Genomic DNA, 244,117 nt, shown 5'->3' on the forward strand with positions numbered 1-244,117 from the left:
TTGTCTGAAAACTTTTCAGTGATTTCCCAGGGAAAATCCAGAAATACTAAACTCTAGATTTTTACAAAACAAAGGACATGAACACAGTGTTATCCTATGGGGCTAACAAAAGGCAAAAGAGAAAAGGCAAGCCTTCTCCAGCGGCCCACAGGTATACAAGCTGAGTACACTTTCTATTTTTTACAATGCCAGCTGTTTTTACTCTGTATCCCATGAAGCAAGCAGATGTTGGAGAAGGCACCTCCTGGACTTCTCAACTCAAGAGACAAACCTCTCAGCTAGAGAGAACAGAAAACCTTGAGTTTGATTTATTGATTGATTGCCAGTACTGGGGCTTGAACTTAGGGCCTGAGTACTGTCCCTGAACTGCTTTTGCTCAAGGCTAGCACTCTACCATTTGAGCCACAGCACCAGTTCTGGCTTTTTCTGTGGCATTAAGGAATTGAACCCAGGCTTCATGAGTGCTAGGCAAGCACTCTACCACTAAACCACAGTACCAGCCAACCTTTTGTTTTATATTTCCAAATCCTCAAAACTTTCTTCCCTCTAATGCAGTGTACATGACCATTCTGAGACTCCATGTGGCTCCAGGAAACTAGTTAAGGCTGAGGCTCAGATTCATAGATATGTAACTGTGTGGATGAATATTGCAAATCAGAAGCCAGAGTACAACCTGGATTGAGTCAAGTGGGAAGCAAACTGAGAGCTAGTATGAATAGACTAAGCATGAAAAGAGCTGGCAGAATAGGTCACTGTGAGTTTCCAGGAGCCAGGAAGAGAATGGCACCCAATGTATAAATATAATTTTCTACCTTCTTATGGTGCTGGGCCCAACCTCAGGATCTTGCACATGCTGGGTGGACACTTTGCCACTGAGCTATATTCTCAACCCAAACAACAAAAGTTTCAAAGATGATTCAAAATAGATAAATGAAGAAAAGAAATCAATACAAATCTGAATGAGAAAGTGAGCAACATAAATGAGAAATTAAAGAACTGAACTTCTGATAAAAGCAAAACAAATGAAATGTTGGAAAGACTCAGTACATTAAGATTTAAATACAGTGGAAAGCCTCATTAGTAGACTAGACCAATTAAGTGAAAGACTATCAAGTACTAAACAGAAGATTGGGGAAATAAACAGTCATATAGAAAACAAAACAAGCTGAGCACTGATGGCTCACACCTGTAATCTTAGTTATTTGAGCCAGTTTGAACCCAGCTTAGGCAGAAAGTCCATGAGACTCTTGTCTCTTAATTTTTTTTTTATTTTATTTTTTGGTTGGTTGTGGGGCTTGAACTCTGGGCTTGGGCACTATCCCTCAGCTCTTCAGTTCAAGGTGAGTGCTCTACCACTTGAGCCACAATGCCACTTCCAGTTTTCTAATGGTTTATTGGAGATAAGAGTCTCACGGACTTTCCTTCCCTGGCTGGCTTTGAACCCCAATCCTCAGATCTCAACCTCCTGAGTAGCTAGGATTACAGGCATGAGCCACCGGCACCCGGCTTGTCTCTAATTAACCCCAGAAGTGGAGATGTGGTTCAAGTAGTAGAATATCAGCTGTGAGCAAAAGAGCCAAGTGAAAGCATGAAGGCCTGAATTTAGGCTCCAGTGCCAGTAAAAAAAAAGAAAGAAAAAGAGAGAAAGAAATAAAGAAGGGAAGGAAAGAAAGAAAGAAAGTGTAAGGTCCTCCCTGGGAAGGCAGAGCAGACTCCTCCCTCCTCTTGGCTAAGTCTCTGCCCAGGACCTGAGTTACTAAATAATTGGCACACTTGGAGGCAGTCAGCTCCCTGAGGTCATATCTACATCCAGTGTGGCCACACCTTCTTCTGCACTTAGCCTTGATAAGTCCTGGCACAGCTGTGGTTTGGCCCTTTTCCAGCTGCATAGGCTTCCAACTTGACTAGTGGCAGGTTGCATCTCAAAAATAAACCTTTCCCTTGCCTGAATATGTGCTCCTCTCTCTTTCCTCTGCTGCCAATTTAATTTGCCTAACAGAAAGGACAGAAAAAGAGAAAGAAAACAATACAACAGAAGCTTGACCTCAACTTTCAAGAATTTTGGGACACAAAAGATTAAATTTAAGAATTAGCAGGGCAAGGAGGAGGCTACAATGCTTGGTAAGAAATGTACTCATTATCTTGCCCATGTAATTGTAACCCCTCTGTACAGTATTTTCACAATAAAAAATAATATAGATAACTAAGAATTATCAGGGCAGAAAGAGATTCACACAATATGTGTAGAAAAATCTATTTTCAATGAAATTACAGCAGAAAATCTGAATTGTGGGAAAGATGTGAATATCCAAGTGTAGGAGGCAATTAGAACCCCAAGTAGACATGACCAGAAAAGACCCTCTTCCAATAACATTATCATTAAACTGCCAAGACTAGAGAACAAGGATAAAACATTGAAAGCTGCAAGAGAAAATGCTGACATAATTACAAAGACAAACCCATCAAAATCACCTCAAACCTTTCAATAGAAGCCCTTAAAGTCTGGCATGGTATATTTAAAACCAATTAGGATTACTCTATCCAGAAAAGACATCTTTTAGGGTTAGAGAAATAAAGACTTTCCAGCATAAACACAAGTAATTCATGGTTGCTAAACCAACATTGTAGAAGATACTTAAAGAAATCCTACACAGAGAGGAAGAAGAGAGTCATGAACACAAAAGCTCAGGAAAGAGTACATTTCACAAAAGAATAAACACTTGAGAGATAGGGAAAAAAACAAACACTTTCAATTTAATAGATCAGTAAACTCCTACAATAAATAAGGGTGAAACAACAGAACAAACATCATTCAAGTCAACGAGGAAAAAGAAACTCAAGAAGCAGAATTATATAAATTATCAAAAACTTCTTAATAATAACAACTCTAAGGGGCTGGAGGCATGGCTTAACTGGTACAGTACTTGCCTGCCAAGAAAGTGCTAGGTCCTGGGTTCAATCCCTGATAACTGTCTCTTCCCTCCACCCCCAATATACCTGTAAATATAAATTGTCTTACCTCTCTAATCAAAAGACACACAGTAGCTAATACGTTAAAAACAAGATCCAGGAGAGGATAAAAATGGGGCACAGATGAGCCAGATATACCAAGAGTTGACACTTGAAACAAGGTAATGAATGAATGAATGGGGGATCCTTATATTAGCCTTTTTATGTGTATGCTTGAAATTTTCTTTAATAAATATGTCTTGAAGATATTTTAAAAGTCCCCAAAGACCAAGATCCAACTGTTTATGGTCTAAGGAAAGACTTCTCACAGGCAAAGACTCACACAGGCTGAAAATAAAAAAATAGAAACAATCTGTCAAGCAAGAGGAAGTCAAAAAAAGCTATGTCCATGTCTGACAAAGTAGACTTCAAGCCAAATTTAGAATAGATAAAATGGTCACTATATGTTAATAAAGAAGATAGAATGATTATAAATATATATGCACCAAACTTTAGTTTATCTAATTTTATAAATCAAACACTATTAGACGAAGAAAAGATAGGTCCAAATCCAATAATAGCAGATGACTTCAACCCAACATTCTTATCAGAAGTTAGATTATCTAGACAAAAAAGCAAAAACCCTCAGGATTAAATTGCACTATTGATCAAATGGACTTATACAACTACAGAGATATCCAGTAGTTATAGAACATACATTCTTCTTGGAAACTCAGGGAACTTGCTCCAAAATAAATCATATATTTAGACCAGTCAATAAGTCATAGCAAATATAAGTCAATCAAAATATTTTCCTGTGTCCCAGGAGGTCATATTTGAAAAATTAGACTCTCATAGCAAGAGAAGTTATACAAACACATGGATATTGAACAATACGGTTTTGAATACTCAATCTATCATTGAAGAAATCAAAGCAAATACTTTAAAATATGTCGAGTCAAATGAAAGTGAAAAAAATTCAGATTCTCTTGGAGATAAGAAAAAAAGTGCTATAAACAAAGTTTATAGCTATGAATACCTACATTAAAAAAGAGAGAGCTGGGCGCTGGTGGCTCATGCCTGTAATACTAGCTAGTCTGGAGGTTAAGAAATAGAGGATCAGGGGCTGGGAAGGTGGCTCAGTGGTAGAGTGCTTGCCTTGCATGCATGAGGCCCTGGGTTCGATTCCTCAGCACCACATAAGCAAAAAAAAAAAAAAAAGAAAAAAGCCAGAAGTGGTGCTGTGGCTCAAGTGGTAGAGCGCTAGCCTTGAGCTGAAGAGCTGAGGGACAACTCCCTAGCCCAGAGTTCAGGTCCCACAACCGGACCCCCCCCCAAAAAAAAAGAAATAGAGGATCATTGTTTGAAACAATCACATTTTTTGAGACTGAAAATTTGAAAGTTTGAAAATTCCTTGAGTCTCACCTCCAAAATCATCAGCAAAAAGCGGGGCTGTAGGAATAGTTCAAGTGGTGGAATGATTGCTGTAAGCAAGTAAGCCAAGACTGTGAGGTCCTGAGTTCAAACCCTGATTACCTCCCTACAGAGAGTCTACTAATCAAGAAAAGGCTTAAAACTAGACAGATTCACTGCTGCTCTCTACCAGCCTTTAAAGAACTATTAACAGTGATTCTCAAAGGACTCCAGAGAATAAAAGGAATGCTTCCAATTGCATCTTGTGAAGCCAGTATTTTATTTATAACCCAAAGCGGACAAGAAAACAAGACTATCTACTAAATTTCCTTGAATAAAGATGGAAAACTCATTCATTTGGTAAATATGGGTGACTTTTAAGCCAAATTCAACAACATATAAAAAGGTCATACATTATGATCAAGTTGCTTTCATTTAAAGGCTGCATAGATGGAATAGGCATATAATATGGCACATAAGTAGAATTTACACAATCATCTCAATAGATGCAGAAAATTTATCTGACAGAATTCAACATCCCTTCTTGATAAAAGGTTTGAACCAAATAGGATTAGAAGAATCATGCCATGATACAATGAAGATTATAATCAAGAAACTTATAGCCAAAATCATACAAAGTGGGGATAAACTGAAAGCAGTTTGTTTAAAATCAGGAATAAGACAAGGATGTTATTTTCCTCCATTTCTATAGAATATTGTGCTTGAATTATTAGCCAGAACAACAAGCGAAAGAAATAAAAGGGATATATATAGGCAAAGAAGATGTCAAATCACCTCTATTGCAGATACCATGTTATACTTAAAAATGTCCTAAAGATTCCAGTAGAAGACTCTTAGATTTGATAAATATTATTAACAAAGTAAGAGGATATAAAATCAACACAAAAATCAGTAACTTTTCTCTATACTAATAATGAACATGCTGAGAAAGAACTTAAGAAAACAATCCCATCTAAAATAACTTCAAAAAACCAAGGAACAAACCTAACCACAGCGATGAATGATCTTTTCAATAAAAACTATAAAAGTTTATAGAAGAAATTTATATATTATATTATGATATCTATTATAAAACATTTATAGAATAGTCTATAGAAGAAAGATACTGAAAAAAATAGTAGAAAATGGAAAGACCTCTAGAGGTTCATGGATTGGCAGAGTTAATGCTGTGAAAATAGCTATCTTTACAAAAGCAATCTATATATTCAATATAATCCCCATAAAAACCAATATGATTTTTCACAGAATAGAAAAACCATTCCTAAAACTCATACAAAAGCACAAAAAACATTGGATAGCAAAAGTAATCCCAAGCAAAAAGAACAATGCCGGAGCTATCACAATACTCGACTTTAAATTATACTACAGAGCTAGTAGTTCTGTGCCATTACTGTACTGGCACAAAAGCAGATACATAGACCAGTTGAATAGGATAGAGGACTCAGAAGTTAGTCCATGCAGGGCCAGTCACCCAATTCTCAGCAAAGGTACCAAAAACATATGTTGAAGATACAACAGATGCTGAAAATTTTGTTCCTTCACATGTAGAAGCCTGAAACTAGATCACTATTTCTCACCCCATACAAAAATCAGTTAAATATGGATCAAACACATTAATTGTAAAACATGAAAATTTGAAACTTCTACCAAAAAATAAACACTTGAAGACATAGGCATCATCAGTGGCTTTCTGCATAGAAATTTAATAGCTCAACAAAAAATAAATAGCAAAAAATTAACAAGTAAGATTACATCAAATGCCAAAGCTTCCATGTGACAAAGAAAACAATCACCAGAGGAAAGAACCACTCTATTGAATGGGAGAAAATATTTTTCAGCTATTTATCTGACAAGAGACTATATATAAAAACAAAACTAATAAAACAAAACAAGAGTGGTTGTTTATGCTGTAATCTTAGCTGTTCAGGAGGAGACAGAGATGGCGGGGATCATGATTCACAGCTAATATACCTATATATCTATGTGTATGTGTATGTTTCATTGTGCTGTGTTCATACTGCAGGCATATAGTGTACTTTGATCAAATTCACCTTCTCTATTACCCTTTCTCATCCCCCTCTTTTCCCTCCATGCTCCTGCTGGGTCACTCACCCTGCCAATAATCCCCCTACTGCATTCATGTCATTTTTTTTTTAAGGACTAGATTCTGCATTCAAGCAAAAATAGTAACGTTTGGCTATTTGATATGGGCTTATTTCATTTGACAGTATGATTTCTGGTTTCATCCATTTTTTTCTGCAAATGGTAATTTTGTTCTTTTATGGTTGAATAATACCCCATTGTGTGCATATACTGCATTTTCGTCATTCATCTATTGAAGGACATGTAAGGTGATTCCATAGCTTGGCTATTGTGTGCAATGTTACAGTAGACATGGTTGTCTATGTAAGTCTTTCATCATATGCAGTCTTACATTTTTTTGGATACACGATCAGGCGTGATATAGTGGTATTATATGTTAGTCCTGTTTTTAGTTTTTATAATAACTTAATTTAAACTTTTTCTATAAAAAGAAAAATTATGACCACTTAAAGTAGGGCTCTGTTGTAGTACAGTGGTAGAGTGTTTGCCTGCCATGCACATGGCCCTGGATTCCATCCTCAGCAACTTTGACAAAAGGTTATTGGAAAAAGATTTTTAAAAATCTAACAATCGTAGCCAGCTGCCAGTGACTCACACCTGTAATCCTAGCTACTCAGGAGACTGAGATCTGAGGATTGCGGTTCAAAGCCAGCCTGAGCAGGAAAATTTATGAAACTCTTATCTCCAATAAACCACTAGAAAACCAGAAGTAGCGCTGTGGCTCAAGTGGTGGAACGCTGGCCTTGAGCTGAAGAGCGCAGGGCCAGTGCCCAAGCCCAGAGTTCAGGCCACACAACCAACCAAAAAAATACATAAAATAAAAATCAGCCCCAGTATTCTGTTTCCAACATTCCAAAGTTGACTGTAACTTATGCAATTTTTGTTGTTGTTGTCGGTCCTAGTGCTTGAAGTCTGGGCCTGGGCACCTGTCCCTCAGCTCTTCAGCTCAAGGCTAGCACTCTACCTCTGAGCCACACTCTGGTGGTTAATTGGAGATGAGAGTCTCATGGATTTTCCTGCCCGGGCTGGCTTTGAACCATGATCCTCAGATCTCAGCCTCCTGGGTAGCTAGGATTACAGGCATGAGCCACTGGTGCCCGGCTCAAGGTATTTCTTATACAAATACAAATGAATTGTGTATGTACTTCAAGGTCAAGAGAACACACACACACACTAAATCAATAATATCCCTAGTTACTACCATTATGAGAAAAGTACTGTTGTTAGTACTAAGGGCTATGTTGGCCTTTTTCCCTATGCTCTTTGTGTTGTGACATATGACACTATTGAGCTGGTCTTTCATTTGTTTAATACAAGGTCTTGTTTTTTTTTTTTTGTTTTTTTTTTTGCCGGTCATGGAACCTGAACTCTGGGCCTGGGCGCTGTCCCTCAGCTCTTCAGCTCAAGGCTAGCGCTCTACCACTTTGAGCCACAGCACCACTTCCAGCTTTTTCTGCTTATGTGGTGCTGGGGAATCGAACCCAGGGCCTCATGCATGCAAGGCAAGTACTCTACCACTGAGCCACCTTCCTAGCCCCACAAGGTCTTGTTATGTAGCCCTACTAGTTTGAAACTTGAGTTACTCCTACCTCTGCTTCTTGAGTGCTGGGATTATAGGTGCATTCACCACACTCAGCTTGATTTGTTTTTATTTATGTTATCCTATTTTAAAAACATCAAATAGTTATACAAGGGGAGTGCAATTTAATATGTCCAGTGCTTCTTGATCAGAATCACTCCTTTCCATCTACTTTTATTAAAAGAAGAAGAAAAAAATGTACAATTGTGTACATCTTTTGTTATTGTTAATGAAGCTACATAGAAACATGTTGTACAGGGGAATATATGTAATTTTTCTTTTTTTCTTTTTTTTTTTGGGTCCGGTTGTGGGGCCTGAACTCTGGGCCTGGGCGCTGTCCCTCAGTTCTTCAGCTCAAGGCTAGCGCTCTACCACTTGAGCCACAGCGCCACTTCTGGCTTTTTTTTTGTTTGTTTTTTTTTTTGCTTATGTGGTGCTGAGGAATCAAACCCAGGGCCTCATGCATTGCAAGGCAAGCACTCTACCACTGAGCCACCTTCCCAGCCCCTATATGTAATTTTTGTGCGTGTATAAGTACTGGGGCTTTAGCTCAGGGCCTTACAATCTTTTTTTTTTTTTTTTAATTGTATTTTATTTTATTTGAGAACATACTGTACAGAGGGGTTACAATTACATGGGCAGGATAATGCATACATTTCTTACCAAGCATTGCAGCCTCCTCCTTTGTTTACCCTTCCCTTCCCCGCCTCCCCCCTCCCCCGGGCCTTACAATCTTTCCTTAACTTTTTCATTCAAGGCTGGCACTCTATCATATCTCCACTTCTGGGGTTTTGCTCATTAATTGGAGACAAGAGAGAAATTTGTCTGCCTTAGTTGGCTTCAATCCTTGAGTAGCTATGAAGTATGAGCCACTGGTGCCCAGCCAAAATTCTTGACTTAACTATTAGGAATGGACAGAAATGCACAGGGAACAAATATATTTTCCTTATATGCCTTAGTACCTAAGGCACATAAATTACTATAATTAATAATCCATTTTAAAATTTCAGTAAGCTGGAGGGGAAACGTATTTGATAGAAATTTGACTTTATAAGGGCCGGGAAGGTGGCTCAGTGTTAGAGTGCTAGCCTTGCATGCAGGAGGCCCTGGGTTCGATTCCTCAGCACCACAAGCAGAAAAGGCCGGAAGAGGCATTGTGGCTCAAGTGGTAGACTGCTAGCCTTGAGCTGAAGAGCTGAGGGACGCCCAGGCCAAGAGTTCAGGCCCCACAACCGGCAAAAACAAAAAAAGAAAAAAAAAAGAAATTTGGTTTTATAGAAAGAGATACAGAAAGAATAAAAATGTTGGGAATATAAAGCCAGAGCAGATCAAGCAAACAAATCACATCCTGAGATAATGGCCATGAACTGAAGCATGTTCATAATAGCAAACATTGAAAGTCTGGGTATCCATCATTGTGAACAAACAAAATATGGCACAGTCAGACAATGGGATATTCCCCAGTAATGAGGGAGAATTAACTTCATATAGGTTTGATTCACATGGATGAATCTCAAAAGCAGGCTGAGTAAAGGATGCTCCAAAAGAATACATATAGTATTACTTCATCTAAATTAAATTCAGTGCTGGCCGTGTAGCTCAGAGGCAGAGTATATGTCTAGCATGTGCAAGAGTTTGGGTTTAATCCCTAGTATTAGAAAAGCAAAATGAAACAGAGCATCACTGGACATAGATGAAAATGAACTTAGCAACTCAAAGGCAGTGATGGAAGGGAAGGAATGAGAGGGAAAGAGGGAATAGCTTATACTAAACAAAAGGAAAGAAATGTACATATAACCCGATGTAGAAGAAATAGTTGTATTGTCAAAGCTCATAGAATTCACAAACTTTATAGACCATGATAATGACAATTTGCTTTGTGAATGTTAAAATGTGTTTGTTACTTTAACTAAGTATCACTATTCTACAATTCTGTGAATATGTGAAATTTATGTAATCACCTAATCTCAATAAAAAATAAATTAAAAAAGAAAAGCAAAATGAAACCCAGTAAATTAAACTTAAGAATACACACGATTAATTTGTGATGATAGAATTTTTTTTTTTTTTTTTTTTTTTTTTTTTGGTCATGGGCCTGGGCACTGTCCCTCAGCTCTTCAGCTCAAGGCTAGCACTCTACCACTTGAGCCACAGCGCCACTTCTGGCTTTTTCTGCTTATGTGGTGCTGAGGAATTGAACCCAGGGCCTCATACATGCAAGGCAAGCACTCTACCACTGAGCCACCTTCCCAGCCCCAATGATAGAATTTTTTAAAAGGTCTGTCTGGGAAAATGTTAACGAGAAATAAGCACAAATGAACATTGAGGGATGATAGACATGATGAGTTGGGCGTTGACAACTTAAAATATTTTAAGTTTTTGAGGGCCTTATAGTCTTATAGTCATGCTTACTTAACCTTTAAATTGTATTAAACATAAACCCATGGCTATAGCCTTATAACCTGGATAGACAATAAAATTGAACTTATCTATTTATTTATTTATTTTACAATTCTCATGGGTCACAAAGATTTTTCAGGCTTTTAGAAAGACTTTAAAAATGTAAAAACTCTTCTTGATAGGCTGCAGAAAACCAGGTAGTGGGCCATATTTGGCTATGGTTCTGCTCTCTTCCCTAAAAGAAGTGTGGGTAATTTAGATGAATGAATTTTTCTTATTTTTTAATGCTATCTTAAAATAGTTGTGTAAGGAGTTTTAATTCAACATGTCCATTTATGTGAACAATGCATCTTGGTCGGTGCCATTCCTTTCCATCATTCTCCTCCATCTATTCTAGCCCCCTATATCTTCTCAAGTTTCTTAATTCAGTTTTCACACACATACATTGAGAAATATGACTGCATGCACACGCTATTCCTCTCTTCATTCATCTTCCCTCCTCCTCCATCAGTTAAGACATGCTTCAGCTTCCTGGTATTCATTTTGTCAAAACTTTGGCCATTATTCAAAGGGGTAGTCCTATTGGATCTTGACCTATACTTAGTTTGTTCATGTATATATGCATATAGTCCCCTATATGTTTTGATATATGTTTAGGTTTAATTTCCATATATGAGAGAAAACATGGGGCCTCTGTTTCTCTTCTCCTGGTTTATTTCATTCAATATGAGTTTTTCCAGGTTGGGTGGATACATTTGTAACATTGATTTTTTTAAAAGCTGTTCACATAAGACCTATGCATACTGTAGATGTAATTTGTTTCTCAACAGAAAAAGTCTTTAAAAATCAGCAAAGAGTTTAGTGCTGATGCTCTGTCCTGGCTTTGTTGTCACAGGTGCATTGCATTCACAGAAATAGCATAAAACATTTACATTTTTACACCAGATATTTATTTTTGTCTTACTTAACACAAGCATACTACGACAAAAAATAATGTTGGACTCTAATCAGAATATTCTCCCACTCCATCTATTCCATCCCCACTTATTCCTCAAGTTTCCCAGCTTAGGTTTCACATATGTACACTGCTTTGCAGATGAAGAATCAATGTCCAAGTAGATTCAAAATTTCCAGTTGGTTTCTCTCTGGCCTGTTTCTAGACTAGGAGATTCCTTTTGTGAATACTAATATATATATTGTATTACATATATATATATAATATATATATATATATATATATATATATATAATATGTGGGTCTATTTTTGTATTTTTTTTTTGGTAGGTCATGGTGCCTGAACTCTGGGTGGGCGCTGTCCCTCAGCTCTTCAGCTCAAGGCTAGCACTCTACCACTTGAGCCACACAGTGCCACTTCCAGTTCTTTCTGCTTATGTGGAAGAATCAAACCCAGGGCCTCATGCATGCAAGGCGAGCACTCTACCACTGAGCCAACTTCCCAGCCTTATTTTTGTATTCTTTAACTATTTATATGTATTGTTTTTTTTTCAATCATTCTTTTCATGAACTAGTAGTCCCTTAAGGTTCTCCTTATCCTTGTTAGGCTCTGGCTCCTTTCCAGGGTTCTTTTTCCAACATGGACATTGTTCTTATGCCTCTCCTTCCCCCACCCCATGTCCCAAGTGAATAATTTCATGAGTGTCTTTGTCACCCCTCCTCTAGATACTCCATGCTAGTTGACTTTCTGTATATTCGCCCTTCTCATACCATTTGATGTCCCAGGCTGAGCTACTACCATTTGCCCTTTTGAGGCCCCATATTGCATGCAAGCAACCTTGTCCTTTGGAAAACCTAATTTTCTCTGTCCTTCTGAATGGCTTAGGACTAAAACATTCAGAAAGAAGAAAAGAAAAAGAAAGAAAAGCAGAGAATTTTAAAATATTTTACTGATCTATGTGGGACTTCTTTTGGTGAATGTTCATTAATAATCTATCTTTACTGTTTTATCTTGATGGGAAACCAACAGACTCCAAAGCATGTATTGAATAACTTATGACTTCTACTCAATAGAAATACTATGTTAATCATAAATGAATTTATTACACTTATGAGGCTGTTTTTATCTATACATTTGTCTTGATTTTTCTCTCATTCATAGATTTTTCTTTCATTTGTCTTGATTTTTCTCTCACTCACTGAGAGATAAACCTTCCTCCTCCTCCACTTTTCTTTCTTTCTCCTCCTCCTCCTCTTCTTCCTCCTCCCTTTTCCTCCCTCCCTCCCTTCCTCCTCTCCTTCATCTCTCCCTCTCTTCTTCTGAACTGAGGTTTAAACATAGAGTTTTGTGCTTGTTAAACAGGTATTTTATCATTTTCCTCATGCCTCCAGTTCTTAAATTTTCTTTTGCACATTAGTAAAATCTTAGTTTTCTTCACATGGATTTTGTTCATTTTATTTTATGTTTATTTCTATGCATTCTGTAGTTTTGATAGTCATTAAAGGTTTCTTTTCCTCTTCTATCACATGTTCTAATTGATGCTTGTTAGAGAATAAAAATGTTTGCTTTTTTTATTGTACCCCCTCTTGACTCTTGTGGGGTGTGTGTGTGTGTATTGGGAGTGTGGGGAGCTAGTCCGTGGGCTTGAACTAAGGGCCTAGGTGCCCTTGAGCTTTTTTGCCCACCTCTAGCATTCTACACTAGTCCACCTTAAAAATGTTTGCTTTTTTTATTGTACCCCCTCTTGACTCTTGTGGGGTGTGTGTGTGTGTGTATTGGGAGTGTGGGGAGCTAGTCCGTGGGCTTGAACTAAGGGCCTGGATGCCCTTGAGCTTTTTTGCCCACCTCTAGCATTCTACACTAGTCCACTTTTATCTTTGTGGTGGTTAATTGGAGATAAAAGTCTTATGGGGGTTGAAAATGTGGCTTAGTGGTAAAATGCTTGCCTAGCATGCATGAAGTCCTGGGTTTGATTTCTCAGTACCATATAAATAGAAAAGGCTGGAAGTGGCGCTGTGGCTCAAGTGGTGGAATGCTAGCCTTGAGCCAAAGAAGCTCAGGGACAGAGTCCAAGCCTTAAGTTCAAGCCCCAGGACTGGCCAAAAAAAAGCCTCATGGATTTTTCTGCCTGAGCTGGCTTCAGTCCTCAATGCTCAGATCTCAACCTCTTGAGTAGAGATGATTACAGGTGTGAGCCACCTACACTGGGGTCTTGTATTAATTCTAAAAAATTGTCATGCATTTTCTTATCTACAAATTGTGTGGGTTTTTCTTCCATCCAAATGTTTATATTGTATATAATGCTATATTGTATTTATTTTTCTTGTCTTATTACATTAGCAATTGACCTTTATTATAATGTGTAGAATGATTAAATAAGCCATATACTAAGTCAAATCATAGCTATTGTTTTATAGTAATAATATTAAGGATGTTTATATTGCTCCTGACTTTAGTGGAAATCCTTTTAAACATTTATAATTGAGTATGATATTTTCTATTTCTGACGCATATCTTTTACCAAATTATGGAAGTTTTCTTCTACGCAGATTTTGTTGAGTTTTTATAGTGAATGGAAGTGAGGATTGATCAAATGGTTTCATGTATGATAATGTCTATTTTTTCTTTAACCCGTTAGTATAGTAGACTCCATTCATAAGATTTAAAGTTAACTTTAGATGTCAAAAGTAAAATATTACATTCACCTTATAAAAATAAGAGAATTTATAGGATGTGGAGAGATGGGTGAGATGTGGTCAAAGGAGATAAAATTTCGGTTTGACAGGATGAAACAGCAAGAGATCTATTGTACATCATGATGAAAACAATAACATATTGTATATTTTGAAAATTGCCAAGAATATATTTTAAGTTTTCTCACCACAAAAAGATAATTTGTATGGAGCTAATGCATACTGTTTAATAGTTTGATCTAGCTATTTCACAATAAATACAAATATCAAAACATCATGTTTTATTTCATAAATATATAAAAATTATACTTGCCCATTAAAGTTAAAGCAAAAAAAAAATTTACTGTACAGCCAGAAACCCATGGCTCCTGCCTATAATCCTAGATACTCAGGAGGTTGAGATCTGAGATTTTTTTTAAAGTTTAATTAATATTTTATTAAGCAGTAACAAAATAAAAATTACATGGAGACATAATTAAATACCTAATAATTGATAGTAACACATAATGCATAATTTAATAATATATACATATTGGTCTCATTCTATGAAATATGTAATTATATGTATGAATATATGTACATATATGATAAACAAGAATAGGATATTGAGTAATAATTAATTAATGCCTTATTAATTGTCAACTGGGACACATCATTACTGAGAATTGTGTTTCAAAAGAAACCCAGACAAGGAAGTCCAAGAGACTCCTATCTCCAATTAGCCACCAGAAAAACAGAAGTGGTGTTGTGGCTCAAAGTGATAGAGCACTAGCCTTGAGCAAAAAATCTCAGAGACAGTGCTCAGGTACACATTTCAAGCTCCATGATTGACACACAAAAAAAAATCTAAATAGAAAAGATGAGAGATTGAAAACGATGCTAATTACTTGTGATTAGTGTCTCCAATTCTACTGTGTATACTCCAGTACCCATATTTTAGCATATTTTAATGGAACATATAGTGTTTTAAATATTTCCATATGCAATTTTTTCATCCAAAGGGTATTTTTGTAGTCTAGATATTTTTCATTTGTTTAAAATGCTCTATAGTTCTTAATATATGTATCATAATATTCATTTATTAGTTTTATTTACTTATTTCTTAGTTGAAGTACATTTAGATTATCTTCACTTGTTGTATCCATAAACAATGTTGAAATGAGCAATTTTGTAGGTGTTTTCTAATAAACAGAAGACTTCTTAGTTTTCTGGAATTTTATCATTTTTAAAACTCATGAATGAGCTACTCAGGAGGCTAAGATCTGACGATCTTGGTTCAAAGCCATCTGGGCAGGAAAGACCAAGAGATACTTATCTTCAATTAACCACCAGAAAACTATAAGTGATGATGTGGATCAAGTGGTAGAGTGCTGGCCTTGAGCTGAAGAGCCCAGGTATAGCACTCAGGCCCAGAGTTCAAGCCCCACGACCAACAACAACAAAAACAACAAAACCTCATGAATGAATATTCACTTTAAAGTGCGTGTTCTCAAAATGTCTAGGTTTCTAGTTTGGGAAAAATAATTCAAACCATGAACAGATATTCAGTGTGAGTGTCTGCTCTATAATATTTACTAAAATAAACATGACTTTTCATCATTTCCCTTCTAATTTCATCCTTTTTAATATTGAAGTGACTTGATTTTTCTAATAATCCTAATTAATCTAGTGATTATTTTAAAATACAGTACTGGATTTAACTCATTGACATTTTATAGAAGAATTTTTTATGTTCACAAGTATGATTGAGCCATGATCATCCTTTCTTATATTCTCCTGATTCAGATTTGGTAATAAGAGCTTTCAGATGCTAGAAAGTATTAGATATCTTTCCATCTTTTCTAAGTTGTGTTCCCATGAAGAAAATATACACATTGTATTCCTTGAGTTTTAGTAGAGCTTGTTTATCTCTTAGCAATTACTTTTCAGATTAATTATGCAATCTAAGTCCTCTTTCACCATTTTTTTTGTCGGTTGTGGGGCCTGAACTCTGGGACTGAGCGCTGTCCCTCAGCTCTTCAGCTCAAGGCTAGTGCTCTACCACTTGAACTACAGCACAACTTCTGGTTTTCTGGTGGTTTATTGGAGATAAGAGTTTCACAGACTGACATACCCAGGCTGGCTTTGAACCGCAATCCTTAGACCTCAGCCTCAGTAGCTAGGATTACAAGTGTGAGCCACTGGCACCTGGCTCACCTGCTTTTGTAAAGTATTTCTAGGGTTCTTATTTCTGTGATAGATGTGTCATGTTAGCTTAGGCTAGTCCATGTTTTCAGTCCTAATAGTTCACAAGTACATACTGCCTTTATAGACTCTATCCTTTATTCATATAAAATTCATTCTATAGATTTTATTATTTGGTGACATTTTAGTCATCTTAGCTCTTGTAAATGTACTCTGTAATATTAATACAATGATCATGTTGAGGCAGGATAGACTGATATGGGACATGTGAGTCAAAACCCAGGAATTCAGAAATAAACATTGTGTTAATATGCAACTCGATTAGAAATGCATAAACATTATTCTTTCTTTAAGCTTCACTGAGCAACAACTAGCAGTTAAAAACAAAACAAAACACCTTCCCAACCCCACACTCATCCTTACTTCAAATGATATTATGCCTAGGAACCAAGCATGCATACTTTCCAGAAATATGCCTGGTATACTTCCTTCTCTGGTCTAAAGGATAGTCAATAAAAGTGTACAATTAAAAGTCTATGATGCAAGAACTGGAACTAACCAACTTATTAGGCTTAATATCTCTAGGCTGAACTGATAATGACAAATCACTATAGCATCAGATATGAATGGATATGCCAGGTGCCCATAACAAAAGGGATCTTTTTCAAAGGAATACCCAACTCTTTCAGTATTCATATTTCTGCTAAACCAGCCTATTTTTGTCCTTTCCATAGGCCCCTGCTTCCCTTTGAAGTTCATCTTTACTTTCTCCTACTTGCTGAATCAATCTGCCAGCTTCTTATCCTGTACCTGGACATTCTTTTTCTCTAAAACCAGAGAATCTAAGTAACACATCAAGATTCCCTCTTCTTTCTTCTTGAGAACCTCCATAAGGCCCTTACCAATCCTGAAGACAAAATCATCCAGCTATATTTATTATTCAGAATTTACTATCACTAAATGATGCATTACTCTATATTAATATTGCTATATTGCTTCCCCTTGATTACCATCAGATTAAAATTGTTAGCCTAACATTTTCAAGGTTCTTCTATTGTATGACTTTTTTTGTATGTTCAATTTTATTTTTATAATACTGATTTTTTAATGCTTATGATTTAAAATTAACCCATTTATATTTATTATAAGCAGTGTTGTTTGGACAACTTTTCTTACTTCATTTTTACCATACCTCCCTCTAGCTTGTGCTTTTCTCGTTCTCATTTTTGCCTTTTCTTAAACTGGGAAAGTTTTCTTTGTCCAGCTTCCTGCCATCTTAGTGGTCTGCAAACTATAAACACGATTTAATTCTTATTAACTTTAAAAATTTAAGATCATGTATCCAAGACCTAAATATTCAAAATGAACACCAGCCATTAACTTGCATCAAATAATCCTTTATTTCTGAACTTTTTCTGATTTCTCATTTTCACACTTGTAAACTTAAGAACACGAATTCTTCACTCGTTATCTTAAGGAGTAAATGTGATGCTAGGTGAAGCACCAGTCTTTATCAGTAAGTCTTCAATTACTTGCACCCTTTCTTCATTCAGCCAAGAAACTTCTAGTCCGAAGTACACAATCATCTTTGTGCTCTTTTGTCCTTCAAAGTCACCTTCTCTTTCATAACACTTGCATCATAATTGGTCTTCGTCTATTTTTCCAATTTCTTTGTAAGTCTCCAAACAACTTCTTACTCTTCCCTACACAAAAAGTCACATTGCAGTGAGGGGTCTTTTCTGCTTTGGACTTAACGCACATCATTTCCCACGGACTCGATGTCTTTCTTCATTTACCCTTCAAAATGGCGGACTTAAACGCTCTTGATCAGCACCACGTGCGCCTGCGCCTCTCGCGGCCATTTCACCCAGCAGCCCCAGCTCCCGACTCTGCTCGTCCAGGCGCATGCGCAGGAGCTTCCAATGCACGGTCGCTCCTCCCCCTAGCTGAGTACGCCTGAAACCGCACGTCCCCTCGGCTCCCCTCCCCCGCAGACTTCGTACCGCCCTCACCCCTTTCCTGTGAGATTCCTCCGCCAAGTGGAAGGCTCGTCTTCGCTCGACAGCCTACGCACGTGAGGAGCAATCCAATAGGCACTTGCAGCCCCTGATCTCTGTTTATACCCTCATCTGTGCGCCATAGCAATTTCTCTCTGGCCCCAAAGTTGATAGCCGATTTCGCGGGACTTCTTTTGCATACTGTGAGGCAACAAACGGAAAGAATGGGCCTGTGGCGGAGGGATCTCTCGCTTACGTTCCGAGTACTTTAACCTAATGGGGGTCGGCGGGGAGTCGGGAGGGTGGGGGAGGGAGGAGGCAGCCAAGGAATTGTTTTTTTCTCTCGCCCCGCCCTCACCCGGCTGGCCAATAGTGACGGGCCGTTATCCCACAAGCCTCGCCCAGCTCCGGCGACTCAGCCAATGATCAGCGGAAGCGGCTCCAGGGGGGCGGATCTATGAGGCTGTGCGTGTCTTGTGAGAGCTCTCGAACCAAGTCAGAGCTGGAGTCGGCTGGGCGGCTGGGAACGGTGGCTGCTACCGTGGGTGACTCAGGGAGGCGGGAGGCGGGGTAAGAACGCCGCGGCCTCGGCTGCGGAGAGAGAAGGAAGAATGGTGAAGGTGCTAAGCCCGGGCCCCTCTGCCCCGCTGGTTTCTCCCAGGCCTGGGCGAGGGGCTCCGGGGTTTCGGCGGCCCGGAAGCTGGGGGCGGGGGGCAGAGCTGCGGGGCAAGTGCGGAATCGTGAGCGCGTTCTCTCCCCGTGGGGCCGCCCGGGCGGGGACCGGGCCGCCTGGGACGGGCTCTCGCCATTGGGGGGGGCTTTTCTTTTCTGGGGTGAGGGAGGAATACTTTGTGATGCCACTTGAGCTGTAGATAATTCTCCTCTCACTCCCTTCTTACGTTCAGCTCGAAGGTTTTGGAAAAGGGAAACTTGGTGGAGCGAGGGTCACGCGGCGCTTGGGCCCGTGTTGACGGTGGGGGAGGGATCCGGGGGGCTATTGGGGTGCAGAGTCCGCCTGGGGTGGGGTCCTCGGTGCTAGGTGGGTGGGGATCAGGCTATCGGTCCGGTCCGGTCCAGTTGAACCACCTCCTGGACTCAGCCTCTCTTCTCGACTCCCCTCCCAGCGGCCGCCCCCATCGCATTTTGTTTTTGTGTCTTTTCAGGGAGGAGCCCTTCCTGCCGGCGTGGAAACCATGGTGCTCACGCTCGGAGAAAGTTGGCCGGTATTGGTGGGGAAGCGATTCCTCAGTCTGTCCGCGGCCGACGGCAGCGACGGCGGCCACGACAGCTGGGACGTGGAGCGCGTCGCGGAATGGCCCTGGTTGTCCGGGACCATTCGGGCTGTTTCACACACCGACGTTACCAAGAAGGATCTGAAGGTAAAAACCGTCCCCGGGGCTTTGGCAGCCGGACATTTCGCGGTTACCTTGGTAACGCGACGATCGGCCCCCTTCCTCTTTCTCATCCCCTCTCCTTTATTTGAACGGCGATCAGAAAGTTGGCATCTGATCTGAAGGTGCAGAAAACTAGACCTTGAAAGTCTTTGAAATGGTTGTGATAGAGCCGAGGTGTGTTTGGCCTAGAGCTCTTGGCTGCCTGCATTTAATAATGGGCTCAGGGTTGTTCAGACACGCTTCATTAATGCCAGCGCTGGGCCCCACTGGGACTCTGATTATTTCCCCTAAGGGAGGGCTATTGTTACTAGTAGTAGGTAGGGCAGGTGGGTGACATTTGGAATCATGAAGTATCGAAGGCTAGGGACTGGAGGTTGTTTTCAGAGATGATTTTTTTTTTTTTTGGATTGGTTTCTCCTTACCTTTATTACCAAACTTCTCTCCCCCCTCCAACTTTTTGACTTATTAAAAACAAAGTGAGTGGAGAGGGAGGAGGTAAGTTTGGTTCGGCCTTTGAGGGTGGGTTAGATCTGGAGTGGACAGTTGGTTGGCTGTAGATGGATGGAGGGGTATGACCATATATGGAGGGCCAGGGTGGAGCTGTCCTGTATTTGTTGTATTGGAGGAATAGCTTTGAAATATTGTACTTAGTGCGTGCAGGAGAGAAGGGAACAAGTGCCACCAGTGATTTTTAAAATCCTAAGTGCACTCCACAACCTTTTTCAGTTAGATCTTTTGAAAGAGGAATGAATTCTGATTGTACTTTCCAATAGAAATATTGGTGTGAAAAGATTGTCTGGAAACAACCAGTGGGGAAGCCATTGTGCCAACAAAGACTTCTTTGTGCAAAAACATCTGAAAAAAGATCTCTAACAAAGGCCCCAAAGTGATGATAACTTGAAGGAAGCTCGTCACTAGAGCTTAGATTTCCACCCTGAGTAATGTGTTTCATGCTCGTGTTCTTTGCTTTTTCTTGAAAGCTACTCAGAGGAAACAAGTTATAGCATTGGGAGTGAAATAGATGTTGCTTACTCTGGAACATTGTTCATTTGAACACTTTCAGAGTGACCGTGCATGCCAACACCAGTATGAATCTGCAGGAGATTTGGGAAAACCATATGTAATTATGGATTTTTAAGTTCCTGTTCTGTGCCCTTTCTTCATGTTGAAAGAATGACCACTGCTTATCTGCATGCCAAGCATCATTGTGATCACTTAACGGATATAATCTTACCTAATCCTTACAGCAGAGTTTGGGGTACTAAGTACATTTATTGTAATTACAGATGAAGATACTTTGGGCTAGCAGGGCCACCTGGGAATTAGTACAACCTGTTTTCTACCCAGAATGATTTATTCCAGAGGCTGCCCTGTCACATAGTGTGACCTAGCGTTCTGCCATATCCTTCATTCCATTTATTCTACCAAGTCAGGTTTTCATCTTTATACAGCCAGTGTGCAAGGATAGCCAACCTACTTGGGCTTTGTTGTAATTTCAGTCATGCTTGTGGGTTATTTCTCTTGCCAAATAAGAATTGTTTGTTTTATCGGATTTGAATGGAAATGATGTTTAAACTTTTATAAGTCCTCAGTTCTTTGGAAGATGACAAAAGATTAGATGTTGCCATCCTTTACTGTGTTGAGAATGGTTGGTTAAAGCTTGTTTAAGGAAAAGAGGTCCTTAACATGCAGTCTTTTTCAGCTCCATGTTCCTATTTCTAACCTTTGGGCAGGTTCCTCATTCATTTCAGAGGAACTGCTTTCAGGAAAAAGACTGATGCAGACTTGCATAATTAGCTACTTAATGATGGAAGGATGATTTGAATCCAGGTGAGGCACCTGGAGACAACTGACATTTCAAGAACAGTTTTGGTTTTGTTGGAATTCTGCATTACCCACAAACTTCATTCACAACTCAGCTCTATTTTTCTAATTATGATTTATGACTACATCTTCTCTTCTAAACATGGTTTGTCATTGCATCCCTTAGTTGAGTAGCAAAAGTAGTTGGCTTAATCTTAGGTACCATGTTGTGTTTAACAATAACAAAAAAAGGATTTTAAAATTCATTTCACGGCCTGGCACCCCATGGCTCACGCCTGTAATCTTAGATACTTAGGAGGCTGAGATCTGAGGATCACAGTTCAAAGCCAGCCTGGGCAGGAAAGTCCGTGAGAATCTTATCTACAATAAACTACCAGAAAACAGGAAGTGGCGCTGTGGCTCATTTGGTAGAGTGCTTGCCTTGAGCTGAAGAGCTGAGGGACAGTGCCTAGGCCCAGAGTTCAAGCCCCATGATCGACAAAAATAAATAAATAAATAATAAAATTCATTTCACTTGTACTCAGTGAAATGCAGGTAGGAACCAGGGAACTGAGATCATTTTTATATCTAGGCTTAGAGAAATAAAATTTTTTGGTGAATGGGGCTGTGATAAATATGAATAACTAAAACTCAGGTAGTATACAACTGTTCTTTTGGTAGTCCAAATGTTCTTTTATTAGTCCAAATACAAGTCTGTCTAGACTGGTTTGTTTAGTTGATAATGTTAAGAGAAAGACTTTGTAACAGTTACTTAGAAGACAAAGCAATAACTCCCCCTCCCAAAAAAAAAAAATCAAAAATGATAGATGGTTACAGAGGTAAAAGTGAATACAGTACCAGTAGGAATAAGGATTAAATGAGTAATATGTATCAAGATTCCTTACTTAATTCTTACAAGTGTCATATTTAGTAAGATGTACTTTTTAGTGTAGGAAATTGAGACTCAAAGAATTAAATAACTTACCCAAGTTTGTCTCCAGGCCTTAAAAGGCTGGGTTTTAATATTCAGATTGAGTAGAGCATTTAATTTTACTAGCTTCTCTCTCTAGTACCTAAGAGTACTGCTTGGCATATAGTGTGGCCACAAATAAGAAAATACCTTACAGTATCTTCTACTATGAAGTAGAAGACTACTATGAAGAAGTAGTTCAGAAGTAATGTATGGATGGGGCAATGGCATTTTATACATTAGAGTAACAGGTCTTAATTAAGTAGGATTGTAAGGACCTACTCTTTCTACTTGAGCGTAAAGCAAGCTGCTTTGTTCACTTGAGTTGGGATGCCCTCTTTCACCAACTTGCCTATAAGTCTTTATCTTCCTATGTGCCTTTTCCTTGAGTGTTTCGTCACTTTAGTTCTTCGAGGTATCTTTGGCAAGAAATAGCCTTTATTCTCTATAATATACCATTTTTTGCTATTGGCAGCATTTAGGTGCTTTCTTCAATTCTTGCCTTTCATTCGATACAATCAAAACAAATACTGGTGATTTCTATTGCAATCAAGCTATGCAAAATTAGAAGCTTCTAGCACAATGTAAGATAGTAAAAACTGTTTACTTCTTATAATTGAATGCCATACTTTGAGATTTTAGACAAGCATTTTCTTTTGGAATAAGAAAACAAGAATTAAATTTTAGGCTGAGGTGTGATATATATAAGAACTTCAAACTGCTCTGTTTCCTACTTTTGAACTTTGAAACATTTCCCTTGACATTTCTGATGGCTTCATAATCCAATTTCATCTCAAAAGTGAAAGGTGGTTGAAAGGTTTTGAGATTAGTTTGATTAAACAGTAAATAATTCATGTATCAAAATATCTAGTTTGAACTGTCCAACATACTATTAAAACATGTATGTCAGTTAACCATAAATGTGTACTAGAAAGAAAATGTCACAAAACTAGAATAATTTTCAAGGGGACTGATGGAGAGAAATTCATAAGAGAAGGCTTCTTGAGCAAAGGATTCGTGAAGTTCTGACAGATTAGTAAAAGTTTTTTTAGTAAACTGAATGTTGAAAAGAGATAGGAATGATATATGTCTGTGAATTTGTAAACAGATTTGATATGTAATAGGTTTATTAACCCTTAAAACCAAAAATGAGAAGCCTTTTCATAAAAAGAATTTTAAATAAAAATAGTGATTTTTCACATTGAATTTGAGTTTATTAAAATCTGTCAATACAAAAAAGTACTGAAGAACTAGAATAAGAGGTAGCATATTGATAAAGAGTTAGCAAGAGAGGATGTTTTTGCCCTGAACAGTTTACTGATGGAGGGTTTTGTGGGGTTTTTCCTTTTTTGTCTTTAAAATAGAGTTATACAAGTTGTAATTGTTATAACCAAAGGTATTTTGCAAATCAGAAGCAGCAAGCATCACAATTAATTAGTAAAGTACTACTTCATTGGAGGTAGCTCAGTGGTTAGAGTATTAGTCTAGCATGCTAGAGCCCTGAGAGTTCATCCCATGGATGGAGAAACTAGAGGTAGTTCTGGAATAGTTTGGGTCATTAACTAGATTTTCTGTTTTAGAAAATAAGTAGCTTTAGGCTCTCAAAATGAGTGTTGAAAATTGGCGATATATTAGGCGTTGTGCTAAATCCTGATATGAGAGGAGTTTAGAGTTATATAAGGGGGTAGGAGGATAAAAAGTTTGTACTTGCTGTGTCAACAGAATTACAATGTGATGTGGAAAGTACTCTTTGAGTTTTAAATTGATTTCCTCACTGACACATCTAACATATGCAAAACACTTTTCACGCTGGTGTTATGTTTGTTTAAAAACCCTGGGAGCCAAAGCTGGGTGCTAGTTCCTTATGTAGAAAAGTTAGGGAACAGGAAGGGGGAAACACAGCAGATTTAGGCTTCCAGTAAAATAATAATGGTACAATTCAATTTCATTTTAATTTATCTATTTTTCTTAACTGAATCTGTTTATCTTATTGTTTGTGTAGGTGTGTGTGGAGTTTGATGGGGAATCTTGGAGGAAGAGAAGATGGATAGAAGTCTATAGCCATTTAAGGAGAGCATTTTTAGTAGAACATAATTTGGTCTTGGCTGAGCGAAAGTCGCCTGAAATTTCTGAACGAATTACTCAGTGGCCTGCAATAGTGAGTAAAGATTGGGCTTTATTAAACTGATAGAGAGAGCATTTCATCCATTTTGGGGGGAACAAGGAAAATCTATGTGACATGCCTGTATCTAGACCACAGGGAGACAGTAGTCCACATGATTGACAAAAAGGGCATGCTTAGACTCTGTTGGGAGCTCTATGACTGGGGCAGGTCTCATGGCTTTCCTACAGCCTTTTCTTCATTCGAAAAATAGGATGGAGGTAATTTGGGGTATGTCTAGGTTAGATGTCAGAAACCACTAGTTACACAAATTTAAGATCTACTTGGTTTAGCCCTAGTAGTGTTCTAAGATTTGAGTGTGTGACCTAATATACATTTCCAGTGTCTGTTGTAAACCACAGGATAGCTTCCCACTGTGTGTGCCACTCTGTGTGGCAGCAGTGGGCTGTAAGCTGCATAGAAGCCATCATTGCCCTTGAAGAGTTCTTAGTTTTGATCTCATGATGCCAAAAGTTCCTATTGGCAAAGAAAAATTGGGACTCGAGACACACTTAAATCAGTGTATGATTGTGCCTGTAAGGCATTTCAAGTCTGCTCAGTTTGCATCAAAGAATGATCACTGTCTGGAAAGGACAAAGCAGGATTTATGGAACGTAAGTGAAGGTGTGAACAAGGAAGATTCGGGTAATACAGAGTTGGAAAAGCTGGAGATTTTTGAATGATAGAGGTTTGTGGTTAAAGTTGTAGTTTGTTCATTGTAATTTCTTTTTTCCCCAGTTTTAAAGAATTTTCTAAAGACAGCCTCATCCCAGCAAAACATACATGTTTTGTTTTTTAAAGTAAACATGGATGTGTAGAAATGTATGTTAATGGTGCCCAAGTATGTATCTGACTAAAATTACTGGGTATAAATAAAAATGTGATCTTCAGACTGCGTAATTGTTATGGGATCCTTGCAGTAAAATCTTAATGACTTTTGTTATTTTATGTCTGTGTGTAAAATTGCCAAAGTGTTTTGTTTTGGTTTGTTCTAGATGTATAAATCTCTGTTGGACAAAGCTGGTTTGGGATCCATAACTTCTGTTCGCTTCCTAGGAGATCAGCAAAGTGTATTTCTTTCCAAAGACCTTTTAAAGCCTATACAGGTAAAAAACAAACATGAATAGTATTAAACCATAAAAATAGAAATAGTTTTTTAACATGAGAATAAATTTGTGCTGTTTGGAGTTGACAAGACAAGAAATACTAAAGTTGATGGTGTGTGTATGGAAACATGTAGGCAATAGGAAAGTAATTTTTCAGAGTTTACATTTATATGTATAAATGAGCACATAGACATACATACATATAGTTAACGCTTAGGATTCATGGGTTTATGTTTATGAATTTACCTACTTGCTAAAATACATTTTTGATTGATATAAGGGATTATACTCAAGGTCTTGTATTTGCTAGATAGGCACTCTACTTTAGGTAGGCCTCCAGCCACTGGTTATTTTCAGAGTGGAATCTGGATTTATATCCAGATTAGGGTGTGAAATGCTTCCCCACATCACTGGGAATGACAGCCATTGTCCTTCCCCTGTAGTGTGTTAACAGCTAGTTACTAGGGCCTCATTCTTTCTTGTTTTGTTTACAACTAATTCTATACCACTTGAGCCTCCTCAACACTATCCACAATTTTTTTGGGGGGTCCAGTTGTGGGGCTTGTACTCTGGGCCTGGGTGCTGTCCCTCAGCTCTTCAGCTCAAAGCTAGTGCTCTACCACTTGAGCCACAGCGCCACTTCCGGCTTTTTTCTTTTTGCTTATGTGGTGCTGAGGAATCGAACCCAGGGCCTCAGGCATGCAAGGCAAGCGCTCTACCACTGAGCCACCTTCCCAGCCCTCCTCAACTCTAGTACCAACATTTTGCTAGTAATTGGGATGGACTCCTAAGAACTTTTTTGGCTGGGCAATGGTGGCTCATAATCCTAGCTATTCAGGAGGTTAAGGTCTGAGGATTGTAGATTGAGGGCAGTCTCTCTTAACGCCAGTTAAGCAGCAGAGCCAGAACTGGAGGTATGGCCTAAACGGTATAATACCAGCCTTGGATTTAGGAAGCTAAGGACAGTACCTAAGCCCTGAGTTCAAGCTGCAATACCAATATAAGGAAAAAACCAAACAAAACAAAAAAAAGTGACTGTTCTGCCTGGGCTGGCTTTGAATCTCAGTCCTCTAGTCTCAGCCTTCTGTATAAATAGCTAGGATTACAGACATGAACCACGGAGTACCTGGGTACTTTTACAAACTTGTGTGTTCAGTCTGGTCTTAAACCCTGATTCTCTTGATCTCCACCTCTAAAGTAACTAGGATTACAGGCTTTCCTGTCACATCCAGCCAAATTTAATTGTAACCAAGACTGATGTATGTGGTAGCTCACCCACTTTTGTAGTCTTGGCCCACACACAATTTGAGTTGCCTAATGCAGATTTCCAGCAGAACTCAAAGTAAATATACTTCTACCTTCGGCTTAGTTCTCACACTATAAACACACATGTCATTTTTCAGCTTATTTATTGCCATAGTTTTGTATTTTGTGTGTGTGATTTTACTGATATTTGTGTTGTGTGTGTGATTATGATTTTATTATTTAAAATGACTTCCACAGTAGGATTGAAATGGGCTGTTTGGTGTTCATAAGTGCAAGCAGGCTGTTAGATAAGTGAGTTTTTAGTGCTTTGGGCCATAATTTCAAGGGTGATGAATCAGCACAAGGCATCCTTAAACAGAAAACAAGGTGGTTATATATTGATAGTTGATGAAAATGTGGTCAGAGATTCACAGGCCTAAGTATCATTTTTCAGTATTTGCTAGTTTAGCTTTTTTTTGGTGGGGGAGGGCGGCAGTCATGGGGTCAGCCTGGGTGCTGTCCCCAGTTCTTCAGCTCAAGGTGAGCGCTTTACTGCTTGAGCCACAGTGCCACTTCTGGTTTTCTGGTGGTTTATTGGAGATAAAGAGTCTCACAGACTTTCCTGCTGGGGCTGGCTTTTTGAACCATGATTCTCATGTCTCAGCCTTCTGAGTAGTTAGGATTACAGGTGTGAGCCACTGGCACCCGGCTAGTTCAGTATTTCTTTTACAGCTTTATAAAACAACTAAGAATGACATTTGACAGTATACATATATTCTTTCCAGTTGGCTCATAAACATCTTTTTCTTAACATTTAGGCTGTTGGGTCTCTTGATTTATATATATGACTTAGGAAGCTATTGGGAGAGAATCACTACCTCCAAAATAGTGTTGGTTTTGTAGTAATACTCATGATACTTATTAATCCTCCTTACCAACTTGTGACTTGTGATTTCAGGTCTGTCTTACACCTGTAATGTAGAATTATTAAGCTTCCCTATTTCTGAAAGATAACCTTCGTGAAGTAGCTTCTGGATTACTGAATCTTTGTTGGAAAGCCCAATTCACTTGTTTTGTCTCTACTTGCATTCACTTTACTTCCTCATCCTGGGAGTGAGTAGAAACAAGGCCTCTAATATAATTTCATGTGAACTTTATTTTGTAATGTTTGTATAGTTGGAACAAAGAAGGATGCTTTTTACCTAAGTTAGATTCAGATAAAAGTTACCTTCGTATGTTCACTAGGCATCTTAATGGTTTTTCTGCCTTAACTGGTAGGAAAATTTGCTCTTATGGACCAAGAACATGTAGCAATATTGTGGAAGTTTTTACTGAATAATATTTCTTAGCATTATTTCAGTATTTACATTTTTCATGTGTCCAAGCTTTGCAGTTAAGCTAGAGCTCTTAGTTTTGTTTTCTATGGTTGAAAAAGAACAATCTAGGTTAGTATAATTTTTTTTTTTCTCAGGAAGGAACAGTATGAGCTATCAGCTTGAATTTTGTGTAATAGAAATATATGATTGGATGCTTTACTCATAAGATTTGGTCAAAGTTCTCTTTAGGCTTCTTCTGTATGAAATGCCATGTTGGAGGATATGATTGTCTTGTAGGATGCTGGCTCTGAGTAATGCAGATAACCTCTGAAAAAATTATTTGGCTTATGCAAAAGTTGGAGTTGAAACTTACGGTCTGCCTTTAGATTACATTTGATTCAAGTATATGGATAAGGAAAAAGACAAGGTGTCTAGTACCTGGCCATATATAATGAACTCTAAAACTCAGGCAAGCTAGAATTAATTGTCCTTTATTAATGAATCCTGTAGGGTACTTTGCATTAACGTATTGTTTTATCTTGTGGTAGGAGAATCCAATGGAAGTTTTTTAAACTGTTGCAGTTTAAGTGAATGAGAAAACCCTCCACAAATTCATGCATGACCCATTCTGAGAATTTGGAGCTTTTTATGGAAACTCTGGGTCTATCTGCTCTAACTTGGCTAAAGAAATGCATTTTTCAGACATGATCCCCTCTCTCCAAGAGACTAGGTTTTTTTCATTCCTAATCGGTGAACCATTCTTGGCCACTGTGTAACCATTTCACAGTGGCAGGAAAGCGTGGAGTCCTCCTATTGGAACATGACTGTTTAAGCTCTTTTTTTTTTTCTTTGCCCTCATAGAATTTGGGTTTGGCAGGTTATTTCTATTGACAGTTTCTGTATACATTTATCATAACTGGGTGTGCACACAAAACCAGAAGACTGTGGAATACTGCCAGGCATGGAGCTACTGCCAAGAACTGAGTGTTTCAAAACTTGCTTACTCTGAAGCCCTAGCTATTCATTCACATTTTCAGTTTGGGCCATCTTCCTTAACTTTTTAAAGAAGGAGGCTTTTGGAATAGTAGTTTGGTTAAGTGAAAGTTGTATGAAGTAAATTGTTAAAAGTAATTTCCACAAATTGACAGTATACACTTTCCTTTCCTATGTCTACTACTGTGTCTTTCGTCTCTTGGACTTGAATGAATTTGTGGCTTTTACATCCTTTGTGTTTCGGACAGTGTGTGTGTGTGTGTGTGTGTGTGTGTGTGTGTGTGTTCGGACAGTGTGTGTGTGTGTGTGTGTGTGTGTGTGTGTGTTCGGACAGTGTGTGTGTGTGTGTGTGTGTGTGTGTTCGGACAGTGTGTGTGTGTTCGGACAGTGTGTGTGTGTGTGTGTGTGTGTGTGTGTGTGTGTGTGTGTGTGGATTTAGATTGGTCAGTTTAGTAGTTAAAGTTCCTATTATTTTCCATAACAAAAATTATATCATGCCTAAAATTATGCTTTGAGCTACTCCTAATATTTCCATGTTCCTAATTCAGATTGACTTATTTCTTCAGTCTGCCTGTATGTTTTAAAGTTTTTGACTTTTCAACCTATTGAGTTCACTGGAGTTGTATAGCTAGATGCATCAAATGGCTGATCCTCTTTTTACCCATTTCCAAACATCAAAACATGTCTACTGGAATTTTAAACAGCTTCTTACTGTATAATGATCTTTGATTTTTACAGGATGTAAATAGTCTTCGGCTTTCCCTTACTGATAATCAGATCATCAGTAAAGAATTCCAGGCTTTGATTGTAAAACATTTAGATGAAAGCCACCTTCTACAAGGTATGTGTGTGATCTCCTGTTGGTTATAGTTTATGAGGTGGCCACTGATTAGTTTATTAGAGGACAAGATTTAGCCCCTTTCATCGTTTTTTTGTTTGTTTGTTTTTTGTCCGGTGGGGCTTGAACTCTGGGCTTGGGCGCTGTCCCTGAGCTCTTCAGTTCAAGGCAAGCGCTCTACCACTTGAGCCAAAGTACTTCTGGTTTTCTGGTGGTTTGTTGGACATAAGAGTTTCATGGACTTTCCTGCTAGGGCTGGCTTTGAACCTCAATCCTCAGATCTCAGCCTTTCCTCAGATCTCAGCCTCTCCTCGGTAGCTAGGATTACAGGTGTGAGCCACCGGCAACTGGCTGAAATTGGAAATTTCTTGTGTTAAAAATCAAAAATGTAAAATAACTATTAGGTGCTTTCTCCAGATGACTTGGAGAATTTAGTTAATCTAAACCCTCTGAAATTTGAAAAGTTGAGAAGTTAAGTAAAAGTAAAAGTAGATTTTTTTTTTTTGATTAGTCTTGGGGTTTAAACTCTGAGCTTGGGCGCTATCCCTCAGCTCTTCAGCTCAAGGCGAACACGCTTGAGCCACAGCACCACTTCCGGTTTTCTAGTGGCTTATTGGAGATACTTTCCTGGTCTGGCTTTGAACCGTGATCCTCAGATCTCAGCCTCTGAGTAGCTAGGATTACAGGTGTGAGCCACCGGGCCTGCTTAAAAGTAGATATTTTAAAAGCTTATTTCCATTTTGACATAAAATTTGATATGTTTGGAATTTCAGTCTTATAAAATTGGTAAGATAGCCAGGGGCCAATTGTTCATGCCTGTAATCCCAGCTACTCTGGTAGCTGAGATCTGATGGTCACATTTTAAAGCCAGTCTGGTCAGGAGGTCTGTGAGATTATTTCCATTTAACCAACAAGCAGATCTGTGGCTCTAGTGGTAGAGCCCTAGTCCTGAGCAAAAAAGCTTAGGGACAGCACCCAGTCCTGAGTTTAAGCCCTTGGACATTCACCAAAAGAAAGAAAAAAAGGTGGTAAGGCATTTATTTGTAACCTGTATCCTATTTACTGTTACTGAATTTCTTAGTTTCATAGTCTTTTTTTTTTTTTTTGGTTGTGGGTCTTGAACTCAGGGCCTGAGTGCTGTACCTGAGCTTTTCTGTTCAAGGCTAATGCTCTACCACTTTGAGCCACAGCTCCAGTTCCAGTTTTCTGAGGTTTAATTGGAAATAAGATTTTCCCACAGGCTTTGAACCATGGTCCTCAGATCTCAGCCTCCTTAGTAGCTAGGATTATAGGTGTGAGCCACCAGTACCCAGCTTCATAGTCTTTTTTTTTTTTTTTTTTTTTTAGTCAAACTTAGCATTTTTCTTGGGATTCTTAAATTTGCTATTTCTGATTAATTGCTTTGAATACTTGAACATTTCTTGGTCTGATACAACATGCTAGAATAAATGTATTGCTATTATAAGTTAAATCTGTAGGAAATGGAGATTTAAAAAAAGTTTACAGTTTCTACTAACTTGGCAGAAATGTCTGTTTTTTGGTTTTTTTTTTTTTTTGTTTTTGTTTTTTTTTTGGGTCCGGTCCTGCGGCCTGAACTCTGGGCCTGGGCGCTGTCCCTCAGCTCTTCAGCTCAAGGCTAGCACTCTACCACTTGAGCCACAGTGCCACTTCCGGCTTTTTTCTTTTTGCTTATGTGGTGCTGAGGAATCCTACCCAGGGCCTCAGGCATGCAAGGCACGCGCTCTACCACTGAGCCACCTTCCCAGCCCATGTTTTTTTTTGTTGTTGTTTTTTTTTTGTCAGCTGTGGGGTTTGAACTATCCCTGAGCTGCTTTGCTCAAAATTAGTGCTCTATCACTTTTAGCCAGAGTGCCACTTACGTTGTCTGGTGGCTAATTGGAGTTAAGAGTCTAGCAGGCTTTGAACTCCAGTCCTCAGATCTCAGCCTCCTGAGTAGCTAAGACAAAAGGCATGAGCCACCAGTGCCTGGCTGGGAAATATCTGTCTTTTTTTTTTTTTTTTTCCTGTCGGTCCTGGGGCCTGTACTCTGGGCCTAGGCGCTGTCCCTCAGCTCTTCAGGTAAAGGCTAGTTCTCTACCACTTGAGCCACAGTGCTTCTTCTGGCTTTTTCTGCTTATGTGATGCTGAGGTATCGAACTCGGCCTCATGTATACAAGGCAAGCACTCTACCACTGAGCCACCTTCCCAGCCCCAGAAATGTCTGTCTTATATTAAACTTTTTATATAAAAAAAGATTTTAATGTTCACTTTTGTCTACTGCATTAAAAAAGATTTGGAAATAGATTGTCTTCCATTACGATGCTTGTGGGAAATAATGCAAATAAATGGCTCTAAGAACTTTTTTCTTTTTTAGGTGATAAGAACTTGGTTGGTTCAGAAGTAAAAATCTATAGCTTGGATCCATCTACTCAGTGGTTTTCAGCAACTGTTGTAAATGGCAACCCAGCATCTAAAACTCTTCAAGTCAACTGTGAGGAGGTAAAGACAGTAACTTGAATTAAGATCATTTACTGGGCAGCATAACTATCTAAGAGATATGTGACCTTCTGGGTATTAAACCCTTACTTTATAAAATGTTAACGCAAAAGTAGAAATGATTATGAACTGGGAGGTAGGAGGCAGGGGTGGCAGTCAGGAGTTCCTAGCTTAATCCTCAAGTTAATAAAACTGTTTTAAAGGATATTGTAAAGTACCCTATTGTTAGGATACTAGAACTAATTTTTAACATATTCCTATTTAATTTTCCAATGTCGCTTTCATTTTTAAGATTCCAGCACTGAAAATTGTTGATCCAGCACTGATTCATGTTGAAGTTGTTCATGATAACTTTGTGTCATGTGGTAAGATGCGTTTTTGAATAAAATGTTTCTATATCTTCTCCTTTCCCCTCACATTTAGTGGAACAGGGAAGCCAGCTTAACTCTTTATATATATTATAGGTAATTCTACAAGAATTGGAGGTGTCAAACGCAAGTCTTCTGAGAATAATGGAACCTTGGTTTCCAAACAAGTAAAGTCTTGCTCTGAGGTAACCGTGATCTATTTTTGAACTTGTTGAAGCTTTCTTTAAAATTGCATGGCCAGTCTTTGGAGTAGTTGCATAGCTGTTTGTTCTACGCTTCTGTGCTGTCCTGTCAGTTTTTTATTGTAAGTTCCAGATCTTGGCCATAATTTCTACACTCAAGCAGATGGAGATAATATAAGTCTAGTTTCCTTTTTTTTTCTTTTTTTTTTTGGTAAAAGTGCATTTTGTGGCATTTAATGGAAATTCCCAGATGTGACAGTTTCACCATGTGGGGGGTTTTGAATGTAAATTAAGTTGTGTGTGTTAAGAATGCCTGGCATGAGAAGAGGGGAAGAATCTTAGAATTGTGAAATAGGACCCTTATCCTCTTGATCATTTATGATTAGGTATACCTTTGGCTAAGAAAAATGTAGGCTTCTCTGGACACCATATGGATTCTGTTGCTGGGTTTAATTTTCTTCTGAAATAGTTAACTATATTTGGATCAGGAAACTTCAGTTTGTCCTTCTGTCATAAGGCATAATATATTACAAGCAATTTTTAAATGTAGGAATCCAAAATTGCTAGGAAGAGTACTGCAATACTCTTTACAAAGCTCTGCTCATGATTGGAGTTTAGAATTTTAAAGTTGGCCATGATATTGATATGATAGCATTTGAGGTGGAACCCAAAGGTCTGGGAGTGCAGGGCAAGAAACAAGATGTAGGTTCTAGATCAAGGCCAGGAAAGACCACAGCATTGACTAGAACCAAAGCAAGCACTGTGCTACACAAAGGTCTGTGTAGCTAGGCTGGCTGAGCCTTTTGTTTGTATAGGCAACAGGAACTTTGACTCTTCACTGAGGAGGAATTAACCATAGTGTTTAGAGCCTCTGTCTTCCCTTTCAGGGCCATAGGGTTGACCTCTTTCTTAGGTGAAGGCTCAGGTTGTTCAGGAAAGAATGAAGAGGTTATTATGGAAATTAGCATTATTTTCTCCTATTTTTGCCTTAATGTGCATGATAATTTCAAACATATCCATCCAAGAAACCAGAAAAAATTGGCACTTACTATATGCTGTATATTTGATCCTGAGGACTAAGAAGTTATCTAGAATTTGTTTCAAAGAACCTATAGTCTAGAGAGGAAGACACCCTGGTGAGGGTATGCTCTGAGCAGGAACCGTGCAGCAAGCACCTTGGGAACATGTCCCATTTATTGAGTATAATTGTCAGTGTGTATAGGAGATATATGAAAAGAGACACACGGAGTCTGAGTTGCTGTTGGAGACAGGTATTGAGGAGTGTTTATAGACTTAATTCAGGAGATTTTAGCTTTACAGATAATGGATGATGGAAGGAGGTGTTAAGCAAGAACACAGGTTAGTGGGATTACCCATCATAAGAGTCTGAAGCGAGGCAGTGAGCTAAAAGGATGGAGAGCTATTTACAGAAGGAAACACTTTTAATTTGGCTTGATAGAAGAATAGACCAAATGCAACGTCTGCTCATAGAACACAATAATTTGTTTTGAAAGCTCAGAGTCATATGGTCAGGCGATCATTTACTGTGTTGAGTAGTCTTCTAGTTAGAAAAGTACTGAGTTTGTAGGAATAGGGATAGCTGTTTAGAAGGAAACTGAGAATGAAGCTCCAGGGAAGTAGCATTAAAGACTGTAAAAGAATGTTGAACAAGTGATTTCATACTCAGGCCCACAGAAGAGGCTTCTGGGTAATCCATTGTTGTTAGAAACTGAGAAAGTAGGTAAATTTTGATAGTAGATAAACTGTTACCAATCTAGAGGGTAGAGGCCAGGAAAGGCCAGTTTGGTCAAGTGTTTTCCTGTTGTGGAAGATGCATCAATGTATATACTTGGTGTGATGAAAAGGAGATTGTATGACATTGAAGGGGTCAGGAAATAGGAATGGCATACTTGTTTGTGTAGCAGAGGAACCAACCTGAGATACTGACAGAACTAAGGTCTTGGGGGAAGGTGCCAATTCTTTCTTCAGTGTTGAAGTGATCAATGATGGGAAACGTTATGGAGCCAGGTACATTTCTATACCCTTTAAGGAGGTGCTTGTGAACTCTGATACATACATAAGTGATCTCTGTCTGACTCTTGAGTTGAGGGAGCATGTTTTTTTTCAAATCTATCTCAGCATGTTAATAAGTTTGTGTGCTATTGAATTGACAGATTGTTTGCCATTAGAAAAATAAGCCTAAACTTGGGCCTGGATATTAATTCCATAACTCTGCATTGAAATTGAGAACTGGGATTTCATGTTCTATTTTAAAAGAAATTGGAAGTGATGGATTTTTATCTGGCTATTAAAAGTTTTACAAGTCTCACTTTGTATTATTTCCTAATTTTTGGTTACTCTGGGAAAATGCAAAAAGAAAAGAAATTGTACATCTCAGAGACTCTGTTCAGATCTTGCAATATTTTTCTCCTCTCTTTTATATTATGGAGGCCTGGTTCTTTTTTTGTTTTAGCCTCGATCCCTTGTGAATATTTTCCCTATTAGCATTCTTTTTCAGTCTGGGTGATTCTTGTAGTCAGGCAAGTTGTGGCAACACTGGCCTGGCGTAGATTTCAAGAGGACTGAAGAGGTAAAGGAAGGTACCAGGGATATGTGGTGTGGGGGAAGAAAAACAGTTAGTGTATATATGAGTGAAAGGTGAGTATAGTAACACATTTGGCACCATTCTCTGTGTGTGTGGACCCAGACATGTTGGGCTGGCACAAGGTTTAGCTTTAAAGTGGACTTGTAGGAGTTTGGGAATAGGGAGGCAAGACTCTTGAGGTTAACAGCCAATCTTGTTTGCCAGTGAATCTGGCTCCTTGAAGGTCTTCTCTGCCTAGCAGACTATTTCTCAGAGTTATGACATTGCTTGCTTAATTGGGAAGAGTCTGCTGAGGAGTGTGAGCCAGCAGTGACCTTTTTAGAAAACTGTCATACACTCAATTATATTATCTCCATCTGCTGGCAGGGAGGAACTATTGCCATGACTGGTATAGAAGACCTTCAGGGAAACTCTACAGGTAAGAAGAAATTTTGCCCTTGTCTGGTCACAGGACAGTACAGAAGTATACACCCTTCAAGATGGGTTTGGGAATCAGGAGTCCTGTTCCTGTTGAACTAAATCTTAGGAATGTTGTAGGACACTTAAACAAAAGCACTCTTAAGTTAGACTAGGTATCACGTGGTGACATAACAGCTTTTGTGCTATTTTTCTTTTAAAAATAGCTGGTTTTTAGGGCTGAAGATGTGGCTCAAGTGGTAGAGCGCTGCCTAGCAACTGCAGAGCCCTAGTTTAAACCCCATACCATGAAAAAAGAAAAACATGAGAATGAGAGAATAGCTAGTTCCTTAAAATTTTAATATGCATCAAGCACTGTTACAGAACACAGCCCTGTGACGTATGCTTAATTATTCTTTAGAGAAGTCAGTAATAGGTTACCAAGTGTCAAGAGACTGAACTCAAACAAGGGAACATAAGGATTCGTTGTTCTTGCCCACTGTGGTGTCACTATTCCCCCAAAACTTTCCTTCCTCCATTTCTCCTTCTAATGAATATTTACTGAATGTTTTGTATGTGGGTGACAGTGATCTACAGTGTTGATTTACTACTGCTTGTGTCTTCAGGTGACTGGATTAATAAATGACTTATTTATAGCTACCCAACAATATGAAGTACAAACTGCATCCATGCACTCTTTCATTAGATCTGTGCGTGCGTGCGTGCATGCGTGTGTGTGTGTGTGTGTGTGTGTGCGCGCGCGCATGTGTGCGCGCGCGCCTGTGTGCCTGTGTGCACGTGCACGAGTCTTGGGGCTTGAACTTAAGGCTTGGGTGCTATCCTTGAGCTTTTTTGCTCAAGGCTAGTGTTCTACCACTTGAGCCATAGCTCTACTTCTGGCTTTTTGGTGGTTAGTTGAAGGTAAGAGTCTCAGGGACTTTTCTGCCTGGGATGGCTTCAAATCATGAACCTCAGATCTCAGCCTCTTGAGTAGCTAGAATTACAGCTGTAAGCTACCAATCCTGGCTTCACTAGTTTTGTTTATTGAACATCTGCCATATATCTGAATGATGAATTCAGGTAGTGGACTCAGGATCAGGATGTCTGCATTGCATTGTAAGGAGACTGAAAGTATAAAAAGATACTTTCATAGTGTGGCAAATGCTGTGAAACATGTAAATATAGGAAAATGAGGGTAAGGAAGTGGCTTGCTTTGGAACCAAGTTAGCAAACTTGAGAGTAAGTGGGTTGAACCAGCTGTGAAAACTGTTCAGGAAGAGGGAACAGCAAGGTACAAAGGCCATTCTAGAAAGTTCAACCTTGTTTCAGGAGAGGCGGCCAATCAGTGTAGTTGGTGTGTACTGTGATTTGAAGCCAATGTAGTTGGTATACTATAAGTCCAGGGGAGAGGAGGAGGATTAGAGGAGAGATGTGGCAGAATGGGGGCCAAATAGGATTCTAGTAGTCAGTGGAATGCCGTGGTCTAAATTGATTAATGTTTTATAAAGGTTGCTCTGTCGTAGAATATATTTTGGATATGAAGCAGAGGACTAGATCTGTCATCTAGGAGAAAGATGGTGATTGGGTGGTATGGAGAGACATGAACACTTCAAAGAATGTATACTTTGAAAATGGAAGCAGAATTTATTGATGTATTTTGTATGTGAAATATGAGATGCAGAGATTTGTTTGAGCAGCTTCATGGACATTGTAGAGAGTAAACATTTATACATAGGTTGTGATCTAATTTTTTTTTGTTGGTCATGGTGCTTGAACTCTGGGCTTGGGCGCTGTCCCTGCGCTCTTCAGCTTGAGCCACAGCACCACTTTGATTTTCTTTCTTTCTTTCTTTTTTTTTTTGGTCGGTCATGGGGCTTGAACTCTGGGCCTTGGCACTATCCCTCAGCTCTTCAGATCAAGGCTAGTGCTCTACCACTTGAGCTACAGTGCCACTTCAGGTTTTCTGGTGGTTTATTGGAGATAGGAGTCTCATGGTCTTTCCTGCCTGGGCTGGCTTTGAACCGAGACCCTCAGATCTCAGCCTCCTGAGGAGCTAGGATTACAGGCGTGAACCACCAGTGCCCGGCACCACTTTGATTCTCTAGTGGTTTTATTGGAGATAAGAGTCTCATGGACTTTCCTGCCCGGGCTATCTTTGAATCGTGATCCTCAGATCTCAGCTGCCTGAAAAGGGCCCAGCTGTGATCTAAATTGTGTAGATATGTTTCTCTCCAGAGAATAATGTAAGGAAAAATATTTGTGCATCAACTCTAAACATTCAAAGTTGAGAAGGGGTGGGAAGAAAGTTGCTTGTTAAAAGGAAACCTTAATTTTTTAAGCATTTTTGTAATGATTTGGCAGTTAAACGTGGGTACACTAACCTCAGGCAATTGTCACCTGAGGAATGTAAACTAGTATTATTAAAGGGATTTTTTAGTTTCTTTTAAAGGATTAGGAAGCCAACTCAGGTAAAGTTGATGAATCCAGGGTATAGCAACCCCCCCCCCACCTCCTGTGTAAACAACTAAACAAAAGTATATAAAAAAATAGGCCTTCTAAAGAAAACACTAAAGTATTATTTAACCAAAATTAGATTAACAAAAAAAGTACAATGTTTGATCAGATCAGTATAAAAAATAGTTTTATTACTGGACATTGTAGAACCTAACTGTATTCCCAGTTAAGAGATGGAGACAGGAGGACTTGCCAGCCTGGATATCAAGCCCCTATCTCAAAAGTTGAGCATACCTATGGTCTGAACTACCCAGGAGGTAGAAGAGACAAGAGGACCACAGTGGAAGGCCAGCCTTGACAGAGTATGAGATTCTAATTGAAAAGCAAAAAGGAGCTGGACGCCGGTGGCTCACGCCTGTAATCCTAGATACTTTGGAGGCTGAGATCTGAGGATTGTGGTTCAAAGTCAGCCCGGGCAGGAAAGTGTGAAACTCCTATCTGCAATAAGCCACCAGAAAACCAGAAGTGGCGCTGTAGCTCATGTGGTAGAAGAGCTGAAGAGCTGAGGGACAGCCCTCGGGCCCAGAGTTCAAGCCCCACAATGGACAAAAAAAAAAAAATTTTAAAAAAGGACCAACATGTAAAACTATATTCCAAATTGTCAGGTTTTAAAAACTTCCTATGTAACTTTCTATGTAAATTTTCTATGAAAATTTCTATGTAACATTTTTGAAGTTAATTACTTAAAGATGGGAAAACTGATGATTCTTTTCAGTTTAGATGTGCAAAGGTCAGTTGTGAGGTGAAATGCCTAAGCAAGGTATATTATCTTAAGCATTTGTGAAGAGTCCGATAAAGATAGGTAGATTGATTCCACATGCTCAGCTATGTAGAAGAGATCAACTCTTTCTTCATGGTGGAAAGTTTTACTTTTGTGGAGAGTATGAACTGGTAAAGAAGTGGATCTGATACTTAATTTTTTTGAAAAGGGAAGAGAAAGATGTTCATCTTTGTCCCATAGTCCTGTCATGACTTAATATTTTTACAGTGTGGGATGACCCTTATGACTTGGTGAGGCATGCAAGAGCAGGAGCCGTGTCCTTAATCTTTATTGCATTGCAAACGCTTACTGTGGTACACAGTAGGTATCACTGCCTACAAGAGTCCTATCTGGTCTGGTCGCCTGCCAGTCTACGCAGTAAGTGCGTGCTGGGTAATCAAGCTATGTCAGAATGAATGCATGTGAAGCTGCCACCATTGAAACTGTCCCTAACAAGTTCACGTCTGTGCATTGCATTATTAGAGTAATTGTCCCATGTCTTATGTTCTTCCCAGCATAATGATGGGTCTATAAAAAGATCAACTTGTGATCTTTGATTAGAAACATTTTACATTTTGTGAAAAAGTAGAGTGAATTATTTCTAAACTTCAATATATGAGTCCTTAATTTTATAAGATTTATCGCTTGCTTAATGATGCTAGTCTTTATATGATGCTTGTGTAGTAGTAAATCAAGGACATGATCTTGAATTTCATTAGCACTGTATAATTTCCCAACAAGGGACTTTGCTTTTAATGTCTGTTGGTTTGCTATCTTTTAGGCCTCTCCTAATGTGTGTCCTGTACAGTCTGTGCCTACACCAGTGTTTAAGGAGATCCTGCTTGGCTGCACTGCAGCAACTCCACCTAGTAAGGACCCAAGGCAGCACAGCACTCCCCAGGCTGCCAACTCACCTCCTAACCTAGGAGCAAAAATTCCTCAAGGGTGAGTCTTGCTTCTTAATCCATAATCATCACAATCAGTGTAGTAAATCATCATAATGAAATGCATTTTACTCTTGGCTCATTGTCTCTATTTCAGAATGGCCAGGGAGGTGGTGGTAGTGGTTGTTTTTGTAGGCGTTCCTAAGAGGAGAGACAGATCAGGTACCTTTAGAGATAAAATCATGGAAGACATGGAAAGAGCAACGTAGAAAACAGGATAGAAGTGAAGGGCACATGCTTTTTTGACTGGCTGTTGCTCTGAGGAGTGACTGAACTGTTGAGTACTCTTAAAATTTGGAGCCTAGTTGTCAGTGTTTCAGGAAAAGGGAGACTGAGATAGGTGTGCGATTGGGGGAAGAGGGAGAGTGGCAACAGAGAGGGTTGATAGATGAGATGGCTCTCCAAGTACAGGTAGGAAGTGTGGCAGTAGAGGAGATTGTAGGAATAAAAGAAGCAATAAGTACTCTTATTGCAGGTGGTGTGAAAACAAGAAATGGGAAGTTTAACGAAGTTTTGAAGTTTGAGAAAGGGAAGAACCTCTTAATGGAGGGGTGAATCAGATGTGGGTTTGGAGAGCTGAGCACGGTGGTTCCCTAGGAAAAACGTGGGCAGTCTGTGAGGGAGTGTGGAGGATAGTGACAGTGGACACAGTGTCCAGATGTGGACGAGAGAAGAGAGAACAGTAGGACTGTTTATTAATATCCAAGCAGAGATTGTTAATCTGAATGTTTAAGAAATTCTGTGGATGAAATTCTGGGTTAGAATAGGTAAAAAGAAATGTAATAGAATTAAAAGCTTTAGGATGAATTATAGAGAAAAAAAAGTTTTTCTGTATATATCCCTAATAAGATGTGAGAAGAAATACTCTGTGTACAAGTTCTTCTACTTGCTTTGAGCCCTGCACTCCTTGTTGTATGTTATTCATAAAAGGACAAGGTTTTTTTTTGGTCCAGTCATGGGGCCTGAACTCTGGGCCTGGGCGCTGTCTCTCAGCTCTTCAGCTCAAGGCTAGCGCTCTACCACTTGAGCCACAGCACCACTTTCGGCTTTTTTCTTTTTGCTTATGTGGTGTTGAGGAATCGAACCCAGGACCTCAGGCATGCAAGGCAAGCACTCTAACACTGAGTCACCTTCCCAGCCCCAAGGACAAGGTTTTTGCTGCTGCTGATTTGTAGAGTTTGTTTTGATTTGTTTTTTTTTTCTGCCAGTCATGGAGCTTGAACTCTGGGTTGGGGCACTGTCACTGAGCTCCTTTTAGCTCAAGGCTAGCCCTCTACCACTTGAGCCACAGAGTCACTTCTGGCTTTTTCTGAGTAGTTTATTGAAGATAAGAGTCTCACTGTATTTCCTATCTGGACTGGCTTCAACCCTTAATCCTTTGATACCAGCCTTGTGAGTAGCTAGGATTACAGGCATGAGCCATCAGTAATCAGCTCAAAATTTTAATACACATACATCTTGACATGTTTTCCTAACATGAGATTGAACAAGGCTTGGTAAGAACAAGAATGCTAGTTATGTTTTTTAAAATCTAATTTTTGGTATATAAGAAAAGTAAATTCAGCAAAAAAAAAAAAAAAGAAACTTAGGATGATTAGCCTAGACTTTTAATTTTGACATTTTGAAACCAATGTGCTTCTTGATTGCTGAGTGTATATTTTTTTGTTTCATATAACATTGTTTATTTTTGTGGGAAAGCCAAGGTTCCTTATGCTGTAAGAACAGGCAAAGCAGTTGAGGCTTTATGAAAACCTGAATTAGAGTTAAAGATGCCCTTTTTTGAGTGTTCACATACTTGTGCAGAGCCATTGGCTAAACTGAGTGTTGACTCCAGTTTGCAGAGATTATCCTACTTTTTTTTTTGTTGATAGTGGGGCTTGAACTCTGGGCTTGGGCACTATCTCTGTTCTTCAGCTCAACTCAAGCGCTCTACCACTTGAGCCATAGCGCCACTTGTGCTTTTCTAGTGGTTTATTGGAGATAAGAGTCTCACGGACTTTCCTGCTCAGGCTGGCTTTGAACGGTGATCCTCAGATTTCAGCCTCCTGTGTAGCTAGGATTGCAGGCATGAGCCACCAACGCCCAGCTTACCCTACATTTTTTATCATAAGCAGTTTTCTCTTTCATGCTGGTTGAGTCTAAGGAGTCTAACTGCTATTACTACATGAGAAGGAAGTACTTTTCTCTCTCTGTCTCTGGCTCTCTTCCTCTTCATCTGTCTGTCTCTGTTTCCCCTTCCCTCTCTTCCTCATTAAAAGAAGTTCTTGCCAAAACTTTTTTCTTTTCTTTTCTTTTCTTTTTTTTTGTCGGTCGTGGGGCTTGAACTCTGGGCCTGAGCACTGTCCCTCAGCTCTTCAGCTCAAGGCTAGCACTTTACCTCTTGAGCTACAGTGCCACTTCCGGTTTTCTGGTTTATTGGAGATAAGAGTTTCACGGACTTTCTTGCCCAGGCTGGCTTTGAACTGCGATCCTCACATCTCAGCCTCCTGAGTAGCTAGGATTACAGGCATAAGCCTCGGGCACCTGGCTTCTTTTTTTTTTTTGGTTGGTCGTGGGGCTTGTACTAGGGGCCTAGGTACTGTCCCTGAGCTCTTGCTCAAGGTTAGCACTCTACCACTTGGAGTCATGGCTCCACTTCTGGTTGTCTGGTGGTTAATTGGGGAGAAAGAGTGTCATGGACTTTTCCAGCCTGGGCTGGCTTTGAACCACGATCCTCAGATCTTGGCCCCTGAGTAGCTAGGAGTACAGGCATTAGCCCAGCGCCTGGCTTAAAGCTTTATCTTTAAGGAGAGTGAAACAAATTACTTTTGGACGATAAGAGAGAAATGAGACTTAGATACTGTTTTTCCCTTACGTTTTTCAGATGTCATAAGCAGAGTTTACCAGGAGAACTTTCTTCGTGTCTCAATACGAAGCCCGAGATACTGAGAACAAAACCAGATGTCATCTGCAAATCAGGATTGCTCTCTTCAAAGTCTTCTCAGGTTGAAACTGCAGAGCCGAAAATTCTGAGTGAGCCCAAAGGTAGCTTTATTCAGCCTAAGACAAACTCTGATTGGGAGAACAGATTGGAATCTCTTCCACGTCCATTGACTGGCCTTCCTAAGGAATGCTTACCTCCAAAGGCTTCTTCTAAAGCTGAGTTGGAAATTGCCAGTACTCCGGAACTTCAGAAGCACCTACAACATGCACCTTCCACATCAGATGGCCTTTCAAATAAGCCAGAATTGAAAGCAGGTGTTAAGAGTGATGGCCCTAATTGCTGTGCAGAAAAAAAGATAGCACCTTCAACTTTAGGTTGCCGGTCACAAAACTTAAAGGAAACATCAGTAAAAGTAGATAATGAAAGCTGTTGTACAAGAAGTAACAATAAATTTCAGAATGGTAAGTGTTTCTAAATACCTTTATTGGTAAGATATACACGCAACAGGTTTTATTGTGTGTGTGACATTGGAATTGGAACTCAGGACTTTGCATCAGCTTGCCCTTCTTGCTGCTGCTGCTTTACCACTTGAGCTATGCTTTCTGCCTGGGCTTGCTTTGAGCCATGATCCTTCACAACTGCAGCCTCCTGAGTCGTTAGGATTATAAGCATGAGCCAGTAATGCCTGGCTAACATTTCTTATCTTGTGATTGAACATATGAAAACGACTGTAGAAGGAAATTCAAAGAAGTTGTATTATACAAATAATGTCTTATGAATTTGTACAGTGCCTACTAACTTTTTAAAGTTTGACAGGATTCCAGCATATGCATTTGCTTTTTGATTTGGTTCTTGTGAGGTGGGTAACCAGGTTTCTAATTGTTCATTATAAGAAAATGTTTTGAAACAATCAGAAGTGATCTGGTGATTGCATTATAGTTGTCACTGTCTCTTTGTAACATCCATGTTGGAGGAGATGGCACCTCATGTTTACACAAGTAGCTCAGATCTGGTAAAGGGGTTTGTTTGTTTGATGGTCCTCAGGCTCAAACTCTGGGTGTGGGCGCTATCCCTGAAATCCTTTTTGCTCAAGGCTAGTGCTCCACCACTTGAACCAAGGTGCTACTTCTGCTTTTTCCATGATTAATTGGAGATGAGTCTCATGGACTTTCCTGCCGGGGGATGGCTTTGAATTGTGATCCTCAGATCTCAGCCTCTTGAGTAGCTAGGGTTATAGGTGTGAGCCACTGGCGCCCAGCTCAGATTGTAAATCTTCTAAGAAAAACGAGAAGAGGGGGGCAAGGGGTGTGGCTCAAATGGTAGAGTACCAGCTGAGCAAGGTGGTCAACTGAATGCCTCCTTACCTGGCAAGGAGAACTTTGAACTGGAGTTCATATCTCAGTAAAAAGAATCTGCATCTTTAACACTGAAAAAGGGGACCTTTGGTTAGTGATGTTGAGGAAATAGCTGCAGAACCAAGCCAAGTCTTCCTTAAGGGGATATCTTGCTATACTCAACTATTTAAACCTCCTAACCATTTTCTTCTAAAGAAGTTGCTACATTATATTTCATACTGCCTGTTGAGCAACCTTAATTCAAAAGTGTAAAATCCTCTATAGTTTCTTTCCAGGGCCCCACACATTCACAACTAGTATGAACTTCTGCACCTGACCTTACCTGGTAGCTTGTAGTCAGAATGTTGTAATGCTAAAAAAATTGTGTGAAATAACCTTAAAGGCTGTGTCTTTAAAATGCATATGATAATAGTTGAATTTTGTATTTAGATTTGGGTCTCAGTATATGTAATAAATAATGCCTTATATATAATAACCCCAATCTAATACAAAGTCAGAAATTTGCAACGTTTCTTATGCTAAGCATTTTGGCTAAGGGTTAATCAACCTATACATTTTATTTAAAGGATGCATTACACTGATTGTAGTTGTTAGAAGCTCTTACTAGAATAAGAAGGATGAATGGCCCTGGCTTGTCATACAGGTTTAGAACTGCTACAGTTGAAAGATACTGTTTGTTAACTGAATTGTGTCAGCTGTGTGGCAAAATCAGGTTGGATTTGAAGTTTTTTATTTTATTTTATTTTTATTTTTGTTGATTGTGGGGCTTGAACTCTGGGCTTGGGCGCTGTCCCTGTGCTCTTCAGCTCAAGGCGAGCGCTTTACTGCTTGAGCCACAGCGCCACTTCCAGTTTTCTAGTGGTTTATTGGAGATAAGAGTCTCACAGACTTTCCTGCCTGGGCTGACTTTGAACCATGATCCTCAGATCTCTGTCTCCTGAGTAGCTAGGATTACAGGTGTGAGCCACCGACACAGGGCTTGAAATTTTTTAAAGTGAAAAACAATGGAATGGAATCTCCACCAAAAATCAAAACCTCATTCTGTTGGATTACTAAAGGAGCATATCCAAACTAGCTGAAACTTAAGGACAAATTGGATTTGACTAGAGTGTTTTTTAGTCTGTGCTATACTACATACTAGTTGGAAGAATAGAAAGCCGAGCTTTCTTTGCCTAGAGGTTCTTGTAGCCCAGAATCTTCATTCTTGAGGCTTGTTACCTTACATAGCTATTCAGTTTGCATAAAATAAACTGAATCAGATGATTAATCATATTGTTCCTTAGGAGTTTCTCCCAAAGAAAATGAGTATTCATAACCGAGTATTACTTCTATTTCTTTATATTTTTTTAAGTCATCAGCCTTCAAATTAGCTAGTGATTGTTTTCACAAATGAGATTTCTCAATCATTTTAATTTTCTCATAAATCAGTTTATATGAAATAATAGTCAAAAAGATAAAAACTTGACTGGTATACAAATGAGTTCGAGAGTCCAACTTTGTCTTAGTATGTGCAGTCATTCCCTAGCTTTACATGATTTCCATCATTTTAAAGGAAAAACATAGTCATACATGTGGGACTAGCATATCCTGCCATCTGTGATGACTGGCTAAGGAATGAAAGTACAATTGGAGACCCATCAGAGTCTGTGCTGGTACAGAAAGACTTGATTCAAGAGGGTTCTGTTCTCTTGCTCTACCTGGAGCTAGGAAGCAAAAGCCAGTTAGTGTCAAACAGCTGTCTTCTTTTTTCTGTTCCATATTATATGAGTAGCTTCTCAAAGTGGGCTCTACTCTGAATCGAGAGACTTACTGATAGAATCAATGTTTTTCTCCTCACCAAAATTAGTACATTTAGGCAGTTCAACCTGATGTATCACTAAAAACACTACATTTAGGCAGTTCAACGTGTATCACTAGATACTGCCTCTTTAAAGGGGATTGGAAAACATACAGTTTAGACTCTAACTGTAATCTGTGGAAATCTGGCCTACCTATTGAAAATGATGTCTGGGTTTTTTTTTTGTACATGATCAGGACTTGAACTTGGTATCTGAGACTTTTACTCATTGGCTATTGTTCTACCACCTAAGTCATGCCTACAACCCAGAAAATGGTGTCTTTTAATATTAGTAGTTAAAATTCCTCTCTGAACTAATATATTTGTTCTGATTTCTTTATCCTTTCTTTCACTCTTAACTGAATAAAAATGATTTAATAAGAAATCAAGGACTGACAGCATAGTTTAGCATTTTACCACGAGATGAAGTCCTGCTTTAAGACAAAGAGGAAAGCCTATAATCCTAGCTACTCAGGAGGCTGAGATCTGAGGATCACAGTTCAAAGCCAGCCCGGGCAAGAAAGGTGGTGAGACTATCTCCAATAAACCACTAGAAAACCAGAAGTGGCACTGTGGCTCAAGTGGTAGAGCGCTCCCCTTGAGCTGAAGAGCACAGGGACAGCGCCCAAACCCAGGGTTGAAGCCCTATGACTGAGAAAAAAAAAGGAAAGGAAAGATTAGGCCATCTCTAAGGTAATTACTAATACTCATTTCATATAAAACTTACTTCCATGTGGAATCTTGCTTCAAATTTTCTCTAAAACTGGACTTTCTCATATGTCTCAGCTGGTTTCCCCAGAAGTAGTTTGGGGTTATTTTTGGCGGGGGGGGGAGGGAGGGAGGCCAAGGGCCTGGGTGTTGCCCTGAGCATTTCTGCTCAAAGCTAGTTCTCTACCATCTTGAGCCACTTGAGGTTTTCTGGTGGATAATTGGAGATAAGAGTTTCACAGACTTTTCTTCCCAAGTAGGCTTGGAACCTGGAACCTCAGATTTCAGCCTCCTGAGTAGCTAGGATTACAGGTGTAAGATTGGCACCTGCCTGGGTTTTTTGTTGTTGTTCGTTCTAGTCTTGTCTTGTCTTGTCTTGTCTTTTTGCCTAATCTACTTCTCTCAGCTGCATTAGAACTCAGAGGAAAGGTGTCTTCTATTTTCTGTGAACTATTTCTTTTAGGGTCTTGGCTATGGCTGGATTCCATTCTGTATTGAGTTAACACAGCAATTACTTTTTCCTGTGATATCTCTACCTTTACTCTTTTTCTTTTCTTTTTTTTTTTTGGGGGGGGGGTCCGGTTGTGGGGCCTGAATTCTGGGCCTGGGCACTGTCCCTCATCTCTTCAGCTCAAGGCTAGCACTCTACCACTCTACCACAGGGCCATTTCTGGCTTTTTTCTTTTTGCTTATGTGGTGCTGAGGAATCGAACCCAGGGCCTCAGCCATGCAAGGCAAGCACTCTACCACTGAGCCACCTTCTCAGCCCTTTTACTCTTTTTCTTTAGAAGCCCTGGTAACATTTCCTTTCTAGTTCCCATACCAAAATTGCAAGTTAAAATTTAAAACCCAAGTTTACTCAGAGTCTTGTCTTTAGCCAGTCCTGAATGGAACTTTCTGTAGAGGAAATGGAAGCATGTCTATATCTTCAGGAGGCATGTAGATAATAACTCTTAGTTCATAGACCAAGAGGTTATACAGGAAGCCTTTTAGGGTTTTACATTTAGAATGGTAAGCTTTTATTTAGAGTAATTTATATAGAACACATCTAAACTGTCTTTTTGAGTATGAATATGGGAAAAACCAATATTCACAAAGTCAGATCTCTGTAGAGGGGAGTTTGGAAAAGTCTTCTTAACATGTCTTACTTACATCAAGAGTTGGGAATAGCAATATATACACTAACCTGGAATTGTGAGAGGCTGTTGAATTTAGGGTTGTAGCTTGCCAAATGGATTCACCAAAGGAGAATTTTTAAGGGAAGCAGATATTCCCAGTTTCTCTGATAATTGTTTTAAGCTAGTTTTTAGAAATTACAACTGAGCTAGGAATGGAAAGGGATTCTTTTTTCCCCCTTTGAGAACATATGCTTTTTGGATAGAATTCAGTCAACTATTGATGTGATATTCAGAAACTGCGGAACTCTGATTTTTAACGTTTGTCTTAGCCCCAGCCAGGAAGTCAGTTTTGACAGACCCTGATAAACTCAAGAAGCTGCAGCAGAGCGGGGAGGCCTTTGTTCAGGATGACTCCTGTGTGAACATTGTGGCCCAGCTGCCTAAGTGCCGGGAGTGTCGCTTGGACAGTCTGCGCAAGGATAAGGAGCAGCAGAAGGACTCGCCTGTATTCTGTCGCTTCTTTCATTTCAGGAGGTGAGGCATTTGGGAAAAATGCATTTAATCGGTCTTGGCTGTATTTCATATATCAACAACAAGTGTAGAATGTAGAAATTGTTATTTTTAAATGTATTTAAAAGTTAGATATTACTGGATATTTTCTTTTGACTTCTTTTTAAATGAAGATTAAATATCTAAACTTGTATTTCTAAAAGTAACATCATAGGAAAATGCTGAAGAATCTGAAAAAAACCACCACAAATAACTACTGTTAACTTCTCAGAGCATTTTTAGTGTTTGCATGGTCCTAAAGTGTGTTCAGTCATACCTAGTTGCTATTACAGACACTAAATCTTACCCTTACTAAGAATCTTTTGATTATGTATAAAGAACCCATTACAAATTACTTTGACCAGCTAGCTCCCTCACAGGTATATAGATCATCCTACTTTTTTTTTTTGTTGTTCGTTTTTGCTACTAGAAAATAGTACAAAATGTATTATCTTCCAGTCCACATCTCTGTTTTACTTTTACTTTGGAAGGATTCCTAGAAGTGGTATTAGTAGGTTAGAAAGTATGTGTGTCAAGACCAAATTGTCCTCTAGGAGTATTACACCAGAATTTCATGCCTGCTGGCTGGGTCAAGCACATGTCTCTGCTAGCTGAGAGATAACTTAAAAGATTTGCTTACATTTTTAAATAAACATTCACGTTCATATTATGTTTGACAAGTCGTGGGGCTTGAACTCTGGGCTTGGGCGCTGTCTCTGTGTTCTTCAGCTCAAGGCGAGTGCTCTACCACTTGAGCCACAGCGCCACTTCTGGTTTTCTAATGGTTTATTGGAGATAAGAGTCTCATGGACTTTCCTGCCCAGGCTGGCTTTGAACCATGACCTTCAGATCTCAGCCTCCTGGGTAGGATTACAGGCGTGAGCCAGTGGCTCCCGGCTCCATATTATATTCTTTTAATTGGCAAATTCACTTTCTTTAAATTCCTCTATCTTAAGTGAAGAAAAGTGTATTCTTTCATTTTTGTTGAAACATAATAGTCCTCTTTGGGTGTAGTTAATTTTAGATAGAATGGGCTTTCTCAGAATTGGAGGTATTTTCAGGCCCAAATGGTTATAAACAAGTGTCTTCCTTTTTTTTTCATGTTCTTTAGAATCTAACTTAAAATCTTAAATGAAAAAATGGTATCACTGCACAGGTAATTTAGATTAAAGATTCCTCTTGGGTATTAGGAGAATGAGATTTGAAATCGTTTGTATAGTACACTCACTGGACAAGTCTGTTAGTAATTTTTTTATTCAGGCTTATTTGGTGAGGTAGAGATTCTTTAGATACTAGTTTGGCCCATTCATTCCTGAGTGAATTGCTAACGCACACTGTTTAAAGTGTGGGTAGCATTTAGAGCTGTGATACTTTCAACATCTGTTCACATATTCACATGTTAAAATATATTCTGAATAACGCCTGGCCCAGAATAGTTTCATATAAAGGTTAGCTCTATTCTACTTCCTCTCAGGAGAATTTTTTTTTTTACCCAAATGTGTGTGAAGATGAATAGGAATTTGAACAAAATGGTATATGCTTATACAAGTCTGTGTGATCCCATTACAGACTTAACCATACGGTATTGTGGCTCCTGTGCTGTGAAATATGAAACTGGGATAGAGAGAGATTGGGGTTTTTTCTTTGTAATATGAGGGTTTGCTTTATTTTGTGCTGTTTAGAAATCATTCATTTTATGGCTTTCTGTTCTTCAAAGTTTTGATGACTTTAAAGGAAAAAGTGCTGTTACTTAGTGTTCATCCTAAGAATTTGTTTCTTTAGTAAAAAGAATAGCATAGTTTAACTTTTCCCCCTGATGTTTAGAGGGTGTAGTATGGTTGTCATTAGCTTCTTCATCAAATTCCTTGCCCTCTAAACATGGTTAAGATAAAATAGGAATGTGTTACCATTAGCTCCCCCATTGAAATGGCTTTAAAACTTGTTTTTCAATATTATGACTATGTCTCATCTTGGACTCTGAATTAAAAGCTTGCTTCCCTTTTGGACTGCTTGAAATAAATTTGTTGTTGTTTTAATAATGCTTCGTGTTTTTTCCTATCAGTGCATCCTAAACTTTTGGACAAATAATTGTCAAAAACTTGTTTTGTGTATCTCATAAACTCATGGAGTTTTCATAGTTAAGCCATTGCTGACCTAACTTACAAGTTCTCCAACTTCTTGCTGGTCTTACCTACATGAATAAAAATATCTTCTGTTGAATTTGTCTATTGAAAGCAAATACTGAGAAGCCAGGCACCAGGTAGTTCATGTCTGGAATCCTAGCAAGTCAAGGAGGCTGAGATAGGAAAATCATGGTTCAGAGCCAGCTGAGGCAGAAAAATCCCTAAGAGTCTTACCTCGAATTATCCACCAAAAAGCTGGAAGTGGAGCCGTGGCTTAAGTGGTAGAGCAGCAGCCTTGAACAAGAAACTAAACAACAGTTTAAGCCCCAGTACCAGCGCACACAAAAAAAGAGAAAAAGCAAGCAAGCAAATACTGAGAATTGCATTTTGTTTCACTTAGGAAATGCATCCTATATCAATGCTGCTTCTCATCCTAGGAGCTTACATTACACTAGGATCCCTGTGGGCACTGAATACCTCCTGGATCAATATCATTGCTTTGGTGACTGTCCAGAGGTCTCTTCTTGTGGAACATTATTTTTGAAGCCGTTGTTGTGTTTAGATCTGATTAGATTATTCATCACCTCATTTGTCAGCTTTCTTGTAGTGACTTAGGGACTGTTCTTGCTGTTGAAGCCTACATCCACTTTATTGAATAATTGTCTTTGGAGATAGTCTCTAGCTTGTCTTTTGGGAAGAGGGCCTGCTTTTTTAAACAGTCACTCTAGAGATATTATGAAGTAATTGGCTACAGCATCCATGAAGAGTAGAGACAACTGGGAATGACTTTATTGATTGAAATCATATTTGCATGGAATTGCAAGATATAAATCCATTTTTTTGTTTTCTCCATAGATTGCAATTCAACAAGCATGGTGTGTTGCGGGTAGAAGGCTTCTTAACACCAAACAAATATGATAGTGAAGCAATTGGCTTGTGGCTGCCTTTGACCAAAAATGTTGTGGGAACTGACTTGGACACAGCAAAGTATATCCTGGCCAACATTGGAGACCACTTCTGTCAAATGGTGATTTCTGAAAAGGAAGCTATGTCAACTATTGAGCCACACAGTAAGAGCATCTCTTAAGGGGCAGGATATTTGACTCCAACCTGATTTTTTTTTTTTTTGACACCCCTGGGTCCCAAAGTTGCATGGGTTTCAATTTCACCAGAAATGTAGATGACTTTGATAGAAGGAGGGGAGATAGCAATTTTCCTTTTGCAACAGTTTTCCTCAGAGTTGGCCACTCATCTGTAAGGATGTATTTGGGAATATTATCGAAGGAATAGAGCTCTCTCTGATTGGGAAAGGCCAAAGTGAAGCAGTGATATTTGCACAGCCATATCAGCAGTGTAAGGCTCACCAAAAGGATGAAACCTCAGACTGGCTTAAGAGAAAGGTCTTTAACCAATCATTTCAAGGAAAATAAGACTAGACAGGCCATGTCCTAGACCTTCCTGGTCCCAGTCGACATGAGAATGATAACTGGCACAGATGCAAATGATTCTATTCAAGGCAGAGTTTGAGGGGACTATCTGGGTGTGTGTTTTTGTCCTCCATTCTTTAATAGCACTCTTGAGCCCAGTAAGACACAGGTATCAGTGGGGCGCATGAGACCTCCAGGATGACGTGTTAAGGTAGGATGTCTATTCCTGAGTTCTTAGAAACCAGATGCTGAGCCAGACACACCACAGGGCCTGTGTCTTACAGGTCTCATTATTTATTTTGTCCAAGTACATAATTGACAGTTAATAGTGAGCCTTTGCATTCCTGTAGTATCTTTTTACATATACTTCATAATTCAGGTATGTTTGAGTACAAGCATCTACACTACTCTTAAGAGTTTCAGCACAAGAAATATTAAATATAGAGATCTTTTATTTCTCCACTCAGGAATCCTGGGGATTGAAGTTGTAGCTCCATGATAGAGCACATGCCTAGCATATGCATGGCCCTGCGTTCTATCCCTAGTACCCTAATACCAAACAAAAGCCAAAGACTTAAAGATCTTTTTTTTTTTTTTTTTGTCAGTCGTGGGGCTTGAACTCTGGGCCTGGGCGCTGTCCCTCAGCTCTTCAGCTCAAGGCGAGCGCTCTACCACTTGAGCTACAGCGCCACTTCCGGTTTTCTGGTGGTTTATTGGAGATAGGAGTCTCACGGTCTCTCCTGCCCGGGCTGGCTTTGAACCACGATCCTCAGATCTCAGCCTCCTGAGTAGCTAGGATTACAGGTGTGAGCCACCAGCGCCCGGCGACTTAAAGATCTTTTAAAACATCTCCCATCCCTAATCTTTTTTTTTTTTTTTTAAGTGATGGGGCTTGAACTCTGTGCCTGGGCACTGTCCCTCAGCTCTTGAGCACAAGGTGAGCGCTCTACCACAGCACCACTTCTGGTTTTCTGGTGGTTTATTGGAGATAAGTCTCACGGACTTTCCTGCCTGGGCTGGCTTTGAACTGTGATCCTCAGATCTCAGCCTACTGAGTAGCTAGGATTACAGGCATGAGCCACTGGCGCCTGGCCCCATCCCTAATCTTTGCAGGACAAGTGATACAGGTTTTCCATTTTTAGTAGTTATGCAAGCCTTCCTTATTAAAAATATTTGGGTAAAAGTAGTAGATTGACAGAAATTTTTTCAGTAACTGCTCTAGTGTTCATTAATACAGGACTTCAATGTAGATTCTTCTTTGGGATGTATTAGTTGTTTCCTTCCTAAAACTCAAAGAGATGTTTCATGTGATACTTTTTTCTTTGTAAAGACTATATTTTTACATACAGGAAAAAAAGCACACGTGGTTGGGTTTTTTTTTTTGAGATTCTTTTTTTTTGTTTGTTTTTTTTTTTGGGGGGGGTCTGGTTGTGGGGCCTGAACTCTGGGTCTGAGCGCTGTCCCTCAGCTCTTCAGCTCAAAGCTAGCGCTCTACCACTTGAGCCACAGCGCCACTTCTGGCTTTTTTCTTTTTGCTTATGTGGTGCTGAGGAATCGAACCCAGGGCCTCAGGCATGCAAGGCAAGTGCTCTACCACGGAGCCAACTTCCCAGCCCACAGGTGGTTCTTTTTGAGGGGCATAATTAAGGAATTCTCCCCTCCTTAGTTTCTGAGATGTCATTAACCTTTCCTCCTTTCCTTTGTGATTATCCTTTTCTTTTCTTTTCTTTTTTTAATTTTTGGGTCCGGTTGTGGGGCCTGAACTCTGGGCCTGGGCGCTGTCCCTCAGCTCTTCAGCTCAAGGCTAGCGCTCTACCACTTGAGCCACAGCACCACTTCTGGCTTTTTTCTTTTTGCTTATGTGATGCTGAGGAATCGAACCCAGGGCCTCCTTCTCAGCCCATCCTTTTTTATATTACAAACTGTACTGATTTTGAATATTGAAGAATGATGTAGAAAGATGCAATGATACCTAGAGAGCTGCTCCTCTGATCCTGGTATTGAGAAGCAGAGACCTTCTTTAGACTTGTAGGATTCTCTGTAGCAAATGACCCTTAAGTATGTGGCTAAGAGATCTGAGGCACACTTTCTGATAAAACAGTCTAAGCCAAACAACCAAGATGAAATTCACAATACCTTATTTGTAAAATGCCCAAAAGCTCTTGTGTATTGTGCATAGACTGCATGAAATGTAGTGAAATGAGTTCATTCATCAGGTGGGGTAGGTTAATGCACAAGTTGGGTCATTTGGATCATGCTCAGTGTAAAGAAAGAAAGAAAGAACCACTCACTGGATTAGAAAAGATGTGTCCATAGAAAAAGCAAGTAGACATGTACCCACAGTTACTCTGCTCCTACTCCTTGATAACTGGTGCGGTCAGCTGACTGGATGCCTGTCCATGTTGAAGTGAGATATCCAGTGGTGCGTCCAGTCCTGGAAGGCCCATTCTTCCACTTGTCAAGTGTTGGCTACTAGAATGGCAAAGACTACTTTTGCAGAGCTGCCCTGGATGGTTGTGTGTCAGTCTCCTGGATGTTTGGTTAGTGTGAATCTGGTAAAATCAAGTTTCTCCCTGGTTGGTGAAGGAACTCACCTTTGTTACTGTGTGCCCATGTTATTAAGTTACTGTGCTGGACACAATAAAAAGAAATAAAAAACAAAAACTGAGCATCCTAGTTTTTTTTGTTGTTTGACAGTGTTGGACTTAGAACTCAAGGCCTCAAACTTCACAGATGTTTCTAATGCTAAGCCATGCCTCCAGCCCTCTTTTGCTCTGGTTATTTTTTGTCTGTTTTTGCCCAGGTGTACCTCCTAGATCACAATCTTTCTGTTTGATGCTTCTTACCATAGTAAGAATGACAAGTGTGCCCCACCATACCCAGCTATGGCTTGAGATAGAGTTTGTGAATATTTTTGTCTCAGCTTGCTGTGAACAGCAGTCTCTGCCACTTTGGGGCTTATAATGATTATCTGAGTGGATTGGGGCATTTGTGATGAGCTCAGAGCTCCTGTGCTGATGGTTGTTTTGTTTTTTTTTTTAATCTGAGTGACCTTTTTTCCCTCTCTTGGCGTGTGCTGCCTCTAGTTCTTCTAAGGGACTCGAGTTAAAGGTTAGGAAGTGTTCTATGGGATAGTGATGATTCATAGCTGGAGTAGGGTTTCTTCTTGAGTACAACTTAGTCTCTTGGGGAGGCATAGCTCTGAGTATATGGAGCACAGGCAGGCATGAGTGTGAAGTACCAGTGGAAGTTGGTAGGGGTGCTAAGGAAATCCAAGTAAGCATTGCAGAGAGACAGCTGAACAGTTGAAGGGAACTGTAGTCATAGGTAGGAATACTATCCCCTCCCCCGCAACACATACCATGCTTCATTTTTTAAGCCTTCTCCCAATACTAAACGATTTATTAATTCTTGCAGGACAGGTTGCCTGGAAGCGAGCTGTCAAAGGTGTTCGAGAAATGTGTGATGTCTGTGACACCACCATCTTCAACCTGCATTGGGTGTGTCCTCGGTGTGGGTTTGGGGTGTGTGTGGATTGCTACCGGATGAAAAGAAAGAATTGCCAACAAGGTGAGAGCCTTCTTAATTCTGCTCTTAACCCCATGTCACATTGAAAATGGAAGCCTGACATCAATTCCTGGGTTTTCTTTGTGTTGGGAGTTTGAACTTTACAGCCTGGCATTTATTAGGCATGTATTAGTTTGAGCCATGTCACCATCCCTGGTTGATGCTCTGGGGCAGCAGGGTCCATGGAAAAGTCACCACAAGTCTGTTGTTTACAGGTGCCACCTACAAGACTTTCTCTTGGCTAAGATGTGTGAAGAGTCAGATCCATGAACCTGAGAATCTGATGCCCACACAGATCATTCCTGGCAAAGGTATTTCATGTGGGGCAGGGATTTCCTTCCTTTTGTGTCTAGGTTAACTCACAGGGGCTGACAAATTTGGTTTGACTTGGTATAGTGTTGTGATTACTTACCTTATTTTCCTGTATTCTGTGAATTGCCCAGAAGAACATAAAATAATGCCCCAGCATTTTTTAAAATCTTGTGGGTAGTTTTGTAGAAGTTAAGAAAATGGCACACTTAGGAAAGGCAGGATGAAAAAGAGGGATGGAACACCATGCTGCTGAGAAAAGCAATCCTGTGGGAAATGTCAGCTGTTCTGTTGGCTTGAGGTTGAAAGTATCTTAACACCCTTGTTCAAATGTTTGCCTCTGAACCTTTTTTTTTTTCCTAGCCCTCTATGATGTTGGAGACATTGTTCATTCTATCAGAGCAAAATGGGGAATAAAGGCAAACTGTCCCTGTTCAAACAGACAGTTCAAATTCTTTTCAAAGCCAGTCTCAAAGGAAGACCTCAAACAGGTATTGTTGCTTGTGCTGTTCACCGTCCTTGTGATTATTACCTGTTTTTTCAAGTAACCCAGGGATTTCTAGCAGAGTGTTTGAAAGGAACATAAAACAGCTGTCAGTGGGGTAGACAGCTCACGGCCCTGTTCTTACACTTCATTGCTTTTGTGCACCTCATCTGTGACCCCTTTCAGGCTTTACATTTTTGTCTCTTGAGAAAGCCAAACCTCTCTGCATTTTATCTACCTAGTGTGTTGCTAATTTGTACATGTATTTAAATGTTTTTCATGTGTCCTGCAGAATTTTTCAGATAAGCTTGAAAGATTTTTTAATGAATATATTTTCTTACCTACAATCTACATGAAGAGTTGAAGGAAGTAAGGGTGAAATAAGCCCTTCTGTGTCCATTACTCTTTCCTAATGGCATCTCTGATCCTTACCATCACACCTGCCCCTCTTTTCCCCTCTCTGCCCCCACCCCACTCATCATTGTCCTACAGTTGTGTTTAATCTCAAAAATTCTTTTACGTTTGCTTAAAGCTATGGTGTTGAAGGTAGCATGAGGTCATAGAAGAGTTTTTGAAGTCTTTGGGACCAAAACTGAACTCAAATTCTTTCTCTATGAGTTTCTCACCAGTGATACAGGAATGGTAACCAGAACTAATGCCTGGGCAACACAGAAGCATGTCACATTTAGCACACAAGTTTGAATATTCCTTTTACTCCTCCTGTTTTTTCAACTCACCAACTGAATACCAGAAGAAGTGGTGTGCCTTTTCCAATTTGTCTCAGTTTATCTTTTAAAAGCTTTCAGGAGACCTCATCATATTTTGAAGTTTAATCAAAAGTGCATTTTCCCTTTTTCCCATTTCTCCTGAAACCCTAGCTTTTCTTTTCTGCATGCCTCATCTATTCATTCAGTTGTATTTTGAGCGCTTCTTCTGGCCTATTTTTCAGGGAACACTTGCCATTTTAAAGCCACATGGTATATGGAATAATAAAGGATTTGTACAGACTTGGGCTGGGTGGTAGAGGAATGAAGGAATTAATACCTTGTGAATTGTATGTGTTATATGTCCTGTGTTTTCACTATAATGCTTGGAAGTAACAGATTGAGGAAGTTCCTTATTCTCTGTGATATTTACAATTGTGGTATCTAGGGCTCTTTATTTGGTAGCTTTGTTTTGGTTACTTACCTCTTACTAGATGGCTTTTAGAGGAGAAAATAAGAAAGAGAAGATAGCAGGCTTTAGCTTTTGTGTAATTCTCCTTTTACATGTACCACAGACGTCATTAGCTGGGGAGAAACCTGCTCTTGGGACTGTGATCCAGCAGAATCCCTTGGTTTTGGAGCCAGCAACTGTGGGTGAAGAAGCAGCCTCCAAGCCGGCCACCAGCATAAAACCCACCTGTCCTGCCAGCACCTCGCCTTTAAGCTGGCTGGCCGACCTGACCAGCGGCAATGTTAACAAGGAAAACAAGGGTCAGTTGCTGTCTTGTTGTTAGTTCCTGAGAACATGAGTTCACTCATGGAGGGGACCTAGTGGCCTCCGCTATGGAGCAGTGGTTAGCGTCCCAGAAGTTGTTCTGCGATCTGCCATCAGTGAAAGTGTGTGTGACGTACAGACCAAAGAGAAGTTACCCTGCTGATAGAACTTTAGATGTTTGGGAAGAGGGTGCTGTGCTTAACAGTTACTTATTGGCCAACCTTGCTGTCTGCTTACCTTGTACATCATTCTGTTGGTCTAAATTGGAATATGCTGCCAGCACTTTCTCTTTTGTTACCGCTGCTGCTGTCTCAGGCATGGACTTTGGTGTTGGGTAGACTTAGATTAGAACTTGGGTAATTCTACTTTCAAGTGAGAAGAACTACAGGTCATTTTCCTTCATGCAAACACTCAATTGTAATGAGTCAAATTTGACTGTAAAGAAATTACATGCATGACCAATCAGTGTTGTTCTGGAAATGTAAATGTAGTTGGATGTCTAAAAGTTGGAGGAGAGCTTTTTTTTTTTTTTTTTTTGGTTGGTCATGGGGTCTGAACTCTGGGTCTGGGCGCTGTCCCTCAGCTCTTCAGCTCAAGGCTAGCATTCTAACACTTGAGCTACAGCTTCTGCTTATGTGGTGCTGAGGAATCGAACCCAGGGCCTCATGCATGCAAAGCAAGTACTCTACCACTGAGCCTAATAGGTTACTAAGGAATATATTCTAGCATGCTATTAAATGTGGATGCTTTTGGTTTTGTTTTAGAAAAACAACCAACAATGCCAATTTTAAAGAATGAAATCAAATGCCTTCCATCCCTTCCGCCTCTGAATAAATCCAGCACTGTCCTACATACCTTTAACAACACAATTTTGACACCTGTTAGCAACAATAATTCTGGATTCCTCCGCAATCTCTTGAATTCCTCTACAGGAAAGGTAGGTACTTGTGATGTTGATAAGCAGGAAAAGAAGATTTAATAAGTTAAAAGTGTAGGAGGAAGGACCTGTTAACCTCTGTGGGGACAAGTCTCCCTGGCTTACAGCAATGGGCCGGGACCCAATATCCTTTATACTGTTTCTTACTCTCACTTCTCTGTACCCAGAAGGAGGGTGGGAAACGCCTCATTGGCCCTGGCTTGGACTCCCTATCCGACCACTATCAGCGTGGGGTTCTTTTGGTTTGGTTGTTTTGGGTTTTTGTTTTTTGGGTTTTTTTTTTTTTTTTTTTTGGTGCCAAGGAATAGTGTAATAGTTGTGTTCTTTCCCAAATTCAGACAGAGAATGGGCTCAAGAATACACCAAAAATCCTCGATGACATCTTTGCTTCTTTGGTGCAAAACAAGACTTCTTCAGATTTACCAAAGAGGCCTCAAGGACTGACCATCAAGCCTAGCATTCTGGGCTTTGACACTCCTCACTACTGGCTGTGTGATAATCGCTTGCTGTGTTTACAAGATCCCAATAACAAGAGCAACTGGAATGTATTTAGAGAGTGCTGGAAACAAGGGCAGGTAATTCCAGCCTCTGCTTCCCTGGCCCTATTCAAATCCATCTTCTTTGTTCCTTTGACATAGTTCTGCTAACCCTCACCCCCTTAAATGGTATTGCTTTTATGTTGAGGGTGGATCTAATGGAGGATGGGGGTGGCTATGTGTCTCACTTTATGCTTAACTTGCCTTTCCCAGTTAAGAGGCTTGAGTGCTTCCCGTTGGCCAACCTTGTTTTGTGGTTATTTTGTTTTCCCCTCCCATTTTCCCTGCTGGGGATTGACCTCAGGCCTCATTTGTCATAGGCAAGCTTTTACCACTTGAGTCATGACCCTGGGCTAGTCCCAGAATACAATCCTGTTTCTGCCCCCACAACTAGCTCAGATTCCAGGCCACCATGCCTTGTTTTCTTGTTTTTTGTTTTCTAAATGAGGCACAGGCTTAGTGAATCATGTTTAGTGGACATGAACAGGGGAAATAGAAGTGTGACTAAGAGGCAGGCAGGTGGGTCTTGGAGGATTAGACAAAATAGTTTTTTAAAAAATTATGCTTTCGGGCTGGGAAGGTGGCTCAGTGCTAGGGTGCTTGCCTTGCATGCATGATGCCCTGGGTTCAATTCCTCAGCACCACATAAGCAGAAAAAAAATGTCGGAAGTGGCGCTGTGGCTCAAGTGGTAGAGAACCCACCTTGAGCTTAAGAGCTGAGGGACAGCACCCAGGCCCGAGTTCAGGCCCCACGACCGGACCCCCCCCCCCCCAAAAAAAAAAAAATTATGCTTTCTACTTCCCTTCATAAAAGCCTGTGCTGACTGCAGGTGGAGGGTTGGAGCCATGTGATATCAGTCAGAGTGTCCTCTCTCCCCCCCTCCCAAGGAACCTTCTTTAAAAACAGAATTGTTAAGTCTTGAGTTGTGGTTGGTTTGTTTAGGAGAGCATAGCTTTATTGGCCCATTTCTGTGCTTCTTTGGTTTGTTTTGCTTTCTGGATTTTTGGGTTTTCTTTTTAGCCAAGTAGTATCCTCACTAAAAGAACACATTGTTCTTGGACAAGAATTTGGGGGAAGTGTCAGAAAAGGGTTGCACAGCAACTTGGTGTTTTTCTGAGTTCTGTGTATACTACTAGGATTTGCTAACATTCAGAGGTTGTAGGAACAGTTAACCAAACCAGCAGGGTTTTTTTTCACTATATAATACACAATCTTGCTTGCATAAAAATTACTGAAGTTATTTTCAGCATTGTTTTTGTTGTCAGTGCTAGGATTTAAGCTCAGGACCTCATGCTTCATACCAGTTAGCCACACCATAGTCCTTTGCTAGTATGTTAAAAGCAGGCTGTTTAACATAAATCCCAGGTATCCTGGACAACAAAGTATTGGCACCTTCAGATCCATATTGCTGCTTGTCAGTGGTGGACAACAAAGTATTGGCACCTTCAGATCCATATTGCTGCTTGTCAGTGGTGGGCTGTAGACCCATAGCAGTGCATTTTTGAAGGGCATCCCTGCTTGGCCCTGGGCCTTTTTATTCTGAACAGGATCCAGGTCAGTAGGGTGATCCTTCCTAGCAGAAGCTTAGTAATGTAGTTTGAGACCAGAATGTGTAATAGATGAATGGTGAGATTTAGAGCTGCTTTAAAAGCCATTGTGTTGTCAGCTGAGACTGAAGAACAGCCACATGGAAACAAACCATAACTGCTTGAAGGTGAGCTGTCTGTGGCCTACACAGAGCTGGAGGTATTCAAACTAAAGTTTTCTTTCTTCCCTTGTAGCCAGTGATGGTGTCAGGAGTACATCATAAACTGAACACTGAACTTTGGAAACCTGAATCCTTTCGGAAAGAGTTTGGTGAGCAGGAAGTGGACCTAGTTAATTGTAGGACCAATGAAATCATCACCGGAGCCACAGTGGGAGACTTCTGGGATGGATTTGAAGATGTTCCCAGTATGTATGAAAGATGTTTCAAGGGGGTTGAGATGTAAAAAAGTGTCTACTTTTCCTCTTTTAATCTTACAAGTCTTCGAAGTTATAAAGTTCATAGTGCAAAAAAAGTTCTGACTAAGCTGAGTGCTAGTGGCTCACACCTGTAATCCTAGCTGCTGTTGGCTCATGCCTGTAATCCTAGCTACTAAGGATGCTGAGATCTGAGGATCGTGGTTCAAAGCCAGTCTGGGCAGGAAAGTCTGTGAGACTCATCTCCAATTAACCACCAGAAAACCTGAAGTGGTGCTGTGGCTCAAATGGTAGAGCACTTACCTTGAGCCGAAGAGCTCAGGAACAGCGCCCAGGCCCAGAGTTCAAGCCCTACAAGGACAACACCCCTCCCCCCCCCCCCAAAAAAAAAATTCTGACTTAAACCTGAGAGATATCGCCCAGAAAACCCTCAAAGAAGATGAGGTGGTCTCCATCTCTGAGCAAAACCACGTCATTTTTATTTCATGCTGCCTCAGAAAATTATATTTAAACCCCTGTGGGTTTTGATTATTAAAGTGTGATGCTTTGGCTAGCTGGGAGCTGCATGGTGCCTCTGGAACACTGAGCAAGAGAAGCAGATGGGCCTTAAAGGAATGGCTGGACCTCAAGGAACAAGTAACAATTTTAAAGAACCATCTATAAAGATATGACCCTAATACACCTTAATTTGGGGTCTTTAATTTTCTGTCTTCAAGGGTACACAGTAATTTGATGCTATAGGAATAAAAGGGTTTACAATTGGTAAGTGGGGGATTTTTAAAAATAGAATTTCTATACTAAATGGGTTGTGAAATTTTTATATAGAAGTTGTCTCCATTGTTGAAACAAAAATAATGCTAATTTGTTGTGTGTGTTTCTGAGTTACAAATTGTTAATGTAATCTGGATGTTACCTTTCAGATCGTTTGAAAAATGATAAAGAACCAATGGTGTTGAAACTTAAGGACTGGCCACCAGGAGAAGATTTTAGAGATATGATGCCTTCCAGGTATGATTCTAAAGGTAGAGAGAGGTTTTGATTTGGTAGGCTAAATTCTTCTTTGAGGCCGTAAAAAAAAAAGTCATTTGGGATATTGAACTTCCAAGGTTTTACTGATACTTTTATTTCTTACCTATAACTTTTGGAGACAGGTTTGGGTTTTTTTTTTTGCTTTTCTTTTTTAATGTCTGTACTGGTACTTGATCTTGGCTTTTCACTTATGGCAGCACTCTTAGCACTCGAGCTACACGTCTAGTTCCAGGTTTTTGCTAGTTAGTTTGCTAGAGATGAAAGAGTCTGAAGGATTTGTCCACCCTGAAATCTTAGATCTCAACCTCCTGAATAGCCACAGTTATAGAGGTGATGAGCCACTGGTGCAGGAGATGTGTTTTTTTTTTTGTTTTTTGTTTTTTGTTTTTTTTTTTTTTTTTTTTTTTTCGGTCGTGGGGCTTGAACTCTGGGCCTGGGCGCTGTCCCTCAGCTCTTCAGCTCAAGGTGAGCGCTCTACCACTTGAGCTACAGCGCCACTTCCGGTTTTCTGGTGGTTTATTGGAGATAGGAGTCTCGCGGTCTCTCCTGCCCGGGCTGGCTTTGAACCGCGATCCTCAGATCTCAGCCTCCTGAGTAGCTAGGATTACAGGCGTGAGCCACCAGCGCCCGGCTCAGGAGATGTGTTTTTAAATGAGGTAAAGCTAATGAATTGTAGATGTGGCTTGACTAATGGAGGAAGTGCTCCACCACAGAAGAGGTTGGTGTAGACCTGCAGCCAGTTTACAGTCAGATGGGGGAAACGCCAGTCACTTCTCAGTATTCTAAATTGGTAGCTCCATTTTCCTGAGTTGAGCATGAAATCATGAAAAGGAACGTCACAACTAACTAATAATACATTATCCTTGAGTGTTCTTAATCAGGAAGTTGCTGCCCAGATCTTGTGCCAGTCCTCAGGCTTGACCTCAGTGTCTGGGTACTGTCCCTGAGGGTTTTTTTTGCTCAAGAGTAGCCTCTACCTATACCACTGCACCTATACCACTTTTGTCTTTTTTTTTTTTTTTTTTTGGTTTTTCTTTTGGGGGGGGGGGGTTCCAGTCATGGGCCTGGGCACTGTCCCTCAGCTCTTCAGCTCAAGGCTAGCGCTCTACCACTTGAGCCACAACGCCACTTTTGTCTTTTTTTCCTTTTTGCTTATGTGGTGCTGGGGAATCGAACCCAGGGCCTCATGCATGCAAGGCAAGCGCTCTACCACTGAGCCACCTTCCCAGCCCAACCACTTTTGTCTTTTGTGTGGTTAATTGGAGGTAGAACTCTCAGAGACTTACTGCCTGGCCTGACTTCAAACTGCAGTCCTCAGCTCAAAGCCTCCAATTAGCTAGGTTTTATAGGTATGAATCTTTGGTGCCTGGCTATTCAGAGATTTTGTCTAAGATATTCCCAAACATTTGGGCACATTTGTGACATGTAGAAGAGAGAGAAAAATGTCTTTGTTCATGGCTGCTGTAATTCTAGTCTTAAATATTACCAATAGCTATATCCAACTTAATGATCACAGATATATTTGTTTCTTTTGGTATAGAAGATGGAGCAAAATAAATCATACAATAACTGAGAAAAGCAAGCTTATTTGGCAAATTTCTGTCTTTCTCCTAGATTTGATGATCTGATGGCTAACATTCCACTGCCTGAGTACACAAGGAGAGATGGCAAACTGAACTTGGCCTCTAGGCTGCCAAACTACTTTGTTCGGCCAGACCTGGGTCCCAAGATGTACAATGCTTATGGTAAGAAGAAACAGCTGGTTTAAAAAAATTATAATGGAAATAAAACAAGATGTTTGGAAAATTGATATTCAGGGAGGGAGAGATGGAAAATAGCTAATAGCTAACACATTGACTATTTTTGTGCTTGTATAACTCCTTTGGTTCCTTGGCCATGTGTATTTTTCATAGCTGGAGGTATAAAGTGTATGCAATTTTTTTCTCTTTTCTACATCTGATTTTATATTGCAGAATCTTCATGTTGCTTAAATGGAGCCTTAGGGTGGTCTTGTACTTTTGATCATCTGTCATAGCCTCCTGTCCAGTTTCAATATAAGATAATCGTTAAAGTAGGACTGGGTTAAAGTTGGCTGTTTGGAGGATTTCCTTCTCATTGAAGTTCTAGTTTGATTTCTTCAGTGAAGTTCACTTACTGCTTGCCTGTCACTTTTCCAGTCTTTTTTTTTTTAATTTAAATTTTAATTTTTTTTATTGTGAAAATACTGTACAGAGGGGTTACAATTACATGGGCAAGATAATGAGTACATTACTTACCAAGCATTATAGCCTCCTCCTTTGTTTCCCCTTCCCATCCTCCCCCCACCCCTCCCACCCAATCCTCCCCACTACCCCCCCCCACCAAAGTTGTAAAGTTCATTTTTCGACATAATGATTTACTTACTTAATGGAAACTTGGTTCCTTCCATAATTACTTCCCTGTCAATTTCCACAGCTGGTCTCTTAGACCACAGCCTTGCTCAGAGGAGAGAATCTTGATACCTTCATTCTCTTGGGATGGTTGGGGAAAGACAGACTGACATACCACACTCCTTTTTCCCCCTTTACAAACACAGTTATACTTGAGTCTACCTAGGCACCACTGGGAGTTCTAGAACACTCCCAGTGCATGAGTGGTTCTCAAGAGAGATTTTCAGGATAAAGTAGAAATAATGTGCACAGCAGAGCAGGAAAGGTGGAAATCCTCCTGCACATTCTTTCTCTGCAAGGGCTTTGTGTTCCCTTCCCTCAGGCCCTTCAGGTCCTAACCAAAGCAGCTATTGACAGTAGGGTTTTATAGTAATTCTTGGCACATCAAAACATTTCTTCCATTAGTAGCATATCATGAGTATCTGTACTTAGAAGGTAATTGGAATAGAAATAGATTATCTGAGAAATTTTTCAGGATAAATTACCTGCATGATTTAAATAGCTTGGCAGTAGAGTAGGTCTTTTTCTCCTGAATACTCTCAGATAGATGGCAGTGTTACTCTGTAAAATCTCTGACAAAACTGTCCTGGGAATTCTTTCCTATTACTGTTTCCTCAGTTCAATGTCTGATGTATCCATATGCAAATAACCTATGACTATAATCAAATAGACTTGGGGCCATTGTTTTCCTTCCTTCTCATGCGCAACTCTTACTCTCTTGGGAGCATTGACTAAGCAACCCAGCTGTATTCTGTATCTCTTGGTCTTAGTCTTTACCACTTGTCGTAAATTTGTGTTCATTTCTCTAATATTTACAATTTTACCATTTATATTTGTTTCCCTATACAACATTTTCAGACTTGAGAGTTTATTGGCGGTAATGGGATTTAGACCTCAGGCCTTAACAGATAGGCATATTACTTGAGCCATGGCACTAGGCCAGTACTTTGTTTCTCTTCTGTTTTGAGCTTAATAAGTAGGATCAGATGTTTTATACAACTTTGATTTTATTTTTAGTATGTTAATTGCTTTCCCTGAACTTTAAAGTTTTTATATGGAAATATTTTCCAGATACACTGAAGACTTTCTCAATAAAGTTTAGTAAATTGACTCTCATACACTCATCACCCAGTATAATTACCAACTTTATTTTATCCCTTAAGCTTCGCCTTTTTTTTTTTTTTTTTTTTTTTTTTTTTGGTCGGTCGTGGGGCCTGAACTTTGGGCCTGGGCGCTGTCCCTCAGCTCTTCAGCTCAAGGCTAGCGCTCTACCACTTGAGCCACAGCACCACTTCCGGCTTTTTTCTTTTTGCTTATGTGGTGCTGAGGAATCGAACCCAGGGCCTGGAGCATGCAAGGCAAGTGCTCTACCACTGAGCCAACTTCCCAGCCCCTAATCTTCACCATTTTAAAGATTATATATCCTGTGATTTCACCCTAATACCTACCCAATGCTTTTCCTTCTCTTGGGACTGATATTTTTGCAAGTTGGAAAGAACTTGTAATAAGGCTCTAAGGCTTCTAAAGCATCCTCTTCTAAGCATAGCCTCTCAAATGGCATCCCTATGCAAGCCCTCCTCCAAACAGTATTGGCCCTTTTTTTTTTTTGTCGGTCATGGGTCTTGAACTCTGGGCCTGGGCTCTGTCCCTCAGCCCTTCAACTCAAGGCTAGTGCTCTACCACTTGAGCCACAGCGCCACTTCCGGTTTTCTGAGTAGTTTATTGGCGATAAGAGTCTCACGGACTTTCCTGCCCAGGCTGGCTTTGAACCGATCCTCAGATCTCACCCTCCTGAGTAGGATTAAAGGGTGAGCCACCAGCACCCAGATTGTATTGGCCCTTTCCAGAAACTGTCATTGCTTGCCCTTCTAAGACATGCTTCTTCTGCCATCCAGTGTAAAGAGAAGAGTCTTACTTAGGTTAGAAATGAGCCAACCAGGGTAACAACTGAGCTAACAACTGAGTCTTCCAAAGGTAAGGAATTAGAAACAAAAAAAGGGACCTCACTATGGCTCAGTGAGCTAGATAGCAATCCCTCCTTCCTTCTCCACCATTTGCAGTGTCAGCTTTTCTTGTATGGAAGTAGGAGGATTCTAATGGACTCCTCCCTTGAGCAGACCTTGGCTGATGCCTCTTGCCCTGGAACATTCTGTAGCTACCATGGCCAAAGCCTGAGCTCACCTGATTAAGTAAGCAAATGTCCTTTCAGAAAATACTAGCTTCAGGAGCCAGCTTTTACTAATAGAGTTTTTGGTTCCAAGTACATACATACCGTTTTTTTTTTTTTTTTTTTCTTTTTTGCCAGCATACTGACAAAAAACTTAGAAAATACAATTTTACCCAGAATTTTTAGCTGTTGTCAGCAGAATAATCTGTTAGAGACCTACTTTGCTGCCAGAAGCAAGTTTTTTGTTTTTTTTTTTTTTGGGTCCAGTCGTGGGGCCTGAACTCTGAGCCTGGGCGCTGTCCCTCAGCTCTTCAGCTCAAGGCTAGTGCTCTACCACTTGAGCCACAGCGCCACTTCTGGCTTTTTTCTTTTTTGCTTATGTGGTGCTGAGGAATTGAACCCAGGGCCTCAGGCATGCAAGGCAAGTGCTCTACCACTGAGCCACCTTCTTAGCCCCCAGAAGCAAGTTTTAATTCTTTATTTTTGTAGTTAGATATTTGATAAGTATGTTTCAAAATTGAAAAGGTAAAATAATGTTTTTTTAACTTTTGCATAATCATAGAAATTTTGTGACCAGTATCTAACGTAGAAAGACCTAAGGCAGTGTTGTCTTCAGTAACTTTAAGACATTTTTGTTTTTGCAGGATTAATCACTCCAGAAGATCGGAAATATGGAACAACCAATCTTCACTTGGATGTATCTGATGCAGCTAATGTCATGGTTTATGTGGGAATTCCCAAAGGACAGTGTGAGCAGGAAGAAGGTAGGTTGTCAAGTGCTTTCGTAACAGGCATGAAGGCCCTGAACTCAAAACCCAGTTTACCCCCTACTCTCACTCCCTAAAAAGTAGGCTAGGTGCCTGAGCTCTGATATTTGCTTTCTCTTGCTCTAGAAGTCCTTAGAACCATCCAAGACGGAGATTCTGATGAACTTACAATAAAACGATTTATAGAAGGAAAAGAGAAGCCAGGAGCCCTCTGGCACATATATGCTGCTAAGGACACGGAGAAGATAAGAGAATTTCTTAAAAAGGTGTGATCCTTCACTCTTGACATTTGAAAAGAATAGCATTGTTAAGAATTACTACTTACATACTGTAAACCAACTGGAATGTCAGATTGGGTAGGCTGACAGTGGTTGCTAAGAAATAAGGATTTAAGAAGATGAGGGCTGTGATTCTAAAGAAAGAGGCTTTATCTTTTATGATTGTTCTGTATTACAGTGCATTGGGAGATTATTGTTGTCAAGTTAGTTCATGTGGTGTCTCCTAATGTGTTTTTTACTCCCTTGAAATCTGAACACTTCAGAAGTATCAGTCTTTGGCCCCAATGTAAAAGAGTTTGGAACAGTCTGGTTGGCAGGCTGTCCAGGAAGGGCATTATATAGTAGTTCTGCATCATTGTGCACTGAGGCTGCTGGTTACAATCAGCTGACAAACATTTTCCTTCCTTGAGGCATGGCTGTGAACACTCCTCCCCCACTGCATGACAATGAAGTAGGTCTTTAACATGGAATCAAGATCACTTGACTCCAGAAAATCTGCTGCTAACTATGTATAGACCCTGGGAATTTTCAGAACTCCATTATTCAATGAAAGCTGTAAAGCAGTTAATTTACCTAAGGAGCCTGAGTTTATCATTTGTCATTATCTCTTTTTTTTTTTTTTCTTTTTTGGGTCCGGTCATGGGGCCTGAACTCTGGGCCTGGGCGCTGTTCCTCAGCTCTTCAGCTCAAGGCTAGCGCTCTACCACTTGAGCCACAGCACCACTTCCAGCTTTTTCTGCTTATGTGGTGCTGAGGAATCGAACCCAGGGCCTCAAATATACAAGGCAAACACTCTACCACGGAGCCACCTTCCTGGTCCTTGTCAGTATCTCTTCAGTACTACTTTTCTCTGCTAACAGGGACACTTCAGTTGACAAAACCCCAACATTTACTGAATACCAACACTATTCAGTGGGGGAAATGCTTATCTTGAGTCTTAGAACATTGCTCAGTTGCTTGTTATTTTGAATGTGTTTTTAGGTATCAGAAGAACAAGGTCAAGAAAACCCAGCAGACCATGATCCTATTCATGATCAGAGCTGGTATTTAGACCGGTCGCTAAGAAAGCGTCTTCATCAAGAATATGGAGTTCAAGGCTGGGCTATTGTACAGTTTCTCGGGGATGTGGTTTTTATCCCAGCAGGAGCTCCACATCAGGTAAAAACTATTCCACACATTCATTTTTGTTTATTATCTTTCTACTGTGATCTTTTGAGTTTGTGAACAGATGTGGGTTGGTGTTTTTCAGGTTCATAACTTATATAGCTGTATCAAAGTGGCTGAAGACTTTGTGTCTCCAGAGCATGTTAAACACTGCTTCTGGCTTACTCAGGAATTCCGTTATCTGTCACAGACTCACACCAACCATGAAGACAAATTGCAGGTAAAAATAGCATTGTCATCTCTGGCTTGATGGCCCATAAAAGTCCTTTGAACCAACCTTAGATTCTGATGAACTCACAGTGAAACGATTTATTAGGACCTTATAGAGAGGGCCAGTGGACTTGGAACAGTAAGTCCCATGCACATCAGGGCCCAAGAGCTGGATATGGAGGCCAAAGCAGGAGGATCCCAAGTTCCAAACCAGTTTGGTTTCCATAATGAGACCTAATGTTACCCTCCCCAGGCCCTACTCCCAAAATACCTAGTTCTGCTATCTACTTAGGTGAAAGAGGAGCAAACCTAGAGGAAGAAATTCACGCTGGCTTGAAATTTACTTTCTGGCCTGTGCACAAAGAGAAAGGCTTTACTACTAAACATCGAGCCTACCTAGTTCTCACCTCTGACCTCCAGTTCAGCCAGCAATCAGGAGCTGTGAACCAGGATGCTTGTACTTTAGTGCTGCAGGGTCTCATGGACTATAAATGGAGCAAAACTGGTACCTCTGGGAACAAAGACTTTCAAGAGGTCAGACATGGTAGTGTACGTTGTAGTCCCAGCTACATGGAAATCCCAGGCAGAATCGGCCAAGTCTAAGTTTAGTATAAAGGACCAGAGGCATAGCTCAAGTGATAGTAAACATCCCACTGAACTTGTCAGGCCATATGGCATTAAACTATGTGAAATACTGATCTGAAGAAGCCTGAGCAATACGGGCATTTCTTGATGAATATTGACTTTTCAATTCTGACAGATGGTCATTATATTCAATGTACATTATGTAAAAGTTGAACTATATTACTTGAGGGTAGGGACGGAATGCAGAAAGACTTTGCTCAAGATGCATTATCCTCCAACCTTTGTACAACTACTTTATAATAGCTCTTGACAAAAAGTGGAGATGTGTGGATAATTGGTGGTAGGGATATTTTTGTGACAAGAGTTTTTTATTTAATGGTAAACAATCACCTTTTCTCCCATTTTTAGGTGAAAAATGTTATCTACCATGCAGTGAAAGATGCAGTTGCTATGCTGAAAGCCAGTGAATCTGGTTTTAGCAAACCGTAACCCGTCCCTGCACATTGGAAATGAATCACTGGCAGCTGTTCAAACTCTTCAGGCAGGATTCCTGTGGACGTTGAGATTTCATGTTACCTCATCTTCTTTTTTAAACTGTACCCGACTTGTGAGGGTCCTCTGTCTAATGTATATTTCTAGTGTTTACAGACACTAAGTGTGTATATGTAGGAACTATTTACAGACCATGCATCCTTATACTGTGACTTCTCACCTAGTGCAGATTTTACCACGTTGTAAAACAAAACCTCTTACCAGCTCTGAACAAATACCTGCAGTTATTCCCCAGCTGTGTGGACAGCTTAGTCAAATGGGTTTCTAACTTAGGAATTACTGCACAGTTAATTTGAGTTTTACTTTATTTCATGTCTGTCTGAGCACCCTGCCCCACCTGTTAGGGTCCAGAACAGCCAAGGAGGAAGTGACAGCTAATGATGCAGTTCTTATTGTATTGCATAGGACTGGCATTATACAGAAGTCAACTACTGTACGATTCTTGGGGTTAACCATCTTTAGTTAAATGGAATTTTAATTTAAATGGAGCTTTGCTAATTTTAAGTGTTAAGCATTTTGCATTAAAATATTCATATAATATGTTGGCTCAGTTTATTGTGAGACATTATTTTAGGGTTTTTTTTTGTTGTTTTTTGCTTTTTTTTTTTTTTTTTACTTAAAATACCCCTTCCTGTGAAGGAGAAACATTTATAAAGACCCAGTGCTGTGGTTCTCCTAGTCTACTTCGGAGGTAATGACAGGAATTTTGAGGAAAGTAGCAGGTAAGGCCCGAAGCTTTAGCCTGGGCTGCTGAGTTAGGTGGCCAGGGGAAGTCATTTACTGCCAGCCACTTTGAAGCCAGAATTTATTTTTTTCACCAGTCTTGGGGCTTACTCTTTTGCTCCAGGCTAGCACTCTACCACTTGAGCCACAGTGCCACTTCCAGCTTTGTTTATGTGGTACTGAGGAATTAAACCCAGGTTGGAAAGCCAGAACTTTCAATAGATGAATTTTTTTTAATTCCCTGAAGTTTCTCTGAAATTCCTTTATTCAGATTTGGATCTAAATTTGCACTCTTGCTTAGAAACTAACACAAAAGAATAGGAGTGCCCAGATCCTCTCGGGGAGGAAGCCATCTTCAAAGGAGTGGCAGAGACAGGGCAGTCTGCAGTACTGAGCAGCAACAAGGCTATCTAGTAGTAGTAGTACTTAATAAATGCATTTTATACTTAAGTAGTTACAATTGTGACGAGTTGTTATCCTCGATGTTGAGCATCTGTAGGTTTTTAGAATCAGCTAGGGTGTACTGAAGAGGGGGGCATATGGTCTTCAAAGGAGTGAATGCACACCCAACTTCTCAGCAGCAACTGTGGGAGTCAGGGAACAGGTGCTATTCTTTTTTTTTTTTTTTTTTTTTTTGGGGGGGGGGTCCGGTCGCGGGGCCTGAACTCTGGGCTTGGGCACTGTCCCTCAGCTCTTAAGCTCAAGGCTAGCGCTCTACCACTGAGCCACCTTCCCAGCCCCAGGTGCTATTCTTAATACATGCTGGAAAACACAACTGAAAATGTCTGGAGCAAAACAAAACTACTTTCCCATATATATATATAAATTTTTTAAAAAACTTTTTCCCAGTCATAGGGCTTGAACTCTGGGCCTGGGTCCCTCAGCTCTTCAGCTCGAGGCAAGCACTCTTACCACTTGAGCCACAGCGCCACTTCTGGTTTTCTGCTGGTTTATTGGAGATGAATCTCACAGATATTCCTGCCCAGGCTGGTTTTGAACTGTAATCCTTAGATCTCAGCCTCCTGAATAGCTAGGATTACAGGTGTGAGCCACCATCACTGGCCCCATTTATATTTTTTAGACAAAAACATTCTCAGACTGCTGCAGTTTCTACGGATAAGTCCCAACTTTTTTCGGTTGTATGTTAATATGTAATATGATTAACGTGACAAAATAACATCAAAAGCTTTCATTTTATGCACATACACACAAAAGTGATACTTGTACATGATTTGTGTGAGACTTATCCTGAGAATACACGCCCCAATTCTCACTTGAAAACCAAATTCAGATACTTCACTACATTAATAGAATTCAGGAGAAACTTTTATTGCAGTAAGAGCAGAAAGGGCTTTTGATAAAATTTAGGCATTTCATAGTATGTCATTAGTAAAGCAGCTAATACGCATGTGAAAAAAACAGCATACAAAGTTAGCAATAAAATGTTTAAGAATACCTGAATAAAACAATAGGAACTGAAAAATGCAGGAAGGACTTCTACAATGAAAACTAGAAATATGGCTGCTGAAATGAAGATACATACTTCATTCCTGGGTTGCAAAACTTTTCAGAGATCAGTTCTCCCCAACATGGATCTACAGATGATTAGAAGACAATTTTTTTGAGGCACTTCATTGCCAGCATTGGGAATTGAACTCTGGGTGCATTAAGACTTTCCTCCAGTCCTCCCCTCCCCCCCGCTTTTTTTTTTCTTTCTATCATGTACTACTATCACCATAGAGTCTTGTGGACTTTTCTGGTTGGGCTAATCTGGAGTTGTGATCCTCCTAATGTTAGCCTCCTACATAGCTTGACAAGTGTGCCACTGCACCAAACTATGAGTTAGTTGAGCTTTTCTGCCTCTGCTGGCCTCAAATCACAATCCTAAGTAGCTAGAAATCACAGGTATGAGCCACTGGTGCTCAGCTATTTTTTTTTTTAATCTTATTTAGGTGGTACTTGGGTTTGAACACAAGGACCTTGTGGCCAGATAGTCTCACCACCTGAGCTGTGATGTCACCAGCCTTGCTTTTGTTCTTGTTTTGAACTATCACTTCAAAGATGTGTGATGGTGAACATCCTAAAAAAGGTTTCCCTATGACCAAAATGCCTTTTTAAAATCACTCAGCTCAGGATCCCTTTTGTAATAAGCTCTGTAGTGGAGGCTATCTTTCAGTTTCATTTCCATCACTTAGGACTAATTAGGACTTGAACTGGTACCAAACTCATACAGCAAAGTGTGATGAGTAAAAAAATTCATCTTTGACTACCAGAATCTTAGAAAACTGTAGCAAGCTAACTTGTTACTTGCAAGTAGGGTACAATGTTCATAGAATACAATTCAAGAATTATACATAAACCATTACAAGCATTTAAGAAACAACTGCCTGAGGAGGAAATGCGCTAAACTTTTTAAACAATAAGCTGAGAAAAGTGGTCCCACTATACATGGAAAAACTAAGGCAAAATAGAAATCAAAAGCTGATGGAAGGGGCTGGGAAGGTGGCTCAGTGGTAGAGCGCTTGCCTTGCATGCATGAGGCCCTGGGTTTGATTCCTCAGCACCACATAAACAAAAGGCCAGAAGTGGCACTGTGGCTCAAGTGGTAGAGCAGTGGCCTTGAGCTGAAGAGCTGAAGGACAGCACCCAGGCTGAGTTCAGGCCCCACAACCAACAACAACAAAAAATCATGGGTGTTATCTATAAGTTAAACACCTGGGGTGGCTACTCTATGAAGAGAGATTTAGCTCACAGGTTTAGAGGTTGAAAGCCCAAGAGTGGGCAGCCCCACTTGGCCTTTGGTGAAGTCTTCACGGCAGAAGGTATCAGTGTATGACGTGTGCATGAGGTCAAGATCAGACAGTGAGATGGGAAAGCAGAGGTTCAGGGGTTAGGCATGCTTGTTTATTTAATGACTAGCTCTCAAGAAAACTCACTCTGCTAGAGCACCATTAATGCTTTCCAACGGCACTGCCCACGTGACCTAATTATGTGGCACTAGACCCCCACTCTCAATCTCCCACTGTACTGGAGCCCAAGCTTCCCACACGAACCTCTGAAGGACAAACCACAAACCATAGTAGTGACCTTACCCCTCCACCAAAAAAAAAAAATTTTTTTTGGACAAGATTTGTAAAGAGGGGCTGGGAAGGTGGCTCAGTGGTAGAGCACTTGCCTTGCATGCATGAGGCCCTGGGTTTGATTCCTCAGCACCACATAAGCAAAAAAAAGAAAAAAAGCCGGAAGTGGTGCTGTGGCTCAAGTGGTAGAGCGCTAGCCTTGAGCTGAAGAGCTGAGGGACAGCGCCCAGGCCCAGAGTTCAGGCCCCACAACCGGACCCAAAAAAAAAAGAAAAACACAAGACTTGTAAAGAAAAGGCATATATAAATATTAATAGTCAATAAACATTAATGAAAATGCAAATACAGAGACTTCAACCCATGAATGAAATCCAGTAGTGTTAATCTTTTTTTCTTGTGATGATCCTGGGAATTGAACTCAGGCTGAACACTGTCCTTAAGCTCTTTTTGCTGAAGGCTGATGCTCTACTACTTGAGCCACATACCTCCATCTCCAGCTTTTTGATGGTTAATTGTAGATAGAGGATTCACAGACTTTCCTGCCTGGGCTGGCTTCAAACCATGATCTCAGCCTCCTATGAATAGCTAGGATTACAAGCATAAGCCACTGGTCCCTGAATGGACCAAAGATCTTAATGGAAGATCTGAATCTTTGAAACTACTACACAAAAACAGGGAAGCCAGGATACCATCCATGTTCATTGCTGAACTATTCACAATAGCCAAGTTGTGGTAACAAGCCCGGATATCCTAATAGATGAGTAGACCTGAAAAATGTGGTGCCTATTCACAATGGAATTTTACACAGCCATTAGAAAGAATAATAGTCATTTGCAGGGAAAAGGATGGAACTAGGACAAATCATGTTGAGTGAGGTAAGCCAAGCTCAAGAAGAGAAATGGTACATGTTTTCTCCCATGTGTAGAAGCTAGATCTCAAATGCCAGAACAGGAAGTGGCACCGTGGCTCAAGTGGTAGAGCACTAGAGCACTAGCCTTGAGCAAAAGAGCTCAGGGACAAGGGCCCAGGGCCTGAGTTCAGGCCCCACGACCCACGCCCCCCCAAAAAAAAATCAAAGTGAACTCCAGGAAATAAAAACTTTTGGGGGAACAAATGCAGTAGTGGTACTCATTAGACATGTTGAAAATGAGCTACATAATTGGTGGGTGAAGGAAAGGAAAAAAATGAGGGAAGGGGTGACACCCAAAAAGAAATTTACTTGATGTATGTAACTATAACCCCTCTGTACATCACCTTTATAATAATGATTTTTTTAAAAAAAACAGAACAGGCGATTATTTTTTAAACTGGAATTCCAATTGCTCAGGGAATAATTGATAAATGGGATTTCCTCACATTAAAAAGCTACACATCAGAGGAAACAATAACCAGAGCCAAGAGTCAAGTCACAGAATGGGAAAAAACTCCTTACCAGCTAGCTATTCCAGGATTAGTATCCAGAATATACAAACGAGCACAAAATTTAAATTTAATTAATAAAGGGCAAATGAATTGACAGTTCTCAAAAGAACTAATGAATACATGAAGACATGTTCAGCACCCTTACTCACAAAGGAAATGCCAAAACACTGAGATTCCATCTCACCCCAAGACACCCAACAAGAACACAAAATCGCTGGCAAGAATAGGAGGAAAAAACACTTGTCATGTGCTTGGTGGGGATGTAAACTAGTACAACCAATATGGAAATCAGTATGGAGGTTCCACACCTTAGGACTATGCCATAGCAGTCTTGGTCATAGATCAGAGAGTGTAAATCAACATACAAGAGATACCTGTGCACTTGTGTTTACTGTAGCCCAGCTCACAGCAACCAAGCAGCTAAATTGGCTTAGGTGCCCAACAACTGATGGATGAAAAAAAAAGTGATTTGTGTACATATACACACATACCACATACTAAAGTTATTTAATCATGAATGAAAATAGAAACCATCACATTGAGCAAGGAAAACAAAATTCAAAAGGCAAAATATTGCATCTTTTCACTCTTCATATGAGGAATCTAAGCCTAAAATGATAAGGGAACAGAAGTATAAAGGGCAAAGTAGGAGGCATCAGCAGGAGGGAGGGGTATAGGAAAGGGTACTGGGAAGGGGGTGGAAGGAAGGGTGTTACATTATATATATGATAATAGTATAATGAAACTAATCAAATACTAAAAAGGGGGGAATGACAAAGGGGAGTGAAGGGAACATCACAGAGGGTGTAAACTTGTTCACAGTACAAAGTACACATCTATGGAATCATCACAGTAAAATTCCCTTACATAACTAATTTGTGCTAATTAAATAGCAAACAGTGTCACCATCCAGAATCCCCAAGAGTTCTAGGAACAGGTGGAGTTGGTATTTTGGCAGTGCTGGGGATCGAACCCAAGGCCTCATATACTTGTAGAGCTACACCCCAAGCCCAAAGGCAGTTTCACAATTCACATTTGTAGAATATTTTAAAAACAATCTTTACCTTCTGCAAATCATCTAGCTGTTGTAATATGGGAAATAACACAACCATTGCATAATACCAGTGCAGTAAGCCTGCCTTATTTGCAAATTACATGTAGTTTTGACCAAATAGGATTAAAATAATTTTTAAAATTTCAAAAACAAAACCTTTAAATTCCCATGTATGGTTACACAGGTCAGTGGATGTGGAGCAGTTTCAGTCTCACCTACATCAGTTGTGGTTTAATCTTTCTGTGATCTGCTGTCTCCTGGCCCTTAATTTTGTGAAATATTCCTCCCAAAGAGCAAGGTAAACGTTAGGATAAACTTCTCAAGCCAAACACAGAAAATTTGTTGAAAGGCAGTTCCTTGGCAAAAGTTGGGTGGTGTCACAAGGAAAATAAATCAAGCCTCCATAGTATTCAAGATAAGGAGCATGAAATAAAATTTACTGTTTGGTGAGCAGTATTCATGTGTACAACAGAAGCTTTATGGTTCGAAGTTATCAATGCTCAAACTTACTGATTCCATATGGTATAGATAAGTTTGCATAATTTGAGCATTTATCAGTTTTCCTCACCTCACTATAGGTCTGCTTAGATCTACATACCTGTGCATACCAAGGGTACACTGTAAACCTGATGCCCAAATCTGGCAAGTACCAAAGAAAGAAATGACAGGTTAACTATTTATAAACACATTTGTAAAAGTTCAAAAGCAACAATGTATAAAACTAGTAACAAATACTTAAGCTAATGACCTTGACTAGTATTGAGTATTTTCATGTCACATTGAAAACAGCTCCTATCACTTAAATGTACAAAAAAAGCAGTGAAATTAAATAGGCTTATATATTTTGTACTAAAATATATAGAAGTGTCACATTATATATTTACAACTTTGAGCACACATCACCAGTATGTATTTCAAAATTTTTCATCACCCCAAACAGAAACTCCATACTTATGACCTCCCTTTCCCTTTCCAGTCTGAAATATGTTTCCCTCCTCTAACTCCTGGTCTGCTATGGTTCTAAGTTACCATCTAGGGTCCTTTCACTTCAGCCTGAAGGACTCCTATTGTTCATTGTAGAGCAGATCTGTTGGTACCAGATACCTTTACTTTTTGTTTTTCCTTCATCTTGGATAGTTTTGGTGGGTATAGAATTTGTCATCCATGTTTGTTCCCTCCCCTCCTTTTAGTACCTTAAATATGTTACTGCTTTCTAACTACTATGGCCTCTGATTAGAAAGTATTGTTAATTTCATTGAAGACACTTATACAGGAGTTACTTCTTGTCTGGTGCTTTAGAGATCTCTTTGTATTTTCTTTTCCAATGGCTTGATGGTCACTTGTCTCTATGGATCCCTTTGAGTTCAGGCCATGAATTTACTGAGTTGCTTCAGAGGATTTCAAGCATGTTTTCAAATAATATATTCCTTTCTATCTTCTCTTTCTGGGACTGCCATATTGGTGAGTTTCATAGTTTCCTACACCTTTTAGTCTGTCAATTTTCTGAATTGTTTCTCTGACAGCTTCAGTTCTCTTTTTTTCTTCTGCCTTCACAAAGCTGTTCCTGAATCCTCATGTATATTTTTGTTGATATCACTGTAATTTTCAGCTCTAGAGTTTCTATGTGGGTCCATTTTATAACTTTCAATATTTCATACTTTGTTCATAGTGTTTCTCTGGTTTCTTGTATTTTATTGTCCATGGCTTATTGCCCCAGCTTTTCTTTCAGTTTTTAAACAATATGTTTCAACTATACTTTCCCCTCAGGCAGAGACACTTTTTTTTTTCTCGGTTGTGAGGCTTGAACTCAGGGCCTGGGTGCTGTCCCTGAGCCTCTCTGTGCTCAAGGCTAGCACTCTTGCCACTTTGAGCCACAGCACCACTTCCAGTTTTTGAGTGGTTAATTGGAGATAAGTCTCACAGGGACTTTTCTGTTTGGGTTGACTTTGAACTGCAATCCTCAAATCTCACTGGTACCAGGGGAGGAACATTTTTTTTTAATAGCTTTACAATATTTTTAAGCAATGTGTACTACTTTTCTACCAAGTTAGGCAAACACAGATGAGCACCTTGTGTTAATTCCCCAGATAGTAGTTAGGACAAACAAACAGTAATTTGTGAGGTCTATTTTATTCTTTCAGATTTCACTGGAGGCCAGGGTCCCACACTGAGAATCTGAACTATCTTCGAGCTGTCAAGCTGGGAAGAAGTAATAGGCAAGTAAAAATGTCACACAGCTTTCCTACCACTTAAAATTAATTCTTTCTTCAGGGCTGGGAAGATGGCTCAGTGGTAGAGTGCTTGCCTTGCGTGCCTGAGGCCCTGGGTTTGATTCCTCAGCACCACATAAGCAAAAAGAAAACAGCCGGAAGTGGTGCTGTGGCTCAAGTGGCAGAGTGCTGGCCTTGAGCTGAAGAGCTGAGGGACAGTGCCCAGGCTGCATTCAAGCCCTAAAACCAACCCAAAAAAATGATTTTTTCTTGAGATAGCATATCTTATAGTGCAGTCAGGTCTTGAACTCCTACTCAGCAATTTTTCTACACTCCGGTGATGTATTACAGGTGCAGCTTCTTTCTTATCTGCTTGGATGCTACAAAACTTAATTTTCTAATAGTTTCCAGGTTTCTTTGGAGGGAGGGTGTTTGGACTGATTCTTATACCATTTTACTGGCATCACTCGATAAATATACGTATTTTCTTTTTGGGTCTGGTCATGGGGCCTGAACTCTGGGCCTGGGCGCTGTCCTTCAGCTCAAGGCTAGCACTCTACCACTTGAGCCACAGCGCCACTTCTGGCTTTTTTCTGTTTATGTGGTGCTGAGGAATTGAACCCAGGGCCTCAGGCATGTAAGGCAAACGCTCTACCACTGAGCCACCTTCCCAGCCCTCGATAAATATATTTTTAAAATGTGTACAGAGAACTTTCTTACCCTAAAAAAAGAAAAAGGTTAGTTCCTTGTAATGACTTAGAACAGCCTTTCTGAAATGGCTCCATGTGTGGGATTTTAATTCTGATCTCTAAAAAGTCTTAGCCAAATAATCTGGAAAAACTTACATCTCTAAGACGTAAAGAAATGGGTTGAATGTTTATTTTAGTCACTTTCCAGATTTATTTCACCATAATATCCTTTCTTAATTGCAAAACATACTGGCATCTAAAAAGCACCAATCCTTATTTAAATGAGAGGGGCAGGGTGGTGACTCAGTAGTAGAGTGCTTGCCTTGCATGCATGATGCCATGAGTTCGATTCCTCAGCACAACATAAGCAGAAAAAGCTAGAAGTGGTGCTGTGGCTCAAGTGGTAGAGCACTAGCCTTGAGCTGAAGAGCTCAGGGACAGTGGTCAGGTCCAAAGTTCTGGCCCCATGGCCAACAACAACAAAAATAATAATAAAATGAGAAAAAAATGGGCGCAGTTCCTCAAAAGCTGTGTGAGCTCTGTTACTCCAATACCAAAGTTGTGGGATTAGGCACATAACTGAGGTAACTAGTACTATTTGGGAACAAATAGGATTTCTTTTCTCTCCAGGAATTCCCAAACACACCCCTGGAATTCTCCAAGGATATCTAAGGCTATGTGAGCTGTGTAAGTGCTAAATCTCAGGCAGGCAGGGATCTGTGGCAGAGTTGGTAGGCAGAGGTAGATGTACAGGGCTGCAGTGCAAGTTCAGTTCCAATCCTGCCTACTATGAATAGCAGAGACCACTTCCAGCTGGAGTTATTTTTAAAGAACAAATTATGGGGGCTGGGAAGGTGGCTCAGTGGTAGAGCGCTTGCCTTGTATGCATGAGGCCCTGGGTTCAATTCCTCAGCACCACATAAGCAAAAAGAAAAAAGCCAGAAGTGGCACTGTGGCTCAAGTGGTAGGGTGCTAGCCTTGAGCTGAAGAGCTGAGGGACAGCGCCCAGGCCCAGAGTTCAGGCCCCGCAACTGGACCCAAAAAACAAAAAAAAACAAATTATGTTTAGAAACAAAAGAAAATGACTAGGCTGGTGGTAAGAAGTGATGTTTTAAGTGCCCTTGGAACTGAGTGGTTTTATTTGAATATAAAGTAGATCCCAAGTGATGGGTTGAGAGGAAGGATAGGTGGGAGCCAGTACTACTGTTCCTAGACCCAATTCAAGCATATGAGAATAGAAGAAAACTTATAGCATGTCTGTACAATCATTAGGTCCCTTCCAGGCTGTGTATCCTTCTGGGGCTAAGATTGTACTTCACCTTGTCTCCAGTGATGCCCATCTAAGTACATGAGGGCAAAAGGAATCCTTAGCACGAGAATGAGCCCAATGTGTTTTTCCTTTAGCCTGAAAGCAGGAAAGGAGCAAACATGACTTCTTAAAAAAAAATCACACTAATTCTAGGAATGGCTGAAAAAAAGCTTGTTATAATGTATCTAGTTGTCCAGTCATCAAAGACAGCCTGGATGCTGTCTTTGAGCTCTTTCGTTCAAGGCTAGCACTCTACCAGTTAGAACCACAGAACCACTTCCAGTTTTCTGATCGTTAATTAGAGATAAGAGTCTCACAGATTTTCCTGCCCGGCCTGGCTTTGCACCAGGATCCTCAGATCTCAGCCTCCTGAGTATCTAGGATTACAGGTGTGAGCCACCAGTGCCCAGCTTGTTTATCTTAGAATAAAAATGCTCACAGATTATGAACATCATGTAATTCCAGTACAATTCTGTGAAGAATCTAGCTGGATAATGATAAAGTAACATCCTGTCATGTGGATAAATCAGGTTTTCCCAATTTGACCTATGGATTCAATGCAATCCCATTAAAAACCACAAAAAGTTATTTTGTGGATCTTAACAAATTGATTTTAAAGTTTATATAAAGTCTATATGAATAATGAAGTCAAAAGACGAACATTACCTGACTTTGTGTTAATATAAAACTTCAGTCATCAAAACACTGTGGGGCTTTTCTTCAAAGCTGGTGCTTGAACCCATGCCTAGCAAACACTCTATCATCAAGCTACATCTCACCCCTTGGCTTCTGTGCCCATCCTGGGGCCTAGACACTGTCCCTGAGATTTATTGCTCAAATGGAGTCACAGCTTCACCTCTAGCTTTTTTTGGTAGTTAAGTGGAGGTAGGAGTCTTACAGCCTGCCCTGGCTGGCTTCTACAATCCTCAGACCTCAGCCTCATGAATAGCTAGTATTACAGGTATGAGCCACTGGCACCCAGCTACCTCCTGTTCTTTATGAGACAGTCTCACTATTTAGTGCAGGTTGCCTTAAACTATTGGTCCTCCTCCTTCCATTTCCCAAGTGCAGGAATTACAGAAGTGTGGCAACATACCAGGTCTGGTATTGGTGAAAGAACAGTCAATAAAGTAAAACAGGCAGCCCAGAAGTAGACCCACATAAAACAGTCAATTCAGCTTTAGCAAAAAAGTAAATGCAATATGTCAGTTTTATCATCCGCAGAAAAATGAACTCAAAGGAAGAAAGACATAGCTTAGCTTAGGGTTTTAATCTATCATGGTGAGGGTAGAGCAGTCCACCTCAGAGCAGCTAGGAATCATATGGAAAATGCCTACATATGCTGTTTTGCTCCTTTCATTCCATCTGGGAGCCCCCCAGCCTAGGGACAGTGCTGCAAGCATTCAGGTTGAGTATTCCCCACTTAGCTAATCCTCTCTGGGAAAATCCTCAACAGACCTACCTAGAGGAAAGCTTTATTAATCTAGGCACTTCTCAGTCCACTATTGCTCACAATCAAGACACCATCACACAATGCAACAGGAACAAAAGTCTTCTCAACAACTGGCTGAACAAAGACATCCACATGAACAAAAGGTGAAAGATTAACCGACATATATACTGTATACCCTTCATAATGGAAATAGACCTAAATGTAAAACACAAAACTCTTAAAAGATAATCGGAGAAAACTTCAAAAACTCTTGTGTGTAGTTGTGACTTAAAAAATAAAGCATGAAATGCGCTTAAGTGCATGAATAAAATAATAGTCAGGATTTCATTAAAAATAAAATGTCTCTGCTGAGAGAAGAGAAGCCACTAGAGAGAACCAGAGAAATATTTAAAAGACACACCTGATAAATCAGTTTATCCAAAATCTACATTAGAAAATTGAATAAAAACGCAAATTGTCAAAAGACTCAGAAAATCCAGTTAAAGGTAAGAAAACATTGGAGCCAGATCCTTCACCAGTGCTGATTACATACGCAATGTAGGTTTGATGGCATTCAAAATACCACTCAAAATATGGAAGACCACAAGTTTGAACCAATCTGGGCTACTTACTGAATCTGTCTCAAAAAAAAAAAACCACACACAACAAAAAGAAAACAAGTATACAGATGACAAGTACATGAACAAATGTTCAATATTGTACCTCTTTAGTGAATTGCAAATTACAACAATGAGGTATTAATACACACACACACACACACACACACACACACACACACACACACACACACACACACACACACACACACACTACTGGAATGGCAAAAATCTGTATCACCACCAAATATTTACTAGTGTAGAGCACATAGGTTTTAGACTAAAGGGATCTCTCTGGGTGTGAACCCCAGATGTGCCACTTTCTGATGGATACAGATGTCACTTCAGCAAGCTGAGCAGTTCCCCTACGACAGTGTTGTAAACTCTCAAACACTAACAAAAAGTGCTATTGCAGAGTAGCACTTTGTACTTCCATGTGTATCTCAAGAATGTCTCAGAGGTTTGTGAGAACTGAACATGACAACAATCAGACCTTACCACTTACTGGTCAGTTACTGCTTCGAGAAGGTGCTGATGGTCCATTTGCAGGCACAGGCAGAGTGAGGGTGGAAATCTCACAACTATCTGTTCTGCATGCAACTTGCAACAGAAAGGAAGTGATGAGGCTACAGACAGGCACATACACAAGATGGTAGAGCACTGCCATCCAGACAATAGAGTAAGAGGCACAATTCATGAGCACCTTTTTGGTTAGTTGGTAAAATGCAGAAAGATGGACCCTCACAACACATCTACAAAGGTTGGAGAGTAACATCCAGAGCAAACTCCACTTCTGCTGAGTTTCCAAGTCCCATGTATACTGGCTACACAGCAACCTCTTCTTTCCAAGGTCAACATAGGAACAATCTGAGAGCACACTTGGAGTCACTGCACATGACAATCCACATTGGGACCAAGAGTTAAAGCAGAAATTTATTAAAGTCCTTTTATATAGTGTTTTACACACACAACAACAACAAAAATGTACAGAGTCCTCAATGTTCAGGCAATCAACGCTGAGAATAGCTTCATGAGAAAATGGATTTCTTTGCCCTTCCCCCAGTAAAACAGTACTGCTGTTTATGTTCCTGGAAATGACGCATTTAATCACATCACTTCCAGAAGAACAATCCCTATGAAATCCCAAAAACTCTGCAGAGAGTGAAGAGATATTAGCATAGAACCTTCCTGAAAACACAGTGCCTCGTGACAGAGGTGTAGTGCAAGAGAAACATGAAGTGGCAGCTCTTCAGAGGCACATGTGCACTGGCAGAGGACTGCAGGGAGAGCCTGAAGGTTCTGCTGGGCAGCCTTAGCTTCGCAGCGTGGCCAGCCGGGACTGCATGGCCTCCAGGGCCTCTTCCTCCTCTTCCTCCTCTGAGGCAGCTGTTGCTCCTGCAGGTTCAGGCTCAGGAAGAGCATCTGTCACTTTACTGGGCGCTTTGCCCAAGGCCCCTGAAAAGAGAGTAAGCAGATGAACAAGTGGGCCTCAATCTTCCTGCCCCTTGATTCTTGGGCCAAAATGGCATGACAGAGGATACTAAACTTGAACTCCTGGGAATAAGCAATCCTCCACCTCTAGCCTCCTGGGAGGCTGAGTTCACTGACTCAAGTAAATTCTTGGTTTCTGAAGCACCTAATCAAAATTCCTAAAAATTACCAAAGATTTAATTTTAAATTTCTCCGAGTAAAATTAAATTGTTAGCCAGACATGTTGTTTATGTCTGTATTCCTAGCCTTCAGGAAGATTGCAAAGTTCAAGACTAGCCTGGGCTACATAGCAGATACTGTCTCAAACAACAACAACAAAACAAAAAATTGTCATTCAATCTTCACTAAGTTTTCTTGGTACCAGTTCTTTGTTCCAACCACTTAATTTTTTTTTCAACAACAACTTAAATTTTAAGACGAACAAATCTTTCTGTATTAATGAATTTATTCAGTGTTCCATTTTTAAAAGACATAATATTCTACCATTAGAATATACTGTTAGTTTTGAACTTTTCAATGTGATAAACAATACTACTCCAGATATCCAGAGTTAAGTCTTTTCAGCCTCTTAATTATTTCACCCAAAATAGGCTGCAAGCTTTTGAGAAGGCTACTGCCAAATCTGTTTCTATGAAGTCTGTATCATGTTAAATTCCCAACAGCAGATATGAAAGTAGTATCTCCCCCTTATTATGAAAACTCTTTAAATTTAAAAACCATCTTAAGTTGGTTATTTTGTGCCAATTCCCCCATGAATAACTGGCATCCTCTAAAATTAAGAAAACAAATGTAGATGTATGTTTGATAACTAGAGAATGAAACTACTAGCTAATTTAATGATTGCAGGAAAGAGACATAAAAGGAAGAAAAGAGCCTTATAATTATACCTGCAGTAATTTCGAACAAAATTTTGTCAATTTCCATTTCTGCTTCTTCTTCCATTTCTTCCTGATCATCCATGCTTTCGAAGGTGTCCTCTAACATCTCTTCTATGATGCCAGCCTAAACAAAGAAAAACATGGTACTTCCGACAACTGTTAAATCTGTTTCTACCCAACAATCCTAGACACCACCTGGCCCAAACTCTAAGTCCAAGGCTGACTTGGAAGACAAGTAGCAAACACTGGGCTCTGATGTCTCCGCAAGAAAGGAAAGACCAAACTTAGCTCAAGTTGGGGAGGTCTGCTTCTGGCCATCAACAGCACTGTGGAATAACTGCAACTATAATGGCAGCACTAGAGAACAACCTGCCTATAGGTGAGTATATGCCCTAATTTGATTTGGAAATAACTGCTCTAACATGGCCAAAATAATCTGTGACAATGTAGTATGAAACATTCAGTTGGAGCCATAGGAGGCACTATAACCAAGGTCACAAGCAGAATGGACCCGAAGAACATTCCAGTATGTCTAGGTTTTATACCTGCTGGCACATAGAGTTCCTCTGACCAGTCTATAAGAATCAATCACATTGTCAAAGTGTGATCTTCAGCTCCTGGGAGAAGACAACAGCATTTGTGGACCCAACAAGGTAAGGACATACACTATCCTGGCAGCCTATAGCTAGCTCCTCATCTTCCTCCATTTAGAAGGTAGCAAGATCACCATGGGGCACAGCAACTGGCTCTCCACTATGGGCCCAACAGCAGGACTCCCACTTAGCAGTGTCAACTCCTAGATGAGGTACTGAGTTTTGTTATTGAAGCAAAGGTCAGAATAGCACCCCCAAATGTCAAAACACAAACATTCCTAGATGGAAAAAAGCAGAAATGGGCTAAGTGGCTGTGGAGGGGGTCAGAAGGAACGTATGAGTCAGTCTTCTGAGAAGCCACCAGAAAAGGAAAATCCTCATGGCTTTGCAACCTGAAAGAACTGAGCTCCCTGCTCAGTACCTTAGCACTGTGGCATTAAAGAAGCAGAAAGTCATATGTGACAGTCCTAGCCCTGGTTCCCATGGGAGTGTGATGCTCACTACGATAAGGGAGTCAGACATAAATTCATCCCTTTTCCCTGCCTGCCTTGCTGCTTTGAGAACCCTCCAGTCACTTTAAATTTCTGACCTTTTCTAAACCAAAAGATACAAATAGACAAAATTCCCATTCATGGTTCCTAAGGTAGAGCCCTATGGCCTTGCTGTTCAGCAAACAGCACTTGGGAGGCTGAGAAAGGAGGATCATAAGTTTGAAACCAGTCTGAGCTGTCTCAAAAAAAAAAAAAAGCTAAATAAAAACAAAAAACAAACAATAAAAGATACTTGTTAAGAGATTTAAAGAGCCTATCAAAATCTAGTCACTATAGCCTTCACATTCTGGAGGAAGGAGTTGTCATTCATTTGCTTACTCATTTTGGCAGTACTGGGGTTCTGAACCTAGTTGATCAGGCAGGCACTCTACCACTTGAGCCATGCTCCCAGTTCTTGATTTATTCAGGCAGCAACCATTCATCAAAATTATGCTGAATGCTACATATACCAGGCACTGGGGATAAATGCAATAACTAGGATCATATCTTAGGGCTAGGTATAGTGATTCACACCTGTAATCCCAAGTACTATGGAAACAGTCCAGGCAAAAAGTTAGTGGACCACCAACTCAATAAGCCAGCTGCAGTGGCCCACAGCTGTAATCCTAGCTACAAGGAAGTCTGTAGTATAGGTAGATTGTAGTGTGAGGCCAGCCCTAGGTCCATCTTGAAAAATAATGAAAAGCAAAAATGACTGGGACCTAGTTCAAGTGGTAGAGTGTTAGGACTCAGTTATGTTCATTTGTTTAATTATCATCTATGGCTATGTTTACACTATAGGAATTGAGTAGCTACAACAAGCATATGGGCAAAAAAGCAAAAAGTATTTATTATTCTCCATTTTACAGAACATATTGCAAATCTACAGTTTTGCCAGCTACAGGAATACCACCTTGGAGCAGAAGGTAGAACCAGGTTTCTTCCCTGTTTGTACATATTGGAGTTTGCAAACCCTACCTTCTCATGCCCTTAATGACTGACTGATCTCTGAATCTCCTCTACAGCACTGAGTATACTTGTGCTGCTTCTAAACAACATCTGACATTCTGACCATACTCAGCTCCAACAGTGTCAACTAATGGTAACAGCTGCTCCTCTATCATCAAATCCAGCCAGTTTTTTCATTCCCACACACCCAATCCCTTGTCCCTGGTACTTGCTGAGAGCACTCTCAGTGGTTTGGAAGGGCCAGCAGTGCTAGCCTCGGTCACCTTCATCATCTCTTTGGACAGCTCCCTCATGGTGGCCTGTATCTCAGGGATCTTCACAAGACTTTGCATAGCCTTCATCACTTCTGTGCTCTTCTGCAAGGAGCCAGCCACTCGCAGGACCGCTGAAAGGGAAATACTGCAGTCAGGATGGGTCAACAGGAAGGAAAACACAAGAGATGACCAATTATGAACCACTTCAATCAAAGTGAACTCACAAACACACACTGATGTGCCTTTGGGGTGTACTACTGGGCTAGATGAGCAAAAGCTTTTTTATTTTTTCCCTTTGTCTCCCCATTCACAATACAGACTAGGCACAGGCCTGGGCTGAGGTGTATATGGGGTAGGTTTACTCTGCCTCCTCTTTCTATACAGCCAGTGTAAGAACACAGCCTGTGGTACGCACCCGGAGGCCAAAAGCTTATTTTTCTAAATTGAGGAATATCTGGTATACTATTGTGTGAAATCTCAGAGCTTTCATATCACTAGATCCCTTCTGAAGGCAAGCTAGAATGTATCTTCAGGGAAGGAAGCAAACTCAGTATGACCCTTTAGTCGGTGAATAGATAAATTGTGGTATACTCAGACAATAGAATATTACTCAGTATAAAAAGAAATGAGCCAATAAGAGTTGAAGATAGAGGACTGTAGTGAACATCATCAGGTAAAATTGTAGAGATGCCTATATCTTAATACACTGAAAGCAAAACAGGGATGGAAAGTGTGGTTCAAGTCGCCAAGTGCCTGTATAAGCACAAAGCCCTGAATTCAGAGCTCCATTTTTCCAAAAATAAAGATAACAAATATTCTGGATTCTAGTGGCTCATGCTTATAATCCTAACTATTCAGGAGGCAGAGATCTGAGGATTGTGGTTTGAAGCCAGCATGGGCTGCGAAACTTTTCTGTGAAACATCTCTAATGAACACCAAAAAAACCCAAACAACCAAGAGGTGAAGCTGTGGCTCAAGTGGTAGAGTGCTATTTTTGAGCAAAAGAGCTCAGGGACAATGCCCAGGACCTAAGTTCAAGCCTCAAGATGAGCATGCACACATACATACATATACATAGCAACAACAACAGCAACAACAACAACATTTCACCAAAGTAGGCATAGATGCCATCAAAGAAGAAACACATTTAGATACGAGAATGTGAGTAAAATCGGGGTAGTGGATGTGTACCACTGTGTTACCAACATGCTGGGAACACAGAATATAGTAAGTAGTTACTAAATGAACAGACCAATAACCAAACTACAAAGGATTATCTAGTGGCACAAAGTCCCCAAAAGCATTTATTATAATAAAGTAAAATTTCTACCTAAAATCCTCAAAAATCAAATATTTTAAGTATTGTCTTATATTTAATCAGTTCTAAAATACCAAAAAACTGTCAGAAGCCATTGGCTCATACCCAAAATCCTGGCTACTCAGGAGCCAGCCTGAGGAGGAAAGTCAAGAAAACTCTTATCTCCAATAAATTATCAAAAAAGCCTTGAGCTATGGCTCAAGTGGTAGAGTACGAGCTTTGAGTAAAAAAACTCTGGGACAGTGTCCAAGGTCTGAGTTCAAGCCCCAGGACCGACACACACACACACACACACACACACACACACACACACACACACACACACACACACACACAAACACACACACACACACACACACACACACACACAGAGAGAGAGAGAGAGAGAGAGAAAATTACACACATGAAGTCAAGAGCAGGCGCTGGTGGCTCACTCCTGTCATCCTAGCTACTCAGGAGGCTGAGATCTGAGGATCGAGGTTCAAAGCCAGCCCTGGTAGGAAAAGTCTGTGAGACTCTTATCTCCAGTTAACCACCAGAAAACTGGAAGTGACACAGTGGCTCAAGTGGTACAGTGCTCGCCTTGGGTTGAAAAGCTCAGGGACAGTGCCCAGGCCCAGAGTTCAAGCCTCATGACTGACCAAAAAAAAAAAAAACAAAAAACAAAAAAAAGGAGTCAAGGAGAGTCTCTGGTGACTCACACTTGTAAATCCTAGTTATTCAGGAGGCTGAGATCAAAGGATCATGATTCGAAGCCAGCACAGGCAGGAAAGTCTGCGACTTTTTTTTTTGCTGGTCCTGGGGCTTGAACTCTGGTCTTATGCACTGTCCCTGAGCTTCTTTTGATCAAGACTAGCACTCTGCCACTTGAGCCACAAGCCACAGCGCCACTTCCAGCTTTAGAGTGTCATGGACTTTGCCTACATGGCAAATTTTATGTTATATATATTTTACCACTGTGTTAGTTACACATTTTCTACCATTGACAAAACATGTAAGATAAAGAAACTGTGAAGAAGAGATGTTTATTTGGCTCATTGTTCCCTAGGTTTTAGTTCTTTGTCACTCAGGCCTATGGCAACACTATACACCATGGAGAAGTGCAGAGGAAAGTAGGACTGTTTACCTCATAGTGGTGGGAAATAAAGAGAGAGCTGGGGTCCTAATGTCCCCTTTAAGGGCTAGGAAATCTCCCAGTTACATAACTTCCTCCCATTTGACCCCTTCTACAGAGGTCCACCACCTCCTAATTGCATTAAGCTACAGATTAAGCCTTAACATTATGGGCCTTTAAGAGACATTTAAGGTCCAAACCATAGCAACCATTACAAAAAAAGATTCTCCTAAAAAAGATTAAAATTCTGTAGAAAACATTACTGAGCCAGCATTATAAAAACTAACTGAATACATTTAAAATTAGAAATAACCAAGTTATACAGGAGGAACATAATATAAAATGAGTAGTTCAACTTTTGGGAGTTGAGGTCCTCTCCTGACCCCAGGTTCTTCTGCAGCCCTGTGTTCCAGGCTCCCTCCAACTTAAGGACCCCTCCCCATAGTCCCTTCTCAGTAGAAACCTGATGGATAGATGAGGATTTTTCCTTTTTTTTTTTTTTTTTTTTTTTTTGGTCAGTCATGGGGCTTGAACTCTGGGCTTGAGCGCTGTCCCTCAGCTCTTCAGCTCAAGGCTAGCACTCTACCACTTGAGCCACAGTGCCACTTCTAGTTTTCTGGTAGTTGATTGGAAATAAGAGTCTCATGGAGGTGATCCTCTGATCTTAGCCTCCTGAGTAGCTAGGATTACAGGCGTGAGCCTCCAGTGCCTGGCTTTTAGGTTTTTAAATTATTATTATTATTATAAAGGTGATGTACAGAGGGATTACAGAAAAAAAAAAAGAGTCTCACGGACTTTCGTGCCTGGGCTGGCTTTGAACTGCAATCCTCAGATCTCAGCCTCCTTAGTAGCTAGGATCACAGGTGTGAGCCACCAGCACCCGGATTCTTTTCCTTTATAATATGGAATTCCTCATGAATTTGAATTCATCTTTGTATAGTTAACATATGTGCTGCCTTATGGAACACTGGAGAGGGACTAATTTATTCCCAATACCTAGCATTGTGCCTAACACACCTGGTATTCAAATATTTGTTAAATAAGCCAATAAATGAATTTAGAAGCAAATAAGGAAATGTTTCATATTTAAAAGGAAAACATTAACTAGATTAATATTATTGTGTGTGTGTGTGTGTGTGTGTGTGTGTGTTGGAACTGGGCTTTTAAACTAGGGCCTCACACTTGTCCATGAAATTAAGCCACATCTCAGCCCTAAATTGTCCTAATAGCAAACATCACTGAGGTAGTTTTCTTCTTTTTTTTCTTTTTTCTTTTGGTCGGTCATGGGGCTTGAACTCTGGGCTTGGACGCTGTCCCTGCACTCTTCAGCTCAAGGCAAGCGCTCTACCGCTTGAGCCACAGCACCACTTCTGGTTTTTTAGTGGTTTATTGGAGATAAGAATCTCATGGACTTTCCTGCCCAGGCTGGCTTTGAACTGCGATCCTCAGATCTCAACCCCCTCAGCAGCTAGGATTACAGGCATGAGCCACTGGCGCCCAGCCAAGAAATGTACTCTTTACCTGACTTATGTAACCATAACCCCTCTGTATATCACCTTCACAATAACAATTTAAAAATTCATAAAAAGTAAATATGCAAAAGTTGAGAAGCTTCATTCATCAAAGAAGAATTATGGATAGTTTGTTCACTTTGGGAAACGTAACTAAGGACTATCAGTATCACACAAAATGGCTAAACTAGCAGCAATACTAAATGTTAGGGGGAAGGAGAAAACTGGACATCATAGTATGGGAACTTAAAATGGAACAGCCATGATTTCTTTCATGTAAATTTAAATTCAACAATTGTTCTTTAACAATTGAGCATATCGCAGAGAAATGCAAAACCGGTACATTTATATAGCAGCTTTACTCATAATAAAGTGCAATAAACTGGAAACAACCATCCACCGTAAACAGGTGGATGATTAAACAAACCACAACATATCCATGCCTAGCCTGAAATAAACTACTGATACAAGCAAAAACCTGGGCTGATTTCCACAGGACTATGTAGAATGAATTAAAAACCAATCTTTAGGTTCCAAACCACTGATATGGAATGACATGAATAGTGGAGAGGGAGAGTTCATGGGAGGGAAGTAGGTACAGCTGTCAATGGACAGCATGAGGGATGCTTACATTGGATGGAACTGTTCCTTAAGTTGACTGCCTCAAAGTTAATATCTGTTTATGCCACTACACTCTAGTTTTGCAATACTTTACCATTGGGGTAAACTGAGAAAGACTCTTTTAGAACTACGAGTGTATGAATTATAATTTTTTCAAATTAAAACTTTTTTGTTGTTGTTGGTCGTGGAGCTTGAACTCAGGGCCTGGGTGCTTTCCCTGAGCTCTTTCGCTCAAGGGTAATGCTCTACCACTTTGAGCACAGTCACTTCCAGTTTTTCTAGTGTTTAACTGGAGGTAAGAATCTCAGGGACTTTCCTGCCTGGGCTGCTTCAAAATGTGATCCTTAGATCTCAGCCTCCTTAAGTAGTTAAGATTACAGGCATGAGCCACTGGCACTCTGCAAAATTAAAACTTTTAAATGCTGGGCCTTGGTGGCTAGTCTTGAGCAAAAGGAGCTTAGGGACAGCACCCAAGCCCAGAGTTCAAGCCCCAGGACTGGTAAAACAAACAAGCAAACAAATACAACTTTTAATCAAAAAACAAACAAAAAAACTAAGAAAAGAGCATTGAAAACAAAGCAATATCATATTCCCATGTTTGTCAGAGATATCAATGGAAAGGAAATAAAGGGTATTATATATATCATAATTATTGTACTATAATAGCCAAAGATGGAAACAAAATAGCTAAATATAGTTTCTTGATCAGAAGATATAAATACCAATACAAACAGTCTAAAAAGGATAATAAAAGTTACAAATGAAAGTAACTCTCTACCTATCATAGCTTTCATGGGAACTGTGATTAAACTGAAAAATCAGAATGAGAAGATATTAGAATAGATTGGTAACAACGGCCAAACTAGATTGACAGTGTGGTTTTTAAAGCCGACTTAAAATAGTCATTACAAATTGATTAAGATGATAAGAAATATGGAATCCTGGGGCTGGGAAGGTGGCTCAGTGGTAGAGCGCTTGCCTTGCATGCCTGAGGCCCTGGGTTCAATTCCCCAGCACCACATAAGCAAAAAGAAAAAAGCCGGAAGTGGAGCTATGGCTCAAGTGGTAGAGCGCTAGCCTTGAGCTGAAGAGCTGAGGGACAGCGCCCAGGCCCAGAGTTCAGGCCCCATGACGGGACCCAAAAAAAAAAAAAAAATGGAATCCTATATGACATTTCACAATTATGACAAAGTAAAACCTAAATAATGTAAAAAGCATTTTAGCTATGATGAGCCTGGTGGTGGCACTATACCTCTAGTAGAGGTAGGTTTATAGACAGAGGCTATCCCAGGCAAAAGTGTGATACCCTATTTGAGAAAGGACTGGAAGTGTGCAAAGAGACTGGGAAGTGTGGCTAAAGCAGTAGAATGCTTGCCTAGCAAGCCTGAGGCCATGAGTTCAATCCTCAGTATAGACAAAAAGAATTTAACAAAAACACATTTAAGTATAGAGATATATTCACATTATTGTGCACTCACCACCATCCGTCTTCAGAACTTTTCTCATCATCCCAAACTAAAATTCAGCTCACATGAAATTCTTCACTTCTGTTTCCCTGGCCCTTTTACCCCTGGTGATCACAACTCCACTTTGTGTCTCTCATCTCACAACTCTAGCACCTCAGGTAAATGAAATTACATAGTATTTGCATTTTCTTGATATGCTTCTTTCAGTTGGCATAATTTTCATGGCTCATTCACGTAGTGTTCTCAGAAATGCTTTCCTTTAAAGCTGAACAATATTTTATATTATGGTCAGGTGCTGGTAACTCACACTTGGAATCCTAGGTACTCAGGAGGCTGAGGTCTGAGAATCATCGTTCAAAGCCAACCTAGGCAAGAAAGCCTGTGAGACTCCAATTTACTACCAAGAAACCCAGAAGTGGAGCTATGGCTAACTTTGAGCAAAAGAAGCTCAGAGACAGCACCTAGTCCCTGAGTTCAAGCCCCAGGACTGGAACAAAAAACAAACAAAAATCTTTTGTGTCCACATTTTGCTCATCCATCCACCCACCCATCCATCCATGAACACTTGGACTGATTCTACCTTTTGGCCTTTATAATTCCTAACTACATGGTAGAACAAGTACCTGTTTTAAGTCTCTCCTTTCAATTTTTTTGTGTATATAAAATTAGAATCAGAACTGATGACCATATAGTAATTCTGTTCCTGCCCCATTTCTGAACCTCTACCTTACTGCTCACCTCCAATCAAAACATATTCATCATCTATCTTTTTCTGCAAGGACTTGCTGCCAGAAAGTTGTCACTTTCCAAGTATCTAATCATGACAATATATTAATAGCTGACAAGATCTAACCTATTCTCTCTCCCAAAGCATCTGCATTTTAACAAACCAAATCTTAAGCAAAAAGAATGACTTCATCAAAGCAGCAATAAATAGGCACTATGTACCCTGTAGGGACACTCTTGTCCCTTCAACATGAACACAGACCCCTCAGGAACTCTGGTTATATTGTTTCTTTTTCCACTCTCAAAGACTCTTCTCAAGTTCAATCCTATAAACCTCTCTGCTGTATTTAGTCTCTCAACATGCAATGCTCCATCATAAGACTGCTCACTCAACAGCTCTCTCTCAGGCTAGCACTGTGCTTAGGGGCTAGGGAAGCAGATCTCACAGCTAGATGGATGGCCCCAAATGTAATCTTTCTGTCTTAGGTCTGTTCCTCCCTTGAGTTTTCAGGATCTTGTATTAATGGCTCTGCAATCATTTCAGGCTCAGAATCTCAGACCTTGTTATTCTTCACTTTGTCTCATGTACTCTATACCCACAACAACTCTTCCTCTCCATTTCCACTCAGCTAACCTACCCAGACTCCTACCAGACTCTTAACACATTTCAGGCCTCTCAACTCGTTGCATCAGACCCTCTCTGCACACCAGCTAGGCCTTACAAAATTAAAGTTTGTCAGCCCACCTCTCAGAACTCTGACTCTAACTCACTTTTCCAGCTTTTCCTCCTACCTCTCTTAGTGCACTGCTGTCAAAGCATTTCCTGAACACAGCCTGGAACCTTTGTGCACTTGTTCCTCAACTCAGATGCCTCCTTCTTTCTCCCTAAAATACCTTTCCTCTGAACTCTACTGCATTTTATCTGCACCATCACTGCAGTTTGCCTCACTCTGAACTCAATTTGAGAGTCCGTCTCCTAACAGCTATAAAAGTGTCTTTACCAACCTGCTTAGTACCTCAGTCTCCCAGACCTTCCTTCAGTGCCTAGTCTTTTTTTTTTTTTTGGGGGGGGGGGGTCAGTTGTGGGGTTGAACTCTGGGCCTGGGCACTGTCCTGAGTTCTTCAGCTCAAGGAAATCACTCTACCACTTCAGCCACAGCACCACTTCCGGTTTTCTGGTTGTTTAGTGGAGATTAAAAGTCTTACCAGACTTTCCTGCCTGGGCTGGCTTTGAACCAGGGTCCTCAGATCTTAGCCTCCTGAGTACTAGGATTACAGGCATGAGCCACTGGCGCCCAGCTTGTGCCTAGTCTTTAAAAGATTCATTCATCAGAAACTGGTGGCTACTATCTGTAATCCTAGGTACTTGAGAGGCTGAGACAGAGGTTTGTTAATGAAGGCCAGCTTGGGTAGAAAAGTTCTCAACTGAGAACTGGACACAGTAGTGTGTACTTATTATCCCAGAAGCCTAAAATTGGATCACATCCAGGAGCTTAACTGGAGAGGGAAGAAGAAGGGACAGGAAAGGAGGAAAAGGGAGAAAAGAGAAGGGAAGAGAAAGGACAGAGAACAGCAGGGAACAGGTGATGGGGGGAGAGGAGAGAGAGAACTAGAACAGAACAAGGTATGGTCCAGCAGGGAGGGTGTTTGCCTAGCAAGTGTGAGACCGAGTTCCAAATGAGTACCATTGCCTCCCTGAAGAGAGATTTTTATTTAAAGAATGACTTAATACTTGGCTGTTTGGAGTTATCTGCCTGTAAAGATTGGGGAAGGCTATCCTTAATCCAGCCTACCCTATCTTCTGTCTCAGCCACTGTTTCTCTCAACATTTTCTTGATAAAGGAGAAGAAAAAAGAAGCAAATGACTGGGAAAAGGAGCTCTGAGAAATGATGCAAGGAATATAGTTAATATAGTTCAATTCTGTATCAATAACAGAGTGATAGTGGTTTTTATTTATTTTTAAGGTGATCTGTAATTCTAGAGATCTGAGATCTGAGGATGTAGATCAAAGCCAGCCCAGGCAGAAAAGTCTATGAAACTCTTATCTCCAATTAACAAACAATAAGCTGGAAGTGGTGCTATGGCTCAAGTGGTAGAGTGCCCAACAGGAGTGGAAAAAGCCAAGCAACAGTATGAGGGACTGGGAATGTGGCTTAGTGGTAGAGTGCTTGCCTAGCATGCATCAAGCCCTAGGTTTGATTTCTCAGTACCATATAAACAGAAAAGACCAGAAGTGGCACTGTGGCTCAAGTGGTAGAGAGCTAACCTTGAGCAAAAGAAGCTCAGGGAAGGCTGGGAAGGTGGCTCAGTGGTAGAGCGCTTGCCTTGCATGCCTGAGGCCCTGGGTTTGATTCCTCAGCACCAAATAAGCAAAAAGAAAAAAGCCAGAAGTGGCACTGTGGCCCAAGTGGTAGAGCACTAGCCTTGAGCTGAAGAGCTGAGGGACAGCGCCCAGGCCCAGAGTTCAGGCCCCACGACCAGACCAAAAAAAAAAAAAAAAAAAAAAAAAAGAAGAAGAAGCTCAGGGACAGTGCCCAGGCCCTGAGTTCAAGCCTCAGGATTGGACAAAAGAAAAAAGACATGAAAAGAACATGAAGTGCTGAATTCACCTCCCTTCTGAAGGGAGGAATGGAATGGGGAAAGCTATAGCAGAACAATGGAAGGGGTGACATTGTACTTAACAAAATTAAATATATACATAAAAGTCTCCTGAAAATTAAAATTAAGATAGCCAAAATGAAGAATTTTAAAAAAAAAGAAATAAAAAGTAAAGCTGAAGAAGGTTCTCAAGAAGAACACAAACGCAAAACTGATGATGATGACAGTTATTTCGACCCTACAGATACAGCAAGTACCATGTACCAGGTAATGAATTAAACTTCAGTGAATAATACTTTCTAGAAGGAAATTATTATCTTCAAAATGGAAACTAGAAATATTAACGGATCTGTGTGGAAGACCAAACTGACTTGAAGCTTGCTGAAATATATATGGAAAATGGAAAGGAAACGTACACACACATATCCAAGAAATGAAGTCTCCAGACAAGCCCACCCAGGAACAGATAGACAGAAGCTTTACCTTTTTTTTGGTTGGTCATGGGACTTGAACTCAGGGCAAGGAGCTGTCCCTGAGCTCTGTTGCTTAAGGCTAGTACTCTACTACTTTGAACTACAACTCCACTTCCAGTTCTTGAGTGGTTAACTGGAAACAAGAGTCTGTTGGGGACTTTTCTGCCTGGGTTGGCTTCGAACTGAAATTCTCAGATCTCAAGCCTCCTGAGTAGCTAGGATTACAAACAGGCATGAGCCACTGGTACCCAGCTCAGAAGCATTATCTTTTAAAAATCCACATGAAAACATTTACAGATGAACTTATATGCTGTCTTGGATTCCCCACAGGAAACTATACAGGAACTTGTTGAAAATATAAATGAAGTGAAACCAACTAGCTTGAGACAGGGTCTCCATATGTAGCCTAAGCTAGCCCTGAACTCAAGATCCTCCTGCCATGCCTCCCAAGTACTGAGATTACAGGTCTGTACTGGCTTTCCCACCTTGTCATATTTTTTTTTTCCCAATTCATGATTATTTTCTTCATGTAAAGAAACCTAGGACTTAGGCATACTTAAAAATCATATCTAAATGTTAAAATGTTGTTTAAGTTATAAAATGTTAAACATGAAAAAAATGCCTTTCCAGCCCAAAATAAGCGTATACTGGACTAGATATAGGAAATTCACTTGGTACTACCCTCTCAATTGAAACACTGAATTTTCTAACTTATGACTGTGCTGTATTCATCAATGAAGTATCTTAACACATTGCTAAAGATATTCTTCAGTTAAAAATCTCTTCTGCCTGTAATCCTAGCTACTCAGGAGGCTGAGATCTGAGGATAGTGGTTCAAAGCCAGCCTGGGCAGGAAAGTCAGTAAAACTCTCATTTCCAACTAGCCACCAGAAGACTGGAAATGGTGCTGTGGCTCAAGTGGTAGAGTGCTTGCCTTAAGCTAAAGAGCTTAAGAACAGTGCCCAGGCCCAGAGTTCAAGCCCCACGACAGACCAAAAAAAAAAAATAATAATAATAAAGAAAAAAAATCTCTCCTGACAGGGTCCTGGTGGTTAATATTTGTAATCCTACCTACTAAGGAAACCGAGATCTGAGGATTCTAGGTCAAAGACAGCCAGGTCAAAAAAGTCTGTGAGACTTATCTCCAATTAAGAACCAAAAAGCTTAAAGTGAAGCTGTGGCTCAAGTGGCAGAGTGTCAGCCTTGAGAGGAAAAAAAGCTAAGGCATAGTGCTCAGACCCTGAGTTCAAATCCCAGTACAAGCGAAAAAAAGAAAGAGAAAAAAAAGTCTATGTATATTTGTGAGTCCTTCTTCAGTCTATTTATCTGACAACCACTTAGTATCATATGAAAGAATGTGAGGAAGAATTAAATGAAGATGAAGGAAAGAGGAAGTGAAAACCAAAGCCTCATTAAAAATTTTGCCTGGGGTTGGCTGTCCTGAGCTTAGGACACAGCAAGGAGCTTTTTCTTCATCCTTCCTACAAAAGCATAGCCACGCTCTTACTCCTACAGCACGATTCGTCCATCCCGTAACATTGTTCAATATAGTCAAACTTCTAAACAAATCAGATTTTCTTTTTTGTCGGTTGTGGAGCCTGAAGTCTGGGCTTGGGCACTGTCCCTCAGCTCTACAGCTCAAGGCTAGCACTCTACCACTTGAGCACCACTTCCGGCTTTTTCTGCTTATGTGGCACTGAGGAGTTGAACCCAGGGCCTCATGCATTTAAGACAAGCACTCTACTACTGGGCCACCTTCCCAGCTCACAAATCAGATTTGTAGGTAGATTTTTTGTCATTGTTTCAGAAACACTGGCAAAATAACAATAAAATACTAATTATACTCCAACGAGGACAATGTGAAAAATAAAACACAGAAAGCCATGTGGACACTAACAGTGCCTGCGTCAGTACTTTGATGTGGCTGCTACAGTGAAGGTCGCCTTACCCAGCTGGTTCTTCATGCCCATGAGCACAGAATTCATGTGCGCTCTGGATGCATACAGCTTGTTCACAGCCTTCCTAGACCTTATCATCTCCTTGGCCAGAACCACACAGACATCCTTCTGGCCCTTCTTGGCAGCATCTTTCACAGACCGCTTCACTTTTTCTTCTTCTCTTTGAATGTCTAGAGAGATTGAGAATAGAACTCATATATACTTGGAAGCTATAAATGAAATAAAAACAATGTAGGGGAAGGTATTTATTATTTGTAGAAACAAAACTAACCAAAGTAGTTTAACAGTAAAAAGAGGAGTATAATCCTATTATACCTGACAAAATAAAAAATGAAAGCCTTTTGTGAGTTTGTCAGACATTTATTGGTGCCTATACCAAGAAGCTTGAAATGCATTCTAGAGCTTGTTATAAGTAGCACTTTCACAATTTTGTGGTTTATAAATAGTTTGTAAAAACTTGCAACTTGGCTAGGAATGTGGCGAGTGGCAGAGTGCTTGCCTAGCATGCATGAGGCCCTGGGTTCGAATCCTTGGTACCACATAAACAAAAATAAATAATTTTTAAAAACAACAAAAAACCCTGCAACTTAAGAAAAAATCTGAATATATTCAAAGTATTGCATCAGCATCAACTAGAGGTAAAATATGTCTGTGTTATATGATTTAAAATCAGTAGACTGTGTGGCTGGGAAGGTGGCTCAGTGGTAGAATGTTTGCCTTGCATGCACTTAGCACCACATAAGCAGAAAAAGGCAGAAGTGGTGCTATGGCTCAAGTGGTAGAGTGCTAGCCTTGAGCTGAAGAGCTAAGGGAAGAGTTCAGGCCCCATGACCAACCAAAACAACAACAACAACCAGTAGACTGTTTTCAACTTTAAAAACCAATAGTATCATTGGGTGCCTATGGTTCAAATGAGTAATCCTAGCTACTCAAAAGACTGAGATCTGGAGGATCATGATTCAAAGTCAGCCTGGACAGAAAAGTCTAAGATTCCATCTCCAAAATAACCAACAAAATGCCAGGCTGGAAACATGATTCAAGTGCTAGAACCCCAGTCAAGCAAACAAGCCAAGCCATGTATGAAGCCTTGAGTTCAACCCTTAGTACTGCCACTGCCATAAAACAAAAAACAAAAACCCTGTGGTATAGGTTCAATCTCCAGTACCACAAACATACACATACACAAAATTCACCATATTACTTATTCTTAGGTATACACTTCAGTGATATTAAGCCTATTCATATTGCTAAACAAAAATCATTGTATCCATCTTTAAAACTTAAAATCTATATCCATTAAACAATCCCTTCTCCTCAGTCCCTTTTAATCACTCTGGCTCCATGAATTTATCTATGCTAGTAGTTCATATAAGTGGAATCTACAGTATTTTTTTGTTGGCTTCCATCAATTAGCATAATGCCCTCAAGTTTTATCCATATGCAGCATGGGGCAGAACTTTCCTCCCTCTTCAATAATATTCAAAGTGTATACTCCATACTCTGTTGTGTGCAACTTTTAGCTATCATCAATAATGCTAGCTAGTAATATATATATATATATATATATATAAAGTATATGTGTGTGTGTATATATATATTATATATATATATATATATATATAATACATATATATGAGGCAACAGTGGCTCGCACCTGTAATCCTAGCTAAGATTGTGGTTTGAAGCCAACCCAGGCAGGAAAGTCCATGAGACTCTTAAATTCAATTAACCACAAAAAAGCTAGAAGTGAAGCTGTGGTTCAAGTGGTAGAGCATTAGTCTTGAGCAAAAAAAACTCAGGAACCTCACCCAGATCCTCAGTTCAAGCCCCATGACAATCACCAAAAAAGAAAAAGAAAGAAAAGAATATGTATACACACAAGCTAGGCAGTGGTGGCTCGCACCTGTAATCCCAGCTACTCAAGAGGCTGAGACCTGAGGATTGAGGTTTAAAGCCAGCCCTAGCAGGAAGGCTGTGAGATTACCTCTAATTAAACAGCAAAAAGCTGAACTAGAGGTGTGGCTCAAGTGGTAGAACACCAGCCGTGAACAAAAAGCTAAAGCACAGACCAAGATGTTCTAGCCTTAGTATAAGCACCAATATATATACAAATAGTTCTTTAAGACTCTGCCTTCAATTTTTGTATACATAAAGTAAAATTGCCAGATCTTACGGTAATTCTACTTTGATTTCCTATTTTCCACAGCAATGGCATCATTTTTACATTTCTACTAACAATGCCCAAGGGTTTCAATTTTACCACATCTTCATCAGCATTTATTTTCTGGTTTTTTGTTTCTTCCTTTTGAATTAGCAATCTGCTAGGCATGAGGAAATATTTCCTACCAAGTTGGTTTTAATTTACATTTCCTTAACTAAACATCGTTTCATCTGCTTGACTGGCCATGTATATAGCTTCTTTGGAAAATGTCTATTCAAGTCTTTTTGCCCATTTTTGAACTTAATTTTTTTGTTTTGCTTACTTTAACTTTTAGATGTGTTCTAAAACTGTAAATATTAATATAGTAATTCCTGATTACATGATTTGAAAATATTTTTCCCATTCTAGAAGCTGTCATAATTGTGCTGATAGTGCCCTTTGATGTGCAAAAACTTTAATCTGGCTTGATCTCTAGCCCTCACAGCTCTATTTCCAGCTTTTTTTCTTTCTTTCTTTCTTTTTTTTTTTTTTTTTTGTAGTTTAGTGGAGGTAAGAGTCTCACAGACTTTCCTGCTTTGGCTACCTTGGAACTGTGATCCTCAGATCTCAGCTTCCTGAGTAGACAGGATTACAGGTATGAATCATCAGTGCCAGGCCCCATCTTTTTTTTCTTCCTATACTTTTAGTTTCATCTCCAAGTATGCCAAACCCAATGTCATGAAGTTTTGTTCTAGGTTTTAATAGTTTTAGCTCTCATGTTTAGGATGATGAACCACTTTTAAATTTTTAGATATGGTGCTAGTTAAGAGGGTTCAACTTCACTATTTTTATATTGGGAGGTAGGGAGAAAGAAACAGAAGCAGCCCTACATTGGGCTCTATTTTTAACATAATGTTATCCCATCTTTAAGACTTTGAGGAAATTAACTATAGTTAGGTACGACAGAACACATATGTAATGGAAGAGCCTGGCAGGCTGGGGCAGGAGAAATGTAAGGTTGAGGCCAGCTTGGGCTACCCAGTAAGGGGTGGAGAAGTAGAAGAGTTGAAAAAACCCAGGTGTAATTATTTTGGACATCACAGCAGCTAGAAGGTCCCTTAGGCCTTCCATCTGGCCTCAGAGTACATTTGAGAATCCTAGGTTGGAGGAAGTACTGTTTTCATTTCTCATTCCTGGTGGGACTGTTGGTGACCACACAGTAATAGAGACCAAGCAAGAATCTTGATGGGCTGGTGATATGGCTCAAGGGTTAGAGCATTTGCAGAGAAAGTAAGAAGCCCTGAGTTCAAACCTCTGTACCACCAAAATGACCCAAGAATCTTGAGCTCCATGCTCAGGAGGCTTGTTAAAGAGAGCTCTCTGTGTGTAACTCAGCTCCGTTGCTGGCAGCACACACTCGCAACTTTATTTTTTTTCCTATCAATTTATAGTCTTCTCAGACCCATTTGTTGAAAATTCTGTTCTCTTACTGAATATTCTTTTTTTTTGGGGGGGGGGGTGTTTCAGTCGTGGGGCCTGAACTCTGGGCCTGGGCGCTGTCCCTCAGCTCTTCAGCTCAAGACTAGCACTCTACCACTTGAGCCACAGCGCCACTTCCGGCTTTTTTTTTCCCTGCTTATGTGGTGCTGAGGAATCGACCCCAGGGCCTCAGGCATGCAAGGCAAGCGCTCTACCACTGGGCCACCTTCCCAGCCCTGATTGAATATTCGTTTAATTTTTATTTTTTACTGTTATTATAAAGGTGATATACAGAGGGGTTACAGTTACATAGGTCAATTAATGAGATCATTTCTTTTTGGACAATGTCACCCGTTCCCTCACTCTCTCCCAGTTCCACTGAATATTCTTAACACCCTTACAGAAAATCAGCTGACAATAAGACAACTTGGTTTTACTTCTTTGTTTTTTGTTTTTGTGTTGTTGTTGTTTTTGGTAGGTCATGGGGCTGGAACTCTGGGCCTGAGTGTTGTACCTCAGCTCCTTAGCTCCTCAGCTCAAAGCTAGTGCTCTACTGCTTGAGCTACAGCACCACTTTTGGTTTTCTGGTGGTTTATTGGAGATAAGAGTTTCATGGCTTTTCCTGCCCGGGCTGGCTCTGAACCGTGATCCTCAGATCTCAGCCTCCAGCATAGCTAGGATTACAGGTGTGAGCCACCAGCGCCCCATTTTACTTCTTAGTTTTACTTCTTGACTCTCAATTCTTTTCCATTTGTCTACTGATATATCTTTACACTCAGTATCGTGATTTTTTTTCTCTCTGCAGTTTTGTAATTAAATTTAAAAATCAAGAAGCGTCTTCTAACTTTATTTATCCTTTTGAAAGTTTGTAGTTTTGTTTGATCTTAAGATTCCAGATAAAAAGATGTAACTAGCAAACATGAGGTTAAATGTAACCTCAGTATTCCCAAAAAATATCTGGATTCCAGATGAACTGTAGGAAGAGTCTACTTCTACAGCATGGACATTTGAGCCATACCTCCATTTGCTAGTCAAATGGAGATAAACATCTCAAAGGTTTGTCTGCCCAGGCTGGCTCTTCAAATCTCAGCTTCTTGACTAGCTAGAATTACAGGCATGAGCTAAGAATTTATTCTTATGCATTTTAAAAACTGCATTTTCAGAATATATAAGGAAAATAATTTCCTTTCCTTTCTTCCCTCCCTCCCCCCCTTTTCTTCCTTCTTCCTCTCTTTCTCTCTCTCTCTCTCTGGTTGTTCAACTTGAACTCTGGGCCTGAGCACTGTCCCTCAGCTCAAGGCTCAAGGCTAGCACTCAACCAGTAAGCCACAGTGCCACTTCTGGTTTTCTGGTGGCTTGAGATAAGAGTCTCAAGGACTTTCCTGCCCCAGCTGGCTTTGATCTGTGATCTTCAGATCTCAGCCTCCAGAGTAGCTAGGATTATGGCCGTGAGCCATCGGCACCCAGCAGACAAATGATTTTCTTATACTGAGGCATCTCTTAAGCATCTTTTAAGAAATCACACCATGTGTGTGATCATTAGCATTGAAAAATAAATGACAAAAAATGATGACCTAACATAATAAGCCAAAACCATTTTTACTAATCTTTGTCCATCTATTTGTCCTCTATTGTAGCTCACTGTGGGAATTTAGATATAGTTCTTGGCTCAGAATTGTGGTTTAGTGGTAGAGTGCTCGTGTGGCATGCATGAAGCCTTGGGCTCAATTCCTCAGTACCATACACACAGAAAAAGCCAGAAGTGGCGTTGTGGCTCAAGTGCCCAGGCCCTGGACTTTTCTGCCCAGGAGTGGCAAAAAAAAAAAAAAAAATCAAAGTTGTCCAAGAATCAAATAGTAGAGCAATAGATGGCTTCATTGTTGACACATGACACAAACCACCAAAAAGCAACATAAGACACAAAACAGGTAAAAATAAAATATTGTCACTAATACCAGATAATATGAAATCATTATATCACTTAAATTTGCTACATTAGAAATAGTCACTTCAGAATTATTAGGTAAATAATTTACAAAGCTCCAAAAATAACAGCACAAACCCATAAATATGATAGGTATTTTAAAGACAGCAACAGAAAAAAACCAAATGTAAGAAATATTAGTGCAAAAGCAATTAACCAAAATGTTTTCATTCCTTTCTGATTTCCTTTTCTGTATATTGTATAGCTATTTTCCTTAAGAAATGTTTTCCCGATACTAAGCTTGAGTTTCTTTATTAATGACTATTAATGGTAAGCAACTGAAAATGTCCTTGGAAGAGTTATGGCTTAGAAGACCATTTAAATGAACAAATAAGCTACAGCTATCAAAGAGATAAATTTAAAGAAACAAGGTATGGTGATATACACCCGCAATTTTAACACTAAGAGGCTGAGGAACAAGAATCAGAATTTCTAGGCCAACCTGAGCTTCCCAGTGAGGCCCTGTCTCAAAAACCCAACCTGAACATCATTATCATCATCATCATTATCAAAATCATCAAATTTTAAAAACAGGGAAAAAGAATGTAATGAACAAAGCACAAAAAAGGAATGAAAATGCTTCTGAGATACTAACTGAATTTGAGATTTTAAAAGTGAAATTAATCTACTATGCTAATATCACTGTACATTTTACTTTATGTTATAAGCTACATTTACTTTAAGCAAAGCATGAAAATTACTTCCATTTTCTCACAGATTTCCATTTCTAAAATGTGTCATGCCTTGTACATGTCCAAGTTTGTACTTGGTGTTTTTTTCCTTTGAATGATAGTTTCATTGGATATAAAATAACATTTTTTTCTTTAACATATTAACAGATATTCTACTTTAGAGTATAGATTCTGATAAGCAATTTTTTTTAGCTTTTCCATTGTTTCCTGTATATACTTTTTGGAGTTGGGTGTTATTAAACTTAGGGCTTTAGGCATGCAAATACTCTCTCAGGTACATCTTCAGTCCTTATTCCCTATATTTAATGCTTTTTTTTACTGGCTTTCTTTGTTGAGTAAGGTCATCATACTATTCTTTGGTATGGTTTTCACTGCATTTATCTAGTTTGGGAATGGGTGTTCGGCTGGGTGTGAAATTTTCATCATTTCTTCTGATCTCTGATTCTATTCCTTCTGAGATTCAAATTACAGATGTTAGAACACTTGATATGGTTCCACTGGTCAAAGAAGCTCTGCTGGCCGGGTGCTGGTGACTCACACCTGAAATCCTAGCTATTCAGTAGGCTGAGATCTGAGGAGCATGATTCAAAGTCACCCTGGGCAGGAAAGTCCATGAAACTCTTTTTTTTTTTTTGGGGGGGGGGGGGCCCGGTAGTGGGGCCTGAACTCTGGGCCTGGGTGCTGTCTTCAGCTCAAGGCTATCGCTCTACCACTTGAGCCACAGTGCCACTTCCGGCTTTTTTCTTTTTGCTTATGTGGTGCTAAGGAATCGAACCCAGGGCCTCGAGCATGCAAGGCAAGCGCTCTACCACTGAGCCACTTTCCCAGCCCCTCCATGAAACTCTTATCTCCAATTAACCACCAGAAAACCGGAGTGCTGCTGTGGCTCAAGTGGTAGAGCACTAAAGTGGTAGAACTGAATTGCTCAAGGACAGAGCCTAGGCCCAGGATTTAAGCCGCAAGACCAGAAGAAGGGGAAGAGAAAGAGGAATAAGGGGAAGAGGAATAGGGAGAAGGGAAAGGGGAAGAAGAGGGGGTGGAGGAGGAAGCGCAGCAGCAGCAGCTCTGCTGGTTTTCTTTGTATGGCAGTTTGGATAGTTTGTGTTACTATCTTTAGTTTTACTGATCATACTTTTTAGTGGTTATCTAATCTGTAGTTAAAATCATACAGGGAACTCATTACATCTCTAGATGTTGAATTTTGTTCTTTAGTATCTTCTTTATTTATCTCCAGTTCTTGTTTTCCTTCAAATCTCCCCAAATACTTCCTAACATTGTTTTATTCATCTGTTTCTGGGTCTATTTCCCATTTTGGTTTTTTTTTTTTTTGACAGTCTTAGGGCTAGAACTCTGGGCCCAGGGGCTGTCCCTGAATCCTTTTGCTCAAGGCAGGTTCTCTACCACTTGAGGCACAACTCCACTTCCAGCTTTCTTTCTTTTTTTTTTTTTTTTGGGGTCCGGTTGTGGGGCCTGAACTCTGGGCCTGGGTGCTGTACCTCAGCTCTTCAGCTTAAGGCTAGCGCTCTACCACTTGAGCCACAGCGCCACTTCCGGCTTTTTTCTTTTTGCTTATGTGGTGCTGGGGAATCGAACCCAGGGCCTCATGCATTGCAAGGCAAGCGCTCTACCACTGAGCCACCTTCCCAGCCCCCCAGCTTTCTTTTTATTGGAGATAATGTGGCTTAGTGGTAGAGTGCTTGCCTACCATGCATGAGGCCCTGAGTTCCATTCTTCAATACCACATAAACAACAAAAACAAAAATAACAAAACAAAATTGCAAAAAAAAATATGTCTCAAGGACTTTCTTGCTCTGGATGGCTTCCAATTGCAATCCTTAGATCTCAGCCTCCTGAACAGCTGGGATTTCAGGTGTAAGCCACCAGTGCCAGGCTTGAATCTATTTCTATTGTCTAATTTTCCCACCAATTTGGGGTAAGATTTTCCTGTTTCTTCCCAGGTTTTTCTTTTCCCCACCTGGTCAATGGCTCCATTTTTGGATGTGTGAAGTTCATAGTCTTCCATTACTTTGGTTGATAACTAAGTTCCCTAAAAACAGCTTCCAGACTTATTTTTAAGTTTATTTCATAAGTGTTTATGGTGCCCTTATTCTTTGCATTTATATTAAGATGTGACTTTCCTGGTAGTTGCTCTGTTTCCAGTAGTTGTTCTTTGTCCAGCCTCTTGAAATTTCACTCCAAGCATATTGCTTAGATTAGTACTCACACAAAAACTCAAATGGTTGAGTTCTTTCTCTAGGTATTTTCCTCTTTAATACCTTTCAACTCAGCAGAACTACCATTCTCTGGTTTGGAATGCCATTCCATGAGCTACACTGCAAAAATCTAGAACCACATTGGGGATATTTCTTTTCTTTGTAATCAGAATCCCAAAGTGCTAGTTGTCCAAAATAGTGCTAGTTGTCTTGCTTTTCAACTTTTTGTTTACAATTAAAACCAGTTACTTCATCATGGCTGGAATGGTATTCTCATTTCCTTTTTCTTTTTTTTTTAAATGGTGGTACTAAGCCAGGCACCGGTGGCTCATACCTGTAATCCTAGCTACTCAGGAGGCTGAGATCTGAAGATCACGGTTCAAAGCCAGTTCAGGCAGAGAAGTCCGTAAGACTCTTATCTCCAATAAACCACTAGGAAACCAGAAGTGGTGCTGTAACTAAAGTGGTAGAGTGCTCACCTTGAGGTGAAGAGCGCAGGGACAGCACCCAGGCCCAGAGTTCAAGCCCCACAACCGACAAAATCAGGAGCTCTAATATTTGAGCCACTTCATCAAACCATTTTTGGGTTAGGTATTTTAAGATAAAGTCTTACTTTATCCTGGGCTTACCTAGACTTCGATTCTTCCATTTGTGTTTCTCTTTCTGAAAAGTCAGTTGTGCACCACTACATCAAGCCACTGTGTTTCCCCCACTAGTTTGGATGACAGACACACTACTGTGCCCAGCCACTGAGATGGGAGTTTCATGAACTTTTATGCCCAAACTAGCATTGAACTGTAACACCTTCCCAACAACACTAACTTAGAAGTAACTATAAGCTTGAGCCACAGTATTTGGCTCTAATTCTTTTTAAAAGTTAGTAACATTAGAATACCTTTATGCTATTCTTCTCCAATCATATCACCTTAATTTCAATTTATTTGAATTGAATTACAAAAAAAGCCATTTGTTTATATAGCAGAGGTTTTGTTTCCTCTTATAAGACATGTTTCTTTTAATTATCTTTTTTATTCTGACAATAAAAATAATAGCAGGGTGCCAGTAACTTACACCTGTAATCCCAGCTATTCAAGAGGCTGAGATCTGAGGTTGGAGGTTCAAAGCCAGCCCCAGCAGAAGAATCCATGAGACTCACCTCCAATAAACGACTCAGAAAAGCCAGAAGTGGCTCTGTGGCTCAAGAGGTAGAGCACTAGCCTTGAGTACAAAGAAAATCAGGGACAACACCCAGGCCCTGAGTTCAAGCCCCAGGACAGGCCAAAAAAAAAAAAAAAAAGCAAATAATCAGGACATCTACAAATTGTTAGTATGTGAATAAACTATCTTATGACATCTAGATAATTTTTTTTGTTTTCCTGGTCGTGGGGCCTGAACTCGATCTAGGTGCTGTCCCTCAGCTCTTCAGCTGAAGGCAGCACTCTACCACTTGAGCCACAGAGCCACTTCTGGCTTTTTCTGCTTATGTGGTGCTGAGGAATTGAACCCAGGGCCTCATGCAAGCAAGGCAAGCACTCTACCGAGCCACCTTCCCAGCCCCATAGATGACATTTTTAAGAACTGAAGTGAAACATATCAAGAAAGTATAGGACAGGAACACAGAAAAACAATTTACCTCTTACTTGCCGGTCGATAACTCTCATTTCCTTTCTTATCTTCAAGGACCATTCATTAACCTAGGACAAATTTTAGGTAAAGAATTTCAAGAGAAACAAACACTTAACCAATTTTAAACAATTTTGATTAATTCTACTTTTTAGACACAAAATAAACTATTTTCTTCCTCAACACTTTACTCATAGTGCACAGACATTGCAAGTTTGTTAAAGTTTCCTAAATGAAAGCAGGCAGGAAGAAGTACTCAGGAGTATGGTATTCCGCAGTTACTCAAACCATTTTTTCCTTTTCCACTGGGATTTGAACTCAGTGCTTGAAGATTATGCAATTTACTTGCTTAGCTTAAGCCATGCTTCCAGCCAGGCTTTTGCAGGCTATTTTGGAGATGGACTCTCACAGACTTCTGACTGGCTTGGCTTCAAACTTTGATCCTCTGGATCTTGGCCTCCTAAGTAGCTAGGACTATCAACATAAAGCACTAGTGCCCATAAACATTTTTTTCAGGAATGCATAGACAAAGACTTTTTTTTTACAAGCACAAGATAACCTTCTTTTAAATATAATTATTTCAAAAACTAGTCTATGTGTCATGTAAATTCATCTTTTCCTTCTCCCCTTTAACATTTTTTTCCATTTTGCACAAAATATTCCATTAATCCACATCCCTTATTATCATGATATAATTCTCAGTAAGGAAAAACCCATGAAGCACTAATCAGGGAGTCAACTGGAAATACTGGTGTAGGTGTTAACAGTAAATAACTCTGATTATCAAATTTTAATGGCAGTACTGGAATTTGAACTCAGGGCCTTGCAAGCTACCACATCCCTAGCACTTTTTGCTTTTTTAATTTTTTTGTCAGTTGTGGGTCTTGAATTCTGGGCCTGGGCACTGTCCCTCAGTTCTTCAGTTCAAGGCTAGTGCTCTACCACTTGAGCCGCAGTGCCACTTCTGGTTTTCTAGTAGTTTATTGGAGATAAGAGTCTCATGGACTTTCCTGCCTGGGCTGGCTTTGAACCCTGATCCTCAGATCTCAGCCTCCTGATTAGCTAGGATTACAGGCATGAGCCACCAGCACCCAGCTTATTTTTGTATTTTTGTGTATGGGTATTGGTATTTGAACTCAAGGCTTCACTCTCTCCCTTAGGCACTCTACTACTTGAGCCACAGATCTACTTCCACCTATTTCCTGGTTAATTGGAGATGAGTCTGGATTTGTTGGCCCAGGCCCATGACTCTTCTGCCCCAGCTGGCTTCAAACAGAAATCCTTAGATCTCAGCCTCCTGTGTAGCTAGGATTACGAATGAGCCTGGATGCTTTCATTATTTTTGGAATAGGGCCTGACTTGAAATAGCTTGGATTATAATTCTATTTATACTTCAGATTATGATTCCACTTATACTACCATATAGCTGGGATGATAGGTATGTGTCACCATGCCCAACTTTTTTTGGGGGGTGGGGTAGGGTAGGGGGGGTCCGTCAAGCTTGAACCAAGGGCCTGGGCACTGTTCCTGAGTTTTTTTTTTTTTTTCTCAAGACTTTAACCATAGTGCCAAATTCCAGTTTTCTGGTGGAGAATTGGCGGTTAACACTTTCTTTGCAGGCTGGCTTTGAATATAATCCTCAGATTGTAGCCTCCTAAGTAGCTAGGATTACAAGAGTGAGTCACCAGCACCCAGTTATAATATCCAACTTTTTATTGGTTGAGTTAAGGTCTTGCAAACTTTTTGCCTGTGTTGGCCTTAAAATACAAGTTTCCCAGTTTCAGCTCCCAAGAAGCTAGGTTAACAGGTATGGGGACTTAACTACCAAAGTCTTATGCAAATAAATTTTCTAATTCTTCACTTTTTTAAATCATTGAAGGAAAATCAAGAGTTGTCAGATGATTAATCATTAAAAGTAGATTTATATGTGCTTTCTAGTAAAGGACTCATAAGAAGTTTTAAAGAAGTGGCACTGTCATTTAAAAACCCCTCTCTTGGGCTGGGAAGGTGGCTCAGTGATAGAGCGCTTGCCTTGCATGCATGAGGCCCTGGGTTCGATTCCTCAGCACCACATAAGCAGAAAAAAAAAAAGCTGGAAGTGGCACTGTGGCTCAAGTGGTAGAGCGCTAGCCTTGAGCTGAAGAGCTGAGGGACAGCGCCCAGGCCCAGAGTTCAGGTCCACGATGGGACCTCAAAACAAAACAAAACAAAACAAAAAACCCTCTCTTGTTAGGTGCTATGACTAATGACTGTAACCCTATCTACTCAGGAAGCTGAGATCTAAGGATTTCATTTTGAAGCCAGCTGGGGCAGAAAAGTCATGAGGTTCTTATCTCCAATAAACAATACTCAGAAAGAGCCGGAAATGATGCCGTGTCTCTAGTGGTAGAGTGCTAGCCTTGCACACAAAGATGCTCAGGGATGGCACCTAGGCTGAGTTCAAGCTCCAGGACCAGCAAAAACAAACAAAAACAAAATAAAACAAAAAAACCCTCTCTGCTGGACACTGGTACCTCAGGCCTGTAATCCTAGTTACTCTAGAGGCCAAGGTCTGAGGTTCACATTTTAAAACTAGCCAGGGCAGTAAAGTCCTTGAAATTCTTTTTTTTTTTTTTGGATCCGGTCGTGGGGCCTGAACTCTGGGCCTGGGCGCTGTCCCTCAGCTCTTCAGCTCAAGGCTAGTGCTCTACCACTTGGGCCACAGCGCCACTTCCGGCTTTTTTTTTTCTGCTTATGTGGTGCTGAGGAATCGAACCCAGGGCCTTGAGCATGCAAGGCAAGCGCTCTACCACTAAGCCATCTTCCCAGCCCAGTCCTTGAAATTCTTATCCCCAATTTATCACCAGAAAACTAGAAGTAGCACTGTCACTCAAAGTGGTATAGCACTAGCCTTGAGCAAAAAAGAGCTCTGAGTTCATGCCCCATGACCAACAAAACAAAAAAAATCACCAACCCTCTACATTCCCATCTTCTCAAAGAGATATTGCAACACTTAAATCTAATAAAACAAAACAGGAATAGAAGACATTCTGAATTCTGTATATTTATCCATGAACAGAGACTAAAAAACATTTTTGAAATGTCCTATCATTAAGCCAGGCACCAATGGCTATTGCCTGTAATCCTAGCTACGTGAGAGGTTGAGATAAAAATAATATAAAATAAATAAATAAAATAAATAAATAAAATAAATAAATAAAAAATAAAATAAATAAAAATAAAAGCTGGGAGCTGGTGGCTCACACCTGTAATCCTAGCTACTCAGGGGGCAGGAAAGTCCATGAAACTCATCTCCAATAAACCAGCAGAAAATGGGAAGTGGTGCTATGGCTCAAGTGGTAGAGGGCTAGCCTTGAGCTGAGGGACAGCACCCAGGCCCAGAGTTCAAGCCCCACAACCAACATAAATAAATAAATAAATAAATAAATAAATAAATAAATAAATAAATAAATAAATAAATAAATGCAAAGTAAAAATAAATGTAAGTAGAGGTTGGCTCAAGCTTTGAGTGTAAAAAGCTAAGGGACGATTTTTTCCTGTAGATCTACCCCCTAAGCCTGTGAAGACCCAGACTAGCCTCGCCAGCAGAACGTCATGCCATCAGTGCCTCTATGATCCTGTCCTGTCTCCAGTCTCCTCTTCAGTCATTAATGGCATCCCAGTTCAGCTCTCCATTGGAGCTGAATTGGACTGGTGGTATTGTTTTTTTATCTTTCTTTCCTCTCTAGCATGTTTCCTAACTGTGTTATGTGTATTTGGGGGCTGCAGGCCTTTGTAACAACTGGCTTCCTGCAGCCTGCTAACTGTATAATAAAGACTCCAATATTCTATTTTTTTTTAAAAAAGCTAAGGGACAATGCCTGGCAAAAAGCAAATGCTGAAATAGACATTTTATGAGTTTCATAAAGAAGGGAGAACAATTTTCAACCATAAGTAACACTTAACAAAAATCTCCAGAACCTTCCTTGTAAAAATTGCAAAACAATCTGTTAGAAAATCCATTTTTAAACCTATAAAATCAAAAGGAATTTTTCAAAAGAAAAAGTTGCCTAAGAGAATTGGAAAAAAAAATAGCTAGTCATGTCTTAAACCAGTGCTTATAAATCTGAACCACACAGAAAGGCACCTGGGAAACTTACTTATCAATTCTTTTGGTCAATTGCTCTTGGGACTTGAACTCTGGACCTGGGCTCTGTCTCTGAGCTCTTCAGCTCAAGGCAAGCGCTCTACCACTTGAGCCACAGTACCACTGCTGGTTTTCTGGTAGTTTATTGGAGGTAAGAGTTTCTGGGACTTTCCTGCACGGGCTTGCTTTGAACCATGATCCTCAGATCTCAGCTTCCTGAGTAGTTAGGAATACAGGTGTGAGCCACTGGCACCTGGCCTTACTTACCAATTTAATTGAGCTGAAGTAAAACCCTGATGATAGTGTTTTAAATCTCTCCCAATGGTTAAAATGCTCTTTTAGGATATGAAATACATATAGTTCAAGACAGGCATTGGTGGCTCATGCCTGTAATCCTAGCTACTCAAGAAGCTGCAATCTGAGGACTGAGGTCTGAAGCAGGAAAGTCTTTCTTACCTCCAACTGACTACAAAAAGCCAGAAGTGGAGCTGTGGCACACTTAGCAGAGCTCTAGCCTTGAACAAAAAAAGCTTAAGGACAGTACCCAGACCCTGAGTTCAAGTCCCAGGACACACACACACACACACACACACACACACGCACACGCACACGCATGCACGCACGCACACACGCGCGCACCCCTGACCCCTGTCCAAGACAAAGAGCTTCAAGAATATATATCATGGTAGGGGGAAAACAATGGAGGGGGTAACAATGTTCAAGAGGAAGTGTACTCATTACCTCACTCATGTAACTGTAACCCTCTGTATAGTATCTTTACAATAAAAAAAAAAGAATATATATCAAACAACTTTCATAACTGTAAAGACCACTACAATTTTTTTTTTGTCAGTTGTGGGGCTTGAACTCTAGGCCTGGGCTCTGTCCCTCAGGTCTTCAGCTCAAGGCTAGTGTTTTACCACTTGAGCCACTTCGCCACTTCCCATTTTCTAAGTGGAGATAAGAGTGCCCAGGCTGGCTTTGAACTTGGATCCTCAGATCTCAGCCTACTGAGTAGTTAGGTTTACATGCATGAGCCACTGGTGCCCAGCCTCACTACAATTTTTAAAAGGAATTTTAAAACAGATAAAAAGGAAAATCAACATTTGTTAATCTAAATAAAATTTTAGTAATAGATGAAAGCCACTTATAATAAGGAATACAGTATAAATAAAAACTAAGCAATATGTTGTGAAAACCATAGGAAATTCAAAGTTTCTCATTATTAATATATATCCATTATTCAAAGCTGGACCTTAAGGTTCAAAGTCAGATTGTACAGAAAAGTTTATGAGAGCCCCTTCTCAACCCATTGCTAGATACAGCGACATGTGCCTGTCTTCTTAGCTATGATGGAGATTTGGAAGATCAAAAAAGTTTCAGGCCAGCTTAGGCAGAAAAACACGAGACTCCATCTTAACAGAAAAAGTTGGGTGTTGTGGCATGTACCTGTCATCCCAACAATGACTAAAGTGGAAAAACAGGATTGTGGTCAAGGCAAATGTCAAGCAAGAACATTAAACTTTCTCAAAAATACCAGTGCAGCCAGTCACCTGTGGTGGCTCATTCCTATAATCCTACCTACTCAGGAGGCTGAGACCTAGAAGACCTAGAAAATCGAAGCCAGCTTATGGAGAAGAGTTTATGAGACTCCATCTCCAGTTAACCAACAAAAGGCCAAGCTGGAGGTACATCTCAGTGGTAGAACATCTACCTAGGAGCACAAAGCCCCAAGTTCAAATTCTAGTACCAACAATAAATTCATAGTCTACTGCATGCCCGGCAAACTAAACAAAGGAGACTAATGTTAGTAAAAAGCCTTTTTCAAAAAACAGTGCTGAGAAGATGGTAAGCATGGGAATAAAAAACTATACTCATGAAAGTAGAGCTGTGGCTCAAGTGGTAGAGTGCCAGCCCTGTGCACAAAAGCTCAGGGATAGCACCAAGGACCTGAGTTCAAGCTCCAGGACCTGTACCGACAAACAAACGAACAACAACAAAAACCTAACTATACTCAAAAGCCCTCAGTTTGTCCATCCTGACACAGAAATTAAAAGCTCTCTTGTAACTAAGCTTCCCATTTCTCAGGATCTTCATTTTACAATTTCTCACTGCCTTGGTAGCTTTTAATAATTTTCTCTGCTAGTTATTTTCAGCAGAAGAACTGGTTTGATGCAATTTAGTCTATAATCAACTTTATCTTTTTTTTTTTTTGGTGCCAATCCTGGAGCTTGAACTCAGTACTTGGGCTTTTTTTGCCCCCTCAAGGTTAGCACTCTACCACTTGAGCTTGAGCTACAGCTCCATTTCCAGTTTTTGTTTTTTGTTCTTTTGTGGCCAATTATAGATGAGTCAAGTAGACTTTCCTAACTGGTCTGGTTTTGCCTCAGATCTTAGCCTCCTGAGTAGCTAGAATCATTTTTTAAGCAATATGTCATATTTTTTTTTCGGTCATGGGGCCTGAACTTTATGAATCTAAACTTTATGAATCTAAACTTTATGTATCTAAACAAGTTTTTTTTGTTTTTTGTTTTTTCTGTTGTAGGGCTTAAACTCTGGGCTTGGGCGCTGTCCCTGTCCTCTTCAGCTCAAGACGAGCACTCTACCGCTTGAGCCACAGTGCCACTTCCGGTTTTCTAGTGGTTTTATTGGAGATAAAGTCTCATGGACTTTCCTGGCCTGGCTGGCTTTGAACCGTGATCCTCAGATCTCAGCCTCCTGAGTAGCTAGGATTACTGGCGTGAGCCACCGGCACCTGGCTAAGGAATATCTTTGGCTTCATGGCATTCTCCTGTAACTGTAATCTCAACGTGGGAGGCCAAGGCAGGAAGACCATGAGTTTGAACTGGCACTTTTTGGTATCATTGAATTTATATCAATTCCTTATTCTAAATATTGGCAAATTTTAAAAAAAAGCCATCAAACACTATCCTGACATTTCAGTAGAAACCAAACAGCCTCAGCTAATATAAAGTTAGAGTGTCAGGTAAGAAATGAAGAAATGGTAGAATTAGAATACCAATCTGAAAACCCTTCATCACTAAGAAATTCAGGAAAAGGAGACCAGTGAATGCTTAAGTATTTAACTGAAGGAATAGTTCAGAACTCCGTAATTCCTCTGGCACCTAAGAATCATACCTCAATATCACTTTCTAGCAATGTTAAAAGGAAAATTCCTTAGACCAATTAAATTTAGTCCTTCATTTGAACAAAACAAATTAACTGTAAATTACATAGATCTCAAAAACAGCAAGTTCTAAGAAGTCCAATGTGATCAAAAACCACTTATAAAAAAATGAGATACAAACCAATTTTGGGGGCTACAACTTAATCAACTGGTCACTTAACAGCTTAAATAATTAATTGGCTAAGGGCCTCCTGTAACTAATTAAAGCTCAGTTAATGTGATTAAATTTTACTGATCTGGTCTGTTGAGTCTACTATAGATGCTCAGTACAAATCCATACCTTCAAACAAAATTTTACTTAGCAGCAGTAAAAGAAAAAAAATAACATATATGGCTGTTATGACTTTAACCAGGTAACTGGTTATTAGCAACATTAATAACCAGACATCATATGCCTCCCAATACTACAAAGTACACAGATTACTTGTGAAAAACTCTTGATAAAATTGTTTAACCTTAGTGTAAGGAAGTTTACCTCCAACTTTCATTTCACAGAAAATACAAGAAGCATAGTATCGGGCTGACACGGTGGCTCAGTGGTAGAGTGCTTGCCTTGCATGTATGAGGCCCTGGGTTCAATTCCTCAGCACCACATAAGCAGAAGAAAAAAAAAAGCCGAAAGTGGTACTATGGCTCAAGTGGTAATGCGCTAGCCTTGAGCTAAAGAGCTGAGGGACAGTGCCCAGGCCCAGAGTTCAGGCCCCACGATCAGACCCCCCGCTCCCCCCCCAAAAGAAGCAGAATAATATCTCATGACCATGAGTTACAAGTTACTCATGCAATTAACATAAATTGGTCAAAGGATTTAAGAAGCTACCCAAGGTTAAATCAGTGAGGGACAGGAAAACTGGCAGAACTTCAAGTCCCAGAAAATAATTTTTTTGAGCAAAACCTCCTCTTCCTCACACCTATTCCAAAATTGTTACAAATTTCCAAACAAGAATCCTTAACCTCAAAAAGTCTAGTCTAATCTTAAAGTGGGCCCTTTAAGACAGAGAAGAGCCAGGCAACAGTGGTTCACATCTGTAATCCTGGCTACTCAGAGGCTAAGAGTTGGAAGACTCAGGTTCCAAGCCAGCCTGAGCAGAAACGTCATGAGACTGCCTCCAAACTAATCAACATAAAGCAGGGCTGTATGTCTCCAGAGGCAGAGCACCAGCCAAGTAGAAAAGCCAAGTAAGTGAGAGGCTGTGAGCTCATTCTCCAGTACTTCAAATAATAAATTCATTAAAAAAAATAGGTCTCCCCACCAAGACTTCTCTATCCAAGTGTCTGAGACGTCTGAAGGCAAAGCATTCAATCTGCCAAGGCTCCCCCATGTAACTAATGTTCCCCTGGAGTTGTTCTTGAAAGACTGTTCCATCTTATGACTACTTGACCTTATTGTAATATGTTATTCAGAAAACATTTACTTAGCACCTAAGTCTATGCTGCATACTATATAGAGTTCTTATAACACTGCCCTTACTTGCTTGTCCTAACCTGTCACCATGGCCTGTATGTACAGGACCAAGTTCAACACCATCATGGTGTGGCCTGGCTACATCTGGCCCCTGCCTAGCCTATGCCAGTACCACGTGCCTGCATATTCCAGTTCCCATTGGAAGGCATAATGTAAATTTATCCCAACTTAAGTGTTATCTAGGGCTAGGTGTAGTGGCACAAGCTGTGAGGCCAGCTGTGACGCTTGGAAGGCAAAGAGAGGAATTTCATGGCCCCAAGCCAGTCAAGTTAGCACAAGACCTGCTTTGAAAAACTAAAAGCAAAAGGACTAGTGGCGTGGCTTGAGTAGTATAGCACTTGCCAAGAAAATTCAAGACCCTGCCCTGGCTCAATCCCCAGTACGAAGGAGTTATCCAGTTTAAACTAGAACATTTATTCAATTCCTTTTCAACTCCTCTTTCCTCTCTTCTGTTATCTTTTAATTTTTTTCCCCTGTATTTAGCTTCTCTTATGAAGCTGAATATTTTATTTTGTTTTCTATCTTTAAGAAAATGCCAAATTGCGGGGCACTGGTGGCTCATGTCTGTAATCCTATTCAGGAGGCTGAGATCTGAAGACGGAGGTTCAAAACCAACTCGGGCGAGAAACTCTTAGCTCCAATTAACCACCAGAAAACTGGAAGTGGCACTGTGGCTCAAGTGGTAGATTGCTCACCTTGAGCTGAAGAGCTCAGGGACAGCTTCCAGGCCCAGAGTTCAAGCCCACAACTGACCAAAAAAAAAATAAAAAAGGTAAAAAAACCAGAAGTGAAGTTGTGGCTCAAATGGTAGAGCGCTAACCTTTGTAATAACCCTTGAGTGAGAAAATCCACGGAGGCATGGTTAAAGGGTAATAAAGTTGATTTATTAGTTGGTCTGCAACCCTGTTCTGGGTTACTCAGAACTAGAAGCAGCTGCAACTTCCAAGGGAGCAAGTTTTTCCTTTTTCCTTCTTCCCACAGGCCTTCTGCAGGCTGGCGATCCACAGGCCTGTGGCCTCTGTGCAGGCCTTTCTGCTCTTCACAGCTCTCTCCGCCTCTTCAATCTCTGCAGGCCTCTCTGCTCCCCATGGGCCTCTCAGCTCTTCACAGGCCTTTCCACAGGCCTCTAGGCTCTGTGTGCACCTCTCCATCCGGACCTCTCCGTCAGCCCAGTTCTCCTCCCAGGGCACTGCCCCGCTCCTGGAGGTGCGTCCCTTGCCGCATGTTATTAGAGGTGTCCCCCTCTCTATATCTCCTCCCGGGAACCTCCTCCCCTATATCCGGTGGCCAGCCCACCAAGCCTCGCTTTTCACACCCGGGTGGTGAAGTCAGTGTGGGGTGGGATTTCCTGCTCAGGTTCTCACACCTTGTGCAAAAAGAGGCTCAAGGTCAGCGCCCAGGACCTGTGTTCAAGTACCACGACAAAAAAAAAAAAAGAATGACAAGAAAGTAAAACAATCCAAGAGCCAGTGGCTTACATCTGCAGAAGGCTGAGATGTGAAGATTTGAAGCCAGCCATGGCAGAAAAATCCTCAACACTCTTATCTCCAGTTAACCCTGAAAAGGCAGAAGGTAGATGTGGTTCAAGTGAGCAGGAAACTGAGCAAGAGGCCCTGAGTTTAAGCCCCAGTACCAGCACACATGGGTACAGAGAGAGAGAGAGAGAAAAAGAGAAAGAGAAAGAGAGAGAGAGAGAGAGAGAGAGAGAGAGAGAGACACTAAAATAAGGTTGGATGGGGCTAACAAAGAGGGTGAGTGAAATAAATATGGCCCACACAGTTTGTATGTGGAAAAACAGAATAATGAAACCTGTTAAAATTGATTAGGATAGCTAATGGGATACATTGAATAGAGGTGTACAAATGTTACAACAAACCCTTCCTAGTACAAATTATGTATGTTAAACAAAAAAAAGCGAGGGAAGAGACTGATAGGGGATAGTAACAGAGAAGAGCTGATCAAGGTACATTGTATGCCTATATAGACATGATAAAACCCCTTTTTAAAATGAATTGATGCTAAACTAACATTATTTGTCTTCTTATTCACATGTAGTTGTATTGTGTGTTGTGTATCAATAGCTCCACAAAGAAAAAAGTAATTGACCCTAGCTCTACTGTGCTTTCTGGCATTACAAATTCAATGCTAAGTAAATGTGGCAGGTAACAAAACACTCTGGTCCCAGTCACACAATGTAAGAGAAAGTCTACCATTTAGCAGAAGCTGAAGTATTTTACAACAAACTTAAGCAAGAATGAACCAGAACCGAACAGATACTCTGGCATGCTGAGATGGAAATTAAAAGAAAATCTTGGTTAATAGTATAGAGTCCAAACTTTTATCACCTCAATCTAAGAACTCTAGTAGCTGTATGAAGAATATCCAATTCCAGACTGGAAATGGAAGCAGCATAAAAGGCATGAGAGTTATGAGTTCCAATTTTTTTTTTGGTCGTGGGGCTTGAACTCTGGGCCTGGGCAATGAGTTTCAATTTTTGAGGAAGAAAAAAACTTACTAGATTATAACTGCTTGTTCTGTAAATTTATAAACTGTAAGCCAGATGCTGGTGGCACATGAAAGTAATCCTAGCTACTTAGGAGGCTGAGATCTGAGGATCGAGGTTCAGAGCCAGCTCAGGCACGAAAGACTAGAGCCTCTTATCTCCAATTAACCACCAGAAAGCAGGAAGTGACACTGTGCCTCAAGTGGTAGAGCGATTACCTTGAGCTGAAGAGCTCAGGAACAGGGACAGGCCCAGAGTTCAAGTCTTATGACCAACAAAAACAAAAAAACTTATAAACTGTAAACCTTGGGCAAATTCTCGGCCTCAATTCTATATCTGCAGTGTGAGGATCATTAGAGGTCCTACCTTGTAACACTGAGTAAGTAGACTGGCAGAGTGCTGGGGTCAACATGTTTTAGCTAATAATAGTAGGCAGGATTGACTAGTCTTTTTTTTTTTTTTTTTTTGGTCGTGGGGTCTGAACTCTGGGCCTGGGCGCTGTCCCTCGGCTCTTCAGCTCAAGGCTAGCACTCTACCACTTGAGCCACAGTGCCACTTCCTGCTTTTACTGCTTATGTGGTGCTGAGGAATAATAACACAGAGCCTCATGCATGCGAGGCAAGCACTCTACTACTGAGCCACCTTCTCAGCCCTGACTAGTCTTTTAAAACCCTGCAGACTTGCTACTCAAGAGCCAACCAGCAGCATCAACACAACCTAGGAGCTTATTAAACTCTAGAGCCCAACCCCAGACCTACTGAATCCAATTTTGAATTCATACAAGATTCCTACTAAGTTTTATGCATATCTATGATTGAGGAGCTCCTCTCTGTAACACCCAGACTAGATGGAAGAACCCTAAAAGCCTTTGACTTAAAGGTTTCTTTATGTTATCCAGAGTGTCCTCCAACTTGTGAGCTCACTCTCCTGAGTAGCTGGAACTACAGGTGGGTATCACTATACTTAGTTTAAAATCCTTTATTAAGTGGTTTTATCTACTAAATGGTGGCCTCTGGTAAAATATACAAAATTAAATGAGAAAAGATGTATTAACACCATTTTGCAAAGAGGAGAACATTATGTAGACACATTTTGTGGTATGTGTACATTTTAAGATGTTTGTTATTGTAGAAGAATGTCTTTAAGGGTAGGGAAAGCTGTTACTTTCAGTGTGTGACCTTAGCTTTGCGAATCAAAGATAGTCTAAGAGTCTTAAGAAAGTGTCTCATTACTGTTTAAACTGGTCTCTACATATAACCTGTATTAACACCTTGGCAATTTTTAGAGGATAAATATAATTACTGGGAACATAATGTCAACTTAATTTTTCAATAGGACAACCTATCTGGGAAAATGGCAATTAATGTATGAAACCAGTTTTTATGGTAAGCCTACAGAGCTGAACAAGGTCACTTAGGAAAGTATTTTAGTGCTTTTCCAATAAGAAAAGTCTGGATGTTGTACAGAATGGCTTCTCAAACACTAGTAAACATACTAGGGATTGTCTGAACACAAAATCTGATTCTAGCCAGGCCCAGGTGGCTCATGCTTGTAATGCTAGCTAGATATGAGGATCATGGTTCAAAGCCAGCCTGGGCAAGAAAGTTAGTGAACCAAAGTGGGGCTGTGGCTCAAGTGGTAGAGTACTAGTCTTGAGAACAAAAACTCAGTGACATCTCTCAGGCCCTGAGTTCAAGCCCCAGGACCAATGAATACACCAATACACGAACACACACACACACACACACACACAGAGCATACACAATTTCGAGAAGCTCCTGGTAATGCTGATGCTGCTGGACTGTGTTTGAGGAACTATTACCCCTCTCCTGACTGGGGTGGTGGATCGTGACTATAATCCCTGCTACTCTGACAGCAGAAATCAGGCGGATGACAATTGGAGCCAGCTCCATCAAAGCTCAAGACTTCATCTCAATAAATAAGTCCTAGATGTAGTAGCATATCTCCACTCCAGACCTGCCAAAGCCAAAAAGTCAAGCCCCAAACTGAAAAATAACTACAAGCAAAACAAAAGGGAGTGGAGGTGGAGGTGTGGCTCAAGTTAATATAGCTTGCCTAGCAAGCTTGGTGCCCATGTACAAACCTCAGTACAACCACTCCTCCCACCCTACCCCCCCCCCAAAAAAAGAGAAAGAATTAGCCATCTCTACTAGTTTAAACTTCACATCGTCTAGTCTTCAATCACCTTGAGGTAAAACAAATTATTCTTACTTGGTAAGAATACGGCTGAAAGAGGTTAACTTTCAAGAGATCGCAAAAGCTGAGAGTCAAAACTTGGGCGGGCAGATTCTTGTGCAGGTGCTTCAAACAGCTTGCCTCCTACCATAAGTCAATACACGGGCAGATCTAAAAGTTCAGAGCCGGGTCCAGGGCTGCTTTCGAAGGCAGCGTTCTTCTGGGTCGGGTCCCTGAGACATAACAGTATGCCTCGGGAGTGAACAGAAGTCGGCTGGGAGAGGGGTAGGAAGAGACCACTTCCCTCCCTCCCCAGAGGAGTGGAGAGCCAGGCGCCTCGGGGTCCTAGGACCGTGAGTGCCCCCGGCACAGCGCTCCGGCCGGGCGCGTGAGGGGCGGGGCCGCCGCTGGAGAAAGGTTCCGGGCGGGCTGTACCATCGCGTGCGGGGCAGAGGGGGCCCGGTTCCTCGCCGCCTCAGCCTGGGAAGGGGAGGCCGCCCAACTCCTCACTCAGTCCACGGCACCCCCTCGGAAGCCGGGGTACCGAGGGATTTCGCTCACTCTCCCCACCGCCAGCGCGCAAGAGACTCCGTGTCCGGGCCCCTCGGTCGAGTGGGAGGCCCCGGAAATGGGGGCCGGGCGGTACCAGGCCAGCCAGGGAGGGAAGAGACGCCGGCCGGTTACCAACTCCGCAACGCCACCCCCCCCCCCCCCCAGTCCGCCCACTCACTTGCCGCCGCCACGGGCCTTACCAGCTCTTTGGGGGGCTTCTCTTGTGTTTTTCCAAACAGCCCCATGGCGAACTCCAATGGCCCCTTCCGGTTTCCCGTTCCCGGCGCCCAGGCAGGTCACCGGCAGCCGACGGGGCGGGGCGGGGCGGGGAGGGCCGAGAGTAGGAGTCCTGATGCCCAGAGAAGGGCGCGGCGGCGGGAGGCGTGGTGCGCATGCGCGAGGCTTCTGCGCAGAGGCAAGTTGGGCGGGGTTTTCTAGTCCCAAAGCTTGGTGGTGGTGGTGGTAGTATTGGGCTCCTCCTGGGAAGGCAGATAATAAAATTGAATTGCACGCATCTTAAGAGTCTATTGATTGTGCCCCGGACCGGGAGCGTGCAGAGCCAGATAATCTTTATCCCTACTCAGACGCCTATATTTACGACGGCGCTCCTGATAACCTCATGCTTCATCTTTGTGACAAGTAGGCACCTCATAACTAACTGGACAAGACCACTTCCACCAAATCCACTGCCCCTCCCATGGCACTACCATCGCCTACTCACTAAATCTGGGGCATCATCCTTTTTCCTCCACTTCATATCAAGTACCAACCATTCTAACTTTTCCCAGAAAAAAAAGATCATGGGGCTGGGAAGGTGGCTCAGTGGTAGAGCGCTTGCCTTGCATGCATGAGGCCCTGGGTTCGATTCCTCAGCACCACATAAGAAAAAAGAAAAAAGCCGGAAGTGGCGCTATGGCTCAAGTGGTAGAGCGCTAGCCTTGAGCTGAAGAGCTGAGAGACAGCGCCTAGGCCCAGAGTTCAGGCCCCATGACTGGACTCCCCCCCAAAAAATAAATAAATTTAAAAAAAGATCATGAGATGGCCCACATATCAACAGAAAAGGCTGGGCTGGGAGGTACCTGCCTGTCACCTCAGCTTTGGGGGAAGCTTAAACAGGTGGATTACCATCCACGCTGCCAGGGCAAGAATCAAAACCCCTTTTGAAAAATAAAGTGAAAAGGGAGAATACTAGCTATCTATAACTAGTATAATACTAGTTACTTAGAAGGCTGAGATTTGAGGATTGTGGTTTGAGGTCAGCCCTGAGTCTGCTAGATTCATATTTCCAATTAACCACCAAAAAAAGTTGAAAGTGGAACTTTGGCTCACGTGGTAAAATAGCAGAATAGCTCAGGGACCAGCACCCAGGCCCTGAGTTCAAGTCCCGAAAAAATGGAAGTGAGGAATGCATAGCCAGCTCATGGCCCTGAATTCAGACCAAATACTGAAAAGAAAAAAGGGACAAAGAATTATTGATATGTACAACAGCCTGGATGAATTTCAAAGTAAAATAAGGCAGATAAAGAAGAATACATAGACTTGGCGCCAGTGGCTCACACCTGTAATCCTAGCCAGATCTGAGGATCGTGGTTTGAAACCAGCCTGGCCAGAAAAGTCCCCATGAGACTCTTATTTCCAATTAACCATTCAAACACAAACAAACAAAAACCCAACAACCCAGAAGTGGCTCTGAGGCTGACGTGATAGAGCACTAGCCTTGAGCACAAGAAGGCTCAGGGACAGTGCCCAGACCCTGAGTTCAAGCCCCACAATCGACAAAAATAAATAAGAGTACATACTAAAGGATTCCATTTATATTACATTATGAAAATACAATATAGTGACAGAAAGTCATCAATGATTGCTACAGATTAGCCAGAGAAGGGCAATCCCAGGAAGGATTACAAAGAAACCCAAGGAGTGTGAAAGGGAAATTGATTCTCATGATTTTAGTACATAAAATGTCAAATTTGACACTTTAAATATGTGCAGTTGTTTTATGTCAAGCATACCTCAATATATTCTTTTAAAACATATTACATATTCATTGTGCAAAGAAACCTTTCTATTCTTTTTTTTTTTTTTTTGGGTCCGGTTGTGGGGCCTGAACTCTGGGCCTGGGCGCTGTCCCTCAGCTCTTCAGCTCAAGGCTAGCGCTCTACCACTTGAGCTACAGCACCACTTCCGGCTTTTTGCTTATATGGTGCTGAGGAATCAAACCCAGGGCCTCATGCATGCAAGGCAAGCACTCTACCACTGGGCCACCTTCCCAGCCCCAAACCTTTCTATTCTTACATAGGAAGTGTTAGTATGGAGCCTTTGAGATCTTTCTCAGTACGTAGCATACTTTCTTTTCCTAAAGGGGATTATATTATGTATTGTTCTGCATCTCCTTTAAATTTTTACATAGATTTTTATCAATGACCACACTGACATGATTCTATAGATGGACTATTCCATACTTTATTTATTTTTCTGTATAATATTATTTTTCATTTTCCCTATTAAATAATGCTACAAGGTGGGCACTGGTGACTCACACCTGAGTCACTACTTAGAAGCCTGAAATCCAGAGGATCACAGTTGAAGTCAGTCCAGATACAAAAATCCTTGATGCGCCTTCTCCAAAATATCTAACAAAAATGTCACCTGGAGGCATGGCTAAGTGGGTCAGCACCAGATGAACAGACAAGAACATGGTGCTCTATGTTTCAATCCTAATACCACCAAAACAATGATGCTACAAACATAGACAGAGCTGAAACCTTAAAACATACTACCAATTTAGTTTACATAATATATTGAAGTACTACAAACAGTATTTTAAAGTGCCCTATTCCTTAAATCCTTGATAACAATATTATCTATTTTTAAAATGTTTGCCAGTCAGAAAAAATACTGTTTTTAAATTTTAATTTCTCTGGCTATTAGTCTACATGAGCTCCTTGGCTATTTGGAGTTCTTTTATACATTACATTTTCACATCATCACCTTTTTAATTTTTTATTATCTTTAAGTAGTTGTACACAGAAGTTCCCATTCTACAAAATAGTATATGAATACAAAGTGTCTGACAACATTGTTGGTCATGGGGCTTGAACTCTGGGATTGGACACTGTCCCTGCACTCTTCAGCTCAAGGCTAGTGCTCTACCACTTGAACCACAGCGCCACTTCTGGTTTTTTGGTGGTTAATTAGAGATAAGAGCCTCACAGACTTTCCTGCTTGGGCTGGCTTTGAACTGTGATCCTCAGATCTCAGCCTCCTGAGTAGCTAGGATTACAGGCGTGAGCCACTGGTGCTTGGCACCTTTTATTTTTCTTTCTTTCTTTTTTTTTTTTTTTAAGAAAATGGAATCTCTTCTTCCCTTCTTACCTTTGTCTTCTGATAGCTAATGTGGAGTTCTTAAAAATGAGAGATCTTAAGAAAAATTTAGTCTTCTTTCTCATATCCCTCTTCCTTTACTCAAGAATAAACTTCAAAAACCAGGAGAGCTGTGTGGTGCAACCTGTAATCTCAGCTATTTAGGAGGTAGAACAAGAAGATCATGAGTTTACCAGCTTCAGCAAATTAGTGAGACCCTGTTTCAAAATTAAAATGCAGGGTCAGGCACTAGTGGCTCATACATTCAATCCTACGTACGCAGAAGGCTGAGACCTGAGGACTATGGTTTGAAGCCAGCCTGAGCAGGAAAGTCTGAGACTCATCTCCAATTTACTACTAAAAAGCCAGAAATAGAGCTGTGGCTTGTGTGGTACAATACCAACCTTGAGTGAAAAAGCCAAGGAACAGTGTCCAGGCCCTGAGTTCAACTCTAGTACCAGCATGAGTGCATTCACACACACACACACACACACACACACACACACACACACACACACACACACAGATGCCCATGTATGTGCGTGTGTGTGTGCACATGTATGAATAAAAAGGGTTGGGGAATGTTGCTTAAGTGTTGGAGTGCTTTCCTAGCATGTAGAGGCGGCCTTGAGTTCCATCCCCAGTACTAAAATAAGCCAAGAATTTTTCAAATAGAAGGATATGAGAGTATTATTTATAGTCAACGATGCACATGAAATGCCTACTGTGTGCTGGGCATTCTCTAGGCTTTAGGAAAACAATTAGTTAACAAGAGAGATTCTTTTTTAAATTTTTTATTGAGATTAAGTGATTACATAAATGTCACAATACTGGGGGATAGTGATACTTAGTTAAAGTCAAAAACACATTTTAATCTTCACAAGGCAAAGTGTCATTATCATAGTGTATAAAGTTTGTGAATTCTATAAACTTTGATACTACAACTATTTCTTCCAAATTGGGTGATGTGTACATTTCTTTCCTTTTGCTTAGTGTAAGCTGTTTCATCTTTCACTGTTATTCCCTTCTTCCCATTGCTGCTCTTGAGTCGCTTGGTTTATGTTCATTAGACAAGAGAGATTCAAATACAATTTGGTGAGAAGTGCAAGTGTTTATAGTGATAAAATTGAGAGCATTACTAGAGATGTGCAAACTTCTTGTTTAAAAAAATCTGGGCTGGGGGGCTGGGAAGGTGGCTCAGCAGTAGAGTGCTTGCCTTGCATGCTTGAGGCCCTGGGTTCAATTCCTTAGCACCACATAAGCAAAAAGAAAAAGCCGGAAGTGGTGCTGTGGCTCCAGTGGTAGAGCGCTAGCCTTGAGCTGAAGAGCTGAGAGACAGCGCCCAGGCCCAGAGTTCAGGCCCCACGACCGGACCCAAAAAATAAATAAATAAAATAAAAAAATCTGGGCTGGGCAATGGTGGTTCATGCCTGTAAAGCCTAGCTACTCAGGAGGCTGAGATCTGAGGATCATGGTTCAAAGCCAGGCCTGAGCAGGAAAGTCTGTGAGACTCTTATCCCTAATTAACTACCAAAATTGGCACAGTGGCTCAAAGTGGTAGAATGCTAGCCTTGGACAAAAAGAGTCCAGGGACAGCACCCAGACCCAGAGGTCAAGCTCCATAAGCATAAAAATAAATCTAATGAGAGGGATAAAAACAGTGAGAAAGCAAGGGAAGAGGTGATACTGTCAAAAAAGAAATGCATTCCTTACCTACATGTAATTGTAACCCCTCTGTATATCACCTTTATAATAATAATTTTAAAAAGCAAAAATCTGACGAACAACAGAATGGAAATCAGTAGCTCTCCCCTAAGCTGAGAATGGAAGCCTATGCTACAAGAGAGATGAAGTATATGCCCTTGGAGTAGATGCCCTTACCTCATGCCTGTAACCCTTAGTTATTCAGGAGGCTAAAATCTGAGAATTGTGATTAGAAGCCAGACCAGGCAGAAAAATACATGAGACTCCATAAGTCCAATTAACCAATAAAAGGCTGGACCAGAAGTTATCTCTGAAGTGATAGAGTGCCAGACATTAGCAAGCAAACAGTGAGAGCTGAGAGAGAGAGAGAGAGAGAGAGAGAGAGAGAGAGAGAGAGAGAGAGAGAGAGAGAGAGAGAGAGAGAGAGAGAGAGAGAGAGAGAGAGAGAGAAAGCATGAGAGAGAAAGCACGAGAGAGAAAGCACGAGAGAGAACAAACAGCATGTGCAAACCCAGCTGTCCCAGTTTTGGACATTTTGGATTTTAAGCTGCACTTGCTCTGATGTTGATCGTCAGGGGCAGAGTGGGTGGAAGAAGGCTGGATTTGGTACACAGGCTCCAAACAGGATATAGAGCCCACTGCGGTTCACAGCCCTACACATGCATGGATGCAGCTGCTCCTGTGAAACTGAAGAGTAGTGTGCATGCTTCCTTCCATGAATTTGTTTAGGCTCCATCCTTAGTGCAACATAGACTCTTTCCCCACATCCCGATATTGCTTCCCTCTGGAGCTTCGGCTGGGATTGTAGTTTGTCCTTCTTATACAAACCTCAGGAAACACTCCATGGATCCTTCCACCTGCTAAGACTCTCACATCTGAGGAGGAGGGAAGAGCTAAGTGAGCAGGCATTCAAGCTCATTCTTCCTGCCAAGCTCAGCAAGCGTTTAACAGGATCCCACTCTCCTGCCATATGTTCTCATATTTATTCACACATATTTTCAAAGGCTTCATAACGTGTTATCCTCCTAATCCCTAAAAAACTATTATAAAGAGATGCATGTCTTTAACTCTAGAGATACTGCAGCACGTATGGTTTAAATCGTTCCCTAGATTTGAAATGGAAAATAAAATGCTTTGCTCAACTTCCCAGCCTGTTCTTGCTGATTTCACTAAGATACCTGATATCCGAGAGCTTCCTGGCTCACACTGCTCCATGTGCAATTTGTTACATAAATAAAACGCTTTGAGCAAGAAATTTACCATCTAATTCCCAGCAGGAATTTTTTGCCTAATAAAAACAAAATATACCTAATTTTATACAACAGATGGACTCTGCTGTAAAATGCATTAGATACAAACTGACCTTTGAGCCGGTGGCTCACACCTATAATCCTAGCTACTTGGAGTCAGAAAGTGGGAGGATCATGGTGCCAGGCCAACCTAGAGGAAAAAAGTTCTCAAAAACCATCTCAACTAAGCCTGGGAAAGCACCATATGAGCCCTGAGAGCCAATAACTGCCAACCCAGACTGATATACCCGGCAAAGCTAGCATTTACATTCGATGGAGAACTGAAAACTTTTAATAGCAAAGAAAAACTAAATGAATACATAAACATTAAGCCAGCATTACAAAGAATTCTAAGAGGGGGGACACAACCTGAAGAAAGCAACCAGGAACTGGGGCCTGCCCCAAACAGGCGTTACTCAAAGTCTAACTGAGCAAGCACAGGAGGAAAGGAAAGAAAAACTTAGGAAAACGGAATGGCAGGGACAACAATGCATCTCTCTATACTTTCTCTTAATATAAATGGGCTGAATTCGCCAATTAAAAGAAAACGAACTGAGGACTGGATTAGAAAATAAGACCCATCCATCTGTTGCCTTCAGGAGACCCACCTCTCAGCCAAACATACAAACAAACTCAGAGTGAAGGGGTGGAAAAGGATCTACCAATCAAACGCCCCCAGTAAGAAAGCAGGTGTAGCTATCCTGATATCTGACAAAATAAACTTCTCATTAAAATCAGTACAGAAAGACAAGGACGGACACTACATATTAATAAAGGGAACAATCCAAGAGGAGGATATAACCATCATCAACTTATATGCCCCAAATATTGGTGCACCCGGATATGTCAAACAAATGCTCTCAAACTTACAGAATAAAATAGATCCCAATACGATAATACTAGGAGACTTTAACACACCACTCTCACCAAAGGACAGGTCTACCAACCAGAGGATTGGCAAAGAAGCTACCGAATTAAGAGAGGCCATACTTCAAGTGGAATTAACTGACATCTACCGAGTATTTCACCCTAAAACAACACAGTACACATTCTTCTCAGCAGCTCACGGAACTTTCTCCAAAATACACCATGTCATAGTTCATGCAAGGAACTTAAGCAAATACAAAGGGATTGACATAATCCCCTGTATCCTATCTGACCACAGTGGAATCAAGCTAGCTCTCAATAACAAAGCATACCGCAGAAATTTCTCTAATACATGGAAATTGAACAGCACACTCCTTAACAATGCCTGGATAACAGAAGAGATCAGAGAAGAAATAAAGCATTTCCTACAACTCAATGAAAATGAAAACACCTCACAAAGAAACTTGTGGGACACAGCAAAAGCAGTCCTGAGGGGCAAATTTATTGCCCTCAGTGCCCACATCAAGAGAATGGAGACAGACCAAGTAAATAATCTCATGTTGCAATTAAAACAGCTAGAAAAACAAGAAAAAATGGGACCTAAAGCTACTAGACGAAGCCAGATAACCAAATTAAAAGCAGAGATTAACCAATTAGAAAATCAGAAAACCATAACCAAAATAAACCAAACAAAAAGCTGGTTCTTTGAAAAAATAAACAAAATTGATGGCCCATTGGCTAGATTAATTAAAAAAAGAAGAGAGGAAACCCATATTAATAGGATTAGGGATGCCACGGGAAACATCACAACACGTACCCAAGATATCCAAACAATTCTAACAGACTACTTTCAAAAGCTATACTCTCTAAAGGAAGAAAATCAGGCAGAAATGGATGCATTTTTAGAGAAATACAAGTTGCCCAAACTGAGCAAAGAAGAAGTTAACCAATTAAATAAGCCAATATCCTATAATGAGATACAGGAAGCTATCAAAAGTCTTCCAACAAAAAAAAGCCCAGGACCAGATGGATTCACAGCAGAATTCTATAAGACCTTTAAACAAGAACTAATACCCATACTCCTCAAGCTCTTCAGAGAAACAGAGAAGGAGGGAGCTATCCCAAACTCATTCTATGAAGCCAATATCACACTCATCCCCAAACCAGGCAAAGACCCAACCAAAAAGGAGAATTACAGGCCAATCTCCTTGATGAACACAGATGCAAAGATCCTTAACAAGATTCTAGCTAACAGAATCCAGAAACACATAAAAAAAATAATTCACTATGACCAGGTAGGCTTCATCCCAGAGACACAGGGATGGTTTAACATACATAAGTCAATAAATGTAATCCAACATATCAACAGAGCCAAGGTCAAGAATCACATGATTATCGCCACAGATGCAGAAAAGGCCTTTGACAAAATTCAACATTCATTCATGCTAAAAGCTCTGGAGAAAATAGGAATAGAAGGAACATTTCTAAAAACAATAAAAGCCATTTATGACAGACCAATAGCCAATATTATACTTAATGGGGAAAAGCTACAACCAATTCTCCTAAAATCAGGAACAAGGCAAGGATGCCCACTGTCTCCACTCCTCTTCAATATAGTCCTAGAACCCTTAGCCAGGGCAATAAGGCAAGAAAAAGACATTAAAGGGATCCGCATAGGGAAAGAAGAAGTTAAGCTATCCCTTTTTGCAGACGACATGATACTATACCTCCACGATCCCAAAAACTCCATCCCCAAACTCTTAGAAATCATAAATCACTTCGGCAAAATAGCAGGATACAAAATAAACCCACAAAAATCAGTTGCCTTCCTATACACTGATAATGTACAGGAAGAGAGGGAAATAAAGGGAGCAACCCCATTCACAATAACCTCCCGAAAAATAAAATATTTAGGAATTAACCTAACCAAAGATGTAAAAGAACTATTTAATGAGAACTATAAAAAGTTAAAGAAAGAAATTGCAGAAGACACTAGGAAATGGAAAGACCTCCCATGCTCCTGGATAGGCCGACTTAATATACCAAAGATGGTAGTACTTCCAAAACTAATATACAAATTCAACGCAATTCCTATTAAAATCCCAATGACGTACATCACTGAAATACAGAAAACAGTCCAAAAATTCATATGGAACAACAAAAGACCTAGAATAGCCAAAACAATTCTAGGGGATAAAGACAATATGGGAGGGCTATCCATGCCGAACTTCAAACTCTACTACAGAGCTATAATAACAAAGACAGCATGGTACTGGCACAAAAACAGACCCGAAGACCAATGGAACAGAATAGAAGATCCAGAAATAAATCCACAGGCCTACAGCCAGCTGATATTCGACAGAGGAGCCAAAGACATACAATGGAAGAAACACAGCCTCTTCAACCGCTGGTGCTGGGAAAACTGGGCAGCCACATGCAAAAAACTAAAAGTGGACCCCAGCCTATCACCATGCACCAACATCAACTCAAAATGGTTTAAAGACCTTAACATTAAACCTGAATCTCTGAAACTACTGCAGGACAGAGTAGGAGAGACACTTGAACTAATAGGCACAGGAAGGAACTTCCTGAACAGAGTCCCAGGGTCACAACAAGTTGGAGAGAGACTCGACAAAAGGGACTACCTTAAAATAAAAAGGTTCTGCACAGATAAAGCTATCGCAACCAAGCTAGAAAGACAACCAACTAATTGGGAAAAAATATTTACCAGCAATATATCAGACAAGGGGTTAACATCCTGTATATACAGGGAACTCAAGAAACTAATCCCTCCCAAACCTAACAAACCAATTACTAAATGGGCAAGGGAACTAAAGAGGGACTTCTCAAATGAAGAAATAAAAATGGCAAAGAAACACATGAGGAAATGTTCATCATCCCTGGTGGTGAAGGAAATGCAAATAAAGACAACCCTGAGATACCACCTTACCCCAGTCAGAATGTCCCACATCCACAAATCAGCCAACGACAAATGCTGGAGGGGATGTGGAGAACGAGGAACGCTATTACACTGCTGGTGGGAATGTACACTCATACAACCACTTTGGAAAGCAGTCTGGAGGGTCCTTAGAAAGCTAAAGATTGACCTCCCTTACGACCCAGTCATACCACTTCTAGGCATCTACCCTGAACAACAGGAACCAATATACAAGGACACGTGCACCTCCATGTTTATTGCAGCACTGTTCGCAATAGCTAGGATATGGAAACAACCTAGATGCCCCACCACAGATGAATGGATCCAAAAATTGTGGTATCTATACACAATGGAATATTATGCAGCCATTAGAAATGACAAAATAATGGCATTTGCAGGGAAATGGATGGAGCTAGAAGGAATCATGTTGAGCGAGGTAAGCCAAGAACGAAGAGACAAACAGTACATGGTCTCCCTGATAAGTGGATGATAAATCCAAAATGTTAGTTGATATGACAAAACTAACAGGACTTAAGAAACAAAGAACTCCCACTCATCTGGTTGAACCACTACCAAATATCCCCATGCTGCTGATCACATATATGGTATATAACATGTGAGCACCGTTATATATTACAGACTGTGATAGACAATTTGCTCCAGGAAAGTTAGAATGAACTTGTGACTTTAAATGAGCATCATTATTCCACAATACTGTGAATTTCCGGAAATTAAGTAATCACTTAATCACAATCAAAAAAAAAAAAAAAAGAACCTTGGGGAAGGGAGGGAGGGAGGGGATGGTAGGGGGAAAACAATGGAGGGGGTAACAATGTTCAAGAGGAAGTGTACTCATTACCTCACTCATGTAACTGTAACCCTCTGTATAGTATCTTTACAATAAAAAAATTAAAAAAAAAACAAAACATCTCAACTGAGTATGGTGATTCACACCTGTCAACCCAGCTATGTGGGAAGGGTATGTAAGAGAATTGTGGTCGAGGCTGGCCCTGGTAAAAATCAAGACTCTATCTTGAAAGTAATCAAAGCCAAAACAAACAAAAAGCTGGAGATGTGGTCAAATGGTATAGCACCTACCTAGCAAGTGTGAATTCCTGAGTTCAAAAGTAAGAAGAAGGAGGAGGAGTGTTAGAGTAAATTAGATTACAAGGAGAAAGGAGTGGGAGAAGGAAGAGGGAGGAAAAAGGGAGGAGGAGGGGAAGAGGGGGAGAAGGAAAGGAAGGAATAAAGTAGGAAGGAAGGAGAGAGGGAAAGAAGGAAAGGAAAAAGGGAAAATAAACTCATTGGAAATAGAATTCTCCTCACTGACATATGATCATTTTAGAGTGATTTTTTTTTTTTTTTTGTCAGTCATGGGGCTTGAACTCTGGGCCTGGGCGTTGTCCCTCAGCTCTTCAGTTGGGCTAGCACTCTACCACTTGAGCCACTGCACCACTTCCAGTTTTCTGAGTGGTTTGTTGGAGATAAGAGTCTCACGGACTTTCCTGCCTGTGCTGGCTTTGAACCACGATACTCAGATCTCAGCCTCCTGAGTAGCTAGGTTTACAGGTGTGAGCCACAGGCGACCAGCCATTTTGGAGTGGATTTATCTTTACCTCTGACCAAACTTTGGGTCCAAGGGCTTCCACCCTATTAGTTTGTGACTTGAGATATGGTAAGGACAAGTCTAAGTCACCTTCTGGCCATTTCTAGTTGTCCTCCAGCAACTTTGCAGTATCACTTTGCTAAAGAGTTTTCCCCCTGAAATTTATGCTGGAGTTTAATCCTTATTGTGAAGGATAAAGAAGTATTTAGAGGTAAGAGATGCTTGGGAGTAGATAAAAAGCATTAGGATCCAGCACCCATTATTGAATGAATCTTGGTAACTTTATAAGGAGTGAGACCTGAAGACACACACACACACATACACACACACACACACACACACACACACACACACACACACACACACACACACACACACACACAAATCTCTTGCCATGTGATGCCCAGGACTCCCAACAGCAAGAAGGCTATCACCAGATGCAGTCCTTTGACCTTTAACAGACTGTGATCCAAAACAAACCCTTTTCTTTTATTCATCCAGTCTGTTGTATTATGTTAACACTAGAAAATGGACCTGATGCTAGTGGCTCACACATGTAACCTTTGTTACTCAGGAGGCTGAGATCTGAGGATTATGATTTGAACCCATCCACAACAGAAAAGTTTCGGTAACTCCTCTCTCCAATTAACTACCACAAAAATAGAAGCAAGGTATGGCTCAAGAGGTAAAGTGTCATCCTTGAGAGGAAAAAGTCAAGCAAGAGTCAAGGCCCTGAGTTGGAGCAGAAGAGGAGGAGGAGGAGGAGGAGGAAGGGGGGGAGGAGGAGGGGGGGGAGGAGGAGGAGGAGGGGGGAGGGGGGGAGGAGGGAGGAGGAGGAGGAGGAAAAAGGAAGAGGTGGCAGTGGAGGAAGAACAGCAGCAGCAGCAGTAGCCTCTGAGTTACACATATGGCTTTATTGGTAGAGCTCCTCTAGCCAACTCAAGACTCTGAGTCCCATATGAACTAGGATGGTCTTGTACTAGTCTCTTAGGACTGCTATAACAAAAGGCCACAAGCTAGATGGCTTAAAACAACAGAAATGTTCTCTGTCAAATTTCTTCAGAAGTCCAAAATAAAAAAGTCAGTAGGCTCATTCTCTGTCTGAGGCTGAGGCTCTGGGTTAGTATCTCTCCCTCCTTGCCTGTTTCTATCTTCTAATATTGTCTATCACTGGCATTGTGTGCCTTAAAGCTACATCACTGTAATATACCTCTGTCATTACCTTGTTATATGTGTTCTTCCCCTCTGTTTCCCACCAGTTGTTTGGGATTAAGGGCCAGTCTAAATCTAGTATGACCTTATCTTAACTGTTTACATATGTGATGAATTTGTTCCCAAAGATCACATACTGAGGTAGAGGATGTTAGGTCTTCAACATACCCTCTGTGGGGGCACAGGGTGACCTGTGGAAGGGTTCATCTGCACAGAGTACCTCCCGTTAAAGAATGAGCAATAGTGGGTGAGTATGATTAGCTGGGACCTTTGAATATAAAACTTCTATCTCCGTGAGTATCTCCGTGAGTATCTCCAAATTGGAAGTAGTCTCCACATGGGAAGGAAGTCTCTCAAAGCTGACTGGTTTGAAGAACACATACTACTCTATAGTGTCAAAGTGATCACTGTGGCCACCACATTTCCCTCTAGAGCACTGATATACTACTAAGCCTGTTTTGGTTGAGGATTAAGTACCTACTTTTAATGTCCTATCAAGGCACGAAGTCTAAAGTTATGTTAAAAATCCAGCAGGAGACTGGGCATTGGTGGCTATTGCCTGTAATCCTAGCTACTTAGGAGACTGAGGTATGAGGATCATGGTTTGAAGCCATCCCAGGCAGGAAAGTTATTGAGATTCTTCTTTTTTGTCAGTTGTGGGGCTTGAACTCTCAACCTGGGAGCTGTCCCTGAGTTCTTCAGAGCAAGGCTAGCGCTCTACCACTTGAGCCACAGTGCCATTTCTGGTTTTCTGGTGGTTAATTGGAGATAAGAGTCTCATGGACTTTCCTTACCTGGGCTGGCTTTGAACCTCAATCCTCAGATCTTAGCCTCCTGAGTAGCTAGGATGACAGGTGTGAGCCTGGCTCCTTGAGATTCTCCAATTAAACCTCCACACAGTAAGTAGAATGTGGCTATAAATTTACAACTAAACACACTGGATGGTTAAAAATATATACTGAAACATGATAAACTATACAGGTCTCTAGAAATTCATACAGAGAGAGACTAAAAGAGATATTATAAAAGGATCACAAAGGCACAATAGCTTTGTGCAACTGATTATATAAAATAGCATTTATCAAAGTGATCTCCAGGAAATGAAAATAAGAGGTTTTTTTTCTTTGTTGCTGTTTTTGTTTTCTCTTCTTTTGTCTTAATCGTTTGTTTAGCTGTCTTTGGGAATGTAAGATACGACATAGAAAAGGAGGAACAAAGGGTGAACAAATGCAGCAGTGGTACTTACTAGATACTAAGTTGAAAATGAACTATGTACCTTTGTGGGTGAGGACCGGAGGGAAAAACTGAGAGCCAGGGACAGAGTGGCATTGTTCAAAAAGAAATGTACTCTTTATCTGACTTATGACACCTTTACAATTACAATAATTTTTTTATAAATAAGAACCCCCCCCCCAAAAGCCAGAAGTGCAGCTATGACTCAAGAGGTGGAACTCCAGTCTTGAGCAAAAGATCTAAGGGAATGGAAACAAGAAGGTTTTTAAAAAAATTTTTTTTGTTTATGTGATACCAAGGAATTGAACCCAGGCCCCCATGTATGCTAGGCAAGCACTCTACCACTAAGCCACATTCCTGGCCCCCACCCCCCGCTCTGCTGCTTTTTGTTTTCTTTTCTTTTCTTTTTATCTTATTTGTTCATTTATCTATCTTTGAGAGGGAAAGAAGGTGGCACAGAAATGGAGGGACAAAGGGTGAACAAATACAGCAGTGGTATTTACCAGACACTATGTTGAAAATGAACTTGTGGGTGGGGATGGGAGGGAAAAACTAGAAGAGAGTGAAGGAAAGGGTAACATTATCCAAGAAGAAATATATTCATTACCTGACTTATGAAACTGTAACCCCTCTGTACATATATCACCTTTATAATAACAATTTTAAAAAAGAGCTAAGGGACAGTACCCAGGCCCTGAGTTCAAGTCCACCAAATCAGCAATAACACACAAAAGTCCAGCAGAAGACCGATGGAAGGGGTGATATTAATCAAGCTGCATCATACTCATAGACTCTACCTTCTTTCCTTCCTTCCCTCCCTCCTTCCTTCCTTCCTTCCTTCCTTCCTTCCTTCCTTCCTTCCTTCCTTCCTTCCTTCCTTCCTCCCCCCACCCTTTCTTTCTTTTTGTTTGTCATGGGGCTTGAACTCTGGGCTTGTGTGCTATCCCTGAACTCTTCAGCTCAAGGCCATCACTCTTGAGCCACAGCACCACTTCTGTTTTTTCTGGTGGTTGAGATAAGAGCTCACAGACTTTCCTGCCTGAGCTGGCTTTGAACCGAGATCCTCAGATCTCAGCCTCCTGAGTAGCTAGGATTACAGGCATAAGCCACGGGCGCCTGGCCTGAATTGAAATGCCCTGGCCTGAATTGAAATATTTTTGCACACCAACTTAAACATAATAAAAATTTTGATCCAGCAGAAATATACTTATATCCAAGCGCCTGTGGCTCATGCCTGTAATCCTAGCTACTTAGGAGGGTGAGATCTGAGGATCGTGGTTCAAAGCCAGCCCGGGCAGGAAAGTCTGTGAGGCTCTTATCTCCAATAAACCACCAGAAAACTGGAAGTGGCGTTGTGGCTCAAGTGGTAGAGAGCTTGCCTTGAGCTGAAGAGCTCAGGGACACTCCTAGGCCCCCAGTTCAAGCCCATGACCAACCAAAAAAATTTAAAAAATACTAGAGACTAACTTGTAGTGTACAGTTGTAAACATGCATTAAAAAATAAAATGTGGCACCGTCTACTGAGGAACAAAGAGTTGGTTGCCTTTGCTCTGGAGGACCTGCCCATAGAGCATTTCCGTTGGTATTCATGGAAGCCTTGGACAGGAAGTGCACTGAGATATGCAAGCCAATAATGCCTGGCCCTTTTCCTGGCCTCCTCCCAAGAGCCCTAATCATTTGTTGATATATTGTTTGTCCAGAAAGTTCAGCTCAGGAATTGGAAACTGCAAGTGCTAGAATTATGAAGCATACAGCATATTCATGATCTATCCATATAAACTAAAAATAGGAATCAAGCAGTGGGTGTCCATCCAGGTACAGAGATGAACTCATCCTCACAGGTGATAGTTGGCTTTTTCTGTGAGCTCTGTGTCCTGGGAAATTCAAATGTACTTCTCTGAGTGGGTACAGCAGAGGAAATATTTCATACAGCCATGCTGAAATGCTGGTTTAGAGATTGACAATCTATGGTAGCAGGGCATGGCCCAACCATATTCAGTATCCTGGAAATGTTAGGGCTAGTCTATCTCAAAGGTAGAAGCAAATTGTCCCTGGAACCTGTCCACCCTGACAATGTTTGCCAGATGACAATTCTGAACAGATTCCCTCCTTCTCAAATCTGTGTGTTTGAACCTATTTCTTTAAAACAACAAAGCAGATTGAATCACATTTGCTTCTCACTTAGGAAAACTTCATATAGCAGCTCTATTTGAATGGTGCCTAACTCCTTGAAGGCCATATCTATCTGTACCAGGTGTGCAGTGCCTCTCTATAACCCCAAAGCCAGATTTCAGAATCACTTAAGATGCCTGGGAATCCACCAGCTAACCCATCTGAATCTAAGAGGTGTCAGATTGACTTATGTATGTCCTATGTCCCTGTGCTGTGAGTTCTGCTGGAGAGCATTGTGGCCACCTCAAATACCTTGAACTTGGATGAGTGTGGGATCAAGGACTCCCAGCTCAATGCCATTCAATCTGCTCTGAACTCCTTCTCCTCACTATCACATTCAGCTCTGGTGGGAACCACATTTCCATGTCTATCCACGACCAACTGGGCCATGATGCCAAGTTAAACCAGTTAGGCTTGCAGTTGTGCTCTGCCCTTCTGGAGAGCTACAATGATTTAGATGCTTCCTCATAGGGCGGCTTAAGAAAAGAAGACACATACAGACCTTGAGCGCCAAATGTTACACAGCACTAATGAAAAGTCTAAGACAGAGACGCATGCTATGTAATGGATTGGAAAATGCGACATAGTAAAGCTGTTAGTTCTCTCACCAATTGATAAACAGATTTAACACAATTTCTACCCAAAAAAGCCAATATTGTGGAAATAATAATCATGCAATGGTTGTACAGGCAATAATTAGAAAATGAAATTTGCAAAGTATCATTTACAATAGCATAAAAAATTCAGATACTCCAGAATAAACTGAATAAAAGACGTAGAAAACCCCTTTCCAGGCTGCCTCCAAAACACAGGTGAAACAAATAAAATAAGATCTAAAAAAGGAGAAATACAACATATTCACAAGTAAGAAGACTCAATATTGTAAATATATCAATTCTCCCAAAAGGTGATTGATTAATTTAGTGCAAACCCCATTAAATTTCTAGAAGGGATTTGGGTGATAAGTAAATTTGAGAACCTTATACGGAAATTTGGAACACTAAAGTTGGAGGATTCGTGCTAGCTTGATATCAATAGTACTACAAAATTCTAACAACTAAAATATTGTGGTGTTGGTGAGAAATGATAGGGACCAAGGGAACAGAATACAGAACCTAGTAGTTGAGACAGACACAAACACTGCCACTCAATTTCAAAGAAATACTATCACAACTTAATGGGAAAAATGATATCCTTTCCACTCAGTGTTGCTGGGTCAATTTATATATCCACAAAGAAGAAATATGCACTTTAATATCTAACTCATATCACACACAAGTTAATTTGGAATGAACAGCAGATTGAAATAAGACAGGCAAAAAGTAAACACAATCCACAGCTTATAGAACACAGCATAAGAGAATATTTTGATGACTTTGAGATAGGCAAATATGCCTTAAATGAAACACAAATTTTAATTAATTATAAAACAAAAAACTGTTAAGTTGGGTTCCTGAACATTAAGTGTTTGTATTCATCAAATAGCACCATTAGCAGAGCCAAAAGATAATCCAAAGGCTGTTAAATATTTCAGACAAAATCTAATATTCAGAATATATGAAGGACAGGTACAACTTCATAACAAGAGACTCATCACAATTTTTTTTGAGATAGAATCTTGCTATAGCTCCTGCTGACCTCAAACTCATGATCTTCCTGCTTCAGCCTCCTGAGTTATAGGCATGCATCATCTTTTTTTTTTTTTTTTGTCAGTAGTGGGGCTTGAACGCTGGGTCTGGGCACTGTCCCTGAACTCTTCAGCTCAAGGCTAGTGCTCTCCCACTTAAGCCACAGCACCACTTCTGGTTTTCTGGTGGTTAATTGGAGATAAGAGTCTCCAGGGCTGGCTATGGACTTCAATCCTTGGGTTACAGGCATGAGCCACCAGCGCCCAGCTTACAAATATATGTATATATTTGTTTGGAGGATTGAACTTGGTTTGCTACTAGTACCCCCCCCCCCCCCCCGCCAAAATGATTAAAGAGCATCTGTATATAAGATCTGGAAAAAGTAAAACTATGGTGACAGTAGAAAAATCAATGGTTGCCAGAACTGGAGAAAAGGATGGAGTGCAGAGAATTTTTAGACCAGTGAAATTTCTGTGTGATCCAAATACAGTGGATACATGTAGGTAACCATTTGCCCAAACGCATTAGGAGACGATGTCAAGGGTGATCCCTAACACACACAATGGACATTGGGTGATAATAATGTGTTAAGGAAGGTTCATCAACTATCCCACTGTGGGATAAGGGGGTTGATGATAGGAGGAAGGCTATGTGTTTGTGACTGATGATATGTTTGTGAGAGAGCAGTTCATATATGCGAAATCTCTGTATTTTCTGCTGTATTTTGCTGTGAATCTAACTTTTCTAAATAAAAAGTCTATTTTTAAAAAAAAACATTAGTAATGAAAGAATGAGAATGGATTGGATGGTGGGGTAATCAGCAGAGTGCTTTGAATATATGTGCATCACCCAAGTGAAACAGCCAACAGTCTGAATAGGAATCTGGTTTTGAATATAATGTTCTGAACTGGAAATGTGGATTCCAATGCAGGGAGATTCCCAGAACACAGTCTAAATAGAAATCTGGTTTTGAGGGCTGGGAAGGTAGCTCAGTGGTAGAGTGCTTGCTTTGCATGCATGAGGCCCTGGGTTCGATTCCTCAGCACTACATAAGAAAAAAAGCCAGAAGTGGTGCTGTGGCTCAAGTGGTAGAGTGCTAGCCTTGAGCTGAAGAGCTGAGGGACAGCACCCAGGCCCAGAGTTCAGGCCCCATGACCGGACCCCCCCCCCAAAAAAAAAAGAAATCTGGTTTTGAATATGGTATTCTAGATGGAAGATGTGGATTCAGAAGCCACCAGCATGTTAGTGGGAGCAAAGGTCACAATGAGACCTGATTACATCATCTGAATGAACTGGAAAGTGGAGCAGACTTCTGGGGGAACAATAAGTGTAAAGGGGCAAAGGACAAAAAATTTCGAGAAGGAAATTCTGAAGAAAAGATTAGAGAAATAGTTGAAAAGCAGGTAGAGTAGAACCACAGAAAGAAAAGGTATTTCAAGGAGGGAACAGATAATACAGTAATCATATGAAGAGTTCAAATAATTGAAGTATAAAAATACATTTATTTTTAATTATTGATTTAATTGGATATAATAAAATCAACATATGAAGACTAAATTTGTGCAATAAAAGGACCCCAAATAAATAAAAGGTCGACTGTGGCAATGGAAGAGAGTGATTTTTGGTGATGCTATACCTTCATGAACTGAAGTTGGGTACATGGGGATTAATTATATTAAACTCTGTTTTACATATGCTTGATGTTTTCCAAAAGAAAAAATGTTAAAAAAAATCTCTTTTCCACTAAAAAAGGACACCCATAGAATTGGGGGATGTATTTGCAATAGATAAAGGAATCATATCTAGAACAGGTTAAAAAAAAATCTATCTAACTCAATAAAATGATAAATGGCAATCCAATAAAAAAATGAACAAAAAGATTTTAACAAGCATCTCACGAAAGACATTACTCAAATTGATAATAGACACTAATCCATGGGAGAAATGTAAATTCAGAACACAAAGAGAAAGGTCAGGGATATAATTCAGTAGTTCAGTGGTATAGTACTTATAGATAGATAGAGATAGCATAGATATATATTTCTTTTTTTCTTTTTCTTTTTTTTGGGGGGGATCCAGTTGTGGGGACTGAACTCTGGGCTTGGGCGCTGTTCCTCAGCTCTTCAGCTCAAGGCTAGCGCTCTACCACTTGAGCCACAGCGCTACTTCTGGCTTTTTTCTTTTTTGCTTACGTGGTACTGAGGAATTGAACCCCGGGCCTCAGGCATGCAAGGCAAGCGCTCTACCACTGAGCCACCTTCCCAGCCCTAGATATATATTTCTTTATACCCATCAGAGATGCTAACATGAATACATATTGCCAGATGGCAGCATGTATATATACATATATATACATGTATATACATACATAATGTCAAATACCAGTAAGAATGTGGAATATGGAAGTGGCACTATAGCTCAAGTGGTAGAGTGCTAGCCTTGAGCTGAAGAGCTGAGGGACAGCGCCCAGGCCCAGAGTTCAAGGCCCACGACCGACAAAAAAAAAAAAAGAATGTGGAATCTGGGAGTTCCCATAGACTACTGAAGAAGATACAGATTGTTACAATGACTTCAGAAAATCATCAGTGTTTACCAAATTGGGCAAAGGCATATTCTATATTCAATAATGCAGAAATTTCACCCCCAACAGACATATAAACATAATAAACCAAAGTCAGATACAAGAATATTCAAAGCAGTACTATTTATAATTACCAAATACTGGAAATGAACTAAATATCCATATACATACACACACACACATATAATAGATTGAGTAATTAACTTGTGGTATGTTGACACAAAATAGAATCATGTGCTACATTATGACCCTTCATGACAGACCATATGTATAATGCAATTTTTTAGCCATTAACTTACATATTGCCTAGTGATATACTCATCCTAGTTTGTGTAAGTACAATGTGTGATGTTCATATAATGATGAAATCACCTATTTCTCAATATGTACCCGGTTGTTAAGCAACACATAACTAACTTTACTCAATAGTGAAAATGAACAAACTACAAATACAATAAAACATAATAGAGGCAAACCTTACAAACATAATTTTAATTGAACTACACACAAAAGACTACATCCTATATGATTCCATTTGGATAACATTTTTTAAGGCAAAAGCAACCTATTGACTTGAAAAGTGATCATAGAGGTTGCGTTTGGTGGTGGTAGTGACTTGGAAGGAACCAGAGGGAGGTTTCTGGGTTATAGGAATTATTCAATTTTTTATCTGAATGATGGGTTACTTGAGTAGGTTGACTGTGATAAACTTAAAATCTGCTGTTTGATGTTTCTGTAATTTTATGAAGAAACACTGCCTTAAAGGAATAAAAGCTTTAAGTAAATGGAAAAAAGGAATGTATTTTCCCTAGTTGGCTAAAAGTGGTTAAAAGAGGAACAGAAAGAGGAAAAAAGAGGAAGAAATGTTGAGGGTACTGTCCATTTGTCCCACCCAGCCCTCCACTTTTCAACTAACTAATGCATAGTTCAGTGCATAAAAGCCTTTCACAAATCTCAATCATGTTCTACTTACACGGTTTATTTAAAAAACTACTGCAGTCAGCTTGTGGATTAACTCTCTGATAAATGATGAAGCTTCTACTTAACACTACACTCTCCTTCACTAAAAATCTACAAGCTGTTTGAATAAACTCTAGGTCTCTGATGGCCAGATTCCATACAAAAACTATGCATTCATTTTCTGTTTTTATTTGGAACTTTGCTTTGTTGTTAGTTGTGGGGCTTGAACTCAGGGCCTAAACTCAATGCTAGTGCTCTACTACTTTGTGCCACACTGCTACTTGTTTTTCTGATGGTTATTTGGAGACAAAGTCTCAGAGACTTTCCTGCCTGTGCTGGCTTTGAACCACAATCCTCAAATCTCAGCCTCCTGAGTAGCTAGGATTACAGGTGTGAGCCACCGGTGTCTGGCTATTTGTAATTTTTATTTAAGTAAGTTACTATCTAAATGCAAATAAATGGGTAAGTGCAGGCTAGCAAACTATGGTGTCCTTTCTTCCACTTCTGTATAGCCTAGTGTGGTGCATATAGTGCTACAATACAGGCTGCCTTTTACTTTGGTTGTCTTCCAGCCACACACACACACAAAAATACAGCAGAGACTGTGAACCTGCCCTCCTCACTAAGAGTGGATCTCCTCGGCTGAAACAAGCAAATTCATCTCACATCTGCTACCATTTTTGGAGATATTTAGGGTCATGAAATGAGTTTGGTGCTGAATTCATGAGAAGACTTTTTTTTCTGGTTGGTTTTGGGGCTTGAACTCTGGGCCTGGGTGCTATCCCTCAGCTCTTCAGCTCAAGGCTAATGCTCTACCACTTAAGCCACAGTGACACTTCGGTTTTCTGGTGGTTTATTGGAGATAAGAGTCTCATGGACTATCCTCCCGGGCTGTCTTTGAAACACAATCCTCAGATCTCGGCCTCCTAAGTAGCTAGGATTACAGGCATGATCCATCAGTGCCTGGTGAGAAAAGTCTTTAATATCTTGCAGTTTATAAGGTTCTCTCTCTCAATCAACCTTACAGTTAAGTACGTGCTATTTTCATAAACAATGGAAATATACTTTGGAGAAGATAGGTTTTATTAGGACTAGCTTTTTCAAAAGGTGAATTCTAACTCATACTCTTCCAAAGATGGCGATCTGGGATGTGTCCAACAAAGCATTCAGACCTGGCCTTCAGAGCTTGCTGCTGCTGGGTTGCCAAATAATTGCTTGTTTTTTTGTGGATCCTGGGTGAACTGTATATACATGTTATCAAATGTACCATGTCTTTTAGATGATGAATGCATGAATTCATAACAAGGATATCAATCATCCAAATTAAGGCAGAAGACTGGACTAAATGATGTTCAAATCTACTTCTGACATAATTTTATTTATTTACTTTTGTCTGTCTTGGGACCTGAACTCTGTGCTTGGATACTGTCCCTCAGCTCTTCATCTCAAGGCTAGTACTCTACCCCTTGAGCCACAGCACCACTTCTGGCTTTTTCTGCTTATGTTGTGCTGAGGAATCAAACCCAGGGCCTCATGCTTGCAAGGCAAACACTCTATCACTGAGCTACCTTTCCAGCTCCTCTGACATAATTTTAAACAGAGAAACTCTAAAGGCCAGACTCTTTTTTGTTATTTACCATCAAAAAACAAAAATAAAAACAAAAAAATCCTAGGTACTTTCAAAGCAAAACAATATACATCATGATTGGTCATAGTGCATCAGGTTGAATACTAACAAATACTTTGAACAACACAATTTTGAAAGCCTATGCTATTTCTGTTCTTTTGTGCAGTGTCTCCTCTCTAAGCATATGGTGACAAAGCCAGGAGTCAGCTTGAGGCGTTTTGTTCCAGAAACCTACTGTTTAGCCACTTGGCTCAGAAACTAAGTAAAAATATACAGACCACTTAAATGATAAAGAAAACAGAGTTCTAACTTCCTTAAACCCTACTTTGCCTTTCAGAAAGGACTTCAGAAGATTCTAAATAAATTTCTCATGTAGAAACATTCCACTAAATCTTGCTTTACTAACAGATAAATGACATTTTCAAAATGCATTCCCAAATGAAAAAGTTTGCAGAATTTTGTAAGTGTAGTCATATTGGCTACATGCAGATCATAAATGAAAGCCATTTTATATTATCTGATTGATGTTATAGCATAGTTGATAACTATTGGACATTAATTAAGCACCAAGACTTCAGTCCTAATACCATTACCCCAAAGGAATTTTTCATAAAATAGAACTTTTTCCCTTTGTCAAAATTAGTGACACTGTCAAGGCTAGAACCAAGTATCCATGGAGGTGAGGGTTCCATTCTCTTCTTTCCTTCTTCAGGACAGAAGGATAACTTTCCTTGGCTGATCTGTTTTTAGCAGGATCCTCCCTCTACTCTGAAAGAATCCTTGAGAACATGTGCATGGCTCTTCTTTCCCTTATCAGATGTTCATGAATGAGAAAAAAATGAGTGCCTAACTTTGTAATCTCTTTAGGTGCTATTCCCTGCCCCCCAATACTGGGGTTTGAACTCAGGGCTTCATACATTGGCTGGAGCTCTACCGCTTGAGCTATATCTTCTCTCTGACTTTTTGCTGGCTATTTAAGAGATGGAGTCTCACAGACTTTTCTGCCCAGGCTGGCTTAAGCTGTGATCCTCTGTATTTCAGCCTTCTGAGTAGCTAGCTAGGATTAAAGGCATGATCTACTGATACCTGGCTTGGGTGCCTCCTTTTAAGACTGCTTTTGTCCTGGATTATTAACTATGCCATAAATTCAACTAGGTATCGTCTATGTTAATACTGAGAGTGTATTTAATAACTGTACTCACGGATTGGGGATAAAGCTCAGTATTAGATACTGAGGCACAATACAGGAATATATGACACAAAACAACAACTCCTCTCCCCAGAACACAAATGCATTTAATCAATTTTACATCTAATATAAAGATTTTATTTTCCCATCACATACAATAACTGAGATAACTTGACAATAACAAATGTGCTATCTTGCACCAGAATCAAGTTTTGACAAAAGAAAAGGTGCTTGGGATCAAATATACGGTCTTTGGCATGTTAGGCAGGTATTCTACTATTGAAGTACATCTACATCCCCATTCCAACTTCTTGTAGTTGCTCTTTCCATAAATGCATTTATTACTGAGAGAATAAATGTGGTAGAAAAGGTCATGGGGACCTGGGGCTCTGAGGCTACACCTTCTTAGTGGCTGGAATATTCTCTTTCCTCTCTTTATCCTCCTCCTCCTTCTTCTGTAGTACTGTAAAATCAGCTGAGGGTTACTTGAGTCATCCACTAGTCCTTTTAAGTTTTTCAGATGGGGTATTCTACTAACTTGCTTGGGCTGGTCTCAAATTACAATCCTCCTGTCTCCACCTCCCAGGTAACTGGAATTGCATGTGCATCAATGCTACTGGCTTTAAGATGAGAGCTTACCTCATAGAACTCATAAACTTTATAGACCACAATAAAGACAATTTGCCCCATGAAGGTTAAAATGTGTTTGTGACTTTAAGTATTACTATCTCATGATATGGTGAAATTTATGTAATCACTTAATCACAATACAAAAATATGCTATTAAAAAAGATGAGAGCTTATGGACTTTTTGCCTAAGCTGTCCTTGAACTTTGATTATTTTTGTCTCCACTTCCAAGTGGCTGAGATTACAGAAATGTCTCACCAACAAGCATAGTCCTGTGACACAATCTTTGAAACAAAATTAAAGCTGGAGCATACACAGTTGCCCCAACAAATACCACTTGAATTATTTTCCTGAGTCCTACAGCTCTGTGAATGTGAAAAACATGTTCTAATTATATTTGTCCTAGGTTTCTGATGATTGTTGAAGTCTGAGTTATGTCTACTACTCTTGCAGAGGGACATTATGAAGTAAAAATGCTAGGAAGCAAGCCTAGGGACTCATGCTTGCCAGGCAAGCACTCTACCACTGAGTTACAACCCCAGTCCTATGGTCTATTCTACATGAAACAATAAACACTTGGCAGGGCACTGGTGGTTCATGCCTGAAATCCTAACTACTAAGGAGGCCGAGATCTGAGAATTGTAGTTTGAAGCCAGCAAGGTCAGGAAAGTCAGCAAGACTCTTATCTCCAATTAACCATCAGAAAACTAGAAGAGGCATGGTGGCACAAAATGATAGAGCATTAGCCTTGAGCAAAAATGCTCAAGATCAGTGCCTAGGCTCTGAGCTCAAGCCCTCACAACGGACCAAACAACAATAATAACACCAAAACACTTATAGTGAGAAGATAGAAAATATTAAACAAAGCCAGGTGCCTATGGCTCACACCTGTAATTCTAGTTATTCAAGAGGCTGAGATCTGAGGATCACAGTTGAAAATTAGTCTAGGTAAAGTCTTGAGATTCTTATCTCCAATTAACTGTTAAAAAGCCAGAAGTGGAGGTGTGGCTCAAGTGTACCAGCTTTGAGTGAAAAAGCTAAAGGACAGTGCTCTGGATCTAAGTTCAATTCAAAGCACTGCAACAACAACAAAAAAGTAAATAAAATATTAAAGACATTTCCTAAATTAATCTTATACCAATAGCAATTATTGACAACAAAGACCAGGAACAGAAGATTAAAACATAGATGCTGCAATTAAATTTCAGTGTTTTCTTCTCTAAGTTAATTAGATCCAATAGCAAAATAGACCCAACATTTCATCTGTTACTACTTTATGTTCCTGGCAATTTTAAGGAATGATAAAATGGCCACATGAGAAAATGTAAAAGCAAAAAAAAAAAAAAAAAAAAAAAAAACCAAACACCCAAAAACGTTTACAGGATTTATCTGCTAGGTTCTCAAGCAATCTAAAGAACAATTGAAAAGCAGTATGTGAGTGGGAAAAATTTAAGATCTTTATCTTAGAATAGGCCATAAATATTGGCATCTTGTCATTATTAATGTGTGCTAAAAGTATTAGTCTTTCTCACTTATACTACATAGGTAGTAAAAGGTTTGCTAAGTGGTAAAATTAAAATACTTTCTTCTTGCCAGATGTCGGTGGCTCATGCCTGTAATCCTAGCTACTAAGGAGGATGAGATCTGAGGATTGTGGTTCAAATCTAGCCCAGGCAGGAAACTCTGTGAGACTCATCTCCAGTAAACCACTCAGAAAACAGGAAGTGGCGTTGTGGCTCAAGTGGTAGAGTGCTCACCTTGAGCTGAAGAGCCAAGGGAGAGTGCCCAGGCCCAGAGTTCAAGCCCCAAGACCAATAACAACAACAAAAACAAAAAAAATTTCTTAAAGAATTCAAGCCAGGAAGTGGTGCTGTGGCTCAAGTGGTAAAGTGCTTATCTTGAGCTGAAGAGCTGAGGGACAGTGCCCAGGCCCAGATTTCAAGCCCTATAACCAACAAAAACAAACAAAACAAAAAACAAAAAATTCAAGGCAGGGCTGGGAAGGTGGCTCAGTGGTAGAGTGCTTGCCTTGCATGCATGAGGCCCTGGGTTCGATTCCTAGCACCACATAAGCAAAAAGAAAAAAGCTGGAAGTGGTGTTGTGGCTCAAGTGGTAGAGCGCTAGCCTTGAGCTGAAGAGCTGAGGGACAGCACCCAGGCCCAGAGTTAAGGCCCATGACCGGACCCCCCCCCCCCAAAAAAAATCAAGGCAATCATTATTTACTAAGTACATTCGTCTACTAGGTTACAAATATGAGTAATTATAGTACTGCCCTAATGGTTTACCATCCTTGGAGGATGAAAAGCTTAACACAAGAAATCATTAAACATTTTTTTTGCTTTATGATTTTTAGGCAAGTGCTCTGTCACTTGAATTATGCCCCAGTTCTTTTGCTTTTTAGTTTGTTTTTCAAACAGGGCCTCACTCTTTTGCCCAGCTAGCTTTGCACAGTACTTCAATCTTTCTATATCCACTACACCCAGTCAGAGAAACTTTTTTTTCCTTTGGCAGTACTGGGGCTTGAACTTAGGACAAGGATTCTGCCACTAAGCTAAGTCCAGCTCAGAGGAAGTCTCAAACAGAACAAATCATGTGCCCTGCTCACAGTTAACCAGAGTTCAGTAACTACAAAGCATTTGTACCGGGATTTGCAGTTCATTAACTTTAAGAAAATAAGTTTTTCTTAAAAGAGTTAAAATATAGTGTCTGTCAATCTTGAATATTTCCTTTGATTCTATACCTCCAGTAAATTCAGACAAAAGTGTTGTTATGTTTAATAATTAAGAGCTAAATCTAGCTCACCTGATGACCCAAACCACCAAGTTTCCCACTGGCCTCATTGTGGCATTCTTATTGCATGTCTAACGTTCAAAATGTAATACATCTATTTTGTGCCATGCACCGTAGTTAGACAAAACACAGTTCCTACCATAAAAGAGCTCATCCTGGGGCTGGGAAGGTGGCTCAGTGGTAGAGCACTTGCCTTGCATGCATGAGGCCCTGGGTTCGATTCCTCAGCACCACATAAGCAAAAAGAAAAAAGCCGGAAAGTGGCGCTGTGGCTCAAGTGGTAGAGCACTAGCCTTGAGCTGAAGAGCTGAGGGACAGCGCCCAGGCCCAGAGTTCAGGCCCCACAACCGGACCCCCCCCCCCAAAAAAAAAGAGCTCATCCTAAAAAAAGATATATGCAGAGTTTAGGTGACTGAAGCTAAGTATGATGGACATGTGCAACAAGATATAGAAAGGCACATATCAACTTATTCCATTTTTAGTGACATTGTATGAACATTGCATAAGGTGACATTCACCTGTCCACTGCATAAATATTGCTGACCCTTTAGAAGCCTGGAAAGGAAGATGAGTAAGAAGGGCAGAATTTAGAGAGAAAGTACCATCTAGCTAGGCTAAGTGAAAGAGGCATTTCCAGTAGTTCAATGCTATAGCAAAGCCCCAAGTGAGAAAAACTAGAGCACAAGCTTGAAGTGACAATAGTGTGGTGTTTTTTTTTTTGTTTTCTTTTTGTTTTTTTTTTTGGTATGGTGTTTTACAAGGAGTTTTAGAGGTCAATCAGAAACAGAAGGGCTATGAAAGCAACTGTTAAGATTGATCTGTCATGGGGCACTGTGCATCAGGCCTATAACCCTAGCAACTCAGGAGGCTGACATCTGAGGATCATGGTTAGAAATCAGTCCACGTAGGAAAGTCCAATAGATTCTTACCTCCAATTAACTACCAAAAAGCCAGAATGGAGTTGTGGTTCAAGTGGTAGAGTGTTAGTCTTGAACAAAAAAAGCTCAGGGACAGGGCTGGGAAGGTGGCTCAGTGGTAGAGCGCTTGCTTTGCATGCATTAGGCCCTGGGTTCGATTCCTCAGCACCACATAAGCAAAAACAAAAACAATAAAACCTTGTGATATTAAAAAAAAAAAAAAAAAAAGCTCAGGGACAGCACCCAGGCCCTGAGTTCAAGCTCTACGATTGGCACAAGAAAAATTAAAAGAAAGATGTTTGCTTTCTGATCATCTGTGAAATGTAGTGGCCCTAGAATGCTGGAGTAGAAATTTTAACTGTCTTTAAATTTCTCTATTTTTGCTGGGAGCCAGTGGCTCACACTTGTAATCTTAGCTACTCAGGAGGCTGAGATCTGAGGATCGCAGTTCAAAGCCAGCCCGGGCAAGAAAGTCTGTGAAACTCTTATCTCCAATAAACCACCAGAAAACCGGAAGTGGTGCTATAGCTCAAGTGGTAGAATGCTAGCCTTGAGCTGAAGAGGGACACACTCAGGCCGAGTTCAAGCCCTATAGCGACAAAAAAAAATTTTTTTGAGTACATGTCATAATACTTGAATATATAGGACAGGGCATAGTGGTTCATGCCTGTAATCCTGACTAAATGAGAGATGGAGATAGGAAGATCATAGTTTAAGTCCAGCCCAGGCAAAAATGTTTGTAAGACCCTATCTCAAGCCAGGAGTAGTGGTTCATGCCTGTAATTCCAGTAAAGGAGGCAAAAGTTGAAGGATTACCATCTGAGATAGGCCTGGGAAAATGTGAAACCCTATTTGAAAAATAATTAAAACGAAAAGGCATAGCACTTATTTAGCAACTGCAAGGCCCTGAGTTCAACCTCCAGTAATGAGCACACACACACACACACACACACACACACACACACACACACACACACACACACTCCCCTCCACTCATTAACTGAAATCAAAGTCTTAAGTGGAGGATTTTTGAGGAGAGTGTTAATGGAAAACTGGTACTTGAAAACACCCAGAGCCAGGTACTAGTGGAAGACACCTGTAATCCCAGCATTAGGTAGCCAAAGAAAGGCAGGAGGAGTGCAAATTTGAGGCCAACTTTGGCTACAAAATGAGATCCTATCCCAAAAAAACTCAGGGCTGGGGTATAGCTCAGTGGCAAAATGCTTACTTACTCTGAGCAAAAACCCTGAGATTAACCCCAGCAAATAAAAAAATATTCCCACTACCAAAAAAGAAAAGAAAAAAAATGCATTGAGAAGGAAAAAATTCAAGACCTAGGGAGATGAAAGCCATCTGCTGAAAACATTAAAGAGCAGTGGACCGATGAGAGAACCCCAGGAAACACTACCAAAATGAGGCATTTTTTTTTTCTAGCAGGAAAATTAAGAGTGCACAAAGGGCATTCGCTACGGTTTATTTTTTTTAAAGCTCTCAGATACTAATATTCTCCACTTGGTTTTTAACATTTTTTCAAGTTTATGATGATGCAAAGGAGATGTTTAGCTTGAAACTGTTTTTTTTTTTTTTTTTTTTTTTATAGCCTTCGCACAGCAGGCAGGAAGTAATGCTGCTCCTAGCAGCACAGAGAGTAAGGATGAAAAGTCAGGTTACTTTTTTTTTTTTTTTTTTTATAATGTATTTTCAATATTTACTTTTTTTTTTTTTTATTGTAAAGATTCTATACAGAGGGTTACAGTTACATGAGTGGGGTAATGAGTACACTTCCTCTTGAACATTGTTACCCCCTCCATTGTGAAACTGTTTTTTTAATTGTGATCTTTTCTCAGGCTAGCAATATGTGGTATGATGCTGAGCAGTGTCAGAGCTCTATCAGCTATGTGATTGTGTACTCTGCGGTATACTACATTGCTACAGTAGATTAGGTGCACCAATGGCATTTTTCATTTGTATTTTCAATTTATAATGGGCTTATTGGGACATAACTCCATAGTAAGGAGACAAAGATCTAGTTTTCTAGCTGTTTTTTAAATAAGACCCAGTATATGATGTGGAAAAAGAAATATTAGTACCCAGGTGCAATTCAAAACAAGCTCATATTCTTATCATTTTGGAGGACAATCAAAGGATTTATAAATACAAAACAAGCTCAGTCCACAGTAATAGTCAAAATGTGGATGAAACACCCTTCTTCGGACAGAAATGTCAGCTAATAGCAAAGGAAGGATGAAATTAAAAAAATTATTACAATTCTTGTTGAATAACTGGTTCATAGAATCATCAATGGATTTTAAAACCAATGAACTGGCTGGGCATGGTGGCATACATGTAATCCTACAATTTGGGTGGTGGAGGTCAGAGTATTAAGGTCAGGCTAGGCAAAAAATTAGCAAGACCCCATTGCAACCCATAAAAAAGCTGAGTATGGTGGAGGGCATATGACATCTCAACTAAGAGAAAGGCATACAAAGGAGATACATTGTCTGGGCTGATCTGGGCAAAAACTCATGTTTCTATTTGAAAAAATTATTAAGGGGGCTGGGATGTAGCTCAGTAGCAAAGTGCTTGCCTAGCAAGTGCAATATCCTGGGTTCTATCCCCAGTACCAAAAAAGAAAACAACAAAAAAAGATGAAAGCATAAAGGGCCGTGTCAGAGTGTTGGCCTAACAAGAGCAAGGCCCCACATTCAAACCCTAGTACCACCAAAAAATAAAACTATTGTGCCAAGAGGTTATTTGTGTGGTCTCACAGATGCCTTAACTATGAAGTAAAAAAGTACCTTATCATGAAAAGATAAATTGGGTATCACTTCAATTAAATTTAACATCACAAACAACCTTTTTTTTCTGCCAGTACTAGGGTCTTGAACTCAGGGTCTGGGCACTGTCCTTTAGTTTGTTCAAGGCTAGCACTCTACCACTTGGACCACATTTTCACTTCCAACTTGATGGTTAATTGGAGATTAACTTATGGAGTTTCCTGCCTGGGCTGGCTTCTAATTGCAATCCTGATTAGCTAGGATTATAAGTGTGAGCTGTCAGTGCCCACCAGCAGTATTCTTTAATTTAAATCTAATCATAAAAGAGACAAATACAGCGTGTGGAACATTTTATAAGCCAAGTAGTTTGTAGACTAAAAATGTTAGTTTCAGAAAAAACAACTGCTCTAGAGAAAAGAACAAAAGAAAGTAGACTTTACTTAAGGCACAAATCTTAAGTTTACAGTAAGACTGAAAACAAAACTACAAATATAAGGTATTCTGGAAGAAAGGATCATATATTAGGTATTATTGAATCCATGTGAAGTTTTTTGGATGTAATAATCATTTGGTAGTTATGCAATTGTTTTTTAGGAAATATAGAGTGATATATTTAGAGATGAAACACCATGTGATGACTCAGATTTCATTTCAAAAGGATTGGCAAAAAAACCCCAAAAGGTATTAGAAGGGAAAAAGATTAGAGAGAGGTGACAAACATGGTGAATTAGGCAGAGAGATGAATGTTACTGACGTTTAGTATATATGTTCCCAAACCTTCTCTAATTCTAAAATTTTTCAAAACACAGCCAATTAATGCTTAAAAGGTAATTTATGTGTTGCTAATATACTACAGTTGATTTTTTTAGATGTGCTAAATAATGTTATTTAATAAGGCCCTCTATGAAATTCTTTCTCATCAAGGCTAACAAAGCTAACGGTGAACATTGTCTCTGGTTGGTGTCAGTAGCCTTCCTTCTATTTTTGTCTTTGTTTCATATAAGTCAAGAATTGTATTTGATGTACCTATGAATCAGAAAAACACAGAAATCAGTCCCCTTATCACAAACAATTTAACATTAAAAACCTGTAATCTTCTGGTTTTAAAATAATTTATTTCATAGGTTTGTTTTAATTTCATGTCTCAAAGCATACATTATTTAACCAAGAGGTGCTGGACAGAGATTTTGTAAAAAGGGAGAAAACATTTAGGATAAGAAACCGGCTCCATTCCATTAGAATTTGATCCTACCTTGTAAAGTCTTGCTAGGATAAATTTCTATCATACTTCTTTGTGCTTACAAAAAACATTAACTTCAGAATTTCCAATATTGTAAATAAAATTTTTTTACAATTAAGTATGCATTCAATTGACACACAAAGCAACCAAATAAATTGTTATCAACATTAGCATAATGTGTATTTCTTGTCACTGCACTAACATTAAAGTAAATTTTGAACCACAAAAACATTGTGACTAACATTAAAAAGGCAAGCTGTAAGATACTGAAAGCTTATAAAGGACAAATTGCACGTGGTTAAGATGGGACATCATTTGACAAAGGCTGGTGTTGTGCATATGGCTGCTTTTTCTTATAAGAAGGCCACCGGCAAACAGGGCAACAGTGTCGGCCCCCAGCCAACCACATCACAATGCAATTCTGATGGAACACATGACCACAAGGCAATCCCATTAGCAAGCATCCATTTTCAAAATTCTCTAGGCAAACAACACATTCAGTACAGTGCAACATATCAGCAGGCCAAGTTAACCAATCAGGTTCCATATCTTCATTAGTGTTATAGGATCCATATAACCTCCCCTTCCTTTCATATGGGCTGGTCTGACAATATTTATTGGCACACGAACAAACCTTAGCATCACAGTGACTTGCTCTTCCTGGAGGATTGTGAGCTATGCTTTGTTTATCTTCAAATACTTCCTTCTCACTGCTAACAGTGTCTGTGTTCTCACTGTCTGAGTCATTTTCAGTGTCTTGAGAACCTTCCGACATTTCCTCTTCAGATTGGACTCCAAGACATTTAAATCGCCACATTGGTAAATTTTTTATGTAATCAGTTGGTATCAGAGGGTGAAGCCAAAGATCAGGGAAAGCTAACCGCTCCAAGAATAAGTCAGGGTCTTCATCCCAATCAGATTCTACAGGAAAGTTTTGAAAAGAAGCAATGGGGTGGAAGAGGTAGCTGGTGTACCAGTCCCACAGACTTGATAACCACTCTAAGTTATTGACATTGACTTCATCATTGTTGCTTCGCCGTCTCTTCTTTTCAAAGTAATCAATTAGTAAACCATGTCCAAGATATGTACTGAGAAACAGGGCTGGGTGTGAAGAGTAAAACATCCAGTCTGCCCTTACCCATGAAGCCAATGTGGTTGTATTGGAGTATCTCAACAATTTTAAGCTATATTCATAAAAACTATCTAAATAAGGGAGCTGTAAAAATCCCAATACAGGTAGCCAGGAAATAATTAACAGAGAATTATATGTCCCTAAAGTGCTTATGAGAACCACAAATCGCTTGATGGTAGCTCCCTGTGTAATAAATAAGTCCATCCAAGCCATAAGATTAACTAGAACCAAACTCAAAACAAACAGATCATTTACTTCAGGTTGTAATGAGCGCAAAAATGAATCCATAGCCTGAAGGGATATAAATTCGCCCGTGTGGTTTCCATATCTGTAGATTCCTTCAGGAGTTCTAAGTATGTAAGATGGCATATTAAACACACCAATATCTGTCATATAACTCTTGTTGTCCCAGTTTTCCACATTAACAAATATAAATTCAACTCTTCCAGTAAATTTTATGCTTAGTGCAGAGAAGAAGGCTGGTGGTTGGTCAAGGTTTGCAAACAGGTATATTTTTACCCAATACTGATCACTTTTATTCCATTCTTCTTTCAAATGTTTAGCATTATAAATGGTTTTGATTCGAGAAGCTGCATGGGCAGTTATCCATTTAAATATATGCTCTACTTCAATCTTTCGTCCACTATATTCTTTAAGCATGACTTTCCCTTTAGATGTACTTGTTTGTGGAACAGACATAATGAGAGTGGATCTAACCCAGCCTCTTCTCTTGCAGTACCTGTAAGAGAGGAGAGTAAACTATGAATAAACAGCTGGCTGTTGCATAATATATCTTCTCCCAATAAGTTTTTTTAGGACTTGACTCTCTCTCCAGATCAAATTGCCCTCAGATAATCAATAAGAGGGCCCAATACAAGGAAGTTGTGCAAGAAGAAAATCAAGCTATTTTTTATAGTTTAGGTTTGTAGTTGAAAAACATTTTTGAAGCAAGAATATCTAGCAGCCTTTGAGTCAAGGGTATCAGTAAATACTTAAGCATCTTTTGTATCTATGTATCAATGCCTTCCGTGCTGCTAAGATCTAAAAGACAACAGGCAAATAAAACCTGATCAAGAGGAGGTTAAATCCTCTTAAAGATAACTGGTATAAGCCAATTAAATATCCTCTTAAAGAGACTGTAACCCCTGTAATCCTAGCTACTCAGCCTCCTGGCTGAGATCTGAAAATCACAGTTAGAAGCCAACCCCAGCAGGAATGCCTATGAGACTCTATCTCCAACTGACTACCAAAAAAACTTGAAGTGGAGCTGTGAAGTGGTAGAATGCTAACCTTGAACAAAGAAGCCCAGAAACACACTAGGCCCTGAGTTCAAGCCCCAGAACCAGCACAAAACCAAAACCAAAATCAAAATCAAAACAAATGAGACAAAACAGAAATAGTAAAACAGTATATATTTCATTGTTAAATAATGTATATGAAGTTCAACAGCACTGGAGTTTGAGCTGGTGAAGATTTCATGAATGATCTAGGTGGCTGATTAGAATTCAGATAAGCAGGGAAAAGAGAAGGAAATAAATGATCCTAGATGCCAAGTCCTTGATTTGGTGCAAACTCCTAAGAGTGGGAGTCAAGCCTTACCATTTATTAACCTGGCCGCTTTATAATCCCTGATATTCACAGGCACAATTGCAAAGTAATCTGTGCAAAAGATAACTCACAAGCCGGGCACTGATGGCTCACACCTGTAATCCTAGCTACTCAGGAGGCTGAGATCTGAGGATCACAGTTCAAAGCCAGCCTGGGCAGGAAAGACCATGAGATCTTATCTCCAATAAACCATAGAAAACTGGAAGTGGCTCTATGGTTCAAGTGGTAGAGCGCTATCCTTGAGCTGAAGAACTGGGGGACAGCTCCCAGGCCCAAAGTTCAAGCCCCACAACAGACCAAAAAAAAAAAAAAAAAAAAGATAACCCAGAAAAGAAGAACTGCAAGACCTTCCTTTGTTTCTTTTTTTTTTTTTTTTTTTGTAGGTCGTGGGGCTTGAACTCTGGGCCTGGGCGCTGTCCCTCAACTCTTCAGCTCAAGGCGAGCGCTTTACCACTTGAGCTACAGCACCACTTCCGGTTTTCTGGTGGTTTATTGGAGATAGGAGTCTCACAGTCTCTCCTGCCCAGGCTGGCTTTGAACTGCGATCCTCAGATCTCAGCCTCCTGAGTAGCGAGGATTACAGGCGTGAGCCACCAGCGCCCGGCCTTCCTTTGTTTCTTTATTCTCCTATTTCTTCACTGGAAACCATGAAGAAGAAACAAAATGCATTAAAAAAAAAAGTATTTAGGATTAAGAGATTCAGTCCAAAAATGATCTCACTTAATAGCAACTATAGAATAATTCAAAATTAAGTTATTTGTTTAGACATTGAATAGGGTGATGACTGTTATGAATTTAAGGCATTGTCAAACTAGGTGATAAAAATACTGAAAAAAAGGAAAGTCACTCTCATACTACCACAGATAGGTTATAAGTTTGAACATTTCCATTTCTTTTAAAACAATATTCTTCTCCAAGAACCTACTATGTCAACACATTTTGCTTATTATAGATTTGTAAATGCATACTAATGTTGGATTTCACTCAGAATAATAATGCAAAATTACGGATGTCATGCTTAGTGAGAATGCATTATATTTTTACCAAATAAACATATTACAATTCATATAATCAAAAAGGAAAGTTGTGATATATGTAGATGTGATTTTACAATGACTAATGACTAATTCTTTATTAGGAATTTTGAAAATAACATGTTATATCTTAAAGTTAGTAATGACTCTGGAAAATGATCTCAGTGACTCAGAATGACAGACAGCTTAGCTTCTTGTTGATTTATTTTCAACAAGATAGATACCATTGAAATCAATACTGTTTCAACTAAAATGGTTTGAAAGCATATATTCCTTAAAAATAAGGTATCTTCACTGAATATATGTGATAATGTCACAATAAGCCCCTCGTATGATTAATATATGTTAATAAGAAAGTATCTTCTATCCTTAACACTTTGTCAATACAAAATAACTAAGATTAGTTCTATTTTTTACCCTTGCTGAAAAAAGCAGTAAGTCAGATTCATATACATCTTAAATTCTAAACAGCTTTAATGTTTTAATTGAGTATGATACTTGTGATGACACATTTCTACTCTGGGTCATTTTTTTTTGTCCTCCTGAAACACCACTTTGGCTCCTGATTTGTGTCAAAATTCTAATCATATATATATATATATTTTTTTGATCCGGTCGTGGGGCCTGTACTCTGGGCCTGGGCGCTGACCCTCAACTCTTCAGCTCAAGGCTAGTGCTCTACCACTTGAGCCACAGCGCCACTTCCGGCTTTTTTCTTTTTGCTTACGTGGTGCTGAGGAATCGAACCCAGGGCCTCATGCATGCAAGGCAAGCGCTCTACCACTGAGCCACCTTCTCAGCCCCTCTACTCATATTCTTTATGAGAGAAAAACTTGCTTTGTAAAACAGACAAGATTTTAGTGCATGTTTCTTCATGTAAAGAAAACAAGTATTTTTCCTTTGAGTTCAGAGTTAAATGGTATTTTTGTTGTTTCTTTTGGTCATGGGACTTGAACTCTGGCCTGGGTGCTGTCCCTCAGCTCTTCAGCTCAAGGACAGCACTCTACTACTTGAGCCACAGCACCAGGTTTACTGGGAGACAAGAGTATCATGGACTTTCCTGCCAGGGCTGGCTTTGAACCACAATCCTCAGGTCTCAGCCTCCTGAGTAGCTAGGATTACAGGCGTGAGCCATTGGTGCCTGGCTGTTAACTGCTATTTTTTTTTGTCGGTCGTGGGGCTTGAACTCTGGGCTTGGGTGCTGTCCCTGCACTCTTCAGGTCAAGGCGAGCGCTCTAGTGCTTGAGCCACAGCGCCTCTTTCGGTTTTCTAGTGGTTTATTGAAGATAAGAGTCTCATGAGGGGCTGGGAAGATGGCTCAGTGGTAGAGTGCTTGCCTTGCATGCCTGAGGCCCTGGGTTTGATTCCTCAGCACCACATAAGCAAAATGAAAAAAGCCGGAAGTGGCGCTGTGGCTCAAGTGGTAGAGCACTAGCCTTGAGCTGAAGAACTGAGAGACAGCGCCCAGGCCCAGAGTTCAGGCCCCACAACCGGACCCAAAAAACAACAACAAAAGAGTCTCACGAACTTTCCTGCCTGGGCTGGCTTTGAACCATGATCCTCAGATCTCAGCCTCCTGAGTACCTAGGATTACAGGCATGAGCCACTGGCGCCCGGCTCTAAATGGTATTTTTAAGGTCTGTCATTCTACACTGAATTTTACTCTATCCAATAAAAGAAAATTTCACCTGGAATCATAATATCTTTCAAAGTATAGCCTATTTTCTAGAGTTGGAAAAAAATTCTAATACTAATACGAGGCTATTAATACATATTATCTAAATACTTGTCTAACAATATGCAGAACAACACACAATACATACATATATGCATATATATCATATTAATTTTAAAACTAAAATATGAAAACTAAATGTTCATATTACTTTTAATAATGTTGTAATACCTTAAAAGCATTTATCAAAGAAAGAAGAGAAGCAAAATAAAGCCAATGAAATTACAGGTTTAGCAGATTTTCTATACACAAATGAATTGTCCATTGTGGCCAATACATAAGATGGACAGAAAGGGAAGACATTAGAAACAAGTACTGTAGGATTTTGACATATATATCTTATGTCCCCTCTGCATGAAACAAAGCATGCTATGCATGGTAGTCTTTATTAACTTGGTGGCACAAGAAACAGAAATACATTTTAAAAAAGAAATCGAATATAGAAGGAATGTAAATAATGAAATGATAACTAAACAAACCAAATTCTTGCCTAAGAGAATGCAAAGATAGAAGAAAAATAAAATATTGAAGGGCAGAAAGAGAAAGGACACATAAAGAGAAAGAGGATGAGTCTGAGTTTGACACTAGGTTTTAAGAAAAAGGACATACCTACAGATAGTTTTAGAGAAGTCAACATAATTATAAATTAGAGGGTGGAAGTCTAAAAAGATTTTCATCAGCACAGTGATACAATGTACAGCTATTTGTAAGAGAACACTGAGACAAAAAAGACCAAAGACACTCTTAAGAGACATCCCCAGAAGAAAGGAGAGCAAGAGGGAGGAAGAGGGAGAGTGAAAAAGAGTACAGTTCTAAGAGAGATCTGGGTAAACTGTGCTAAACAGTGCTAATGAGCTACATTAAATAAGAAAGATTCTGGTCAGTACTCAAAATTCTAATTGCCTAATCCACTTACCTGGGATCACTGGAACAGTTAAAAGTGCCTGTACGTATTCCAAATCTTGACACCTTTTTTACCATTTTCTCCCAGTGAACTTTACCCACCAAAGGACTTCTGTCGTTTGCTATGACCTATTCCCCCAAAAAAGAAAAAAACTCAGTTTAATTACCTAACAGAGTAAAACCAATCACTTATATACAGTCTAATTTCACATTTTTGACAGTTATTGTTCCCAGTTCTTGTTTATTGTATTAGTCAGATTATCATTGCAATTCCTATAAAAGAAGCACTAGAAAAGTCTTAAAACACTGGAAGTTACAGAGAACAGAGTTAAAATCATAGTAAAGAAGCTAACCATGATTTCCACCATGTGGCTTATTCTCTACAATTAAGGTACACAGGAAGAAAATGGCCCAGAAGTAATTTCTTGCTCTGAAAAATTTCACATCCAGATAAAGCTTATAAAAAATTACATGTGGATTCAAGAAATTCAAATTTCACTTAAAAAATTGTATCAAAGAAATTTATTTGCATGTAAATAAACAGACTTTTTAAAAAATGTTTCAGGAAAAAATTCCCACAGGTTTTATCACACATTTTTTTTCAAAAAATGAAAACAGAAAATCCAAACTAGTTACAGAACTGCCATACATACAATCAAATTTGATTCCTTTTTAGAAAAGTCCCTCCCCACTACTCCTGATGTATATTTTAAACGCAGAATTTAAAGCTCACCATCAAATTTCACTTTTTTAAAGCATAATTATAAAGCCAATAGTTGGTGATGTGTTTTCTATTAAACTATGCTTTAACTGAAACAATACTATTATTTATCTATGGCATTTTTTCCTTAATGACAATGAAAAACTCTAACAAGATTTTTTAAACTACAATTTTTTTCTTGTAACTTTGATTTGACTTTCAAATATAATTGGTACAGAAAAAACATTTTTCAAGAAAAAGTTCTAATTTAACCTTTAAATTATATAACAACTTTTTCCCCCCAGTCCTGGGGCTTGAACTCAGGGCTTTGGAGCGGTCCCTGAGCCTCTTTGTGCTCTAGGATAGTGCTCTACCATTTATTTGAGCCACAGAGCCATTTCTGGCTTTTTCTGGGTAGTTTATTGGAGATAAAAATCTCATGGACTTTCCTGGGCTGGTTTTGAACTGAGATCCTCAGATTGCAGACTCCTGAGTAGCTAGGATTACAGGTGTGGGCCACTGGCACCTGGCAACAAGTTCTCTTATTCATCATTGTCAGTCTCTCTAATAGTTTATATCTCTTCCATTTATTTCCTAATTTTCCTGTGAGAATCAAGATTGAATTCAATGAAGACACCAGTAAAAACAAAAAACAAAAAATAGAGACACAAAAATAACTAAGTGGAATTTAAAAACTAAAATTGAAAAATAAAAACCCAATACAAAAAATAACTAAGTAGAATTTAAAGGAACCCTAGAAATGAAAGCATCTGATTTATTTAAGTTCAGGGTATAGGCCAAACTTACTTTTATAAGTGCTATTACTATTCAACTTAAAGTTACAATATAATATTCTAAAACCTCTAATCTTTCTGGTAGGAAGGACCATTTTCACATTTATAAAACCATACACTGCAGGTCCTACAGAAGAGGTGGTGCAGCTACCCTACCTGTAGTCACTTGAACAAATGAAGTCTAAAAAACATCAGAGGACAGTAGAGCATGGAGCTACCCATTCATGACAAATGACTAAGTTCACTTTATGTGCCATTGGATTACTGTCCAATAACTCCCGTGATATGTCATCCTCATACTTACAGTGACATACATGTATATGTGGCATCTTATCTATGATGCTTAATACTCACATGCAAATTAAGAGCATTAAACAAATGGTTATGATATTTTTTAAGTCACAGTGCTTGTACTCGGGGCCTGGGTTCTGTCCTTGAACTCTACCCCCCGCCCCCCCGTCCCCCTCAAGGCTAGCATTCTACCATTTTGAGCCACAGTTTCACACAATTAATTGAGGTAAGAGTCTCATGGACTTTCCTGCCTGGGTTGGCTTTGAACCATGATCTTAAAACCTGATTCCTGAGTAGGTAGGATTACAGGCATGAGCCACTGATACCCAGTTTGATACTGCTTTCTTAACAAAAATAAATGAGGGAGATATGAGTTCATATTTGAATATACTGATGGCCAAGGTAAGCAGAAAGATGGAATTTTAGACATTGTTGCAAATGAAAGCTTTTTGAGACGATTCATATAGGTCACATTACTCCAGCTTTCACCTTTTTCCTTGGTTCAAAAGTACATTGTAGAGAGCTGGGCGCTGGTGGCTCACGCCTGTAATCCTAGCTACACAGGAGGCTGAGACCTGAGGATCGCGGTTCAAAGCCAGCCCGGGCAGGAGAGACCGTGAGACTCCTATCTCCAATAAACCACCAGAAAACCGGAAGTGGCACTATAGCTCAAGTGGTAGAGTGCTCGCCTTGAGCTGAAGAGCTGAGGGACAGCGCCCAGGCCCAGAGTTCAAGCCCCACGACTGACAAAAAAAAAAAAAAGTACATTGTAGAGGGGGGAGGGAGTATGACATACTCTATCCTCCAGTCACAAGTTAAGTGTTTCTTTTCTTTTTTTGCTGTAACTTAAGAGTCACTATAATAGTTCTCTTGGCCATAAAGCCAGAGATACCTTGAACCTAATTTTCAGATTCTTCAGGAGATTAAGAACTCTGTGTAATTATACCACATACTTCCTGTTCTTTCCCCTTGATTTATTTTTATTTTTAAGAACTTACTTTTCAGCTGGTCGTTGGTGGTTCATGCCTGAAACTCTTTAATTCTAGCTATTTGGGAGGCTAAGATTGAAGATCCTAGTTTGAAGCCAGCCTGGGCAGGTAAAGTCCATGAGATTCTTATCTCCAGCTACCAAAATGTTGAAAATGAAGCTGTGGCTCAAGTGATAGAGCACTAGTTTTGAGCACAAAAGCTCAAGGACAGTGCCCATGCCCTGAATTCAAGCACCAGGAATGGCTAAAAAATAAAAATAAAAAAAAAATAAAAGCAACTTCTCAGACATTTTCCTATTTCTTGATTATGGCTGCCAATAAGCCAAACATTTCAAGTATATGTTTATAACAACAATGCTTCAATGATTTAAGAGACCTCCTCTGTCAATACATACATGGCTCTAAGCCTGGGCATCTCAGAAAAATCCTTTTCAGAACACAAATTCCAATGTTAGAAACAGGAGAAGAAATGAGAAGATTGTTCCCAGGTATTTACTACTTCCAGCAGAGATAGCAGAATAGAGTTGTGAACATTGCTGAAGCAGATATATATGACAATAATCAACCCCAGGGCCTATTTCCTCAGCAATCTGTTCTGGCATCTGCTTTTGAAGGGCTTAAGAATCCCCGGCTGAGAGAGTGGCACAAAAATGAAAAATCATCTAGGTATGGCAGGAAAGCATTTTAAATGACCATATAGCTTTATTTATATAATTAGAAATTGTTTTGTCTGCCAGGCATGGTATTTCATGCCTTTAATTCCAGCTACTAGGGAGGAAGATGACTGCTTGAAGATAGCTTGGGCAAAAAATTAGCAAGACCCCATCTCAACCAGTAGCTGGTCATGGTGGCATATGCCTGTCATACTAGCTACACAATAAACAAATAGAAGGAGAGAAGTACAGGCTAAACTGGGCAAAAATATCATGAAACGGCCAAATATATCATTCACAATAATTAACGCAAAAAGTCCAAGATGGCATAGCTGAAGTGGTACAGTGACTACTTAGGAAGTGTGAGGCCCTGAGTCAAGCCTTACACAGTTACATTTCCAACAGATTTAAAATGCATTAAATTTAATGGAGGCTAAATTAAATGTCCACTATTAAAAAAAAAAGTCAGTATTTTCACAAAATAGCTCATCTCACTGAGTTACATGGAAGACATAAAATATTCTAATTTCTCCTGTGGCACACCAATAGGAATACTTGGTTTATAGCTTATTTTCTGTACATTTTTTTTTCTTTTTTCTTTTTTTGTCAGCCATGAGGCTTGAACTCTGGGCCTGGGTGCTGTCCCTCAGCTCTTCAGCTCAAGGCTAGTGCTCTACCACTTGAGCCACAGTGCCGCTTCTGGTTTTCTGGTGGTTTATTGGAGATAAGAATCTCATGGTCTTTCCTGCCCAGGCTGGCTTTGAACTACAACCCTCAGATCTCAGCCTTCTGAGTAGCTAGGATTACAGGCGTGAGCCATGGGCACCTAGCAAGTATACATTTTTCTGAGTGGCATCTATACTGCTGGTCTCACTATGAAGGGAGAGCAGCTCAGGAAGGAGGCTGCATTCTCTGTGGGGACAAAAGTACAGAGCCTAGAAGAGTCTTGGCAACACAGGCTAGAAGTGCCCTTCCCAAAGTATCTGCCTTTATAAATGCCATCCCTACATTTGTTCATTATTGTATTCTATAGCTAATATAGCACCTAGTTCATAGAGGTGCTTATATTTATATTTAATTACAGCATTTATCTTTTTTATGTCTTAGTAATTCTTTCTTCTACTTTCAATTAATAGAACACCTAAAGGAAACTAACTTTCGTACTTTTGATATGAAAATCCCTTTCCCAGCAACCAGTCACTCAGAAAGCTTTTGGCACAAACATTAGTATAAGTAGTACCTGACTATATAACTGCATGTGCATTAATGCTCCTTTTTGTTTTATTTTTGGCAGTATTGTTTTGAACTTAGGGCCTTATGTTTGCTAGGTAAGCAACTCTACCAACTAAATTTATACTTTTTTTTTTTTTTTTTTGCCAGTCCTGGGGCTTTAACTTAAGCCTGAGCACTGTCCCTAATGCTTTTTTTTGCTAAAGGATAGCACTCTATCACTTGAACCACAGTACCACTTGTGGCTTTTTCTGTTTATGTGGTGCTGAGGAATCGAACCCAGGGCTTTGTGCATGCTAGGCAAGCACTCTACCACTAAGCCACATTCCCAGCCCTGAATTCATACTTTTTTTCTGCCAACGATATTAATAGTATCATTCTTGGGCTATTCAAAATTATTAACACAGGCAGATACCTTTTAGGCAGCCAATGAGAAGCTGTACCAAATGCTTTTGTGGGCCTTATGTAGCCCTTGGACATATAAAGACAGCCAATTTAGTGCATTTAAAAATACACTTTTGCTATATGCTAATGGCTCAGGCCTGTAGCTCCTGTAGTTAGGAGCTACTTAGGCGACTGAATGGTTCTAAGTCAGCCCCAGTAGACAAATCTGTGAGACTCTTATCTCAATTCATCAGCACAAAAGCTGGAAATGGAAGTGTAGCTCACACCTGTACTCCTAGCTACTCAAGAGGCTAAAATCTGAGGACAGAGATTTGAAGCCAGTCTAGGCAGAAAAGGCTGTGAGAGTCTATCTCTAATTAGCTATCTAAAAGTAGAAAGTAGAGTTGTGGCTCAAGTGGTAGACAGCTAGCCTTGGGGGAAAAAAAAAAAAAAGCCAGGCAAGCTGGATGCCAATGGTTCATACCTGTAATCCTAGCTATTCAGGAGGCTGAGATCTGAGCATCTCGGTTTAAATCCAGCTCAGGCAAGAAAGTTCATGAGACTCTTATCTCCAATTAACCACCAAAAGCCAGAAGCAGAGCTGTGGTTCAAGTGGTAGATTGTTAGCCTTGAGCATAAAAGCTCAGGGACATCACCCAGGCCCCAAGTTCAAACCCAGGGCCAGCATAAAGAAATGAAAAAGCTAGGCAAACCACAAGTAGCAGTTCAAGCTCCATTTGCAGAACACACACAAAAATAAGTTTTAAAAATACATGTTGGCCTATTTTTTGGAAGTGGATTTCACTGCTGATTGAACATCTGACATACCTCTTTTAATACTGCAAATCTCCACACACAAGATTGAATATTAAGTAATATAACCTCCTTAAACAATTGGAGTACCATACTATTTTTTGCATTTCTCAATATTTCATTTAACCAAGGATCTATTTTTAAAACTGTAGGCCTTGGGCTGGGAAGGTGGCTCAGTGGTAGAGCACTTGCCTTGCATGCCTGAAGCCCTGGGTTCCATTCCCCAGCACCACATAAGCAAAAAAGAAAAAAAGCCGGAAGTGGCACTGTGGCTCAAGTGGTAGAGTGCTAGCCTTGAGCTGAAGAGCTGAGGGACAGCGTGCAGGCCCAGAGTTCAGGCCCCACGACTGGACCCAAAAAAATTAAAATAAAATAAAATAAAATAAAACTGTAGGCCAATTACATGTATACAAACTACAAAAATCATAAGAAGTTAGGATGAGTAATGATAAAAACAAAACTCAACAAAATTTAATTTTTTTAATATTCCTTCTAATTGATAAGTAAACATAGTCTTTCATAACCACAATAGACAGGATAAAGTGGTTTGCTTCATGAGTAGCTGATAAATAAGAAAATAAAGTAGAATTGTTCTGAACAAAACTATTGTCTAGGAGCAAAAATATAAACAAACTTAAAGTCAGCCATTAGTGGTTTGTGCCAAACAGGAACTATATTAACATAATACTTCAGTAAATATTGACCAATGCATCTCAGTTCTTTAAGTCAGGTGGTGCTTTTCATCTCTACTTCCATTCCAGTGACTTTAAATTACTTATGATGTGGCACAGGCAAAAGGAACAAATATGGGGTTGGGAAGATGGCTCACTGGTAGAATGCTTGCCTTGAATGCATGAGGCCCTGGGTTCAATTCCTCAGCACCACATAAGCAGAAAAAGCCAGAGGTGGCACTGTGACTCAATTGATAGCGTTAGCCTTGAGCTGTAGAGCTGAGGGACAGTGCCCAGGCCCAGAGTTCAGGCGCCACAACCGGAAAAAAAAAAAAAAAAAAGAAAGAAAAAAGAAAAAATATATCTTTCTTTAAACTCTGACAAAAAAAAAATCGAAACAGAGAAACAGAAATGTAAGAGGCAAACCCATAAGCTCCATAAAATATGCTAACTTTTCCATTTCAGAAGCCTTCCACTGTGCCATCTGCCTCTCTGACCAAGAGTCTTTAGAAAGAAAAGTAATCACCTTCTATTTGTGGTGTCAACAACACTGGGTAGGAAGGACCAATTAATCTAAAACTGGAAAAAAAAAAACTAGCTAATTAAAGATCTGAGATCAGGTTAGGAACAAAGCAGGAAAACTCCATGTCAGAATCGTTATAACTTGGTATCTACAGTATTACTGGTATGCCACATGTATTTCACCACCTTAAAAACTAAAATTAGTTCTGTTCACTTCACACTGTACAAATATAGAGAAGAATAAAGAGTTTGACAACCTGAAGAGGACAGAAATGATCAGAATTTGTCTGTCAGAGAAGTGTTACTATGAAAACACTTCTTCTATACTTAAAAAAAATAAGGGAGCAAAGAAAATAGCTTCTTTTGAAATAAGCAGGCCTCTATCATTTGTATCACTCCTCTAGTCCCCAAACTAGTTTTGTGCAAGTTATATATAAGACTGAATTCATATTATCTGAAGAATGACAACCAAAGAGAATATTTCTGTTCTATTTCTAGCAGGTAATTTCAATTTCAAATATAGCTTAGAAACAAATAATTATAGAGCTGAAACCAGTGTATCTGTACTGATTAGCTTAGCTGGTTAGTTCATAGTGCCAAGGACAGGATTTCAATCTCACTCTTCTTGGCTGTCCTGCCAAAGATTGTTCTGTCCAAACCAAACCAGCCATCTGACAAATGTAAGCCACTGGCCCCAAGGACCACAAGCCAAACCACGGTGATCACAGCAAACCTTGAATGTCACTGGAAAAATTAAGTACATGTTCTATTGCATCATTTCTATACACAGAAAACTAATATATATTGTCTATTGTGGGTCTTAAACTCTGGGCCTGGGTGCTGTCCCTCAGCTTTTCAGCTCAAGGAGATCACTCTACTACTTAAGCCTCAGCGATACTTCTGGTTTTCTGGTGGCTAATTGGAGATAAGAGTCTCACAGACTTTCCTGCCCGGGCTGGCTTTGAACCGTGGATCCTCTCAGCCTCCTGAGTAGCTAGGATTACAGGTGTGAGCCATCAGCACCTGGCTTGTTATTTTAATATGGTATATTCAATTGTTAATACCTCTGAGCCTTTAAAAAATATTTCCAGTCTTAGAGTCAGGTGTCTGTGGCTCATACCTGTAATCCTATATACTTAGGAGACAGAGGTCTAAGGATTATATATAGTTCAAAGTCAGCTTGGGCATGAAAGTCTTGTGACTCTTATCTCCAACTAACTACCAGAAAAAAACAAAACTTGGAAGTGAAGCTATGGTTAAAGTGGTAGAGAGTTTGCTAGCCTTAAGCCAAAAAAAGCTCAAATGTACAGGCTGGCCCTGAGTTCAAGCCCTAGGGCTAACACTGATGTGTATGTATGTTGAGAGAAGCTATTATTTGTAGTGTTAATACTTACAATTGCCTTTTAATCCTCACTTCATACAACTGTCACCTTTTAAGAGAATTTTTTGCTACTTTCTTTCCTTAGCCTATTTTTCTTCTTAGCATTTTTTTTACTACTGGTATTATAGGTGTGTATTCCTATTTATCTCCAGGGCTCAGAACAGGGTATAGCATATTTATACCTGTTGAATAAATTGATGCATTTTGTCATGTATTAATGAAGCTTAATCCATGAATATCTTTAACATGACATCAAAAGCTAGTTGGTTTGTAAACCAAGAGTATGTGGCTAACCTAGTGAACTACAATGTGTTACCTACAGACAGTATCCTATATACCAAAAGAATTTCCAGTTTTTTAAAACGGTTCTTTCAAGTTCCAGCAGTACTCAGCATCTCTACCATTTATTTGCATGGGATCAATTAAGTCAAGCAACAAGCATTTTAGACTATACATGCAGAACTATGGGACTGGCTACTCAATTCTATTGCAGTAATAAATATAAATTATAAAATGCCAATAATCAGAGCTTATTAGTAGAAATAAATACCAGGAAAAAGAAAATAACTACTTACTTATAAGCTAAAGCTTTGAAGGAGCTACAACTTCTTTTTCTTTAAGAGCAATGTCTACCTGCTGGCTTGCTCTACCACTGAGCTTCATCCCTAGCCCCTAAAGCTTATTTTTCAAAATCAATTACCTAACGCAGAAATATAGTAGAATTTGAATGGATAGTGTACATACTGCTGATTATCTGGAGTGTAAACCCAAATTCAATAGGAAGGATATCCAAAGCAATCTCTAGAAGAATTCCCAAACCTTAACCTGTTAGCAAAGCACACTACAGTATTATTCCATCCTCTTTTAGATGCGTATTTATTTTAGGTCATATGCAATGGAAAGTCTATTTACAATCACACTGAATTTCGTGATAGGACCAGCTATACAGCTAAGGTCTCAGAACTCAGCCTTTATTCTTTTATTCTTTATTCTTTTATTCTTTATTCTTTATTCTTTTATTCTTTATTCTTTATTTTTTCTACATCCTAAATCAGATTTTGTTGACTGCAGAATGAAATAACAAATACATCCAGCAAGAAATCAGGAGACTTAGGATTTGATTCTGGTTCAATACATCAATTAGTTCTACGACCATGGACAAACTACTTCATCTCTTAAAGCCTCAGAAAGGGATAGTCTGATAAAACCTCCAAGCTTCAGCTGTTTTATACAGTACATTATTAATTTTAGCCAAATTCATGCTGTAATTTAATTGATCTTACTTTAAGTGGATACATATTTTATCATTTGAGTTTTGTTCTAAGTAGTATTTAAGAAATTATAAGTTCAATGTAGTCTAGATTATTTTAATTTACAAAACATTAATGATATGTCCATTCATTTAAACCATACTTTGAGAAGTTTTTTGTAATACACTAATTAGATCTCACCATTCAACATATGTTTTATTGTTGTTTGGATCGATCAATCGATTGGTCTGTGGGTCGGTCGGTCTGTCTATGTCTGTCTGTCTTTAGCAGTCTTGGAGTTTGAACTCAAGGCTTATGCTTGTCAGGCAGGTGCTCTTACCATTGAGCCATGTACCCAGTCCTGATTGTTTTCAGCACACAGTCTTGTTTCCCACCTGGTACATGCCTGGGCCACTTTAATCTGCCTACTTTAGGCTTCTTTTGTTGCTGGAATTACAGGTACCTACAATTATATGAAGCTGCATCTTTGCTGAGATGGGAGTCTCATGGACTTTTCTGCTTGGGCTAAAACAAATCCTCCCACTCAGCCTCTCTGTAGCTGGGAAGACAAGCATCTACCATTGTACCACACTATGGGTTGAGATGGGGTTTCACAAACTGCCCAAACTGGCCTCAAATCACGGTCCTTCATTCTCAGTCTCCTAAATAGCTGTTTATTTATTTTTTTTTTTTTGTTTTTAATTCTGGTCTTGGGAATTGAACTCAGAGTCTGAGTTCTGTCCCTAAGTATTTTTGCTCAAGGCTAGTACTCTACTATCTGAGCCACAGCTCCACTCCAGCTTTTTTTGGTAAATTTCCTTTAAATTGTTATCATAAAGGTGATGTGCAGAAGGGTTACAAGCTATAAGTCAGGTAAAGAGAGTAAGTACATTTCTTTTTTGGACAATGCCACCCACTATTTAGTTTTTTTGAGATAGATAGGGTCTTGCTATATATATAGTCCAGGTTAGCCTTAAACTCATAAACCTTCTGCATCAGCCTTCCATTTAATGGGATTAAATCACACTTATATTTCTAGGTACTGATGGGCTGAGATTGGGAGGATAGTAGTTTGAGGCCAACCAGGGCAAAAAAGTCTGAGAAACCCCTTCTCAATGGAAAGCCAAACATGGTGAAGCATACTTGTCACTCTTGCTACAACAGAAAGCCTAACACAAGCAGATTGAGCCCAGGCAGGAAGTAAGACCCTATCTCAAAAATAACCATCAGAGCTGAGATGTGGTTCAGTGTAAGGGCACCTATCTAGCAAGGAAAGGACCCAGAGTGGACCCAGAGTTCAGGCCCACAGTTCCAACCCCAGTACTGCCCCCAAAATCAAGGGCCACCTCAAAATGAAACAAACAAAAACTAGGGTTTAAAAATACCTTGTCATAAGCACAGTAATGAATGTTCCCAGTCACTATCCACAATAATTCCTCCTTTATAGCCCTAAACGGCTATTTCCCTAATATAGGATTATTTTACCTCTATTTAAGGGTTCTTCACCTATATGCAAAGAAAGATCTGAGCTGCTAAACTAAAAATTAGAGTTAACAAAAACTGAAACAGTGCATGTCACTAAATTTTAAAGAGTGCATGTGGTGTTTCTCACTTTAAGAAAACAACACAGCAGCCTCTCCTTGAGAACTGAGTTTTACTTACGAAACATAAGTAAACAGTAGTGTCACAAACTGACATACATTATTTTAGTAAAAAATAATATCTCTTTCAAGGTTCTGAAGAATTATCATTGCTTCTGATACCTGAACAAGCCAGATGCCATCTTTTGTATCTTCTACAAGCTCATAGAAGTGCATTTCACCACTGAAATTGGTGCTAGAAACAGATTCAGATGCCTCCTCTTCTTTGAGAGCAGAATAGAGCTCACCTTCCATCAAGTCACCTAAAAAAAGACACACAAACATGTAAAATTTCAATGCCATGCTCAGAATGTCAATAATTCCATTTCTACCATGTAGAATCATGTATTTGTCCTTTCCTTGTACTCTATGGGAATAAAAACAATAGAACCTAAACATATCCAATGAATCTGTAATAAGAACCTATTATATGGTAGACAAAAGTGAATAAAACAGAAGAAAATCCACTTTTTATATTTTCTAAATGGATCATTTCAAAATTCATTATAAAACAGAGTATGTATTTCAGATGAATCATTCAAAGTTGGTTAGGAAATTATTCAATTCATACCAATCCAAAAGTACACCACAGTAGTTTTATGCATGACATGCCTGTTTCCTTCATTTTAAAACATAAGTTTATATACTCTGACTTAAAACGGGTTCACAGAATTTGCCATTAACTCCACTTAAAATAGCAACAGGGTTTATGTGACTTGGAGGTTAGAACAAACTCCACATCCATGCATTAATTTACAATATAAATTAGAGTTTGTATCATCAAATAAAACCAAATGCAAATATTAATGTCACATCAGTTTTTGCTTTAAATATTAAAAACAATGAATAACCAGTACTGTAGTGTTATAGCAGCAAAGCCATCCAAACAAATGTTTCAGTTTTATAGTTAAATTGCCATATCAAGACTTATTTTCCTATAAAATGTGTGAAGTGACTGTATATTTTGTGGGCTAGATATGTTCTTCAGATTATGTGTGATCACCTTATGCATCAAACATGACAAGTATTTTTAGGCCCAAAGGAAGGCAATAATACATAACATAAATGTCAAAATAACAAAATGCATGTTAAGTTATTTTACTGTGAAAATCTGACTTTGGCAGATAGACACTTCTCATTTCTAAGCCTAGTCAGTTTATTAGAGATCTTTTTCTTTAGATACTCCATTTCCTCACTCTGTGTGTGTGTGTGTGTGTTCCATTTCCTCACTGTGTGTTTGTGTGTTCCATTTCCTCACTCTGTGTGTGTGTGTGTGTGTGTGTGTGTGTGTGTGTGTGTGTGCCTATCAGCAAACAAGGCGTAAGCATAATATGTGATCTTTTATTTCCTCTAAAGAAAAACTTATCCCTTTGAGAGGGAAGTTTTCTTTCTTCTACACCAGTAGTGACATCAGAGTTTTATAAATACACAACTGTTAAACTGTTAGGAAGTTTACGTTTTTATAAATCACACTATATGGCTAGAGGGCACTATGAAAAACTGTATAGTAAAAGACAAGATACACTTAAAACAAAATAGATAACCATCAGTTTCAATGCTTCCTACAGCAATATCCTTCTTAGCTGCATTCCTCTCTCAGGAAGTCTATTTAAAAAGATATACACTGTCCAACAGTTAAGAAAAATCACCATTTTTTAACCCAATGCCACCCAAACCCAGAGTTACTGAAAATACATTCTTTAAGATTTTAAATTCTCCCAGCACTATTTTAGTTCTAATCCTCAACCCATCAAGTGATGCAAAGTGCCTGTGATTCATGAAAAGAAGGAATTTACATTTAAGATACTAAAAAAATTAACCCTGACAGAAACACAATAAACTTTAAAGTGGACAGGCATTCAAACAAGAAAAATCACCTTATCTTATTAAATTAAAAATCTGAAAAGTGTATCTTTTCAGATACACTTTGTCCATATTTAAACTCATAACATTTAAATGTTACGTTCCAATGTCTCTTTTATATTATCCCAATGTTTTCCCTTCCAGGTAGCTTGTTATTACCACGGTGACAAAAACCGCTATTCCAGGCTGCGTTTTTGGAGTCTTCCTTTTCCTAAATTTTGATGAATTCCAACTGACAAATGATACTTCCCAGTTTGATGACAATACCAATTTCTTTTTTGGGGGGGGGAAATCAATTTAGTAAAGAACGCTTAAAAAAAAACTACACTTTTCAAACCATCACTAAAAAATAACCGTAAAAAGACATAATTTCAGCCCTCTCCCAAGCTGGGATTCCCATATTTTATTATAGAAAACCGGGACAAAGCAGTCTCGCTGAACCCGACCAGAACCCGGTTCGATGGGGGTGGGAAAGGATGACAGCCAGGTAGACAGAGGCAGAGAGCTTCCCCCCCCAATCTCCAGGTGGAGGGGACCCCAACACTCACCTGACTTTTCCACCAGCTCCCGCACATCCTTCTTCTCGGGCAGCCCGGAGTAGCCCAGCCCTCGGCACTCCAGAATGGTCTTCAGCTTCTTAAAGCTCAGGGCCACTGGATCCACCAGCTGGGTGGCGAAGATGCCAGTCTCATACCACACAATGGCCTCAAAAAACCTGGCCAGGACGAACAGGACCAGAAAATAGAGGAGCAGGAAAAACAGCTTCAGCCACATCTTTCCCAGGTTAGTCTCCTCTCTGGCCCAAGAGTCCGGATCTGGGGGGGGGGGGGGGAAACAGGCGGGTGGCGGCGAGGAGGTCGAGGCAGGCTGGGCCCCGGAGAACACGCTTCCGCGTGCGGCGGTCACCGGGCCATCCCCGCGGGGGGGAGACGCGGGCGGGCTGGAGGGTGTCCGTGCGGTTGAAGGGGACGCCGAGGCGCGGAGCCTCGCGCCGGGCCTTCCAGTCAGGAGGCGAGAAGACAAGAGAACCGCTCAAAATCCCCCATCCATTCGACAGCCGGGGAACAAGATGGGGGACGCTTTCCCCGGGAGGACCCCCGGGCTGGGCTCAAGGTGACGGGGTCGGCAGTCCGGCGTCCGAGTCTCCCGGGGCGGGGGGACGACCGAGCCAGACTCGGGCTCGGCTCCGGGCGGCGCTGGGGGCCGGCGGCCCGGCTCCCGCGCTGCGGGTTAGGAAGGTGTAGCGCTCGGCCGGTCCAGGCCCGGGGCCGAGTGCGCCCGGCGCGGGAAGAAGCCGCCGCCGCCGCCGCCGCCACCGCAGCGCCGCGCCCGGAGCCCAGGCCCCAGGCCGCGCCGGCCGCCCAAGCTCCGCGGGAAGCGCGGCGGGCACGGCGGCAGCTCCAGGTTCCGGCGAGCCGGCCGGGCGGGCAGGGCGGCGGGGCCCGGAGGTGGGGGGGGCGTCGCGGTCTCCACAGAGGGAAATCCGGAGCGCTGAAGGGGGGAAAAATAAAAACCGAAAAACAAGCTCGGAGATGACGCCTTTCGGGTTGCCTTCAGGCCACGCACGGCCGGTCTGGTGAGGTTGGGCGGTGCAAATGCAAGCCGCGGTCCCGGCCGCCCCCGGCCGCCCCCTCAGGCCGCGGCCGTCGCCCCCTCCAGCAGTGGATCAGCTGCGGCCGGACCGGAGTCCGAGACATAACAAGTGACGTCGGCGTCGGGGCGGGGCCTCGGGCGGGGCGGGGCGCGGCGCAGCCTCCGGGTGGCGAAGGCGGGAGGAGGACAGAGAGGGGGGGAGGGCAGGAGAGGGAGAGGGGGAGGGCGGCAGGGGCGAGCGGTGTCTCCCGCTTGCAGCCTCGCCGCGGGGTGGCTTCCAGACTTCTCCAGGAGTTGCCTGTCCTGGGTCTTCTCCACTCTATCCTGTTTTTGCCCTGAAGATATTTATAACTGATTTTTGTCTGAGGATTAGACTTTGGGCTAAGTCACTGTGTGTATTTTTCTCTTCTAAATAATGCTATCATATTTTTTAAGTATCAGTAAACGCAAGGAACAAATGCTCCTTTATGAGCCCTGGTGAAGTGGGGAAGTTTTGACATACTTGACTTGGTGTGGTAGAAGAGGAAACCCAGAAAACATGTGTTTTTTTCACCTTTACATGAGAATGCGATTTGTACACATGTGTGTTGGCAAAGCAGTCAGGACTAGATCTAGTTGTTGCTGCCTTCCTGCCTCCAAAAACAACTATGGATCTGGGCACTTGTGACTCAGGCCTATAATCCTAGTTACTCAGGAGGCTGAGATCTGAGGATCATGGTTGGAAGTCAGCGTTGGCAGCAAAGTCCAGTAGACTTTATCTCCAACTAACCACCAAAAAGCCAGAAGTGGAGTGCCCAGGCCCTTGAGTCCAAGCACAAGAACCAGTTAAACAAACAGATAGGAAAGCCCTGAACTCACAGGACAAAGGTTGTTGACTATTGCTATGACAAGGGGCAAAGTTCTGTGTTTAATGGGCACTGCCACCAAGAGGAACTTACATAAAATGGGTAACATTGACAGGTGTACAGTACCTGGTTCCCTATTTACTTAACTCAAATGGTGCAACCTCTGTGCTAGTCTTGAGGGAAGGTGGAGTTAGTTGGATTCATGAACTGAACAAGGCTAGGTCCCACTGAACCTCTTGATCATGAAGAAACAAACCCAGGAATTAGCCAATGTGTAAAATCAACTACCCTAAAGTAGGGGTGAAAGTTTTAGGAAAGGAATATAAATCTCAAGTTTTAGAACAAATGAAGAAAAAGTAAAGAATGAGGGTGGGAGTGTAGTCTCTGAATGGTACCCTTTGAAATAAAACTAATAAGAGCATTTCAGTGGTCAGCAAGTGGAGGAGGAATTAGGAGGAGACAGACCCAGGAGGAGACAAGGAGAAAAAAATCAGAGGAGGAGTTGCAGGAATGTACAGTTCTGGGACTCTGGTTTGTTGTCTTAACTAGTTTCAATGTGGCTTTGTTTCCAAGATTGGCAGATCAATGTAAGAAACTATATGAAACAGTTTGTTCTAACAAGCTTGGTTCTGAAATTTCAGAATCCTTGGGCATGTCAAGGTGACATTACAGGGTGATACTATGGTCCAAACCTTGACAAATAGGTGATGTTCCTCACTTTAAAGAAATGCATTCTAATGAGGAAAATATGACTCAAAGGCAAATATAAGGAGGAATGAGCAAAGTTGGTTGCAAGCTGGGGAGGGAACTCTCCAGTTTCAAGTTGGAAAATCATCTTAGACTGTGGGATACACAATAAGGAAGGGGTTAATGACAATTTTTGTCTGTTTCAGCTACCTTCTATCTTTGCTCCCTTGCTTTGTTCCTTTAATGTTTCAACCCTTAGGAGCAATAAAGGCACTGATAAATGTGGACACATATTGGCTGGATAAAGGAGTCTGGACACAAGTGTCCTATCAGTAGGGTGTACACCTTTACAGGATGACAATTTACAATGCATACTTATTGGCACAGTGGTGTATCTTTAGGGAACTTTATCTTAATTGTTGGATATGGACACAGATGTATATGCAAAGTTTTATTGTTAATTGCAGAGTTGATAATACAAAGCAACCAAATGTCTAGCAACAGAGAATTGATCAATTAGAGTATTCCAAATGACAAACCACTAAGCAACCCCTAAAAAGAAAAATCTAGACATATAGACCTGAAGCCATGTCCAAAATGTGGTTGTGTGCAGGAAAAAAAGCAGTGTATGTGGTACGATATTATTTATTATTTGTATTAGAGAAAAGAAGAGATCAGGTGAGATAGTTCATTCCTATAATTCCACATACTCAGGAGATGATCAGTAGGATCATGGTTTGAGACCAGCCTCAGAAAAAAATGTTAGTAAACTTCTGTCTCAACAAATAAGTATGGTGGTGAGTATCTATGATCCCAGCTACATGGGAGATCATATATGGAAGGTAGGTAGATTGCAGTAGAGGCTGGCCCCAGGCAAAATCATGAGACTTTATCTTAACAAAAATAACCTGAAGAAAAAAATAAGTAAAAGGCTGAAGCCTGACTCATGTGGCACAGCACTTGCTTAGCAAGCACAGACCCTGAGTTCAAACCCCAGTACCGCTAAAAAGGAAAAGAAAAAAAGCAAAGATGCATACATTGAAGTGTCAACTGTATTCATTTCTTTTTTTTTTTTTTTGCCAGTCCTGGGGCTTGAACTCAGGGCCTGGGCACTGTCCTTGAGCTTCTTTTTGCTCAAGGCTAGTACTCTACCACTTGAGCCATATCACCACTTATGGCTTTTTCGGTTTATGTGGTACTGAGGAATCGAACCCAGGACTTCATGCATGCTAGGCAGGCACTCTACCACTAAGCCGCATTCCCAGCCCCTGTATTCATTTTTAAGTGATGGAATTTCAATGATACTAATTTTTAATAATTTTTCTGAAATAATCATGCATTATTTTGTCATCTTAAAATGTGTTTTGAAGAATAAAACAGTCACTTGGATTGTTTCTTTGGTCTGGAGATTTAACAGGAGTAGTACTGGGTATTCAGGACTCCAAGGGTGATAAGGGTTGGAGGTGGGCTACAATTTTTCTTCAGCCTAGCGGGGCACATATCTTAGTCCATATTATGCTGGTGTAGCAAAATACCAGAGGGTAGGTAATTTATAATGATCAGAGGTTTATTTGGCTCATGGTACTAAAGGCTGGGAAGTCTAAGAGCAGAGCATTCTCTGGAGAGACTCTTGTTGCTGTATCATCCTCTGAAGGATGGAAGAAGACACAGAGAAAAAGAGAGAGAAAGAGAGAAGGAAGGGGAGAATGTGAGTGATGATAATGAGTGAAGAATGAAGAATGAATGAATGTAAGAAGAAGCTGATCGGGGCTGGGAAGGTAACTCAGCGGTAGAGTGCATGCCTTGCAAGCATGAGGCCCTGGGTTCGATTCCTCAGCACCACATAAACAGAAAAAGCCAGAAGTGGTGCTGTGGCTCCAGTGGTAGAGCGCTAGCCTTGAGCTGAAGAGCTGAGGGACAGCGCCCAGACCCAGAGTTCAGACCCCATGACCGGCAAAAAAAAAAAAAAAAGAAGCTGATCGTGATGTCCACACCCATAATTCAAGTTCTCTTAGGCTGAGGCAGGAGAAGCACAAATGTGAGGCTAGCTGGACTTCATAGCAAGGCCCTATCAAGAAGTAATACAAAGTTCTACCTTTTAATACAATTGCATTGAGGATTAAGTTTTCAGCATATGAATGTTGAGGTTTGTATTATATCCATAGTAGCAAAATAGTTAGAATTTCCTTCTAAAGGGCAGCCTAACAAAAAGATGTTTGAATTAGCTTCCCATGATCTGTTTTACTAGTTGCTAGGCTATTAATCTGGGTTCTTGGTTTTACATTTCAGATTTTGCTCATTTGTGTGATGACTTAAATACACTATGACTAACTGCTGGGACAAGAGAGTGTGGCAATCTGATCGGAGGCCTGTCAGTGAGGACGATGTATACTAGCTGTGTCACCTTGCTAGGTAGCCACAGGACCCCACTTAACCTCATTTTTACTATTGATAAAATCTGATATGATGTTGACTCTATTCAACCATTGTAAGGATTATATGAGATAGTAAAAGTAAAAAGAAACTGCTTTGAAATCCACATTGCTTATATCTAATTTAAATGGAAGAATTAATTTAGGAAAAAATAAATATCAAAGTTAGTCCAGCATGGTGCAACAAGTGATCATTTCAGCACCCAGGGCGCTGAGGTAGGAGGATCTTGAATTTGAGGCCAGACTGGGTTACACAGTAAGACCCTGTCAGAAAGAAAGAAAAAAAAAAGAAGGGAGGAGAGATGAAAAAAAGAAGGAAGGAAGGAAAGGAAAGAAAGAAAAGAGGAAGGAAGATGAAAGGATGGAGAGAAGGAAGGAAAGAAGGAAGGAAAGATTGAAAGAAGGAGTGGAGAGGAACAAAGACAATAAAACAAGTCTTTGGCTAACCTTATAAAACAGGATTACATTATTTACATTATATAGATACACTTTTTATTTCAGTTTTATCAAGATATACACATATATGATCATGAATATGTCAAGGCTCTATGCAAACTAAGACGTTTTGAAAATGAGAGGTGTAATGGTAATAAAAATTAAGACAAACAGAAGGATAAACTGAGACTGTTCCAAAGAGATCTTACTATAAAATTAACACACTCCTTGTTTATCTTTTTTTTTTTTGGTTGTGGGGCTTGAACTCTGGGCCTGAGCACTGTCCCTCAGCTTTTCAGCTCAAGACTAGCGCTCTACCACTTGAGCTACAGCGCCACTTCCTTGTTTATCTTATACTGATTCTGATTTGCATTTCTCAGACTATTGCTTTCAATTATTTTAAATTTTTAAAAATTGTTTTTCTGTTTTGCAGCACTGTGGTTTAAATTTAGGGCCTTGTACTTGTTAAGTAAGCACTCTACCACTTAAGCCAGGCCCCCAACTTTTAGTTTTTCTTTATTGTGTTTCTTCCTTTATATTTCCAAGAAAGTTCTTTACTACTTTTCTTGAGTTTTACCATTTTATAAATTAGCTAGTGATTTCTTACTACAGAAAATGAGGAATTAGGTCTTTATAACCCCAGTCCTTACACCATTTCTCCTATTCATTCCTACCATTATATTATATATTCATTTTATATTAATATGCTCATATAAATCCTGTTCACAGTTGACCCACACCATTTATATTTCCTTTCTTGTACAATTGTTCATGTCCATTGTAGTTAATAATTAACACAACTTTTGGTTTATTCTATTTTCTATGGCCTCATCTACTTATTCATCCCTAAATGCTCTGAGTGATTGACTATTCAAATGGTTAATCTATGCAATTTATATTTTATGGGAAAGAAGCTTTTTTTCCATGGTTCTTCTGCTCTAGCTATTCATGTCACTCCCCAGGTATCATCCAGCACTTCCTGTTTCTTTTGTCAGGTTTTCTTTTTTTTGGGGGGGGGTCCGGTCGTGGGGCCTGAACTCTGAGCCTAGGCACTGTCCCTCAGCTCTTCAGCTCAAGGCTAGCGCTCTACCACTAGAGCCACAGTGCCACTTCTGGCTTTTTTTTTTCTTTTTGCTTATGTGCTGCTGGGGAATCGAACCCAGGGCCTCAGGCATGCAAGGCAAGCGCTCTACCACTGAGCCACCTTCCCAGCCCCTTGTCAGGTTTTCTTGATCCCATGACTGTACTTTGTTTTTTCACTCCCCACCTGGCAGTACTAGGGATGTGAATTCAGGTCCTCATGTTTGCTTGGCCAGTACTTTACAGCTTGAGTCATTCCTCCTTTTTTTTTTTTTTTATTTCACTTGCATGGATCACAGCTCATTCAACAGCAGCTGAGGAAGAAAATCAACATGGAGATAAACTTTGGAGAACTTACATTTCTTTTTGAGAATTGTACCTATTTGAACTTACATAGTTTTAAAATATCTTTTATCCTACCCTCATTTTTTCATATTTATAGATGACATAGAAATATTATAAGTCTCCTTTATATTCTTCACCAATTCACCAATTGTTAATGTTTTGCTGTGTCAGATGATGATATGTACATACTTTCTCTAGATGATATATACATACTTTTTTTTCTTAAACCATTTGAGAAATAGTTGCCTTTCTCCTCAGGTTTGAATGATAATTTGGCCAAGTGTAGAGCTCTGAATTAGCAATCATTTTCTTGAAAGCATTGATCTTCTTATCTCCACTCAGAAATTTGAAAGCATTATCTTCTGGCTTGTGTTTGTTGTTGCTGAAAGGTTGATGCTGTTGTAGGGAACTCAGTCTTGAGAAAACAGAGAAACCGCATTTTGAGAGGTTGAATTGTCTTTATTGGAAAGCCAGCGACTGAAGATGGACTCTTGTCACAAAGACCTGCAGCCCCTCAAATACACTTAACACTGTTAGAAAGCTGAGCCATGAGGGCAGGAAGAAAAGAAAGAGCAGAAAAACAATTTTAACAAACCAGATCAACTCCAATGAAGAGCTGATGTGGGATGCTGTGGTGATCAGAGGAGAGCCAGCACACAGGAGACAGGAGGCATGATTTTGGCACCTGAGCTGGTCTGGGCCTAAAGAGCATCAGGGGAGGGGACAGGGTCACAGGAAACTTGAGAGTTTAGAGAGTTGGAAGCACAGGGCCGACATGTCCAGAAACCTGTCATCCAAGTCCCTGCCCCTGCCTCTAGGAATTCAGGCACATCTGTCACCTGGGATGAAACTTCTCTGCCTCTACCATGAAGACAAGACGGAACCAGTTAAACCCAATTCCCTATCATCTACCACATGGTCAGGATGGCACTGATTAGACCCAGTATCTTTATTCCAGTGCCATTGTGATTCCTGTCCTTTTAAAAGTGACTTTTTGGAGCCAGCAGCCACGCAGGGGAGAGCCCCAGTGGGAGCAAAGCAGGAATGGAAGACAAAAGCTACATCCAAGGGTTGCTGGAGGCAATGACTCAAGAAATTAAGCGAGAAATTGATCAGAAATTGAAAGAGTACAAGGATGAACTATCCAAAGAGATACAGGGTATCAAACAAGAGATGCATGCAAAAATAGAAGCTGCACAAACCTCAGTAAGAAGTGAGATAAACGCCAAATTAGAGGTAATGCATACCTCATTGAGAGGTGAGATCAGTACTCTGAGAACCAACATTGAATCCATAAAGGGATCCATTTCCTCCATGCAAACCACAATAGAAGCCACTGTCAACAGAGTGAATGAAATGGAAGGTAGAGTGTCAGATACAGAAGACAGAATACACCAACTGGACCAAAAAGTGACAGATATGGAAAAATCACTCAAATTAAACCAAAGGGATATTCAAGAGCAAGCAGATAATTCTAAAAAATTTAACCTTCGCATAATTGGAGTGGACGAAGGTGAGGAATTCCAGAGCAAGGGAATGCAACACCTATTTAACAATATAATCAATGAAAATTTTCCCCACCTCAAAAACGACCATCTTAACTACATCACAAAAGCTTATCAAACACCCAACAAGCAAGACCCCAGGAGAAACACTTCTAGACACATTATAGTAAAAATGATAGATCTGAATAATAAGGAAACAATCCTGCATGCAGCAAAAATGAAGAAGGAGCTATACTACAACGGGAAAAAAATAAGAATCACTGCAGATCTCTCCACACAAACAATGAATGCAAGAAAAGCCTGGGAAAGCACCATACGAGCCCTGAGAGCCAATAACTGCCAACCCAGACTGATATACCCGGCAAAGCTAGCATTCACATTCGATGGAGAACTGAAAACTTTTAATAGCAAAGAAAAACTAAATGAATACATAAACATTAAGCCAGCATTACAAAGAATTCTAAGAGGGGGGACACAACCTGAAGAAAGCAACCAGGAACTGGGGCCTGCCCCAAACAGGCGTTACTCAAAGTCTAACTGAGCAAGCACAGGAGGAAAGGAAAGAAAAACTTAGGAAAACGGAATGGCAGGGACAACCAATGCATCTCTCTATACTTTCTCTTAATATAAATGGACTGAATTCGCCAATTAAAAGAAAACGAACTGAGGACTGGATCAGAAAACAAGACCCATCCATCTGTTGCCTTCAGGAGACCCACCTCTCAGCCAAACATACAAACAAACTCAGAGTGAAGGGGTGGAAAAGGATCTACCAATCAAACGCCCCCAGTAAGAAAGCAGGTGTAGCTATCCTGATATCTGACAAAATAAACTTCTCATTAAAATCAGTACAGAAAGACAAGGACGGACACTACATATTAATAAAGGGAACAATCCAAGAGGAGGATATAACCATCATCAACTTATATGCCCCAAATATTGGTGCACCCGGATATGTCAAACAAATGCTCTCAAACTTACAGAATAAAATAGATCCCAATACGATAATACTAGGAGACTTTAACACACCACTCTCACCAAAGGACAGTTCTACCAACCAGAGGATTGGCAAAGAAGCTACCGAATTAAGAGAGGCCATACTTCAAGCGGAATTAACTGACATCTACCGAGTATTTCACCCTAAAACAACACAGTACACATTCTTCTCAGCAGCTCACGGAACTTTCTCCAAAATACACCATATCATAGTTCATGCAAGGAACTTAAGCAAATACAAAGGGATCGACATAATCCCCTGTATCCTATCTGACCACAGTGGAATCAAGCTAGCTCTCAATAACAAAGCATACCGCAGAAATTTCTCTAATACATGGAAATTGAACAGCATACTCCTTAACAATGCCTGGATAACAGAAGAGATCAGAGAAGAAATAAAGCATTTCCTACAACTCAATGAAAATGAAAACACCTCACAAAGAAACTTGTGGGACACAGCAAAAGCAGTCCTGAGGGGCAAATTTATTGCCCTCAGTGCCCACATCAAGAGAATGGAGACAGACCAAGTAAATAATCTCATGTTGCAATTAAAACAGCTAGAAAAACAAGAAAAAATGGGACCTAAAGCTACTAGACGAAGCCAGATAACCAAATTAAAAGCAGAGATTAACCAATTAGAAAATCAGAAAACCATAACCAAAATAAACCAAACAAAAAGCTGGTTCTTTGAAAAAATAAACAAAATTGATGGCCCATTGGCTAGATTAATTAAAAAAAGAAGAGAGGAAACCCATATTAATAGGATTAGGGATGCCACGGGAAACATCACAACACGTACCCAAGATATCCAAACAATTCTAACAGACTACTTTCAAAAGCTATACTCTCTAAAGGAAGAAAATCGGGCAGAAATGGATGCATTTTTAGAGAAATACAAGTTGCCCAAACTGAGCAAAGAAGAAGTTAACCAATTAAATAAGCCAATATCCTATAATGAGATACAGGAAGCTATCAAAAGTCTTCCAACAAAAAAAAGCCCAGGACCAGATGGATTCACAGCAGAATTCTATAAGACCTTTAAACAAGAACTAATACCCATACTCCTCAAGCTCTTCTGAGAAACAGAGAAGGAGGGAGCTATCCCAAACTCATTCTACGAAGCCAATATCACACTCATCCCCAAACCAGGCAAAGACCCAACCAAAAAGGAGAATTACAGGCCAATCTCCTTGATGAACACAGATGCAAAGATCCTTAACAAGATTCTAGCTAACAGAATCCAGAAACACATAAAAAAAATAATTCACTATGACCAGGTAGGCTTCATCCCAGAGACACAGGGATGGTTTAACATACGTAAGTCAATAAATGTAATCCAACATATCAACAGAGCCAAGGTCAAGAATCACATGATTATCGCCACAGATGCAGAAAAGGCCTTTGACAAAATTCAACATTCATTCATGCTAAAAGCTCTGGAGAAAATAGGAATAGAAGGAACATTTCTAAAAACAATAAAAGCCATTTATGACAGACCAATAGCCAATATTATACTTAATGGGGAAAAGCTACAACCAATTCTCCTAAAATCAGGAACAAGGCAAGGATGCCCACTGTCTCCACTCCTCTTCAATATAGTCCTAGAACCCTTAGCCAGGGCAATAAGGCAAGAAAAAGACATTAAAGGGATCCGCATAGGGAAAGAAGAAGTTAAGCTATCCCTTTTTGCAGACGACATGATACTATACCTCCACGATCCCAAAAACTCCATCCCCAAACTCTTAGAAATCATAAATCACTTCGGCAAAATAGCAGGATACAAAATAAACCCACAAAAATCAGTTGCCTTCCTATACACTGATAATGTACAGGAAGAGAGGGAAATAAAGGGAGCAACCCCATTCACAATAACCTCCCGAAAAATAAAATATTTAGGAATTAACCTAACCAAAGATGTAAAAGAACTATAGACCTCCCCTATGACCCATATTCCTAGGCATCTACCCTGAGCAACAGAAACTAGGATACAAGGACACATGCAACTCCATGTTCACTGCAGCACAGTTCATAATAGCCAAGATATGGAAACAACCCAGATGCCCCAGTACAGATGAATGGATCAAAAAATTGTGGTACCTACATACAATGGAATATTATGCAGACATTAGAAAGGACAAAATAATGGCATTTGCAGGGAAATGGATGGAACTAGAAAAAAAATCATTTTGAGTGAGGTAAGCCAAGAGCAAAGAGACAAACAGTACATGGTCTCCCTGATATATGGATGTTAAATACAAAATGCAAAGAGATATGACAAGGAGATATGACAAAGTAAACAGGACCTCTACCCATTTTGTCATATCATTACTAAATGACCCCAACTTCTTGACCACATATATGATAAATATATATGTGCACATCTGAGGGAAACTAGTAGGAGGACACAGAATCAGAGGGAAATGGGAAAACATACAACAGAGGGGCCCATGAGCTGCACTGGACATTTATGAAAACAAACTAAGCAACTCATGGGCAGGGATGCGAAGGAGGGAATGAGAGGGAAAGAGGGAACAGCTAACACTAAACAAAAGGAAAGAAATGTACAAATCACATGATGTGGAAGACATAGAATTCACAAACTTTATAGACCACAGTAATGACAATTTGCCTCATAAGTTAAAATGTGTTTGTGACTTTAACTATCACTATCTCACAATACTGTGAAATTTATGTAATCAGTTAATCACAATAAGAATTATAAGAAAGAAATGGCTAAACATAGATTTCAGATAGGCAGGAAGTAATTTTAAATCTGTTTCTAGCATAAAATCCAGGAAAAAAATATATGCATAGATATATAATACATATCTATGTTATACCTATATGTATTTTATATATATATATATATATATATATAATACATATAGGTATAACACCCACATATGAGAGAAAATCTATCCTTTGTTCTTCTGAGCCTAGTTTACTTTACATTATATGCTGGGAACCAAGGGCTTTATTATATGCCAGGCAAATGCTCTACTACTAAGCTACATCACCAGCCTCTGGGTCATGAATGTCATTCCACTAGTAAGTAATGCTAAAGAGAATGACCTGGAGTAGCCCTTGACTTAGAGACACTCCGTCTCCAGCAGGTCACCATGGGAATTCCTTGCCAGTTATACCCTTATTATAAGGTGATACAGCATCTGTAACCCCTGTAACTTACAGTCATCCTTCCATATATCATGTATTTGTAGACATTTATTTATTTATAAAGATGGAGGATGGATAATTTCAAAATATATTGCAACTATGTATGAAGACGGCATAAAGATTCTCAATTAAAGCTGCCGATTAAAAAGAGGTTGGGGGAATAGGGAAAAGGAAAGCAATAGAAAGGGTGATCATCATTAAAATATAGTATCTGCACATCTGCAGTATCATGGTGAAATTCCTTGATGAAATAAATACACACTTAAAAATGAATATCAGGAAAGTAAAACAGGCTTAGGGTATCAGCAGAAAGGGGGTGGTGGACAAATGGAGTAGGTGAATGAGGATGAAGATATTTGAAAAAGGGCTGGGGAGTGGGTTTGTGAGGGAGAGGGGGGAGAGGAGCTTACATTATATGTATATATGGAAATGTCACAATGTAACTCTTGTATAACTAATGTTAGCTAATAAAAAAATCATAAAAAAGAAGAGGTTAGATGAAGCTCTTGGGACATGGCAATCTACTACTATGCATGTTACTATGAGAAAAATCTGACTGCTTCCAGAATGCCTCCTCCATGCATATCCCCTGATGTGCCTGAGAGAACTGTCTGTCCTGTCCTTGCAGTGGTGATGACCCTGTTGATTGACTGGGGCCATAGCTCTAGTAACTGAGTTGTTTTCCAGTACATTGAGGCCATTAACTGCAGCAATGAGCAATGCTTCAATGCAGTACTGACACTACTTGGCACTTAAGCTGGTATCTTCAAAAGAAAAGGGTTTTTTTTTTTTTTTTTAAAGCCAGAAAAGTACCTGCAAAAAGTGGCTTCCAGAAAGCTGAAAAGAATGAATCCTGGAACCACCTTTGAACATTAACATCTATATAATAAGCAGCCTTTCTCCAGAGAGAAGGCTTTGTGTATGTTTTTCTTGAACTTAAGGAGGAACACAACATCAAAATACTAAGTTATAGAACCAGAGTGCTGGGAGGAAATGGTTGGTCATCGTGCTTAATAATCTCACATTTCTTGCTTCCTTTCCCAGTCCACACATAGTCAAGAAATTATATCTGGGGTTGGCAGTTTCCTTTCCAGATAAACCATCAGTGTTGACTTCTTCCAACACCAGGAAGGGAAAGCAACAGCCTCCCGAATAAACACTTTGAAGGTAAAGGTAAATAGGGTGGAATGAGCAAATAAGAACTTCCTCTTCCCTCTCCTGATTGCTTGGGGTTACAATGACACATAGTCCAATCATCTGACAGCAGTCCTGGCTGCAAAATGAAAATGGAGGCCTTTATTCAAAATGTAAGAGAAAAGTGCCTTTAAAAGGACTGGGAGAAAAGCTTTTATGTGTGTCCCCTCTCTATGTGGCTTGCTATTGAGCAAAGCATTTCCTTGGGCAGAGAATACTGACAGATGAGTGTACATTCCCTCTAGCCAACAGGCCAACGCAGCATGGATGCTTGCTGACAAGCCACTGGAGTGTAACCTGTAAAGGTCAACTCAGTACGTTAACTGGGTAGGCATTGTACCCAAACACTTTGCCCAGATCTATTGCTGTGTCTCATAGGGGCATCAATTCTGGGTGCATGCATCTGGCTCCATTTCCCCCACCTCTGCTTGAACCCAGTCCCCCACTTAAGGCAAAAGGTGATTAAATAAATATGTGTCCACTTTCCCTCATACACTCCAGCCACTGTAGACATGACTCTTTTGTCAGCTCAGTTGTGGGGTGGAAGGGATCACAGTGGGGACATGGGGAGAGGGAGGCTGGGCTGAGTCCCAAACACCAGATGACAGAGAATAAGTTATCAAGACCTCACCACAGGGAGGAGGGGGCCGGCAGCAGGCAGAACTGCATGTGAGCTGATGGCACAAGCACCAATGTCCATTCCACAGATTTCAAAGTAAATTCATTAAGAATTTTAAGACAGCATTTTCAGAGAACTAAACTCTAAGTGCTCAGGGCCCTTCTGAGCACAGTTCCCACGCTCCTGCGCCTTCAGCATGCCCACAAACCAGTCCTCTTGTTTTTTTGTTTATATTTTTTGTGCTAGTTCTGGGCTTTGAACTCAGCTTGGGTGCTGTCCCTGAGCTTCGTTTGCACAAGGCTAGTGCTCTAACACTTGAGCCACAGCTCTACTCCTGGATTTTTGGTAGTTTATTGGAGATGAGAGTCTCATGGACTTTTCTGCTTAGGCAAAAACCAGTCCTCTGAAATATAACTATTGAAATCCGTGAAGGTCCAGTAACTTCTTCCTGTATTTTATCATATTTTACATTTCTCATACATGGCCTTATATAGAGACTTATGTCAGTTAGCTTCTTCCATTCCTGCTATTGCTGTGTGGCCTGAGCAGCCCCTCTTAAAAAGGGACTCATCTGTGAAATAGATATATAATGTTTTTCAGAAATGGCTGCAAAGACTAAGTAAAATGAAGGTTAGAAAACACAAAACACAAGGCTGAATTTTGACTTAGGTACTAGAGTGCCTGCTTGGCAAACACCAGATCATGAATTCAAACACCGGTACCACCCATCCCCCGCCAAAAAAAAGAAGAAGGAGGAGGAGGAAGGAGGAAGGAGGCAAGAGGCAGGAGGTAGGAAGCCCAATGACTGAAGGACTGGCATACCTCTCTCTGTTTCTGTCTCTGTCTCATACACACCTGCTATAACACATGACATGAGGATACTACCATAGTACATGTACTATATTTATATTTTTTAGTTCAGAGAACACAGTATGGATGTTTTTAAGTATCCATTTGGCTAAGGATGTTTTAGATGATGTGGAAAAAGTGCTCTTAAAAAAGCACTAAAAAGTAAAGTGGAGAACACAGAAATGGAAAGACAAAGGGTGAACAAATGAAGAAGTTGTATTCACTAGACAATGCGTTGAAAATGAACTGTACAACTTGTGAATGGTGAAGGGAGGGAAAAACAGGGAGATGGCTAGAGAAGGAGTGACATTGTCCAAAAAGAAATGCACTCATTACTTGACTTATATAACTGTAGCCCCTTTGTACATCACCTTTATAATAACAATACTTTTTTTTAAAGCATTGAAAGCTTTTCTTTCCTTTGTCCTGATATGCCATGGTATGTTTTCTGCTACTTAACCTTGTTTTTCCTTGGGCAGAGAATTCTGGCAGGCAAGTGCAGGTCCTCTCAGGCATGGGGCACCCCTCCCTCTCGCCCACAGGCCATGGCCAAGGCTACTTGGTACAGGTCAACCTGCAGCAGATGGCAAAGTGGGTGCTGACACCCACTCAGTACCTGGGCTGAGGTTGGGCCAAAGGCATGCCCGGAGGGAATCACGCCCGAGCAGTCACCTCCAAATATAACTCTACAGTTTAAATAGAAAGTAGAAATGCCCCCTTTAAAACCAAAAACCAAACCTGCTACGGTAGAATAACTTACAACATAATCTCAATTTAGTTAAACACAGGGAAAAAGAATACTTACTCAAAATTTCTCTTATTGTATGTTGTTAGACTCTAAGAAATACTAAATATCTACAATTAGTAGGGCAAGACTAATATGATTTATCTTGAAAGTTCCTCTCTATCACAATCAAAACAGTTGAATATTTGCAGGACTTTTTCATCTAAAGGTGTCAGGCATGGGGGCTTAGGCATGTAATCCCAGCACTCACTCAGGAGGCTGAAGGAGGAGGATTGAAAATTGCAGGTCAGCCTGGGCTACATAGTGAGTCAGACCTGTCTCAAATAAGCCAACTCTCCAAAAGAAACATGAGGTGACATTTTCAATTCTGGGCTAGAGTGTTAATTTTCTTTTAATAAATGGGGTAGTTAATTATCTGCTGGCTTTTATCACAATAAACATAAATATAGCTATAGAACATAAATATTATGTATTATAAATATATTGTAAATATAAATATATATAAATAAACTTTATGCTATATAAACTTTACAATACAAACTAAACAATAAACTGCATGTTTAAAGTCTAAAATTTTACATATACAACTGTGACATCATCACTGCAATTAAAAGAATAGATCTATCATCCAATTGTTTTCTCTTATATTTCTGTCATCCCTTCATCCATTGCATCTATGTCAGTATCTCCAAGCAGCCACTGATCTGCTTTCTGTCAATATCTATGATCATTTTTATATTTATAATCCCATAATTTATAATTTCTATATTTATAATTTCTATATTTATAATTTCTATATTTCTGTCATGGTTATGTTTAATTTCTATAGTTTTAAATAAATGTAATCATATAATATATACTTTTTTGTTGGTGGTGGTGGCTAATAGGGCTTGAACTCAGGGCCAGGGCACTGTCCTTGAGTTTTTTTGCTCTACTACTTTGAGCCACAGTACTACTTCCAGTTTTCTGGTGGTTAATTGGAGATAAAAGTCTCACAGACTTTCCAGCCCAGGCTGGTTCAAACCGAGATGCTCAGATCTTACTTCCTGAGTAGCTAGAATTGCAGGTGTGAGCCACCGGTGCCAAGGTAAAGTATGTATTATTTTTATTGGCTTCTTTCATTTTAAGATTAATTTATATTGTTATTTACTTTTCTGTTTCTGAGCAATATTACACGTTATGGGTAGGCCATAGTTTCTCCATTCATATGTAGACAATTGGACTGACTTAAATTTTCAGCTATTATAAATAAAGTTTTTGTGAACATTAACACATAATTTTTTGTATTGATATAAATTAATTTTTCTCTTGACCTAGCACCTAGAATGGAAAAGATTGTTTAACTTTTTAAGAATCTGCTAAATTGTTTTTCCAAACTGGTTACAATACATATCTTGTCACTGAGATTTAGAAATATTCTAGTTTCTTCATATTCTCATCAACACTTGAAATGGTCATTCTTTTTAATTTTAAGCATTTAGTAGAAATGTTATTGTGAGTATAATTTGGAATTTCCTAATGACTAAAGCTATTGAGCATTTTGGGTATGTTCCTTGTCATTCATATATTTAAAAATTTCATGCCAGGTACAGCTCAGATCAGTAATCCTAGCTATTCAGGAGGCTGAGATCTGAGGCTAATGGTACAAAGCCATGAGCAGGAAACTCTCTGAGACGCTTATCTCCAAAAAACTACTCAATAAAGCCAGAGTGTTGCTGTATCTCAAGGGGTAGAGCACTTGCCTTGAGCAAAAGAAGCTCAGAGACCTCACCCAGGCTCAGAGTTCAAGCCCTGGGACCAGCAAAAAAAAAAAAAAAAAAAAAAAAAATCGAACATTTTGCTCAGTATTTATTGTTTTGTGGACATATAAATCTTTTAACAGCTTTGTGCTTTGCAAAGATTTTTCTCACATTCTGTATCAGCTTTTCGTGATCTTTTATCTTTTAGTGAGAAGATTTTAATATTAATGAGGTTAAAATTAATCAATTTGTTCTTTCAAGGATTGTGCTATTGGTTAGCTAATCCTAAAGTCATAAAAAATTTCTTCTAGATGTTTTGTAGATTTGTTTTCTCTAATCTGGAATCTTAATAACGTATTAGCTTCTAATAGAATATCTTTTTGATAAGTATTCAAATGTTTTTTTTTCTTTCATGCGATTGTTTCTAACATCTTTATAAGATTATTTCTTTGTTGCTTTGTATGTCCCTCCCCCACGGTATAACCCCTGCTTTCACTGTATTTGATGTTGGTATAATTTGTGGAGGGGAAGGGAAAAAACAAATCATTTAAATAGGGATACAGGTGGACCCATTGCAACAATGAGATGTACAAGTCGTTATGTCGAAAATGAACTTTACAACTTTGGTGGGGGGGAGAGGATTGGGTGGGGGGAGTGGGGGGGTGGGAAGGGATGGGAAGGGGAAACAAAGAAGGCAACAATGGTTGATAAGAAATGTACGCATCGAGGTAAGCCAAGAGCAAAGACAAACGGTACATTGTCTCCCTGATAAGTGGATGCTAAATCCAAAATGTTAGGTGATACGACAAAATTAACAGGACTTAAAAAACAAAGAACTTCCACTCATCTGGTCGAACCACTACTAAATATCCCCATGCTGCTGCTCACATGTATGGTGTATATGTGTACACTGTTATATGTTATAGACCGTGATAGACAATTTGCTCCAGGAAAGTTAGAATGAACTTGTGACTTTAAATGAGCATCATTATTCCACAATACTGTGAAATTTGGGAAATTATGTAAGCACTTAATCACAATAAAAAAAAAAAGAACCTTGGGGAAGGTAGGGAGGGAAGGGATGGTAGGGGGAAAACAATGGAGGGGGTAACAATGCTCAATAGGAAGTGTACTCATTACCTTGCTCATGTAACTGTAACCCTCTGTATAGTATCTTTACAATAAAAAATTAAAAAAATAAGAAATGTACTCATTATCTTGTCCACGTAATTGTAACGCCTCTGTACAGTGTTTTCACAATAAAAAAATAAAATAAAAAATAGAATAACTTTTTGAGATTCTATCTTATTTCTTACATAAATGATCAAGTCTTCTGCAATTAATTTTTTTCCTTTTCTATCTTGCTGGCTATTTATTTATTTATTTATTCCAGTCCTGGGGCTTGAACTCAGGGCCTGAGCTTTTTTGCACAATGCTAGCACTCTATCATGTGAACCATAGCTCCATTTCCAGCTTTTTGGAGGTTAATTGTAGATAAGTCTCACAGACTTTTCTGCCTAAGCTGGCTTTCAACTGTGATCCTCAGATTTGAGCCTCCTGAGTAGCTAGGATTACAGGTATATACCACTGGTACTGGGCTATTTATTTATTATCCCTGATTCCACTGACTTGGAAATGCTAGTACAATGTGGTAAGAGCAGAGATCCTGAAGCATTCAGGTTTTCATCATTAAGTATGATGCTTGGTGTAGATCTCTTATTTGCCATCTTAGTTTGAAATGTTTCCTTTTATTTTAAGTGTCCTGAGAGTGTTCATCAGAAATGAATGTGATCTCTAGTACACCTTGTGATTAAATGTGATTAAATATTGTATCTGTGGTATTGTGAAAAATACGAAATGGATGTGGACACACTTACTTAACATCCATTCAGCTAATCATATCTATTTTTTTCAATTTGTTAATATGTTGACAATATTGGTTGATTTCAAACATTAGACTGGCTGTGCATTTCAGGGTTAAATACCAATTGGTTGTATTGTTATGCCAAGGTCGCAGGACCCCCGCAAGAAGACCACCGAGAGTCAGACTCTACAGCTGTTTTATTTAAACGGGCTGCAGCTCGGGCCTCTTCCTACACTCCAACACAGCGGAACCCAGGAGGAGAGCCCCGAGCTAAGGATTTGCAGGTCTTATAAGGGCACACAACCAGGTGGTTTAGCACCACATGTTGCTCTGCTCCGAAACAAGCAACAAATGGTCACTGCCTCAAATACTCTAACCTTTCAGTATGATGTATTTTTAGTATGTAATTTACATTCTATATAGAAATGTTTAAAGCACAATGTTGGTTTATAATGATCATTGCAAAATCTGAGGGTAATTCTGGGCATAAAGAAGGAATTGGGAATTTCTCTCCTCTTTTTAATATTTTTGAAAGAATTAACGTATATATGTTGCTTTTTTTTTTTTCTGGGTCTAGAGTTGTAATTTGTCAGAAGTTTTGAACTGTGTTAGTTTATTTGATAGTCTAGGGCCACTCAGATTATTTTTTCCTGAGTGAATTTTGGTAATTGTATCATTCAAGGAAATTGTTTCAGTAACAATGTTAATTTATTGATGTACAATATTTTATAATACTTTTAGATCTGTAGTTGATGTTGCCTCTCTTTCTCTAATGTTTGTCATTGGTTTATTCTTTTTACCCAACCTGTCTATAATAGTTTTTTCAAAAAATCAATTTTTACTGATATTCTCAAGGAGCCTGCTTTTGGTTTGTTTAATTGATTTTTCTTATTGTTTTTCTGCTTTCTGTGTCATTCATTATACCTCAATCCTGGTGTTATTGCTTTCTTTTGTATACTTTGGCTTATCTTGCTCTGCTTTTTCTAATACTTTTCTTTTTTTTTCAATCGTGGGGTCTGAACTCTGGGCCTGGGTGCTGTCCCTCAGCTCTTCAGCTCAAGGCTAGCACTTTACCACTTGAACCAAGCACCACTTCTGGCTTTTTCTGTTTATATGGTGCTGAGGAATTGAATCCAGGGCCTCATGCATGCAAAGCAAGCACGCTACCACTGAGCCACCTTCAGCCTCTAATACTTTTAAGTAGAAGCTGAGATCATTGATTTGAAAACTTTCTGCTATCACAGGATTTGGTGCTACAAATTTCCCACTCAAAATTGCTTTAGCAAAATGCCACAAATTCTGACTTGTAGTGGTTTTATTTCTATCAGTTTAATTTTTTTTGTTTCTGATCTCTTCTTTCTGTTACATTATTTAGAAGCATGATATTTCATTTTTGTTAGGTTTTTAAAAAGAGGTAGCTGAGTAAGAACAGCACCATGCACATGGTATTCAGGTAAGGGGTAGGTTTATTCAGTAGACCTGCTGGGACCAGGCCAGGTTGGCACAGCTGAGAAAGGCCTGGGAAAGACCTGAGAAAGAGAGAGAGCTGGGAAAAGAGGTGGGAAAGAGCTGGGAAAGAGAGAGAGCTGAGAAAGAGAGAGAGAGAGCTGGGAAAGAGCTGAGAAGGAAAGAGCAGAGAGAGAGAGCATCTGGGCCTGGGCTAGGCCTTATCTAGGGTATGGGTGGAGAAAGGTGTGGCCACATCAAATTTAGATGTGACCTCAGCGGATGCAGATATGACCTCTTCCAGGTGTGCCAGTTGCTTAGGTAACACAGGTACTGGGTGGAGACTTTGCTGCGAGGAGGGTAGAGTCTTCTCGCCACCCAGGAGCGGACCTTACAATTTCTAATTATTTAAAGAATGTTGTAAAATCATTTTTGTTGTTAATAGCTAAATAATTTCATTGTGGTCAAAGGACATATGTTGTATGGCTTGATTTCTTTTGAATTTGTTGAGACTTGTTTTATGACCATATCATGATTTTGATGACTGTGCCATGTGCACTTAAGAAGGTATGTTTGCTCTTGGTGGAGTGTTCAGTGAATGTCAGCCAAGTCAAGTTGGCTGATAATATTGACATTAGTTGCCTCTTTTTATTGTTGTTGCTGCTGTTGTTCTTGTTGGTGGTGGTGTGGTGGCATTGACTACTCAGGGCCTGGGTGCTGTCCCTGAGCTCTTTTGCTCAAGGCTAGAGCTCTACCACTTTGAGCTATAGCTCCACTTCCAGTTTTCTGATGGTTAGCTGAAGATAAGAGTCTTATGGACTTTCCTGACCCAGTTGGCTTTGAACAGTGATCCTCAGTTCTTGGCCTCCTGAGTAGCTAGGATTATAGCTGTGAGCTATCAGCACCAGGTGCAGTAGTTGCCTCTATCCACAGGGGATACATTCCAAGACCCCCAGTGTACACAGGAAACTAAGCAGAGGACTGACTCTTTTTTTGGGGGGGGGGTCTGGTCGTGGGGCCTGAACTCTGGGCCTGGGTGGTGTCCCTCAGCTCTTCAGCTCAAGACTAGCACTCTACCGCTTGAGCCACAGCACCACTTCCAACTTTTTTTTTCTGCTTATGTGGTGCTGAGGAATCAAACCCAGGGCCTCAAGCATGCAAGGCGAGTGCTCTACCACGGAGCCACTTTCCCAGCCCAAGACTGACTCTTATTTGTACCTTACCTTTGATAGATCTATACCGTTGATAAACTTTAATTCATAAACTGGTCATGGTAAGGGATTAAAAACAAAAATGAAAGTTTAAGAATGTACTAAAATAAAAATTGTGTGAATGTTCTCTCCTTTCAAAAAGTTTTATTGAACTTGAACCTTTGTACTTAATGAAATACTTTTCAGCTTATTGGAATTACCAGCAGTACCGTCTGCTTTGAGGCCATTATTAATAAAAATAAGTGTTATTTGTACACAAGTATTATGACAGTGTAACAATTAATTTGATAACCAAGAATAACTACTAAGAGACTCATAGGAGGGTAGCATATACAGTATGGATACCCCAAACAGAAGGATGACTTGTCTCAAGTAGGATAGGACAGGAAGGTATGAGATATTATAATGTTATTTGGAATATCATTCAATTTAAAACTTATAAATTGTTTATTTCTGGAATAATTATCTGAGGATAATTGAAATGGTAGCTAGCTAAACTAGCTAGTTTAGGAGGCTAAGATCTGAAGATCACAGTTCAAAGGCATCCTGGGCAGGAGAGTGCATGAGACTGTTTCCAATTAACCATCAAAAAACCAATGGGGGTGGGTGCTGGTGGCTCACGCCTTTAATTCTAGCTACTCAGGAGACTGAGATCTGAGGATCATGGTTCAAAGCCAGACTGGGCAGGAAAGGCTGTGAGACTCTTTATCTCCAATAAACTGCTCAGAAAACTGGAAATGGTGCTGTGGCTCAAGTGGTAGAGCACTAGCCTTGAGCTGAAGTGCTGAGGGACACTGCCCAGGCCGAGTTCAAGCCCCATGACTGACAAACACAAACAAACAAACAAAACTGTGGGGTTGTGGTTTAAGGGGTTGAATGCCAGCAAAAAGCTAAGGGAGAGTTCCCAGGCCCTGAGTTCAAACCTCAGTATTGGCGCCAAAAATCTCATAATGTGCTCATATAAACTAAGACAGCTATGATGTCACTAGATGGTATAATCTTTTGGACTTACTTTATTCTAAATAAGGAGACTGGGTCTGGGCAATGGGCCTTGATAGTAGAGGACATTCTTTGATTTGCAGATGTGTTCTGAGTTGGTGGGTTCCAGAAAAGTCTTACTCTCCTTAGAGGATTGGTTTTATATTTCCCTTCATCTTGTCCACATTTGATTTGTTTTGGCTTATATTTAACAATTTTGTTAGATTTTAGTGTTCACTGTTTTTAAAATTTGATTGTGTTCACATCTGATTTGCTTTCTACTCTGTTAAGATTAATTTCATGCACCTTGTATGGTTTTTGGGTATATAAGCCATGTGTTAGTTGTATTCAGGGTGGTAGATTTTGTGACTACCGTCCCCCTTCCAACCACTAATGCTCCAATAAAGACTCCAAATTCTACCTTTTAAGTGGTGGCTTCTCTGTTCTCGCAATTAGATCTACCATTCAATAATTATAGACCTTTGTTATAGAGCTCCTTGTTGACCAAAGCATTGTCATGACAGTATTTATGTACAATTCTTTTGGTGTTGCCTTACAGTCAAAATACAGTAAAACTCCTCTTTTCCAAAGTTACTTAGGTTGGTTCTTTTCTTTCTGATCACTTTAGAATTGTTGATTTTTAGCAGGAAGGGAGAAATCTGGGAGGTGGGGAGGGAAGGGATGGTAGGGGAAAAACAAGGGAGGGGGTAACAATGCTCAATAGGAAGTGTATTTATTACCTTACTCATGTATCTATAACCCCTTTGTACAGTATTTTTACAATAAAAATATATAATAAAAAAGAATTGTTGATTTTTAGACTGGTTTGTCACCATATGTCTCCATTTTGAATAGTTATTTCCTTGTTTGTGGCTGGTTTTAAGTGTATTTATTTTAAAAATGGAGATACAACTTTCATATTGTAAGACTCATCATTTTACCATTGTGTGCCTATTAGTATGCCTTCTAGCTGTGTAACTATCACCAATCTCTAATTCCATACATTTTCACCATTCCAAAAACAGATAAAGAAATCTCAGAGTATTTGTAATCATTCTCCATCATCTTTTCCACAGTCTCTGGGAAGCACAAATCTGCTTTCTGTTTCTATGGACTTACCTATTCTGGACATGTCATTTAAGTATTATTACGTAGCCAAGCCCAAATAGTTCAAGCCTGCAATTCTCCTTACTCAGAAGGCTGTGATCTGAGGATTGTGGCTCAAAGCCAGCCCAGGCAGTTAAGTCCATGAGACTCTTAACTCCAATCAAACACCAAAAAATTCAGAAGCCATTTAAGCCGTGGGTTAATTGGTAAAGTACCAGACCTGAGCAAAAAAGCTAAGGGACAGCACCTGAGATATGAGTTCAAGCTCCAATATTGGCTCATGCACATGCATATATACACACAGCCCACAGTGAAATAATGCAATATCTAACTTATTTTTTCTTTAAAAAATTAGTTTCATTGTTAATATTAACCTTTGTTCAAAGGGGTTACTATTTCATAAGCCAGGTAATGAGAACAGAACATTTCTTTGTTTTCCCTAGTTTCTCTATGCTATAGCATGAATTGGTACTTCATTCTACTTTTATTGTTATGCCAAGGATGCAGGACACCCCACCCCCCCTACCCCCCCCACCCCACCCCCCTGCGAGACAACCACCAGAGTCAGACTCTACAGCTGTTTTATTTAAATGGGCTGCAGCTTGGGCCTCCTCCTACACTCTGACACAGACACAGTGGAGCCCAGGAGGAGAGCCCCGAGCTAAGGATTTGCAGGTCTTATAAAGGCACACAATCAACCAGGTGTTTTGATTACTGCCACGTGTTGCTTTGCTAGACAGAAACAAGCAACAAGTGGTCACTGCCTCAAACTTTAACCTTTCATTCCCCCCCTTGCCTTATGGTCCTAAGCCACAATCTTGTGGATCTGGCCCAAAATTAAACTCCAACAGCTCTTGATCTTGAATGGGTATACCAATAACAATCAGTCCATTTTTCTTTCCTTGAGGCGTATGCGGAGTGGTTGAGTAGGATGCTTGGAGACTTCCCATGTTTCCCCACGGTCCAGGGCAAAGGGGTCAGCTGGTTTGGCATGGGAGCAGTGGATCCAAGCAGCAATGCCATCCACCTTAAGGGCAGTAGGTGTAGCCAGTAGCACAATGTAAGGTCCCTTCCACTGTGGTTCCAGAGATCTCAAGTTGTGCCTTCAAACAAACACCCAGTCCCCTGGTTTAAACAAATGGGGGGTAGGAATAGAAGCAGAATCATAATGCTCTAAGCTGGGGCCACATACTCTTATTCACCAGCTGTAAATAGTCAAGCTTACACAGAAATTCAGTATCATCCAAATCAGCAAGCAATTAAAGCCAAGCCAATAGGGTGAATTTCTTATTCTAAACAAGGCAAAAGGAAGGAACGATACCCAGTCTGCACCAGTCTCCAAGGCCAATTTAGTTAAGGTCTCTTTTAGAGTCTGATTCATTCTTTCTACCTGTCCTGAACTCTGGGGTCTATAAGTACAAGTGCAATTTCCAATCTGTCCCCAGTGCTGCGGCTATTCCCTGACTTACTTTTGAGACGGAGGCTGGTCCATTGTCCGACCTGTTGGTGCATGGGAAGCCATACCTTGGTAGAATTTCTTCCAGGATCTTCTTAGCCACAGCGTTCATGGTCTCATGCTTTGTTGGGTAGGCTTCAACCCATCCAGAAAAGGTGTCTACAAAAACTAGCAAATATCCAAATTTTCCAGTTTTAATTTCTGTGACATCTACTTCCCAATACACACCTGGCCTATCTCCACGGAGGCGAGCTCCTTTTGTAACCAGTTGATTGGGGGCATTGGTGAGCTGACAGGCTTTACAATTTTTAACAATGTCCTCAATGAGTTGATTTCCTTGCCTAATTTTTACTTCTGAGTGTTGGAGCAAGTCCTGCATTCTTTGGGTTCCCATGTGAGAGACCCGATGGATTCTCTTAAGAATCCCCTTGCCCAATCTTTGTGGCAAGATAAGTTTCCCCTCACCAGTTTTCCACCAGTCTTTGTTTCCTTCTCTGTCTGGGGGTTTATAGGCCATGGAAATTTTCTTTATCCACTCCAAGTCTTCTTGGGAGTACTGAGGCTCAGGAGGCAAAGCTCGTGGCCCTGGGTCTACTAGAGTAAGTACTTCTGCTCTGGGCTGGAGGGCCGCCTCCTTAGCTGCCTGATTGGCCAAGTTATTTCCTTTGGTTATAGAATCAATTACCTTTTGATGGCCAGGGCAGTGCATAATGGCAATATTTGCTGGTTCCCATAAGGCCTGGATGAGGCTTAAAATTTCTTATTTGTTTTTAATAATCTTTCCCTCAGCTGCCAGCAGCCCCCTCTCTTGGTAAATGGCTCCATGGACATGCACGGTGGCAAAAGCATACTGACTGTCCATGTAAATGTTTAGGCTCTTCCCTTTTTCCATTTGTAGGGCTTTTGTTAGTGCCACTAGTTCTGCTCTTTGTGAAGACGTTCCCTGGGGGAGTGCTTCTGCCCACACTATGTCAGTGTCCGTGGTGACTGCTGTGCCCACGTAGCTTTTTCCATCTTGAATGAAACTGCTGCTGTCTGTGAACCAGGTATGCTCAGCATGCGATAGTGGCGAGTCCAACAAGTCTGGCCTCTTTTCCTTGGCCCGGTCTCTCTCTTCACACTCAATTTCATGTTCTCTGTCCTTCCTTTCCTGTCTTTGCTCCTCTGTCTCTCTCTTATTGTAAACCTTTTCCACCGCGGTTACTAGATCCTTAATAGACTTTTCACCAAATCTGTCTAGAGCCTGCAACTTTTGCTTTATGTCTGGTGCAGCTTGATTTATATAGGCAAACATAATCATCTGAGCCGAGTCCTGGGTCTCAAGATCATATGGAGCATATTGACTAAAAGCTTCCATGAGCTGCTCAAGATATGCTACTGGACTTTCACTTCCTCCCTGTCTTACATCATAAACCTTGGCCATATTAGTAAGTCGGCGAGCCGCCACCCTGAGACCTGCCAACACAGCCTGGTGGTAGATGAGGAGTCGCTCCCTACCTTCAACCATATTGTAGTCCCATGTTGGTCGGATCTCAGGAAAATAGGCAGTGATCAGGGCAGGATCTGTGATGGGCGCTCCTGTGGGGCCAGGGATATGTTTCCGGGCTGCCTCTCAGATATGGTCTCTCTCTTCAGTGGTAAAAAGGACCTGTAAAAGCTGACTGCAATCATCCCAAGTGGGCTGATGAGTAAAGAAAATAGTTTCAAGCAAACAAATTAAATCCTGGGGTTTCTCAGAAAAGGGGGCATTTTGGGTATGCCAATTGTATAGATCACTGGTAGAAAATTAATATTGGAGTTGCTGTTGACCATCTGCATCCACAGGACCTATAGTGCATAAGGGAAAATCAGCTGCATTAGAAGGGGGGTTGATCCCACGGAGTCGTCAAGTGACTGGCCTCTCAGAAACTTTAAGGGCAGGTGCCGAGAGTTCTCTAGCTCCCTCCTCCTCTTGATCATTCTCAGGTTCTGCAAAAGGAACCTGGGAAGGGGAGTATGGGGGAGGAAACATTTCTTCTTCTAAGTTATCTCCCTGAAAAACCGGGGGGTACAATTTCTTTTCCTCTTTCTTAGTTTCTTTTTGTAAGTCTAGGGGGCTAGATGGAGTGTTGACCATGGTTTCCAGTCCCGTCAGTCATACAGTCCAAAAACCAATAAACAGTACAAACAATACACATGCAGGCCTGACAGTTACGAAAAAAGCTTATAAAAGCCGGGCGCTGGTGGCTCACGCCTGTAATCCTAGCTACTCAGGAGGCTGAGATCTGAGGATCACAGTTCAAAGCCAGCCCTGGCAGGAAAGACTGTGAGACTCCTATCTCCAATAAACCACCAGAAAACCGGAAGTGGCGCTGTAGCTCAAGTGGTAGAGCGCTAGCCTTGAGCTGAAGAGCTGAGGGACAGCGCCCAGGCCCAGAGTTCAAGCCCCACGACAGACAAAAAAAAAAAAAAAAAAAAGCTTATAAAGTGGAGATCTCCTGAATTGGTCCAATGACTCTTGTAATGGGACACCCACACCCCACAGCAGAAGGAGCAAACCCACAGTGGGCCTCCTAACCAAGGCCCTCTTGGTCAGTTCTGGCCCAACACCAAACTGACCCCAGTCCCACAATTCACATGGGCGAGGTTCCCAGGACCTCCCTCCCCGCCTCCCACCCCACATGGCAGGGTTACCACGGCCCCACAAGAGGATCTGGGATATCTCCAAGTTCCTCCAGGTTTGTCGTGCAAGCACGTCTGCTTCGACAACCCTTTACGAATTGGAGCGGCCGTCCCCCGCCGTCCCCCCCCCCCCCCCCCCGCAAGAAGACCACCGAGAGTCAGACTCTACAGCTGTTTTATTTAAGCGGGCTACAGCTCGGGCCTGGTCCTACACTCGGACACAGCGGAGCCCAGGAGGAGAGCCCCGAGCTAAGGATTTGCAGGTCTTATATAGGCACACAATCAACCAGGTGTTTTGATTACCACCACGTGTTGCTTTGCTAGACAGAAACAAGCAACAAGTGGTCACTGCCTCAAACTTTAACCTTTCATTTATGACTGCATAATATTTTATTTTATGAATATGCCACACATTGATTGAGTGTATGGAGCTCTAAATAAAGGTATACTCAGAGAAGTGTAATTTTTCCCCAGTCTCTTACCCCATTTTTCCCCCCATTCTCTCTGCCCTGTTACTACTAGTTCTCTGCACTTAGCTTTACTTTTGAGTTTATTCTTAATTTATTTCTTTTTGTGAAAATGGGAAAAATGGTGAAATACTCCTTTTTAATTATAAAATTTAACTATATAAGCTAATAGTTGACATTTCCATGTGAGCATATCTCATGCTTTAATAGATTCCACTCTTCTTGCTAGTCTTCCTGTCCTTCTTAGCCAGTCACCTAGTTCCCTTACCCTTCTCTTATCCTTTTTTCTCCTTCCATCCTTTTTCCTTCCCACCTTTTCTCCATCCTTCTCTATCTCCCTTCTTTTTTCTCTTTATTTCTCCTCTTTTTTCTTTCTACCTCTGTCCTTCCCTCTCTTCCTCTCTCCCTCCCTCTCTCCCTCCCTTCCTTCCTTCATTCCTTCCTTCTTTTTCTTTCTTTTTCTCCCCTGCCATTTTTTTGTCAGTCCTGGGGCTTGAACTCAGGGCCTGGCCACTGTCCCTGAGCTTCTTTTGCTCAAGGCTAGCACTCTATCACTTAGCCAGAGAGCCACTTCCGGCTTTTTCTATTTATGTGGTATTGAGGAATTGAACCCAGGGCTTCATGCATGCTAGGCAAGCACACTACCACTAGACCACATTCCCAGTCCTTCTTTTTCTTTTCTTGTAGTACTGGGGTCTTTTGCTTGATAGGTAGGCGCTCTACCACTTGAATCTACCACTTTATACTTTTAGATAGCTTTTTGAATAGGATCTCATATTTATGACTGGGCCAGCCTAGACCTGAATCTTCCTATTTGTTTTCCAGGTACCTGGGATGACAGGCATGCATCATCACACCCAACTTTTATCAACTGATATGGGGGTCTTCTGTACTTTTTGCCTGTGCTGGTCTCAAACAACAATCTTCTCAATCTCTGCCTTCGGAATAGCTAGGGTTACAGTTTGAACCACTGTGCAGTGGTTACTTTCTAATACAGTGTCCTATTTTCTTTCTTTTTCAGAAATGATTACAATCTTTAATTAATTCACCTACTAGGCATTATCTGGTATTGGCTCAGGAACTTGTTGAATAAATGAAATGGAGTAATGGTTCTGAATTATTCATGCCAGAAATTTCCAGAGCCAAATCCTATGAACGGAACATAATCTGTGCTTTGATAAGAATCTTGACAGCCATAAAGCCCTGAGGCTGTCTTCAAGGTTTAGAATAAAGTCTGTTCTCATTTGACACATTGAGAAAGTGACTTGTCAGAGCTCCAAGACTTGTAGAGCAGATCAGGGATTTAAACCAAGATCTGTTTGTGTTCAGAGCTCATGCCAACATACACAACAAAAATCAAACAAGCTAGGCACTAGTGGCCAGCTACTAGTGACACTGGTAGCTTGTAATCATAGCTACTCAAGAGGCTGAGATCAGGAGGTTCATGATTTTAGGTCAGCTTAGGTGAAAAGCTTGTGAGGTCCCATCTCAAACAATAAATGGCTGGGCTACAGTGGGAAGTATAAATAGATGACTGTGTTCATCTCAGCTACAGTGATAAGCATAAATAGACAATTGTGTTCCACATTGGCCTGAGCAAAAAGCAGGACACTATCTCAGAGTAAAAAAGGCTGGTGATCTAACTCAAGCAGGAGACTACCAGCCTAACAAGCAAAAAGACTTGAGTTAACAAGTGGTAGAGCACTAGCCTTGAGCACAAAGAGACTCAGAGATAGCATCTAGGCCCTGAGTTCAAGTCCCATGACAGGCAAAAAGAAAAAGGGAAAAAAAGAGTCAAATCCCAGAAATGGAGGGGAAAAAAGAAGAAGATAATAACCAAGGAGCTGGGGAGGAAGAATACTATATCTGAAAATCAGCATACTATATCTGAAAACAACATATGCCTCTGGGCTTCCTTAGAAACCTTGTGTGAAGCCAGAGGCCAGTGGCTCATGCCTATAATTCTAGTTGCTCAGGAGGCAGACCTGAGTGACTAAGGACTGAGATAATGTTGTGACTTTAATCATTTTGTCATCCTTGCTAGGCATGGCATCTTGAGTTGTCAGAGCTGGGGATCTGCAAGGCTCACATAAATCTGCTGCCGAGCCCACAGTCCCCTGGGAGAGGGTCAGGTGAACATCTACAAAGCCACCTGAGGCAAAGGGTGTTGATAGCAAACACCAAGGTAGGATGGGAGCTTCTACTGTGGCTTACCCATGTCTGTTTGCACTGCTTCCCACTTCATACTTGCAATGCCCACAACATTTTTCTTTTTCTTTTCCCCTTCCTTCCTCTCTTCTTTTTCATCTTTCCTTTTGTGTCAGTACTGAGGCTTGAATTCAAGGCCTTACTCTCTTACAATTCAAGGCCTTAATATCTTACTTGGCTTTTTCACTGAGGCTTGAATTCAAGGCCATAATCTCTTACTTGGCTTTTCCAATTAAGTCTGGAGCTCTACCGCTTGAGTTACACATCTGCTTCTGGCTAGTTGGAGATAGAGTCTTGCATGAGCCATCCAAGCCTGGCTTTTTTTTTTTAAAGAGTAAACACTGATGAGAATGTCATGTTTCTGCCCAGACTTCACACAAGACTGTGTTCATAGCCCAGCCCAGGTTTTTCATGTTCATTGTGTACTAGTACGGCCTTAGGTAGATACTTCTTGTGAACTTCAAAATCTGTCAGGCTTGTCTTTTATTTAAGTAACTGATTTGGCAACCAGTTCTGCCAAATGTAGATGGTCTAGTCTGAGGGCATCTAAGCCACTGCCTTTTGATTTCTGCCGCATACTTTTCTTTTCTTTTTTTTTGTCGGTCGTGAAGCTTGAACTCTGGGCCTGGGCGCTGTCCCTCAGCTCTTCAGCTCAAAGTGAGTGCTCCACCGCTTGAGCCACAGCGCCACTTCCGGTTTTCTGGTGGTTTATTGGAGATAAGAGTTTCACGGACTTTCCTGCCCATGCTGGCTTTGAACCGAGAGATCTTCAGATCTCAGCCTCCTGAGTAGCTAAGATTATAGGTGTGAGCCATGGCACCCGGCCTGCCGCATGCTTTTCTTCCTCATGCCTTGTATATGTCTACATACCTCCATTCAGTTTGCATATCCATGATGGAAGGATACCACTTAATACATTGCAGCAATATTGAATAGTGGAGAGCTGGGCATAGCTGATAGATATTCTTTCTTTCTCATTTACTTTCACTGACCCCAAATCCTCTCCCACTGTTTTCCCTTGGGATCATTTTCCTAATTAGCAAAACTCACCCGAAAGCCTTTGTTTTGAGCTTTGCTTTGAGGGAAGCAGAAATAACTTAATCTGCTTCAGGTCATCATCTGTTTTTTTGTTTGTTTGTTTTATTTTTGGGTCTGGTCGTGGGGCCTGAACTCTGGGCCTGGGCACTGTCCCTCAGCTCTTCAGCTCAAGGCTAGTGCTCTACCACTTGAACCACAGTGCCACTTCCGGCTTTTTTCTTTTTTGCTTATGTGGTGCTGAGGAATCGAACCCAGGACCTCATGCATGGAAGGCAAGCACTCTACCACTGAGCCACCTTCCCAGCCCCAGGTCATCATCTGTGAAAGAGTATTTATGTCTATGTCACAAGGCTGGTGTGAGTGCCAAATAATTTGTGAAGTGTAAGAATAATTTTTGTGAAGTTTCTTTTAACTTTATTTATTTTTTGTGTTTATGTGGTACCAAGAAATAAAACCCAGGGGCTCATGCATGCTAGGCAAGCACCCTACCACTAAGCCACATTCCTTGCCTGTGATGGTTATTTTTAATTCTCAACTTCATTGGATTGTGAGATACTTTTCTGCCAGCCCAGGCAGAAAAGTCCATAAGACTCCTATTTCCAATTAACCACTCGAAAACCGGAAGTGGCGCTGTGGCTCAAGTGGCAGAGTGGTCGCCTTGAGCAGAAGAGCACAGGGATAGTGCCCAAGCCCAGAGTTCAAGCCCCACAACTGACAAAAAAAATAAAAATAAAATAAAAATAAATTAGGGACTTCTCCCCAAAAATTAAACGACCTGAAAAAAATCAATTATTGAACAGACTTCATATAAAGACCACATGTGCATGTTATTGTAAGATACCTTGTATGGAGGATAATTTTTTTTTTGTATCTGTTCTGGGGCTTGGACTCAAGGCCTGGGTATTGTCCTTGAACTTTTTTGCTCAAGGCTAGTGCTCTACCAAGTGAACCACAGCTCCGCTTCTGACTTTTGGTGATCAATTGGAAATTGTAACAGTCTTACAAATGTTCCTACCAAGGCTAGTTTGCTCAAGGCTAGTGCTCTACCATGTGAACCACAGCTCCGCTTCTGACTTTTGGTGATCAATTAGAAATTGTAACAGTCTTACAGACATTCCTATCAAGGCTGGCTTTGAACCATGGTCCTCAGATCTTAGCCTCCTGAGTAGCTAGGATTATAGGCCACAGTCATTGGCATCCAGCTGACAATTCTTTTTGTTGTTGTTGTTGTTGGTTATGTGTCTTGAACTCTGGGCCTGGGTGCTGTCCCTCAGCTCTTCAGCTCAAGGCTAGCACTCTACCAGTTTAACCACAGAGCCACTTCTGGTTTTCTGGTGGTTAATTGGAGTTAAGAGTCTCACAGACTTTCCTGCCTGGACTGGCTCTGAACCGTGATCCTCAGATCTCAGCCTCCTCAGTAGCTAGAATTACAGGTGTGAGCCATGGGTGACTGGCTGAAAATTCTTTAATTAGACTATTCTTTAATTAATGTAGGTGATGTTTGGAATTATTTGAAGGCATAGATTTGCCAGCCCCTCCTCACTGTGCCTGCTTTATCCAGCTACCACAAGTGGTGAGTAGTATAGTATCCAGAACTATACTGTGTGATCTACTCCAAAGACTTCCTTAGGGAGAACAAAATCATTAGTACTAGAATCAACAGTGACTTTCTATTTTCTTCCAAAGCTACATCAAATATAGCATCCAATTCCAGAGTTTTCCTTGGAAGTCTTCTACATTTTTTTGACCTTCCATTTCCACTTAGTTTGCCACATCTTAGGATTTGTCCAGCCCATTTCCTTGAAACACCTTTCCTCTGCTTTCCACCTGTCTAGTTCAGAGCCATCATTAAATTTTGGCTTTTTCCTTCTTTCCTCACAGCCATCTTAGATGCAGGCTCACTGCTTCTCCTTTTGCCTTTTGTGCCTCAGCTAAGGGCTTCACTAGGAAATAATCTCTTCCAAAGCTCCTTGCTAGCCTGGAATATATTCTAGAAGAGGAAAAGTTCTAGAGCCTAGCTCCAGGCCAGAATTATCTATGTATGAGTCACTGACATTGCCTTAGCCCATAATAATCTACTTTTCTGAAATTGTATCCTAGATAAGCTCCCACCTCAGAACCTCTTAAATATCCTTGAACATTTACTTATACAATTCTGTGCATATGGGTTATTCTTTGTCCATACTTTCTGTGTAGAGATAGTCTGAAGCCCAGATAGGGCATTGGAACCCAGGCAGATGAAGCAGATGAAGCAGATGAAGCAGATCCAGGACAGAGTGCCAGAGAGGAGTGTTTCCTAAAGCACTCGATTTTCAAAGTCCTCTTAAAAAATTCAGCCAAGTATTGGTCAGCACATGTATGTGAGAAAACTACAGAGGCCAAGTAAAAAACCAGTGAAATGGAGACAGCAGTGAGTGGAATTCATGCCAGACTAAGAATAGGACTTCTAAGCACACCCTAGACTGAAGTTCATGATTTACAGGGCCTTGATTAGTATACAAAGAAGGGTGTTATTGGAATAGGCAATAATTAGCTCTGAAGTGAGTACTGGTCAGATGTCACCTGACAAATCATGAAAGCAAGGTCCAAAGTTTTAAACGTTTCCAAGTAACTTAACCTCATGCAAGAACAAAACTCATGCATATTTATAAGTATCAAAAATATCCCCTTCTGCTAAGTGCTGATGCTCACTCCTGTAATCATAGCTACCCAGAAGGTTGAGATCTGAGGATTGTGGTTTGTAGCCAGCCAGGTCTGGAAAGTCTGTGAGACTCTTATATCCAATTAACCACCAGAAAACCAGAAGTGGAGCTGTGGCTCTAAGTGGTAGAGTGCTAGTCTTGAGAGAAAAAAAAAAAGCTCAGAGACAGTGCCAAGGCCCTGAGTTCAAGCCCCACAACTGACCAAATCTCTCTCTCTCTCTCTCTCTCTCTCTCTCTCTCTCTCTCTCTCTCTCTCTCTCTCTCTCTCTCTATCTCTATATCTGTATCTCACCTCCCAGTGAAATAGAATTTGTATTAACTGGCACCCAATAAAATTTTACTATACATGCAAAGAAGACATGTCAAATTATGAAAGAAAAACAGGCAATGAAAACTCAGCTTGAACTAACACAACTGTTAGCATCTACAGTCAATTATAACATTTATTACAACTGTGTTTCATATATTCAAAGTTAGGGACATGAAGATATAAACTTAACCAAATTGTACTTTCAAAGATAAAAACTACAATGTCTGGGGTTCAATGACATTGGATTTACCGGGTACTGGTGGCTCAGGTCTGTAATTCTAGCTACTTGGGAGGTAAGAATGGGAGGACTACAGTTTGAAGCTAGCCCAGGAGAAAAGTTCACAAGCCCCCTTTTCAATCTACAGCTTGGTGCAGCAGTACATGTCTGTCATTTCAAGCTACATGAGAAGCCAAGATTGAGAGACTCAAGGTACCAGGTTAACATAGACGGAAAAAAAAAAATCCATGGGACTCCTTCCTCCACAGAAGGAAGTTAGATGTAGTGACACAAGTGTGTACTTTCAGTAAGAACAGGAAACCTTAAGTAAGTGGGACACAACTCAGGTGCATACTCAGGCAGTTAATGAGACCATATTCTAAAAGTAACCAGTGAAGCTGGGCACCAGTGACTCATGCCTGTAATCCTAGCTACTCAGGAAACTGAGATCTGAGAATCATGTTTCGAAGCCAACCCAGGCAGAAAAGTCTCTGTGAGACTCTTATCTCCAATGAACCATTTGGAAGTGGCCCTGTGGCTCAAGTGGAGAGCACTAGCCTTGACTACAAAGAGGCTCAGGGACAGTGCCCAAATCTTGAGTTCAAGCCCCACCTCTGACAAAAAAAAAAAAAACAGTGAAAAACAGGGCTAGAGCAGTGGCTCAGAGGTATTATGCCAGCCTAACAAGCATGAGACCTTGAGTTCAACCCCAATATGGCCACAAACACTGGATGCAACAAATAGCATATTAGTTGTTCTTGAAAAAGAAACTACAGTACTGAGCTGAAAACCTAGCACTACATTATCTAAATGAAATACAGAGGGAAAAAAACAAATTCAAAGAGAAGATATGGGACCATTTTAAGCCTAAACACTTGTTAATGGAGTCCTCAGGGGAGGTTGAAGGGGACGAGTTGAGCCCAAACATATTTGAAGACATAATGACAACATTCTTCTCACATTTGATTTAAAACTATCCAAGATGCTCATTGATTATCTGCAACACAAGACATGTGAAAAAACCTATACCAAGACATAATCATCGAAACTGAATCGCTGATGTACAATTCTGCTCACAAATACTTGGGATGATGAACTTAAGAGGATAGGTTTGTTTTAACTCACAGCCTTGGATGTTCCCATCAATGACTAATTGGCCTGTTGTTTTGACCCTGTGGTAAGATAGTATATCATGGCAGAGAAAAATCACTCATATAGTGCCTGGGGCTCAAAGATCTAAAGACCTCCCACCAGGTCCTATCACCTTCCAGTAGCTCCATTCTGGGGACTGATTCTTAACACATGGACCTTTGCCTCTAAAGGTCCAAAGTAACAGCAAATCACAGCAGCTAAAAGTCCATTATAAAGAGAAAAGTTTAAAAGAACCCAGAAGGAAAAGACACATTACAGAGGAACATTTACAAGGATGACACTGCATTTCTTTTTATTTTTGAGAAATGTCTATTTTATCAAAATTTCAGATTAATAAACATCTAAGTATTGCCATCTTCAGAAGATTGGTATAGATTTTAGGCATATTGCTTCTCAGTTCTTAGGCTGCTGCAGTTGCTCCATATACCTCATCACCTGATCATATATATAACCCTCTTCCATTTTCCATTGAAGAGAATATGAGGAATAGTCTGGGCAATATTTTTGTTTTTGTTGTTAGTTGTGGGGCTTGAACTCTGGACTTGGGCACTATTCCTTAGCTCTTCAGCTCAAGAACAGCATTCTACCACTTGAGCCACAGTGTCACTTCCAGTTTTCTAGTGGTTAATTGGGGATAAGAGTCTCATGGATTTGCCTGCCGGGGGTGGCTTTGAACTGCAATCCTCAGATCTCAGCCTCCTGGGTCGGTAGGATTACAGGTGTGAGCCACTGGTGCTCGCAGTCTGGGCAATAGTTAATGTTATCTATTTCTTGGACCTCCTCAATCTTAATGGACAGAAGAGGACACTATTTAAGCATGGAAATATAAAGACATAATTGCAAACATTTCAAATGACATATGTAGTAAATTAAAGAAGTCAACCCTGTGGCCTGTTTTGGATGAATACAACCATAGGGTGAGACAAAGATTTGGTTGGCTTGTTCCACAGTGCCTGAGATTAGAAATCAGTCCTGGCATTCATAATATTTTTATTTTTTTAAAAAATATTGCTTTATTTTTGAATTAGCATACGTTAATTATATAAAAGTGTTCTGTTGGGATTATTCCATATACACATGTAGTGTACTTTGAATGTGTTTACCCTATTATATTCCCATTCCTCTCCCATCCTCCTCCCTGCTTTTCAAATAATGTTTGGTTTTCATTATATAAAATTTTTGGCAGGTTTCATATATAAATATGTAGTGTACTTTGATCCTCTTCATCTTTCACTATCCTTTCCTTTCCCTGCCCCTTCCACTATTGCACCTAGTCTCCCTTTTGCATTCATGTCCCATTATTGTTGTCATCGTCATTGTCATCATCATCGTCATTGTTATTGTCATCATCATCATCATCACCATCATCACCATCATCATCACCATCTAGGTTTCACAAATGAACAAGATAATGCAGTATTTAGTTGTTTCTTTTTGTTTTTTAGCTTGGCTTATTTCACTCAACATGATGATCTCCAGTTTGTAATATGTTTGTAGTAAATATTAGTGATGTCTTTAAAATAATCTTTCAGACAGGTAAAATTGTAGCGTGAGATCAGGGAGATGGCTATTAGAGGCCTACTTGGGTAAAACATGTGAGACCCCATCTCAACCAAGAAAAAAGAAGCTGTGTGCAATGGCATGCTCCTGATAACCTAGCTCAATGGGATGCATAAATAGGAAAATTGAAGTCCATCTGACTGAGCAAAAAATGAGCCCTTATTTGAAAAATAACAAGCAAAAAGGGCTGGCAGTATGACTCAAATGGTACAGGACCTACCTAGCAAGCACAAGACCCTGAGTTCAAATCCCAGGACTGCCAAGAGAAAGAAAAGGAGCCTTAATGATACCAGATCCACAGAAACAACCTTTTATTTTCAGGACTCAGGAAAAAAAAAAAAAAACAGAAGATTTCTTGTTAAAAATTTGAGGGGCTGGGAAGGTGGCTCAGTGGTAGAGCGCTTGCCTTGCATGCATGAGGCCCTGGGTTCCATTCCTCAGCACCACATAAGCAAAAAGAAAAAAAGCCAGAAAGTGACTCTGTGGCTCACGTGGTAGAGCGCTAGCCTTGAGCTGAAGAGCTGAGGGACAGTGCCCAGGCCCAGAGTTCAGGCCCCACGACCAGACCCCCCCACCAAAAAAAAATAATTTGAGATGATGCCAGCACCATGGCTCTTGCCTGTAACCTTAGCTACTCAGGAGGCTGAAATCCTAGGATCCTGATTCTAAGCCAGCCTGGATGGCAAAGCCTGTGAAGCTCTTATCTCTAATTAATCACTAAAAGGCTGGAAATAGAACAGTGGATCAAGTGGTAGAGTGTTAACCTTGAGCATAACAGTTTAGAGACAGTGATCAGCCCTGAGTTCAAAGCCCAGGATCAGCATACAAAAAAATAATAATAATTTGAGATGATAATGCAAATACTGTATTCCTTCAAAGAACACAGTAAAACAGTGAAACAGGTAAAAAACAGTGAATCCAGAAATTTTCTTTTAGCTGCTGGGAATTGAATCTAAAGATTTCCATATGCTAGTCAAATTCTCTCACACTTTGAGCTACATACTCCAACCCTTTCATTTGTATTTTGTTTTTGAGAAAGGGACTTGCTAACTTGAAATCTTCCTGACTCTCTAAAGTAGATGGAGTTATATATATGCATTATTGTACCAGGTTAACCTAGCATTCCTTATCTAGCAAAAATGTCTTTCAAAAACAAAAGACTTAGGATGAAAACTGATTAGTGGTTACCAGATAAGGGAGAGGGATAAAGAAGAATGGCAGGAGAAGGGTATGGAAATTTAGGGCTATTAAAATGTCCTGGGGTGAAGTGGTAGGATAGTTGTACAACCTGAGAAATTTACTAAAAACCACTGCATTATATCACTTAAAAGGTAAGTTTTATGGTATATGAATTGTATTTCAATTTTTAAAAAACAATACAAGAAAAAGTAAGAACTTTTTCAGGTGTATAAAATTGAAAGAATTTATCATGAGCCAGTCTACACTGCAAAAATAATAAATCCTTTATGCAGAAAGAAAATGATACCATACAAATAAATAGACCTATAGAAAGGAATGAAGAATTAATTGCATGGTAAATATATAATAACACCTGATTTGAAGTGAAATGTAGAGTTCAAACTGAATACTACATAACATACAATATATGTGTATATGTACATGTGTGTATGTAAATGAATCAGCTTTGCATTACTATGAGGAAATACCTGAGACAAACAATTTGCTGTAAAAGGAGAAAAGACTTGTTTTGGCTCAAGGTTTTAGAGATTTCCGTCCATGGGTGCTTGACCCTGTTCCCTTTAGGCCTATGGTAAAGTAACACTTCTTAATGGAAGCGTGTGATGATGTGCTGGAGGAAATCTCTCACCTCCAGGGCTAAAATATGCCCTTGAAGGCATGTCCCTGATGACCTACATCCTCCACCTCCACACAGGCCTCACCCCTGGAATTTCCAACACCTTCCATTAGCATCATTGTCTGGAGACTAAACCTTTAGCACTTGAGCGTTTGGAAGACATTTAAGAGCCAAACCATAACAGCATCATGTCTAGAATGATTTCAGTAATATGATTGAAAATAACAACAACAATAATAATTTTATAAGGGTCTGGAAAGTTGGCTCAGTGGTAGAGTGCTTGCTTTGCATGCATGAGGCCCTGGGTTCAATTCCTCAGCACCACATAAGCAGAAAAAATCCAGAAGTGGTGCTGTGGCTCAGTGGTAGAGTGCTAGCCTTGAGCTGAAGAGCTGAGGGACAGTGCCCAGGCCCAGAGTTCATGCCCCATGACTGTCAAAAAAACCCAAACAAACAAAAATAATAATTTTATAATAGGGCAAGTAAAAACCAGAGGCTAAAATGAAAAGAACTAAGAATATTTTTGCTATATTTGACCATATGTTTTAGACAAGTTAAATACAGAGAACACTTTGTGTAAGAAAATAGTTACAAATTTTAATCAAATATTACTGAATTCTGGAGCAGGAAGTAGTTTGTGTTCATTTTATTTCTTTAGCAAATAAACAAATCTGTTGAATTAGGGCTAAACTGACTGACTGAGACCTACATCTACTGTAGTGTGTGATTATTCTACAGTCAGAGCAGAAGTGGTTAAGGTATAAAATGAAAAAGCTTGCTGTTTTGCAGGCATATCTCCTGTTGAAAGAAAGGCAGACCCAGATGAACACTCTTCAGAAGAGGTTTCTAAATTAGTCAGGGCCATGAGCTTTTCACATAAAGTTATTTCCTTCTGTGGCAATAAAAATATTGTTGTCGGTCTGGGAAGGTGGCTCAGTGGTAGAGCACTTGCCTTGCATGCCTGAGGCCCTGGGTTCGATTCCTCAGCACCACATAAGAAAAAAGAAAAAAGCCTGAAGTGGCGCTGTGGCTCAAGTGGTAGAGTGCTAGCCTTGAGCTGAAGAGCTGAGGGACAGCGCCCAGGCCCAGAGTTCAGGCCCCACAACCGGACCCCCCCCAAAAAAAATATTGTTGTCACCTGGTTGTACAAGTAATTCATGATTTTCAAAGAAAACTGGAAAATGCAGGCAAGCAAGGAGAAGATAGGAATCTTATAAACCTACCTGTTAATGCTTTAATGGATATCCTTCTAAAACTTCATATATTTTAAAAGAAAACAAACATGGGGTAATAACACACATACATACTATTTTATAAATTGCTTTCTTCACTTGGTGATGTAGTCTCATTTCTCCTATTTCTGTAACATTGTTATTCTTTTTTTATAGATATACCATCATCTAACCAGTTCCCTCATTCTTTGAGATTCTAATGGAGCTTGGCTAACCATCTTCAATTATACTACATGGTTCTATAAATTATTATAATTTCTTTAGGAGAAATTCTCTAAAAGAGATTTTTTAAGTTAAAGGGTGGGAACATTTTAAATTAAAAAATATTTATTTTCTTGTTTCTCCTCAAACAAATTATACTCTCACTGTCAGTGCATTTGCTGTTACCTTAAGATAAACACATAGGGAAGACTGATAAATTCAAGTGTTATGAGTCCCTTTTTATTTATGAGCAAGCAATCAAACAGAATGTAAATGTGGTTGCTTTGTATACCTAAATTGGAATTAGGGTATGCAGCTTATGGGTAAGGCAGATGGATTTCCCCAGAGTTGGAAAGCGTGAATCATTAACCTCTGGAAAAAAATAGACGAAACAGAAGAAAATAAAATCCGACTCAAGGAAACACAAAGCAATTGCTAGTGTGTTTTTCTCTGTTGATATTATAAAATTGCTCTCCTCAACACATTTTTCAAAAGAAGCAAAGCGAATTCAGGGAGGTCATTCCAAGTTTAAAGGGCTGAGGCACCAGGAGGGGTTCTGCAGGGTCAGTGGAAAAGAGAACCCCAGGAAGTCTGGATTGTGCATTAAAAGTTTAACTGTTAATAATGTATGCTTACACAGCACTTTACTTTTTAATGGTGTGAAGAGAGGCAGTAGGAGCGGGATGGCTGGTGGTTCTGAGTGCTATTTTGTTAATACCACCAAGTATCTCTTTTCTTGTGAGCCAGTGTGCTAGTACTGGGGCCTCAACTCAGGGCCCCCTTCATGCTCTTGCTTGGCTTTTTCACTCAAGGTTAGTGCCCTACCACTTAACCATGCCTCCACTTCTGGCTTTTGCTGATTAATTGGAGAGAAGGCTCTTCCAGATTTGTCTGTTCCTGCTATCTTTAAACCTGGGTCCTCAGATCTCAGCCTCCTGAGTAGGTAGGATTACAGGTGTGAGCCACTGGCTCCTCGAGCTTGTGACTTTGAGAAACATAATCACTCACTTTTTCAACCACTGTAGCCAGTTATCATTTACATGAAGGTAAATATGATCCCGACTTATACCAATGATTAAGTAATTATAACTTCCAAAAGGGGAATTTATAGGATTTTATATAACTAGGACAGAGAAACCCCTCCTAGCAAAAGCATAAAGTCAGCACACACAAAAAAGCTGACATCATATGTAGTGATGTCCATGAGCCATGGAGAGCCAAGGCAAAAACACAGGGGAGGCTGGGCCTAAGTTTAGGGATAGGATTAAGGCAGAAGGGCTAGAGAGAAGCAGAAAGCACAGGAAAGGCATGATGCCCAGGAAGAAAGCAGCATTGGCTGTTGAAGGGAAGAGATTAAGGAGGCCACACATGCTATGTCCACATATTTGAACTTTTCTTAACTTTTCTTAAAGGGATGAAGCTTGTTTAATATAACAAGCATGCAACTGATGTTTATATAACATAAGATAAAACCCAGGGGGTGAAGATACACGTAAGGGACTCTGTTTCAATTTAACATAGAATAGTTATCAGTGGTCTTATTTAGTTATTTTATCTTTATTTTTTAATCTAGTTTTAATTGACATAAAGACTAGATGTCTGGGGCATACTATGAAGCTTCGATATATATGACTAGTTAAGTGTTATTGTTTATCAGGATGCCTCGCTCTGTCAGTAACCTGGTTCTTGGTTATAGTGTGGTCAAGGTTCTAGGCTGAGCCAATAATATTATTCCATCTCTTTGGCCCATATGCCTGGACAAAGAATGGTTGTATGGCTCCAACAGGACCATCAGAATCCTCACTCAAACATTTTCTATACTTGAGCTGTTTCCCTTTCCTCCCCTTTGGTTACTGAGTATTTTGCCAATGTGTTCAGAATTGTTTGAAGGTATGCTCTCTGTTGATGGGGAGAGTCCATTTGCAGGAGAAAACCTTCAGCAAAAGTTTTCATAACATGAATTTGGAAGTGATTTATTAATTAGAGAAAATGATCTGTATGATTTGCTAACGGCATTTGTTATAACTTCATCTAGAACTAAGGAGTCAAACAGTAAAAACAAGGTTGGAAAAGCAATGTCAGTACAAAGTCTGGGTGACATCTTGCTTTGCTTATCAAAGCAGTGGTGATAAAGTTGATAACAATGTGTACAGGTTGTGCTAATGACAAGATGGAGCCATAACTCTTAAGGAAGAGTTATGAGGAAGAGCCTCATGTAATGTAAAAATAGAAGGCAATTATAACTCTGGAAAGCTTAGATTAAGATTAGGTTGATGTTAAATTATGGGAAGTTAGGAAATAACAAAATACAGGTTACTTAAATCCTATAGGAGATTAAAGAGGTCAGGAAAAAGTCTTTTTTAAATTTTAATCTATCAGTGTACTGTATTCTCCCTTTGCTTTCTGGCTGTAATTATATGAGCTGTTTTTCTCCACCACGCTTTCCTGCCATGATGTACTGCCTCACCAAGCACAGGCCCAATATGGAATCAGCCTGCAAAAGTTCTGAAACTGGGCCCAAATAAATTTTCTTTCATCTTAAGGTGTTTTCTTGGGTATTTTATCCCAGTGATAGAAAACTGACTAATACAGAAAAATGACATCTAGGAAATGAAGTCATTGCTTGATTACCTGATCATGTGATTCAGAAACCTTTGGAATTGATTTGCTGGAGGACTATGGAAAAGGTTGGAGATGCAGGTAGAGAAATCCTCCAATGCTGTAAGCTTAGCTTAATGGATGGTTGGGGGTAGGGTGGGGGGTGGAGTTCAGAAGACCAGAATACCAATAGAAATGTGAATGGTAAATACTGTGCTAATGAGGTTTCAAATGGAAACAAAGTCTATGGGGAATTAGGCTACAAGACATTCATGTTCATATCTTGGTTCATATCTTGAGATTTTTGTGTGGGGCTACCATTAAAGGTAATAGATTAAATTGATTTGGCAGAGGAAATTTCAAGGTAGCCCTGTGTTCAGGCTAGTGCTGGCTGCTTTTAGCCAAGTTTATAATGAGTAGTGAGAGTCAAGCAGGGTAGAAAGGTTAAAAAAAATTGCAATTTTCCCAGAAAAGAAGTGTATGTACAGTTGTGACTGCCAAAGACATTAAGGCTATTAAACAGAGTCAAGTGCATTTGGGTAGCAGAAGATCAAAAGTTCTAGAACAGCCTGGGCTGTCTCATCACCACCCCCAAAAGAAACCAAGACCTTTATATCAAGTCAATAGGAAAGATGTGAGGGCATCTCCAGAATTGGCTGGACCCCACTCCTTCCAGGTTCAATGGAGTAAGGCTGAAAATAATTAGAAAAACTGCTTGGAGAAGAGAGCTCAAGATTCTTCATATCAGGGGATCACCTAGAGAAGTGTTTTCCTGTTAAGTGATGCAAGCAGGCAGAGGCTCATGCAGTTATGCTTATTGTTACTGCTGGCAGCAGACCTTGGTATCATCTATGTGATACTGGTTTTGTAGGCTTGCAAAATGCAAGAGTCATGAGGGCCATGAGATTGATAGAAAGGTAAGATCGGTTGAGATATATGCATGTGGAAAATGTCACAATGAAACCCACCTTCCCTTTTTACAACCAAGTATACTAATTGATAGATAGATAGATAGATAGATAGATAGATAGATAGATAGATAGATAGATACCTATCTATGTCTATATCTATCTATCTATCTATCTATCTATATGAGGGGGAAAAAGGGGGGATCTGGGAGGCTAGGCCATGTGTAGCAGAGTCAGAAACCCTGCAGGGTACCCCTAAGAGGGTGATGCATGAAACTGTGAGAGTAAAGCTGAAGATTCAATGGAAACGCTAGGATGGAGATGCAGAAATGTAGAACATCTGCCTAGAAAAGCCTCTGTCAGTAAGCAGAGCCAATCTAAGAGCAAGGCAATGTGGGCTACAACTAGGAAGTATGCAGGATAGGACTTCCAAAGCCTATTGTAGTTCACACCACACCTCCACAAGCTTGCCTGCTAGACATGGATCTCCAAGATTAAATGTTTGCTCTGCTGGATTGTGAATTTTCTTTGGTCTCATCTCTCCTTTGTATGGCCCTATTCTTCCCTGTTGGCACAGGAATGTTTGCTCTGTGCAATTTTATACTGGAAGTACGTCATTTTCTTTTTTATTTCACAGAGGCTCATAGTTAAGAGTTTCTCTTGAGTCTAAGAGGACACATTGAACTTGAATGTTTTAACAGTTTTGGAACCATTATGATTATAGAGACTCTTGGAAAGGGCCTAAATGTATTTTGCCTTATGAGATGGACATGAGCCTTTTGGAGGGTGGGTGTGGAATATTATGGTTAAAGGAGATGTGTTTGGTGCCAAGTTGACAAGAGGCAATTTGTGATGATTAATGTCAATATAATTGGATTGACAGGTGTCTAAGAGATTAGTAAAGCACACTATGGTATGTCTGTGAGGCACCTGAATTTGAATGGCATCATCACATAGGCTGGGAGCTCCAAGAGGAAATAGAAAGCTTACTTATGTAGCTATTCCCCCACTCTCTGCTTCTTGTCTGGCATATATAAGCTGCTCTACTCCCATTATAGCCTCTCACCATGAGGACCATGCTATACCATAGGCCTGGAAACATGATGCCAGTCTAACATGAACTGAAACCTGTGATGCAGCAAGCCAAATAAATGCTTGTTGTCTTAAAAAAAATCAGCCATGCTGGGAAGGTGGCTCAGTGGTAGAGTGCTTGTCTTGCATGCATGAGGCCCTGGGTTCAATTCCTCAGCACCACATAAGCAGAAAAAGCTGGAAGTGGCACTGTGGCTCAAGTGGTAGAACACTAGCCTTGAGCTGAAGAGCTGAGGGACAGCGCCTAGGCCCAGAGTTCAGACCCCACAGCCAAAAAAAAAAAAAAAAAGAAAAGAAAAAAATCAGCCTATTCCATTACCCATATGAAATACTACTTTTTTTTTTGCCAGTCTTGGGGCACTGTACTTGAGTTTCTTTTGCTCAAGGCTAGCACTCTACCACTTGAGCCTTAGGGCCACTTCCAGCCTTTTCTGTTTATGTGGTACCGAAGAATGAAACACAGGGCTTTATGCATGCTAGGCAAGCACTACCACTGAACCACCTTCCCAGCCTGATAAGCTACTTTTTAAGGCCAAAATTGTTAATTAACCACAATTTCTTATGAGTTTCCCTGTTATATAAGTTGTTATGTCAAAGGAGAAGCAAGACATGTTCTGAGATACTAAACGGCTAATTGCAGTTTAATTATGAAAAGGAATCTTTATTGCAATTAGTATGTTTTGGGACTGCTCCAGGGAGAGGTATTTACAATGAGTGTTGAAGCTTGGAAATTAATGATGGAGAAGAGATGAAAAATACCCCAGAGCAAGGGCAATAGCTTAAGTGAAAGCATGAAATACCATAGAATATACATAGCACACTACCTTTTGAGTAAGAAAGGGGAACAAAATGTGTATTATTTACTTATATAAATTCTAGAAACTTCTGAGTACTCAGAATAAATCAATTTTATAGTTGACTTTTGTAGTGGTGTAGAATGCAGATGGATGGGAAACAGGGATGAAAGGAAGATTTTTCTATCTGGACTAGAGTTTAAGTCTCACAGACTATTACATGGCCAACAGGATTAGCGTGGTGTTAGATCACACAGAATTTTGAATGCTTTAATGTAGGGTTTAAACTTCAGCTTCTTGTTAGTGGAGATCATTATGAAACTATAAACATAGGGTTGACATAATAATGTCTTCTTGGAAGAAGTCAGTTTTCTCTGCAACAATGAAATATAAAAATAGCTACATTCCATAGATCTAAAATACAAACATATATACTAGCTTATACAGTGTTATATGCATACACACACAAACTGACTAAAGGATGGTATACTTAGGGAAGAGTCCAATGGTATAACTCCCCTGAACAACTAACGAACCATTTAATAAAATAAATATCAGAAACTAAAAAAAAACATTTAACAAAATGAATATCAGGAAGTAGAGACATATTTTGCAGGGGAGAGGCAGAAGGGGACACACAATGTAGGTAGGAAGAAGTTTGAGCACATGCTGCAATTAAATTCATGATATAAAAATTGAACTACTTGAGGGTAGGGATGGGATGGGAAAACATGGGGGAGAATGAAGGAAGGGGTAATATTGATCAATATACAGTGTGCTCATCATCTGACTTCCAGAATTGAAACTCATTTGTACAACTACTTAATAAAAATGGGGCTGGGAACGTGGCTCAGTGGTAGAGTCCTTGCCTTGCATGCCTGAGGCCCTGGGTTTGATTCCTCAGCACCACATAAGCAGAAAAAGCTGGAAGTGGCACTGTGGCTCAAGTGGTAGAGCGCTAGCCTTGAGCTGAAGAGCTGAGGGACAGCGCCTAGGCCCCACAACTGGCTAAAACAACAACAACAAACAAACAAATAAAATAAATAAAATCGAAAGTTACATCCCAAATAAAATGAAATCCTTTTGTATGATTAATATATGCTAAGAAAAGAAGAAAACGGTTATATTCCTTTATGTTCCAAAAATCAAATCAAATTTGTTTAGCCTACATTTGTCAGAGTTGATAAAAATACTTGGTTTCCCCGGACATGGTGCTGGGGGTGGGTGTAGGTGGGCAGGATTTCTCCTCACCCCCACTCTCAACTCAGGTGGGAGCTGATGAGTTCTAGGAGTTAATGACTGTCTTACAGAGGAATCTTTAAGCCTATGGCCTGAACTTTGTGGTTTCTTCCTATCCTACAAGCATGACTGGATACATAATTTGCAAAGAATAGTGCAAAATGAACCGTGGAGTCCTTTGCTTAACAATTATTAAGAATTTTAAGATGTTTACAGCTGCAGGAATTAAACCAAATATAAGGTCCTTCTCAGAATGGAGTCATGCATGGCTTCTGAATTGCAGCCCTGTGTAGCTGGCTCTGCTCAAGGTAGGACATACCTCTGTGATAAACTAAGACCAAAGATTCTCAACTATCTATCGAAAACATAGTGTTCAATGTCATGCTTTCTCCTCACCAGCTGTGATCCTGCACTGCCCAGAACACTACTACCCTGCTTCCTCTGGCCCTGTAGTTTTCTGATTACCTAAGTATAGTTTTCCCCAGAAGTAGGACTTGTGCAAAATAGTTTCTTTGGGAAGTTGACACAGGAGTAGCACTGTGAGGCAGGAGTAAATGAGGCAAAGAGGACTAGGCAAAGTTAAAATGCAGAGCCTGATATTGTAGGTCTAAGTGACACCCACGCTACTGGGCTGAAGATCACACTTAGAGCAGCAAGGTACTCACCATAACTTCAGATGCACTCAGACCTCAATCTCAGCCTCTCTTGTTTTTCCAGGGACTCTATAATCTTTCAGTGACTGTTGTCTTGGATGCCAAGGACAGGAAGACAACAAACTTCTTTCCTGTCTACAACCCAGAGCATAAATGGTGTTCAATTTTTCTCATCAGGTAATAATGACCTGGTCTGCTTTATAAAGGTTATACAGGCATAAAGGTTATGGAGGCATATCCAGGCATCATAAGGCATAAAGAACTAGAGAGGTATGACAGCAGCTGTATTCAGACAAGAGTTAAAGAGGATTAGAAGAGAAGTAACCAGAAGAAATTTTTCAAAGGTTGGTTAAGCTGGCTGAAGACACACACAGTATGTTACAAGGAGAGCAAGAAGAAAGAATAAAACTGATTTCAGAGGTTTTGCTATGTAGATCAGGCTGGTCTTGAATTTACAGTACTTCAGCCTCCCATGTTCTGGGATAGCAGGCATGCAACCACTACATCTGGCTGACTCTGGAGTTTCTATCCCAGTTGTAACTGGAATGAGAGGACAGAGAAGAAGCAGAGGGAGGAGCAGAGAGCAGCAGATGGAGGGGTAGGAAGGGATAAATTCAGCTTTAGTTAAGGTTTAGCAATAACACCTTCTTAAACCTAGAAGAGGTTCTAGTTATGTTGAGGCAAGAAGAAATCAGGACTGGATGTGTCCTTAATTGGTGGAGCACCTGCTTAGTAAGCTCTAGACATTGAGTTAAACCCCAGTACCCCCCCCCCACACAAAGAAATCAAAGATCCACACTTAATACCTATTAAGTACAAAGTTATTAGAAATAAGAATGTGAGGGTCAACATTCATTGCGTTGAAGAAATTTTAAAACACTGGGATTTGGGAAGACTTGCTTTGGTGGTGTTCAGTATTGCTAACCAGATATTCAGGGTGTAATAAAAACCTTTGCTTGGGCTGGGAAGGTGGCTCAGTGGTAGAGTGCTTGCCTTGCATGCATGAGGCCCTGGGTTCGATTCTTCAGCACCACATAAGTAGAAAAAGCTGGAGGTGGCACTGTGGCTCAAGTGGTAGAAAACTAGCCTTGTGCTGAAGAGCTGAGGGACAGTGCCCAGGCCCAGAGTTCAGGCCCCACCACTGACAAAAAAACAAAAAACAAAACAAAACAAAAAAAAAACCCACAAAAAACCCTTTGCTCATATATGTAGGTATGTAACATTTGCTTCTATTATAAACTGTGGAAAACCTTTGTGTGATGCTTTTAGGAAAGCCATTTTGGTTCTCATTAAATCTGCTGTAATTAAATATAGAATCTGACATGCTGGAGTTACTCATATGGTATATTTTATGAGCACTGCTTGTACAGAAAATAGCTTTCTATGTTTGCCCTTAATGTGATCAAATAATATCTCTTGGTATGATAGAGGGTTTTTTCTTACTTGAAATTTGTTGACAATATTATGGAGAAAATTTATACACGTAAAACACCTTGCTACAGCTTTATAGATAGTTCTTCAATCCTTATCAGTGTACATGTTAATTTGGGGACTGGCTGTAAGTCATTCTGAGTCATTGGTATAATCATGGCCCCATATTTCTCCCACCCCCATCAATCCCCAGTTTGCAATGTGACCCAGGTGTGCCTTCTATCCAGAGAGGAAGTCTAATGCTTCTCCTCCTGCATGGGTGACTGGCTTTAACCAACAGATTGCAGTTTTTATCCTGCCCTCTTGTAATGCTGTCACATCATGTAAAGAAGCTTGGGCAAGCCAGGTGCATGTTGCTCATACCTGTAATCCTATCTACTCAGGAGGCTGAAATCTGAGGACCATGGTTCAAAGCAAGCATAGGCAGGAAAGTCCACAAGACTCTTATCTGTAATTAACAAGCAAAAAGCTGGAAGTGGAGCTATGGCTCAAGTGAAAGAGTGCTAGCCTTAAGCAAAAATGCTCAGGGATAGTGCTCAGGTCCTGAGTTCAAGCCCCAGAACAAGTGGAGGAGGAGGAGGAAGAGTAGGAGAAGGAGGGTGAAAGGGAGCAGGGGGAGGAGGAAGAAACAGCAGCAGCAGCAGCAGCTTGGGTGAACCCCTGTATCATGATAAATGATGTGTAAGGGGAGGGCCACATTCAGACAGCACCAAACACTAGACATACCAGAAAAGCCTTCTTATATCAACAGAAAATTGTCAGCCAGCAGATAAATGAATACAGGCACCTGAGTCACCTCAGGCCAGTCAACCTAAAACCATCCAACTGAGCCTGTCCCAAATTGCTTACCCACAGAATTATGAATAAATAAAAAGGTGGTTTTGGGCCACTAAGTTTCAGGCAGCTTATATATAATATAGGTAACTGACAAGATTTGATACCTGGTATTTATTTGTGTTCTGACTTGTGAATTAACATAATTTTATGTATTTTTGGGGGGTCCGGTAGTGGGGCCTGAACTCTGGGCCTGGGTGCTGTCCCTCAGCTCTTCAGCTCAAGGCTAGCGCTCTACCACTTGAGCCACAGCACCACTTCCAGCTTTTTTTTCCTGCTTATGTGGTACTGAGGAATCGAACCCAGGGCCTCAAGTATGCAAGGCGAGCACTCTACCACTGAGCCACCTTCCTTGCCCCAATTTTTATGTGTTTTATGTGCATTTGGTCAAATTGCAAGATGATTTAATTTTTTATTATCATTAGGTAGTTGTACAAAGGAATTTAAATTCAACATATTAATTTATGAGTACAATGCATCTTGATCAGTGTCATCCCTTCCATCTTTTTCAAAGATAATTATTAAAAGACTATAAGCAGTTTTAGTTTATTACTTTATTGTAGCTTACTTAAAAAATTCCTAATAATCAGACATTTAGTTTGCATACAACTTTCCATTTTTAGGTTGTTCTAAATATTTTTTCTACAAGTGGTTTTAAAATGCTTTCCCTGTTGTATTCTTTCTTTCTTTCTTTCTTTTTTTGGGGAGGTCTGGTCATGGGGCCTGAACTCTGAGCCTGGGCACTGTCCCTCAGCTCTTCAGCTCAAGTCTAGCGCTCTACCACTTGAGCCACAGCGCCACTTCCAGCTTTTCTCTTTTTGCTTATGTGGTGCTGAGGAATCAAACCCAAGGCCTCAGGCATGCAAGGCAAGTGCTCTACCACTGAGCCACCTTCCCAGCCCTCTCCCTGTTGTTTTCTTAGGAAATGTTCCTGATGGAAGTGGAATCAGTAGAGAAGATGTGAAGTGTTAACTCTCATTACATATTGCAAAAGTACTTTCTAAAAGACTGTTACCAATTTCTACTATAGCCAACAATGTACCTCTATCACCAAATCCATTCAACAAACAGCTATATGGCAGACACACATTAATGAAAGGATTATAACAAAACAGATTATTTGGTAACAAAGAAAAATAAGCAGTAACAATTGAATTTACAAGAGAAAAATCACAAAAGGGCTCCCATGAAGTGAAGAAGCATCAAAGGAAAGCATATGATTTCAGCTACCTCAGAGGGCTAGATCAGGGGCTGAGATGAAGCCATTTGGATTAGTAGTGGAATGGGAGGTAGAAGGGATGGGATAGGAACTACAAGTTGTGAGTGGAGAAAACCAAGGAGAATGATTGAGGTCAGAACTGAAGGATTATGCTGGCAGCAGTTTCCAAAACAAATAGATCAATAGTGAGAGGGACAAAGGGAGGTTACTGGATTTAATAAGTGGGCAGTGCATGTGGACTGTTGGAAACTCTGTTTCAGGTAGGCTGGTCATCTAGGGACAGTACTATTTATACCATTTGATCTTTTGTGAACAGCTTCCTTTATAGATTCTCATAAAAAGGAACAGTCTAATCCCAAAGATCCCTGCTGAAGGACTTTATTACTTTTTTTTGGCAAGCATAATAATAGGATACCAAGATCTTTATGCATGATAGATGAAATAGCTTGAGAACCTCCCATTATTTTGGTAATTTAAATCTAAGAATTTAAAGTTGTTCTAAAACCCCAAAATTTAAAAGGAAAAAAACTTTCAAGGGCTGGGAAGGTGGCTCAGTGGTAGAGTGTTTGCCTTGCATGCATGAGGCCCTGGGTTTGAGTCCTCAGCACCACATAAGCAGAAAAAGCTGGAAGTGGCACTGTGGCTCAAGTAGTAGAGCGTTAGCCTTGAGCTGAAGAGCTAAGGAACAGTGCCCAGGCCCAGAGTTCAGGCATGACTGACAACCCCCCCCCCCACACAAAAAACACATACAAAAAAACCTTTCAAGTTCTCTGTTCTTGGAAAAGGACAAAATAGATTTAAATCATTGTTCCATCAAAATAGTCAGCCTATTGTAAATGTAGGTCCTGGCTCTATGCATTCAACATAGAGAATGGAAGAAAAGTGCCATCTTCATTGAAGAGATACATACTTGTTTCTTGTCATTATTTCCTTAATAATATAGTCAAATAATTATGTAAATAATATGTATATTACATTAAGAATAATAAGTTGAGAGATAATATAAAGAATAAGGAGTGGTATATATAGATGATAGTAAACTCTATATCATTTTTAAAATAAGGGGCTTGAGCACTACTGATTTTGGTATCCTCAGGGGTTCTGGAACCAATCCTCCACAGGTACTAAGGGACAACTGTATACATGTCATTTGCAGAAAATGGAGGATAAAATCGGAGCATGTCATATTGAGTTAGACAAGCAAAACTCAAAAAAACAAGACATTGTATATTTTCACTCACTTGTGGGAGTTACACCTGAAAGATATATCATTTGTGCACATGAATATATGTATATATACCTGTATACATCTCTCTCTCCCCCTCACCCCCACCTACCGATCTAAATATAGAAGATGATAGCTGGGTGCTGGTGGCTCACCTCTGCAATCCTAATTATTCAGGAGGCTGAGATTTGGGAATTGAGGTTCAAAGCTAGTTTGGGCAGGAAAGTCTATGAGACTCTTATCTCCAATTAACCACCAAAAAAACAGAAGTGGTGCGGTGGCTTAAAGTGGGGAGCACTATTCTTGAGCAAAAGAGCTCAGGGTCAGCACCCAGGCCCTTAGTTCAAGCCCCATGACTGACAAAAGAAGAAGAGGAATACAAACCCAGGGCTGCTTAGGAGGAGAAATAGAAGGGGAAAGGATAAAAGAAAGCTAGAGCATAGATAATTTTGAAATGTAACAGTATAAAAAAATCTCAATGAAGGTTGTGGATCAATAGGGGACTGGGGAGAGAAGAAAGAGAAATAGGCTTTGTTGGGGGTGTGATCAGTAGCACCTGAACTGTGGCCTGGATCTAGAGTCAGGCTTCTAATTAACAGCATTCCAGAAAAGCAGGTCACTTCTGACATGATGTTGTAAAAATGTGTGACTTTTGTCTCGCTCATCCTCTTACTTCCTTATTCTGAGGGAAGCCAGAAGTGCTGTTTTATGTGCTCTGTAGCAAAAAAAGGCAAACTTTAACCAATGCTAGTAAGGAACTAAAGCCAAGGCCTACTACCCATGAGGTAGTGATTCTGCCAAGAACCATGTGAGTGGACCTGGAAACAGATTCTTTCCTCAGCAGAGCCTTCAGATGACTGTGAGCCCAGCCAATAGTGACAGGCTGTGTAGCCAGTGCCTCAATAAGTGCTCTCAGATTCCAGACCCACAGAAAACGAGAGAGAACATTCTTTAAGGCAATAAGTCTCAGAGTAATTTTGGAATAATTTAAAGTAATAAATGATTTACAAATAGTGGATAGTTTCTAATTGCATGAACTAAGCACATAAATAAAAATAATAGCTAAAACGTGAGTGTTTGCTCTGTGATAAGCACTTGTCTAAGTATTTTACATATATTTATTAAACTTTATGGTCTAATTATCATGATTTATTGCCATTTAATAGATAAGGATATTGGGACAAGTTAAATAACATGTTAACAATTATATAGCTAGTGAAGCTGAGATTCAAACTTAGTTTGGTGCCTGAGTTTGGTGCCCAGGGTAGTCTCAAATTCTCCTCAGACTTCTGAGTGCTGGGATTACAGGTGTGACCTACTACATTCAGCTTCAAGTTCCTAGTTGCTATAGTGTATTGCCTCTTTCCATTTTATCTACAGCAGTAAAAGTTTGTGTCCTTTATGAAATGGTACAGCAAAGGGATTGATAACATCTGCAGGATTAAGAGGTTGGTTGGAAGGATGCTCAAGCAAAGCAGGACTTGGAAGATGGAGGGAAGGCATTCTGAGCAAATGCAACAGCACATCCTAAGGTATGGGGGTATAGATCGACATAGTTCTTGCCAAAGACATACATTAATATTTCTGTTCATTATTTGTAACCAACTACAGTTCTGTGATTTTTCTTCATGTTCTGACATTAATTTCTACTGCTAAACAATATCCTTTCTGGGTTTTAGTAAGCCACTAGTTTGTGTGTGTGTGTGTGTGTGTGTGTGTGTGTGTGTGTGTGTGTGTGTGTGTGTGTGTGTGTGTGTGTATGTGTGTGTGTGTGTGTGTGTGTGTGTGCTGGTCAAAGTGCTATCTCCAAGCTTGTTTTGTTCAAGGCTAGCAGTTAGCCATTACTTTTCATTACTTTTATCAGACCTGTCATACCTGATTTGGAACCTAGGACAATGATACTCAGAATAAGCAGAAAAATCATCTCATTTGTTTTACACATAAAGGTGAATTAGAGAATTAGTAAGGTTGGTGTTTTGTCTTTGTATGTGTGTGGGGGGGGGGGGGGTCACACTGCCTGAACTCAGTGTGCCTGGGTGCTGTCCCTCAGCTTTTTAGCTAAAGGCTAGCACTCTACCACTTGAACCACAGTGCCACTTCCGGCTTTTTCTGCTTATGTGGTACTGAGGAATCGAACCCAGGGCCTCATGCATGTGAGGCAAGCACCCTACCACTGAGCCACCTTCCCAGCCTGGTGTTTTGTCTTTTGATGCACACTGTTTACACTGCCCAAATGCTGTCCATTCAAAGTGACCAACAACCACAGTGCAGTCTACTATCTTTGGGACAAAAAGGAAGAGTGGTTATAAACTTGAGAGCAGTTCTATTGCAAAGATTAACTGGGAGGAGAGAAGAAGTGAAAGGACCAATGGATCCAATTGTAAACTTTATAATATTTTTATCTTAATATTGATGGGAAAATATTGACGCTATGGAAAAATTACTTGCTGGGAAATAAATCAGTGACAGTCATACCTACAGAGACAAAACAAAAATAACTATAATAGGTTTCCAGTCATTCAGGGATATCAAACACGTCTGAGTTTTACTGCTAGCACCTTCATTAGTTTCTTACAATTAATTTCACTAAAAAAAATCTGTTCATACTTCTAGAAAAGAGGGGGAAAGTAATAATTTTGAGATATACCAGAGCATTTAAAAGTGAAAAACTGGCTGAGAAAGTACATTACTTATAGAGGAATGAAGGCAAGAATGCCATCCAACTTCTCAGAAACGAAGCAAGTAGAATAAAATATTTAGTGATTGTCCTTCAAAAGTAAAGAGGCCAGGTGCTGGTAGTTCACACCTGAGGATCATGGTTATGGTTCGAACCCAGCCTGGGCAGGCAAGTTTGTGAGACTCTTTTCTCCAATTAACAAGCAAAAAGCCAGAAGTAGAGCTGTGGTTCAAGTGATAGAGCACTAGCCTTGAGCAAAGAAGTTCAGCGACAGCTCCCAAGACCTGAATTCAAGCCCTAGAACCAGCGTGCACACGTGTACATGCACACACGCACATACACACACATACACACACACACACACACACACACACACACACACACATACTTGCGAAGTGGAAAGGGCTGCATGTAGTGGTGCGTATCTTTGGTTTCAGCTACTCTGAAGGTAGAAGTAGAGATTACGGTCTGAGGCTAGCCCTGGGAAAAAGTAGGAGAGGCTTTCTAAAAAATAAAAATAACCTAAAAATAAAGCACTGGGGTATGGCTCAAGTGATAAACCACTTGCCTAGCAAGTACAAGGCCTCAAGTTCAATCTCTAATATTACCAAGAAAAAAAAGCAAAGGAGAAAAACACTTTTTTAAAAAGAAAAGAAATTCAGATATACAGAGAGAAAGAGCAAAGAATAAGGTAAAATAAACTTTTATTTTTCTTACTTTTAATGATTTAACAGATACTTTAGTTCAAAATAGTAGCAACAGTGATTGTGGTTTATATTTAAATGAAATGAATGACAACAATGGGAAGGAAGAATCAGGAATATTTTGTTATTTTTATAAGGTACTCATGGGGCTAAAGGTGTGGATCAAGTGTTTGCATAGTAAGTTCAAGACTCTGAGTTCAAACCCCAGTGCTAAAAACAAATAGATATTTGTGCTACAAGTAAGGTAGCATAGTGTTATCTGATTGTGAATGTATACAGTAAACTCTAGGGCAATTATTTAAAAGGTGAAAAAGAAGTATAATTGATGCGTTTAGAAATAGAAGCAGGTGGTGAGTTGCATGTCAGTAATCTTAGCATTTGGGAAATAGAGTAAGGAGGATAGAGTTCAAGACCAGCTTGGGTGACATGGCAGCCCCTGTCTAAGAAAAACCTCTAAGGCTGTGGATTTAGATGTGATAAGGTCTATGTCTAGCATAGTAAAGTCCCTAAGTTTGATCATCAGTACTTAAAAAAAGAAAAAAGGATGAAAGCTGGGCGCCAGTGACTCACACCTGTGATCCTAGCTACTCTGGAGGCTAAGATCTGAGGATCACGGTTCAAAGCCAGCCCAAACAAGTTCATGAGACTCTTATCTCCAATAAACTACTCATAAAAAAACCTGGAAGTGATGATATGGTTCAAGTAGTAAAGCGCTCACCTTGAGCTGAAGAGCTCAGGAACAGCACCCAGGTCCAGAGTTCAAGCCCTATGACAGACCTCCCTCCCCCCCCCCCCCCACCAAAAGGATTAAAAAAAAAAAACCTCCCAAAATAATCTGGAGGCTAAGATCTGAGGATCACGGTTCAAAGCCAGCCCAAACAAGTTCATGAGACTCTTATCTCCAATAAACTACTCATAAAAAAACCTGGAAGTGATGATATGGTTCAAGTAGTAAAGCGCTCACCTTGAGCTGAAGAGCTCAGGAACAGCACCCAGGTCCAGAGTTCAAGCCCTATGACAGACCTCCCTCCTCCCCCCCCCCCCCCCCGCCCCCTACCAAAAGGATTAAAAAAAAAAACCTCCCAAAATAATCATGGGTTAAAGCCAGCCCTGGTAAGAAAAGTCCATGCAACTCATCTCCAATTAACCACCAAAAAAATGGATATGGGATTGTGGGGTAGAGGGCTACCTCGAACACAAAAGCTCAGGGACAGCACCCAGGCCCAGAGTTCAAGCCTCTGGACTAGCAAAAAATAAAAAAATAAAAAATAAATTTAAAAAAAGGAAAGCGTGGAGCCATGTGCTGGTGGCTCACGCCTGTAATCCTAGCTACTCAGGAGGCTGAGATCTGAGGATCATGGTTCAAAGTCAGCCGGGCAGGAATGTCCATGAGACGCTTATCTCCAATAAACCATGAGAAAACTGGAAGTGGCGCTGTGGATCAAGTGGTAGAGTACTTGCTTTGAGCTGAAGAGCTGAGGGACAGTGCCCAGGCCCAGAATGCAACCCCATGACCAACCGAAAAAAAAAAAAAAAGGAAACCATGGAACCATTTCTATGAGGCATCATGATTTACAAAGTGGCTAAACATGTATCACACATCAGCAATGTGTATGTGTATACACATATATTTATATACATTTCTAATGCATATATATATATACACATCAGTTTGGTTAAGGTTCTTACTTAAGGTAAAAAGCTGGTAAGTGTGACAATTTCTGTGAATTTTAGCCCTACGATTCTATCACAGCTAAGGATAAATTATCCTTATTCTACTAGAAATAATATACTTAACAATCATTAAAATGATGTTTGTTGGGCTGGGAAGGTGGCTCAGTGGGAGAGTGCTTGCCTTGCATGCCTGAGGCCCTGGGTTCGATTCCTTAGCACCACATAAGCAAAAAGAAAAAAGCCGGAAGTGGTGCTGTGGCTCAAGTGGTAGAGCGCTACCCTTGAGCTGAAGAGCTGAGGGACAGCGCCCAGGCCCAGAGTTCAGGCCCCACAACCGGACCCCCCCCAAAAAAAAATGATGTTTGTTTTCTCAAGGTACATTTTAAGCATTAGCTGCTATTAGAGATAAAGCTGCCATTCCCCCCAATGCCCCACACAACTTCACTGTGTCTTCATAATGAGGAAGTGATGACTCAGACTCAAAGTCGTCAAAAACGGAAAGGATACATCTATTCATTCTTGTTTTTGCAGTTCTTCATCGGTTACTTAATAAGCATTTACATTTCTGTATTTCATAACTGGAGAGAACTTAAAAGTCATGTATTTCAATTTCCTTACTTTATAAGTGGGGTGGGGAAGGTGAATGAATTAGTTCAAGGTTACTGTGCTTAGCACCTTTCCTGCTCTGTCTAGTAAAGCACACCAAACAGGGACTAGAAAACAAAGACATCCAGATTCCAGAGAGAAGAGCCAGACCAATCAAAGCTGGAGAAGCACAGCTACAAAGCGTGAATACCTCCTTTAGTGGAGTTGAGCATCAGATACTAGGGCAGTGTCTACAAACTATCCAACCATCCCCATGAAAGTCTAGGTGAAGGCAAGCAGCTGGATTAGAACTGGCCTGGCATCCAGAAATGGTGAGGGCTTCCACCAAGGATTTACTGTGGGTAGAGGCTCACTTCAACTAAAGAAGGGGCTGGTAGATAAAGAAACATTTGATTTCCTGCACCCCTCACTGAATCCCTTAGACTATGCATCATGGTCTACTCCAGCCAGCAAATAGGCATTTTAATGTCAATGTGCTCCAAACTATAAAGAAGATAGAGAAATAGAAACCATTCAGAGCAATGCTTTTGCTCACAGCTGCACCTTCATATGTGTGTGTGTGTGTGTGTGTGTGTGTGTGTGTATATGTATATATATATATATATTTTATATATATATATATATATATTTTTTTTTTTTTTGCCAGTCTTGGGGCTTGAACCTGAGCCTCTTTGTGCTCAAGGCTACAGCACCACTTTGGGCTTTTTTTTTTTGCCAGGACTGGGCTTGAACTCAGGGCCTGGGCACTGTCCCTGAGCTTCTTTAGCTCCCTACCACTTGAGCCATAGTGCTTCTTCTGTTTTTGTGGTAGTGAGGAATCAAATCCAGGGTTTCATACGTGCTAGGCAAGCACTCTACCACTTAGCCACATTCCCAGCCAAACTTCTGGTTTTTTTTTTTTTTTTTTGAGTAGTTTATTGGAGGTAAGAGTCTCATGGAGACTTTTCTGTCTGTCCAGGCTGGCTTCAAACTGTGATCCTTAGCCTCCTGAGTAGCTAGGATTACAGGCGTGAGCCACTGGCACCTGGCTTCATCTATTTTTTAAACTGGACTTAGCAGTAATTTTCAGAAATGTCTCAGTGGTGATTTTTTAATATGATGAATATTGATGTTTTTAATACTGAAGAGAAATTATATATTTCATAATTTGGTCTTTCTTAATAATACATTTTTTTTCAGTTTACCCTTCTATATTAGTAGTGAGTCAGAATAGACAGGAAATCAGTAAGGTCTTCTTTACAAGGTCTTTGTAAACTTTTGCTGATTCATTTCCACTCTGATAATCATAAATCTAGTCTTTCTTACCCTTAACTGAAAGTGTTTTACATAAAAGTACATTTTAAAAGCAGTTAATAATTTTTAAGTAGTTTTTCAAATCTGAGAAATGAAATTTGGCTTTTTCTACCTCATCTCTGGTTTTGGGCTTCTAAAAACCAATCAAAACCAGTGTTTGTTTTTTGACTAATACTGAGATCTGAACTCAAGAGCCTCATGCTTGCTCAACTGATACTTGACCACTTGACACATGCCTTTAGCCCAGTTTTTTATTGTGCTGGTACTAGGGTATGAACTCAGGACCTGAGTACTGTCCCTTAGCTTCTTACTCAAGGCTAGCACTTTACCACTTGAACCCAGCTCTACTTGTGGCTTTTTGGGGCTAAATAGAAATAAGTCTCATAGACTTTCCTGCCCAGGCTGGCTTTGAACCATGATCCTCGGATCTAGCCTACTGAGTAGGTAGGATTACAGGCATGAGCCACTGGCACCTGGTTAATAAGTTTTGAAATTTTGTTGCCTTTAGGAAAACAATCAAACAAAAGCAATGTACAAAACTAATATAATGAAAACTCTTGTAAGATGCATGAGTATATGTATATACATTGATAAAACCCCTACATTATTCTGAGCAAAATATAATATACATATATCTAAAATACCATAGTGAAACCCACTAGCACAATTAACACACACACACACACACACACACACACACACACACACACACACGAAAGAAAAGAAGAAAGGAGGGAAGGAAGGAAGAAAAGAAGGAAGGAAGGGGCAGGGAAGGAAGAAGGAAGGGAAGGAGGGAAATATGAATGATCGGAAAGTAAGAGTTTCAGATGTGAGTAGCATCAGCAGGAGTGGGGAAGGCTAATAATGAGGGTGAACGAGGATGCACAAGTTGATATAGTTTATTTCCATGTGTGAAAATAGTACAATGAAACCTCTTGAAATTGTTTTAAGAAGAGGGAGACTGTGATGAAATGAGTGAAGATGACCAGAATACATTGTTTACATGTGTAGAAATGTCCCAATAAAAGCCTCCTCTTACACAACTCCTATGTACTAATTTATTTTTTATTTTATTGATTTTTGCACCAGGTTGAATTCAGGGCTTTGAGCCTGCTCAGCTTGCTTGCTCAGCTGGAACTCTACCACTCAAGTCGTGCCTCCCAACCTTAATGTATGCTAATTTTTTTTATTTTTATTTTTTGGTCGTGGGGCTTGAATTCTGGGCCTGGGTGCTGTCCCTCAGCTCTTCAACTCGAGATTAATGCTCTACCACTTGAGCTACAGGGCCACTTCTGGCTTTTTCTGTTTATGTGGTGCTGAGGAATCGAACCCAGGGTCTCATGCATGCAAGGCAAGCACTCTATCACTGAGCTACCTTCCCAGCCCCTAATTTTTTTTAATTTAGAGATTTGTCCCAAATGTTGAAACTCATTTTGTGGGGATGAGGTCCTTGTGATTTAATGAAATCTTTATTTTTTCTAATTTCTTTAATTGTTCTACACACACACACACACACACACACACACATACACATACACAAACGTATCAAGACAAAAAGTTAACTTTTTAAATTTTTAGGTTCTGGGCTGGGAAGGTGGCTCAGTGGTAGAGCGCTTGCCTTGCATGCATAAGGCCCTGGGTTCGATTCCTCAGCACCACATAAGCAAAAAGAAAAAAGCCGGAAGTGGTGCTGTGGCTCAAGTGGTAGAGCGCTAGCCTTGAGCTGAAGAGCTGAGGGACAGCGGCCAGGCCCAGAGTTCAGGCCCCACAACTGGACCACAAAAAAAAAAACAAACAAAAAACAAAAAAAAATTTTAGGTTCTGGGATCAAACCTAGTCTTTATGACTGAACTATACCCCAGCCCTTTTTTTTTTTAAATCTTTTAATTTTTGGTAATAGGATTTAAATTCAAGATTGAGAGTCTTATACTTGTTTGGTAGGTGCTCTATCACTGAGCCATGACTCTAGGCCTCTTTTCTTTTTTGATTAACACATTGTTCATCAAATTTAGAGTAGAAAGCAAAGTCCAAAATAATTGTAAAATTTATCCAGATTGAACAGAATGTAGAAACAGGAGTCCATTCAGTACTGGGGTGATTTTGTTAGAACGTATATGTATATCAGTTCTCTTAAGGTTCAGTCTATATCTGGTTACGTCTTGTACTTGGCAGAACATCATGGTGAGCAGAATGTGTGGAGGTGGAGGTTGTTTACCTCATGGCAGACAGGAAACAGATAGCCTAATGTCACAACTGGGGGCCAGGTGTAACATTCAAACACAAGCTCTTAGTGATCTACTTATTGCAATGAGGCTCCACCTCTTAATTTTTCCAAACTTCCCAAAATAGCATCACCAACTAGAGATAAACATTCAGTAAGTGAGCCTGTGTAGGATACTTCATCTCCTAACCATAACATCTCTTGCTTGTAAAGATCTTTCCCTAAAAATTCACTGGCAATGTTTAGATTTAAAGCAATTATGTACGAAGTAAGAAGGGCCATGCAAAGAGGAAACATAAAATTTCCTACCTTTATAAGGATTATTTGGATCTCTTTTCTCAGCTCAATTTAAAGCCTCCTTTTCTGTAATCTGTCTATTATTGTTCCCTTATCAATCCCTTATTGTTAGAGTGTTCCCCCCACCTCCCCACCCCCAGTCCTGGGGCTCAAACAGAGGGCCTGGGCGCTATCCCTGAGCCTGTTTATGCTCAAGGCTAGTGCTCTACCACTAGAGCCACAGTGCCACTTCTGCTTTTTCTGAGTACTTTATTCCACTTTTCTGCCCTGGCTGGCTTCAAACCATGATCTTTATATCTCAGTCTCCTGAGTAGCTAGGGTTACATGTGTGAGCCACTGGTGCCCAGATGTTAGAGTGCTTTTTAAGTTGCTGATTAAATTGTTGGGGGGACCGTGGAGGGGGGGAGGAAGAAGTCAGCTTCTGATCTGAGAATTAACAATGCAGTTGAGTAAGCAGAGTTCCCAGGGAAGGTGAAGTAGAAATAAAAGGGAGTATGCATGTTGGCATTAAATAAACTCCTATGTCAGTCAAAGGTAGGACTGGTATCTTTACTGGAACTTTATACTGGAACTTTTTTTTTCAATATTAATCTTTATTTTTTATTTTTTATTGTGAAAATACTGTACAGAGGGCTTACAATTACATGGACAAGATAATGAGTGCATTTCTTTTCTTTTCTTTTTTTGGGGGAGGGTCCGGTCGTGGGGCCTGAACTCTGGGCCTGGGCACTGTCCCTCAGCTCTTCAGCTCAAGGCTAGCGCTCTACCACTTGAGCCACAGCACCACTCCTGGCTTTTTTCTTTTTGCTAATGTGATGCTGAGGAATAGAACCCAGGGCCTCATGCATGCAAGGCAAGCGCTCTACCACTGAGCCACCTTCCCAGCCCCATGAGTACATTTCTTATCAAGCATTGTAGACTCCTCTTTTGTTTCCCCTTCCCATCCCTTCCCGTCCTCCCCCCGCCCCCTGGAATTTTTACTAAACAGTGAAACAGTCCCTCTGTGTTAACACAGTGGCCATTAGCCACATGTGGCTACTGAATATTTGAAATATGGTTAGTCCAATGAAAGAACTAAAAAAAATTTTTCTTTGGGTCCGGTCATGGGGCCTGAACTCTGGGCCTGGGCGCTATCCCTCAGCTCTTCAGCTCAAGGCTAGCACTCTACCACTTGAGCCACAGCACCACTTCCAGCTTTTTTTTTTCTGCTTATGTGGTACTGAGGAATCAAACCCAGGGCCTCATGCATGCAAGGCAAGCACTCTACCACTGAGCCACCTTCCCTGCCCCCAGAACTAAAATTTTAACTTCAATTTTAAATTAAATATCTACACAGGGCTGATGCTTACTATACTGAACAGTAGTATAGGCTCGGTTCAAGAAGGTTTCAATAGTTAAATAAAACTTTTGTTACCTGCAGAAAAGGAAGACTTGAAAGCTGATAATAAATAAAGGTGATCAGGAGACAAACAAGCATGAATAAGTTGTGCTCAACTCACATGAGGGTGGGACAGTGTTGAGTGACAGGATGGTGGAGCGGACAGTTATTGGTACTACATTGACAAGCAGCTTCCAAAATTGTCCACAGAATCACTTCAGCTGCATGTGGGGCAGCTGAGAGTTCTGATTTGAGCTGTAAGTAATGGAAAATCATTGATCACTTCTGATGAATGGATAATATTAATTCTTATTTTATGTTAGGCATTATGTTGAATGCCTTACATATGTCATTTGATTCTTAACAACTTTTTTTTTAGGAAAAAAAAGTAAAAGGGAAAGGTAACTAAATTTATTAAGATCTTTGGAGAAAGAAGTTGGAACAAGAATAGATTTGTCTGTTTGGAAATGAAAGGACTGAGGAAGAATAAAACAGCTTAAAGAAACTAACTGAAAGTCTTCCATACTTTGAGGTAGGTCAGATCCTTTCTGGCTCTAATGGGGGAGTGAGAGAGTTGAAAGAGAGGGAAGGAAGACCTGGACAGGGAGGAATTCAGTCAGCAGACTCCAGGGCTGTCTTGGGAAGGGAGAAAAGACTCTTGTTCTTTTTGGGTACCTGGGAAAGTTCACAAAATGAATTGTGGACAGAACATCTTTGAAGGGAATGATAAGGTGGATGGAGCTGGATTTAAAAAAAAAATCTAAGTGAAACAAGGATTAAATCATCTGTCAAGAATGCAAAATGGGGTGAGCAGGGAGGCAAAAGATCTATAATAGGTTGGCTGAGGTTGTCCTTATCAGCACCACAATTTATCACATGGTTATTATGGACAGTTAGAGAAATTATTGCATTTACTCTATCTTACAATATGGTGTGGTATTATTCAATCCAATTGTTTCCAAAATATGTTTCTTAAGTTTTAGCCAAGATTTATTTTAGTGTAACATTTACAGTAGGGAAATGGGTTCCTATAGGTAGCTTTTATACTTTCTGAGCTGGGTAAATTATATAATGATATTTTTTCTAGCAACTCCTAACACTTAGACAGTGGTTCTGGTTGGCTAAAATGGGTGAAGCCTACCCAAAACCTCAGGAAAACTTCAGAACTTTCCTTCTTCAAACAAACATTTAGTTCCCAGAATTTACTTTTTCAAATGAGAAGGCAGGTTTAGATATAGCCTCCTGTATCTCCTATGGAATAGCTTAACATAAACAAGGTGGTTACAGGCTAGGTGCTGGTAGCTCACATCTGTAATCCTAGCTACTCAGTAGTCTCAGGAGGCTGAGATCTGGAGAACTGACGTGTGAAGCAAGTGGGCCCACAGAAAAGTCCTCAAGACTCTATCCCCAATTAACCACCACAATACTGGACTGGAGGAGGTCTTGAGTGATACAGTATAATTCCCAAGGAGGCAAACAAACAGGGCTAGAGTAAAGGCAAAGTAAAAAGGGCTAGAGTACCTGCCTAGCAAGCATATAGCCCAGAGCTCAAAGTCCAGTATCGCCCCCAAAACTAACCAAAACCAAAACAATGTTAAGCATTATCTCATGCTTATAAGCACAATAAAAGATGTTCCAACTGTCTACAACAGCTTCTCCCTAATAGCCACATTTGCTATTTCCCTCAATACAGTTATTATAGGCAGTCAGACATATTATCTCATTTAGTCCACCTAATATAGTTCATTCCAGTTGTTTCCAAATTATTATAAGGGGTATTAAGGATCAAAAAGGCTATCACCTTAATTAAATGGGAAGAGGGAGAAAAACATTGCCTATCAAGGCAGTGATAGCATTCCAGGCAAGAAGCTGATGGCATGGGCCTGCCTTCAAGATTTTATGTAAGCAGTTGCAGACAAAAAAGTAAAATACCATTTCAGTGGTGTAAAACCAAACGAAAAAAAATCCCAATTCATGTAGGTCAAAATAGGTAGATGAATTAGCAGTGGAGGTAAGATGGAGATTACAATAATGTGATGGTGGCAGGGACCCCACCCTCTAAGCATCCATGTGAACTGAGACCATCAGGAAGAGAAAGGTGTTCGTTTCCCAGGTCTGGGAAAGGGCAGGTGCAGAGGATATAAGATAAGAATTAGCTAGACTCCAAGTTAACCAAGGCATGAACTTTGGGAGTAAAGCTAAGGTTAGAGGCACGGCACTAAACCAGGGCAAGGATCTGTGCAAAGGGACCCGTCCTCGAAGTTGCCAGGCACGCGGTCCCGGGGCAAGGCGACCAGTCAAAGACTTCCAGGCTGACGGGGAGGAGTTCTAAGCTGAGGGGAGTGTGGCCTCCTGGGTGTCCCAAGCGCCAAGGTGGCACAGACCGCCTGCGGAGCCCGCCAGGACGGGCCAGCAGCTTCCAAACTCATCCTGAGAATCACCCTGGCCTCCAAACAGCGCGTACCCCCCCCCCCCCCCCGCCCCATATCTCCCGCCCCCGGAGGAGCCTGGCTGGCTCTTGCATCCGGGGAGGCGGGTTCTTCTACCCAAACTTCTGAATGTCGTACTTTTTTCTTGGAGAGCGAAGCGGGAGACGTCAGAAGCCGAGGCCAGGGTGAAGTCCTATGGAGAATATCCCTTTTAATTTCCGCCTTCTTCCCCCCCCGGCCCCGCCTCACGGCTCTCCCGAAACATCACTCTTCTGGGTAGGCTTTCCAAGTCACCTCCCCCTCCAACAGCGAACCCATTGGTTTGGCCCCGACACACAGATTGGCTGGAGGTTTACGCCTCGGCCAGCGATTGGACGACGCTACTTTCTTACCTATTCACCGCGCCTATTGGTTCGCCTTCCCCGTTTCTGGGCGAGTGGCCGGGGACGGTTTCCACCCCCTTGTTTACGGGCCGCGTAGTGGTGGCGCTCTCGGAGAGCTGAGGGTGTCTCCAAAGTTCCCTGTTTAGTAACTTGGACCAATCGGGTCCCCGCTCCACCTTCGGCCTCTCCCTCTCACGCCTGCCCCGT

At 40.3% G+C, this 244,117-nt stretch overlaps 3 protein-coding genes and 1 non-coding gene across 7 annotated transcripts; 1 reads left to right on the plus strand and 3 right to left on the minus strand.

Annotated features, from left to right (window-relative positions):
• Window positions 1-18,352: 18,352 nt before the first annotated feature.
• LOC138825227 (lysine-specific demethylase 3A) lies at window positions 18,353-71,422 on the plus strand. 3 transcript variants are annotated; one of them, XM_070019631.1, is made up of 26 exons: window positions 18,353-18,372; window positions 19,459-19,674; window positions 24,465-24,620; window positions 25,619-25,729; window positions 30,022-30,124; window positions 32,496-32,620; window positions 32,910-32,982; window positions 33,082-33,170; window positions 40,224-40,387; window positions 43,250-43,770; window positions 48,657-48,861; window positions 51,855-52,069; window positions 55,844-55,996; window positions 56,209-56,304; window positions 56,666-56,793; window positions 58,066-58,261; window positions 59,030-59,202; window positions 59,541-59,777; window positions 61,521-61,692; window positions 62,622-62,709; window positions 64,345-64,475; window positions 67,971-68,090; window positions 68,220-68,359; window positions 69,353-69,529; window positions 69,621-69,755; window positions 70,739-71,422. In XM_070019631.1, the coding sequence occupies exons 2-26, from the start codon at window positions 19,489-19,491 to the stop codon at window positions 70,817-70,819; spliced, it is 3,975 nt and encodes a 1,324-aa protein (XP_069875732.1). In that variant the 5' UTR covers window positions 18,353-18,372; window positions 19,459-19,488; the 3' UTR covers window positions 70,820-71,422. The 3 variants fall into 3 exon arrangements, with proteins under 3 accessions (XP_069875732.1, XP_069875731.1, XP_069875730.1); XM_070019630.1 differs by lacking the exon at window positions 18,353-18,372 and adding an exon at window positions 18,636-18,760; XM_070019629.1 differs by lacking the exon at window positions 18,353-18,372 and adding an exon at window positions 18,786-18,865.
• A 12,903-nt stretch (window positions 71,423-84,325) lies between these two features.
• Window positions 84,326-124,409, minus strand: LOC138825229 (charged multivesicular body protein 3). 2 transcript variants are annotated; one of them, XM_070019635.1, is made up of 7 exons: window positions 124,277-124,353; window positions 123,561-123,757; window positions 110,061-110,121; window positions 99,910-100,089; window positions 88,143-88,264; window positions 85,797-85,911; window positions 84,326-84,873 (listed from the first exon to the last, which is right to left on the minus strand). In XM_070019635.1, the coding sequence occupies exons 3-7, from the start codon at window positions 110,086-110,088 to the stop codon at window positions 84,731-84,733; spliced, it is 588 nt and encodes a 195-aa protein (XP_069875736.1). In that variant the 5' UTR covers window positions 110,089-110,121; window positions 123,561-123,757; window positions 124,277-124,353; the 3' UTR covers window positions 84,326-84,730. The 2 variants fall into 2 exon arrangements, with proteins under 2 accessions (XP_069875736.1, XP_069875735.1); XM_070019634.1 differs by lacking the exon at window positions 123,561-123,757 and having other exon boundaries at window positions 124,277-124,409.
• LOC138825246 (small nucleolar RNA SNORA51) lies at window positions 88,427-88,557 on the minus strand. Its single transcript, XR_011371376.1, has one exon. It is a non-coding gene; the product is annotated as a small nucleolar RNA SNORA51 (small nucleolar RNA).
• Window positions 124,410-156,092: 31,683 nt separating the features above from the next.
• Window positions 156,093-177,681, minus strand: LOC138825228 (E3 ubiquitin-protein ligase RNF103). The gene is made up of 4 exons (XM_070019632.1): window positions 176,940-177,681; window positions 174,652-174,791; window positions 163,224-163,339; window positions 156,093-158,669 (listed from the first exon to the last, which is right to left on the minus strand). The coding sequence occupies exons 1-4, from the start codon at window positions 177,163-177,165 to the stop codon at window positions 157,097-157,099; spliced, it is 2,055 nt and encodes a 684-aa protein (XP_069875733.1). The 5' UTR covers window positions 177,166-177,681; the 3' UTR covers window positions 156,093-157,096.
• Window positions 177,682-244,117: the final 66,436 nt, after the last annotated feature.

This window comes from Dipodomys merriami, unplaced genomic scaffold (genome assembly GCF_024711535.1).
Source record: "Dipodomys merriami isolate MVZ:Mamm:240054 unplaced genomic scaffold, mDipMer1.0.p SCAF_136, whole genome shotgun sequence".
NCBI lineage: Eukaryota > Metazoa > Chordata > Mammalia > Rodentia > Heteromyidae > Dipodomys > Dipodomys merriami.

Excerpts from the sequence above, each read along its gene's own strand:
- LOC138825229 (XM_070019634.1), bottom strand. The coding sequence starts at position 124,321 with ATGGGGCTGTTTGGAAAAACACAAGAGAAGCCCCCCAAAGAGCTG. Across the intron at positions 85,912-88,142 it reads TGTCCAAAGAGATGATGAAG|GCTGGCATCATAGAAGAGAT; the intron begins GTGACCGAGGCT and ends TTCTTTGTTTAG. Across the intron at positions 84,874-85,796 it reads TTTGTTCGAAATTACTGCAG|GGGCCTTGGGCAAAGCGCCC; the intron begins GTATAATTATAA and ends CTCTCTTTTCAG.
- LOC138825227 (XM_070019631.1), top strand. The coding sequence starts at position 19,489 with ATGGTGCTCACGCTCGGAGAAAGTTGGCCGGTATTGGTGGGGAAGCGA. Across the intron at positions 58,262-59,029 it reads TGTTAACAAGGAAAACAAGG|AAAAACAACCAACAATGCCA; the intron begins GTCAGTTGCTGT and ends GTTTTGTTTTAG. Across the intron at positions 69,530-69,620 it reads CAGCAGGAGCTCCACATCAG|GTTCATAACTTATATAGCTG; the intron begins GTAAAAACTATT and ends GGTGTTTTTCAG.
- LOC138825228 (XM_070019632.1), bottom strand. The coding sequence starts at position 177,165 with ATGTGGCTGAAGCTGTTTTTCCTGCTCCTCTATTTTCTGGTCCTGTTC. Across the intron at positions 163,340-174,651 it reads ATGGCATCTGGCTTGTTCAG|GTCATAGCAAACGACAGAAG; the intron begins GTATCAGAAGCA and ends TTGGGGGAATAG. Across the intron at positions 158,670-163,223 it reads AACTGTTCCAGTGATCCCAG|GTACTGCAAGAGAAGAGGCT; the intron begins GTAAGTGGATTA and ends CCTCTCTTACAG.